Source organism: Halichoerus grypus, chromosome 14 (genome assembly GCF_964656455.1).
Source record: "Halichoerus grypus chromosome 14, mHalGry1.hap1.1, whole genome shotgun sequence".
Taxonomy (NCBI): domain Eukaryota; kingdom Metazoa; phylum Chordata; class Mammalia; order Carnivora; family Phocidae; genus Halichoerus; species Halichoerus grypus.
Window position 1 is genome coordinate 88,201,688 of NC_135725.1, and position 263,000 is coordinate 88,464,687.

The 263,000-nt window shown below is 54.9% G+C and overlaps 2 protein-coding genes across 2 annotated transcripts; both read left to right on the forward strand.

Annotated features, from left to right (window-relative positions):
* Positions 1 to 4,649: 4,649 nt before the first annotated feature.
* HMCN2 (hemicentin 2) lies at positions 4,650 to 155,005 on the forward strand. The gene is made up of 98 exons (XM_036117053.2): positions 4,650 to 4,899; positions 23,044 to 23,114; positions 24,188 to 24,346; positions 25,223 to 25,345; positions 32,939 to 33,110; positions 33,753 to 33,859; positions 34,998 to 35,118; positions 36,801 to 37,064; positions 39,663 to 39,807; positions 40,296 to 40,417; positions 42,562 to 42,834; positions 43,931 to 44,072; positions 44,595 to 44,722; positions 45,671 to 45,784; positions 48,010 to 48,159; positions 54,429 to 54,617; positions 55,239 to 55,334; positions 55,599 to 55,726; positions 57,361 to 57,505; positions 60,136 to 60,248; positions 60,373 to 60,532; positions 62,047 to 62,212; positions 71,724 to 71,851; positions 73,569 to 73,823; positions 74,873 to 74,959; positions 79,027 to 79,221; positions 79,763 to 79,893; positions 80,209 to 80,356; positions 80,727 to 80,853; positions 82,130 to 82,284; positions 83,166 to 83,444; positions 84,872 to 85,153; positions 85,813 to 85,921; positions 86,116 to 86,285; positions 87,153 to 87,307; positions 87,677 to 87,773; positions 88,229 to 88,324; positions 89,089 to 89,265; positions 90,834 to 90,991; positions 91,857 to 91,980; positions 93,490 to 93,665; positions 94,738 to 94,834; positions 95,024 to 95,143; positions 96,942 to 97,103; positions 97,834 to 98,115; positions 99,169 to 99,336; positions 100,499 to 100,612; positions 101,099 to 101,185; positions 102,391 to 102,582; positions 103,323 to 103,496; positions 103,601 to 103,714; positions 104,267 to 104,409; positions 104,965 to 105,115; positions 105,728 to 105,946; positions 107,468 to 107,581; positions 107,953 to 108,140; positions 108,649 to 108,745; positions 109,521 to 109,682; positions 109,845 to 109,958; positions 110,907 to 111,109; positions 111,785 to 111,866; positions 113,149 to 113,280; positions 115,540 to 115,683; positions 115,775 to 115,934; positions 116,022 to 116,146; positions 116,580 to 116,763; positions 119,164 to 119,261; positions 119,766 to 120,032; positions 120,523 to 120,704; positions 121,141 to 121,222; positions 121,314 to 121,450; positions 122,055 to 122,196; positions 122,286 to 122,430; positions 123,193 to 123,320; positions 123,894 to 124,050; positions 124,779 to 124,900; positions 125,691 to 125,855; positions 126,973 to 127,080; positions 127,363 to 127,497; positions 127,882 to 128,016; positions 128,488 to 128,678; positions 129,568 to 129,781; positions 130,728 to 130,862; positions 132,062 to 132,252; positions 133,747 to 133,828; positions 140,404 to 140,673; positions 144,003 to 144,152; positions 145,477 to 145,614; positions 145,716 to 145,837; positions 146,179 to 146,416; positions 148,321 to 148,383; positions 148,515 to 148,637; positions 149,369 to 149,503; positions 150,464 to 150,592; positions 151,120 to 151,440; positions 152,051 to 152,170; positions 153,058 to 153,184; positions 154,159 to 155,005. Exons 1-98 carry the CDS (start codon positions 4,650 to 4,652, stop codon positions 154,502 to 154,504), a joined length of 15,213 nt encoding a protein of 5,070 aa, XP_035972946.2. The 3' UTR covers positions 154,505 to 155,005.
* Positions 155,006 to 163,053: 8,048 nt separating this feature from the next.
* Positions 163,054 to 213,705, forward strand: ASS1 (argininosuccinate synthase 1). Its single transcript, XM_036117057.2, has 16 exons — positions 163,054 to 163,179; positions 168,275 to 168,336; positions 170,112 to 170,221; positions 172,133 to 172,201; positions 175,455 to 175,643; positions 180,393 to 180,449; positions 182,575 to 182,649; positions 185,911 to 185,981; positions 186,541 to 186,571; positions 191,733 to 191,823; positions 194,634 to 194,718; positions 195,287 to 195,351; positions 203,174 to 203,305; positions 207,959 to 208,115; positions 211,884 to 211,949; positions 213,423 to 213,705. The coding sequence occupies exons 3-16, from the start codon at positions 170,117 to 170,119 to the stop codon at positions 213,466 to 213,468; spliced, it is 1,239 nt and encodes a 412-aa protein (XP_035972950.1). The 5' UTR covers positions 163,054 to 163,179; positions 168,275 to 168,336; positions 170,112 to 170,116; the 3' UTR covers positions 213,469 to 213,705.
* Positions 213,706 to 263,000: the final 49,295 nt, after the last annotated feature.

Consider the following 263,000-nt stretch of genomic DNA (forward strand, 5'->3'; position numbering starts at 1 on the left):
TGTTTTAGAATAAGACTGCAAGTCAGGCAGTGTAAGTCCTCTGACTTTGGGGAGATACTAGCACATGTTCCTTTATGTCTCATTGGCCAGAACTGCCTCAAATGCCCCTTCCTAGCCTAATCACTGGCAAGATGAGTGGGACCACAGGGGGCACCTATCCCATCAGGATTTCTCTTGGAGACGAGAAAGGGTCATTTTTCCTCAAGTCACATGGAAGAAGAGGAGACACACTGGGCTTTGATCCTGAATTAGGAAGCCGGGGGAAAGCCAGGCTTTCCAGGAAGAAGGAGGGAGACTTTAGGGTAAGAAGTCCACAGTCTGTGTCAAAATGTATGCAACAGTTCAATGGAATTTTAAATGATGCGATAGATAGATGATAGCTAGCTAGATAGGACAAAAAATTAAAAGGGACAGACAATAAACCTCAACTCATTCTGGGTATTCTTGCCAGCAACTGATGACAATGACAAAGGTGACATCATGGCCATAAATGACAACAAGGCTTAGTGTACAGCACGGTGAGCTGCCAATGAGGCAGGATCCTTCTCCCCTGATAGCATCAGGGGCTCGGTGGCACATGAGCTCCATCCAGATGCCTGGGTAGTGGGGAGCGAGACTTCGAGCTCTTGGCTCTGTTGGAGCTCATTTCATTATTTGTTCTTGAAAACATGGGGATGGGTAAGAGTTCCCATGTCTCTTGAGCTGCTTAAGTATTTCTTGGGACAGTCTCAAACCATTCCTTATGGTACATGTGATTTGGAGGCCAGTTCCTTAGAAGGATTGGATTCAGCAGTAAATCACTCAAGTGCCTGGCTGCTTGGAGCCCTTGGCGGTTATGCCTATTCTAACTTCCTGGCTCCTCCTCCGTATCCTTGGTAGCTCAGACTCCCAGCTAGCCCTGCCCTCCAGGGCCCTCACTTAATTCTTTCATTCCTTCCCAGAAGAGAGAAACAAGGCTTTCAGACTGTTTCTACTTCTCAGGGCCCTGGGCGTGTGTCCACAGAGCAACGGCAGCCCACCTGCTTATCTATAGGTTGTTTCTCTTGAGTTTTGCCTGGGCATTTTGGTTAAACACGGATCAGATAGGACTCGTCAGCATTTCAAAGTGCTAAGTGCCTGAAACTTGAGTCCAAGTCCCACTGGTATTCTGCATGTCTGGCCCTTGGTAAGGGTTGGCCAAATGCTCTCCATCATTGGTGTTTCCACCCTTTCAGAGGAATGGGGCAGATTCCCTCAGGGAGAGGGCTGGGTGGGACGAGGTGAGAGGTGCTGGTTAAAATCAGAGAATCTAACTTAGTCCATTCAGGGAGTGGGACATAAGAAAGCATAAGGAAGGCCCACTGGTAGGGAGGGGCCACTTTTCTTTGACTGGCCAAGTGTCCAGAGCCCTGGATTTTGATCCAGCCCCCCATCTGGTCTTGGATCCCCAGTGTGGACACAGTGGACAGGACTGGATTGCCAAGCCAAGGCGGAGGGCGGTGGGGTGAGCATAACAGTGCATGCTTCCTGCAAGTGGACGGGCCAGGCCCATGGTGCTCTCCACAGCAAACATGTGGTTATGTTAGGAAACAGATAACTCCTCTGAGACTGCTCCTTCTGGAAATAGGGGGAAAATGTGGATTATCTTAAGTTCAAAAATGTGGGCTCCCAGGTGGCCTGGAGGTGGAGATGGTGGGATGGAAATTGATTGATAAGGCTGGGTTGTTTCCTCTGGGCCTTCGGTGCTCTTGCTGGGTACTGGGGCCTTGCTCACTTGGGGTGACCATAGTTACAGTCTTGGTAGGCACTGAGCACCTGGAGAGGCCCATGCTTGGGGCAGTGTACCTGGCCACCCCTGACAGAATGACGGGTGCTTGCCCTAGGCTCTCTCCCATGGCAAGTGGGGAGGCTTTGTCTCGATGAGCTCAGACATTTTCTCCAGTCCTTCCTGTGCCTCCAAGGGACTCCTGGAGGTGGTTCTAGAGTGGTGGGGCAGCAAGAACCATTGGAGGTCCTCCTGTTAGCCCCGCTCCATCTCAAATAATTTTACAAATGGGGAAACCAAGGGCCACAGAGGGGGAGAGCCTTGGTCAAGTTCACAAGGCTATTTCAGGACTCAAACCCATGATCCCACATGCCTTCGGGGTCAGCCCAAGGCAAAGTATCTTGTTTTCTTTGGGGTCAGCTCTGCTCTCACGTCCTTGGGGAGTAGGTTTATGGTTTCCTGGTGTCTACAAGTTCTTCCCTCTGCAACTTCTACACTGTGACCTTTCTGAAATGCAAATTGGATCAGGTTGCTTCCCTGCCTGACATTCTTCAACAGCTCCCCAGTGCCTTTGGAGAAATCCCACTCTTCGCAAACCATTTAAAGTCCTTCGGGATCTGGCCTCTGTCCCCTCTTCTGCCATCACCTTCCAGTCACTTTGGGCTAGAAGTGGGTTTCTCGTGACTCTCTACCTTTGCACATGCTGTTCCTGCTTCTCTAATGCCCTTCCCCTCTTGTTCTTCAAGGCTTCTCAGGCTCACTCTGCGGCCTCCAGTGACCCCTTAGGCTCAGCCCCTCCTTCCTCTGAGCTCCGAGAGCTCTTGGTAATTCCTCTATTAGCACTTATGTCATTGACTTAGAATTATTTGTTTACATGTCTCTTCTCCCCAGGGTAGGAAGCATGTCTTATGCATCTGTATGTCTCCCCTCCCCCAATAGTGCCTAGCAGAGTGCCTGACACCCAGCTTAGGCTCAGCCAATGTCCGTGGAATGAATGACCGAAGGAGTTGTTTGCCCCCAAATGTTCCCTGCACTGTGCCTGAAATGTCACTGTGTGTGAGCTCTGCCTGATCCTGGCTCCTGTTCGCCTTTGCTTTTCCACAGCTGGAGCCTCTCTTCTCTCTCCAGCAGCTGGCCAGCCCTGCCCAGGCTCTGGGGCCAATCACCGCCTTAGCCCAGGGAGATTTAAAGAGCCAGTGTTCAGAAGTGCAGGTGACTCAACTTCCTGTGAACATGGCCGTGAGTTCTACTCTCACCCAGGCCTGGCACTCGGCTCCCACCACATCCCATGAGCCAGCGAGCTCCATGAAGATCATCTCTCCTGGACTCCAGCCCTTCTTACACAGGGGCCTTCCCTGTTCTAGAAGCAAATCCCTGAGGACACCCAGGGACGCCTCCCCCTCGCCCCCCGCCATTGCCAATGCCCAACTAGCAGGCCTCTCTGATACCCGCTGACCCATTCATGTGGCAGACCTTCCTTGGGCACCTGCTGTGTCCAGGCACTGGGTCTCTGCTGCCACGGAGCTCACAGTCGGGGTGGAAGGAACAGACCTACAGACGTGACATGACACTGTGATAGTGTGGGCCGTGCTAGGACAAGGGATCAGACAAGGGGCTGTGGGGTCACTGAAGTAGCCTCAGAGATGGGACATTAGCTGAGACTGAAGGGGAAGGAGGAGGTAGGGGTTGGGTGGGGGGGACTTCCTCCTGGTTGAGGGGTCTGAAAGGACAGGGGCTGGAGAACTACCCCCCCCCCCAACAACAACCAATTACAGACCCAGAGCCCTTAGCTATGTCTAGGGGGCTGCCTGTCCCTGTCCTGGGAGCATGTTTCTCTGGGAGGAGGGATTGGGGTGGGGAGCGAGCTGCCCTCTCTCACATGGCAGAAGGGAGCTCTTTGAGGGAGGGGGCCCCAGGCAGCCCCAACAGCACCTCACATGTGCCCTTCACCTGCAGTCATGGGATCTGGTGAGGTAGGTGGGCAGAGGGGCATCCCACATCCTCTGGAGTCATCAGGTGACCCCTGACAATGTCTTCCAACACTTAGGGGAGGCAGCAGAGCCCAGGGGCTTTGGAATCTCTCTAACTATGGCTTCTAACTATGGCTTCTCCACTGCTTGAGAGCTGAGTGACTGGGCAAATGACTTCCCCTCAGCTTGCAGCTGACTGAATCTCAGTTTGCTCATCCTTAAAATGGGCTTAGCGTTGGTGCTCTCCCTCTAGGGTTGCAGCGAGCATTGGAGGAAATAATAACTATGTAAAAACGCTTAGCACATAGTAGGTGCTCAGCTTAGGGTGCTTGATTATAACAGTAATAATTGCAATAATTGGGAAGCACAGACCCGCTGCGGAAAGAAAAGACCTTGTAATGTCTGTGTGTATGTTGGGGTCGGGGCCGGCTTAGGGGGATGGGTGGAGAGAGCAGCAGAAGCCAAGGCCCGCTGTGGCCAGGCCTCTGGGACAGGGGCTGTCGAGTCGCCCCTCCCTCTTCCACCCCCACAGCGGGGCGCAGGTGTCCGCGGCGTCCCGCGCGTCCCCATCCCTCGCCGCCTTGGCCGCGGCCCCAGCTCCCTACTGCTGTCCGCCCCGCGTCCTCCGCTAACCTCGGGTCTGGACTGGCGAACCGCGGGGCCGGAAAAATTTGAGTCACGGTGGGGGGGGAGCGGAGGAGGCGGGCCGTGACCCTGAACGGGGTGGGCTCTAGGACCCGCCTCGGGCTCCCAGCAGGGGGACCGCTGCGAGCCCGCGTCCCGCACGCACCGGCCCCACGGAGCGAGGCGCCGCGCTGCCGCTGCGCGCTGGGCGGCACCGCTGGGTGTCCGGGACCGTCGCGCTCGCAGCGACCCGCGCGCCTTCACCGCTGCGGCCGCCGCCGGTCGCTCCCCCCCCCCCCCCGCTCAGCACGATGCCCCGGGCGCCGCTCCTGCCGCTGCTGATGGCTGTCTCGGCGGCGGCGGCGGTGGTCGGCGAGCCCGGGCCGGCGCTGCCCCTTCCCACGGGGGACGCCACGCTGGCCATCGTCTTTGATGTCACCGGCTCCATGTGGGACGACCTGATGCAGGTGCTCGACGGCGCCTCACGCATCCTGGAGAGCAGCCTGAGCCGCCACAGCCAGGCCATCGCCAACTACGCGCTGGTGCCCTTCCACGACCCAGGTAGCGCCCCCGCGTCCCCCCCACCCTGGGCGCCCTGGCGTGGGGCGCTGACCCGCACCCCGCCGGCGATCGCGCCCCGGGGCGCGCCTGGAGGTCCGCACGCTGCTCCGCCGGGCGGGGCGCCTTCTCGACGCGTTCGTGCCAGCGGACAGGTCCGCACCTGGGGCAGCCGCCCCTTGCTTGCCCCGGGGAACCCGCTGTCTCCCTCTTCCGCGCCTCCGGAGCTGGCGGGGTGCCCAGGCGGGCTAGGGACAGAGGGCGGCGGGCACCGCGTTCAGATGCCGCGCAGCCACCTCTGTGTGTCGTAAGCAGGTGACCTCACCTTCCTGAGCCTAGCTTATGAAACCTCGTTTATGAAACCGGGTGAGAAACTGTCCCCAACACTTGCTGAGACGCATTCGTGCTCAGGGCCTGGCACGCGATCAGCTTTTGCGTTTTTACTTTTTGTTAATTCTTAGACTTTGCTCCCAGCACGGGCTTCCGAGGCCAAAAGAGCCCCCAAAGGCAGGCCGACCCACCCCTGCCTCGTTTTAGCCCGACCTGTTTTCCCTAGGAAAACTGCAGCTCGTCCAGGTCGCCTCCACCTCCCCGATTCTCCCGGCCAGGTCCCCGCCCCTGCGCGCAGCACCTTGTCCCCTTGCAGTCACTTGAGTTTCAACTCAGTGTTAGGGGCATGGCCTTGAAAGGCTCCCTGGGAGACCCCACTGTGGAGAGGGAGCTTCAAGGGAACAGCCGCTGAGTAATGCCGCAGACCTCCGACCTTCTGAGTAGTGGGTCTGCTTTTCCACCAATAGTTTTTGATGAAAAATTTCAGACTTCCAGCAAAATGGGGGGAGGCGGGGAGTTCATTGAACACCTGTCTTCCCCCCACCCAGATCCTATGATTAATATTTTACCGTTTGCTTTATCACACGTCTCTCCATCTAGCTGCTCTCTATCCAGAACCATAGCTTTATAAGGCCAAAAAATAAAAATGGCAGATTCCTTCAGAATGGTACTACAGAGCTCCTCAGGCTGAGAAAATTCGCAGTGACCCAAGGCTATATGAGATCATAAGCCTTTTTAGAAGAAGTTGCCTTTATTAATCACAACAGCGTTACAGAGTTTTGCAAAATGGGCAGCAGTGGGTGTGACTTAATCTAGTACAGTCCTCAGGCTGGGTTTGGAGGTCCTTCTGCTTCCAGGAGTTCTGGGTTCTTTCTTTTTTTTTTTTTTTTTTTTTTTAAAGATTTTATTTATTTATTTGACAGAGAGAAAGAGAGCACAAGTAGGCAGAGTGGCAGGCAGAGGGAGAGGGAGAAGCAGGCTCTCCGCTGAGCAGGGAGTCGGACGCGGGGCTCGATCCCAGGACCCCAGGATCATGACCTGAGCCGAAGGCAGCCGCTTAACGACTGAGCCACCCAGGCGCCCCAGGAGTTCTGGGTTCTGTAGGGCTCTGCTGCTCAAAGCCCAGAGGCTGGGGAGGGGGGGCGGGGTGGGGTCTAGAAGAATATTTCTGGGAACAAAAGGATAGCTCCCATCTCCCAGTTGGAGGCAACAAGGTTGGGGGAATTGTGAAGCCGAGGGGTGTGGGGTGTGTCCTGGGGCTTCACCTCAGACACAGGTCACCCTCCATCCCCCCAGTGCTTTTTCGCTTTCTGGATCATTCTTGGGCTTCCAAAGACATCACACTGAAAGAGCTGAGAGATCATCCAATCCACCCCTTTCTCTTACAGATGGAGAAACTGAGGCTCAGGACACGGATGGGGCTTACCCAGAGCCACCTGCCAGGATGATGTCATTTCTGATTCATAACCCACATTTGTCTCCAAAATGCTTGGCTGCAGTTGCAGGGCAGGAGAGCAGCCTGCTGGAGCCAGATTTAGTGTCCTGGGGCCCGGGCTGGGGCTCCTGAGGGTTGTTGCCCCTGCCCCCCCTCTAACTGCGGGCTTCTTGAAGCCCGCCTCCCACCCCCCAGCCTTTCCTCCCCTCCCCCTCTCTGGATGCTGAGCAGGTGCGCGACGCTCTGACCTTCACTGCATCCTCTATGAGACAAAGTCGCCAGTCCTCCTGCCCTGTTCCCCAAACCATCCAGGTCCAAGTGCGGAGGGGCATCTCCGTGTTTAGTGAGCTGGTTCTGTGTGCACAGCCTCTGTGAGACTCCCAGTGTGAAGGGGAGCAGGCTTCCTTGTAAGGAGCAGGCATCCCGCTGGGGACAGGCCAGGTGGAGAGTAGAACGTGTCCCAGCTCCGGTACCAGCTCCTGACTATGGGTCAGCAAGGGAGGGTACTGACCAGAGGCTCTCCGAGGAGGAAGCAGGGTTGGAGCAGGGCTCGAACACGAATGAATGTGTATCAGCTTTTGACTATCTGCCTGGCCGATGCTGGGTGCTGACAATGCAGTGGGGGTGACGGGCTCCCTGAGCACATGGAGCTTGCTGGGGAGTGGCTGACAAGTAGGGACAGGTGTTGGGGGGAGCGTAGGAGGAGTGCAATGGGAAGGTGGGAAAGGCGGGAAAGGCAAGATTGGTCCGGGCTCTGACTTCGGGATTCGGGGGTTTGGAGCACTTAGATTTCCTTCTATGGGCTGCGAGCAACCACTGAGGGTTTCTGAGCAGGGATTGGACTGTGGTTTAGCTTTGGCTGTCTTTTGAATCGGCCAGTGGAATTCCCTTTGGTGGAAGAGGCGCTTCAGAAACAGGGGTTTTAGCTGACTGTTGAGGCCCCCAAGGCTGCAGGCGTAGAGGGCTTTCTTAAAGGAAACCCCCATCCTAAACCCCCGAGGACCTGTCTTCACGGGGGTGGGGGCGGTGGGGGGAGGAGGGGGTAGACTATCAGTGGCTCTGGACTGCAAGTGTTTGGAGAGAAACCAGGACCCGTGCTTTGGAAATATTCTTAAAGTTTTTAAATGAAAAAAATGGTATGTTCCCAAACTAGAAAGTTAGCATTTTGTTAATGGTTTCATTTTGGCAGAAAATGTAGCCGATTTTCAGGTTTTCATTATTAAAATGTTGCAAAGAAACACTCTCATGTGCAAATCTTTCTATCTCTGATTGGTTTTTCTGCAGGGTTAAGCTTCTCGAAGTGGAATTCCTAGGCCATTTTTTTTTTTTTTGAAATTAAATCATCTTTATTGCTAAAAGTTAATTGACGAGTGTTAAAGAGAAAAATTCACTATTAACTATTAAAGAGCTGGAAGCTTGGTATATATAATTTAGGAATTGCTACTACTCACATAACTGTTCAGCTTTATGTGAAGGTTAACAGAAGGAGGGTTCTTGGCCATTTTTAACACACTGAATGGGTGGGCAACTCTTCAATTTGTTTTCCAAAATGTTTCAGGAGTTTAAACTTCTACCAGAAGCTTCTGAGGGGCCAGTTTCAGAGTAGCCACCCCCAACACTGGGAATTTAAGATAAAAACATTTTTTTCTCCCTAATTCAAAAGTTGGGAAAATATTTTAATTTCTAGTGAGGTTCAGTGCATTTTCAAATGTTCACTAGATTTTTTTGGGTGTGAATTTCTTCTTTTGCACATTGGTGGTGCCTTTACTTGTTTTCCCGTTGGGGTTTTAGTAGTTTTCTTATCAGTCAGTATGAGGACTTTAATATTGAAGATATTAACTGTTTTTTGTTATGGGGTTAGTGTTTTTCCTGATTGTTTGCCTTTTAGTATTGCTTGTGATTCCCAGTGGTCTGACATTATTTATTTATTTTCCCCTGGTGGTCTGAAATTTTAAATGTTTATATAGCAAAATCTATGGACTTTTTCCCCTTGTAATTTCTTTTTTTCTTTTTTTTTAGATTTTTTATTTATTTATTTGAGAGAGAATGAGATAGAGAGAGAGCATGAGAGGGGGGAGGGTCAGAGGGAGAAGCAGACTCCCCGCTGAGCAGGGAGCCCGATGCGGGACTCGATCCCGGGACTCCAGGATCATGACCCGAGCCGAAGGCAGTCGCTTAACCAACTGAGCCACCCAGGTGCCCTCCCCTTGTAATTTCTTCACCTACATGCTTAGAAGGATTTTTTTCCCCCATCACAAAATCAGTTAGGTACATGTTCTAGATTTTTTCACCGGTTTTCTCCTTATATTTAAATCTTTAACCCGGAGTTTTTTAAAAAGTTGGTGTAAAAAATAATCTAATGTAATTCTTCCAGAATGGGATAATCGTTCAGGTACATTTTATCAAACAATCCTCTTTTTTTTTTTTTTCCATTTATTTGGATCCTGCCTTTATCCCAAATTACTTTATCTATTAAGAATTTATCTGGGCTTTCCATTCTGTTTTGTTATATGGCAAATCTTGTGCCAAGAGCATATTATATTCATTATTTGGTTTTACAATATGTACTAATAAGGTAAACTCTTCCTCATATCCTTTTTTCTTTAAACAAATTTTTTTCGGGGCGCCTGGGTGGCTCGGTCATTTGAGCGTCTGCCTTCGGCTTGGGTCGTGGTCCCGGGGTCCTGGGATCGAGCCCTGCTTCGGGTTCCCTGCTCAGCAGAGGGCCTGTTTCTCCCTCTCCCTCTGCTGCTCCCCCTGCTTGTGTGCTCGTACTCTCTCTCTGTCAAATAAATGGACAGAATCTTAAAAAAAAAATAAACCATCATTTCTTTGAAGAAAAAATTTTTTTCCCTCAGGGGCGTCTGGGTGACTTAGTAGGTTAAACTTCTGACTCTTGATCTCAGCTCAGGTCTTGATCTCAGGGTCGTGAGTTCAAGCCCATTTTGGGCTCCGTGAGCTTACTTAAAAAAAAAAAAAAGATAAATAAATAAATCTTTTTTTTTCTTTTTTAATTTTCCCCCAGCTTTACTGTAATGTAATTGACACAGAATATTGGGTTAGTTTAAGGTGCGCCACATGTTGATTTGATACATTTATATATTGCAAAATGATTAGCTAACATCTCTTCTGTGTCACTTAATTACCATTTTTTGTGGTGAGAACATTTAATACCTAGTCTTTGACAATATTCAAATATATGATCCAGTATTAGCTATAATCACCACGCGGTACATTAGATCTCCAGAATTCATTTACCTTCCAACTAGAAGTTTTTATCCCACTTCTCCCATCCCCCAGTCCCTGGAATCTACTAATCTACTCTCTGTTTCTGAGTTTGGCTTTTTTAGATCCCAGATGTAAGTGAGATCATACAGTATTTGTCTTTCTCTGTCTGACTTATTTCACTTAGCATAATGCCCTCAAGGGTCCCTCCATGCTATTGCAAATGGCAGGATTTCCTTTCTATGGCTGGATAATATTCCAGTATTCCATAATATTCCATTCCATGTGTATATGTACCACATCTTTATCCATTCATCGGTTCATGGTTTAAAAAAACTTTTAGGGGCACCTGGCTGGCTCAGTCGGTGGAGTGTGTGACTCTTGATCTCGGGGTTGTGAGTTCAAACCCCACATTGGGTATAGAGATCACTTAAGAAAAATAAAAAATCTTAAAGAATTATTTTAATAAGCTTAACTTTAGCACAGTTCTATTTTAGATGTACAGATTTATTGCAAAGATTGTACAGAAATTCCCATATACCCAACACCTAGTTTTCCCTGTTATTAACATCTTACCTTACTGTAGTACATTTATCACAATTAACCAACTAATATTGATGTTATTATTAACTAATGTCCATTCTTTATTCAGATTTCCTCAGTTTTTCCTTAATGTCCTTTTCCTGAGCGCATCCAGGATCCTACATTACATTCAGTTGCCATGTCCCCTTAGGCTCCTTTGGTTGTGACCATTCCTCAGACCTTGTTCTTGATGACCTGGACAGTTTTGATGAGAATCACTCAGATGTTTTGTCCCTTCATCATGATTTGTCCCGTGTTTTTCTCCAATTAGACCAGGTGACAGGAGAGGAAGACCACAGAGGAGCAATGCTGTTCTCATTATGTTCTGTCAAGGGTACATACTACCCATATGACGGGTCACGGTTGATGTTGACCTTGATCACACGGCTGAGGTTGTCAGTTGTCGTCGCCATGGTGAAGTTCCTCTTCTCTTTCTCCATTTCCAAACTGTCCTCTTTTTTTTTTTTTTTTTAAGATTGTATTTATTTATTTGAGAGAGAGAGAGACAAAGAGAGTGCAAGCAGGGGGAGGGGCAGAGGGAGAGGAAGAAGCAGACTCCCCCCTGAGCAGGGAGCCCTACTCGGGGCTGGAGCCCTACTCAGGGCTCGATCCCAGGATCCCGAGATCATGACCTGAGCCGAAGGCAGATGTTTAACCGACCGAGCCACCCAGGCGACCCCATACTGTCCTCTTGGGAAGAAAGTCACTATGTGCGGCTCATACTTAAGAAGTGGACATTGTGCTCCACCTTATTGAGGGTGGAGAATTGGCGTAAATCATTTGGGATTTTTAAGATTTTATTTATTTATTTAACAGAGAGAGAGAGACAGTGAGAGGGGGAACACAAGCAGGGGGAGTGGGAGAGGGAGATGCAGGCTTCCCGCCGAGCAGGGAGCCTGACGTGGGGCTCGATCCCAGGCCCCTGGGATCATGACCTGAGCCGAAGGCAGACGCTTAATGACTGAGCCACCCAGGCGCCCCTGTACTCTGGATTATAACCCAATACTACTAACCAATACTACTTTATTTTGTTGCTCAGTTTTTTGGTCATTGGACGTTCTTTCTGTTGGCTTCTGTGTGCCTTTGACACGCTCCCATTATGTGTGTGTGTTTTAAAGCACTGTCTTACTTCCTGGTACTGTAAGGTGTTCAAGACTCATCTTACATATTTCTTGCCCCAATCCTAGATCTAGCAATTTATCCAAGAATCCCTGGCTCCTTTTATTGAAAAATGGTACTAGGAAGTAGGATGTGAGTGCTAGGTGTACTGGGGAGTCACTGCTTCTAGACCCTTAGCTGACAGACCAAGGAAGGGATGCCGTATAGGTAACTTGTGTATATAACTGTATCTATAAGTATCTCTATATGTTGCCGTCTGTGTCTATATTAAGCTGGATGTGAGTTCGGACTGATGTCTCCAACTCAGATTTTATTACCATGTAGATCATTCCAGTCTCCTCCCCTTGCTTATCTATGACCTCCCACTTCAACAGTGACAAACCTGCTCCCACCACCCACCATCCACCATGTGTTTACTTAATGGTTCCGGTCCAGTATATGGAGAAGTGGTTTTAGCATTAACTCGTACCCCATGAGAAACAACTAGAGTCCCTTCTTTTGCCTTACAGACTGTTTTATTTGCAGAGTGACTTAGGCCAGTCCCTTGTTTGTAATCTTTTGATTCATCTTCTTTATTTTCAAAATATTCTTGAACATGTATTCTTTCAGATGACAAACAGAAAAACTTAGTCAACTTCCCCCCAGAAATTCCTACTGTGATTTTGCTTGGAATTGTGTGAAATCTCGATTTGGGGAAAATTGTCATGAAAAAAAAATTCAGTTGTTTCCATCTAGGACGCATGCCTCTTCCTTTGTTCGCATATTTATTTCCTTTCGTAAAGATTTATAATTTTTTTCTTATAGGTTCCACCCATTTCTTTTAAAGATCATTTCTAAGTATTTTGTTTTTTTGTTACTATTTTGACTAGGAAATTTTTTCCGTTACATTTTTTGCAAATGAGTATTGTTGGTATGTTGGAAGGCAATTCATTTTCATATATTTATTCTGTTTCCAACGTTCTTACTGAAGTTTTTTTTTTTTTTTAACTACTTCTAATTTTTTTTTTTTCAATTTTTTGGGTAATGGCTTGAGTTTCCTAGGCTGGCAACCGTAGCCTGTCCAAATCATAATATTGTCTCACTTTTCCAATCACATATTTCACTTGTTTGAAATGTTTTGTGTTATTTATCAGCCAGAACTTTCAGAACAATGAGAAATACACAAACCATGGCTGTGGTCATTGCTTCTGATCATGTACTGCTGTGTGATGTTGGCTCTCGGTTTGAGGTTTTCTTCAACAAGTGAACGAAGATGATGCTTTCATTCCTAGTTTACTAAGGGTAAAACAAAAAACAAAACAAAACAAAACAAAACTACAACACCCAAAAACAAAACAAGACAAAACAAAACCTGAACAGGGAGGGGCGCTGGATTTTAGCCAGTGGCTTTCTGGCTTTGTTGAGATACTTGTAAGCTCTTTCTCCTGTTGACCTATTGATGGGATTCCTTAATTTTTAACGACTTCCACATTCCTTGTATAAGCCCTGCTTGGTCACGGATGATTCTTTCTTATCCAGCTGGATCCCATTGGCCAGTGTTTTATTTGGGGAGCTTTGCGTTTTGTTTCAGCGTGTCAGATCAGTAAGGGACATTCTCTCTGTGTGCCCTTTGTTGAGTGTTGGCATCAGGGCTTAGTTAGCTCTTTCAGTTAACAACTTAAATTATTAAGTTTTCTCCCCAAGTTGCGGAAGTTTTTTTTTTAAGTTTATTGATTGACTTTTTTAGTCATCTCTCCACCCAACGTGGGGCTCGAACTCATGACCCTGAGATCAAGAGCCGCACACTCCATCGACTGAGCCAGCCAGGCCCCAAATTGTAAAATTAATATGCGCTTGTAAAATATTCTAATAATATGACTCTCAAGGGATGCAAACACTATTAATCATTTTACATCCTTCCAGACGGTGTGTGTGTAATTGTGTGTATACTTAATTTTTTATTAAAAAAAATGGAATTATGCAACACATACTGTTTTGCAACTTGCTTGTCTTCCCTATGCGATACACCAGATATTTTTCCATGTTAGGAAATATCAATCCACCTCATTGTTATTAATGACTACATAAGATGTGACAGAAGGGACGTTCATTTATCTTAATCCTATCTTGATTTATCCAGCCATTCCCATATTGTGGGAAATAGATGGCTTTTAGTTTCTTTCTTTTTTTATTTTTAAGATTTTATTTATTTATTTGAGAGCGAGAGAGAGAGAGAAAGCAGGAGTAGGGGCAGAGGCAGAGGGAGAAGCAGACTCCCTACCAAGCAGGGAGCCTGACACGGGGCTCCATCCCAGGACCTGGGATCATGACCTGAGCCGAAGGCAGACGCTTAACCATCTGAGCCGATCCAGGTGCCCTGCTTTCAGTTTCTTGACAACAAACATGTACACATTCGCAGACATATCTGTATGGTAGATTCCCAGAAATGCAGTTGCTTTGTTAAAGCATATGAGCATTTTAAATTTTGATAGCTATCACTAACCTGTCCTCCAAAAACGCTGTACCATCCTGACATCCTACCAGCAGAGTATGAGACTGCGTTTCTCCCCCACCCCACACCTTACTGGCGTCTGGGGACATCATTCTTCTCTTTTTCACTAATTTGCTAGGTGTGAAATTGTGTCCCATTTTAATTTGCCTATGATTGATTGTTAGTGAGTTTGAGCATCTTCTCTGGGTCGCCAGGTGCACCATCAGCTTGCCTCGGGGAGGAGGAGTGTTAGGCGGTCAGGGGCGAGGATGCAGGCAGGCCAATGTGTTCAGCTCACAGCGTGGCCTGTGAGCTGGGGCGGCTCGGCCTCTGGCTGCAGATTGTGTGTGTGTGTGGGTGTGGGTGTGTGGGGGTGTGTGTGTGTCTACTGTCATCCCGGAGCAACGTTGCTATTAACCAACTGCTCATCATGAAATAGATCTGATTGGTTCTTGCTCCGAGGGGTGAGTCCAACCCTGTGGCCTGGCCCCTGTGCTTCTCTCCTTGGAGGCTGGGGGTTCTGAGCTGCCCGCGAGCTGTAAGCTGGATTAGGCGCATTCCTGTCGTCGATGGTACCTAATCCAAGGGCAGTGTTCCTGCCTGGGCTTTCCAGGCATGAGTCTGTGCAGGGCAGAGGTGTGAACAGAAAGACAGGTTGGGGATGCCTTTGAGAGAGGAGTGGCAAGGTAAGGATGTAGTGGGTCTGAGGGCAGGAGTCTGCCTGAAGGGGCTGGGGTGGGCTGGGTGCATTAGTCTGGTCCCCAGGGATCCCTGACAGACCCATTATTCACTCGCTCAATAGGTGATTCTCGAAGGATGACCACGGGCCAGGCAGGTGCCAGCTTGCCCTGCCACCTTCAGTCCAGCCCGGCCCACAGCAAAGGGCCAAGTTCATTAGCCACAGTGTGGTCCCTTGTACAAAGAGGTCCTGGCTGCTCTGAGAAGTGGGGATACAGGAGTGATGTTCCAGCTGAGGTGGAGAGAAGCTGGGTGGGTAGGGGAAGAGCACTCCAGGTTGAGGGAACAGCAGAGACAATGGCTCTGAGGCTGCCAGGAATGTGGATGTGAACCCCTCCTTGAAGACAGCAGGGATTGGCTGATGTGGACACTCCGGGCAGGGCCTGGATCCATTGGGTGTTCAGGGCGAGGGGCCCTCCTGAGGAGGCCTTCAGGAGCGTCGGGTTCTAGACTCCTGGACACGAAAGAGGAGGTGGAGGAAGGTTCTGGGGCCATTTTGGTTCTTTGGACAGAGTCACTTGCCTAGCTGCTTCCTGCCCCACCATGTCTGTCCTTTGTGGGTATTTTCAAGGGAATCACAGTCACCCAGCCCCAAGCTCAGGAACTGTTGGAATTCTAGCAGGCTAGAGTTCGTTTTCTCTAGCCCCTGCCTTAGAAATGGGAAGACTGTGTCCCAGAGAGGGGACGCAACCTGCCTATGATCATGGCAGACTGTGGGACCCTGCCTGGGGGGACTGCAGCTGGAGGAGGGGGGCAGGTGTGAATCCAGAATTGGCACCAGGATTCAAGCCCTGCTTTCAAGGAGGAGAGGGGAAGGGCAGACCCTGGGAAGAGTCCATGACATGAGGTCTTTCTGAGGCTGGACCTCTGGCACCTCGCTGTGGTCCTGACCAACTACACTGGGGCACAGGATTCTGGGTAAGGGGCATCACCTGGGTGAGGAGCTGGGTGCGATCCTGTGCGTGATCCTCCCATGTCCCAGAAGCTCCACACCCTCCTCTGGTGGAGCGGAAAAAATGTGCCTGAGGAGAGATGGTTCCGGGCCAGGCTTCTGGGGCTCAGATGCTCAAGGGCAGCACAAGTGGGGCCAAGGTCATGGGTTTAATGATTTCTGCAGCCGGCCGGCGGGCCCTGCTCAGAGGGACTGCACGCCACATCTGCCCAGCTGTTTGGCAAGTGCCCACCTTCAGTCACGAGCCTCTCTCCCCCTCCAGGAACAAGAATGAGGGACTAGGGAACAAGGGAATGAGTTCTGAGTATCTGCAGCTTGGCAGCGGCTGAGATCTTGAACGTGTGGTGAGACGGATCAGCTTTGAATCCCACCTCCACGTCTTCCGCATTGTAAGACCTTGGGCAGGTCACTTCACCTCCCTGGGCCTCAAATTCTCATCTGTGAAATGGGGATAATAAATAGTCGACTTCTCTGGTTGCTGTTTTTTTTTTTTTTCTAAGTGAATGTGTGCCAAGTGCATCGAACAGCACCAAGTATTAAAACAGTTAATCATATTAAAATATTAAACTGCCATCACCATCACCACCGTGGTTTTTGGAGACAGGAAAGCCGGTGGCAAAGGGTACAGGCTTTGGAGCCAAGCAAGTGGATTTGATATTGTTCTAGGTTGAGCAGTGTCCTCATGAAATTCGTGTCCTTCCTAGAATTTCAGAATATGCATAACCTTATTTGGAAATAGGATCACTGAAGATGTAATTCATTAGGATGAGCTCATACTGGAGTAGAGTGGGCCCTTCATCCCATATGACTGGTGCTCTCATCGGAAGGAGGGATGCAGGGCCAGCACAGGGAGAAGGCCCTGCGATAACGGGGGCAGAACTGGAGTGCTTATGTGTTTACAAGTCAAGGAACGCCAAGGGTTGCTGCTATTTGCCTTCAGAGAGAGCGTGGCCCTGCTGATACCCTGACTGTGGGCTGCTAGCCTCAAGAACTGCAAGAAGGGAAATTTCTGTTGTATAAAGCCACCCAATTCATGGTATTTTATTACGGTGGCCCCAGGAAACCAGGACAGACATTAACTACACTTACTAGCTCTTTGACCTACACTAAGGGCATTGTTTTCTCTCTAAGCCTTGGTATTCTCAGTCGTAACAGGGAGATGAAAAAAAAAATAGAAATGAGCTCAAGCTTATAAAATAATAAGTGCTCAAGGCATAGAAACTGCTGTGACCATCACCACCACCACCACCATCAACATCAGCCTCACCACCATCATCACCCTCATCAACATCACCACCACCACCATCACCACCCTCATCAACATCACCACCACCACCATCATCAACATCAATGTCAACATCACCACCACCAACACCATCATCATCAACATCACCACCACCATTATCATGAACATCATCACCACCACCAACACCATCATCATCAACATCACCACCACCATTATCATGAACATCACCACCACCATCATCAACATCACCATCACCACCACCACCACCACCACCACCATCATCAGTCATGCAGCATACTAAGATGTAAGGTGATCAGAGCTTTTTGTCCAGAGCCAGCCCTGCCTGGACTGGGTGAAAGAAGGAGATTGGGAGGGTCTCAAATGACCCCTTTCAGTGGGTAAACTCACATGGGAATGTGTCAGGTGTCCTACCCTCTCCTGCCCTGACCAGGCACCTCACTCTGTCCTGCTGGAAGATGGGTCTTGAAATGGGCATCCTGCTGAGAGCACCCTGTCCTGGTGGGGTTTCAGGATGGTGAGTGACAATGTGCAGCGGGTCCCAGGAATGACAGAGGAAGCTGTGGGCCGGTGTTAATTAATGACAAGAAGGCATCCATCTCTGGCTTGCTGCCTGTAGCTGTGGATGGGCAGGTGGCTGGGAGAACAGGTGGCAAGGAGACCTCCATACCCCCAGCCCCTTTGCATCTTGGGAGCCAGTCCTGCCCTGGAATGATGGACCAGTCATCAGTAACACCCCGTACCTGGAACTGGCTTGGGGATGATCTATTCAGCAAAAGGAAGAAATCCCAGATTCCTCTGTGTGTGTGTGTGTGTGTGTGTGTGTGTGTGTAAGTGTGTACTCTCAGAAGTTGAGGCAGGCATTTAAAAAACCCTTGCCTTCAGTCTTTGCTGGGGCCTTGCCCTCTGTCTTGAGAGCAATCACGGACACCCTTGTCCATCTGGCCAGCCCTTCCTCCATATGACTAACTCCTCTGCGTGCCCCAAATAATCACATTAGTTTCCTGCTTCGCTTTGTATCTGTTTCTCTGAGAGATGGGCAGCAGCGTGTTGTAGTGGGAGGGCCTGGGGACCGGCTGGGCTTGGCATTCAGCGCATGCTTGCTGAGTGTTGACTGTATGCTTAGTGTTGTTCTGGGACAGGTTATAGAGATAAATGAAGCTTTGTCCTGACCTGGAGCTGCTCAGGCAATATGGAATTCAAATGTATTTATTCAGTCACTCATTGGAACTGCATTTATTGAGCGCTTACCATATACCAGGCTGAAATTGGCCCGAGGCCTACAATGGTGAACAGGAGAAGGGGTCACTGTCTATATGATATATCCAGGTAACTCTTGCACCAGATCTTCCCAGCTGACCTTGAAGGACTTCCTTCTCCTCTCGGGGCTTCAGTTTCTCCATCTTTAAAAAGGTGGGGTCTTTGGATCTCTTTATCTTCAGCTTTGTTATGTTTGGCACATAGGTTTGTAGTCTGAATTGGTTTTTCCCAAGTCCATTCTTTTTTTTTTTTTTTTTAAAGATTTTTATTTATTTATTTGACAGAGAGAGAGATAGTGAGAGCAGGAACACAAGCAGGGGGAGTGGGAGAGGGAGAAGCAGGCTTCCCGCGGAGCAGGGAGCCCGATGCGGGGCTCGATCCCAGGCCCCTGGGATCATGACCTGAGCCGAAGGCAGACGCTTAAAGACTGAGCCACACAGGCACCCTCCCAAGTCCATTCTTGCCGGAGACAGGATGATGGAGTCTGTGGGAGGTAGAAGAAACGCCCCCCCCCAAAGATGTGCATGTCCTAATCCACAGAACCCGTAAATCTGTTACTGGACACAGCAGATGCTTCGCATGTGTGGTTAAGTTAGGGATCTTGAGATGGAGAGATTATCGTGGATTATCCGGATGGGCTCATAGTAATCATAAGCCTCCTTGTAAGAGGGAGCAGGGGGGTCAGAGTCCGAGGAGATGTGGCAGAGAAGCAGAGGGGATTGAGAGAGAGACTGGAAGATTCTCTGCTGCAAGCTTTGTAGATGGAGGAGGGCCACGATCCAAGGAGTGCGGGCGGCCTCTCAAAGATGGAAAAATCAAGGAAGCAAATTTTCCTGTAGAGCCTCCAGAAGGGACACACCCTTGCTGATGATACCTTGATTTGAGGGCTTCTGACCTCCAGAAATGATGTGTGTTATTTTAAGAGGCTGAGTTTGTAGTAATTTATGAAAGTGGAAATAGGAAACTAATACAGAGGCCAACCTTAAAATCCTTTCCAGGGCTTTCCAGCTCAGAGGATCCTCTCTGGCTCCTGAAATGTTCCAAGTCTGTGTTTTAGCCATATAGTCCCTGGCCCTCAGCATGAGCTGGCTGGGTGCTTGGAACATAAGGAGGTTGGATGAGGATGTCACTGAGCATGGCTGAGGGGTGTGGGGAGAATCAGGATGGGCGATTTCCTGGGAGAATCTTCCTCTCTCCCAGAGGGCAGACCCTCCTAGAACAGCCATGGCGGTGGAAGGCTAGACCTTAGATGGTCAGTTTGGCATCCTCCCTGCCCTCTACCACTGGGCCGCCCACTTTGGGTTTCTCAATCCAGTAAAATTGTTAAAAAAAAAAAAAACTAAAAGGAAAGAAAAACAGAAGGAATGGACATAGGTGACCAACATGTTATCTTACCAGGTAGAACCATGAACAGAATCAACTCCCCTGAACAATTATTGTCCCTCCACGAAAGACAGTAATCCTCACCGCCCGCCCGCCGCCCAGGGAGGAAGAGCATAGACTGCAGAATAAAGGGCTGCCCTTCCAACCGCTGCTTGATTTGTGATAACTGATGTCACCGACTTTATTGTTCTCACATTGCCGCAAATGGGAGAGAGGGTGGTCGGCTGAGCCCTGGTCCCGTGTTGGGAACCGAGGGTAGCTGAGGTCACTAGACCATGGGGGTTGGGGGCAGCCAGAGTCAGAGCTGGGCTCCCCCATGGCTTCCCTGGCTTCACAGACAATGAGCCATTGGTGTCCATTATCCATGTGAGCAAAACTGGGTGCAGGCCAGCTTCCCTAGCATTGGCAGGTAGACGGATGAGTGGCTGGCTCATCTGGAGGAGGGGAGGACAGTTATGAGGTTACTGAACTTGCTTCCAGAGTCTTTACAAACGTCCTGGCCTTTGACCCAGTAATTGTGCTCATGGGAGTATATGCCAAGGCATCCACTGAGCTGGTGCTTAAATGCTATGGATCTAGAGGTGTTCTTGGTAACACTGCTCATTATAAAAACTGGAAACAAAGCAATGTGGGATCAAGCACATCCACCCTTAGTCATTTATACAAAAGAAATACTTTGTAGCCATTAAAAATGATTTTGAAACTGAGCGTTTAGCCTTCTGGAAAATTGCTCAAAATATGTTATTCGGTAAAAAGAATTATGTTAAAAATAGTATGTTATTTGTACTTCAGTAGAAATTCTGTGTAAAATAGTATGCATGAGTGCAAGAGGCAGGTTTACAAATATGCATGAAAGTGTTGAAGGTTATGTATAAAAATCAGAATGACTATCTCTGGTTGGTAGAATTCCCTTCTCTTTCTGTGTCAGGAATTTCTATACATAGTTCACAGGGAGCTGTTCTCCAGAGCTCGGTTTCTGGAGTTGTACGGACCTAGGCTCATCCCAGCCCTGCCACTTACTGGCTGTGTGTCTTTGGGCAAGTCACTTAACCTCTCTAGTCTTCCATGTTCTCCTCTGTAAAATGTGGGTGAGACTGAGACCGACCTGGTGCCAGGGAGGATTCAGCGAGCGAATGCTCGGGAAGCATCTCGGCACATGGACTGGGACTTAGTAAGTGCTTAGTAAATGTCAGTATCATTAGTGAACTTTTTTTTTTTTTAAATATCGACCATGTATTATCACGTAATAAAGAAAGAACCAATGTTGAATAAAATTATTGCTTTTCTCCGTCAAACTGGAGTTTGAGGACCTCATGCTGGAGCATGAACAGCCACGTGGCCATGTTTGCTGAGCCTTTGCTGTGTACACGGGACCCATGCGGGGTCTGTCCCTCCCTGACCCCGCTGCGTTCTCACAGTGATGCTTCTCAGCTAGGAGAGATGGTGTTGTTCTGTGCCTCATTTTACAGATGGGGAAACTGAGCCTGGGGACAGTGAAGTAAGGTCTGAGAGGCCCCGTGGCTCAAGAATGGAGTCAGGATCCCAATCAGATCTGTCAGCAAAGGCTGAGGGTTTGGCTGAATCTATTACTGCAGAGTTCAGAAAGTGAGAGGCCGGGGAGAGGGGGGAGGCTTGGTAAACGCCTGAGCAGCTAAGGGAGGGGTGTTGGGCATGATGAATAATAAATTCAGAACACAGAGGCACGGGCTCCCAGGGGACGATTGGTTCCTAAAGTTGTTGGGCAGAAGAGCTGGTGTCCGCACCTCCTTGAGAATTGTGGATGAATGCTGGATAATTCCATGGGCTTCCTTCCCTAAGAAGGACCAAGGTCAGTTGACTAGTCGAAGAGTATGGGAATTTTTTTAGGGTGACTAGAATTTAGAATTCTTGAACTAAAAACAGTCCATTATTAGAGTTCACCAAGGACTCAGATGAAATATTTTCCTGAGAAATTTGATGTCCACGAACCTTGTAAAACCCCCTTAGTGCACACATCCACATGGGGAGTTGGGATCCTAGCCCTGTTTTCAGTGCCCTGATAGCCTTGTCTTATGCTAACTGTGACTCTCAATTAACAGCTATTAAAAAAATCTTTTTATCGGGGAACATTTCAAATATATACAAAGTCAGCACAGTAGTGTAATGAATCCCTACATCCCCATCACCAAATATCAAAACTGTTCTGCCGTTCTTGTTCATCTAGACCTCTTCTCACCCTCCACCCCCACTCAGTGATGATTGTTCTCCATAGCGCTGGCTTTAGGAGGTGAAATTTACATACATTGAAATGCACAAATCTTTGCTTTGCACTTTGGAGAAACCTTATTCCTGTGGAACCCACACTCTCATCACACTATAGAACATTTCTGCCTTCCCTGACAGCCCCTTTGTATCTCCCTAGCCCCCACACAACCTCTGTTCTGATTTTTTCCACCTTAGATTATTCCTTCCTGTTCCAGAACTTCTATAAATGGAACCATATAAATGTGCACTCTTTTGTGTCTGGCTTCTTTCGTGCGGCATGATATCTGTGAAATCCATCTGTGTGGTTTCCTGCACTGGTAGCTTGTTCTGCTTTCTTGCTGAGCAGTATTGGATTATATGAAGAGACCACAGTTTGTTTATCCGTTCATTGGTTGATGGACATTTGGCTGCCTTCCAGTTCTGGGCTATTATGAATATAACTGCTCTGAACAGTTGAGCACAAGTCTTGGTGTGGACATATGTTTTCATTTCTCTTGGGTAAATACCTAGGAGTGAAATGACTGGGTCTCATGGTATGTGCATGCTTAAGGCTTTAGAAAGTTCTGTTTATCTTCCAAAGTGGTTGAACCATTTTGCATTCCCACCAGCAGCGGACAGAAGTTAGAGTTGTCCCGTGTCTTCACCTACATTTGGTGTAGTCAACCTTTGCAATTTAACGCTGCTCTTTTTAAATGAGCTAATATATGGATGGAGTTTCTGGAAGGTTTTGTTCTTGTTGATCAGTCTGGTGTTGGACAGTTCTCTGTCTCTGTCTTTCCAGAATTCCTTTCCCACTGATGGTGGGGTGGGCAGAGTGGTACAGGGGAGGTTCCTAGGACAGCCATGTTCAGAAAAGATTGAGAACTGTGGTTTTGAGGAGGAACTGGGGGTTTGCCCTCTGTCTCACCTCTGTGCTCCCCTGGAGCTCTGGCCTGGCTTGGAGCAGGGCAGGGGGCTGAATGGCCTGGAAAACCTGGAAACTGCCCCCTTACTGCTCCCCTTTTGGTTGGGGAGGGTGTCTTTGGGGCCCAGGTTTTACCTTCTTTCCCTTCTGGTCACACATCTTGTAACTGCTGCCCCACCCCATGGAGGTGGTACGTCTGGGAATACAAGCCCACCTCAGCCCCTCTCTCTTTTCCCTGCAGATATTGGCCCAGTGACCCTCACGGCAGACCCAGCGGTGTTTCAGAGAGAGCTGAGAGAACTCTATGTGCAGGTGGACCACCCCACCCCTGGCTGCTTGCCCCCCCATTCCTTTCCCAGTCCAAGCCTGAGGCCAAGGTCTTTGCCCCACCCAGGGGCCAAGATGGTGGCTTCCGGCTACTGTCATGAACTGTCTCCCAGCACTGCCTCTGACCTGCGCCCCAGCTTGGGGATGCTGAAGATCCTGTACTTCTTGGGGTTCCTTCCTTTATTCAGTGACCCAAGTACCTGTGGGAGTCCCTGTGCCCTGCGCATTGTAGGTGCTTATTATTTAGCGAATGGGTGAAGCAGTGGAAGGAAGAGGTGTGTGGTAGTGGAAGGAGGGTGTGAGAGGTCTCAGTCCAGACCCCCAAAACCAGCTGGGCTTCTTTGCCACACTGAACACCCAGGTTCAGCATCTGTCCCGCCCACCGACAGCAGCAGCTTCCTGAAGGCAGGGACCCCACCTATCTAATTCACGGCCAGCTCCCGTGGGGCTCAGAACAGGCCCGGCACATAGAGGGGACAGGAAGTGCTTGTGGGCTGGATGAGTGAACCCAGGAGAGAAGCATCACTGAGAAGTGACCATGTGCAAACCCCGTTGCTGGCACTGGCTGGGCAAAGCCGGTCAGGCAGGACATGCTCCCTTCCCCAGAGCGGAGCTCCTGTCCGTGGTCCGGGACGGCGGGAGTGTGTGCTGGTTTGGGACTGATTCCAGGGCAGGCTATGAAGTGGATTTGGGGAGGCAGCTTTGAATGCTTTTCTCTGCCCCATGCCCACCGCTCCTTCTCCTGGCCACCCCCTGGCACCCTCTGCTCTCCCAAGCCTCGGCTAACATGGGGCTTCTCTGGGGGCACCTGTTAGATATCCCAGGGCTCCCAGCCCTCCTCCCCAGCTTGTATCACTCATCGTAGTGGTAATTAAATAAGCGTGATGTGCTGACCCCATGGGAGAGACCTTGCCTCTCTTGCATGGGTGAGCGAGGGGAAGGTGCTACTCGTCTAAAGTTAGACCTCCCCCTACCACCCGCTGGTGTCAGAGGTGTCCCTAGGTGGGCCCCACCCAGAAGAGGTGGGCAACAGCCCCTGACACACCCCTGCCCTTCAGGGGGGCGGTGACTGCCCAGAGATGAGTGTGGGGGCCATCAAGGCTGCTGTGGAGGTGGCCAGACCCGGCTCCTTCATCTACGTCTTCTCGGATGCCCGCGCCAAGGACTACCACAAGAAGGAGGAGGTCCTGCGGCTCTTACAGCTTAAACAGTCACAGGTGAGTGGGCCGGCCTGGGGGGCTCGAGTGTGGGGGCCCCCAGGGCTGCTGAGGAAGCCGGGGTCCCCAGTGCGGGCAGCCTGAGCCCCCACCTGCCAAGCGGAGGGCGGCTGCTTCCCCTCCAGGGTCCCTGCCAGCGCGGCCGCCGGCCCTCAAGAGCGAGCTGGTCTGGTGAAGTCCAAGTGTGTTCTCATGCTCTGGGCCCCCCGCCCGCCGGGGCTCCTGCCACCTGGCGAGGCTCATTCTTGATAAAGACCACACCACCCGCTCCTCTCGCTCGCACCCTGTCAGAGTCTGTGCAAATCCATCTTCCTCCTGGCGTTGCCCCCGCTCCCATCTCTGCGGTGTGGGGCCCTTTTCCCACTGCCTTGGGGGCCTGACTTGCTGCTGGGGTTTTGCTTCTCCCTTTCACAGCCAGGGCTGGGGTGGGGGGGATGTGCGCGGGGAAGGGGGAAGGGCCACCCAACCGTGTGACCTCCTCCGCCAAGCTCTCAAGAGCTGGGACGGCTTCTCTGGTGTCTGGTCTCCCATCTGGAACAAACTCCGTTCTCCAAGGTTCTTCTAACTTTGTGGCCCCCAGGGGCTGCTTGGAGTGAGCCGATTTCCATTCCCTTCCTTGCTGTAGATTTAGTAACGGCTCCCATTTATTGAGCACCTGAAGTGTTCCTGGTCCCGTGCTACACCCTTGACCCGCCTCAGCCCTGGTCCCCACGGGATGGGTACTCCCATTGTTCCCATTCTACAGATGCATTGCCTGAGCCCAGAGAGAGGCAAGGGCTCGCCCTGGGTCCCTCCTCCCTCGTTCCGGCCCTGCCGCGCACACCTGAAGGAGGCGGCCAGGGAAGCGCCGAGCCAGGCTTCATGTCCCTCTTCCAGGTGGTCTTCGTGCTGACAGGGGACTGTGGTGACCGCACTCATCCCGGCTACCTGGCTTACGAGGAGATTGCTGCCACCAGCTCCGGGCAGGTGTTCCACCTGGACAAGCAGCAGGTGACCGAGGTGAGCCTTCCTTGGCCATCCTGCATCTCTGGGTGTCTGTGCCTGGCTGTTGGGTCGCTGCCATCGATGAGCAGCACCATGTCTCACCCTGTGGCCAGCGCAGCGAGTGCGATGCTCAGGGCTGTATGACGTCACCTCGCCAGACCCTTCTACCTGCTGCCCACCCCAAAGGCAGGTGTGCTGAACTTCCCGATTTTGCAGGTAAAGAGGTTGGAACTTGAGGAAGCATCCTGGCTCCCCCAGATGGTGCAGGCTGGGAGGATGGACCTAACAAAGTTTGCCAGAGGTGGGGGTAGGGGGTGAGCTTCTCCCCAGAGTCAGGGAACCCAGGGGTGGGTAGAGGAGTAGGTGGGGGGTAAGGGACATCAGATTCAGGGCCAGAAGATCCTGCTGGAGGACTTAGCAGGCGGGGGCTTGCTTGGCCCTATGTCCCGAGGCACAGGGTCGTCAGTGCTGACCAGGTGTCTGTGTCCTTGTCTTGTTCGAGACCAGGTGTCTGTCCTTCCCCCCCCCCCCTCCAGGCGCCACTGGCCACTCAGGGCTCGCCCTGCTTTCCCTCTCCCCACATGTCTGTTCCCTCCCAGGTACCAGAGGGATCCTTCCAGTGACATGCTGGTAAATGTGCACAACCACCTCCCTGAAAAGAACGAGCATGCCCATTTCTGTGGTATAAATCCTCCTACCCTGGCTGATTTCAAGCTGCCATCGTGAAGTCACTGAGCAGAGTTGGGAAGGGATGCTCTCAGTGGACTTTTTTGAGCCTCTATGAGCCATCTCTCGTACACTGGATCTTTCTAAAGCAAATCTGACCAACAGGTCTCTCCTGGTTGTCCCCTGGAGAAGGTCCAGAGCCTTCTCTGACTCCTGCCTCTCTGACCCCATGACCTGTGTTCTTCCCCTTGCTCACTGCTGCCACCTCACTAGACTCTGCTGTTTCTTCAGTGTCCCATGTCTTTCTACCCCAGGGCCTTTGCTCATGCAGCTTGTTTTTCCTACACCTCCCCTGGCTCCTCATTTTCTCAGTCTTAGCTGAAATGCTCTCTCCTTGGGAGACCTTCCTTGATTTCCCATCAAGATTAAGTCTTCTTTCATACCCTCTCCCAGCTCCTGGTACTGCTTTACGTAACTGCAGTTTTATAACTGTGGCATCACTGAACGCCGTTAGGCTGTGCGCTCCCTGAGCGACAGGCCCTTACTATGGGTCCTTTTTGCTGCTGTATCCCCGGCACCTCATGAGGCTACGAGCACGGAGCAGGTGCTCAGTAAATAGCTGGTAAATGGACAGATGCGGGGTCCCTTGTGCCTGAGGCCCTGGGAAGAGGAAGGCAAGAGAGGCCGTGTCTGGGAGGCAGGCGCCAGCCCCAGCAGCCCTGCTGTAGCCTCCAGAGAGAGTTTTTTTGTGTTATATATTTATGGACTGAAGAGAATGGTCTCCAGGGCCATGTTTAGATTAGCATGCCTTAACTCCCTGTTGACAAATGGCGTTTATGGTTCTCTGGGACACATTAGACTTTATTTTTTGGCATGTCAGCCTTCTCTGGCACTGAGCCGCCCAAGTGAGGGTGGGAGGCCTTTGGGAGTGGAGGGATGGCTCAGTCCTTGTTTTGGGGGGAGACCTATTTGGGCATGAGCTGGGTTCTGAAGGTCAGGGGCAAATCAGCAGGGCAGCTGGACAGGTCAGCGGGGGACAGCTTGCCCAGGTGTGGGGCTGGGCTCCCTTGTTCTCTCTCTTGAGGCAGGGAAAGTGGGGTGAATCCACTGGCTCCTGGCCATGGTGGCCAGCCTTCTGCTGTGGGAGCCTGACTTGGCAGTCTGTGTTTGACGTGATGGGACCTCCAGTGGCCAGGATTGGCTGCCTCTGGGTAGGGGCCTGGATCCTTCTCCTTCCTGGACACAGAGCTGTGTCATTCTAGATGTTCCCAGACATTTAGCAAGCCTGAGAAAGTGGCCAGGACAGCCAGGGCTGTGGTCATTCCCCCCACGCGCCCCCCACCCCTGCCCAAGGAGAGGGAATAGTGCCTTTGCCCAAGCCAGGGGGCTCCAGCTAAGAGAATGACTCCTCAGAAGTTGCCAAAGTCCCCAAACTGTGCATGTGTAGTCAGTCCTTTTACCTTTGCACAGTATGCCCAGTGTAGCAAGAGGGACACATTCTGCATTCTCTCTTGCCTTCATTTCCCGCTTACCATGCACCTGCTATTGGCTAGCTCAGGTCCAGGTGCTGGGCACAGAGACAGAATCCATCCAGGTTAGGTCTCAGTGCTTTTGAGCTTTTGCTTTTTTCCAGTTGTCGGTAGCCCTTTGGGGTTCTAGGGTAATTGAAGCAAGGTGAAGATCCCCTCCTCTTGGTGGGGTAATTTGGAGCTCTTGCCATCCTTCAATGGACAGGGGAGGTGGGCACCATGGCCCTTCGGGAGTGTGCATTTCTGGTCAAGGCTTAGCTAGGTCCAAGACCCCCCCGGCCAAAGCACAGCCTTACCCCAGCTCAGACCCAGCTCAATGTACTGTCACCAGCCCCAGAAGAGTTGGCCAGAATTGCTGGGCAAACCCCCTCATTCTGCAGCCTTCCCTGCTCCTGGGAAGTCCGTTCTGGGAGCCCAGCCTCTTCCCCTGTCTAGCACCAGCCCGTACAAATATGCCAAATCGCCCAGATTCTGCACATCAACTAGGGGAAAGGTGAACCACCTTCTAAGACAGTAAGTGTGGGGGGTGGGGGAGGAAGGGAGGTCTGACCAGGTGGTTCCAATTAACAGATCAGGAGGCACAGGCCCCAGAGATGACTTCATTCTGGATTCTTCCGGGAGGAGGCAGCATGGTGGAAGGTTAGGGCCCCATGCCAGCTTCAGACCCCAGCCCTGCCACCTGCCTGCAGGGTGACCTTGAACGTAGTACTTAACCTCTCTGGGCCTCTGTTTCCTCCTGTGCACAGTGGGTTAAGAGAGCCCCTGCCTAGTGAGACAGGGGTGACCGGCAGGCACTGGGAAGCCCTTGGTGAGAGTTAGCGATGGCTGTGATTCTAGGGCGCCTGGGTGGCTCAGTGGGTTAAGCGACTGCCTTCAGCTCAGGTCATGATCCCAGAGTCCTGGGATCGAGTCCCACATCAGGCTCCCAGCTCAGCGGGGAGCCTGCTTCTCCCTCTGACCCTCTCCCCTCTCATGCTGTTTCTCTCTCTCTCTCAAATAAATAAATAAATAAAATCTTAAAAAAAAAAGACAGAACCTTTTAAAAAAAAAAAAAAAAGAGTTAGTGATGGCTGTGATTCTAGCCCCCTGCTTTGGTATGGAGCCCAGAACGTATGCCCGGCTCCAGTGAAGCCCCCTGAAGAGTAAGGGCTCTCTCGGAACAGGTGCTCAGGACCTGAGTGCCCAGCGGTGTGCATCTGGAAGGGGCTGGTGCTCTCTCTCCATCACTGCCCACCGAGCTTCCTGACCCAGGCCCCACAGTCGGGCCGCAGCTTTCTGCTCTGTGGCTCTGAGGCCCTCTAGGCCCCCTGGCCTCTCCTCTCTGCTTCCTCGGCCGCCCTGGCTGTCAAGTGTCCGGGGAGGAGCCTCAGGGGATGATTTATCTGCCGTGAAGGGCCGAGCGGCAGCCATCTGGCCGGGGTAGCAGTGCCAGATTCTTTCGTTCCTTCCCTATCGGTGACAAAGAGATGAGCCCCATTGCAGCTCGGGCTCGCAGGCCCCCAGTCCTGCTAACATCTGGAAGCCATTGTCTCCACCAAATAAACATTGAGCTTGCTGGATGAAGGCTCTCTGCTCAGAAGGCTCCCTACATTCTGCCCGGAGCCCTGGGGGCATTGCAGGGTCCAGAAAGCCTTGTCTGCAGGCCTGGGCCCACGGGGGGTCTGGCCTTGCTGTGGGCAAGACGGTCAGCACCCCCAGCTCCCTGGCTGTGATGTGCTTAGGGGCAGACCCCGTGGCAGGAGGACAGGAGGCACGCCGCCTCCTGGTGGGGTCACTGGCGTCGTCCTCTGTGTGAGCCTTCTCTGAGCTTCAGTAGCCTGAACTCCTGGGCATCGTCCCTCTGTTGGAACATCTTAGGACAAGCTTCTAATGACAGTTGCAGCACAGCAATGGGTGTGATCTCTCTGGGACGGTGTCAGCTGGTGCTGCCGCCCCCTCCCAGCAGCTCTGCTCAGTTGTGATCTCCTCCCAACCCCTGACAAGGCATGACCCTGGGGTTGGGGGGTGGGGGAAGAGGACAGTGATCAGGGGGCTGTGGCTTTGGGGTGGGGGCAGTTGCCTCACCTCGGCAGCTTCTGTCCATCCCTCCAGCTGGGGGCCTTGGCCGCTGCTTCCTCCAGCCAGCTCCCGTGTGCACGGAGAACGTTGTCAAGAGAAACATTACTTAGAAGGCGAGGCAAAACAGAAGGAGGGAGCTCCAAGCATACAGACAAGTGAGTTTTCAGAACACAGGGTTCTTATCCTGGGATAACTAAAATCTAGGCACCAGCATTCCAGCTCAGTCTGAATAAAACATAGTCGCTCTTTCAATCTCGGGCAATTCGTCCAATTCCCTTCTTTTCCTGTTCGCTTTCGTGGAGGATCGCACGGTAGGACTATGATTCAGAGCAAGGGTGGCCAATATGCAGCACGTAAGATACCGCTTTTCTCATCCTGTATCTGTGGCAGACATTACTCATCAATCACAGAGCGTTCTCCTCTCTGTGACTGAATGCAGCTTTGGATTTGGTCCGACAATATCACTTCCAGTTGATTGGAATTGGCAACAGATCCCCACTGTGGTTGCTTAGGGGTATACATGAAAGTCATGGCATACTTGCTCTTTTTAAGGGATTTTACTTAAAAAAATTACTATGAAAGATCTTAAAGGGTGAGAAGAACCTGTGTCCCAACTAGATTCAGCACTTACCATTTTTGCCCCACCTGCTTTATCTCTCTGTTCTATCTTCTCTGTAAATAATTCAGTATGAATTAAAAAAGAAATATGATCTTGGACGTAACCCACAATATCTTCTAATAAAATGAAGAGTACTTTGCTGCTTTATCCAATGCCAAGTTCAAATTCAAATTTCCCTAATTGTCCTCAAAATGTCTTTGGTAACAGTTTTTGTCAAATCAGGATTTAATCAGGGGCCATGCATTTCATTTGCTCATTATGTCTGTTAAGTCTGATTACATCTGGAGCCTTCTACCCTTTTTTTTTTTTCCTGCCACTAACTTGTTGGAGAGGCCTTGATTGTTCAACACCCCGGGTTCCAGATTCATCTGATTGTTTCCTTATGTCATTAATTTGTTCCTTTCTCCCGCTGTATATCCCCTAACCTGGCAGTTAGCTCTAAGGGACTGATTAGTGGAGGCCAGCGTTTGGGGCAGGAATGTTTCATGGTTGGTGCTGTGTGTCTTTTCTGTTGCATCACACCAGGACTTACCAGTCATGTCTGATTGTCCTGCTATTCCTGAAGGTAGGTTTGGTTCCTGGGTGAAGGTGGTGACAGCCGGCTCTCTGTATTGTAGGGACATGTTTTTCCCTTTATGGTTCAAGTGGTCTGTGGGGTAATGCTGGGGTTCCACATGGACATTTCATCTCTTGCACATTTATTAGTGGGCATCCTTCCATGAAGAAGAGCTTTTGATGACTTGGTTTTTTGAAGCACAGAAAACCTATTGAAAAGGCAGGGATCATACTTAGTTCTTTCTCTTTAACGAAGAAGTTGCCTTCATTGGTGGCAAGAGGTTTTATTGTTTGAATTTTGCTATTCTCTTTCGAGTATTATTATGGGTACACGGATTCTTTAATTGGATGCGTTTGTGTTGATTCAAGTCATTATTTTTGGGGGGCTCAAGTTCCCCCAGATTTAGCTAATGGGATTGCCCTTCGGCTGGTTCCTGTGTCCTGTTGATATGTCCCATTAGTCTCTGAGAACTTCCTTGCTTAATGGAACTAACAGTTGTCTCAGGCTTACCTTGTGAGTCACCTGCCCCAGACCTGGAATCAGCCATTTCTCCAAACAATCCTAGTGGGGAATGGTATTGAGAAACCCCCGGGTTATAAATTCACTTGGAATGAATTTGTATATAAATAAAATACTTGCAACTCTCTCTTACACTTGGCTGTAAGAGAAAATCTTGGTTCAGCAAGCCTTAACATCTTTTACTTCTTTGCTTTATCCTGCAAGATACATAAAACAGTTTTATGAGCACAGTACTGATGGTTGTGCCAACTCAAAGCTACTAAATAAGAATTTCTTTGCAGTTCTTTCTGCCCTCAGGGTGCCTTCCACTGGGAAAGTTCAGTCGAACCCCTGGGTTCTCAGTACACAAGGAGCTCTTTGTTTTTCTCCGTGGCTATGGTGCTCATTTGTTGTACAGTGACGTTCATGTTTCATTTTGTTTAGTTCGAGAAGCATCTTGGCAAAACGTGAAAGTAACTTGGCCTGGAAGGAGGCCCCCTCTTCATCCTCGTTCCTGGTTTTCTAATGGGAAACTGGGAGGCGTGGCTATTACAAGGCTGGTTTGGGGGTGGAACGGAGTGAGGTGTCTGTAAGGTGAATCTGATGCCCCTATTAAGGAGGTGGATGCCCCGCTGTATCACACACAGTGAACAGAAGCTTCCTGAACACCCTCTCTGTGCCAGCCACTGAGCTCGGGGCATAGCAGAGGGTCTCTGCCCTCATGGGGCTCCCAGGCCAAGAGGGGAGACAGGTATGAATCTAGCCAGGAATTGGTTGATAAAGAGATTGCAGGTCATTTCTGCAAGAGAGAAGCATGTGTGGTGGGATCATGGGGGTCCAACCATGGGAGTCCGACCCTGCAAGCATGGGGAGAGTCAGGGGCACACTGACCTTGAGTCAGGTTGGACAGCTGCCTAAAACCCAGGACAGAATATAGGGTCTTGAAGACCATGGTGAGGATTTGGAGAAACTCAATAATTTTGTGCTCAGTGAGATATCTTAGACTGGATCCAGTGTTGCTGACATGGGGTCTATGCATTCAAAGGGGGTGCTTGAGGGAGTTTGAGAATCCCCCCAAATCATACTTTAAACATGTACCTAGGTGGTCTGGTAGTCTGGAGGGGGAGTCCTCACCTGTTACCTGCTTAAGATTTTAGAATGAATCTGCAATTATAGGATTTAAGGATTTAATATTTCTCAATATTGTGTAACGGATCAGGAGGAGATTCTGTCTTTGCAGCAGACCCTCTCAGGCCTGCTTAGAGAGCATGACACCCTGGTGGGAGGGTGGTCTGAGGCCCCTTGGGGTGATGGTGAATTGCATTGTTCTGGGGGAGATTCCAGATCTCCAGCGTTCACCTGTGTGTAGGAGGCATCAGGAAGCCTTCCTGGAGGAAGTAGTGGGTGCCATAGAGATTGGCCCTTCCCTCCAAGTAGCCTTAATTCGGGTGTCACAGCTCCCAGCCCATAGGCCAGGAAGGTAATGAAATGTAAATTGGCCTGGTGTAGGGCAGTGGGAGTGGGGGTGGCCTTGGGTGACCTGGAAAGCCTATATGCTGCCTAAAACCCAGGTGGGGGACTGGATTCTGCTGGGAACCTATTAGAGACCTGCCTCCAGTGGGTCAGTTCTAAGCAAGACCACAGGCACCTGCTGGCATCAGCTTCTCACGCCTGCCTCCCAGGTGCTGAAGTGGGTAGAGTCAGCGGTCCAGGCCACCAAGGTGCACCTGCTGTCCACGGACCACAAGGAAGAGGGCGAGCACACGTGGAAGATTCCCTTTGACCCCAGCCTGAAGGAGGTCACCATCTCCCTGAGCGGTCCGGGGCCTCAGATCGAAGTCCGCGACCCACTGGGTATGTGGAGCACCGGCCTCATCTTTGACTCCGAGACTGAGCTAGGAGTCCAGGACGGGATAAAGAGAGAGACCCGGGGTGGCAGGGGGTTTGGACACAAGGCTCCGGGAACAAGGAGGGAGGGGGGGATGCCACGTGGAGGGCAGAGAGGGTGCCTGTGGTGGGTGAGGGAGCAGGGAGGCTGTTAGCAGCCAAGCGAGGGGAATTAAGATAACCACAGTCCCTGGGATGTGAGGCTCATGTGTGGTCTTCCCCATGTTCTCAGCGGATCCCTACAGTGGCCTAGCAGGTCAATCGGGGCAAGAATTAGTGGCACGCCATTGAGACTCTGGAAGGTGGAGTGACTTGTCCAGGTCACCTAGGGTCAGTGTGATTTGGACCCAGCCACCCGGCCTCATGGTGCTCCGAGGATGTCACGAGTTCCCAGGTCTAGAGGCGAGGTGTCCAACCCCCACCTGGGGGTGGGTGAGGGTGGAGTACAGAATGAGGTGAAGGGCCGAGCACCACCAAAGGTCTCTTGTCAGTTACTCTGGGAAGCCTGAGGCTGGTGTTTGGAGGGCCCTGGGCTCCTGGGGACAGGCTGGGGCCTCTGTCATGGCCAGGAAAGGATCAGGGACTGAGAAATCCTTGGGGGTTCCACAGGGAGGATCCTACAGAAGGATGAGGGCCTCAACGTGCTTCTCAACATCCCTGACTCCGCCAAGGTTGTGGCCTTTAAGCCTGAGCATCCTGGGCTGTGGTCCATTAAGGTAGGGCGCCCTGGTGCCCAGGGAGGGGGACCGGTTTCACCAAGGCAAGACCCTGTCTCCCTCCTGCCTGTCCTGGGGAGCTGGGGCCCTGGGAAGCTGAGGGCTGGAGTATGGGTGGTGACGGGGACATATCAATAGAAGCAAAGGGTCAAGAACAGAGGAGGAGTATTCTGCTTTGCAGCAGTGAGAGGATAGAGTGGTTTGGGGTTAGTTAGGGAACTTTTAAGAAAGAGTTGGAGAAACAGCTTGAGTGTCCAGAGGTGGGTGACCAAGCCGGCTTGAGGTTCAGAAACCTATCCTGTGAAGAATGAACAAAGGAAGCAAGGGTGACCTTGGGGGAAGGATGGCTTAGAGGGACATGCCTGGCAGGGGGAGGTGGGCCTGCTCTAATCTGCAAGGTGCTGGAGGCCAGGGACTGGGGGTAGGCTGGGCTCCTGGCAGAGGGTCCTGGGATGGGGCAGGCTGCTGCCTGGGAAGGATGTGAGCTCCTGCTGGTTGAGCAAACGTTTATGGAGCACCTCCGAGGTGCTGGGCCCTGAACTAGGTGTGGATGGTACCGACGAAGGGGCAACATTGACCCTGCCCTTCAAACTCTGAGCACTTTTTTTTTTTTAAAGATTTTTATTCATTTTTTGTCAGAAAGAGGGAGAACACACAAGCAGGGGGAGCTGCAGGCAGAGGGAGAAGCAGGTTCCCCGCTGAGCAGGGAGCCTGATGCGGGACTCGATCCCAGGACCTGGAGATCATGACCCAAGCCGAAGGCAGACACGCCCAACTGACTGAGCCACCCAGGCATCCCAACTCTGAGCATTTTTGAGCCAAGAGCTCTAATGCCAGTGGGGAAGGCAAGGCGGGGATTAGACATGCAGGGGGACAGACGGGGCTGTGGGTGTTGGGAGGGGTGGCTGGAAAGGCAGAGCAGGTTCCAGAGTCCCGCTCAGGACAGAGCCATAGCTGGGGCCTCTTCTACTGCATTTGGGAGCATAGCGCTGGGCCCCCAGGGAGCAGGGAAGTTGCCCATGTGTCTGCAAAGGTGGGAGAACTGCAGCTGCAGGCACCAGAGGCAGGTCAGGGCGGCCACCTTCTGCCCTGGAGCTGGAGTCGGGCGCCCTGGTGATGGGGTCTGGGTCTGTGCTAGGTCTATAGCAGTGGTCGCCATTCAGTGAGGATCACAGGTGTCAGCAACATCGACTTCCGAGCCGGCTTCTCCACTCAGCCCTCTCTGGACCTCAACCACACCATTGAGTGGCCCCTGCAAGGTACAGTGCTCCTGACCCTGGGGGCGATGCAGAGCTGCTTTCTGGAGAGGTGGGGCTTGCCTTTTGGAAGTGGGGGGGGCAGGCCCTAAGTATGTGGCTAGAATGGGCCCTGTGCAGGCTGGGTGGGGGTTGGGAGCCTAGGGAGATGTTAGAGTTGGAAGCATAAGGTCGATTTTCTGGTTAGAAGCCGCCCACTGGGATCTGGTGTTGCCTGTGTGCCCCATCATGGTTCCATCTGGAGAAGCCTGGGCTCCAGAGCAGGCAGGGGCTTTTGGCTCAGGTTGCCAGAGCTTCATGCCAGAAAATACCATCTGGTGGCCAGGTCAGGGGTCCCAATTTATAGTTTGGGAAGTATGATCGCTCACCAGGGGCCCTTCAGAGGATTTTGCTGGGTCCAGCTCAGAAGGGAGATGGGGAGGGACCTAGACCAGGTCAGGCTAACTCCAGATCACTGACTGGTGACCAGAATGGTAGATACCAGATCCTTAGAGCTTTTGAATGTGCATTTCCTCTAATCTTTGTCATCCTTGTCAGCCCTGGTTGGTTCTCTGCCAGGACTAGCGGTAACATCTTCAAAGCGAAAGGGGGCCGCTTGCTTATTTAGTGCTTGTTTTTCCCAGTAGTAGGAAGGGGGAGAGGCAGGGAAACTTCTAGAGCCAGGAGAGAAAAAAAATCCTAACTGCAGTGCTTGAAAACTGAAGGGCCCCTAGGGCCAGTCCCCAGTGGAAGAGGGTGAAGGCGGACCACATGCGATCTTCTTTGGTTTCTGCTTTTGAGAAGGAGGTGGGTCCAAGACAGTTTAAAAAAAAAAGGAGAGAGAAACAGCAGGGCGATTGCAAGTGATAAATAGCATTTAGCACTTGGCTTCACTGAAGGGGCATCAGGGAGTAGGGTAGTGGTTGCCCCACCACAGGGAGCGTGCCCTTGGCTGATTGTTGCAACATGGGGATGGGGCCCAGCACTGACACACATTCTTTTTCAAAGGAATCTGGACTTCCAGATTTTTATATGCCCTTTCCAGATTGTTCCATGTTTCTTAAAGATTTTAAGGCATTTGATGGATCATACCAACCACACCCTCTGTTTCCTGGTTTATGATCTCTAAGGAAAAAAAATAATAACTGTTTGAAAAGGGAAAGACCTGAGCGACATTCCCAAATCAACTAAGGGAATTATGAAACCCAACCCCAATTTTACGTTTTCTGGGATAGTGTGAAAAGTCCATTTCTAATAAAACAGAAGGAAAATCAAAGGAAAGCTGAACAGAGGAGAGAGGATGAGCAGGAACCAGAGTTCCCAAACTAGCGTGTGTCTCACCGAGGCTGGTCCCAGAACCTACCTGATGCAATTCCAGAGTTAATGGGGGGGGGGCGGGTTAGGGTGGAGAGAAATGCCCTCTCCCAGTTCTACTCCACGTGAGCCCGAGTCTGCAGACTGGAGGTGTTGCAGCCCTGGGAAGCCATGGTTTGGATGGACAGTGGCGTTTCAGGACCACGGACAGTAGCAGGCCCCCTCTGTATCCACCCCCAGCATTAGGTGGCACAGGGAACAGAAGGTGAGCAAGCCGGTAAGAGGGCCAAGCAGGCTGGGTCTCTGACTGTGGTCCGAGGGCCCCTGCTTGGAGAGGATCATGGAGCGCAGAACAGACGCCAGGATCTTCTTCCTCACCCTTCCCTCTGCAGGGGTGCCCATCTCCCTGGTGATCAACTCCACGGGCCTGCAGGCACCCGGCCGCCTGGACTCGGTGGAGCTCTCACACAGCTCAGGGCGGTCCCTCCTGACTTTGCCCACGAGGCCCCTCTCGAACGGATCCACGCATCAGCTGTGGGGCGGACCGCCCTTCCACGCCCCCCAGGAGCGCTTCTATCTCAAGGTGAAGGGCAAAGACCACGAGGGGAATCCCCTGCTCCGTGTCTCTGGAGTTTCCTACAGTGGGGTGGTCCCAGGTGAGTGAGTGGCTCTCACTGCTCCCAGCTCCCTGGCTCACTTGGAGACCCATTTCTTCCTGGAAGCCTTCCCTGATTAGATGAGATGAGGAAAAGTTCATTAAACTTCTATGAGCAGCACACTCTGCAATGCATCAGGCTAAATACTGAGATGCTTCAGATGTAGCAATCAGGTCAAGGATTTAGTACCAAGCCATCCATCTATCCACCCACCCGTGCATCCACTCACCCATTCATCTGTCCACCCACCCACTCATTGATCCAAACATCCATCCATTCATCTGCCTATTCATCCATCCACCCACTTACTCGTCCATGCATCTATCCATCCGTCCAAATGTCCATCCACCCACCCACTCATGCATGCATGCATCCATCTAAATATCCATCTAACATCCATTTTTGTGTTTTTCATGGTGCTAGGCACCGTAGGCACAGCGGGGGGCATGGCAGTGAATGTGGGTGTGCTCTTCCATAACCATAGTCATGGTAATCCCAGTCACTGTCTTGAGCACCTCTCATGGGACAATCCTGAGCCAAGTACCTGCCATATAGTAGCTCACTGAGTGCTTGTAATAGTTCTGAGGTGTGTCCTCACTTTACAGATGAAGAAGCTCATGATACCCATCTCACAGGGTTGCCCTAGGGGTTCCGTAAGCTAATACACATAACAAGACATCTCTTGGGTACCCTGAGGCTGTGCCCAGGATGTGGGCATTGTGGGCCAGGGCCCCCCATATGTAGCAACTGCTGTTACTCTCATGTCATTGTGGGCACAGGTCATTTTATGGTCCTATCCTTGGTCATATGTGGCTTTTTGCTCGTTCCCTTGTGTCCCTGAGGTCTCCCATCCAGGTCAGAAGCTTCCAGAGCACAGGGCTGAGTCTTCAGCTCTCTGGCTCTGCCTCTGATCCTAGCCTGGGGTATCTGAGTTCACTGGCCAACAGCCTCCTTGTTGGGCTTTGTTCCCTCCTCCTGCTCACTACGCCCTTTCCCGTGGCCGTGGCCTGGGGGGAGCTCACAGAGATGGATGTCACTGACACCCAACATCTTTGCTGGGGATCTCTTGACAAGGAGCAGACTCCTCTGTCTACTTCAAGTAGGGGTGCAGGGAGGCCACCAAGGTGCCCATGGTGAGGTGAAGGACTTTGAGAACCCACGTGGGGCAGGGTGGGGGGCTGGGGACCCCCTTCTCTCAGCCTCCTGGTCTCCACTCCCCTGCTGTGGTCCCTGGGCCCCTTGTCCCTTGGCTTATATAACCCCGAGGAGGAATTTTCAGGAAGGAGTTTCAGCAGGGGCAATAGCAACCTCTGTTTCTCTCTCTCCTGGTCTTTCAGATGAATCTAAGGGCTTGGAGTTAAGCTCTGGCTTTTGGTCTTCACCTCAGCTCTAGATGAAAGTGTATGTGTGTGTGTGTGTGTGTGTGTGTGTGTGTGTGTGTGTGTTGTGTTGGCAGGGCAGGGAGAAGGGAGGTGGCTTGGAGTTTTCCTTCCTTCCCCACCTTCTAGGTCTGGGAAGCTGGGAGTTTGGCCTCGAGCAGGAGGCTCTGGGTTTGGAGACATGGGCGGGTGGCAGGGCTGGGCCTCGGGTCCCTGGGCCCATTCAGCTCATGGAGGACGGAGCCTGAGCTGGCCTTGCAGAGGCTTCCAGTGTGTGTGGGTGAGCAGTGGCTGCTTTGCACACAGCTGAGGACATGGCTGGATAGTCCAACATCCCTCTCCCCTGGGATGTGGCAGGGAGCCTGCAGCATGATGTCACCCGCCGCCCGCCCACCCCCAGCTCTGGGCTCGGAGGACGTCTGGTGCATTGTCTCACCCACGGAGCATCTCTGGTGGGGATGGGGGGGGCAGGGCAGGGCGAGAATTGAGCCTACGCCTGCAATCCCCCAGCGAGGCCCTGATGGCAGTCACTGACCCCGTGGGGGTGTTCTCAGACCTTCCCACTGAAGCGATTCCAATAGCCAAGGAGAGAGAACGTGTCACCCCAAGACCAGGGATAGGTGGGGGAGGGTGTCTCCAGGGGGCCCCATGGGGCTCATCACAAACTGTGAGATTTCATTAAGTCTCTTACTTTATCTCAGAAATGCGTGTGAACTTTGGGTTCACAGCCATACTCCAGCTTTGCTTATTTTTAAATATAAAAAAAGGCTTTCTTCCAACATCCTTGAGTGAGACTGACCCTCCAGGCAGATGAGAGGTCTGGAAGCGCGGAGAGCCCAATCTGGGGAGCATTTCATCAGATCTCTGGACTGGTCTGACTTCTACGTCCTGGACAGTAGAGAAGGCGGGGGCGCAGACTGGTGCATCTCGGCTGGTCTTCCCACAAACCACAGAGACAGCAGGAGCTCATCCCGAGGGGGCTTGCCATGCCGTGTGCACGTGCCCTGTCTCTCACCAACTCCCCAGACAGCATGGGGACATCAGTACCAGGATGAAGCCCATTTAATAGAGGTGGAAACTGAGCTGGCAGGGGCAAAGCAATCTGTTCTTGGTGACCACCGGATGGAATCCTGGCTCATCCCGGCCGTCTGCATCGCTGACCAGGGCGGGCTGTGGGGGGCGGCAGGGAAGGATCCTCACTGCTGGGCCTTGCTTACAGGTGCCCCCCTGGTCAGCATGCCCCCCAGGATCCATGGCTACCTGCACCAGCCCCTGCTGGTCTCCTGCTCTGTGCACAGCACCCTGCCCTTCCGGCTACAGCTGTGGCGGAACGGAGCCAGGCTGGGCGAGGAGAGGCACTTGCAGTGAGTGGGTGCCGGCCGCCCAGTGTCCCCAGCCCCGGGGGTCCGAGGGGAGTGGGTGGCGGGAGAAGGACCTTTGGTCTCGGTCATAATGTCCTCCTGGGCACCTCGCAGCATGGCCCGGGATGGGGGAGGGTGGTCCCCAAAGCTCCCACCGCTGCTGGGTCATCACCCTGTGAAGGAGCTGTGGGCCTCCCCAGCTTCTGGATCACTCATCCCATGCAGGGCCCAGCTCCTGGGGTTAGAACAGGAAGGACCGTCTGAGACCCGCCCCCTCATGCATGAAAGTCTGGGGCTCAGAGAGGGAAAGGGACTTGCTCAGAGTCACACAGCATGTTGTAAAATTTGCATGTCCTTGGTGGTAAGAAGAGTCAGACAGCCTCTCCAAGAGGATTTGTTCCCTCTGGGCAGGGTTTAGGGACCGGATGAGGCTGGGGGACCCTGGCTGGGGTCAGTGGGATTGTGTGTCTCCAGCTGTTCTGGGTTTGCAGGGTGTCGGGAAACAGCAGCTGGGAGATCCCACGGGCCTCCAAGACCGAGGAAGGGGTGTATGAGTGCACGGCCGTCAGCAGGGCTGGGACCGGACGAGCAAAGGCCCAGATTGTTGTCACAGGTCTGTCCTTTCGGCCCGTCCTTGTATACCCTCGTATACCCTCCCCACCCCCTTCTTGATTTTTCCCTCTAGGGTTTGCCCCCAGGGCATCTCCATCTGGGGGGGGAGCATGCCAGCCAGTTGCCGTGGACTGTCCATTCCCCAGAGTCCACTGCCCACGCTGCCACCTGCCCCCTGGCGCCCCGTTTGGGCTGTCACCCAGGAGCGGCCTGTGGATCTCAGATGGAGGAAGGTTGAGGAGCCCGGCTAGGGTCATGCCCTCCTCCCCTAGGCCCTTCCAGGGGCCACTGTCCATCCGGAAGTCCCCCTCCCTTAATGCCTCCAGGTCCCTGCCAGGATAGCACCATCCAGCTCAGGAAGGTTGGAGACGTCACAGGCCGTCTAGAAATGAAATGGGCTCCGTTTTTTAAATCAAGAATCTAAACTGTCTTGAAGAGAAGAAAAGGAGCCCAAGGAACATGGAAAGATTAGCCAGTCTGCATCCTCTAATCTCACACAGACTGCGATGTTCCTGGCAGGAAGACGGCGGGGAGTACAGACAGGCAAAAGAAGATTTGGATAACCTGTGGTCTTATTCTAGAGACAACCTCCATAGCATTTTTTAAAAAGATTTATTTATTTATTTTAGAGAAAAAGAGTGAGCATGGGATTGAGGGGGAGAGGCAAAGGGAGAGCGAGAATCCCAAGCAGACTCCCCGCTTGGGGCTCGATCTCACAACCCCGAGATCATGACCTGAGCCGAAATCAAGAGTCGGAAACTTAACCGACTGAGCCACCCAGGCACCCCAACCTCCACAGCATTTTAATTTACTTCCTTTTAGACCTTTATCTATGTGTGCATTTTAAGAAAATGGGATAGTATTATACATATGTATTACACGTACATACACATATGACGACCTGATTTTTTATCATCTAACAATATAATGTGTCTGCAAACGTGCTTCTACAGAATGAATTAACAGTTTTACTTCTATATTTTTAAAAATTTTTTATTATTTAAAAAATTTTTTAAAGATTTATTTATTTGAGGAGGGTGAGGGGCAGAGGGAGATGGAGAGAGAAAGACTCCCCACGTGGGGCTCGATCTCACAACCCCGAGGTCATGACCTGAGCCGAAATTAAGAGTCGGACACTTAACTGACTTGAGCCACCCAGGCGCCCCATGGTTTTACTTTTTATAAATGATAAGGACAGGAAAAGGGAACAGTATAAGGAAACGCACACACCCATTCCTTAGACTTACTAATCGCTAAAATTTTGCCATATTTGCTTTCTCGCTCTCTGGCTAGACTATTTTAAACTAAATTGTAGGCATCCTGACATTTCAGTATTTATCACTTTTTTTTTTTTTTTTAGAAAGTACATTTTCCCATATAATAAAAATTTTATGATTACACCTAATAAAATGAACAATAATACCTTAATGCTATTTAATTTGGCTGCAGTCAGATTTTCTCATTTGCCCCAGAATATTATTTCTGGCTGGTTTCTGCAGTATCATTTTTCAGGGCTGTGAAGTTCACATGTTCTTTGTGACAGCAGGTCATTGACACGTGTAGCTTGTGTGGACCCAGCTTTTTCCCTGCGAGCGCTCGGGCCCACATCCCTGGTTAGATGGTCTCTGATCTGATCACTTATCCCTTTTTTTCCTGTCAAGATAGTGGTTTTCTTAGCTCTTTCCGCGTTTGGGGCAGTGGCCTCCGTGGTACATTTTGGCTGTGAGGATCCTCCTGCAATCTGCACAGAGAATAGCTGTGTACTCATTACTGTTTCCCTCTTGACGGTGATTTCCGAGGCTGTATTCCCCAGGGTGGAGTTCCTGGCTCACGGGGTGAGAAGAGTAGTGGGGATCTTGGTCCATGTTGCACTTGGCTGTTGTGTGGAAAGCACGCATGTGCCATGCAGCCCTCGCCGGGGGTGTGATGGTGGTGGGGAAGTGGGGGGATGTGGGGGAATGGGCCCTCCTCCCGGGGCGGCGCTGGCCTGGGATGGTGAGCAGATGCTTCTCCACCGCTCTGATGGACAACGTGTCTTTAAGGATCCCGTGCGGGACTCTGGAGTCAGGACGCCCCCAGCGCTGGCAGGATGGCCCTCTCTCTGTGTCCGCCCCCTCCCAGTCTCCTCTGTTTTTGTTCCTTCAGGCCCCCCGCCGCAGCTAGTCCCTGCCCCCAACATCACCGTGTCCCCAGGGGAGACCGCCGTCCTGTCCTGCCAGGTCCTGAGTGATGTCCCCTACAACCTGACGTGGATCCGGGACTGGCGAGTCCTGTCGGCCTCGACGGGCAGAGTCGCCCAGCTGGCCGACCTATCCCTGGAGGTCAGGGACATTATCCCCATTGACGGTGGGCGGTACCAGTGCATGGCCAGCAATGCCAATGGGGTCACCAGGGCATCCATCTGGCTCCTGGTGCGAGGTGAGGCTCTGCCTTCCACTGCTGTCTGTCCTTCCAATTTAACACACTCCCTAGTGCTCCTCCCCAGAGCCCATTGATCCATGCCTCTGCCCGGGCATCATGTCGGGCAGGCAACATTAGTCCTGTGACTGTCTTCTGAATTTTCAGAGAAAGAGGATTCTGTAGCCTCCTAGCATAAGTTTAGTGGTTCTCCCTGTTGGAAAGTTCACCCTAATATCTAACCTAAATTTCTGCTGCTGTAGGCCAAGCCGATTTCATTGTGTCCTATTGATTTCCCATGCCGTGGAGCACCTCCATTGCCCCTCCCCCCCATATGTAGGGCAGGAATGGAATGCAGGAAACTCCTGGAAGTCCAGAGATCAGATGTGCTTGGCAGGGGCTGGGTGGCACTGACCAGATGGGGTCGGGGGAGGCAGTGGACAGAGCCCCCATCTGGGAGTTTTAGGACCTGGAGGTCACCTCGGGTCTACCCAGGGTTTAGACAGATCTTTCTTTCTGGGCTGCTATTTCTCCAAGTGTGAAAATGAGCCTATTGGGACAACTGTTCTCTCTTGTGCCAGCAACTCTTGGTTGGTTGCCTGGAGTGTGTTGAGAAGGATTCTGAGGCCATGTCTAGGTTCTGCCATATCTATTAGCTTTGTCTGCCACTGATACGGGAGGGGCCTGTTTACCTTTTCTAGGTGAGTTGGCCTGGTGAGGTCTGTTTGAGTCCAACAAGCCTATTGTACTGTGAATAGAACCTAGGTTTGGGGCCAATACTCGGGCAGGCCTTGGGGTCCACTCAAGGGCACTGGAGGTGAGAGTCGTCCCCAGCTCTGGCATCTGCCTATCTGCCTGAGCCTCTCCAATATGCTCAGCCCGGAGCAGAACCTGTGGGGGCATTAGAAATCCACTTCGTGTGGCCTGGGCGGCTGCCTGGTCAACCCCAGTTCCCAGGAAAGCCACTCCCTGGGGATTCAGGCCCCTTGGGGCCTTTGCTTCCTACGTCTGGCCCATCTGTGACTTTGGGGATGGAGAGGAGGCTGGGGCTGGGCACCTGGAACAGCATGGCTGCCCTGACGGGCTCTTCCCCACCTGTCCACTCTTTATACTGCAGAGGCCCCCCAGGTCAGCATCCACACCCGGTCCCAGCACTTCTCCCAGGGTATGGAGGTGAACGTCAGCTGCTCAGCCTCTGGATACCCCACACCCCACATCTCCTGGAGCCGTGGGGGTCATGCTCTGCAAGAGGACAGCAGGTGAGGGGCCCAGGGCCAGGGGCTCTGGGACCAGGAGCAGGTGAATACGGACTCCTGGGGGATGCCTCTGGGCCTCCATCTTTTTACCTGTAAATGGGGTGGCGGCGGGTGGGGGGTGGTGCGGGGAGAGGGGAGCATTTGTCCTGCCTTCTTCTGGGATCATTTGAGACTCAGGAGCAAGATCACTTTGGAAATATAATGATGCCTCAGTATGAGCTCAGGGGTCAGGGAGCTATAGTTCCAGAATCCAGCAGACCTGTGCTTGAATCCTGCCCCTGCCATTCAGGCTGTGTGACCTTGGGCAAGTCGCTTTACCTCTCTGAACCTCATGCATTAACAAGGACAATCTATGTAAAGCTCTGAGCACACAGCCAGGCACAGAGAAGCAGTCAGCAGAAAATGGCGATCACTAGTGATGCTATTAATTAATTTGTTGTTGGTGATGACTGAGGTAGTCCTTGGGTGACTGGACCTCATTGGCCCTTTGGCCATTGAACATGTTGTTTTATGGCCTGACTCCAGAATCCATGTAGATGCCCAGGGAACCCTGATCATTCAGGGAGTGGCCCCAGAGGATGCTGGGAATTATAGCTGCCAGGCTGTGAATGAGGTCGGCACAGACGAAGAGATGGTCACCCTCTACTATACAGGTACCTGGGCCCCGGGCATCTCAGAAGAGCCTCCCTCCTCTCCCTCCCTCCCTCCTTCCCATCCACAAATACTTGTCGAGCATCTGCTGTCTGCCAGGCCCTGGGGATACAGCGGTGAACACATGGTCCCTGCCCGGGGCGAGCTCATATTCTCATGGGGAGGCACAGAATGAGCATGCAAACGGATAACGGTGCTTTCGGAGTGTGCTATGGGAGCAGTGTGATGTGCAGGTGGGGACGGGAGGGACACGGCTGGTACACACAGGATGGGCCAAGGCCTCCACGAGGGGCGGATGCTCACCAGAGACAAGAATGGGAAAGGGACCCGGTGAGGCACGGGCCCTGAGGTCAGAATGAGTCTGGGGTGCTCAGGAGGCGACAAGAAGGCTGGTATGGAGAGGCTGGGAGGGAGTCAGGGATGGGGACAGGGGGAGGGATGGGCAGCCCATGCAGGGCATTTAGGACCTTGTAGGGTTTTGGCTTTTTTTTTTTTTTTTTTTTAAGAGAGAGACAGAAGCAGGGGGAGGGGCAGAGGCAGAGGGAGAAGCAGACTCCCCGCTGAGCAGGGAACCCAACTGGGGGTTCAAGCCCAGAACCCTGAGATCATGACCCAAGCCGAAGGCAGCCGCTTAACCGACTGAACCACCCAGGCGCCCCAGGTTTCGACTTTTATGGCAAATTCAATGAGAAACGGATGTGTGTGGGGTGGGTTGGTTCCAGGAGTGACTGGTTTTAATTAGAGGTCCTGGGTCAGAAACTTTTAAGAAAACCAACAGTGGCTAGATCTTTCTGCGGTGACGGTCCCTGAGTGGTGGGGGGTGGGGAGGAGGCAGGGGGTGCAGCTCCTTCCCTGTCCTCGCTCACCCCCCCCCCCCACCGCGAGAAGCTGCACTGTTGACCTAGGGAGTCTGTGGGCGGGTCCCAAGCTCCCCATCTGCTCCCACGCAGATCCACCGTCCGTCTCTGCAGTAAATGCGGTGGTGCTGGCCGCCGTCGGGGACCAGGCTGTGCTGGTGTGTGAGGTGTCTGGGGTGCCCCCACCCCGGGTCATCTGGTATCGAGGTACGTCAGGTGGGAGAGGGGCCTGGGGAACTGTCCCTCTGGGGCCCCTGGAGGATCAGCTTTCCGGAATGGTCATGGGGTGCGGAGTGGCACTGCGAATGGGGTGTCTGGGAGGACTGGCCCGTTCTAGCAGCACCCCCTCCCCCAGCTGAGCATCCACGCAGCTCAGTGGTGAGGAGCAAGATTTAGAGTAGACACAGATTTGAATTCTAGCTCCCCTGGGTGACAGCGGGCAGGTGACCTGGCATCGCTGAGCCTGCTTCCTTATCTGGGAAATGGGGAACATCAGATAGGTTAGTTGTGTGAGGATGAGATGAGTTCACATAAGTAAAGTGTTTAGAACAAGCCTGGCATGTGGGCTGGGCATGGTGTTCTTTTTTTTTTTTTTAAGATTTTATTTATTTATTTGAGAGAGAGTGCAAGAGCGAGCAAGAGCATGAGCAGGGAGGAGGGGCAGAGGGAGAGGGAGAAGAGCAGACTCCCCACTGAGCAGGGAGCCTGACGCGGGACTCGATCCCAGGACCCTGAGATCCTGACCTGAGCCGAAGGCAGATGCTTCACCGACTGAGCCACCCAGGCGCCCCTGGGTTCAGTGTTCTTAGTGATGGTGATGCGGTTAATCTGAGAAATGGGGACCAGTAGTACCAGGGCTGTTCTGAGGCTCTTTTGAGTCAATGCGTACGGAGGGTCTTCCCAGTGCTGGACTCCGAGCTGGAGTTTGGCTGATGGGAGTGTTCTTGAGCCCTCAGCAGGGGCTGCTCCTGTCTTTCCAGGAGTAGAATCCTAGCTCCTCCCAAGGGTCAGCCCTCACCCGTGTTGCCGTCTCCACCTGGACGGGCTCTGTCATTCATGGCACCTGTCTGCCAGCTTGTCAGAGCCACCTTGACTTGGACACAGGCAGAAGCAGCTCAGAGGGTGAGCCTTTTGTGCCAGGCTACCCCTGGGTGGCAGAGGCCCCGGGACTCCTGACTCGGTGCTCGTGTCTCTCCTGTTCTGGCCGAGAGCCTGCCCTGGGAACACTTTTTAAAAGGGCCTCTCTCAGTGGAATATTATTCAGACTGGAAAAGAGGTGGAATTCACATTGTACAACAGTGTAAATACAGTTAACACCCCTGAACTGTGCTCTTGAAAATGGTTAAGATGGTAAATTTTGTTCTGTGTTTTTTACCACAATTAAAATTTTTTTTCATTTGAAAACAAGGGGTGAAATTCTGAGAACAACACGGATGAGCCTCGGGGACATGATGCAGAGTGAAATCAGCCAGACACAGAAGGACAAATACTCTATGATTCCACTTACGGGAGGGACCTAGACGAGGCAGATGTGTAGGGACGGAAAGGAAAAGAGTGGGCACCAGGGGCTGGGTGTGCGGGGTTGGGGGGGGTCAGTGTTTACCGGGGACAGAGTTTCAGTTTGGCAAGATGAGAAAGTTCTGGAGACGGACGGAGGGGATGGTTACACAATAACGTGAACGTATTTGATGCCACTGAATCGGACACTCAAAATGCTTAAAGTGGTCAAGTTTTGTGTTATGTACATTTTATCACAATAAAAACAATAAAAATAAAAAATTATATTAAAATGTAGAAAGTAGGTTGGGATCAGGGGAGCCTGGGTGTAGACCACAGGCAGGAGAAAGGAGGGAGGCCTGCCTGGGGTCAGGTGTCAGAGAGGCAGCCAGTGGGTGGGGTGTGCTCATCCCGGGGTGACCTCAGTCTGGAACTGGGGCAGAGGATGGGGACCCAGCAGGGAGGCCCAGGCAAGGAGTCTGTGGGTGCTGAGCCTGTCACAAGTAGGGGGACAGGCTGGGCCTCACTCCTGGTCAGCAGAGGCGCTCAGGGAAAGCCCCCCCTGCAGGGCTGGAGCTAGGAGTCCTGACTTAAAAAAATTTCTTTTTAAATTGTTGTAAAATACAAATAACAAACTTTACATCTTAACTCTTTTTAGGGATACAGCTTGGTAGTATTAAGTACATTCACATTGTTGTATAACCATTACCACCATCCGTTTCCAGAACTCTGTTGCTCTTACAAAACTGAAACTCTGTCCCTGTTAAATAATGGGGGTCCTGGCTTTTGGGGAGGGACCGTGCCCCATTCGGCCCCTCCCAGGCTCCAGCCCAGTGCAGTTACAGGAGGAGGGTCAGGAAGGCTCAGCAGCCTGGTACCCCAGCCTCCGTGACCACTGTGGGCACCCGCATGATGCTTTCCCATCTTTGGTGCAGGGGGTCTTGAAATGATTCTGGCCCCTGAGGGCTCCAGCTCTGGGACGCTGCGGATCCCAGCAGCTCGGGAGAGGGATGCTGGCGTCTACACCTGCCGAGCTGTCAATGAGATGGGCGATGCTTCCGCAGAGATCCAGCTGGAGGTTGGACGTGAGTGTACACCTTGTCCCCACCTGCCCCCTCCCCCTTTGCCCTGCCTCTGAGCAGGGAGGAGGGAACTCTACCATAGAGAATGCCAGTGTGGAATCTGTATCATGTGCATCCGGAGCATGTGGGACCAAGGGCACAGTGCCTCTTGCTGTATGACAAATTGCCCCAAAACTTTGTGGCTTAAACAGTAAGCATTTATTTGCTTGCAGTTCTGGAGGGCCAGGGTTTAGGAGTGGCTTGGCTGGGTGGTTGTGGCTCGGAGGCTCTCACGGGATTGCAGTTAATGCTTCAGCCGGGGCTGCATCATCTGAAGGCTTGACTGGGGCTGGAGGAGCCAGTCTGGATTCACTCACGTGGCTGTTGGCAGGACGCCTCAGTTCTTTCCCCATGTGGGCGTCTCTAGAAGGCTTCTCCTGACATGGATTCCCATGAGCAAGGGAGCTGAGGGAGGGAGAGAGAGAGAGAAGGAGAGAGGGGAGAGAAAAGGGAGGGGGGGGATAAGAGAGAGAAGAGAGAGAGAAGAGAGAGAGGGAGGAGAAGAGAAAGAGAGAAGAGAGAGAAAGGAGAGAGAAAAGAGGGAGGAGAGAGGAGGGGAAAGAGGGAGAGAGAGAGAGAGAGAGAGAGAAAAGAGAGGGAGAAGAGAGAGAGAAAGAGAGGGAGGGAGAGGGAAAGAGAGAGAATCCCACAAGGAAGCTGCAGTCTTTATAACCAGCCGGTCCTGGAAGTGACATACTGTCACTTCTACTATATTCTCTTGGTCACACAGACCAAGCCTGGTACACGATGGGTGGGAGGGGCTACTCAAGTGTGTGCATCCCAGGAGGCACCTTGGAGGCTGCCTACCACAGAGACAGTTTGGTTCAAGCTTGGGCATGGTCATCCCTGAGATCTGAGTTCCCGTCTTATCTCTGTCACTTACCATCTATGTGCTTTGGTTGAGTCATTGACCCTCAGTTTTCCTATCTGTAAAATGGGGTTGCTGGGAGGGTTCGGTGAGATCAGGCATATAATGCTTAGCACAGGGTTTAGCCCATCTCGAGTGCTTAATAATCAGATGGGTGATTATCCCCTCTTTACAGATGGGGAGTCTGGGTTCTTCTGTGGCTGGTGCATGGCCTTGGCTGTGACTGTCATGACGTCTGAATTCCAGGCCTGCACCCAGGGCCCTGGGGATTGCTCAAAGTTGTGGGCACAGCTCCTCGGCATGCTGGGCCAGCATGAACTGGGCTCTGAGGGGTTTGCCGTGGCCATGGTGGGAAGGCCAGGTGCTGGGAGTCCCGGGGAAGCACAGAGAATCAACAATGTGCTTGTCGAGGCTGGGTGGGATGGCCAAGGGGCTCCCCAAGGACAGTGAGGGGCCCTGGGTGGAGCAGGCCTTGTGAGTAGAAGGTTCTGGCCCCGAGGACGACGGTGCCGTGTCAGGGTTGGATTCTCCCGGGCTTGGGGTACCCTTAGCCTTCAGTTGTTGGTTCTGTCACTCCTCCCTCCCTCGCGCGGTCACCAGGTGGCCAGGCCCTGTGCCGGGGACAAAACAGCAGGCGAGACTCGGCATCTGCCTTTGTGTTGCTCTTGGTGTCAAGGAGAGAGAGGGCAAACAGACAGTGGGATACTCAGGGTAGTGAGCATTTGCAAGTGGTATCCATGGGGAGCTGTTGGTGCCCAGAGAAGGAGTCCAACAGACATTGGGGGCTGGGAAGGCTTCCTGGAGGAGGTGATGTCTGAGATGAACCCAGAAGCCATCAGGCAGGTGATGAGCTGGGGAGCAGTGTTCGAGGCGAAGGGAGCAGCATGTGCAGATCTCCCCACGGCAGGAGAAGCGAGCCAGGGAGTGAGACTGAGCCGGGGCTGAGGGGCGCCCAGGAGGCTGCTACCTGCTGTGGGTCATGCTCAGCCTCAGGAGCCTGGCACCATTTGGGCTTGGTCCTGCGGGGTTGGTGAGAGTTTTTAGGGTGGAGAGTTGATGTGCTTCGATGTTCCCTGTAGAGAGTGCGCTATGTGGCTCGCTCTCAGGTAGGGTGGGGTGGGTGTGGAAAGGTGCAGGCTTAGAGCCTGGTAACGATAAACATAAGCCGGGATATCTATGAAATTTGCCAGGTACGGGCCAGCTCTAAGCATGTTTCGTGTACTAACATGTAAACCTCTCAACAACTCTTTGAGGTGGGTTCTGTCATTATCTCCTCTATAGACGGGGAACCCAAGGCACAGAGAGGTTAAGTGACTTGCCCAAGGTCACACAGCTGCTGAGTGGCGGAGCTGAGCTCCGAACCCAGGGTCCAGGCCTTTAGCCCCTGGGCTTCATCGTGATGCTCAGCAGCAGGGTGAGCTTGGACATTGCTTCCCCACTCTGAGCCTTGGGTTCCTCGTCGGCAAAATGTCTCTAGGATGTTGAGGAGTGCGAGGTAAGACTGGCCTGGGGCCTGAGGGGTTCTGATCAACGTCACTGTCGTTGTTAATAGTCAGTAGGTTCTGGGTGAGCGTAGAGGGTGCTCCAGCCAGGGCTGTACTTGGTGTTGTCACAGGCAATCATCCTTTGCTCCGTGTCTGATTTCTTTTCAGCAGTGCCTTATTTCTCTGGGGTCCAGGCTGACACACCTTCCTGGTCCTATTCCTTCACCTGTCAGCAATGGACCTTAGGGCGGGTTCCCCATGTCAGAGGAGGAGACGGCTGGCATCCCAGAGGCAGGCTTCTTGGCCACTGGTGGCCTTCGGCCTTGAGGTCGGGGAAGGGGTGGGCGGTGGCCCAGCATCTGTGTGTCTGAAGAGAGCTGGCCTGGCAGCAGTGGTGGGAAATCAAATTTCCTGCCCATCTGGGTGGCAGCTGTGGCCCGGCCTTCCTAGCCAGGCCGGCAGAGCCTTCCAGGGCGGGGAACAGCTGGGCGCTGTGCCCAGCTCCTGATGTTGAGCTAGGAACCGGCTTCCCAGCCGCGTTTGGGAAGGAGGGCGGCGGGTGCCAGTGTTGGTGGCCCCGCCCGCAGGGCACCTTTGCATCACCTCTGGGCCTGGCATCCGGCAGACTGGATGATGCCCAGACTCCACTGCTTCTTTGGCCAAGTTATTGAGCCTTCCTTTCCTCATCTGTGAAAAGGGAGGAAAGTAATAGAGCTTTGCTCATAGGGTCCTTGAGAGATTTAATGAGAGAACGGGCTTCGCTCGGGGCTTGAATGGAATAGATACTCAACACGCTGGCCGCCCTGGGCCCAGGGAGGCGGCGAGATTCATCACATGGCTGGTGACCGGGCATGCCCGTCCCAAGTTCAGCGCCCTTTCTGTTCCCTGAGACCAGCTGCTCTGAGCTAAGTTATCTGCACCTGCTGGATTCTCACTCAGGAAGAGAGGATGCTCATTCCTCTGTGTGTTTCCTCATTTCTGTCCCTGCCTTCTGTTCCCGGCCTGGGAGCCCCAGGTTGCCGGGTAGATGAGCAGGGGAGAAGAGCTTATGCTTTGGGGAGTGCAGAGAACCCCTGGCCAGCCTAGGGGAGCAGGAGAGAAGTAGCTTTGGCTTTTCCATCAGGCACAGCGGGCACAAACCCAGGGCCTGGGATAGGTCCAGGGCCCCAGGACAATGCTCTGATTCTAATTTCTTTTAAAATCAGAAGGAAACAAATGGATGACAACAAGTAGATGAAAATGAATCCAGCCTGGATTGTCTGCCTTTATGTCAATGCGGTGATAAAATAGAATTGCTAATATATTTTTTTAAAGATTTAATTCATTTATTTGAGAGAGAGAGAGTGAGAGAGAGAGCACAAGAGTGGGGAGGGTCAGAAGGAGAAGCAGACTCCCCGCCGAGCAGGGAGCCCAAACTGGGACTCGATCCCAGGACCCTGGGATCATGACCTGAGCCAAAGGCAGCCGCTTAACTGACTGAGCCACCCAGGTGCCCCAAATTGTTAATATTTTTCTAAGGAGGAAGAGGCCCATGAGAGTGCACCGGCAGCTGCAGCCTGGGCCCAATTGCAGGAACCTTCCCAGGAGGGGGCTGTGGAAGCCATTCCCCCCAGTGACAGACACCCTGACATTCTGTCTGAACACAGGGCCAGTTTACGGTCGCTCCCTGGATTACTGCAGGGGTCACCTGGGAGTCCGTGAGGAGGAGGGCTGAGGACAGAGGTGGCTGAACCTCTGATGAGTCTCTGGGAAGGGCACTGGGTTGGGAGCCCAGCCCCCACCGACATGCTGCAGGACTCAGGCCCGGCTCTGCCCCTGCCCCTGCCCCCGGCCTCAGTTTCCCATCTGCAAATGAGGGGAGCAAAGGGCCTTCAGCTCTGGCATATGAGGATTCTGGGGTCCTGCCTTATTTGGGGGCTCCAGTGAGACTGGGGTGGGGGGATGGCTATGCCGGAGGCCGAGTCAGAGTTTTCTGGGTGGGATCTGAGTCTGGGATTTGGCTGCTTCGGGATTCACCCCAAAGAGAGGACAGAAGAGGTGGGTGCGGCTCTGGCTGAAATAGCAGCCAAGTTGCTTCTGAGGACCCGGGGGGACACAGGGGTGCGGTGGGTGGGAGCCTGGGCCTTAGCAACTGAGCCTTCCTCTGCCGTTGACTTCGGCTGTGCCCTTGGGCACCCTCCTTAATCTCGCTGAGCCTCAGTTTCCTCATCTGTAAAATGGGGTTGATGAAATTGTTGTTTCTAAAAGGACCGTCACCTTGCCTGTCCCTTAATAGGCATTCCAAATGCTACCCTCTGTACGTATTATTTGCTAACTATCATAAGCCGGTTGTCCCTTTTTTGGGGGGAAGTTCAGGACTGGGAGGACAATGGGGAAGAGTGTGCTTTGTTGTGTCCCACAGTCTGGAGACAAAGCTGGGCTATTTGGGGGCGAAGGAGGTCAAGAAGCAGGTCTGGCTGGACGGAGCGGGTGAAGGCAGGCTCTGGGGGTATCTGGCCCTGGGCTCAGCTCTGCCCAGCAAGTGGGGGATGGCAAAGTCATGCCTCCCGGAGCCAGGGCTCTGCGGGAGCAATGATCCTATCTGAGGCGAGCCCGGAGTGGAGGCTTTCTGGGATTCTGGGTCTCGGCAGCTGCCAGGCCCCAACAAGAAAGAGAGGCGTGCGGGTGGTGTCCTCCTTGCAGTAATTTTCCAAGTTGTGTTTATATCTCCTTGGAACATCCCTAATCCCCAGGCCAGGAGGGAAATTTGATGTCATGATTTGGATGGATGGGGGAGGTTTCTGGAGGGAGGCGGACAGAATAAAGGGGTGGAGGATTTTCCATGGTGTTGGATGCCACAGGTTAAAAAAAGGCCTGGGGACCTTACTGGTCATAGGTCTGGGGACAGGGACCTGAGAACCGTGCCCATAAGCTGCAGGGACAGGGCCTGGACCCATCTGGAATTGGGCCATCTCCTGGCCTGCCGAAGGGTAGAAAGGATCATGACTTTATGTTTTGGGAAACAACTTATTTTCTCCTGATTATAAATATAAGACAATGCTTCGAAAAAAGTTTAGAAGAAACACTACAAACTGTTAACAGTGATGACCCTGGGGAAGGGCATGAGATTTGGGGTGTGTGGAGCAAAAACTGGGGGAAGTATATTCTTGTGTATTATTGGAGTTTTGTTTAACTCCCATGAGCAGGGCAGTCCTTGTTTGGGACTGTTGTCCTGGTGCCCTGATTAGTATGTTCCAGTGTCCCATTTGGACCATCAAGTGTAAGGTCACCTTATTTATAGTAAGCATGTTTTCATTTTGTGGTGGAGTTTTATGTACTCCTTACAAAAATGTTAGCAAACAGAGATGTAGAGAGGAGAGTGAAGATGACCATTCATCTCTCCACAGATTTGGCTCTTTGGGGGTCAGGATAGTTTGTTGCCCAAGTTCAGGACACCTGCCGGAGGAAGGTGGAAGAGGGCGAGAGAGGGGAGGGTCTCTGAGGCAGCTGGGCTCCTGTGGCTGGAGCTTGCCTTGCCACCCCTCAGAGGTGGGCTTCCCGGGAGGTGTTGCTACCAGGAACAGGCCTCTTGCCTTCCCCTGCACGGCGAGGCCCGGCGAGGCCCCCGTGACCCCATGCAGGGGTATGAGGTGTGGCGGCAGCTTCGTCCCGCCAAAGGCCGCTCCCTCTGCCTCATCCCTAAGAGCTCTCCACGCCTGGACCAAGCCAAGCTCAGGTTGGCCCTGGAGCCCTGGATATGAGTCAGCCCCAGGTTCATGAGGGTGAGGCTGGGAGAAATGGAACCTCCCAGCAATGGGAGGGGAGGCGGGCGGCAGGAACAGGCCTCTGGGGGCACGGTGGGTTCAGCCACCAGGCATGGCTGACTGGTCCTTTCCCTGCAGATGCACCCCAGCTGATGGAGCTGCCCCGGGACGTCACTGTGGAGCTGGGGAGGAGTGCCCTCCTGGCATGCCGGGCCATGGGCCGCCCGCCCCCGCTGGTCACCTGGCGCCGTGGAGATGGCCAGCCACTGGGGCCCAGGCGGGGCAGCAGGACTGGGCAGCCCGATTTGGGCGTGCTGTTCTTTGAAAGTAAGACACTGGGGGAGGGGAGGGTGGGCAAGGGAGACAGCACGGCTTCTGATATTCTCAGCCCCCAGGCCAGGTGGCTCGGAGCAGAGCCTTGACCCCTGGCATTGACCGTGGGTAGGGTTGGTGCAGGGTCGTATTTTGGCTGGCTGACCCTGGTCACGTCGTTCTCCTACTCTGAACCCGAGATAGTAATGATAAGGACAAAACCTACCACTTGGGTTTACTAACAGGCCGCCCGGGGGGGTTGCTGTGTGGGTAATACACATAAAGCGCCCAGCAGAGTTCCTGACCCGTGTGAAGTGTTCTGTGTGTTAACCATTGCCATTATCATGGCCACCACCATCACTACTATGACCGCCTGCTGTGCGCAGGGCCGGATGCCGGGCACTGTGTTTACATCAGCGAGCCCACCCCATCATGCCACAAGGCCAGGGATTCAGAAACGTCCCCCATTCTGCAGATGAGCTCTGAGGCCTTCCCGCCCTTCCAAGGCTTGGCTGCTTCCCCCAGCCCTCCTACCTCACCTCTGCAGGGCCGGGCTGCGCCGAAGGCTGCCTGCCCCTGGGGGGTTGGAGCCGTGGCGAGCCCGGGCAGTCAGGCCTGCCTCTTTCTGCCCCTCAGGTGTGGTCCCTGAAGACCAGGCCCTGTATGTCTGTGAAGCTCAAAATGTGTTTGGGAAGGTCCGGGCAGAGGCCCAGCTCGTCGTGACCGGACATGGTTCGCTGGTGGATCTAGGGGAAGAGGGTTTGGTGGGGAGGTTGGGACCCCCCAGGGAGACTCCCCCCCCCATGGCCGCCCACGCTCTGGGACAGATGTGTCCGTGCCACGTTCTCCAAGAGGAGCATCTGGATCCCAGGAAGCAGCATGCCCTTGGACCCTGGAGGAGCCCCTGTTCTGATGCTTCCACTGGTTCCCTGGGGAGGAGAGGGGGTGACCACCCATGGGAATCTGTGTGACGCATGCCATCTCCTGTCCCCACAGCCCCACCGCAGATCGCCAGCAGCGCCTCCACTGTCCGGGTGCTGGAGAGGCAGCCGGTGTCCCTGCCCTGCATCATCCTGGCTGGGAGGCCCTTCCCGGAGAGGCGCTGGCTCAAGGCCGGCCTGCCGGTGAGCGCTGGCTCTCTGGGGATGCCTGGGGGCGGAGGGGCTGTCGTGCGCCCCCCTCGGCCTCCGCTTGGCTGTTCGCTTGTTTTGGGATGTGCTCTTCCTTCCTCCCTCTCTTTCCTGCCTCTTTCCAGAAATTTCTCTGATAAATGTGCTGATAGCATCTGCCGCCCTCCCAAGTCCGGCTGAGGACCGTGTGGCTGCTGGTCCCCTGGAGAGCCTCTGGAGGACCTTGTGCTCTGCTAGTGCTGAGGCTGGGGAGCGGAGACAGTGCTTTCATCCCCACCCCCCGACAGTTCTGGGGCAGAGACGTGGCCCGTTACTACCTGCCCTGACTCCATAGCTGGGCACGCGGTGGCTGCTTGCTTTCTCCACTCAGATTGATTTGCTTTTCTTTATTTTCTTCCATTTCTCCTCTCGTGGCCATGCCTTCTTTGCCCCCCCCCCTCAATTCTTGCGCCTTGTCCTCAGACATCCTGGGGTCCTTGTGCCCTCGAGGCCATAGAGAAGTGCTGTCACTGCTGCAGATGGGCAGACTCTGGACTCCTAGGGAGGTAGCGACCGTGTGGCTGTCTTTCTGTTCCTGCTGTCCTGCCCCCAGACCCTGGTGCAGGGCAGACAGGGTCCTGCCCCCGGAGCGTGTGGGCTTTGCAGAGGCTGATCATGCTGACGACTCACTCTGCAGCCTGTGTGATTAGACGCGACCCCGAGGAGGCCCCTGCCTGGGGGTGTGGGCTGCAGTGGTGGGGAGCCTTCCCGAGTAGGATCGGATGGGTAGGTGCGGAAGGAGGGGCTCGGGGCCTTGTCGAGGCCAGGACAGGGAGTGGCTGGAGATGTGCAGTCTGTTTTAACTCAGTAGGGACGCCGGGTGGACCCGTGCCTGTTGGGCTGCCGCGTGCCACCAGCAGAAACCCCCTCGAGCTTGCTCAGCCCCGAAGGGCCTGGTTTTGAGATGGTGCAGGAGCAGCTTCTAGAACCTGAGTTCAGGGTGTGAGGCTGGGCTCCCGGGACAGGGTCAAGGAGGCCGAAAGAGGGCTCAGGCCTGGTGGAAGGGTTCTTAAAAGGACCCCTCACCAAAGACGGGCTGAGTAGACATCTTTACAGAGGTTACCCCAGGCCCCATTCTGGACCAGTGCTCCCTGCCCCACCCTGGTCCCCGTGCGGACACATCTGGGCAGCCACCAGGAGCCACTGTCTCTGCTTCTCTCCCTGGGACCACATCTGATGTGGCCACACGCCTGTTCTACTCTGTGTGGCTCTGTTTCCCCCCCCAGGAGTCTGTCCCTCCTCTCTGCAGCTTCAGTGTGGAAGGGCCTTGGAGCCCCAGCGCCTGCTCAGTAAAGGCCCTGACTCCAATCCTGCACTCTTGGGGGAGGCTCCCATCGGCCCACGGGGTCAGGCAGCTTGCCCTCCCAGTTCAGCTGGTTGTGGGGAGAGTGGGGTCAAGGACCCCTAGCCCTGCTGGTCTGCAGGGTGGAGGAGTCTCAGGGAAGGGGAGGGGTTCTCCAAACCCCTAGCTTCTCAGTCCAGACTGCTCCCCACTGGCCCGGCAGGCAGTGTGGTTCTCCAGAACGCTCTTTCTCAGCTGGCTCCACGTAGGGCCGCAGTTCAAACTGGGGCTCCCTCACCCTCACCAGCTCCCACCTGGCAGCCGGCATTCCATCCGAGCAGATGGCAGCCTCCACCTTGACCGGGCGCTGCAGGAGGACGCAGGGAGGTATCGCTGTGTGGTCACCAACACGGCTGGCTCTCAGCACAGGGACGTGGAGTTGGTTGTCCAGGGTGAGTCCCGGGGTGGGGGGGGGGTAGGGGTGCGGGGTGTGATAGGATGGGGAAGGGGCTGGGGGAGAACTTGATCTTCAATACTTCTGTTTAAAAAAATTGCACAAATAGTACATTTTCACGGTAGGAAAATTCGAGGTGAGACAAGTAAAACACAATACAGAAGCTAAGGAGAACCAGATAATTTTACATGTTGGTGTGTATCTTTCACATGTTATACACATGTGAGCTTACACATGTGCATTTATACACACTATATATGTAATGAGTTATGTGTAACTTAAATTGTATATAACTTTATTTACCTTGTATGTAAATAATTTTTACATAATATATACATTCTTTATATAAAGTGCATATAAATTCTTTATGTATCTGTATTTTTTTTTTAAGATTTTATTTATTTATTTGACAGAGAGAGATACAGCAAGAGAGGGGACACAAGCAGGGGGAGTGGGAGAGGGAGAAGCAGGCCTCCCGCGGAGCAGGGAGCCCGATGCGGGGCTCGATCCCAGGATCCTGGGATCATGACCTGAGCCGAAGGCAGACGCTTAGTGACTTGAGCCACCCAGACGCCCTATGTATCTGTATTTCTATCCATATTTCTATAAATCCTTTATATATACATACACAGAAATATTTAAAAACCAAACTGGGACCACACTGTATTACTGTCCTACAACCTGGGTATTTCCCTTGACAGAAGATTCTGAATATTTTCTGTGAATAAATACTCAGAAGGCTCGGTTTAAGACGATGTGTTTGGATGAGCCATGAGCCTCTCGCCTGCCCCCTCTTGTCAGGTTGCTCCCCAGGATGGGCACCTTTGCCCACATGTGTGATTCTTTCCTTAGGATAAACCCATTCATGTAGAATTGACTTTTGACTGACAGAAATCGCACATTTTTAGGGCTTTTTGTATATTTTACCCAATTACACTCACTCCCACAGGGTTGGAGAGCCCCTGTTCCCTTCACCCACATGACCAGCTACCACCGTTCTTTTTAACATAAGACAAGAAGTTTAAACTAAGTTTGGTTATATTTTGTCATTTACCAAGTATGTTAACGTCCCGTTTTTTGTGTTTTTTTTTTTCATTTGTTTCATAAAACCCCCAAGGATGAGCAGGAAGGACATTGTTACCCATTTTCTAGAGGAAAACCAAAGTTCAGAAGGAGGCGGGGTCTAGAACGCGGTCTCACCTCCTCATAACTCCCAATTAATAACGCGATCAAAGGCTGGGCGTGCCCCATGTGCCAGACCTCTGTGAGGTTCTGTGTAGGTTTCACTTAAATTTCATACCGACTCAAGATGTGGGGTTTAAAAGACTCCCCGTTCTGAAATGGCAGCTCAGAGAGGCATGTCACTCAGCAGGATCTCAGGATCAGCAAAGGCTGCCTCTCACCCCATGCAGGACGGCCTCCTTTGCAGGGCCGGCCCTGGCTCTTGGCTCACTTCATTTCCATTCAGCAGTGGTAATGACTGGCGGGCTTTGGCCACCTGAGAGAATCCAGAGGGCATTTTCCTCCCTTACTGGCAGAGCCCTTGGCTTCTCCCGACGGGTCCACACCCGGTTTCTCCTCCCCCGCAAATCTGGATGGTGCCCAGAATGGATTTGGCACTTGTTTTCAAGTTCACTGTGTTCTGTGAACACTCTTTGCTGCCATTTCTCATCTGTCCATCCCTGGAGAGTAGGCAGGGAATCGGGGTTAAGGAGCTTTTTTGCTGATGAAGGAATACGGGTACTAAAAGATTAAGTGGTTTAATCAAAGTCCCAGAGCAAAGAAATGGCACAGCTGGTTTCCAGGTGCAGGCTGCCCTCCGTCCGGGGCATGAATCTATAGAAGTGTGGCTGTCGATACTTCTATGCCACTTGTATTCTTTCGTTGAAATAGTTTGTGTTTTTTTTTTTTAAATTGTGGTCAAATATACATAACATAAAACTTACCATTTTAACCATTTTAAAGCCTACGGTTCAGTGGCATGAAGCACATTCACATTGCTATACAACCACCACCATCCAGCTCCAGAACTTTCTTTTCTTTTAAGATTTTTCTTTATTTATTTGACACAGAGAGAGAGAGAGACAGTGAGAGAGGGAACACAAGTAGGGGGAGTGGAGAGGGAGAAGCAGGCTCCCTGCAGAGCAGGGAGCCCGATGTGGGGCTCGATCCCAGGACCCTGGGATCATGACCTGAGCCGAAGGCAGATGCTTAACAACTGAGCCACCCAGGTGCCCAGCTCCAGAACTTTCTCATACTCCCAAAATGAAGCTCTGTCCCCATTGAACACTAGGTCCCCGTTTCTCCTCCCCCAGCCCCTGGCAACCACCATTCTCCCTCCTGTCTCTGAATTTTCCTGTTCTAGGGATTTCATGTGAGTGGGATCATATAGTATTTGTCCTGTGTGTGGCCGATTTCACTTAGCATACTGTGTTCAAGGTGCATTCTTGTTATAGTACTTATCAGGCTTTTATTCCTTTTTAAAGCTGAATAATATTTTACATGTTCACACCACATTTTGTTTATCCATAAACCCATTGGCGGATACTTGGGTTATTTCCACCTTTTGGCTACCATGAATAATGCTGCTCTGAAGCTTGGTTTTTAAAATTGGTTTGTTTTTGAAAGTGCCACCTCGGATCCAGCCCACTGCCACCCACCATGTCACCAATGAAGGGGTTCCAGCCTCTCTCCCCTGTGTGGCCTCAGGGGTCCCCACCCCCACTATCACTTGGACCAAGGTAGGAGGAGCCTGTTAGCATGAGGGTAACCAGAGAGGTGGGCCCAGTGCATCATGGGGAGGGGGATGATGCAAATCATCATGGGCTGTGGGCTTTGCTGATGTCACCCGTGACTCTACCGTAGGAAACCAATGTCCTGACCTCCAGGGGTCCCCACTACAGTGTGAGCAAAGATGGCACCCTGATCATCACCCGGCCATCTCCCCAGGATGCCGGGGCCTATGTCTGCACGGCCACCAACGCTGTGGGCTTCTCAAGCCAGGAGATGAGGCTTTCTGTCAACAGTGAGTGACACCATCCCTTCCCGGGAGAGGGACTTGGCAGCCATGGAGTCAGGGGCATGGACAATCGGACCTTCCCTGCATCTTCCCCGTACCCTGCCAACCCTGCCTCTAAATTCTTCCCATCTAAAAAAAAAAAAAAAAAATAAATAAATAAATAAATAAATAAATTCTTCCCATCTGAAAGGCACACAGACCAAAGCTGTCCTCCCCCAGCCACTGTCCTCAGTAGTGTGTGCATACTCTGAAAGGGGTTCCAACTCAGCCCTTTGTAAGCAGATGATGGGCGGCCATCACTTTAATAAGCCTTGGAAGACCACAGGCCCTACACTGGACCCCTCCCACCTTGGCAGCCCCCTTGCCCACCTCTCTCCCCGATTCTCTGTGCCCCAGACCCTCTGGCCTCCTTTTGATTTCTTAAATGGTGCATCCTTCCTCAGGGCCTTGGAACGTGCAGTTCCTTCTGCTTGGAATTTCCTACCCGCTCTTGGCCCAACTGACTTCTCCCATTGGTCAGATGTAGGCTCTCTGACTCCTCAGACTGAGTCAAGTCACTTTGCTGTATACTCTCGAGACTGTCCCCTTCGTAACACCATTCACAACTATGATTAAATAACTAATCGTGTATTGAGCTGTTTGGTACCAGTGTTCCCTGTGGGCCCTAATGCTGTGAGGACAGGGGCAGGATCTGTCTCCTTTGCTGCTGCATCCCAGCATTTACACAGAGCTGGGTACTCAGGAATGGCCTGGAATGAATGAGCAAATGCACAGCCAAGTTTTTCTATATAAACTTGTATAACCAACATTTTCACATTGCAAAAAATATTTTTCTTTCTTAAAGGGGAGATTTTCTCTCTAATGTGCAAGGGAATGCATGAGGGCTACATGGGTCTTGATGTCCCCAGCTGGCTAGCTGAATTATTGTTGCTTAGACACCTACCCCCGCTGTCCGTGTAGGAGCACCTGGCTAGGAATGTGGGGGTGGGGCATAAGGAAGGAGGCGTGCAGGGTAATCTCTGTCATTAGGAGCCTTGAGCTTGATATGAGAAAGAGGTGACATGCATGGATTGTTATAAACCCCCAATCAGGGTTTGAGAAAGCCAGAGGGACATTGTGCTTCATCTGGTGGTTGATATCCTCAGAATAACTGGGATGATCCTGGGGGAGAAGGGAGACGGAGAAGATGAGGACAGAACTTGCTGGAATGTCCCCGGGGAACATTCCAACAAGCTAGCGGGTAGCAGATGAAGCAGGAGGGACCATGTCAGGGTCATCAGAACCAGCTGAGCTTCCAGAGGGAGGGTGATGGTGGAGGACTGGGGGGAACCATTGGATCTGAGGCCACCCCCAAACCTGCACTCTCCCCTGATAGCCGAGCCCAGCCCACCCCACCCGCTTCTGCACATTCCAGGGTGGCAGTATCCTCTCTGCTTCCTAGGGGAGCCGTCCTGGTCCCCTTTGCCCCCGTGCAGTGACTTCCTGTCTGACTCACAGTCGCTGCGTGCTTCTACCAACAGCTGAGCCCAGGATCCGTGTGAATGGTTCACGTGATGCAGGCGAGCCTCTGAGAGTCATGGCCAAGGCTGGTGACGAGGTGACCCTGGACTGCGAGGCCCAGGGCTCCCCACCCCCATTGGTCACCTGGACCAAGGACTTCCACCCTGTGCCATACCTCACCGACAGGTAACCCCGACCGTGTGCCCCTGGGCCTGGACATAGGCAGAGCTTGGGGTTTGAGGAAACTGGCCTCAAGGTGGCCAGTGGCCCAGCCAGTGTGTGGGACCCTGTGGACACTCCCAGGGGGATGCGTATTCAACTTCACACATAGCACTTCTTTTGTTTTTTTTAAGATTTTATTTATTTATTTGAGAGAGAGCACAAGTGAGGGGAGGGGCAGAGGGACAAGCAGGCTCCCCACTGAGCAGGGAGCACAACACGGGGCTCGATCCCAGGACCCTGAGATCATGACCTGAGCTGAAGGCAGATGCTTAACCACCTGAGCCACCCAGGCGCCCCCACACATAGCACTTTGGTCCATGGGCCCCTTGAAGCCTCTCAGGGGAGCTCTAAGAGAGCAGAGACCCCTCCAAGAGAGAGAGACCCCTCTGAAGTCACGTGTGCCCGAGCTTCGTGCACTGGCACTGGGTTCTGTAGGCAGAAACTCCATTCATCTGCACGGCAGCCCTTCCGTCCGGACCGACTAAGGCTCATTGAGCTGCGGTGAGCTGCTCATGGTCACCCAGCTAGAAAAGAGGCACAGCACAGTTGGGACGGCGTCCTGACTATGTCACGTTCTGTGTCCTCGCCTGCTCCGCAGCCCAGGTGTCTGGCGGCTGGGCTTTCTGACTCAGCTGCTCTCCAGCCATCAGAGAGGGAGGCTAGAGAGGGAGGCTCTACCCGCCCTCCCCCGCGCTCAGGCAGGGCTGTGGGAGACGGTGGTTCCAGACAAGAAGGCCTCGAAACTCCTGGGGCCCTTGACTTTTGGGCCCACGTCGGCGGGAGTGGGGGCAGTGGTGGGGGGAAGCTTTGGCCAGTGACATCAGTCCTGGCAAGGTCTTCGAGAAGTTCCAGACCCAGGAGGTCTCAAGCCCTCACCCCCCCTAACGCCCACACGTGCGTCTGTGCATCTCAGAACATCTGTTTGGTGAGCCCTTCCAAACCTCGAAGCCTGCACCCCTGAATGAGGCTGGGGGCCTGGGCCTGGGCTGGGTCTGGAGCGCCTCCACCCCCGTGCCCTGTTGGTATCTTGTGCAACTGCATGTCTCGGGGCTGGGAGACCATGGGAGCCCCCATCTCTTCCCAGAAAGCCTGGTGCTAGTGCCTGTGGTGGGCGGCGGCCGGCCGGGTGCTTTGTTTATTTATGGCCTATTACTGAAATGAAGAGCCATAATACCCATTTGTTCACTCCTCCTTATTGTGATGTGTTAATAGATCAACCGGGAGCCATAAATTTGTGGGAGCTGCTTTTGCAATCCTCAGTTCTGTTCTTTCTCCCTTGCCCTCTCCATTTCTTGCTGGCTTACAGCTTTCTCTTGAGATTTACGAGATTCTGGGAGTTTATCTAAATGAGGAGGAAAATAGGCCTGGGCGGGGGCGGGGCTGGGTAAGGAGCTCAGGCCTGGAGTTCATTGTACCCGACCCCGGATCCCAGCTGGTGTCATGTTAGTCGTGGGGCCTCAGGTGGCCATCGGCTCCTCCTGGCCTGTTTCTCCACCTGTAAAGTGGGCCTTGTTTAAATAATGCTCACGCGGTACAGCGAGGGATGCACGATGCTTACTTAGTACACGGTCAAGTGCGGGAAAACTGCTCCCTCTGATATCACCTTTTTTGCCGCTGCTATTCACAAACTAAGGCATCATTTCTGGCTTTAAAAAAAATGATCACATCTGTTATCTCATTTTATTCTTACCTGCTTTTTTAAATATACAAGCTTTAGTGAGATACCATCCACATGTGGGACAGTTCTGGGTTTCGGGATATTCAGAGTTGTGCAACCAACACCACAACTACTTTTAGGACATTTCCAGCAATTTTCAGCAGCCCCCCGCCCCTGCAAACCCCACACCATGCCTGCCCCTCCCCCACTCCAGCCCCTGGCAACCCCTCCTCTGCTTTCTGGTTTTGGACTTCTCTCTTCTGGATGTTTCGTAGAAATGGAATCCTATATATAACATGTGGCTTTTTGTGTCTGCTTCCTTTCATTCAATATAATGTTTGGGAGGTTCATCCATGTCGTGGTGTGGGTCAGGACTTCTTTCCATTTTGTGGCTGAATAATACTCCTTTGCGTGGAAAGACCACCTTCTGTCTATCCATCCCCCTGCTGAGGGGCCTTTGGGGTGTTTCCGCTGCTGGCCGTGCTGAGTAACCTCACCGACTTTGATTGCATTTGAACTTGGTTCGCAGGCTCCGGGTCCCCGCGGTTCTCTGGGCCTCACCGCGGCGCTCACAGCTTCCCTGCACAGAACGGAGCTCTGCTTTGTCACAGACACACGTGCCCTTAGTCATACAACCATTCAGCCAGAAAATGAGGATTTAAAAGCCCTCCTGGAAATACGCACCGAGCAGAGCGTGGCCGTGCTGGGCAGGATGGAACTGCTGTCGGTCTGCTCCTTCTTACTGCCCTTCCTCTCGTCCTTCTCCGGGGGGGGGGGTCCCAAGGCTCAGCTTCCATCCAAGTGGCCATTCTGGAAGCTTGCGGACATAGTCTCCCGAGTCATAGGTGTTCATGGGCCTCCGGGATCCAGCGCCTCATCTGCCGCGGCCCCTTCCTCTGTCCTCAGGGGTGAAAGGCCAGTGTCTGCTCCCTGCTTGCCTGGGGCCTGTCTTTCCTGACCCTGGGTGACATTGGCGGTGGTGGGGGGTGGGGGGGGCTCTCAGCCTTGGCTGCGGTTAGGGTCGCCAGCAGAGGTCCAGGGCTGGTGCTTCTTGAGAGTTCCCTGGCAACTCTGTGGTGCGGTTAGGTTGAGAAGCACGATGTGGGTGAGTCCCTGAGGCCTCCCGCATTTCCATTCCTCCCTCATCACCTGCCAACCCTCCTGGAGGCAGCTGGGATGAGCAACACCATGCCCGGTGCACAGAAGGGAAACAGAAGCTCACGGGGTGGGGAAACTGGGATCCTGACCTTCCCACTCCCGGGGCTGGGTCCTAACATGCACATACACACACACACACAGACGTGAACAGACATGGACACATGCAAACAAACCAGCACAGACACACAGACACGCACACACACGCACAGACACAGACAAGCGTGCAGACACGAACACGGACGCATGGGACCTGCACGCAGACGTGAGAACATGTTGACACGTACCCATCAGGCTTCTGGGCCAAGGTCAGGCAGGCCCCTGCTCTCTCTGGAGGGTCTAGAGAATATTCTGGGCTCCTCTGTCTGAGTCAATGAGTCCTAAAGGAAAGACAACTCTAGGAGCTTGAGTATCATTAACACTCGAAACCATCCACCTGCGTCCGCACCCCTTCCCATCTGTGCACGCAGATGCTTTGATAGGATCCAGCTTAGTGTACCTTCTTTTCTGCCCTTCATCACTGGTATTTTTTTCCCCATTTCCCCATTTTCTTGATTCATCCTGGCCCGTGTCACTTGCTGTTCATTTAAAGGGCAAAATAACATTCCAGGGCGCTCGGCTCTCATGGTTGCTAAGCTGCTCCTCTGTTTGGGGCATGTGTTCTATTGCCAGTTCTCAGTGGTGATCAGCGGGCTGTTGGAACATCTTCCCACAAATGCTTCTCCTTATCTTCTGGGTCGTTTCCTTGGGGTATCATCCCAAAAGCAAACAACTGAGTCTGGGGGTGGGAATGGTCATCGGGTGCTTCCTACCCCATGCAGCTGCTGCCTGTGAAAAACAGAGTCGTGATTCTCGGACCCGCTCTCAGCGGTGTTGACGAGCAAGCCCGTGTGCCCAGGCCCGGGCCACAGCAAAGGCTCCCGGAGAGACACCGGGCTGTGAAAGACCTGGGGTCCCATCCCAGCCTGGTCCCCAATTCACTGAGCGAACTTGAGCGAGACCTGTCCCCTCTCTGGGCCTCAGTCTTCCCGTCTGAGAAATGAAAGGGTTGGGCAGACGATGGTGGCCAGAGAACTCTTAGTGGCTCCGATCCCATGGTTCAGCCCTGGGATGCTGGGGCGAGATGGGGTTTCCAGGCAACAGTGTTTGTTTGTGGCTCCGAGGTGTGGCTGGGACAGCTGTGAGTGCTCCTGGCTCGGGCTCCAGCCCCCCGGGGGCAGCGGGCCAGGGTCCCACACAGGGCCAATCCAGATGCATCCGGGGGTGGGGGGAAGCTGGCGGGGAGGGGACAGTGAGTGGAGGGAGCTTCCCGAGGATAGCCCCGAGTGGAGAGTCGGGGCTGCAGCTGGGTTCTGGGGGTCCCGGAGAAAAGTGACTGCCCAGGGCCCCCCTGTGGGGTCTTCACCTTGGTGGATGCTCACAGCTCGCGCTGCTTCTGCCTAGCAGCTCTGAGGTGGGGTCTCATTAGCCTAAGGCCAGCAGCTCTCTTTCTGGACAGTGCAATGAACTTTAGAACCAAACACTTGGAGCGCCCCGGTGGTTGGGAGCATGGTCGCAGCATCCAAAGCTCAAGTCCGTGCTCTGCCCTGACCAGCTGGGTGGCCTCATCTCTCTGTTTTGTCTCCGTTTTGTCCTCTGCAGAAGAGGGTGCTCCTGGCAGGCTCTGTCTCCCTCGCAGGCCCGGCCGTTAGGAGTTTCGAGTGAGAGTGTGCGCAGTAGGTGCTGAGATGTGCGTGGCTCACAGGAGGGGCCCAGTCGTTGACAGCCCTCCGTGTGGGACTCGCTGGCTCTTCCTCGGACTCATGGGGATGGCACATCCTCCCGCTCTCACCCAGGTCGTGTTTGGCCCTTTTGTGGGTGTCAGGCCCCTCTTCCTAAATTCTCCAGACTGGTGTTTCCATCTGGGGCTTCCTTACAAGGTTCTGTGGTATGGCCCCAGCAAGGGGATGAGGGTCAGAGCGGCCATCGGTGGGTGAGGGTGCGGGCGGCCTGGAGCCCCCGCCCCCAGTCCCAGCAGACACGGGACCCACCCGGGCACGTGGCAGGCATAAGTGGGTGAGGACCGGCCTCCGGCGGGTGACCGTGAGGAATGCTGTTCATTGGACAGCCACTGATCCTCCTCCTGAAGGCTCCGCGCTCATGCAGTGAGCTTGGAAGGGCGGCAAAGGGCCCTTTAGAAACGGGGGCAGCAGGATGAGCAAAAGGGGACACGGCCAGAGGGACTGGGTATAGACCCTAGGCCACGTGGACTCTGAGCAGCCCGAGGACGGGAGCATTTTCTCTACCCCTGCAGCGGCTGGCCCACCCGGAACCCCGCGGCTCTTTGTCGAGTGAGGGAATGAATGAGCAGCTGGCTGAACTGGGCTCCACGCAGCTCAGAGCAGGGCACGCATCACGGAGGGCTTCGTGGAGAAGCTGGGGCATGTGCTGACTTGAAGGGGGTCTGGAGGGCAGGAGAGTGCCCTTGAGACCGTGTTGGGGGAACACAGTGTGAGTGAAGGTGGGGAAGGGAGTGTGCATGCGTGGACAGCTGGGATTTGCCATCGCATGTTTATTGAGCACCTACTGTGGGCCCCGGCCTGCGTTAAGGGCTGGGGACAGGGCCGGACCTTGGCCCCTCCACTTACGGAAGCATCAATATCAACAGGTGACCACAAGAGTGATGAATGTCATAATGGCTCCGGGATCTTGTAACCAGATGCAGGGCATCGCCCGGGGCAGTAGGGGTGGCTTCCCTGAGCCACAGAGGATGAGAGGGAGCTGGACAGGTGACCCCGAGGGAGGCTGCCACCCAGGTGTGTGCTGGGAATGAGGCTGACGGTGTAGCCCAGCTCTGGGCTTGATTCTGAGCACTTTCTATCAGGTGCTCTTTGGTCTCTCTGGGCAGGTAGGTCCCCCCCTTGGAGCTCCAAGAAGCAGAGGGACTAGGCAGGGTAGGTGGGCCCCTCTCAGATCCGACCCCCGATCCACGTGTCTATATGAACCTTGTAGCTACAGTCAACAGTGACGACTCGGGCCCAGCGCATGTCGTAAACAGGAAATTCCCCTGTTCTCATCTGGGTGCTTCAGGGAGCCATCTGGCTGCTCACGCCATGACGGAGAGGCTGCTGCTGATCATGCCGCACACACGTAGTGGTGGTGTTCTCCCCACTTCCTCCCACCTCTCCCCGGCCCCCACCCCTGGGCTGCAGCTGCCAGACCTGCGGAGCCTCTGAGAAAGGGGAAGGAGAGCTGGGTCACAAGCCGGGGAGGGGGAAGGCTGGGGCAGGGGGTGAAAAGGACAGGCAGCTGTGGGAATCCATGGGCTGTACCTACCAGCTTTGAGGCATCAAAGGCTGGAGGCCTTCCTGGAGGAGGTGATGTCTAAGTATTGAAGGTTGAGCAGGTGTAATCCAGGGGAGCAGGAGGTGGGGGAATGCCTCAGGTAGAAAGAACAGCATGTGCAAAGGGGTAGAGGTGAGATGAACCTGGTCCCTCTAGAAAGAACGGTCGTCCAGCTGGGGTGGGGTGGGGGACTAGTCCGTGAAGGACCACACAGGCCAGGACACTGTGCTTGGGTTTGGGGAAGCAAGTAGTGGGCAGCCACAGAGGACTTTAAAGCAAGGCAGTGATATGGTCATTTTGTCAGTGACAGCAGACTCAGGCTGCAGGGGGCAGGCACTGTGTCCTTTGGCCTCTGCTAGGCCTCAGCTTGTCCATCTGTAAGATGGATTTTCCCTGCATTCCATTTTTCCTTTGTGATAAAGCAAGCAGTGTTCCCTTTCTGGGAAATGACCTGGGGCTGGTCCTAAGAAAGACAAACTGCCTACCTTCATTGTGGGGAATTTTCCACTTGGGGAAATTTCTTTTATTATCTTTTTCCAGAAGCTCCTACTTCCTGTCCTTTAAAGGTCTTGTTGAGGGAGAGAGAGAGAGGAAGGGGCTCTGTGGTCTCTAAAGTTCTCAGAACTAGAAGGCAACTTCTGAATAAAGGAATCCAGAGCTGCCTCTTCAGATATGAAGAAATCAGGGTTCAGAGACATTGCCCGACTGCCTGAGGTTGCTCAGCATGTCTGCAGTAGGACCAGCCCTCGGATCCTGAACTCCGGTCCCTACCCTAGACCTCTTTCCCCTGAGCCACGCTGTCCCCATTTTGCCAGCCGAGGTTTGCAGCGAGGCCCTGGGAGGGAGGGAACCATGTCCCTACTCCCAGTGTGACCGAGTGTATGCTCCAGTCTCAAAATGATTTGGTCCTTGTTTGGTGGATGTCAACATTATTTAATAATAATAATAAAAAAAGACTGTAGATAAGATAAACCAAGCCAGAGAAGTGATGCCATGTGGGAGAAGCATTCCCCTGTCACTGGGACGAATCGGGATCTAGGTGGTGTTTTTCCTCCCTTTTGAAAGATTAAGCGGCCAGCTGAGGGCAGCCCAGCTGACTGAAGACAGGCAACGAGAACGCAGACGCTGTGAGTCATGGTCACGCTAACAGCAGGGCTGTTGACTGAGAGCTCACTATGCCCCAGGCACATAGGCTGCATGTCCCTTCATGCTCACCAGCTCCTGTGACTCCAGATGAGAACACTGAGTCTTAGGGAGACGGAGTCCTTGACCCCAGGTCAGCCTGAAAGAAGCAGACAGGTGGTTCACGCAGGGCCACTTGCTTTCAAAGCCTTGCTCCTGTGTGCTCAGCCATGCTGCTCCCCAGGGTAAGGGTATTTCCCCATGTCCCTGGGCGGTGGTCCCTTGACCCCCTATGTTGCAGCCACCTAGAGTCTTGGTAAAACCCCCATTCCTGCCCCACCCCCCCATCAGAGTCTCAGAGTGGGGCTGGGAATCTGCATGTTTCACATGAAGCCAGGAGATCCTGATGAGAAGCTGGGCCCTACAAGGCATCGGGAGGCGGTCCGTGCCGATGAGAGCTGACGGCATATGAGCCCTGGCCCAGGAGTCCTGCTCCCATGCCTGCAGGACACAGAGCTGTGTGTACAGAGCTCTGGTGGTGGAAGAAAGAGAGAGAGAGAGAAGGGAGGGAGGAAAGGAGGGAAGAAAAAAATCTAAATATTTAAATGACCACCAAAAAGGAACAAGCTCATTGCGCTGTGATCATGCAAGGGAATACTATACAGCAGTGAAAAATGAATGAATCAGACCTACACACATACACGTCAAGCCAGTTATATGTTTTAAACAATGCAGAACTGTATCGCATATTGTTTGCGCATGCACTGTCGTCACCATGGTAACAGCTGTCCTTTGCTGAGTACTTTTGTGTTCTGGGCACCGTGCTGTGCATTAGGCCATTCTGTTCTTTCGATGACCCTATGAGGGATAAGTGCTACTGTTGTCTCTAGTTTCCGGAACGAGACAGCGGAGGCACAGAGAAGTTAAATGTCTAGATCAACCTCCCACAGCAAGCATGTGGCCAAACAAGGTTGGACCCCGGTGGTCCAACCCAGTGCCTGGGCTCTGAGGCTACCACCCAGCATGTCACTTAGAGCTGGCCTCAGAGAACTTGCGCCAAGTGCCTGCTGGATGCTCTGTAGGAGGGGGCTGCTGATCTGGGGGATTATTACCCCATCTTACAGATGGGGAGACAGAGGCCCAGTAGGGCCAAAGTAGTAGCCTGAGGTTGCCTAGAGAGTCCACTGCCGGCGACGTTGACCTGTTTGAGCAGCACATGCCCAGCACTTTGCTCGCAGCTGCCTGGGAGAGGGAGACTATTGTCACCTCCGTGTTGCAGAGGAGGAAACCTGTGGGTCTCTAGAGCCTAGCTATCTACTGGGAGCACAGGCTGGGGAGCTGTTCTTTGGGGTCCCCCGCCCCTGTGCTGGCCGCTTGCAGTTGGGGCCAGCTGGGGCCAGTGGTTGCAGCTGCCCTCCTCGATTTATGGGGACAGGGGCTTCACGGAGCCAACACATATGGGCCGGTGACATCATGTTTGCATGGGCCCCTTGGGGTCCAGCCCAGCTGCAGGAGTCTGGCCGGGGGTCCCCGATCTCTTTGGGATGGGGGCCAGGTGACTTTAGCAAGGTGGGCCAGATGGGGGAGGGCAATGATGGGCAGCCTCCATGGCTTCCTCCGGAGGGCCCAGCACAATGCTGGGCAACAGAGCACCAAACAGCACCGGATTCTGAGTCTGGCCGGCCCTGACACTTAGCCGCAGAAGGCTTTTGGGCTGGTAGCTTCTCCCTGGAAGCCGTGGGCCGGGCGAGCAAAGGGGGACTCATCCCCTGCCTGAGGGTAGGGCGTGCAGTAGAGGAAGGGGGGGTTACTGGTGACCCTGTGCCAGGCCCTGGGCTGAGCCCACATGGAATCCGCTCACCAGCCCCAGACATAGGCCTTCTTAGTATGCCCATTTTGCAGATAAGGAAATGGAGGCCCCAAGAGGGGAAGGGACCTGTTTTACCCAGCAAGGAAGAGTTCAGAGTATGGACCTGACCCCAAGCTGTGAATTCCTAGTCCAGTGCTCTTTATGTCTTAGACCAGTTGGGGTGAGACCTGGCCCTGGCCTGGAAGTGGAGGTGGGGCAGGGGGAGGACCAAAGGGTGGGTGGGTAGTAGACACAGCCTCAGTCCTGGCAGGCTTCCTGGAGGAGGCGGTTGGTTCGAGTCGGGTCTTGAGGTCCTTCCAGCAGGGGTGGGGTTGGTTGTGGTCTCACCAGTGGCCCTCGCTCCGCAGGCATCGCCTCCTCCCATCGGGCTCCCTGCGTCTGGCCCAGGCCCAGGTCGGTGACAGTGGCCTCTATAGATGCACAGCCAGTAACCCCGCCGGGTCCGCCTCTCAGTACTACGTCCTCCGGGTGCAAGGTAGGCCTGTGCTGGTGGCCTGGGTCTCGCCCACGGCCCCGCCCTTCCCTCTGTGTTTCTCAGGCCTTCTTCGTGCCCTTTCCTCTCTGCAGGCTGGGCTCTGTCCCCTCTTCATGGGGGCCCCCCAGTGCTTTCTCCCCTCCCCTCCGCGTCCTGCCTTCCTTCAGCCCTGTCTCTCCTCATTCCCTTTCTCCTTTCTCCTGTACCCTTGGTTGGGATGCCCTGAGAACAGAGGGCAAAGCCCAGCGAAGCCTAGGGCGGTAGAGGCTTAGAAGTCAGGAGGGGGACCCAGGAAGGGGTTCTGGTTCCTGGCTCAGCTGGGGCCCCAGGAGTGGACATTCCCCTGGGTGTCCAGGTCCCATCCACAGAAGCCAGCCGTGGAGTCACTCCACCAAAAAGGCAGGGAGCTTGTCATCTCCAAAAGCCCCAGGGAATTACTGAAGACAGGGGTCAGCCGACTCTGGCCCTTGGACCCCATCTGACCCATTTCCTGTTTTCATATGGCCCACCAGTGAAGAACAGTGTCCACATTTTTAAATGATTGGGAGAAAAAAACCCAAATAATATTTTGTGACATGTGAAAATTACATGCGATTCAGATTTCAGTGTCCATAAAACCAGCTTTCTTGGGGCACGGCCTCACACGCTCATTTACGTGTGGTCTCTGGCTGCTTTCGTGCCATGGTGGCAAGTTGAGTAGCTGAGAGACAGACCATGTGGCCTGTGAAGCCTGAAAGATTTACTCTCTTGCCCTTTACGGAAAAAGCGCCCCCTGATCTAAGCTAGCAGCCCATTTCCCAGGTGGACGGGCTGAGGCTCAGAGAGGGAGGGGGCTCAAAGGTTTGCTGTGGGTTTGCATGAGCGTCTGAGAGACGTGGCAGTGGGGGGGCTGGGTGACGAGTAGGGCCTCAGAGTTGTTGGGAGGACTGGATTTGAATCCTGCCTCTACCACGGACTGGCTATGTGACCTTGGCCAGCCGCTTAGCCTCTCTGAACCTTGGCTTCCTCCTCCGTGAAGCGGGGGCCACAGTAATGCCCATCCCATGGTTGTCAGAAGGGGGTGCTCGGCACAGGGAAGGCTGCTATTGTTTTCGGCTGGCGTGGGGGCGGGCGGGGCATGTACACCCTCCTGCTCCTGGACATCGAGGCCCTGGGGGGCCGCATCCGACAGAGCCAGGCAGGCTCCAGCTCCTATCAGCTGAGGGAGTGGGTGACTCTGGTCAATCACATAATCCTTCTGAGCCTCAGTTTCTTCATCTGCAAAATGGGCGTGGTATCACCTGCCTGTAGGAAAGACCAAATGCGATGGAGGAGATGTAAATGTGGTAGAAATGAACACCTACATTTCCCCAGCCCAGGGGTGGGAGGATGTGGGGGCGGGGGGGGGGGGTGAGGGGCAGAGAGGGCTCGGGGGATGGGGGAGGTGGCGGTGGGGAGAAAGCAGCCGAGCACGGAAGAGCGATTTTGTGATGAGAGCACGTGTGTTCAGGTGAAAGGCCAGATTCTGTTCACTTTGGGGGGGGGGTCCACATGGGGTGTCCTGCTGTCCTTTCCTGACAGAATGAGGAATGGTCAGCCTTAGGCCATCCCCCATGGTGATTTCTGCTGGTTGGTGATATCCAGAAGGGAGGGCAGGTAGGCCCTCTCGAGGGGTCTGGGCTCTGCGACCCCCACCTGGGGCCCCACGACCTGATGCCCCTCCCCGGGGCCCTGTCAGTGCCCCCTCAGGTGCAGCTGGGCCCACGTGTCCTGAAGGTGCTGGTGGGAGAGATTCTGGACCTGAACTGTGTGGCCGAGGGCAGCCCAGAGCCCCGGCTGAACTGGTCCAAGGACGGGGTGGCCCTGCAGGGTGTGGGGCCTGAGGGCTCTGTCCACTTCTCCGCCATCCAAACCTCCGATGCCGGCCTGTACCGCTGTGAGGCCTTCAACAGCGCTGGTGTGGATGCTTGGGAGCTGGAGCTCTGGGTGCTGGGTGAGTCTCCCCCGAACCCTGGAACTCTCCGCTCCCCACCTCCCCCGACAGCAGCCTGGGCTTCTGGGATGTGTGACCCCTACCTCCCAGCCTCCGGTCCCCTGAGGCCGTGGGACTGTCCTGCGTGAGGGAGTCCCATGGGTACCCTGTCCTCTGGCGTGGACAGAAGGTGCCACGGGGTCGTGATCAAAGAGCAGGTGCCCAGGCCGAGGTTCGGCTTCTTCCACTTTCCAGATGAACAACTGTAGGCCAGTTATTTTCATTCTCTGGCGCTCGGTTTTCTCCCTTAGAAAAGGGGCCCAATAATACATGAGGAGCCAGTGAGAGAATGTGTGTGAAGTGCCTGGTGCCCCGAGGGGTCTGGATCAGTGGTGCCTCATTTGCACTATTATGAACTTGGTTTTAAAGATTTTATTTATGGGGCGCCTGGGTGGCTCAGTCGGTGAAGCATCTGCCTTCGGCTTAGGTCCTGATTTCAGGGTCCTGGGCTCGAGCCCAGTGGGGCGGGCTCCCTGCTCAGTGGGGAGCCTGCTTCTCCCTCTGCCTGCCACTCCCCCTGCTTGTGCGTGCATGCTCTCTCTCGCTCTCTCTCTCATAAATAAAATCTTGTAAAAAATAAAGAGAGATGTTATTTATTTAAGAGAGGGAGGTGGGAGGAACAGAGGGAGAGGGGCAAGCAGACTCCGTGCTGAGTGCAGAGCCCGATGTAGGGCTCGATCCCACAATCCTGAGATCCCAACCTGCGCCGGGATCAAGAGTCAGACACTCCACGGACTGAGTCACGCAGGCGCCCCGCACTCTTTTGAAATGAAAACAAACCCGGGAAGCTGCAGCTTGAGGGGAATGCAGGGCAGGACAATGCCAGGCTCCACCTTCCAAGCCCCCTGGAGTCTTGTGTGGCCCTGGTGGCTTCTCCGTCGGTCACCCGGTGGGAGGCAGGTCCGCACCAGTGGCCCCGAGGCTGAGGGCCTCATGCCCGGCTGGGTTGTGAATGGGACGCCCTCTCCACTGGCCCTGGGGGTAAGCACGGCCACGCCATCTCTCCCCAGAGCCGCCGCACTGGGAGGCCGATGAGAGCAGCGGCCTGCTGGAGAGAGTGATGGGAGAGAACGCGAGCCTGCCATGCCGGGCCAGAGGTGATGCTGGGCCCAGGGTGGGCTGGGCTGGGAAGGGGCACCCCTTACATGTCAGCACCCTGGGTCACACCCTGTGGGCTAGGCCCATGGGTTATGGAGGGTTAGGGGGTCCTCACTCTCAGCCAGGCCATGCCAGGCATTTTATCCTATCGACAACCTTGTAGGGTGGGTATTAGCGTTCACTTTTTTTTCCTAGGGGCAGTCTGGGCCCAGAGGGGTTTAATAAGCAAGTTGTCAGAGGTCACACAGCCAGGAGGTGACTCACAATGTGTGGTGCGGTTGGACGCAGGTCCCGAGTATCCCTTAAGCCCCAGCCCCTCCGGGGAACGTGACAGCTGGGTGGGGACGGCCCGAGGGTCCTGGGATTGGGGCTCAGAGACCCCCGCCGCTCCTCAAGCCCACCCCAGACTTTCCAGCAGAGGATGGATTCACGTGGCCCTAGGCAGACTAGCCCTTTGGGGGCCCCCTTGGGGGCAGCATCACAGTGTGGGGCCAAGATAGCCACCTCTGTGGTCAGCTGCCCAGTGCTGAACCCTGCTGTGGCCCCTCAGGGTCAGGTACCGTGGGGCAGTGCATACCTTCTCCCCGAGCCTCCGTTTTCTCATCTGTACAGTGGGGTCATTCCAGACCCTCCATGCAGGACGGCTGGGAGGGCTCAGGGGGACAGCAGGAATTTCGGGTCCCAGCACCGTGCCCGGCACACTGTAGAGGCCCAGGGAAATGTGCTGGATGGGCGTCTGGCCTGAGGAGCAGGGGCAGCTTACAAAAAGTCTGGAAGGAGCTGGTTCTAGTCTCCGCTGCCCTTCTCCTGCCAGGAGCCCAGGGAAGTCCCTGGAACAGGCCTGAGGGAGGGGCAGGTAGGAGGCAGGCACTGGGTGGGAGATCGGGAAACCTCTGGGGCTCCTTTGGGACACCCGCCCACCTGGAGGGCCGACCGCCCACCCTCAGCCAGGGCGCCACCTTGTGCCTGTCTGTGGTAACAGCAGGCAGCCGTTATGCAGTCCTGGGAGGTGGGAAGGGGCACTCAGCCAGTGGCCTGCCTGCCCTGGGTGCCCCTCATCATCTCTGGTCAGTCAGGGCCCTGTCCTCTGGGCCAGGCTTCAGCTGGATCAGCATAACCCAAGCCCCCTCTGATAAACTGCACCTGCCGCCCGGGCTGCCCTTGGCCTTCTCCCTTTCAAGCAGGTAGCTGCCTGGTGGGCAGTGTGGGGCGCTGGCATTCACCTGCCGTGTGACCTTGGGCTCGGAGGCCTAAGGAGAAAGTGCCGAGCCCAGTGCCTGGAATGCGGGAGCCCTGGTCCCTGCGGTGGGTGACACCACCCACCTGTTCCTTGTGGGGTGGGACGGGGAGGCCAGGAGCCTGGCCGCTGCCTTGCCGGTGATTTGGGGCCCATCATTGCTCCTCTCTTGGCCCCTGTGATAGGAGTGGGGAGGTGAGGTGAGGGATTTTCACCCATAGTTCTGAGTCCCCTGGGATCTAACCTGGGCAGAGCTATAGGGCAGTTCTGTGGTTAGAGCTCATCGAGGGGTTAGATGTTTTGCATTTTTTAAAAAGTCCCAGGGTTCACAACTCAATGTCCCTCCAGGTCAGCAGCTCTGAAGTCCTGGTCCCTGGCATAGTGGGAGGATGGGAGTAGGGAGGACCTCCCTGGAAAAGCTGAGGAGCTAGGAGGGGCATTGTGTGTTGTGGAGTGTGTGTGGTGGGTGTGTGTGTCTGTGCATGTGGTGTGGGGCTTATATGTGGGCGGTGTGGATGTGGTAGAGTATATGTGTGGGGCATGGCATTTATGTGTGTGGCGTGGCGTGTGTGTGGGATGTGAGGGGTGTGTGTGTGGTGTGTATGTATGTGTATGTGTTGGTGTGGTGTGTGTGTGTGTGTGTGGCATGGTGTTTGTGTGTGTCGTGTGTATTTGTGTTTGTTGTATGTGTTGTGTATGTATGTTGTGTGTATTTGTGTGTGTTGTGTACGTATATTGTGTTGTGTGTGTGTGTTGTGTATGTATGTTGTGTGTGTGGTGTGTGTGTGGGATGTGTGTCTGGGTGGTGTGTATTTGTGTGTGTGTGTGTGTGTGTGTTGTGTGTGTTGTGGTGTGTGTGTTGTGTGTGTGGGATGTGTGTCCAGGTGGTGTGTATTTGTGTGTGTGTGTGTGTTGTGTATGTATGTTGTGCGTGTGGTGTGTGTGTGGGACGTGTGTCCGGGGGTGTGTGTATTTGTGTTGTGTGTGTGTGTTGTGTATGTATGTTGTGTGTGTGGTGTGTGTATGGGATGCGTGTCTGGGTGGTGTGTATTTGTGTGTGTGTGTGTTGTGTATGTATGTTGTGGTGCGTGTGGTGTGTGTGTGGGACGTGTGTCCGGGGGGTGTGTATTTGTGTGTGTGTGTGTTGTGTGTGTATGTTGTGGTGCGTGTGGTGTGTGTGTGGGACGTGTGTCTGGGTGGTGTGTATTTGTGTGTGTGTGTGTTGTGTATGTATGTTGTGGTGCGTGTGGTGTGTGTGTGGGACGTGTGTCCGGGGGGTGTGTATTTGTGTGTGTGTGTGTTGTGTGTGTATGTTGTGGTGCGTGTGTTGTGTGTGTGGGACGTGTGTCCGGGGGGTGTGTATTTGGTGTGTACCCTGTATGTGCGTATGTCGTGTGCGTGTGGTCTGGGGGGCATAGTGTGTGTGTGTGTGTGGCCTGCCGTTTGCGTGCGAGCTCGCACGTGCAGGCGCACAGTGGGGAGCAGGCCCCCGGCCGTGGGGGCTCCGGCGGGCTCGCGGGCGGGCGCAGAGCGTGAGCGCGCAGCGCGGGTGGGCGACGACCCTCCTCGCCATCTCGGCGGCGGGCAGAGTCCCAGAACTGAAGGCGAGCGCTCAGCGCAGGGCGAGTGGGCTGGGGACCCTCCAGGAGGCCGTGGCACCTGGGACGCCCGGGGTGGGCCACGTCCTGCCTGCTGCGCCCCGGGCCCGCCCACCCCTTCCTGCCCGTGGCTGAGGATAAAGGGGCGAGAGAGAGAGAGAGAGAGAGAGAGAGAGAGAGAGAGAGGCGTTGCGTTCGCCCACGTGGACTTGCCCGCACTGTGGGTCCCCTCGACCACCGTTGGCCGTGAGGGAGGGGGGTGACCGAGGTGTCAGGGTGCTGTCCTCGGAGTTTGGGGAGTGCCCCCGTCCTATGTGGCGCCGGAGAAGGAGGGGGGGCAGGGGAGGGCTTTTGTCCTGACGTTGTCCAGCAGGTCAGCGGGGCGGGGGTGGGGGGGGACGCGTGTGACCCCAGCTCTGCTGTGACCACCGGGCGTGTGTGGCGCTCAGGAGGCCGGGTCATCCCCGCAGCCCCGATCTGAGGACCCCCCGTGTGCCCAGCCCCAGGGGGGCAGCCGTGTATTCCATATCCTCTGTGCGCTGGGCCACGTGAGCCAACAGTCTGGTGGCAGAGATGGACCTTGGGCAGTCCGGCGTGAGTAGTGTCCAAGAAGGGAGTTCAGGGCAATTGTGGCGTCACGATGGGGCTGGGGGGGCAGCAGTGCCAGGCCCCTTGCCGGTGGAGGGAACAGCAGCCCAGCTGAGCCCGAGCCTCCCCTTTCGTGCACAGACCAGGTGCTGAGCGCCGCAGGCTCGCTCTCTCATTTAGCGCCCCCTATGTGCCGAGCCCTGGGCTTGCAGCTGGGGGGGGCAGCAGGGAATCAGAGCGGAGACCCTGGCCCTTGCGGGGGGAGACGGGCGGCAGACAGAAGAAATCTAAGTAAGCCATCCTGTGCGCGGTAGAAAGTTGGGGGGGACCAGCAGAAAGGAGCGCAGGGTAGCTACCGGCCGGGAGTACGATCCCTTTGAGAAGGGAACCGGGAAGAGGGCTCTGGCCCCTTGCCTGTCACCCTCAGCACTGGGAGACGGGTGGCCCTGCAGCCCTGGCTGGGAGGCAGTGGGCGTGTGGGCGCCTGCAGCTTGGAGGGAGCTGCTCCTGTCAGCCTAGGGGGCGAGGAGGTGCTTGGAATCACCGCTGGAGCGTCGGCGACATTTGCACAAGGTGGGGAATGTGGGTGCAGAGGGGAAAGAGGACAGAGTGCTCGTGCTGATGACTCCATGCGCCCTGCCAGGGACGCCCAAGCCACAGGTCACGTGGCGGAAGGGCCCATCCTCGGAGCCCCTGCGTGGCCGGCCGGGCCTGGAGGTGCTGGATGAAGGCTCCCTGTTTCTGGCCTCCGTTTCTCCCACTGACAGCGGAGACTATGAGTGCCAGGCCACCAATGAGGCAGGCTCCACGTCCAGGAGAGCCAAGCTGGTGGTCTATGGTAAGCAGGGACCCCAGGGTGGGGGATGGCTTGTACACACCTCCCAGTGGCACCCCAGGATGCCCGGGTGTGGTGGCGCCAGGTCCCCAGGGCCCGAGAGCTCACGGTGGGGCAGGCTGCGAGCCACCCTGGCCTGCTATATAATGACTTGCCTGGGAAGTTACAAAGATACACCCAGGCCCCACCTTCAGAGATTACGACTCAGGGGTCCTTCCCAGGTGACCATGACAACAGGTGTAAGTAGAACCAGGTGGATCTGGGGGCCCCGGCATCTTGCAAAGCTGAATGTCAGAGAAAGTGGCATGGTGCCCAGGGACAACGGGGGTGTGCGGGTCCCAGGGCGGGTTCTGCGGCATTCCCAGGTCCACATGGCTCCTGGTGGCCAGATCAGGGACTGGGGTGGGCATCCTGGGACCCCAGAATCTAGGGAAGGGTAGGAGTTGGGACTGCTGTCCAGGCCAGGAAGAGCAGCCCAGATGGGGTCTGGGTAGCCCTGGCTCTCCGGGAAGGGACAGCTTCTCTGCTTCTCTTTCCTCCCAAGTGCCCCCTAGCATCCGGGAGGATGGGCGCAGGGCCAATGTGTCAGGCATGGCCGGGCAGTCCCTGACTTTGGAGTGTGATGCGAATGGCTTTCCAGCCCCTAAGATCGTGTGGTTCAAGGATGGGCAGCCGGTGGGTGTCCTCTGGGGGGGCCGGGCCGTGGGTGGGATTTGGATAGAGTATAGACCTTCTGGGTGGGTTCCTGCATGTGCCAGGTGTGGCAAGGAGATGTGACAGAGGTTTGGGGGAATGCGTTTGGCAGTGGAGAACTGCGTTCCCACAAGGAAGCCGGGGGCTGCATGGTGGAGGGGGCATAGCACTGTTTTGGGAGTCAGAAGCCCCAGGTTCCAAGCCACCGACCAGCTCCCTGGGCCTCAGGTTCTTATTGCTGATGCTGGGGAGTGGCCAGACCCCTCTCACCAGCTCCCTCTGGCCTCTCTTGCCCAGATCCCCGAGACGGGCCATCACTGTCTCCTGGACAAGCCCCGGGCCCTCCACTTTCCCAGGATCCAGGAGGGCGATTCTGGCCTCTACTCCTGCCGGGCAGAGAACCAGGCCGGGACTGCCCAGAGGGACTTCGATCTCCTCGTGCTCAGTGAGGGAGGCCTGAGCCCCTACCCTTTTGTGGGGGCTGGGGAGGAGGGGGACTTTGCCTGCTGGGAGTCAGGGACACAGAGGGGCCCACGGCAGACCCCGTCCCTGTCCTCACAGAGCTCTCAGGACAGACATTAGACAGTCAGATGATTAACCCTGTAATTAGTATTGTGTTACATGCTACAAAAGTCATGCAAGCTGCTGAAAAGGTGCAGAGCGGGCTCCCGACCCAGCCAGGGAGCTTCGAGTGAAGGACGGATGGGGAGGGAAGGGCTCACCGGGCTGGGGACCCACACAGACGAAGGCCCACCGCAGGGCCTTTGCCTGTGCAGGATCTGAGGAGTTTTCACCCCTCTGCCCCTCACCCCCAGTCCCTCCTTCCGTGCTGGGAGCCGGGGCTGCCCAGGAGGTGCTGGGCCTGGCTGGTACAGAGGTGAAGCTGGAGTGCCGGGCCTCGGGGGTCCCCGCGCCCCAGGTGGAATGGATCAAGGACGGGCAGTGAGTGGTCTTCCCAGTGGTTGGCATGGGGGTGACGCCCAGGCCGGGGCCGGGTGGAGGGGGGCCTTGGGGAGGGCGAACTCAGCGAGGAAGCCCCTCTCTCCCCCGGCAGGATTTTCTCATTACTTACCAGTCTTGCTTTTTGTTGTAAACTTTTTTTTTTTTTTTTAGGTAAAATTCACAAAATGTAAAATCAGTCATTCTGAAGTGCGCACTTCAGTAGTATTTAGTACCCCCAGAGCGGGGCACACCATCAGTCACCTCTCTCTAGTACCAGAACATTTCATCGCCCCAAAAGGGGACCCCATACCCATCAGCCCCTGGCAACCACTAGTCTGCTTTCTGTCTCCATAGAGTTGCCTGTATTTCAGATGAATTCCATGCAGTCATATAGTACGTGTCCTTTTGTGTCCGGCATCTCTAACTTAGCACACAGCTCTTGGGGTTCATCCATGCTGGAGCAGGGATGGGTTCAGGCCCATCTCGGAGATGCGACGGCTTCAGCTCCAGACCACGGCAAGAGAGCAAATATCGCAATAAAGCGAATCCAGTGAATTTTTGGGTTTCCCAGCGCGCATAAAAGTCGTGACACTCTACTGCACTCTGTCAAACATAAAACAGTATTGTGTCTAAAAAACAACGTACCTACTTGGGGCGCCCGGGGGGCTCGGTCGGTCAAGCGTCTGCCTTTGGCTCAGGTCATGGTCCCAGGGTCCTGGGATGGAGCCCCGTGTGGGGCTCCCTGCTCAGTGGGGAGCCTGCTTCTCCCTCTCCCTCTGCCTGCTGCTCTGCCTACTTGTGCTCTCTTTCTCTATCAAATTAAATAAATAAAATCTTAAAAAAATAGCTGATTGCTAAAAAATGCTACCATCATCTGAGCTCTTAGCGAGTCGTCATCACGTGTAACAGATAGTTGTTACAAATCACAGCTTAACAAATATAATAATAATGAGGAAGTTGGACATAGTGTGAGAATGGTCAAAATCGTGACATGGAGGCACAAAGTGAGCCAGTCCCATTGGAAAAATGGCACCAACGGGCTGGCTCGATGCAGACTTGCCCCAAACCTTCAATGTGTAAGAAACGCAGTATCTGTGTCGCATGAAAAAGTGAGGTGCGCCCGCACTTCATTGCTTTCCGTGGCTGAATAGTATTCCGCCGTAGGCATTCCTCGGTGGACGGGCACCTTTCCGGCGACTGTGAACCTTTCAGATTTGCTTTTCACCTCTGCGCAGCCCAGCCCTAACTGGTGGTATTCTCATGACCGCCCTTCCAGGCCCATCCTCCCAGGAGACCCTCACATCCAGCTCCAGGAGGACGGCCAGGTTCTCAGGATCACCAGCAGTCACCTGGGGGACGAGGGCCGGTATCAATGCCTGGCCTTCAGCCCCGCCGGCCAGCAGGCCAAGGACTTCCAGCTCAGAATGCAGGGTGAGCCCGGCCCCCTGTCACGGCTGCCCGCTGCATGGAGGGAGGATGGGGCAGAGACGGGGGGCCCTGGAGGAGGAGCCCCCTGGTCCAGTAAGGCTGGGGGGAGGGACAGGGAATCTGGCCCAGCGTTCCCAATTCCCATTGTCCCCATCCCCAGCTTTACAGCTTTCTTATTCCTGATCCTGCTCGGGATGATTGTTTCTTTAAAACGAGTTCTTTGTCTTACATGGAAACACACTTATTTAAAAGGATATTTAGTATCGCAACTGTAAGTGGGAAGCCAGGGCAACCTGGCCTTCAGGGAAGAAGCTGTGGAAACAAATGCAGCACTGACACAGAAGGTACTAGAAGGGTTACATACACAGTCTACCAAACCGTGCCTTTCCCTTTGTTGTAATCAGGATGGAAGGAGTTTGGGAAGGGCGGAGCTGTTCTATCCTGAGATGCAGTGCTATTTCATGCTATGACCACACACCCCCTGAATCACTGTGGGTGTCACCAATGGTGAACTCCTGATTTCGGTCATTTTACGGATGGGGAGACTGAGAGCCAGAGAGGGAAAGTGCCCTGTGCCTGGTCATGCAGTGAGTTAGAGGCAGAGTGGGTCCAGAGCCCAGACCTGTGGCTCCTCTCATCTCCACACCTCTTGTGATGACCGGGTGGGTCCCACATCAGCAGGTCCCGAGAGGCCTGTCCTCATCTGTCCCCAACCCTCTACTCTCCCCGTGCCCCACGCATCCCACACCCTGCGCTAGGAGCCGGTGACATACGTAGGGCTTGTGGCCCACGGGCATGTGATGACCACTCTGGGGTTGGGACACCAGCCGCCTTGGGGAGGCTCCCTGTGACCAGCGCCCCCCCCCCCGCATTGTCCTTCTCAGCGCCTCCCACCATCTGGGGCTCCAACGAGACGAGCGAGGTGGCCGTCATGGAGGACCACCCAGTATGGTTCTTGTGTGAGGCCCGAGGAGTGCCCGCTCCTGACATCACCTGGTTCAAGGACGGGGCCTCCGTCCCGCTCAGCGCCAAGGCTGTCTACACCAGGGGCGGCCGGCAGCTACAGCTGGGGAGGGCCCGGGGCATGGATGCTGGCATCTACACCTGCCAGGCCAGGAACCCTGTGGGGGTCACTGAGAAGAGCACCAGGCTGGAGGTTTATGGTGAGCGGCCAGGGGTTGCACAAGCAGCGGTCAGCTGGGGTGGGCAGTGCCGGGGTGGGGGCGGGAGACTCTGGGCCGTGGTGGGCCTGTCTGCAATAGTTGCTGAGGGGAGTGGCCAGAGGCCCAGGATAATGAGACTGAAGAGTTACCCAGGGAGAATGGCCATCTCGGCTTATACAGCTTCCCTCACCCAGACAGGCAGGATGCTGAGGCCGGGGGCAGAAGGGCCTGTCTGGGGGCCCGGGCAGAGCCAAGTGGAGAAACCACATTTCCCTCTGGGGTTAGCACTTTCACTGCTCTTCAGTGAATAATTAACTGCTCTTCATTAATCACTCACTGTGAGCCAGGGCCCCTGGGCTTTTCATAGCATCAGCTCATTTCATCAGGGTTCAGGGGCCTTGTCTTCCTGTCTCCCACTTACCCATGAGTGCAGGGGGCTCTGGGGGTGAGAGGCTAGCCGCGGGTCACTTGCTAGGAGGTGATGTGACCTGGTTCACAGTGTGCGGACGGGGGTCTGAATGTATACCTTGTGCTGTTTACCTGGGTGTAGACCCACTTTGAGGGGCTGGGCTCTGAGGGAAGGAAAAACTGAGTGTAGGTGGGTAGGCATGGGGTCTGAGCAGGCCCGTGGGGTCATCCTGGCCCCTCGAGAGGACTCAGCTCCTGAGCTCTGGCCCCTGAAGATGCAGAGGGCTTGGGTGCTGGAGCCACGGGGATCCTGAAGGGAAGCTGGGCTATCTGGGGTTCGCCGGCAGCCTCTGAGGATGCGCCCCGCTGCCATCTCGGGGACTCTCATTTGGGGATCGGAGGACCTCCTGGAAATGCAGTGGAAAATGCATTTCCATACAATTTTCAAAGGGGCTTGTGACCCAGACAAGACTGAGAGGCTCATCCCAGGCGGTCATGTCCCATGCCTCCTGGGGAGGGCTCCATGGTCTCCACAACGGGGGGCCCTTTGGAGGGGAAGAGAGAAGTCCCCCTCTGGGGGGACTATCCCCTTGGCCATCAAGGGCTGACCCCCCACGGACCCTCCGGGCTTGGCCTGCCCCAGGCGTCTACTTCCTCAGACCAGGGAAGGGACCTGAAGGAGCAGCGGTTCTGGTCTCGGGCCCTGGGGAGCCCATCACTTTGAGTTCCGCAGAAATAGAGACCTACTGTGTGCAGACACTGAGGCACACACAGACAAGCTCTTGTTCTGCTCTCGGGGAGCTCGCAGGCATGGCGGGGATGGAGAGAAGAGGCAAGCAGTGTTGGGGGAGCGATGCGGCCCAGGGGCAGAGGAGGGGAGGGAATGCTTCCAGCCAGGGGCCCCGGGGAGCAGGTGGTTCAGGGGAGGTGGGTCAGCGAGGGGCTTACGCTGGCCTGCTGGGCGGGGAGCAGACAGGTGTCCCCCTCTGGTCCCTGAGCAGCCCCCGCTTCCTCCCTAGTCCCACCCACCATCGAGGGCGCTGGAGGAGGGCCTCGTGTGGTGAAGGCTGTGGCTGGGAGGCCCTTGGCGCTGGAGTGTGTGGCTAGAGGCCACCCGCCCCCCACCCTCTCCTGGTACCACGGGGGACTGCCTGTGGCAGAGAGCAACGAGACATGGCTGGAGGCGGGAGGCAGCGTGCTGAGCCTGGAGAGCCTGGGGGAGGCGTCCGGAGGCCCGTACAGCTGCGTGGCCAGCAGCCCCGCGGGGGAGGCCGTGTTGCAGTATTCCGTGGAAGTGCAAGGTGAGCCGGGGACTGTCCCCCCTGAGTCACCTGGGCTGTGGACCGGTCCTCCTACACCCACTGTGTGTGGGTCCCTGCAGGCCCTGAGGGGACACAAGGTGGGGAAGGCCCAGCATCCCCGTATTGCATGAGACAGGTGAACACACAGATCTGGGCTGGAGGTCCTGCAGAACTACGAGGGGGTGGGGTTGAGCCCCAGGATCATGCTTCCTGTTCCTGCTTGGGGACCCTGAGCCAGGTCGCTTGGGACAGGACCCCACTCTGCCTTCCACTCTTGGTCGACAGGCCAGACATTTGTCATGGACTCCCTGAGGCCCAAAGCTGGGCTGTGGGCTGAGGTTCCAGGGTGGGGTGGGCCTTTGCCTGCTTTCTTCGATTCAACAGACATTTCTCAGGCATCACCTCTGGGCCAGGCCCATGTGGTATTGGAGAGAAAGCCGAGAACAAGGCAGACGAGACTCCTAGGCCTCAGTCTGGTGGGGAGACAGACATTTAATAAACAGGCCAAGCCTGTGGGGAGACCAGAAGGTACCACTCACCCTGTGGTCCCAGAAGGCCTCCTGGGGGACTTGAAGGGTGAGGTTTGGGTCTTGCTCGGGAGGTGCTGGGGACTTGGGTTTGCTCAGTCCCAAACTCCCAATGGTGGGTCCTGCCCCCAGTGCCCCCACAGCTCCTGGTGGCTGAAGGCTCCAGCCAGGTGACCGCCCTCGTGGGACAGCCCCTGGAACTTCCCTGCCAGGCCTCAGGCTCCCCCGTGCCCACTCTCCAGTGCGTATGGGGCAGTGGAGGCCAGGACCGGGGTGGGGGCAGGCAGAGACTGCATGCAGGGGGTGTCGGTGGGGATGGGAGACACTCCCCCTGCCCAGGAGTACGGAGGGGGCTGCAGAGCCAGGGAGATCCTGCCCACCCTGCCTTCCCTGGCCTCTGGCTGAGCGACATGTCCCCCTCCCCACCCCCCTCAGGTGGCTGCAGAACGGCCGCCCGGCCGAGGAGCTGGCTGGGGTGCAGGTCGCCTCACGGGGGGCCACGCTGCGCATCCACCACGTGGAACTGGGCCACGCAGGCCTCTTCGCCTGCCAGGCCACCAACGAGGCGGGCACCGCTGGGGCTGAGGTGGAGCTCTCCGTGCATGGTGAGGGGACATGGGCAGCCTGAGGTGCCAGGGGTGGGCAGAGCCAGAGGGCCGTGGCCTCCATCCGTGCCTTTGTCGCCCTGGTGGATGAGGGAAGGGCCCAGGGCTGGTCTTCCCTAGACGACATTTCTAGGCGGGACTTTCCAGCTCCCCAAAGAGACACAGGTGTGAGAGGCTGGCCTCAGCTGCTTCCACACTTGTCACATGTCCTATGTGCAGGCTCTCACTCCCCTCCCCAGCCCACCCTCTCTTCACTCGCTCTCTTCATGCTGACGGCGCTGACCTTTTTTCAATTCTTTAAATACATCAGCTTTCTCACCTCCAAGCCTGCAAATACTATTTTCTCTGCCTGGAATAGTCTCCCTCTTCCTCTTTGCCGGCCTAGCTCCTCCCTCTCTTTCAGGTCTGTCCTAAAACACCCCTTCCTCCAGGAAGCCCTCCTTGATCCCGTGGTGGTTCTCATCTGCCCTGCCTAGCCTACCTTGGCCATGGCCTACCACACACTGTATTAAAATTGCCTGTTGGGTTGTCCATGTCCCCTGCCCAGCTCTGGGAGCTCTGGGAGGGCAGCACTGTAGCCACTGTTCTCTGCTGTACCCCTGAGCCTGGTACAGAATAGATGCTCAGTGCACACGTGGATGGGTGGATGGATGGGTAGGAGAATTTTGAAGGGGAAGACCTGCTCTGCTGGCTCCTGGTCTGGTGCTCTCCCCCTAAGCCAAGTGTCCGTTGAGTTGAGTGGATGGAGGCCAGAGGCCGGCCCTGTAAGGATACTCCCTGCTCCCCAGGCATTGAGGGGATGGCTGGGTGCTCACTGCACCTCTCCTGACCCTGACCTGCGCCCTCCCTGCCTCTCCCCTTGCCCAGAGCTCCCACTGGTGGCCATCGTCGGGGGTGACAATATCACAGCCCTTTTCCTGCAGCCTGTGACCCTGCAATGTGTGGGGACTGGGGTACCCGCCCCAAGTCTCCGCTGGTGGAAGGATGGGGTGGCCCTGGCAGCCTTGGGGGGGAAACTACAGGTACGTTCAGGGGCCCCAGGGCTGGTGGGGCAACTGGACACAGGTGGAGGGGTTGCTTTTTAGAGGTCCTAGTGACCCCGAGGGGGGCCCTGGCAGCCTGGGGGCAGGATGAGCGCTGGGTTGTGGACCTGAAGAGGGGCGGGGGTCCTAGACGGCTTCAGCTATCAGAGGGACAAAGTGGGGGGGAAGGGAAGTGTCCCTAGACTCTGAATGCAGAGCTTAGAACTCCACCTCCGGAGCCGAACTGTCCCCTTGACTCCTTCCTCCCGCCCCTGGGCTCTGCGGCAACTCGGCTGCTCCCCACATCCCAGCATCCCTCTGACCACCCTCCACATGGCACACTGCCATCCCTCTTCCCCCCCACCCCAGATCGAGAAGGCGGACCTGAGGGATGAAGGTGTTTACACTTGTGCTGCCAGTAGCCTGGCTGGCGAGAGCAAAAGGGACGTGGCCCTCAAGGTGTTGGGTGAGGACAAGGGTGCCGGATGGGGGGTGACCCCGGGGGGGCCCCCGGGGCTGCTCTAGGGGGCCGGGGGGGATGGGATTTTAAAAACATAGCATGTCCTCATCTGCGTTCATACTTACCTTTGCTCGTCTTACTCATTTTTGGGTTCATTTACGTCCTTGCATGTGTGGGCGAATCCCTGGACTTGTCACTTTCCATCATGCTGGCTGTCGACTGTCCCTGCGGAGCTGGGCGCTGGGGTCGTCCCCGTTGTGCCCCTGCCATGAAGATGGGCAGCCCAATGCCTTGTTCTTGTGCGGGTTCAGGAGTGGGGTTCTTCCCTCAGAGGACAAGAGCCATTCGGGGCTTTTATGGCCCACACCCTTCGGGAAGGCCAGGGCGGGACCTCAGGGATGGCTGGGATGAGCTCCCAGAGCCCACATCCACCAAGCCAGGGCTCTCCTTGTCTCCCCTAGTGCCCCCCAACATTGAGCCGGGCCCGCTGAACAAGGCAGTGCTAGAAAATGCCTCAGTAACCTTGGAGTGTCTGGCTTCGGGCATGCCCCCTCCTGGTAAGACCCCTCCTCTGGGCTGAAAGCCATCTCCAAGCCAGCCCCGCTCCCCATCGAATGACGCTGGCCGGTGTCCCAGGCAACACCTGGGCTGTGGACAGAACAGCAAGCATTCAGTAGGCTTTTCCCCTATTTCCCAAAATTTCCTCTCTTCCTTCTCGATATCCCAGTGACTGCCAGGACCCAGAGCTTTGGCACGGGTGTCTGAAGCAAGCGTGCAGGGGGCTTCTGTTCAGAGCTTGCAACTTCACAGGACTGCCCTGGGGCCCAGGGCCAGGACCAGGACCTCTGAGTTGTTGTCTGTCTGGGGCTCTTCTTTAGACCAGCAGCTGGGGCAAGGCCAGGAGCTTGGGGCTAGGTGTGAGTGTTCAGCAGACGGGGAGGGCCCTGGCAGCGTGTAAGGACGCTGAGGATACATTGGCCCATGCTTACAGGGGTGCGGATTTCGAGTGCACCATGTTTCCCTCTAAAGGTGGTTTCCTGGCAGGGAGATGAGGTGAGGGGAGTTGGGCTGGCTTTGACTCTCCTTGATCCTGGCTGCCCCAGCCTCCATCCCATGGAACGCCCCCTCTGCCTGTGTCCTGTCTCAGACAAGACTGCCCCGTTCCACCCCCAGCCTTCTTCCTGGAGAACTCCGGCTTGCTTGGTGCCCGAAATAAAGGCATGCCATGTGGCCCACCCTGGAAGCCTTTTGTGGATGCTCATTATCCAGGTGCAGTCTGAAGGGCTGGCTGGACTGCTTGCATCTCTCTTCTCTCCCCCAGATATCTCCTGGTTCAAGGGCCGCCAGCCTGTCTCTGCCCGGAAGGGAGTGACAGTGTCAGCTGATGGGAGAGTTCTCCACATTGAGCGGGCACGATTTTCTGATGCTGGGAGCTACCGCTGTGTGGCGTCCAATGTGGCAGGCAGCACAGAGCTGCAGTATGGGCTTCGGGTCAACGGTGAGCTGCCCCAGGACTAAAGGGGTCCTTGTCCAAAAAGTTGTCCTTCCATTTGTTTGTCTGTCAGTCTTTTCATCCATCCATCCATCCACCATCCATCTACCGTCCATCCATCATCCATCTATCATCCATCATTCCTCCATCCATCCATCCATCCTCCAACCATCCATCCATCCATCCATCCTTCCATCCTTCTATCCATCCATCCATCCTCCAACCATCCATCCATCCATCCTCCAACCATCCATCCTTCCATCCTTCTATCCATCCATCCATCCATCCATCCTCCAACCATCCATCCATCCATCCATCCATCCTCCAACCATCCATCCTTCCATCCTTCTATCCATCCATCCATCCATCCATCCTCCAACCATCCATCCATCCATCCATCCTTCCATCCTTCTATCCATCCATCCATCCATCCATCCTCCAACCATCCATCCTTCCATCCTTCTATCCATCCATCCATCCATCCATCCATCCTCCAACCATCCATCCATCCATCTATCCTTCCATCCTTCCATCCATCCATCATCCATCATCCATCCATCCATTTATCCATTATCTACCTATCCACCCATCATCCATCCATCCATCCATCCATCCTCCAACCATCCATCCATCCATCCATCCTCCAACCATCCATCCTTCCATCCTTCTATCCATCCATCCATCCATCCATCCATCCTCCAACCATCCATCCATCCATCCATCCATCCTCCAACCATCCATCCTCCAACCATCCATCCTTCCATCCTTCTATCCATCCATCCATCCATCCATCCTCCAACCATCCATCCATCCATCCATCCATCCTCCAACCATCCATCCTTCCATCCTTCTATCCATCCATCCATCCTCCAACCATACATCCATCCATCCATCCTTCCATCCTTCCATCCATCTACCATCCATCATCCATCCATCCATTTATCCATTATCTACCTATCCACCCATCATCCATCCATCCATCCATCCATCCACCATCCATCTACCATCCATCCATCATCCATCTATCATCCATCATCCCTCCATCCATCCATCCATCCTCCAACCATCCATCCATCCATCCATCCTTCCATCCTTCTATCCATCCATCCATCCATCCATCCTCCAACCATCCATCCATCCATCCTTCCATCCTTCCATCCAACCACCATCCATCATCCATCCATCCATTTATCCATTATCCACCTATCCAGCCATCATCCATCATCCATCCATCCATCCTACCCACAGGTCCTCAGCCTTGTTACCCCATGCCATCCCCATAATAATGACCTCATGCTGACCAGAAGACCCAAGTTCAGGTGTTATTTCTGTCACTGTCTAGCTGGCAGGTGACTTGCCCTCTCTGATTCCCAGTCCCCCATCTGTAGAAGCCTCCTGGTGCTATTGTAAAGATGATATGATATGAGCACCTTGAGAACTGTGGAGTGATGTACCCGTGTTGGGAGTGGCACTTTTGTTTGTGGCTGTGTGTTCTGCGGGGTGGCCCAGCCAGGGCCCTGCCAGCTTCGCCCTCAGTGAGGCTCACCCTGTGCTCTGTGTCACCCCACCCGCAGTGCCCCCACGCATCACATCGCCACCCAGCCTGCCAGGCCCCGTGCTGCTCAACGCCCCGGTCCGGCTGACCTGTGGTGCCACCGGAGCCCCCAGCCCCACGCTGCTGTGGCTGAAGGATGGAAACCCTGTGTCCACTGCTGGGGCCTCGGGCCTCCAGGTCAGCAGGCTGAGCAGCCCTGGCTTTCCTCCCTGGTGCCTCAGTAGGTAGCTAGGGGCAGAGGTCAGGCCCTGGGAGCTCCGAGGGGAGGGAGAAGCAGGGGCCTCCAAGGACGGTTCACTGAAGGGGGGAAGGGGAGCTGCTAAATGGAAAGTCTAGATCCTCATGGTCTCCAGAAACATAATGCATGGCGCCGATACGAGCTATATATATAATTTTTAAAAAGATTTATTTATTTATTTATTTATTTAAGAGAGAGAGAGCATGGGGAGCAGGGGCAGAGGGAGAGAAAGTCTCAATCAGACTCCATGCTGAGCACGGAGCCCAATGCGGGGCTCGATCCCGCGACCCCAAGATCATGACCTGAGCTGAAACCAAGAGTCAGATGCTCAACCGACTGAGCCCCCCACATGCCTCAAGCCGTATATGTAATTTTAAACTTTCTAGTAGCCACATTCAAATTAGTAAAAAGAAATAAGTGAAACTAATTTTTAATGACATATTTTGGTTAGCCCAAACTATCCAAAAGTCTATGCATCATGTGATCGATATAGAAATTATTAAGATATTTGACATTTTTCTTTTTGTTCTAACTCTTAGAAGTCTGTTGTACGTATATTTTGTGCTTGGGGTTTAGCCCCGTTTCAAGGGCTCAGTAGCTGTAGCCCTGTTCTAGAGGACTCTTGGAGCACTGATGGCATTTGCCCACCTGCTGGCAACAGTCCCAAGGTCTGGGCCCAGCTCCTGGTTCCCCTGCACTGTGGGGGGTTCTGGGGTCTGGAGCCTGCTGGGGCCAGCATGTGAAGGTGTGGCTGCTGCCCCCTGAGGTGCATAAGCTCACGTGGGCTTCCTTCTGGGGGCGCAGGTCTTCCCTGGGGGCCGGGTCCTCACCCTGGCCAGAGCCCAGGCCTCGGACTCGGGCAGCTACTCATGCGTGGCCGTGAGCGCGGTGGGTGAGGACCGCCGGGACGTCGTGCTGTATGTCCACAGTGAGTCTCCGGCTTGGGGTGCCGTCTGGTCCAGGCCAGTGGCTCAAGAAGCTGGGGCTGGGGGCTCCCCCACCACGTCCGAAGGGCAAGGGGCAGTTGGCTGCGGGAGGCACCAGCCTGCGACCGTGGCTGCCATCACGCGGGGTCAGTTGGAGGGGAGCTCCCCTGTCGTGGACAGGTGGGTGGGCGGGCAGCCGCACAGCCAGGAGCTCCGTGTTCAGGGACAGGTGGAAGGAGCGAGACGTGGCGGAAAGAGCGCCAGGCCACGTCAGGAATCAGAAGTTCTCACTGTGCTAGGTCAAAGGGGGTAACTCCGTTCCAGGAAGGCAGTGGGGTGGGTGTTTGGAGCTCGTGGGTGTCATAGATGTGGGGTTCAAATCCTGCCTCTGCCACTTCCTAGCTCTGTGAGCTTGGGCTAGTCACTCTGCTTCTCTGAGCTTCCCTTTCTTTCTTTTTCTTTTTTTTTTTCTTTTAAGATTTATTTATTTATTTGAGAGAGAGAGAGAGCAGGGGGAGGGGCAGAGGGAGAGAGACACACAGACTCCACACTGAGTGCAGAGCCCAATGCGGGGCTCAATCCCATGACCCTGAGATCACGACCTGAGCCGAAATCAAGAATCGGACACTTAACCGACTGAGCCACCCAGGCGCCCCTGAGCCTCCCTTTCCTCATCCGTGAAATGGGGTGAAGATAGCACCCACCTTAGAGAGTGTCATGGGATTCACTACCCTCACGAAGCACAGTTACAATCACTGTTGTTTTAACACTTCCTCTTATGGGATTTTGTGGAAGTCTGCGGAGGTACACAAGAGAACTCTGGGAAACGTAGAGCCTTGGGTAGGAGGGGTGAGGAAGCCGTCCTTTCTAGCTCTTTCCCTTCGCTGGAGTGATAGGTCATGGGATTGCGTGCTCACTGTGTCATTGTGTTTAATCTCACGGAGCCCCCGCGATTTTACAGGCGAGGAAATCGAGGCCCAGAGAGGCTGACCCATGTAACATCTCCAGGGCCTCACACGGTGCCTGCGTGGTAGACACAGGCCTCCAACCCAGGGGCTCGGACTCTAGACCCTGCCTTCCTAACCCCGACACTGCTCTGGTTATTTTTGTATCCGGGGAAAAGGTGTCTCAGGGATCTGCTTTTCAAAAAACTTTAAAAAGTAAATAAAGATATTATATTTCTAAAAAAATTTTGAGATAATTGTAAATTCACACGCAGTTGTAAGAATTCATACAGAGAGGTCCGGGGTCCCCTTCACCCACTTTCCCTCGATGGTATCCTCTCGTATAGCTAACGCACAAAATCGCACGTGGGATATTGACCTTGCTACGACCCACCAGCCTATTCAGATTTGGGAGCCTCCTCTTGGAGCAGGACTGGGAAGGTCCTGGAGGGGAGGATAAGAGGGTTACAGCTCAGGGCGGAGGCCCCCGCCTAAAGCTGACTCCCCACCCCCTGGGGCTGACCCTGCGCACCTGCCTGAGACTCCTCTCCCGCCCCCCTGCCACAGCGCCCCCAAGCATCCTCGGGGAAGAGCTGAACGTGTCCGTCGTGGCCAACGAGTCCGTGGCCCTGGAGTGCCGGAGCCAAGCCGTGCCCCCTCCCGTGCTGAGCTGGAGGAAGGACGGCCGCCCCCTGGAGCCACGGCCCGGCGTCCACCTCTCTGCAGACAAGGCCTTGTTGGAGGTGGGTGGCCTCTTGGGGGGCCGGTGGGGACTCCACCCACAGCAGAGCTAGCCCGGAGGGGAGGGGGCCTGCAGGTGTCCCCACGAGAGCAGTGCAGCTCAGTGTGACCCCGCGCCCGGGGCACAGCCTCCTGGCCTGGTGAGAAGCTGCTGCAGGGCCTCCCTCAGTCCCCACAAAGCTGAGCCTTTCTCTTTCTACCTGTTTTTCGCTCCTTGTTCAAAAGCCTCCTGGCCTTTGGGCATTAGATCCCTTCATCGGGCCCCTGGCCCAGCGAGGGAAGGGTGGGTTAGGGTCAGGGACTCCGGGGTCAGCCTGGATTTACATTTCGGCCCCACCTCCTCCTGACTGTGCCGCCTTAGGCAACGTCCTGACCACCCGGGGCCTCAGGTCCGTCACCTGTACGCACCTTGCCACCTTCTTCCTGGGGTGGCTGGGCTTCTTAGGGAAGAAAGCCAGCCGCTAGAACAGCTCATCCATGTCAGCTTCAGGACGGGGGGTGGCGTGATCACCCCTCTCCACCCTATGATGCGATCATTCCCAACTCTGAGCCCCTCGATTTGGTTTCCTCTGCCCAGAATGCCTCCCCCTCCCCCCCTTCATTGTTCAAAGCCACGACCTAGCTTCATCACCCCCTCTGTCAGGATCTGACCTCTGAGGACAAGATCTCCTGCCCCCATCCTTCTTCATTTTCCACCTTCCCTTCTGGTCTGCTCTGGTGGACTTTCCAAAGAGGCCAGGAGCAGATTAAAGGCAGGAGAGGGGCTGGCCCAGCCACATGTCCACCATCCTTAGCAGGGCCGGGCTGTGGATATGAAGTGGGGTGAGGCTGGCAGGGCTGCCATTATGGGGACCCCCTTCCATGTGCCCGGCCCACGTCAGGCCACCACCAGCCGGGGCTTCTGGAAACTTCACGGGGCAGTAGGTGGGAGAGGTGCACTCATTGCCCCTGGGTTCCAGGTGGTGCGGGGGAATGCAGTGAGGTAAAGTGACCTACCCAAGGTCACAAGTCTGTCCAGGGGTAACCCCATCTCTGTGCTGCCCCTGCTGATGGATCATTCTTGCTCGTGGCCAGGTGAGCAGAGCGGAGGTGGGGGACGCAGGCCGTTATACCTGTGAGGCGCTGAACCAGGCAGGCCGCTCGGAAAAGCACTACAACCTGAACGTCTGGGGTGAGGGTCTTGGGGGCTGGTCTGGGGTCCCTCCCCCTGCCCCTGCCGCAGCTGGCTCTCCTGCCCCCGCCCCCAGGGGAATGCTGCCTCAGTGGTCCCAGGATACAGGCTTTCTCCATTGCCCATCCCTCTCCCTCCCCAGCCCACTACGCACCCCACATCTCTCTCTGTGCTTCTGTTCATCCTCAGTGCCTCCTGTGTTCCCCTCAAGGGAACCCCGCACCCTGACCGTGACCGAGGGGCAACCTGCCAGGCTGTCCTGTGAATGTCGGGGCATCCCCTTCCCCAAGATCTCCTGGAGGAAGGACGGTATGATTGCTTCCCTCGCCCAGCCCCTCCCTCGGTGCCCCTGCCCTCGCTGGGTGCCCCCCACCCCACAGCCTAGCTGAGCTGGAGACAAGTGGGCTTACTGCCCTGGGGGTAAGGGTGCTGGTTATGGAAGTGACGCTGCCTTCAGCCCCTCTCTGCTCAGTCTCCAAGTCTGCCGGGGGCCCCAGCCCCCTCCTAGCCGGCGAGAGCTGGATTGGTCCTTAGGCTTCTCTTCCAGAAAGCCCTCCCTGACCCCCACCCCAGGCCAGGGCAGGGCCTCCTGGATACGGCCCCTGTGTGTTAACCTGTCATGTAGCCATCTCAGTCTTTCAGTGTCTGTTCTCCTATGAGTCTGAGCCCCATGGGGCACTGTCTTGGCTATGGCTGAATTCCAGGTCAGTACCTGATACAAAATAGGTGCTCAATAAATATTTGGAATTCATTCATTTAACCAGTATTTACTGAGAGCCTCTCCGTGCCAGGCCCCCTTCTGGGCATTGGAAATATGGTGGTGGATTGGGGTAGTCAGATAATAAACTGAGAGTTAGTGAATAACTTTGATGGAAAGTATTATCTATGGAGAAAAATAAAACCGAAAGAGGGAGATGTTTGCAGTTTCAGGCTGGGTGACCAGGGATATTTCGCCAAGCAGAATTTAAGAAGGTGAGGGAGGGATGAACATGAGAATATTGCAGGGAAAAAACATTTCAGGCAGAGGTATGAGCAGGTGCAAAGGCCCTGGGGCAGGAATAAGCCAAGCATGTTTGAAGAGCAGGCAAAGAGGAAATGGGCTGGAGCAGAGTCATCAAGGGAGAGGTACCAGGAGATGGTCACCAGAGTGATGGGGGCTAGATGGGAGGCCACTCTAATGATCTTGACTTTTACCTTGAGAGGAATGGGGCTACCTCCTCTGGACAGAGGAGGACCACAATCCAATTTATCCTCTAACAAATTCACCCTGCCAGCCGTGCTGAGAACAGACCATTGAGAGCAAGGGTGGCCCCTGAGAGGCTTGGTGCAGGGTTCCAAGCGAGAGATCCTGACCGCCCGGAGCAGGCAGTAGCCGTGAGGTGGCGAGAGGGGTCCAGAGTCTGGATGCCTTTCGAAGGTAGTGCTGGCAGATGTCCTGCCAGGTTGGTTAGGAAGAGAGAAGGAGGAGTCGGGGTAACTTGAGGTTTTGGTCTGAGAGTCAGGAGAGGAGTACCAGCATCACCAAGAGGGAGAGACTGGGGGGCAGGTCTGGGGGCAGACCTAGAGTTTGGGGCTTGTTCATTTGGAGACCTCTGTTAGGCACCCGATGAGATGTCAAGCGGGCAGTCAGGGGGAGGTGTCTGGAGCTGGAGGAGAGATCTGGGCTAGGGATCAATCTGGGAGCAGCAAGGCAGGCCAGCAGGGGGGAGAACATGGACAGAGAAAAGGTAAGGGGGAGCTGCTTGCTCTCCCTCCCCAGGAGCCTGCAGCTAGATGAATGGATCATTCGGTAGCCTTCGTTGAGCCCGACTATGTGTCAGGCCCCAAGGAGCTCCTAAGGATCCCAGGGAGGATGGGAGGCAGGGTCTGCCTTCCTGGAGGGTCCGGGCTGGGCTGGGATTCGGATGGGACACTGCTCTGCAGGCAGATCTGCGATGAGGAGAAGCCTGGGGGTTGTGGGAGCTCAGAGGGGGTGCCAGCGGCAGCTTTGGCAATCAGGGAAGACTTCTTGGTCGAGGTGATGTGGAAGCGGACACCTGAAGTTGTAAGCAGGAGTTGGCCAGGATGGGGGGAGAGGAGGACAAACGTTCTTTCTCGCTGCATCCAGGTCAGCCCTTGCCGGGGGAGGGGAACAGCCTCGAGCAGGTGTCGGCTGTGGGGCGGTTCCTGTACCTGGGACGGGCCCAGCTGGCCCAGGACGGCACGTACACCTGTGAGTGCAGCAACGTGGCGGGAAATAGCAGCCAGGACCAGCTGCTGGAGGTGCATGGTGAGCCGGGCTGGGATGACCTGAACCAGGTGGAAGGGGCCAGAAGGCGGGGCAACCGGGCACCCTGGTAGGGCCAACCGCATCCTCCAGAATCCCAGCAAAGGCAGGAACTGTGGCAATGAGAACTTAGGTGGCTGGTGTTTTATGAACCGCCCTCCCCCACCCCCCAGTCAGCTTGAGGGACGACAGGGTCCCAAGCAGCCCCCATTGGCCCAGAGAAACCAAATAAATCTTGAAACAGTTGGAAACAAAGCAGTATAAAATGTATGTGAAGCTCCTGGGTGGACTTGTCCTGCAGGGATGAAATCAGATACACAGCCTTATAAAAATCGTTCTAAAAATAAAACCAGGAAGAGCGTTGTTGAGCATCCCCCCTGTGCAATAAGGCCCTGCCCCAAACGGTCCCAGGGACTGTTTAAGCTCCAGGAAGGCCCTGGTTTCTGCAGAAGGAGACCCCGCACAGACCTTGTCAGGGCTGTGCTGGGTGACCCTGTCCTCCGAACAGCGGGCCTGCCCCTGATTCCCAGGGTGTGGGAGAGGGGCCGGGGGTACTGTTGTGACCCCATTATAGAGATGGAAAATGGGTGCCCCGAGAGGTGAGGTCACCTGGCAAGGTCAGCGAGTGGCCGGGGGAGCTTAGCCTGCATGGGGGCGGGCCTGGCTCGTGGCGAGTGTCCAGCGCCCAGCGGCCACGGTGGCCTGCCCTGACAGGCATTTTCTTCATCCTCAGTTCCCCCTCGGATCGCTGGCCCCCGGGAGTCCCCCACACAGGTCTCCGTGGTCCGGGATGGGGAGGCCACTCTACAGTGCAATGCCACGGGGAAGCCCCCACCCAGGGTGGCATGGGAGCGGGACGGCCGGCCACTGAGGGCCGAGCCTGGCCTGCGGCTGCAGAACCAGGGTCAGAGGCTGCACGTGGAGCGGGCTCAGGCTGCCCACAGTGGACGCTACAGCTGCGTGGCCGAGAACGTGGCCGGAAGAGCCGAGAGGAGGTTTGCGCTCTCCGTGCTGGGTGAGGACCGGCAGCGTGTTGGAGGAGGGCGGGGAGCGGGGCCGATTGGAGAGAGCAAGGCCACTCCAACCTGCGGGCACAGCCCCTTGTTCTCCCAGGAGTCGGGCCACTGATGGGGCCACTGTTGGGGGGAAGCCTTGAGTATTGCTCTCAAAATCAGGACTGGCTCCAAATCGCCCTCATTTCCTCCCTCCTTCTCTCCCTTACTTGCTGTTCCTCTACTCCGTTCCTGGCCCTGGGGAAATAAGCAGTCTCTATCCTGCGTGATTCCTGTGTGATGGGGGGTTCCAGGGCCTCTGGCTAGGTGAGGTACTTCCCAACACTGTCATGGGAAGTCAGGGCGGCCTCCTGTAGGAGGTGACCTTTTAGCTGAAATGTAAAAGCTGAGTAGGAGTTAACCAGGTGCCGGGGTGAGGGGAACAGTGTGCAGGACAGAGGGAACAGACTCTACAGAGGCCTGGAGGGGTGATATGGCACTTTCAGGGTGGCTGCAGCAGCCTCGTGATTCTAATCTTTTATTGAGCTCCTATTGTATGCCTCAAGGTAGGGGCAGGAAGTGGTAAGAGATAAGGTGGGCAAGCTGGGTTTAGGGAGGCCTCTCTCGTCATGCCCTCCCCCACCTCCCTGCCCCCCTCCATCTCCCAGGGATCCCTGGCCTCTCCCACTTATCCCCGCCTGATAGAGTGTGGCTTCCTTTTGGAATGGATCCTTTAGAAAGTGCAGAGGTGCCACTTACCACCGCTGTGGAGATTCAGGGGCGTATCTGTGTTCCCCCTGGCTCTAGTTCCAGTCCCGTTGCTCAGCCTGGGCGCTGTGCTAAGCGCTTGTTGAGTCCTCCTGGCATCCCATTCAGGTGTTTGCCTGAAGCCAAAGCCGAGCCTGTGGCCACCAGTCACTCCCTTTAGTGGGAGCTGCTCTGATCTTGTCACTTCTGCTCCTCGGACTCTCCCGACTGGGGGTGGGGGTCCTTGTGGGGGGACAGCTGTTAGGGGGCGGGGAAGGAGCATACAGCGCCCATCTGCATCCTGAATGCGGTTTCTCCTCCGTGTCTAGTGCCCCCAGAGCTCATCGGAGACTTGGACCCACTGACCAACGTCTCCGCTGCCTTGCACAGCCCCTTGACGATGCTCTGTGAAGCCGCAGGTGTCCCGTCCCCAGGGGTCCGCTGGTTCCGAGGAGAGGAGCCCATCAGCCCCAGGGAGGGCACCTACCTCTTGGCAGGTAAGGTGCCAGCCAGCGGAGTATCTGGTTATCAGGTCTGGCCCTCTGCCTGTGCCTCTGTTTATCACATGTCCATGACCTCTGACCCTTTGCTGCCAGGCCTGGTTGGGATAACCATTGAGCTGTTGGTCCCCCACGAGTGCAACCAAAAACACTGGCTAGCTGAGGTGCTCCAGGAAAGACAATTGGATTTAAATAAGTTCGGAAAAGACTTCCTGCTCTGTTCCCCTCCTGAAGACCGACACTGACTTTGCATAGTTTAGGTTCTGATAAGTCCTGCAGAAAAAAAAAATTCTCATGCCACGTCTATAACATCCTCCAGAACAGTAACATACTTTTGAAGTGCTGAGTTAAGCACCTTCTCTGAATATTCATCCTCCCCAGAAAGCTGGTTTGTGATGGTTCTTATTGGTATACAAGTGGGGAAACTGAGGACCAAGAGGCAGTGTCCCATCCAAATCTTGCAGGAACTTCAAGACCACTGAAGCTCAGCTTCAGTGACTCAACAGTTGTTCCACACAGCCAAAGCCAGGATAGCAAATAAATTTTCCCTTGTGCACCACTTCTGAGCATTTGGTAGGGGCTACCAGATGCCTTGTGATATGAATTCAGAGACTGTTTCTGGGAAGAAAGGAGCATGGCAATCCATTAGTGATGTCTGCCCTGGGTGCAGGAACAGCAGTAATGACATTTCCTGTGTATCTGCTTTCCCTGGGCAGGTCTTAGATGATCCTTGATTGTGTTCCCCTGGGAGAAACTGGCTTGCCTCTGAGAGGTCCTTGGGAGAACGTGGCTTTTTTTCTAGGTCTGCTAGAATAGAATGCGGGCATCTGGCCTGGGCTAGGACTGCAGAGCCCATTGCTGTCCTTTCAGCCCCAGCCAATCCCCAGAACCAGGGGTAGCCAGGGGACAGATGCTTCTTACTAGAACAGGGTCCTCAGGTTTACCCATGTGCCTGTCTAATGTCCAGGGCGCTCCCTCCATCTGTTTACCCTCCTGGGCCTCAGTTTCCCCATCTGAGGAAAGGAGCACTGGGAGGGGGACACACACACATCTAATGACAATATCTGGTGCACTCCTGTTCCTGGTGAGCAGCCTGGGCTAAGCTTAGGACAGAGGTTGCTCATAGCTGTGCTTGGAGCCCACTCTTCTTCCTCCCCAGGTGGCTGGATGCTGAGGATGACCCGGGCACAGGAACAAGACAGAGGTTTCTACTCGTGCCTGGCAAGCAATGAGGCTGGGGAGGTTCGGAGAAACTTCAGCGTCGACGTCCTGGGTATGTCACAGCCCCATTCTCCTGTGCACCCCACGGATTCCTCCTCTCCCACCTAGGAGCTTCTGGGGGCCCATGCCCAGGACTTAGGACTCGTGCTGTAGCAGGGGACTCAGCACAGGAAGGAGGGAGAGGCCAAGCCTTGTTTTCTTTGCCTGATGAGCAACCTCTGCTCTAAGGCTGCCATGGAACTTTCTGGAAACAGCAGGGACTAACCCAAAGTGGAAGGGGGCGTATATTTTCAACACCACCCAACTGCCTTCCTCTGATCAGGGCCTTCCCCCAGAGGCACTGGTGCTTCCCTCAGCCAGAACCAAATGTTTATTGAACTCACTGCCCCATGGAAGCAGGCACAAGGGAATGGGAAACTGAGGCACGGGGAACTGAAGGCAGTTGCCTTAGGCTCTTGGTTCTGGGTTCTTGCCTTCCTGCTTCACAGTCCTTCAGCCAACCCTGGTCAGTAACCATCTGTCTCCCTGCTTCTCCCAGTTCCTCCCAGGATTGAGAACGAGGACCTGGAGGAGGCGGTCAAGGTCCCCGAGGGGCAGACAGCTCAGCTGACATGCAACACCACAGGTAAGGGCCACACACACAGTGGGCTGGGAAGAGGCATGAGAAGACAGCTTCAGAGAGGAGGGGTTCCCTGGGGGTCCCAGCCTGCCCCCAGTCCCACTGCTCCCCACGGAGGGTCTCTCAAATCATGAACTTGGCACCACATCCCTGCTCATCTTTGCACCGCTATGCTTCTGCCCCCAAACACTCCCCCCCACCCCCACTCCTCACCTGACTACAGACCTCTGCTTCTAGGACTTCCCACAAGGAGTCCTTGGCTGACCCCTTGGGCCCATGGGCTACCTCCACTGGGCTCCCACAGGCCCCAGGGCTTTCTTGTCCCAGCACTAAGCACACTAGACCATAGTAACCTTGGGCATCTGTATACCCCAGTCGGGCTCAGAGGTCCTTGAGGACCCAAGGACTGCTTTGTCACCATGGTTTTCCCAGTGTCTGACAGAGTAGGCTCCCATTAATGCTTATGGACTGGGCTGTTTGGCTGGCTGGCTGGCTGGCTGGCTGGAAGGATGGATGGATAGATGGAAGAATGGATGGGGAGGTGGGTGGATGGATGGATGGATGGTTGGATGGGGAGGTGGGTGGATGGATGGATGGATGGATGGATGGATGGATGGATGGAAGGATGGATGGATAGATGGAAGGATGGATGGGGAGGTGGGTGGATGGATGGATGGATGGATGGATGGATGGATAGATGGAAGGATGGATGGGGAGGTGGGTGGATGGATGGATGGATGGTTGGATGGGGAGGTGGGTGGATGGATGGATGGATGGATGGATGGATGGATGGATGGATAGATGGAAGGATGGATGGGGAGGTGGGTGGGTGGATGGATGGAAGGATAAATGGAGAGGTGGGTGGATAGATGGATGGGTGGATGGGGAGGTAGATGGGTGGGTGGATGGATGGATGGGGAGGTGGGTGGATAGATGGATGGATAGGTGAAAGGAATAACTTGCCTTTCTGTCTTGCCTGTCTACACCACGCCATCTCAGCCCACTCCTCCATAAGGAAAAGGCAGTCAACCGCATAGGAAAGGACCCAGACCAGGCTTGATGGCTGCTCTGTGTCTTGCCCTGCTGCATGGGCCTCTGGGACTGAGATGAAGAATCCATGTCCTCTGCCCTATCCTGGAGCCGCCTCTGACCTCTTGGCCTCTAGTCAGAACCTGCTAAATTGTCCCACCTGCCTCTCCGCCTCCTTACAGGCCACCCACAGCCCAAGGTCACGTGGTTCAAAGATGGCCGGCCCCTGGCTGGTGGAGACACCCACCTCATTTCTCCAGACGGAGCCCTCCTGCAGGTCCTCCAGGCCAACCTGTCCAGTTCTGGCCACTACTCCTGCATTGCAGCCAACGCTGTGGGGGAGAAGACCAAACACTTCCAGCTCAGTGTCCTGGGTAAGTGCTGGGCCTCTTCCGGCCACCCTGGGTGCCGACGGGAGGGAGAACCAAGGTGACCAGCTCCTTACAGACAGTGTCCACAAAGCCTTCTCCTATTTTTTCCCCCATTTCTCCGGGTTCAACGATAACAACAATAACACCACCACAACAAAATAATAGCTCTGTTGGCTGAACATTAATCATGGGCTAGGCATTTGGACAGGCGTGATTGGTTGGATCTTCACAACAAGCCTAGGAGATGGGAGATGTGCTTGTTCTGTGTCACCAGTGAAGCTCTGAGGCTTAGAGAGGTGACTGGGCCCCTAGGTGTACAACTCCTGAGGGCAATCAGCATGAACTGTCTTGTCAGGAGAAACGGGGAGCTAGTAGATGAGAGGGACACAGCCTGGCTTAATAAAATCTGTTTCTAAAAATGCTGGTGGTAAAGGGGACAGTCCCCTGTGGGACCTGAAAGAGGAAATTTTAGGACCAATGAAAGCAGAGCTATTCTGCATATCAGGGAACCCTCCGGAACACAAGCAGAACTGACAAGGCTCTGGTAAATCAGTAGACCGTCTGGATGTTAAGAGACTACTGGGGAAATCCAGGCAGAAATTGTCCAGCTTCCCCTGTGGCATTGCTTAGTGGTAGAAAGCCTAGGCTCTGAAGCTAAACACCAGGGTCTGAGACTTTTCTGGATCTTTGGGCCCAGGGTTAGGGATCTCTGTTAACGATCACACCTCCTGCCTCCCCCACAGTGGTTCCCACCATCCTGGGAGTGACCGAGGACAGTGCAGATGAGGAGGTGACGGTGACCATCAACAACCCCATTTCTCTGATCTGCGAGGCACTGGCCTTCCCCTCCCCCACCATCACCTGGATGAAGGATGGCGTCCCATTTGAGGCTTCGAACAACATCCAGCTGCTCCCAGGTGATGCCCTGTGTAGGGGGAAGAAGCAAAAGGACAGGAGTCATGTTCTTGGGCCTGAGGTCATGTGACCAGGGGGTGACCCTGGCTACTGTCCCTGCAAGCAGGCACCCACGGGCTGCAGATCCTGAATGCCCAGAAGGAAGATGCGGGCCAGTACACCTGTGTCGTCACCAATGAACTTGGGGAGGCCATGAAGAACTACCACGTTGAAGTGCTCAGTGAGTCAGGGACCCTCCAGGGCACCAGCAGGGCAGGCAGGAGGCTGCGTGGGAGCCCAGGGTCCCCCGGCACCTGAGCCCCACAGACACCCTAGGCCCCTTCCTATGGCTTGTCTCCTCTGATGGTCCGAGGAAGCCAGGGCTGACTCAGTCACTTGAGGGCCCAGGGCCCAGGAGACGGGGGAACAAGCGAGTTAGGACTTGGGTCACGTGGACGCCCAGATCCACACCAGTCCTGGTTTCCTTCTGCCACCTGCACTGTGGTGCGGCCAGAGACCCCACAACTTAAGACCCAGCACCCCCAGAATGGACCCCAGAGGTCACCCCAGGAATTCCCCTGCCCCAGACATGCCCTGTCCTATAAAACACTGACAACCAGCACTCTCTCCCCTAAGCGAACAGCTGCAGGAGCAGGTCCGTCTTCAGGGTCCCTGTTCCTCGGCTCTCGGGAACCTGCCCCCCATTTCTGGGACTGCCCTGGGTGCAGGGTGAGCCCTGGGTCTCAGCACCCCTTTCCTAGGCCTGCTCCTCAGACCCCCTTGTGGTTTTCAGTCCCCCCTTCCATCTCCAAAGACGACCCCTTGGGGGAGGCCAGCGTGAAGGAAGTGAAGACTAAGGTCAACAGTACCTTGACCCTGGAGTGTGAGAGCTGGGCCGTGCCCCCACCCACTATCAGCTGGTACAAGGACGGACGGGTAAGTGAGGAAACCCCGGGGGGGCCCCCTGCTTCTGCTTGGAACCTTCCAGAGAAGCCCGTCAGAGCACCTGGCCCCAGAGCCGGCCTGGGCCCTCCCCCACTTTATATTTTAACAAGAAATCCAACTGTTTGTAGGGAACAGGCCTCATCAACGTTCAACTCTACATTTACCCATTTAACTCACGGTTTTTGAGCTATACGGGTTTGGTGTTATAAAATTGTCAGAGCACTACCGTCACTTCGTGTTGTATTTTTAAAATTTTATTAAAATATAAGTAGGCTTGGGGCACTTTGGTAGCGCAGTCAGTTGAGTGTCTGACTCTTGGTTTCGGCTTAGGTCTTGATCTCAGGGTCATGAGATCGAGCGCTGCATTAGGCTCTGCACTCAGCATGGAGTCTGCATGAGATTCTCTCTCTCCCTCTCCCTCCGTCCCTCCCTCCACGCGCACTCTCTCTCTCAAATAAATAAATTACAAACTATATATATCTAAGTAGGCTCATCTGGGTACTTTCTGCCCCTCATTTCTGATCATTCCCCCTCTCCCACCCCCAGCCCGTGACCCCCAACCAGCGGCTCCGCATCCTGGGCGAAGGCCGGCTGCTCCAGATCCAGCCCACGCAGGTCTCGGATTCGGGGCGATACCTGTGTGTAGCCGGCAACGTGGCCGGTGAGGATGACCAGGACTTCAGTGTGCTCATCCAGGGTGCGTGGGGGCCACTGGGAACGGGGGGCGCCACAGCTGGGCGTGGGGAATGTCCGTGCTTCTGGAACAGTCTGGCAGGAGGACTCTTCCTGGTGGCTTCTTCCCTTTCTCACTGCTGGCTGGCATGTCTTACCTCCAGGCCCCTGGCCCCGGGCTCTCCCGTTAACTGACTCCATGACCTGGGGCCACCATTGCCCTCCCCCCGGCCTTGGTTTTACCTTGGTAAAATGTGGGTCATCAGCTTAGGGGGCCTCAAGGGCCCTCACCACTTCTGAAAGCCAATGATTTTGTACCTCTGTGCTCCAATAAACAAACTCTGGCTAAAACTTAGGATCTGGCTTCCTCCACTCAGAGGTGTCAGCATGTCATGGGGAGTCTTTGAGGACATGAGCCACAGAGGGCAGGAACCTTATCCTAGTGCCGAGCATAGTAGTTGCTCAATAAACACTGGCAGAAAGAATGAGTGAATTTAAAAAACTGCCTTGACCTAAGGGATCTGCTCTAACCGTGCAGTCCCCACACCTGAGAGAGGCTAGCACAGGAGTCTCTTTGAGCAGAGGCGCATCCCCATCCCTCGGCTGTGTGTTCTAATGGCTTTGTCCCCCACCCCAGTGCCCCCCATGTTCCAGAAGCCGGGCGACGCCAGTGCAGCCTTCGAGATCCTGTCCAGGGAAGAAGAGGCCCGGGGTGGGGTGACGGAATACCGGGAGATTGTGGAGAACAACCCTGCCTACCTTCACTGTGACACCAATGCTATCCCTCCCCCGGAGCTCACCTGGTACAGGGAGGACCAGCCCCTCTCGGCCGCAGATGGGGTGTCTGTTCTGCAAGGTAGTTTAGAGTGCACAGAGAGCTCAGGGCATTTGCAGGCAGGGATCGGGGTTCTCCCACCTCGGAGCTGGGCTCCTTAACTGCCCTCACGAGTCCTTGGAGCTCTCCTGTGTGGCTGTGTGACCACAGGCAGGCCATGCAACCACTCTGGGCCTTGGTTGCCTTTCACAAACCTGGACTAGACGCTCCTTGCCTATTTGAAGGCAAGAACGGGGGCCCCCTTTGCCTCTGGTTTTTAGACCCGAGGTTCTCACCTGGGCCGTGCCCACCTCTGGGCCTCAAGATCTGTAATGTCCTGGGTTAACTGGCCGACACTGGTGTCTTTATTGGCAAGGGGAGCCAGTTCCTTTAGTAAGATCTCATGAGGACCACACTGGGGGGGGGGGGGGGGGGAGGGGATTCCAGGCATAGAGCCCTGTTTATCATCTCATCAGCAGGGACTCGGTGACGTTTCAGCTTAGGATGTGTCCTGTGTCCTGCCAGGCCTGGAGCAATGGTGGGGCTGGCTGGGGGTGGAGATGAGGTGGTTTGCGCGGGCCTCTAGACAAATAGGGTCATTCCAAGGTTTGTACTTTGGTGCTTGCAAAGGACAGCAGCCTCTTGGAGATGGAGAAGAGGCAATGCTTACTGAAAGCTATTTGTCAGAAACCCCTGATTGACCCCTCAACCTGGCCACTGCCCTTGGACCCGGACACTGATCCAGATCCTGGGTACACAGTGAGCTCGGTCACATGCTGATTCCTACCTCAGATCCTGACCAGAGGTTAATCCCAGCCATCAGCTGACTCCACCCCCGGTCCTAGCCATTAACCTCCAACCCCACCATTGACCTCTGACCCCGGCCACTGACCCTTAATCATGGGCACATAGTGGTTGTGGTCACAAGTGAACCTTAATTCTGAACCTGACCATAGATTAATTTCACGTGTCAAGTGATCCCCAAACGCAGCCACTGTTTCTCCAGTCCTGCTTCTGTCCCCGGCTCTGCAGGTCACAAGCCCCTAACCCTGGCCATGAGCACACCGCAGCCTGGGCTAGCGATCCCCCAACCCAGAATCCTGAACACATGGTGACCCTAACCCGGCTCTGCTGGACACCACCTCTAGCCCTGCAGAGATACCAGGGTCTGGCCCTGGCTGCCTCCTAATCACAGAGGGTCCCAGGTGACACCCCCCAGGACCCACCACCCCTGATCGCCACAGCCCAGGAGCTGCCTTATTGTTTCTCAAAGGCCTATCCCTGGACCTTTGCCCAGCTCTCTGTCCCCTCCCTCTGCCTTCATTGAGGAGCCGGGCTCAGCACTGCTGGGCACTCTTGGGAAGCCTCAGTTCTTCCATCTGTCATATGGGAGGAGGAGGAGCACCAGAGCCAGAGGCCAGGAAAATGCTCGGCCCAGGGCCTTTCCCACAGCAAGCAGGGCAGGCTGATTCTCTCCATTTCACAGAGGAGGTGGGGCAGTGATGTCTTCAGGGTCCCCTGCCTCCTTGCCCTCGTTCAGGTCTCTATCCTGTGTCCCCGCAGGAGGTCGGGTCCTGCAGATCCCCCTGGTGCGTGCGGAAGACGCGGGGAGGTATTCATGCAAGGCCTCCAATGAGGTGGGCGAGGACTGGCTGCACTACCAGCTGCTTGTGCTGAGTGAGTGGCCAGCTTGGGGCCAGAAGGTTTCGGTCTGCAGGCCCCACAGGACCCTCCCTGCTAAAGGGGGTCAAGGCAGGGTGCACGTTCAGTCCTGCTGCACTGGGAGGTTGATCACGTAGGGCACGCGAGCTGGAACTGGGTTCAAATTCCAAGTGACCTGCTTTCTAGCCGCATCACCTTGAGTACATCACAGCCCTCCCGGTGCCCCAGATTCCTTAGCTGCATCAGGGCGGGGGGAAGGAGGGCACCGGGCACCCTAGCCAGAGCCTGGTACCACGGGCTGCTCTCCCCTCCTTGCCCACCCCCTACCCCGGGGACCTTTCCCAGGCAGGCTGCCTGCTCCTCACCCTGCTCTCCCCCGCCCCCAGCCCCACCTGTGATCCTGGGTGACACGGAGGAGCTGGTGGAGGAGGTGACCGTCAATGCCAGCAGCACTGTCAGCCTGCGCTGCCCGGCCCTGGGCAACCCCATGCCCACCATCTCATGGCTCCGGAACGGGCTGCCCTTCTCCCCGAGCCCACAGCTGCAGGTCCTGGAGGACGGGCAAGTCTTGCAGGTCAGGGCGACCCCCAGCTCAGGCTAAAGGCTGAAACTGCTGTGACCCAGTCCTGCTTGTCCGGGAACCAAGGAGCTGCTGTTATCTGTGCCGAATGAGGCTCTTGGCCTGGAAGCATGTTGGAGCAGCCGGGATTTAATTCAGCCCACCAAATAACCTTACGTGAGCAGCTTGCTGGCAGCACAGGGCCACACTTAGCACCCGAGAAGGACACATACGCACGCCCAGCTAGAGCCCAGCGTGGCACCGAGCGGCCCTGCTTGGAGCCAGGGGGAGACTGTTGTCACCACGTAGTTTGCTACAGGGAATCATCCGGCATCAATCTCACACTACGCCCCGAATGTCACAGAGAGCCTTGGGGGATGTGGGGGGGGGCCTATCCGCGGAGCCCCCTGAGCGCTGCTTCATGCACACAGGGGTGGCCGGGAGCCCTCACAGCACTTCCTGGGGGAGCCCAGAGCCGGCAGGCCTGTGGGGTCTCCCAGGCACCTTCTCCCTGCGCCCGCAGGTCTCCACGGCGGAGGTGGCCGACGCCGCCAGCTACATGTGTGTGGCCGAGAACCCGGCGGGCTCCTCAGAGAAGCTCTTCACCCTCAGGATACAAGGTGAGCTGGGCTGAGCAGCAGCCCCTGGGGGTTCCCAGCTGAGGGCTGGTGCTCTGGGCTGGCTGTGGCCGCTCGCCGGGTTAACCTCGTGGGCAGACCCGGCCCCTCTTCCCGCCCGGAGGGGCACCGCCTCGTTGCTTCTAGCATCCTGGGCTCTGGGCCTGGGCGCACAGTGGATGGATCCCAGCTGGTGCCAGCCATCTCCTGGGACAGGGAGGGGACCCTGATCCCTGTGGTCCAACCCCAGATGATTTTAAGCAACATCGGAGGCTGCCAGGGAACGGCTCCTCCGAGGCCTTACGGCACCGTTATTGAGACTTACTCTCTCCCTGGCGTGGGGCTGACATGTTCCCCAGAGCGGAGCTAGGAGGCCGGCCCAAATGTACAGCTCAGAGAGGTCACCTAGTAGGGGGTTTCCATCTCACTGGCCATGAGTTCTGCCTCCAGATGTGGGGCAGCTGTGGCCGCAGGGACAGAGGGATGACAGTGCGGAGCACTCCAGGTCTAGGACCTGAGCCCGAATTGATACTTCAGCTCTGCCACTGACCCGCTGAGTGGCTTTGGGGAAGTGACTCTCCCTCTCTGATCTCTGAGCCCCGTGTTCTCAACTGTGAGGCAGCTAGGACAGCCAGGGGTGTTGCACGGCCTTGTTTGAAGATGCGCCAAGGCACGGCACCAAGAGCTCCTCAAGGCCGTGTTCCACTCTGTGGCTCTCGGCCTCCTGCTGGAATGTATTCTCATGGGTCCTTCTTTCTCCTGGCGGCTGTGGGGACAGCCCCCCCACGAATCACAGGTCCGAACTTGGAGCAGGTCACTGCCATCGTCAACAGCAGTGTCTCCCTGTCCTGTGACGTCCATGCTCACCCGAGCCCTGAGGTCACGTGGTCCCGGGACAGCCAGGCTCTCTCCCTGGGAAAAGAGGTCTTCCTCCTGCCTGGTGGGTAAACTGAGGCTCAGAGCCCAGCCTGAGGCTATGTGGGGAGTCTGAGTTGCTTCCTCCAACCTGGGACCAGACAGGGAGTCTGGGAAGGCTTGAGTCTGGGAAGGCCTGGGGCCTGGGGTCTGCTCTCTGGTGTAAGGGGGCTGGCTCCCCCGGCAGGCACCCACACATTGCAGCTAGCCCGAGTACGGCCGTCAGACTCCGGGATATACGCGTGTGAGGCCCTCAATGCTGCCGGCCGAGACCAGAAGCTGGTGCAGCTTAGCGTGCTGGGTATGTCCTGTCTGTCCCCCACTCCTTCAGTGAGCCCTCAGCCCCGCACCCCGAGGCGGCACGGCCAGGAGAGGGGCAGCTGGCCCTGGGGAAGTCTGGGATGCCCACACTCTCTGAGCAGCGTGGTGGGAAGATCCTGGTCTGTAGAGCTGGACACACCGGGTTTGAGACTCAGCTGTATGCGTATTTGCACTGTGACCTTGGGCAAGTCACTCTCCCTCTCGGAGCCTCAGGCCTCCCATCTGTAAGTGGACAGTTGGCGTAAGGATTAAATGAGGGTATATGAGCGCTTACCCCGTGCCGGGCACACAGTGCGCTCTTAAGTCAATGAGGGGACAGCGGGAGCCACAGGAGCTGGCCCAGGAAAGGCCCTTCCCAAGCCTGATTGACCAGAGGTTCTCGGCATGGAGCCTGTTTCCGGGCTCCTGGTCTTCAGAATCCTCTTGGGGAAAAGCTGGCCCAAGTTGTCATGCCCAGCACTCACTGGAAGTTTCCTTTTAGCCCTGGGTCTAGTTGATTTATTTGTGTGTGTTCAGCTACTGTGTGCGTGTCAGACACTATGCCAGGCCCTGTGGGCTCACAGCCCAGGGTTGGGGGGCTTCTACATTGGTCTACTGGAAGGACATGGGCTGTGGGGACACCTAGGGAGGGCTCTAACCCAGCCGGGGCCTGCCTTGTGTCGGAAAGAGCCCAGGAGGGCCATGGGAGCATCTCCCCATCTAGGAGGCTGAGGCCCAGAGAAGGCAGGAGGCTGTGCCCAGGTCACCCAGCAGGTCCTTGGCACGCTGACCTGGACTCTCTTCCCTCCAACTCCCTGGGTCTGTGCCATCCCTGGGGCGGGCTCCTCCATGTGACGCTGTGGGCCTCCATCGGCCGTTACCCACGGCTGGAGCCGGGGAGGACGCCGGGGACGCTGGCGTGCCTCACGCTGCTCACCTGCTGCCCCAGTTCCCCCCACCTTCAGGCAGCCTCCCAGAGGCCCCCAGGATGCCATCGTGGTCCGGGCCGGGGACAAAGCAGTCCTGAGCTGTGAGACCGACTCACTCCCTGAGCCCACCGTGAGCTGGCACAAGGACGGGCAGCCCCTGGTCCTGGCACAGCGCACCCAGGCTCTGCTGGGGGGGCAGAGGCTGGAGATCCGGGACACCCAGGTGAGCAGCCCGTGGCATGGGCAGCCGTGGGTGGCTGTGGGTGCCGGTCCTGGTGAGCCTGGGAGGTGGGGCTGGGCAGCTGTGTGGCAGGGGCAGTCCTCAGCCCACAGGACCTCACAGCAATGATGAGCAGCCCCCGGGGTGGGAGGCATGAGAAGAGCGCAGGGCTCCAATCTGGTCCTGACCTTGAGCAAGTCCATTCCCAATCACCTGCTTCTGCTTTCCTGGGATCCAGAAGCCTGTTCCAGGCCCCTCTGACTATGACTCTCTGGGAGTTTGCTCTGCCCACCCTCCCTGGTGTGGATTAGACACTCACAAGTGTTTGCTGGATGCATATTGGCTGCCCCTCTGGGAAATGGTGCTGGGCTCCTCTCTCCTGGCCCAGCGCCGTCCCCACAGTGAGGGACTTTTCCCTCCAGGCTTGGCTGGCGTGCAGGCCCAGGGGAAGGGTGGGGGTCTGGAACCTGCGCACTCACCTCCTAACCACCCTCCTGCTTCTTGAAGTTCTTGGGGGAAGGCCAGGGGGTCCTATCTCCTCTGGCTTCCCAGGCACGACCAGCATATCTGGGGAGTCCCTTCTCCAGAAGGTTCTGTGGCCTGGGTGTTTTGGGGGAGCCCTCGGTACCCCCATCCCAGCACCATGTATACCATCACCATGTGCTCTCTTTGTCCTAGGTATTGGATAAAGGTTTATATAGCTGTAAAGTCAGTAATACAGCCGGGGAAGCCATGCGGACATTTGTCCTCACTGTCCAGGGTAAGCTGGGGACCAGCCTGAGGGCATTGCCGTGGGACCCCTAGCAGCACACAGGGCTGCCCAGGGTGGGAAGGGCAGTCGCTAGAAAGAGGCAGTGGCCCTGAGTGTGTAGGGCACAGGATCTGGCATTGAAAAGACCAGGATCGGAACAGCACTGCCGATGACTTGCTCTTGGGGAGCAGCAGAACACCTTGGTTCCTCTGAGCCTCGGGTTTGGCTTCGGTCAAAGGAGCAAAGGCAGTACCTGCCTCCCTAGATGTATGGGAAGCATTCAGTTGATGGGCTGCCATGAATATATCTATAAAGTGCCGGGCACGAGCCTGGCATGCAAGCCCTGGGAGGGGGGCCCTCAGAGATCAGATGGTTGGAGTCCTGGGGCCATGTCACCTGGGGGACCCGCTCCATCAGCCCAAGAATGGAGCACAGATGGCATTTGACTGGATGTGACTCAAGGTGGGCGTGTGGGGAAGCTCAGCTAGGGAAGCAAGGGATGAAGACTCAGCCAGATTTGCTTGGGGTCAGATGTTATGTCGGTTAGAGTATAGACACTGCTGTGTAAAAAAGAGATCCCAAAACACAGTGGATTAAATGAGAGAGAATGTTACCTCTCTCCTACAAAAGCCCAGGAGTGAGCGTCTAGGCTGGTGGATGCTCAGGGCCTACCAAGTGGTAAGTAAAGTACTGTAATTGCCCTGGAAGTAAATTGTCCCCAGAAGGCAAAGCCAGTGACCTCCCCACCAGGTGAGCAGTGGATGGATCCAACCGGGAGCCATATTGAATACCATTGTTGGGAATTACTGACACCGGGTGTGCTGTTTAAAGCCTTCTCCTGATGGCTACGTTGATGAGTGGTGGGAAGGGGGAAGGTCTGGTCCCTGAGGACAAAGAGGATTCACCCTGAGCGCAGCCATTTTTGTTCCACTGGTAGTGGTTGCCCGGGATGCGTGACCTCTTCCTGGCCAAGCAGGAGAGGGTGTCGGGATCGATTAGTGATGTCTGCCCTGGCATAGGCTAAGAACTCCTGGCGCAGTAGCCATGCACTCACCATCCTTGGGCTGAGTGGACCCCTCTGGACTCTGCTTTGTAAATGTTTTGAAACAGACCGATGCAGGTTCTATTTACACCTGTGACTAAAACAATCTGTATCTCTACCCATGGCAAAGCATAAAATGTCAACTACTAACCAGAACGAAGAGCTGGTGGGGTATCCCTAACTAGCCCCCATGGAAGGAAGGGGGCCACAGGGTCTTAGGACTGTGGCAATCTGGCATCTCTCCCACAGTGCCCCCAACGTTTGAGAACCCCAAGACAGAGAAAGTGAGCCAGGTGGCTGGGAGCCCCCTGGTCCTGAGCTGTGACGTGACCGGGGTCCCGGCACCTGCTGTGACCTGGCTGAAGGACAGAATGCCTGTTGGTGAGTGCATCGCATCCTTTCAGTGCCGAATACTCCTTTCTGTGCTGCCATGACCACGAAGAGGGAAGAGTTGTTGGTTGTCGCTGTTCTCGGCAAAATCGAAGGCGGCAGCGTCCTGTCTGTCCCACCACATGCTGGCCCTTGAAATCCCAATGCTGAGAACTGTTCCATGGGGGCTCGAAGGCTCCCTGTGTTTGTGGCCACAGTTGGCTCCCACGAGATGGGTGGATGCAGGGTGGGTGCTGAGGGCCCAGCCGGCCTGACCCCGGCCTTGACGTTGGCCTCCAAAGCTCCTCCTCCTGGAATTCAGCTCCGTCCAGCCTGGCTGCTGGTCACCTTCCTGTCTAGGCCTTCGTCCCTGTCTAGCTCTCTTCTCCTCCCACCCCGGGGTCCCAGCAGAACCTTCCTCTTGTCAGGTGGGAAACAGCCAGCTCTCTGCCCCTAGCCTTGCCCATTCCAGCTGCCCCCACGCCAGTCCTGGGCCCACTCCAAGCCCCCAGTGCCGTCTCCACACAGGGACGAAGGGATCTCAAAGTGCAGCTTGGAGGCGGTCACTTGTCTGCTGAAATCCTTTGGCCATAGTCCTCAGAAACACAGCCCAGGAGGCCCCGCGGGGCTCAGCCAGCCCACCTCCCCGTGCCCCACACCGGGCCCCACACACCAGCTGCTCTCGGCTCCTCCCACAAACCCTTCTGTCTCCGTCTCTCTGTCTCTCTCTCTGTCTCTGTCTCTCTCTCCCTCCCCCACCCCCTCTCCCTCTCTCAAAAACAGCTTTATCAAGATTTATATACTATACGATTTACCCATTTAAAGCTTATAATTCCATTATTTTGACTATATTCGCAGACCATCCCCACAATCAATTTTAGAACATTTTTATCACCCAAAAGGCAACCCCTCACGCATTACCTTACACCCCTCGTTCCCCCCATACTTGCTGCCGACCCCAGAACCAGGCAGCCACTGGCACTGATTTGCCAGTTCTGGACATTTCCTATCAGTGGAATCATACGATATGTGGCCTTTTCTCACGGGCTTTTCCACTTAGCATCCTGTTTCCAAGGTCCACCTCTGTTGTAGCGTGTGCCCATTCTGCATTCCTTCTTTTAAGTTAAATTAAAATTTTTTCACTCTTTTTTATGGCTGACTATTCCACTGCATGGCTCTACCCTATTTGGTTTATCCTTTCATCAGTTGGTGGACATTCAGGTTGTTTCCACCCTGGGGCTGTGGTGAATAGTGTGCCGTGAAGGTTCGGGGACGAGTGTTTGTGGGGCATATGCTCTCCTTTCTCTTCCGATTACACCTGCTGTGGAGCCGCTCCGGGCCCCGTTCTCCACCTCCTTTCTTGGCACATGCTCTTTCCTCCCCGAAATACCCACCCCGACCCCCCTGAACACCTCTACTGGCTGGTTCACACCCACTTGGTCCAGCTGAGACCTGCCTCCTCCGAAGACGTGCCTGACCCCTCCCGGCTCCATAAGGGGCTTCACGGGGCTGGTCACGCAGGATCATGCGTGTCTCACTGTCTCTGATGCACGTGGAGCCCCTTGAGGCCAGGGGCTATGCTTTACTCGGCTTTGAACCCCAAACTCACAGCTGGACACGTGGTAGCAGCTCAGTAGATCTCGTCTTGAGAGACTGGCTGTACCAGTGAGGGCCCGGGGGAGGGTGGCCCAGCCTGGGCTCAGGCAGAAGTGCAGCTGCCGAGAATGGGGGCCATTCCAGGCTGGGGTGGGCGTGCAGCCTGAGCTGAGGCCCTGGGGTGCCCCTAACGGGACCCACATGGGGACCAGGAAGTGCTCAGTGGGTGGCTGGTTCACCTTGATTGGCAGCCTTGGGGGGTGGGGGTGGGCAGGGTGAAGCTGGAGCGAGGGTGGGGGTGAGGTGGGCCCGAGGGTCCTTGGGCCCACAGGAAGAGGAGCAAGTCCTGGACACTAAAGGGGAGTGGGGTATCTTGGCAAGGAATGTCCCCAGTGGAAGGAAATAGGTAAGGGCTGTAACGCACAGAGCAATGAGAGACCCAGCCGAGGGAGGTCATGATGTAGCTGGCACGAGACCCTGCCCCTGGCTGGGCCTCAGTTTCCCTGTGAGTACAAGAGGCCGGTGGGTGATGCAAAGGTTCCAGGGGTCTTGCGAGTGTGGGAGATGGACACCCGCTCAGAGGAGTCACATGACTTTTGTGTCCGGGCCCAATGGCGGCACCTGGGATGGCGGGTCTGGGCAGGTGGGGGCCTGGCACGTCTCTCCACCCCACAGAGAGCAGTGTGGCGCATGGTGTGGTCTCCCGCGGGGGCCGCCTCCAGCTGAGTCGCTTGCAGCCCTCCCAGGCTGGCACCTACACTTGCGTGGCCGAGAACACCCAGGCCGAGGCCCGCAAGGACTTCGTAGTGGCCGTGCTGGGTACGTCTGCCCCCTACACTCCCCCGACCATGGCCCACCCCCTCGCCAGCCCCTGCCACGTCCCCGGGCCTCACCACAGCACCTGCCACAGTGGCCCCCCAGATCCGGAGCTCGGGCGTCACCCAGGAGCACAGTGTCCTGGAGGGACAGGAGGTGCGGCTGGACTGTGAGGCGGATGGGCAGCCACCGCCCGACGTGACCTGGCTGAAGGACGGTGGCCCGCTGGACCAGGGCGTGGGCCCCCACCTGCGGTAAGGCTTGGCCTGTGCCCTCCCGGGTCCCCAGGCATCACCCACAGAACCTTACGTGCCGGCTCTCGGCTCTCCGCCCCCGGGCAGGTTCTACCTGGACAGCAGCGCCCTGGTGCTGAAGGGCCTGAAGGCCGAGGACTCGGGCGCCTACACCTGCGTGGCCCACAACATGGCAGGGGAGGACGCCAGACTGCACACAGTGAGCGTGCTGGGTGAGCAGCTGAGGGGTGAGGAGACGTGGGGGTCCGCCATCTGCGGCAGCCTGGCCATGGTGGGGCCTCCACCAGGGCATCTGCACGGGGATGCCAGGGCCAGGATGCAGGAGCCCGGCTTCAAGCCCCAGCTGGGCCATCCTCTGACCTCTCTGGGCCTCTGCATCCTGTTCTTAGCCAGAGACCCAAGCACTCTAGCTCTGGGGTGCGATAGGAGAGTCGGGGAATAGGGGAGATGCAAATAGAGCCATGGGGTGAACCTGTGCCCCCACGTGGTGGGCTTTAGCCTCACCTGGCAAGGATGTGGCTCTGAGAACCCCATACAAGACGGTTGCTGCTTCCTGGAATTTGCCCGAGAGGAGCCCATCTCCCCCACCCAGACCCTCTCCCTAAACCCCCTTACCACCCCCTTTTTCCCTCTACCCACCCCCAGTCCCTCCCACCATCGAGCAGTGGGCAGAGAGCTCGGGGACCCTGGTGAGCAGGCCTGGGGAGCTGGTGACCATGGCCTGCCCCGTCCGGGGCTCTGCGCCCATCCGTGTGAGCTGGCTTAAGGACGGCCTGCCCCTCCCGCTTTCCCAGCGCACTCGCCTTCACAGCTCTGGCCGCACCCTCAGGTAGGGAAGAGGCTCCTCAGCCCCTGGGCCACCTGGTCCCAGACCCACTCTTCAGGCAGCTTGGGTTTCAGGACACCTCTGAATGGTTTTCAAATAAAAATAATATAAACATACAGAGGTTTATGATGGGGAGAGTGAGGGTCCCCCACCCCCCAAATAGAACTCCAGAGATAAAGGGGGCCTCTGCCCTCAGGCTCTTACAGCCCAGGGAGGGAGGCACAGATCCAGGTGATGACATCTGGTTGTATCCAACTCAGCCTGCCTTGGGGTAGAGGAAATCAGGGAAGCCTTCCTGGAAGAAGGTTTCTGAGCAATGTCTTCACACATTCTTCAATCTTTTGGAGTGCTGGCTGTCGCAGGTGCAGTTCCAGGCACTGGGATAGAGCAGTGAGCAAAATAAAGCCCCTGACCTACTGCTGCTTGATCAGGGGAGGAGAATGGAAATTAAACAGCTATAACAGAGGAATGTCACTGGGGATATGTGCTCTGAAGAACAAAGTAGGGTGAAGAATAAATGGGAGGTGGCAGGGGAGGCTGGTATTTTCGGGTGGTCAGTGATAGGCACTATCAGAGAAGCTGAAATGTGCACAGAGGTGGAAGGAGTCAGGAGAGGGAGCTGGGTGGATTCTGTGGGGAAGAGTTTCCGGGCAGAGTGTTGGAATAGCAAGTTCAAAGGCCCTGAGGTGGGCATGTGCCTGTGTGTTCAAGGAATAGGATGGGCGGGATTGAGGGGAGACCAGGTGACATAGGACTTGTAAGTCCTTCAAAAGACCTAGGTTTTCCTAAGGACAGATGAAGAGCTGGTGGGGGGGTGGGGAGGCGGTGTTCAGTAGAGAAGCCTCATGATATGACTTACATTTTTTTATTATGGTAAAATACACATAAAATTTATCATTTTAACCATTTTTAAGTGTACAGTTCAGGGGCATTAAGTACATTCACACAATGATCCGACCATCACCCCCATCCATCTCCAGAACTTTCTCATCTTCCCAAACTGAAACTGTGTCCCCATTTCCCCCCGCACTGCCCCCATTCTTGGCAACCCCCATTCTACCTCCTATCTCTATGAACTTGACAGCTCTAAGGACATCGGTATCAGTGGACTCATACAGTATTTTTCTTTTTGTGACTGGTCTTATCCCACTCGGCATCATGCCCTCAAGTCTCCTCCACATTGTAGCAGGTGTCGGAATTCCCTGGCTTTTTAAGGCTGAGTAATATTCCACAATACAGACAGACCACACCTTGTTCAGCCATTCATCTGTCAGCAGACATGTGGATTGCTCCCACTTTTTGGCTACTGTGCGTAATGCTATTATAAACATGGGTGTGCAAATATCTGTTCAAGTCTCTCAATTCTTTTGGGTTGTGACTTAGGTTTTTAGAGGATCCTTGTGGCTGCTGGGTAGACAAGAGACCATGGGGCCAAGGGCAGAGCAGGAGGGGGATGAGGGGGAGATGCCGTGCGGCCTGGGTCACAGCCGTGGTGGTGGAGGTGGTCAGAGGTGGGAAGCAGGAGAAGTGGAGCAAGGCTCTGTGGCCTGCATCCGGGAACCTGGAAGGCTGAGGTCCACGGAAGGTGTTTCCTGAGATCGGACCATAGTGGGGGTGGGCAGGTTGAAGGGGAGACCCGAGTTCTGTTTGAATATGTTGGTTTGAGAGGTTCTTAGACATCCAGGGAGGATGTGAGCCAGGTGTTTGCTACTCCACTCAGGAGTTTAGGGATATAGACGTTTGGGGATTGTGGGCAAACAGGTGGTGGTGGAAGCCAGGATGGGCTGCAGGCGCCCCCCCCCAAGTGTGAGTGTGGACTGTACCCCCGGCGGCTGGTATTAAGATGGGTCTAAGGTCCCAGGAAGGAGAAGCAGGCAGGAGGATGGGGAGGGTGGGGGAGGCACTCCAGGAAAGCGTGCTGTCCTGGGAGCCAAGCAGAGACATGTTTCAGGGTCACAGGGGACATTGACAAGATCAGCTCAGGAGGAATGGTTGGGGCCAGAGGGACTTCGAGAGGAGGTGGGGGGCACAGACAGGTTAGGTGACTCAGGTGAGTCTTAAAGGTGAAAAGGAATGGTCTAGAAGAGGGGTAAGGGCAGGCAGGCGTCCCACTCTTTGGATGGGACAGCGTGGCCCGCGGAATTGGGAAAGCAGGGAGTCTGGCCTCAGAGGGAGGGGGGTCAGAGAAGGCAGCAGGGGCCAGGGAGTCTGGGGCTTTACTCTGGGGGGCCCCAGGGAGCCAGGAAAGGGGGTTAGGCAGAGGCCGGGCCTGTTCAGGTGGGAGTTTCCGAGCTGCCTCTCTGGCAGGTAAGCCACTGGGGGACAGCATAAGAGAGGGACCGTTTCCATGGAGCCACCCTCCCCTCCCCCTTTTCCCCTCCACCCTTCCCCGGGGGGGTTCAGGATTTCCCAGGTGCAGTTGGCAGATTCTGGCGTCTACACCTGTGTGGCCGCAAGCCCAGCTGGCGTGACCGACAGGAACTTCACCTTGCAGGTGCACGGTACGGACCGGGGCGTGGCGGCAGGGAGGGGGTTGTTGGAGAAAAAGTGCATCATTTGGCCTTAGGGCGCAAACACAGAGACTCGGTCTTTGATTCATTTGGCTGCTCACTCATTCATCTCGCAAGCAGCCGTTAGACGCTGTGCTGGGCCAGGGCCTTCCCAGGCCCCGGATGCAGCAGGGAGCAGAGGTGACCCCTGCCCCCAGGAGGTCAGTGCAGGAAACAGCTCTGTGAAGAGGCAACCACAATCCCAGGCAACTAGTGACACCAGGGGAAGGACAGGGAGCTGTGGGAGCACAGAGGAGGGCTCTTCAACTGGCCTGGGGAGTTCAGGGAAGGCTTCCTGGAGGAGGTGAGGTCTAAGTTGAAGACTAGAGATGAGAAGGAATTGTCCAGGAGAAGGGCGTTCTGACCAATGTGGGAACAGCCTGTGCGAAGGTCCAAGCGTGAGGGCCCCCTGACGCAGAATGAAAGGACTCCTGCTCACTCTTTTGCCCTGCACAGTACCCCCTATCCTGGAGCCCGTGGAGTTCCAGAATGACGTGGCGGTGGTCCGCGGCTCCTCAGTGGTCCTCCCCTGTGAAGCCCGGGGAAGCCCCCTGCCCCTAGTGTCGTGGATGAAGGATGGGGAGCCCTTGTTGCCCCAGAGCCTGGAGCAGGGGCCCAGCCTGCAGCTGGAGACAGCAGGAGCTGGTGACTCAGGGACCTACTCCTGCGTGGCCGTGAGCGAGGCAGGGGAAGCCAGGAGGCATTTCCAACTGACAGTGATGGGTGAGTCACCTGCCCCCAGCACCAGCTTCTCTGGGCCTGGGTGCAGGGTGGGCCTCCGGGGGCGAGGAGAAGGTGGTGAGGAGGTGAGTCCCCTGGTGGATCTCCCCATGGGCTGCCGCCCGGGTGCAGGCTTTGGGGGAAAGGCAGGCTCATACGGGATGCTGACCTTGCTGCTGCATAGAAGGGCTACATGGCCCTTCGTTCTCCTGGGGCTGCGCTCTTCAGCTTTGGCCCCCAAACCTTGTAAAGCAGGGACAAAGAGCCGCTGAAATCTTGGAAAGCTCTGAGTCCGCTGTATCTTCCCCTCCACACCGTGTGCTTGCTGGTTTTAAAGCACAAATAATTGGCCCAGGCAAAGGGGCCCCTGGTTTCTGGTGTTCTGGGCCCCATCGGTGGTCAGCCTCGGGATGGTGGGGTGTGGGAGATGGACCCCAGCTCCCAGCACTTTGGGTGCGGCCGCCATGGCTGACCCCGGGCGGGTGTCTTGCAGATCCCCCCCACATCGAGGACTCAGGCCAGCCTGCAGAGCTGTTGCTGACGCCCGGCTCCCCCTTGGAGCTCCACTGTGATGCCCGGGGCGCCCCCCCGCCCAACATCACCTGGCATAAGGATGGACAGGCCCTGAGCAGGCCTGAGGACAGCAGCAGGGCACTCCAGATGGAGGGCGTGCAGGTGCTGCTGGCCCACTGCCGTGGGATGAGGCTGGGGGAAGGGGTGGCGAGTGGGGGGAGAAGGACCCGGCAGCACTTGGCAGTTAGGCTGAGCTCCTCCTTTGTGCGGGGTGAGCATGTGGAGACCACCCACCTGGGCCATGCCCTCCAGGGCTCCCAGCCAAGTCAGAGCCAAGGCTGATGCAGAAACCAGAGGAGGGCTGGTGCAATCAAGGGGCACTTCCTGGAAGAGGCAGGCTTTGCCCTAGCCAGAAAGCGAGGGTGAGGTGGAGCTAGAGAAGAAGCATCCCAGAGAGGGGAATGATTGGAAAGGCAGGGTGGCAGACTCAGCCGGCCTGAGACTGCATCCTCAGTCCTTAGTTGTGGAGGAAGCAAACCAGATCGGGTGGTGGGCAGGCTGGGGCCAGAGGCAGTTGCTCACCCTGCTCCGTCCCCAGGTGGGCGATGCTGGGCTGTACACTTGCCTGGCCCAGAGCCCTGCTGGCGAAGTCGAGAAGAGCTTCCGGGTCAGGGTTCAAGGTAGGGGGTGCCGGGGGAGGCAGGAGAGGGAGGCAGGATGGGGCCTACCAGAGCGGGTCCGTCTCTCACGCCCTCTCTGCTGCCCACCTAGGCCCCCCACATGTTATTGGGCCCCGAGGCCCCCGCCCCGTGGTCGGCCTGGCTCCGGGACAGCTCATTCTGGAGTGTTCGGTGGAGGCCGAGCCGGCACCTGAGATTGAATGGCACCGGGATGGCATCCTGCTGCAGGTGGGTGCTAGGCTGGGGACCCGGGGGCGCCACGTTCTGTGCCGCTCAAGCCCCAGACCCTGCAGACTAGATCCTCGGTGCTGAGGGACAACCTCATGCCAGCACTTCGCGTCCCTGCTTTCCTGGTGTCCTGCACTCCTGTTATTATTGTCATCCCCATTTTATGGATGGGGACACTGAGGCAAGGCTAGGATTTACATCCTGGCTTCTAATGCATATCTATGTTCTTCCCATTATACCTTCGAGCTACACGTAGTGGCTGGGTGACCCAGGGCTAGTTACTGAGGTTCTCTGTGCTTACCCCTCCCCCGAAGTGGGGACCAAGAATTGTAGGTCTTCTGGAAGCTCCAGCTTGTGATCCAAGCATCAGCCCCCTCTGCAACATCCCCAACAGGCAGATCCCAGGGGTAGGAGGCTCATTCCCTCCCACAGGAGCCTATTTCCCCCAGAGGGGCATCAGGTGGGCATCTATAGGCCAGCCCAGAATGGGGCAGAGACCACTGTCCCGCCCCACCGGTTCCTTGGTCCTCCTTGCCTGGTGCCTGGGGCTGGCCTACCCTGGCCCAGCACTAACGAGGGTCTCTCCACCCTGGGGACCCTATAGGCGGATGCCCACACCCAGTTCCCAGAGCAGGGCAGGTTCCTCCAGCTGCAGGCCCTGAGCACGGCCGACGGGGGCGACTACAGCTGCACGGCCCACAATGCCGCGGGCAGCACCAGCGTGGCCTTCCGTGTGGAGATCCACGGTGAGTGGCCTCACCCTGCCGCCCCCCCACGCTGGCCCTCCTTCCGGCTGCAGCTCCCAGCACCCACTCCCTCTGTGGCCCTCCCCCAGCGGTGCCCACCATCCAGCCAGGACCCGCCACAGTGACCGCCTCTGTGAACCAGACGGCCCTGCTGCCCTGCCGGGTGGACGGCACCCCCCCTCCCCTCGTGAGCTGGCGGAAGGACGGAGCCCCCCTGGATCCTGACGGCCCCAGGTGAGAGCTGGGCCGGGAGGGTCTCGGGGGCGGGTTCTAAGCAGAAACCCGCCTGGGCAGTTGGAGCAGGAAGGTGGCTGTGTGGCCAGCACGTGGGGGCTTCTCAGAACCCAAGAAACAGGCTTGGGGATGTCAGGAAACTCGGGTGGCTGTCTGTCTGTCTGTCTGTCTGGTTTTGACTCTTGGTTGCTCATCTCTGTTTCTGTGGGAGGGGGCTTCATGCTTCTCTCTTTGTGTCTTTCTCTCAGGCCCATTTTCTACACCTTCCCCACTATGAACATGGCAGAGACAGCCCCCTGGTCCCCTCTGCTCCCAGGTTATAGCTTCTGAGTTCATGCAACCTGCAGAGTCTAGAGAACTGCCTGACGATCCCAGTTCCGAGGGTGGAGCATTCCACTGGTCCAGCCTGAGTCTAGCTGGTCCAGCTCATCCCCAGTCCTGCTGGCTGGGGTGCAGTCCAGACGTGGCCCCAGGAAAGGACAGTCCTCAGATCTGGGGGACATGCTCAGAAAGGGTGCTTTCTGGATACTGCCGCCTGCTGACTCTTAGGGAGAAGCTGGGCCCAGGTGGGAGCACGGGAGGCCCCCACAGCTGCCCATGGCTGTGACCTCCTCTGACCTTGGCCTCATGGATGCAGGACTCCAGAGTTAGCACTTTCCTACCAGGAAAGCCAGGGGCAGAGGAGACACCACCAGGGTCCAGCTCCTCCAAGGGCCTCACTAGGCTGCTGGTCTTCGTGGCAACCCCCTCCCTCCATTCCAGGCTGCAGGTCCTGCCCGAGGGTTCCCTGAGGATCCAGCCCGTCCTTGCCCAGGACGCCGGCCACTACCTCTGTCTTGCATCCAACTCTGCAGGCTCTGATCGGCAAGGCCGCCATCTCCAGGTCTTTGGTAGGTAGACGAGGGAAAGCATGTTCCTTGCCTTCAGCATCCATCCCCTGTCTGGGCTGGGTCCAGCTTGGTTTCTGGGTTCATCCTTGCTGTCAGGAGCAATGGCTTCTCAGTGTTCTTGACTATGAAGCCTATGAATAAAACTTGCGACCACACATACTCAAAAGGTACATACTTATTTTATGCATATAGCACATACACTTAATACTATACTATTGTATTGAATGTGCACAGATAGAAAACATTTGAAAAGATAAGATTCAGAATCACTACCAGACGCTCTAATCTGCTGTTCTCATTCCAGTGGATCCTCTCAGTGGAGGCCACTCTGCTGGGCCCTGGCCTTGAGCAGGGCTGATGAGGAGTGGGACGCTGAGGGCTACATTCAGGGAGAAGTGGTTAGGGGGCCGCCAACCTGGGGGGCGAGCAAAGGTCCTATCACCCCAGATTTGGGAGCCTGTTGGAAGATTCCTGCAGAGTGTCTCCTGTTCTCCCCGCAAGGATGGGTAGATGGTGGTGGAAAAAGCCCCTGCCCCTACCTCCATCCTGCACCCTTGTCTGCTGTCTCCCCAGAGCCTCCAGCCATCACCCCTGGCCCCTCCAACCTGACCCTGACTGCCCACACCCCTGCCTCACTGCCCTGTGAGGCCAGCGGCTCCCCCAAGCCCCGGGTGGTCTGGTGGAAGGATAGACAGAAGTTGGATTTCCATCTGCAGCAGGATGCTTACCGGTACGGAGCTGGCCCTCGGGGTGGCACCATGAGGTGCTCAGGGTGGGGAAGGGGGTGCCCGTTTCATGGTGGGGAGCCCGGTCAGAAACAAGGCAGGGAGGCACTCTGGTCCTCAACAAAGCACCAGGATCTGTGTCTCAACCTCGGGGGTCTAGAAGGATCTTCACCGAGATGCCCAACAGGGGGTTTAACACCATTATAGTTGCTGGGGCCTAACAATGTCGATACCTGGAGGCCTGAGTTCGGCTGAGCCCGGATACTCGTCTCCCTGTTTCTCAAAGGTAGCTGATCATGAAATGACCCCTGGGCACATTAAAGGAGTCAGTTCACCAATTAATTCGCCAGATATTTGCTGTGTCAGGTGCCGGACCATCACGGAGCTTTTGTCTAAAGCAGGTGTTCAACCAACATAAGCTGTTCTGATAAGGGACTTGGATCTGGTCGCTATTATAGAAGTTGTCAGAGCTGGTGATTGCAGAAAACATACAGGGTAACAGAGAAACACAGGGATGAAAATTAAATTTGCCCACAAGCTCAACAGCCACATCTTTAAGAATAGAAACTTCTAGAAGAAATTTCTAGATTCAGGGCTGGGGAGCAGATACCAGAGGAGACATTAGTCATGAGATACCCAGTCCCCTGCATCCAGATTGCTGGGCAGGCAGGTCATAGCTGGCTGGGCTTGGGTCAGCCAGGCCCGCCGCTTAGCAGCCAACTGTCTGTCCCAGGCTCCTGCCCTCCAACGCCCTGCTCCTGGCAGCTCCCGGCCCCCAGGACTCAGCCCACTTTGAGTGCGTGGTGAGCAATGAGGTGGGCGAGGCCCGCAGGCTCTACCAGGTGACCATCCACGGTGAGTTGGAACAGGAGGAGGGAGAAGATAGGATGGGGGTGTCACCTGCATCTCCTGGTCCCACCTGACGCAGCCCTGACTCCAGCACTGTTCCTGGCACGTAGGATCTCTCAGGAGAGTCCTCTCCCCAGTCCAGATTATTCTAAACCCCAATCTGACTTTGTCATCACCCTGGTGAAAATTCCTCCCTTCACGGCTACCCACTGCACTCAGGATAGAATGCAATGGTGTCACCTGGGTCCGCAGGGTCCTGTGCATGCTGGCCCAGCCAACCGCCCCCCCACCCCCAGGTTCAGCTCACCCCAAGGCCTACCTCACTCTGGGATCCAGTCATGCTGCTTAGCTTTTAGTTCCTCACCTCAGGGCCTTTGCATATTCTGTTTCCCTCTGCACATGCCATTCCCTCTGCTCTGAACACTTCACCCTTCACCCAGCGGACGCTTGCTCTTCCTTCAGATCTCAGGTTAAATGGCACTTTCCCTGGAGACCTTCTCTGGCCTCCCCAGCTCTGAGCTCCCACTCTTGTGAAGGCTGTCTTGTGAAACACTCCAGAGACACCTAGCTGGTATCTCTACAGAAAGCAGTTCTTAACTATACCCCAAAGCCCAGCAAAAAATACTTCCCGAGTGAGTGTTGTGACCTCTCTCTGTTGCCCCTCCCTCCCTGGTCCTTCGTCACTAATGTCACCTGTGTCTTAGTCTTCTGTTGATAGCTCTCATTCACCTGGCCCAATGGCTGCGTGGTCCCCCGTGGACCTCAGCAGGGCCTCAAGCCTTGTATTGCATTATAGTACCTCCCACCATTGCCGACGACCAGACAGACTTCACCGTGACCAAGATGGCGCCCGTGGTCCTCACATGTCACAGCACGGGTGTCCCGGCCCCGGTCGTGTCCTGGAGCAAGGCAGGCACCCAGCTGGGGAGGCGGGGGAACGGCTATCGTGTCTTGCCTTCGGGTAAGTAAGGGTGAGCCACAGAGAATGGAGACTGGGGGGATCGGGCGCAGGGTATGAAAGCAGACCATTGGAGCCAGGTGGGAGAGCAAGATGGAGCGCCCCGGCCTGGCTCTGCTGTTCCCTGCTGTGTGACCTAGGGGGACCCCTCACCCTCTCTGGGCGTTAGTATCCCCACTTACGCACTAGCGTGTTGATGTTCATCAGTGGTCCCCTGATGTTAGTTGACAGATCGGTGCCGCTCCTCATGGCAACGTGAGGAAAATAATATCTACGTGAGAGTTTTCATAAAGTTAGTTTGATCTCATCCGAAGGATTTTCCATTACTCTGAAATTATACTTTTCTTAATATTTTAGTGTTAGAAGTTCCTCTCTTTCATGAAATCAAGGTGATAGTAGATGGGTGCTTTTGAAATGTCTTTGCCTGTCAAAATTAAAAGTTGGCAACTTTATGGGGATTATCCAAATTACATTTATTTGTTAGTTGGTGAGCTGGTGAAATCCTAAAGCCTGAGCACCACTGGCCAGATCTGCGGTTTTCAAACTCTTCCAAAGCAGTAGAACCCTTTCTTCTGACAATCGGTTATAGGGAAGCCCATCACGTAAAGGAAGTTGACATTCTGGTTCCATCTGGGGCTGGAGTGGTCCAGGAAGGTTAAAACGGTGTTCACCGAGCACCCAAGACTAAGGAAGACAGGGCAAAGGGAGGACAGATGAAGCAGTAATCTGGGAAGGCTTCCTGGAGGAGGCAAGTTTTGAGCAAATCACGGCAAAGGTAGCAGGGTGAGGGCCCGTGGAACTATGGGTGGGCCAGGGATTCTAGGCAGGGTGGTGGCGGGTCCTGGAACATCACAGCCGGAAGTTTCTAGAGACCACCCTGTCTGATTCCTCATTGTACACATGGGGAAACTGAGGCCCCAAGAGTGGAAGGGACTTGCCCACAGTTATGCTCCAGACAGGGAACACAGACAGGCCTCGAACCCACGTTTTCCCTTGCTGCTTACAAATGGGCAGGGAGGCAGGTGGAGTGGCCTGCAAGAGAGACACCAGGGTGGGGGTGGGTAAGGGACGTCTGTCCCGGGTCCCCTCAGCCCTCTCCATGCCCCGCTGCCACCCGCAGGTGCCCTGGAGATCGGGCAGGCCCTCCCCATCCACACCGGCCGCTACACTTGCACGGCCCGCAACTCTGCCGGCGTGGCCCACAAGCACGTGGTCCTTACTGTGCAGGGTAAGCGTCTCCTGGCAGGTGGAGGAGAGCTAGAGGCAGGTAGGGCTGGGTAGGGAGGTGAGGACCCCAGGTTCCAGATGCCCAGACCTGCCTCTGATCTGACTCCCCGATGGGATTCCTTGGGAGGGAAGAACCGGCCCCCCGGAGTCCTCTGTGCTGCGATTTCAGGAATCCCCTGTTCCTTGTAGAGGCTCCTCTCTCTGGTGCTCAGGGACCCCTGGTGGGAGGGGCCTGGGCGTTAAAGGTGTCCCCAGGGACCTCTGCAGCCCTGTCCCCTTGCAGCCTCCCCCGTGGTGAAGCCTCTGCCCAGCGTGGTCCGGGCTCTGGCAGCAGAGGAGGTGCTGCTGCCTTGTGAGGCTTCGGGCATCCCCCGGCCAAGCATCACCTGGCAGAAGGAGGGGCTCAGCATCCTTGCAGGTGAGTCTCAGCACCAGCAAGGGAAGAACTGTATGGGCCTGGGATCCTCCCGCGTGCCCCAGGGAGGGAGGGGGGGTACTGGGGGGGGGCTCTGCAGACCTGCTGGGAGGTCCCAGAAAGTCCATGCGTCCGCTTCACCTCCTGCCCACCTGTCTCTGTTCACCAGCCAGAGCTTGATAGTCTGAGCACTCAGTGGCAGAGTTGGCAGGATGGGGGTGGCGGGGGCAGCCTGGCTGGGCTCTGGGGCTCTGTCCCCCTGAACCCTGTGATCACAATGAGGCACTTGCTGCCTGGTCAAACAGAATGGCCAAGTGGCCCTCCTGCCTTCCTCGGTGGTCCTGCTGCCCCCACCACCAGCCCCCGATTTCCTCCCCGCTAATCCAGGAGCAAGTACCCAGGTCCTACCCACCGGACAGCTTCGGATTATCCACGCCAGCCCAGAGGATGCCGGGAACTATTTTTGCCTTGCCCAGAACAGCGCAGGCAGCGCCGTGGGGAAAACACGGCTGGTGGTGCAAGGTGGGCCCAGGGAAGGGGGCTGAGGCGGACCCCAGCGGGCTAGGGCCTTTGGCATCCCTGCATCCTTCCCTATCCCAGCGTGGCTTGTATTCCAGACGGAACTGAGGGAAAAGCATCTTCTCCCATTTTGTGCTCAAGGTCTGCCTTTTGACCGTAACTCGGGTCCCTCTGCGTCCTCTGATCTTTCATGAATCATCCCTCATTCATTTGTGGCTTTCCAGTAACAAAAGCCATTTCTGTCCCCTTAGCCATTGTGTGTACATTGGCATCACCCTGTCACAGCTTCTCAACCAAACTCAACAGTCCCCAGATTGTCCAGAGCACGGGCAGTGGCCTATGACAGAGGTGGTGGAGGCAGCAGATGGGGGTGGAGGAAGGGGCGAGGGGGATGCCGACTGCCTAGGGCGCTGGAGAGGGGCAGCCCACCCCAGCCCAGCCCCCGTCCCCACGTGGCCCTCCCTCTCCCCACAGTCCCGCCCGTGATCGAGACTGGCCTCCCTGACCTGTCCATTACCGAAGGCTCCCACGCCCTCTTGCCCTGCTCGCCCAGCGGCAGTCCTGAGCCCAGCATCACCTGGGAAAAAGATGGCCAGCCCGTGTCCGGAGCCGAGGGGAAGTTCACCATCCAGCCTTCGGGGGAGCTGCTGGTGAAGAACCTGGAGGTGAGCCTCCCACCCTGTGCGGCGCGAAGGGGAGTAATAATGACAACGGGAGCAGAAAACCTCTGCTGAGCAGCCCCCCGTTTGTCATGGTCTGTGCTGAGCGCTGTGCAGCTTTTAATCCCAGGGGTATTATAATCCCCAAGTACAGATGAAGAAACTGAGTGAGGCTCAGAGTGTGTCCAGTTTTTGCCAAGAGGCAGAACCAAGATTTGAACCTGGACCTCCGTAGCTAATTCCTGAGGGACAGAAGGAGCCCTGGACGGGGTGGGGGGCAGGGCACAGAGATGACTCTGTGTCCACACTGTGCCTGTTTGTTGTCCACCCTGCTTTGTTGCTGACCTGAGCCCAGGGCGTGGGTGTGATCCCCACCCCACTTCCCCAACAGCACTTAGATTCTATAATTACAAACGGGCCTCTCTCTGGATGGATGGGTGGTGGCTCGGTGGGTGCACCTGCTGTGGGGGGGGCAGTCACAGGGTCCTCTGGCCTTGCCGCACGGAGAGCCAGATAGCATGGTGAGTGCACCAGCCTTGCTGCAATGCCCCACGGGACGTCTCAGAGCTTGGCTGAGCGCTCTCTATAAAAGGCACCCAACACGGGGCCTGTCTCAGGGATGATGGGAGCATGGATGAGCTGGTGCAGGTGAAGTCCCGGACAAGGCGTCCGGCACATCGTGGGTGTTGTTACCATCGTGCAGTCAGGGCTTGGATGCTTAGGAAGGCTGCAGGGGGGTGCAGTGGGTGAAGCAGAGCCATTTACTGGCTGTGTGACCTTGAGCAAGCCCCTTCACCTCTCTGGGCTGCATGCTCCCAGGGAACCTGCAGGAGAAGGGGTCCCTAGGAGCTGCGGGTGGGGGCAGTGCTCAGGCTGACCCCTCCTCTGCCGACAGAGCCAGGACGCTGGGACCTACACCTGCGTGGCCGAGAACGCCGTGGGCCGCGCCCGCCGCCGCGTGCACCTCAGCATCCTGGCACTGCCCGTCTTCACCACCCTGCCTGGGGACCGAAGCCTGCACCTTGGGGACAGGCTGTGGCTTCGCTGTGCGGCCCGGGGCAGCCCTACCCCCCGCATTGGCTGGACCATCAACGACCGGCCAGTCACGGGTCTGGGCCTCCTGGGAGCGGGTGGATGGGGACCCAGGACGTGGGAGGAGGGCAGACTGGTGGGGAGACCCAACCTCGTGGAGAGGAAGACGGTGTCAGGTTCTGGGTCTCCAGACTTGGCCCTGTGCGGGGGGAGCAGAGCAGACCCACGTGTGGCCGTATGTGACGGGTCACATGTCAGACCTGACAAGAAGCCACCTGCGAAAAAGACTCAACCCCGAGACCTCAGGGCCGGGAGGAGGCTTGAGTTCCAACCCAGCACTGCTGCTCCCACTGTGGGCCCCTGGGAAAACTCCTTTCCTTGGGGGCGGGGCTCTGTCCTCCCATCTGGTCCCCAGGTGATGGTGAGAGAGGCGCAGGGCCTGCACAGGACACAGGGTATATAGTAGGTGCTCAATAAATGTCTGCTGAATTGATGAATTGCTGAGTCCCCTCCACCGCAAAGTGATATTTTCAGACGCTCCTAAACCGGAGTCCAGGAGCTGTGAAATGGGCTCAGCAGCTCACCTTTGTGCACCTGCGAGGAACACTTTGCCCGGACCCCGCCACCTCCCAGGGAGGGAGTTTGGGGGAGTGATTCAGCCTCTCTGAGCCCAGCTTCTTCATCTCAAGATGGAGATAACAGGGGTGGTGAAGGTGAACTGGTTTAATGCGGGAAGTGCACGTTAATAGGCCCCCAAAGACCTACCCTCGCCCGCGCAGCCAGCTCACAGTGCAGACTTGAAAATGATAGAAGTCTGGTTCTTCCAGCGCATCCCCTACCGTGGCCTCTTGCCTGCCGTGAATGGGTCTGACATGGTCAAGCTCCCACCTCGGGAAGAGACACCTGTTTTCATGTCTTTGCTAAACACCTGCTGGGTACCCCGGCCTGAGTGAAGTATTCAGGGCAGGAGGGGTCCCTAGCACCCTGGACTCAAAACCCTGCGGGGCATCTCTTTTCTACCAGAGGGGGTGTCTGAGCAGGACGGGGGCAGCACACTGCAGCGGGTGGCCGTCACCAGAGAGGACAGCGGGACCTACGTCTGCTGGGCCGAGAACAGAGTGGGCCGCGTGCAGGCTGTCAGCTTCGTCCATGTGAAGGGTAGGGCATGAGCCTTGTGGCCTTTCCTGAGACCCCCGATGAACCCGATGTGTTGGTTTTTCTAAGAAATAGACCTCCTGACCTCTGAACTGGTAACCCTCCACCCTGACTGTGCCTTAGGATCTCCTGGGGGACTTTAGAAAATACTGAGGCCAGGTTCCCCCTCTGACTCCAAAAACCAGCCTCTCTGGGGTGAAGCCCCAGCATCAGGATTTCTTATGTTCCCCAGATGAGTTGGCTGCAGGTAGAATGAGATCTGACCAATTGGCGGGCAGCACCGCCCTCAGCGGCATGGGGCCCATGTAGAAGGAGGGCACGGGGGCCAAGGTACCCTGGCAGGAAAATGCCTGAAGCTTGCCAGCCTACCAGTTGTCCCCCACGGCCCTGCTCGGTCAAGGGCAGCATGGTAACCCTCCATGATGCCATGACTTAGTTTGCTTCCTTTCAGGATGGGTAGGGTGGAGCTTCATAGAGGGGAATGAGCAGCCCAAGGCACCAGGACGCAGGTGCAGCTGGTTTCAGCCTCAGGAAACCAGCAAGCCTGGAAACTGACACGGGGCAGCCAAGAGTGGTTTAAGATTTGCATGGGGGCGCTTGTATGGCTCAGTCCCTTAAGCATCCCACTCTTGATTTTGGCTCAGGTCATGATCTCATGGGTTGTGGGATCGAGCCCTGCATTGGGCTCCACGCTCAGCACAGAGTCTGCTTGAGATGCTCTCTCTCCCCCTCTCCCTCTGCCCCTCCCCCATTCATGCACAATAAATAAATAAATAAATAAATAATAAAATCTTAAAAAAAACAATTTGCATGAAGCAAGGATCAGGGATGTCTTAGTGTTGCTGTGTCCAACCAAGGTGTCCTAATGGTTATGTAGTCTTTATTTCCCAAAGTCCCCGGCAGGTACTCTGCAGCTGGGACAATCCATCCATTCGAGCAAGTATATGACACTCATAACACTACCTTCTGTCCTGTACCTGCCTCAGGCATCACTAATCAATCGCAGCACTATTCCCACTCTGTTTCAAATCGGTGTTCCCAGCAGTCTATTTCGCTTGACCCATGACATGGAAGTTGTCTGCCATCCCTGATGCGTTGACTATTCACAGTCGTGCTGGGCCAGCAGGAGCCTCTGGGGATGGGTTTATGGGAGAGGCTGAGGGAACCTCCTTTCTGACATTTTGTCTGATGTTATCTTGCAGAAGCCCCTGTGTTGCAAGGGGAGGCCTTCTCCTACCTGGTGGAGCCTGTGGGGAGCAGCATCCAGCTGGACTGTGTGGTCCGTGGCGCCCCGGCACCTGACATCCACTGGATCAAAGATGGCCTCCCGCTCCGGGGCAGCCGGCTCCGGTATCGGCTACAGAATGGCTCGCTGACCATCCGCAGGACGGAGGCAAGGCGGGACCCAGTGCCTTGGGGTGGGGACGACCCACAGCCTTTCCTGATGGCTTAGGAGAGTTCTTTAGCTTGCCACAGTCCCCTACAGTCTACAAAGCACTTTCCCACCCATGACCCAGATTCTCCCCGCCACTAACTCAAGTAACCTCCAGCCTGTGACTTTTCTCTGTGCCTCAGTCACCCTAGCCGTTCAGTGGGGCTAATAGTTGTTTCTACCTCATAGGTTTATCGTAAGAAATCAGTGAGATGACCCATGCCAGGAATTTAAGAGTGACCGGCCCCTGGGTAATACCAATAAATGTGATTATTAACAACCCCATAGCGCAAAGTAGACAAGTAAGAGTGCCCCATTTTACAGATGAAGACACTGAGGCTCAGAGAGGCCCATGACCAGTAAGTGCCCAAGGCAGGACCCCATCCCAGCTTTCCTGACTCCTGCTCTATGCTGTTTCCAAAGTCTTGAGCCCTGGGGCAGCCCCCCTCACCTTCGCAGTGGTCATGTGGACATCCATAATACTGTCCTGTTAGGCTCTTCCTTGGGGCCCTTGCTTTCGCCCACCTTACCTGAGTCTCTACCACGGGCTAGGCCCTGGTAGATCCTTTTGCTCTGATGAGCATGATTTCCTGTCCAATCTTAGCGGCCATGATCCCCATTTTAGCAATGGGGAGATGACGTGTACTCGTATGGGGACATGGCGGTGTATTTGTAACGAGTCCAGGACCGTCCCCAGTGGAGCCAGATTTAGTCCCATCCTGATTTGACCCCCAAATCTCCACTCCCACCTGCATGCTGTGCTGCCCCCACAGTCCCTGGGGAGCGGCCTCCAGGATATCACCTTCTGGGTGTAGACGGTGGCCTCAGGCTGCCCCCCAGCTCCCACTCCTGGTGGCACTGCCGCTCAGAAGTGAATCTGAGCCGTGTTCTTCCCGGGCTTCCTCACCAGCCGTGGTGGTGGGTATCCCGTAGAAAAAGCTTCTCTCTCGCTAAGCTGGGAAAACACCGCAAACCATCTCCCCTCTGGAAGGCTCGCGGCACACACAGTAAAAGCCCCAAGGAATCTCGCAGCCAGAAGTGGGTTGTTGTCTGACTCAGTGTTTCCCGAACTTACTTCACCACGGAGCCCTTTTTTCAAGGAATCCCTAGTAATGTGCCATGGAGTGATGATACTTCATTGTACCCAGTTTGGAAGAGGGGGATCTAAATCATGCTTTTGCAGCATGTGGCTCTGCCGAGGGCAGCAAATCCATGCTCTCAGTCACCACTGCCCCCCATGTTCCAGGTGTGAAAGGGGCTAGATCCTCTTTGGATGTCTGTTGACAAGTGGCCGCGGAGGCTCTTCTGATGAACTCCACGAGCCCCCGGCTGGTTTACCCTCTAAGCTCCTCTGGTTAGACGGGTCTTACTCCAGTCGCCTGTTTCCATGCCCCGAATGGCCCCCTCATCCTGCTCTCCTGAACACCACGCACCCCCTCCCATGCCCCCCTGCAGATGGACGACGCCGGCCAGTACCAATGCCTCGCAGAGAATGAGGTGGGCGTGGTGGAGAAAGTAGTGATCCTCGTGCTGCAGAGTGAGTCTCAGCCTCCCCCTCGCTTGGGCCCTAGGTGGGTAGGGACAGTGTCGGGGGGCGCTCAGGGGGTCGGGCAGCCATGCTGAGGCTGGCGTGGTGCATCCCAGGCTGTCTGATCAGAATGGAGGGCAGAGAGGGAGGGCCACAGACTGGGAATTCTCTGACAAATATTTGTCGAGAACACGCAGTTGAGGTCCCATGAAGATCCAGGGACCCAACAGCCAGGCCTGGGCGGGGGCCCCATTTATTCAAACTCACAACCATCCACAAGATCACAGTCACAGCTCTTGGATTTGCCAAGTAGCTGGTAGTTTACAGAGTACCATCTGAGCCCCAGAGTAACCTTGCCAAATTGTCTAAATAGGGATTTTGAGTAAAACTTTTTATTGAAGATAAACACACATAGGGAGAATACAATGTTATAAGGGTACAGCTCAGTGAATTTTGTTTTTTAATCTTTTATTTATTTACTTACTTACTTAGAGAGAAAAAGAGAGAGAGAGAAAAGAGAGCGCAAGCAGGGAGGGGCAGGGGAGAGGGAGAGAGAGAATCTCAAGCAGGCTCCATGCCCAGTGCAGAGCCCCACACAGGGCTCAATCTCACGACCCTGAGATCATGACCTGAGCCGAAATCAAGAGTCGGATGCTTGACTGACTGAGCCAGCCAGGCGCCCCTCGACAAATCTGCATAACATGAACCCACCAGGTTAACTTGCACCCAGAGCAAAAATAGAAAAATGGAACACTACCAGCCCCCAGCCACTCCCATCATATCGTACCCCCTTTCCAGTCAATGCCCCCTGCCCCCAGGTGATCCCTGTCCAGAGTTTTACCTTTAAAAATCAGCTTGGGGTGCCTGGCTGGCTCAGTCGGTAGAGCATGGGGCTCTTGATCTTGGGGTCGTGAGTTCGAGCCCCATGTTGGGCATAGAGATTACTTTGAAAAAAACAGCTTCATTAAGTTATATACCACAAAATTCACCCATTCATACAGTGGAATATTATCCACCCTTTAAAAAGAAGGAAATCTGACACCTGCTACAACATGAACGAAACTTGAGGGCCTCAGGTGAAATAAGGCAGTCACCAGAACACACTGTATGACTCCCAATTATATGAGGTATCTAGAGTTGTCAGAGTCATAGAAACAGAAAGCTGATGGTGGGGCGGACAATGGAGAGAAGTGGGTGAATGGATCTAGAGTTTTGGTTTTGCAAGATGAGAGGGTCCTAGAGGTGGACGGCAGTGAGGGTTGCCCAACAGTGTGAACACACTCCACTACTCAACACTATACTTCAAAATGGTTAAGATGGTAAACTTCATGTTATATGTTTTCTACCACACTTTTTAAAAATGAAAAAATTCACCCATTCTAAGCCTGCAGTTAGCGATTCTTAGTAAACTCATAGCATTGTCCATCCATCACCACGATCTGTTTCTGGGACATTTCTTATCACTCCAGGAAGCTCCCTCTGCCCGTCTGCTCCCACCCCCAGCCCCAGGCAGCTGCCAATCTGCCTTCTGCCTCTGTGGACACACCTTTCTGGAAACCTCATCTAAGTGGAATTCTGTGTATTCTTCAGTTCCGAGTTCTTTCACTCATCAATGTGTTCACACTTCATCCATATTATAGCACCTATCAGTGCTTCATCCCGTTTTATTGCTGAACAGATCCATTCATCAGTTACTAGACAGTTAGCTGGTTTCTGATTTGGGGCTGTTACAAATAATGCTGCTGTGAACATCGGCATGCAAGTCTTTGTGTGGATATGTGTCCTCTTTTGTCCTGGGTAGATTCCTAGGAGTGCATTGCTTGATAAAGCTAACTTTTCAGGAAACCACCAAACTGGCTGTACTATTTTGCTCTTCTTCTAGCAGTGTATGAGGCTTCGGTTTCTCTACATTCTTGCCAACTTTTTTGTTGTCTGCCTTTTTTATTCAGTCATCCCGTGGGTGCAAACTAGTATCTCACCGCGGTTTTCATTTGCATCCCTCTAATAACTAATGATATTGAGCGTCTTTGTGTGTGTGTGTGTGTGTGTGTGTGTGTGTGTGTGTGTACAGCTCGTTCATGTGTCTTCTCTGGGTAAGTGTTTTTCAGATGTTTCGCTCATTTTACAATTGGGTTGTTTGTCTTATGAATGAGTTCTGAGAGTTCTTTATGTCGTCTGCATACAAGTCCTTTATCAGATACGTGATTTACAGATATTTCCCTCCATTCCGTGGCTTGTCTCTGCATTTTCCTATCAGTGCTTTGGAAGAGCAAAAGCGTTAAAATTTGACGAAGTCCAAATTTATCGATTTTGTATTTTATAGACTGTGTGTTTGGTATTATAGCTAAAAAAATCTTTGTTTAGCCTAAGGTCACATTCTCCTATAAGGTTGACAGTTTTCATTTTTACATGGAAGTCTGTGATCCACTTTCACTTTGAGTTAATTTTTGTGTGAAATAAGTTCCTTTTTCTAAATTCCTTTCTCTTTTTTTTTTTTGCATATGGATATCCAATTGCTCTGTACAATTTATTTAGATCTTAGTTTCCTCAGTGATGTCTTAATAGTTCACAGGTCTTATCCCTCTTTTGTTACATTGATTACTAAGTATTTTATTATTTTTGATGCTATTGTGGATGGAATTATTATTGGTTTGATTTTTGGGTTTTGCATTGCTAATATACAAAAATCCAATTGATTTTTGTATCTCGATCTTAGAAACCTTGCTGAATTTGTTTTTGAGTTCTGGTCATTTTTGCTAGATTCCTTAGGAGCTTCTGTGTATAGGATTTCCTACACGTCACCTAGGAGTGGAGACAGTTTACCTCTCCCTTGCCTCTGCGGATACCTTTCATTTCTTTGCATTGCCGCATGTCATTGGTTAGACCCTTGATGCAAGACTGAGTAGAAGTAGAGAGAGCAGACAGCCTCACCTTGTTTCCAGCTGTAGACAGGGAGCATTCAGTCTTCCACCATTGAGTATGATGGCAGCTGTGGGGTTTTGCAGGTGCTTTTTATCAGGTGGAGGAAGTTTTCTATGTAGTTTGTTGCGAGTTTTGGTCATGGACTGCGGGGGTTGGGGGTGATTCTGGTTCCAGACAAGACAGCGTAGATGTGCTTCTCCCTACTCCTCCCGCTGCATACGGCTGAACACCTTGGACGTTACATAGAAGACAAACATTGACTCTGAAAGAGAAAAGAAGGACTGACTAAGGATCTTGGGACCTGTGGAGTGACAATGCAGCGGATTCCCCCATTTCTCTTTTTGCCTCGTGTATCCTGGGCAGAATGTTTGCTAAGGGACCAAGGGGCCCTCACATACACACGTACAGACGGCCCCAGCAAAAGCCTGCTCTCTCTTGCTATAGGACCAGGAAAGGAACAGCATAGCAAGATGGAAAGCTTTCCGATGATGACCACCCTAGTCCAGCCAAACACCGTGAAAAAAACTGCAGCCCCACCCCAAGCCCCTTCAACGAAGACCAAGTGGGTGGGGAGCCTACACTTCTACCCGTGCCCCCTATCCCAAGCACCCCTGTGCCCTCCCTGGGGGGGTGGAGTCAGGTGAGGCCAAGTGAGGGGCAATAGCACATGTTCCCCCACCCCCCAGCCAGGGTGACGTCGGCAGAGAGAAGTGGGAACCTTGAACCCCCATGCCTGCCTGGGAGTAGTAGAGCACCCCTCGTGTTCTGGGGTGCCCACGGAGGCCACCTAGGGCAGCTGGATTTTTACTCTCACCTGGCAGCAATGAAGCAGCAGAGGAGGCCTGCTGGGAAGTAAGAAGCAGAGGCTTGTCATGCTCAGAGTGTTCAGGATGCAGTTGAAACTCACTCGTCTGATCAATAACAAGGAAACTCTCAACTGTCGCTGATCCAGGGACAGCGAGGTTGGAATGATCTGACAAGGATCTTAAAATAAGCCTCCTTAAGAATGCCTGGCTGAGCAATTAGAAACATGCTTGAAACAAGACGGCACCAATAGGAGCTACGAAGAACCAAAGGGAAGTTGTAGGACTTAACTGATAATAAAATGAAAACTTCAGTGGTGTAGTATGAAGAGGACAAAGGAAAGAATTAGTGGTTTTGAAGATGTAACAATAGAATTTACCTAGTCTGCACAACAGAGAGGAAACAGACTTGGAAAAAAACAAGGAGCAGAGCTGCAGACACGTGTGGGACGAAGCCGAGATCTGACAGGGTGGCATCAGAGTCCTGGAGGGAAAGGAGAAAGGGGTGAGGAGTATTCAAAGAAACGAGAGCTGGAATTTTGCAAAATTTCACTAAAGGCCTAAGCCTACAGATTCAAGAAGCTGAGCAAAACTCAAACAGGATAAACCCAAGGAAATTCTGCACCAGAGACATCACAAAGTTGCTGAAAATTAAGGGCGAAGAAACTAAGGCTCCATCCTCCATGGATGCATCTGCGCATGGCCGTGGAGTGATTCAGAGTTCAGGCAGTCTGAGAGTGGCCTCGACTTTGACTCTTCCTGCCCCCCACCCCCGTCCACCCCTGGATCCCTGCACAGGTTCACATGGTCTATGGAAGCCAGGGATGTGCAGAGAGCTGATCTGGCCTTTCCAGGGCTCCCTCATTTCCCGGCTCTTCTCATTAAGCTTCCAGCTGGTCCCCTGCTTTCCTCAGGCCAGCAGAGGTGCCAGGTCCCCATTTGCTTCCTGCCAGTTCTGCCCCCCCCGTCCCCCGACAACACCCCGGTCTCAGAATACGCCTGCATCCTCGCCTGCAAATCAAGCCAGTCCCTTGTGATAGCAAGAGCTGGGGGTTTGGCAGCCAGCCCTGCCCCAGCAAAACCACCAGGACGACCACGGTGAAGTGGGGGTGGGAGATGGGTGCAGCCCCAGGCCCCACACCTCCACCGTTCTCGCCTGAAGTTCTAGAAGCTTCTCACGGAGAAATGATGCTCAATTTGTTGTTTGCCTTTCATGGACTTCTAGAGCCCGGAAATAGTTGGTGTGGATAATTTTGTCAAGTTTTATGTTTGGTTTTTGGGGGAGCGGACTTGCTGGCCTCTTCACGCAGCGGTGGCCAGCGTTGTGCTCCTGTTTATTTCTGACCTTTATTTAAATGGAACCATATCGTATGTGCTCTCGTGTCAGGCTTCCTGGGCACAGCACTGTGTGTGAGATCACACATGGAAGGCCTTCATCCATTCTCATTGCTGTATGGTTGGCTGCCGAGTGGATACGCCACAGTTTGCGTATTGCACCGCACTTCCAGGCAGTTATGAACAGCACTGCTTCCGTATTCTAACGCATGCCTTTGGTGGACACACATACATGTTTCTTTCTTTTTTTTTTTTAAGATTTTTAAAATTTATTTATTTGAGAGAGAGAGAGTGAGAAACAGCATGAGAGGGGAGAGGGTGAGACAGAGAAGCAGGCTCCACGCTGAGCAGGGAGCCCGATGCAGGACTTGATCCCAGGACTCCGGGATCATGACCTGAGCCGAAGGCAGTCGCCCAACCGACTGGGCCACCCAGGTGCCCCCGCATGCACGTTTCTGTTAGGGTATCGATCCAGGAGTGGCTGGGACATACGGCAGCCATACGTTCCGCTTTAGGAGATCCTGGCTCTGGGACCTGTGAATGTGATCTTATTTGGAAAAAGGATCTTTGCAGACATGATTAAGTTAAGGATCTTAAGATGAGGAGGTTATCTTGGGTTGTCTTGGTGGGCCCTAAATGCTATCACAAGTGCTTTTATAAGAGAGAGGCATATATCTCTTATATATGGGGAAGGAAGAGGAGGGGGAGGGGAGGAAGAGGAGGGGGAGGGGAGGAAGAGGAGGGGAAGATGGAGGCAGAGACTGGGGGGACGCAGCCTCAAGCCAGGGAACGCTAGAAGCCACCAGAAGCTGGAAGAGGCAAGAAACGGATTCTGCCCTGCAGCTTCTGGAGGAAGCAGGACGCCTTGACGTTACCCTGTGAAATAGCTGGGTTTGGACTCCTGGCCTCCAGAGCTGTGAGAGAGCAGACACCTGCTGTTTGAAGCCCTGGCCGGCCCTTCTCCACATGGCTGTGCACCTGTGCCCCCGTGTGTGCGAGCTCGCCTCACCCCCGTCCTCACCAGCGCTGGGAGTGTGATGCCTTTTCCTCACAGCCGCTCTGGAGGGCTTGTGGCAGTGAGTGGACAGGGATGGCCATCTTTCAGATGAGGAGACGGAGGGTCAGGGAGCCACTTGGTGAGACTCACCCACAGCAGGTGACGGGGCCCCGTCTCCCATCTGGCACCAAGTAGAGGCACCGCGTTGGAAACGTCCCTGTAATAGACCCAAACAGTGGAACACCAAGTAGGCACTCAGAACGAATGTCTCATGGCATGGGGAGGCACTTAAGATTTATTGTGGGATGAAAAAGGAAGGAAGCAAGCAAGCAAGCAGCTGTGAGCACTACGGTCACATTCTGGGAAACAGTGTCTGGAGGGAAATACTGTCAGAACAGTAATTGGATGTGATGGTCACTTGTGATTCTATTGTCCCCTTTCTATCTCTGCATTTTCTAATCTGTTTGAATGAAGAAACATATACAAATAATAAAACGTGCCCTAAAGCCGCCCCGGGCCTCCCACAGGTGCCCCGGTGTTCCGGGTGGAGCCCCAGGACGTGACCGTGAGATCCGGGGAGGACGTGGCCCTGCAGTGTCAGGCCTCGGGAGAGCCGGTGCCCACAGTGGAGTGGCTGCGAGCGGGCCAGCCCTTGCGGGCCAGCCGGCGGCTCCGGACCCTGCCGGATGGGAGCCTGTGGCTGCAGCGAGTGGAAGCCGGGGACGCGGGCGCATACGAGTGCGTCGCTCACAACCTCCTGGGCTCCGCCACGGCTCGGGCCGTCCTGGCCGTGAGAGGTACGGGGCGTCTCCGCTCAGCCCGTGGGGGACAGAGGCGGGATCTGCTCAGTGGGGATTTGTGTGTTGCTTATGGGGGACGTGGCCCCCCGCCCTGCCAGCTCCCTGACTCTTCTCTTTGCTTAGAGTCACAAACTTACAAGGAGCCATCCGGCAGGGACTGATCTTACCCACCAGACCCTTTACAGTTGGGGAAACTGAGGCTCCAAGAGGCTAAGTGTTGGCCACTTGTACTGGACGGGTACCCTGGCCATTCCTGCTTACCTGGCACAAACATGGGTCTTCTTTTGGGGGTATTGCACAATTCTGTGAAGTAGGGAGAATAAAACAAGGACATCCATGGTGCCCCCTTTGGGGGTTGTTCGGTAGAGTCTGAATTAGGCCGTGGTAGGGAGGTGGTAACGGATGCTGCTTTCTGGCACCAGAGACCCCTGCCACATCAGGCCTCCCCGCTCAGCTCCCTTCCACCTGGGGCCAGACCAGACTTCAAAACAGAGAAAAGGGCTATCCTGAGAAACCACAGCAAAATGACTCAGACTGCACAATGCAAAGTCTCCGGATATTACTTCTGACTGTCGTTTCTGTGTCTCTGTAACAAATACTCCCCATCTGTGGCTTTACGTGTCTGTCCCCGGCCATGGCAGCTGTCACTCATCTGTCTTCGCGCACACTGTCAGATCACTTCTTCACGTCTCTGTAGAATACCTTTCCAGGCAGCACTTCTAGACTATCAGGACTTGGGACTTGACACGCTGCTGCTTGAAAACCACTTGAAACCCATTGAGCCAACCCACGGTGGGACCCTTTCTGGCCCCTGGTCTCCTCATCTCCTGCAGACAGGGCTAGAACACCCCCCACACAGCTCCAGAAACCCCGGGGTCCTCTGACACCCGGCCACAGATGCTGCCTCGGGGCAGCTTTCGGTCTGAGCGGACCCTCCCTTTATTTCAGAGCTTGGTCCCCGTCCTTGTCCTCTCCCGTTCGGAAGCCCCCACCCCAAACCACCGAGCCCTGCATGTGGCTTCTGGATGAGTCTCCCAGGGCTGCCATAGCAAAGTACTACAGCCTGGGTGGCTTCTCAGAAATGTAGTGTCTCTCAGTTCTGGAAGCCAGAAATCTAAGATCGAGGATAAGCAGGGTTGGCCCCCTCCAAGATCTGTGATAGAGAGTCTGTCCCATGCCTCGACCCTAGCTTCTGATGGTTTGCTGGCAACTTGTGGTGCTCCTTGGCTCATAGAAGCATCACCCAAATCTCCACCTACAAGTTCCCATGGTGTTTCCCGCCCCGGGAACATGCCCGCCTCTAAATTTCCCCTTCACATAAGGACATCGGTTATTAAGTTAGGGCCTACCCTAATGACCTTATGTTAACTTGATCCGCTCTGTACAGACCCTGTCTTCAAATAAGGTCACAGCCTCAGGTCTGGGGATTTGGACCCCTACACATCTTTTTAAGGGGACATCATTTAATTCATAACAGCCTCCTTACTTTTTAAATGGAAACGGCCATGTTTAAAGTCTCCTATATGCTAATTATAGAAAGGCCAGATAAGTTGGAAACGAATCTATGAAGAAAAAATGACTTACCAATTTTCTCACCTCCTTCAATGACCAGAAACAGCCATCTCAGCCATTACTTGGGGTATATCTCTCTACACTTTTTTTCCCTCGAATGTAAAGAGATGCGCTTTTTCCTTTTTATAAATGAGGTCGAATTTATAGGTTGCCCTTACAACCTAACTGTTTGGACAACATCCCATGACAGTAAACCCAGCCTATATCTTCTTTCGTGGTTTCATATTCCACAGGGATGCTTTCCTAACTTAATTGCTGTTTTTTTTTTTTAAGGTTTTATTTGTATTTATTTGACAGAGAGTGCAAGCACAAGCAGGCGGAGGGGCAGAGGGAGAGGGAAAAGCAGGCTCCCCACTGAGCAGGGAGCCCGATGATGTGGGGCTCGATCCCAGGATCCTGGGATCATGACCTGAGCCGAAGGCAGCCACTTAACCGACTGAGCCACCCAGGAGTCCCTAACTTAATTGCTGTTGGCTTTGTTAAATAAGCAACAGGTTTAGGGTTGTTGTTTTTTTTCCAGTCCCCTTTCTGAAATGGACACTGTGATGCACATCTTTGTGTGCTCGCCTGAATATGTCTATGGGATAAGTCCCTCCAATGGGGCATGGCTAGGTAAAGGGTGTTCAGGGGTTTTGAGGATCCCTCACCATGAACACTGTCTTCTCTTCCTCATTTCCCATCAGCCTGGGCAGCCCCTCCAGGCCTCATGGGAGGCAAGAGGCTGCCGAGTCACCCCATGTCTGAGAAAGTTGACGGTGGCTTGTCATCCCCAGACTCCAATTTCTTGTCCCCTTTGAAAGATGCCAGGCCATGCTGCTGCCTTTATTCTCTGCACCCGACTTCTTCCTCTTCCCCTTTTTAAGAGGCCAGGGTTAGTAGGTTCATGGCCTGCTCCTCTGTCCCTCCCATAAATCCCAGAGCTGCGGATATTGATGCGAGACATCCCAGTTGGGCATCAAATCTCATCAAAACCCCAGCTCCGGGCTGCAGGAAACAGCGCTGCTTCCTGGAATCCAGAATGAACCAGCCCCCTGATTTACCCATTTAGGATCCTGGCAGTTGAGTGTTTTATGTTATTTTTTCAACAGATCATGGGCAATTGGTTGTTAATTTCCCCAGAGAGCCGGCGAGCGAAGAGGCAGGCTAGCTTCTGTCTCTCGCCCCCCCAGAATGCCATCTGTGCAGAGGAGACAGCTGGCCCATTAGCCAGAGGAAGCACCCTCTGATGAGGGCTGGAGAGCGCCTGCTTGCAGACCGCCCGGCTGCTCTTGGAAATCCAGCTGTGGGGCGGCTGGAGCCAGGGCCACGGATGGAATGAAGGATGTTCAGGGGGCAGCATTCAGGTCCTGGCCCGGTGCCCTGGCTCAGAGGAGCATGCCAGTCCCTCCATCAGGAGCTCCCGGCATTTTAGAACCCAACAGGTCTTTGGCACATCTGTGGTCCCACCTCCTCACTTTATAGATAAGCCAACTCAAGGGTGTCTTGGGGGCCTGACCTGCCCAGATTTCCAGGAAGGTGACGGGAGAGCCAGAATTAGAAGCCAACACCATCCCAGGCTCAAAAGCCTCTCCCTCTCTCTCTCTCTCAGAGCCAGGATCCCCTGGGCAATGAGTCCATCACCCACGAGCTGTGTGGCCTTGGGCAAATCATTTCCCCTCGCCGAGCCTCAGTTACTCCTCCGCAAAGTGGGTAACAGTACCTGCTTACTCTGAGGGCATAGAGGTGGGTAATGTCACTGTTCTCCCTCCTCGCAGGGGAGCCCCACGGGAGCCGGGGCAGCATGTCTGGGGTGATCAATGGCCGGGAGTTTAGCAGGGCCACCCTCAACACAAGCATGCAACAGGAGGCACGCTCTGGGATCACCACCATCCGGAGCAGCATCAACCACATCCCTGCGAGTGTGGGTAAGTGGGGGGCAGAGCTTCTCCTGCACCTGGGTTCTGAGGCTGGCTCAGGGCTTGACGGCTGGAGGAAATCTGACTGCCCCGAAGCCCCGAGTCCAAGCCAAAGTGGATTTAGGTGCGGGCCACTTCTCCCCCACCCCCAACTACCTCCCAACAAAACAAAATAAAAATCAGACCGAGACAGTGTGAAATAATCAGGATACGTGAATGCAGTCGGATGATGATTTTTGAGGTCACTGATGGCCAAGTAAGGTTCCCCCCCACTGTTAAGAGCAGATAGAAAAGGAAGGATTAGGGGTATGGCCTGGAGGGGGCAGAAAGGGGGAAATGAGGACAATAAAATTAGCTCAAAGGCCCAGAGCACCAAGGAATGTCCACTTTCAAACAGATTCATACGTCAGTGTGCCCCAGCAGATGGAATGTTCTGGAGTAATGTTGCAGACCCTGCTGTCTCGCCCTTCCCAGGGCACCCTGAGGGTCCAGAGCAGGGAGGGGGCAGTGCTAAAGCACCTCCAGAACTGCCCTTGACCGCAGGCCTGTGTGAACGTTGTGGGGTCAGGGAGCTCTGGCTGGGGGTGACTCCAGGTGGGCTGTCAGCAGGGCGAGTGAAGTGAGAGGCTGCCCAGATGTAGGTGCTGCTTCCAGCCGCCCAGGCAGGAGCCAGGGAGAAGCAGCTGCCTCCCAGCCAGGTGGGCCAGCCTCCAAGTGGCGGAAACAGGCTCTCCTGGCCATGAGCACCGGTCCTCCACACCTCTCTTCCGAGGCGGCCGTTCCGCTGAGCTCAACCATCCCTGACCCCAAGCAAGTGGGGTTTCCCCATCCCCGGGCCAAGGCACCCCCTGCCCTGCAAGGAGGGCTGGGCATCATGTGAAGGTCTGGGAATCCATGTCCAGAGCAATATTTTGGCCCTGTTTTCCGAGTCAATGGCCTTCCTCTCCCAGGCTCTTCTGGAAGGCGTCTGTAAGTTCGGAGACTTGGTTGATTTTCAGCTTGGTCCAGCACCTATGTCCCAGGCTCTGTGGTGACCCAGTCACCCTTAGGATTTGTTGAACTGAGTTGAATATCAACAAGTTACGTGCCCTTTTTTGTATACATATATTCTGTTCGTTTTCACAACCTCTCCACAAACTGGATATTTGCCTTCACCCCTTCCCAGGTTCTGATCCAATAACTGACTCAGGTGATCACAGGGCTGGGCCTGGGCAGGGAGGGAAGGGGCTGAGCTCTCCTGGGGCAATAAGGAGCTACAGAGGGATCTTGAGCAGGAGAGTGGTGGCCTTTCGGGATCCAGCCCTGACCCAGCCTCCACGTCTGCCCCATGCAGGGCCTCTGATGCGGGTGCTTGTGGTCACCATCGCCCCCATCTACTGGGCCCTGGCTGGAGAGAGTGGGGACGCCCTGAACGGCCACTCTCTGACGGGCGGCAGCTTCCTGCAGAAGTCGCACGTGGAGTTTGCCACAGGTGAGCAGGGGTCTCCTTCCAGGTGGGCTGGGTGGGGCTGAGGCCTGAGCCCGGGGCCTCTCCCCCATGGTGACTCCAGGCTGGGCGGGGACGGATTGCAGGGGAGCTGCTCACGATGACCCAGGAGGCCCGGGGCCTGGATCCCAATGGCCTCCTGCTCCTTGATGTGGTGATCAGTGGCGTCGTCCCCGAGAGCCTGGCTGATGCAGATCTTCAAGTGCAGGTGGGGGCCAGCCCCGAGGTATGCGGGATGAGGGCAGGGGAGAGAATGGGATGTGCTGCCCCAAGCACCCCCTCCTGACACCCCAGCACTTAGCCCAGTGGGAGGATGCCCTGGGCCCAGACTCTCAGGTGTCTTCCCCATTTCATACTTAAGAATGCCAAAGGGAAGTCATCTGCTCAAGGGTGCCCAACTGGCTGGAGGAGGGGGTGAAAAGTCCACCAGCCCTCCACCTCCAGCCTTCCTGGCCCCTTGAATAGGAGGCTGAGGGCCCTACCCCTTGGAAGCTGAAATCTGGGACATTATTTGTCTCTCTCCTTCCCCTCCTCCTCCTCCTCCTCCAGGACTTCGAGGAGAGCTATGTGCAGATAGGGCCCGGCCGTCTCTTTGTGGGCTCCACACAGCCCTTCTTGCAGGACAGCCTTCCCACGTTCCTGCGATGTAACCACAGCATCCAGTACGACGCGGCCCAGGGCCTCCAGCCTCAGCTGGTGCAGCACCTGCGGGCCTCGGCTATCAGCTCGGCCTTCGACCCCAAGGCCGAGGCCCTGCACTTCCAGCTTACCACAGCCCTGCAAGCTGGTGAGGCCCCCACCCTTTGTCTCCACTCCCCACTGCCGCAGCTAAACACCCAGCAGGGGCCCCAGATGCACCTGGCTGAAAGCCAAGGGGACGGCCCACCTCCTGCACCCGCTGACCATGGGCCAGAAACTCGGGACTGGGACAGCTCAGCTCCTTGTCCACTCACCTCCAGCGTGTCCTCGCTCCCGTCCAACCATCCACACCCCCAGTAGGGACACAGCTCTTCGGGCCACTCGTCTTCGAACCCTCCAGAGCCTTTTCCTTGGTCCCATGGTGAAGGTCCAAGCCCTCCCCCCACCGGGCCGCTGTTCAAGACTCCGGCCACATGCCACCCCTCTGCTCAAGGGCCCTGCAGCAGAGGCCCCACCCAGGCAGCCAGGAGCCTCTGCTGGAGCCCCTGGCCGCCCACCTGAATATCTGTGTATACACAACCAGTGGATGCTAAAGATACACCTGGTACCAATAGTTGAGGTCCCAACTTGTTTGTAACATCAAACATGGGACCGTGGTAAGGGCACAGCTTTGGGGTCAGGCAGACCCTGGTTCAAACCCAGCCACACCATTTCCCAGCTGTGGGGCCTTGGCGGCAACGCCCTGGCCCTCTCCGAGCCTCAGGGTTCCCACCTGTAAAATGGGCATAGTATCCCCTGCCTTGGAGGGTATCAGGAGTAGCAGTGTTTTCTCTAAAACCCTCACCTGGCACCCAGTGACTGCTTTAGCAAGCGTGCGGTCCTTACAATAATTTAGGGAGTCTGATCTCCTGTCTCCAGACCACAGTCTGCACCAACCCCTGTGCTTGCTGCCACCATCAGATGCCATCATTTACCCATTCTGCGCATCCCCTCCCCCACCCACGGCCCGGGGCCACGTCCACTCCTCTGGATTCTCAGAGTGTGTGTTTGCGTGCACGGACAGCCTGTTTTGTACTTTTCCATAATGATCTCTCCTGTGTCTGCCAGCTTACGTCTGGCCGGCCCGCCGTGAGCCTCCCCCATGGCATGACCCACAGCCAACGCCTCTAATAGCCTGGGCTGAGGATGGGATCTCAGAAGGCTCCCCTCCTCCCTCTCCTCCCCTTCCTCCCTCTCCTCCCCCCTCATCCCCCTCCTCCTCCTCTCCCAAATCCCTCTCCTCCCCCTCCTCCTACTTCCCCTCCTCCTCCTCTCCCAAATCCCTCTCCCCCTCCTCCTCCTCTCCCTAGCTCCCTGTCCTCCCCCTCCGCCTCCTCTCCCTAGCTCCCTCTCCTCCCTCTCCTCCTCCTCTCCCTACCTCCCTCTCCCCCTCCTCCCCCTCCTCCTCCTCCCCACCTTACCCTCACCCTCCTCTCCTCGACTCCCTCTCCTCACCCTCCTCCCCTCCCCTCCCCCTCTTCCTCTCCCCTCCCCCTCTCCTCCTCCTCCTCCTCCTCCTCCAGGATTTCGAGGAGCCCTACACGTAGGTGGGGCCTCTCTTTGTGGGATCCTATCTCCAGACCACAGTCTGCGCCAACCCCTGTGCTTGCTGCCGCCATCAGATGCCATCATTTACCCACTCTGTACATCCCCTCTCCCACCCGCAGTCCAGAGCCACGTCCACTCCTCTGGATTCTCAGGAGTGCATGTTTGCGTGCACGGACAGCCTGTTTTGTACTTTTCTGTAACGATCTCTCCTGTGTGTGCCAGCTTACGTCTGGCCGGCCCGCCGTGAGCCCTCCGTGGCATGACCCATAGCCAACACCTCCAGCAGGCCTGGGCTGGGTGGGAGTGAGCGCTCAGACGGGCTGGGCGTCAGCCTGGCTCCGGGCTGAGGGGACGTCGGCCTGGCCAAGCTGTCAGGAGAGAGCTACGGCCAGGGCTGCTGTCTGTCCCGGGGCACCTTGGCCGCAGTGCCCTGGCGTCCTTACAACCTGTCCCTTTGGCTTCCAGAAGAGAATGAAGTCGGCTGCCCAGCGGGCTTTGAGCTGGATGCCCAGGGAGAGTTTTGTGTGGGTGAGTGCCTTTCCCTCCCTTGGCCTGGACGAGGGACGCCTCCCAGCCTGGGATGGACGACGTGTCCTGGCCAGCTGACAGGAGGCCCTGTGAGCACAGACCACCAGAGCTCTGCCCGCCTCCCCCCCCAGACAGGGACGAATGTTTGGATGGCCCCAACCCCTGTTCTCACTCCTGCCACAATGCACCTGGTCGCTTCTCCTGCTCCTGTCCGGCGGGCTTTGCCCTGGCCAGGGATGACAGGAACTGCAGAGGTGAGTGGGCCCACGGCCAGAAGCTCTCCTTGGAGTTAGTTGGCCTGGGTGTGTGCGGGGCGTTCCGGAACCAGGACCCCAGCCAGGGGCACACACCTCAGGGCATGGCCTGTTCCTGGCGGCATTGGATGCCAGGCTGGGGGTGGCAACACCCTGTTTCCATTGGGAATTTCCTGCTCTGCGGGCTGCAGATGGGAGAGGCTCAAGTGCTGGGGGTGCTAGGGAGCCCCAGAGACATACACGTGGCCACCCCGTGCTCGTGGCGTGCGCACCTGCTGAGCCCGGACACGGCCTCGGGCACTTTCCCACCACTCCTCGGTCACTCCCAGCCGACTGGGGTTGGAAGCGAGTGGACACCCATCTGCCCCACTTGCTCTACTTGGCCCCTTCACAAAGTTTCTGGACAGCAAATCTGACCGTAGGACACGTAGATGCTGACCCTCCCCAGCTGCATGCCTCCACTCCCAGCAGTGAGACCTGGCCCTGCCGAGTCTCCACTGCTCTTTGACCTGGGTGCCCATGGGGCATCGTCTGCAATCCCGTATCAGAGGCCCCACACCCAGGCCTGTGGGTCCCTTGGGGCAAGATGATGGAAAGAGTGAGCAGGAGGGGTGGGGCCTTCTTGCCAGGGGCGCCCGGGCCTGGGGAAGAAGCCTGCGTCGTTAGATTGGCCAGAGTGGGCCTGGGGGGACATGTGTTCACACAGCCCCCTGCCCCCATTTGCCCCCCAGATGTGGACGAGTGTGCCTGGGATGCCCACCTTTGTCAGGAGGGACAGCGCTGCGTGAACCTCTTTGGGTCCTACCACTGCCTCCCCGACTGCAGGCCTGGCTTCCGGGTGGCCCCTCATGGGGCCAGCTGTGAAGGTGACAGGGGCAGGGTGTGGGGCTGTCCGCACTCCAGTGGTCCCAGGCTCCAGCAGAGGAGGTGCTGTGTGCCCCTGGGCCTCTGGGGAAAGCAGACTCTGTCCGCGGAAGGAGCGGTGAGGCCGGGGAGGAAGTTTGAGCTGACCAGGTCAGGCATGGCAAACATGTTACATCTGTTGCCACTTGCCCGAGATCCCCTCCTGGATCATGGCCTGGCCTAAAGATGGCCTCTGGATCCTTCTCAACACAGCTTCTCCAGCAGCCACTAGGAATCAGCTGCAATTAGCCTTTGAGATGAAACTCAGGAGCCGCCCTGCATGGGTGACCTTCCTGCTCCAGCGTTCTAGAGCTTCCTGATCACGGGTCCTCTGGCTCCTCTGAGAGGGACAGGACCGCCCAGTGCAGGGGCGAAGTACGGGGGAACTGGAACTCAGGAGAGGAGGTGACCCCAGCTCTGTGGCTTCAGGGCCCACGGAGCACCCTGTCCACCCAGACGGCTCCTCTGCCTCCTGCCTCCCTCCTGCCCTCACTTCCTTCTTTCTCAGCAGCTCTCAGAGCTCTTTCCCCAAACCAGGCTCCTCCGGCCTTCTCGAGCGTGATCCAGGTTTTTCCTGAAGAGGTCCCGTCCTCACCCCTCTTTGCAGATAAGAAAACCAAGGCTGGGAGATGGAGAGTTACTTACTCAAGGACCCAGAGATAAGGCAGAGCTCCGCCCCAACCCGGGACTCTGCCTCCAAAGCCCACCTTTTAAGCCCCTGCTTTGTTTCTGGACCCAGAACCTTCTCTCACTCTCCAAAGCTGGTCTGATTGGGAGAGGTGGTTGCAAACACTGGCATTCCACCTGGTGGCACTGAGGTTGGGGGGGGAGGGGTGAGGCCCAGATGTGGAGAGGCACGCCTGGCCGCCGGGAGCAGGGGGCGGGGCTCGGCCCCACTTCTGTCCACACCCCTCCCTCCGCAGATGTGGACGAGTGTCTGGAGCAGTTGGATGAGTGTCACTATAACCAGATCTGTGAGAACACCCCAGGCGGGCACCGCTGCAGCTGTCCCCGGGGGTACCGGATCCAGAGCCCCGGCCTGCCGTGCCTAGGTACCGGGACACTCAGCCACCGTGGGAGCCTGGGTCAGACCCGCCTGGCACGCAGGCAGGGAGTGTTTCTGACAAGGGTGTTGTTGAGTTCTGTGACCAAAGCTAGGGCTGCCGGTGCGGCCCCCGTGTGCCCGGATCCGTGCTTTGCTGCTGTCTGGCCCCGAACCTCACCCCCTACCCGGCAAGGTCACCTCCCCTGGGAGCCCAGGAGGAGGGGGAGGGTGGGCAGAAGTGGGTGGGTCTCCGAGAGGCTGAGCAGGGAGAATGGGCCTCCCCGGGATGCTGAAGAACCCTGGCGTCTGGGATGAGGCCCGGAGCTGGGGGAGGGGGGGGCCTCCTTGAGCATCAGAGGCTGGAGGTGGTGCAGGAGGGGGAAGGCTTGCAGGCAGGCCCGGATGCGGTGGGGGGAGGCCCCTGGATTCTGGGGAAGGCTGGAGACCAGGAGAGGTGGCTATGGTCAGGTGGAGTGGCCATGGCGAGCCCTCTGAGCCACCCTTGGCACCCTGCCTGGCCTTGTTCCTTTCCAGATATCAACGAGTGCCTGCAGCCAGCCAAGACCTGCGCCTTCCAGTGCCAAAACCTCCAGGGCGGTTACCGCTGCCTGTGCCCCCCGGGCCAGACCCTCCTTCATGATGGCAAGACCTGCATCCCGCTAGAGCAGAGTGAACAAAATGTGACCACTGTCAGCCACGGGGGCCCCTTAGTGCCCTGGCTGCGGCCCCGTGCCCCGCTCCCCAGGGGCTCCTACTACGCTTGGGTCTCCCTCCGGCGGGGCTCCGGGGCGCCGAGCAGCCTGGGCCGGGCCTGGTGCCCCGCGGGCTTCATCCGACAGAATGGCGTCTGCACAGGTTAGGCCAAGCCCCAGCCGTCCCACTGGGGACGCACCCGCTTCATCATATGGAGCTCCTAGGCCGGGTCTGTGGGCACCACACCCCATGTTCAGAACCCCAGGGCTCCCGGCAAGTGGGGTGCCCACTTACGTCCCGGCTCCATGCCATCTCCAAGCCCCGGCCGTTCGGATGGGCAGCGGGCTTCCAAGAGGGGGACGGAGGACTTTCCCAACCATTCGACTTCTGGACGCTTGACCCACTTTTGAGAAACACTCCTTTTGGTGCGCAGACGTGAGGCAGTCAGGGAGGGAGGTTTGCAGGAGGGAAGGAGACTGTCGCAGGTTAACAGGAGGCGGTGAACTGGGACTGGTGGGGGTGGGGGTGGGGGTGGGGGACAAGCCCCCAGGCCCCGCGGGAGGCTGGCACTGGGCTGCAGAGGCAACGGGAGGTAGTGTGGAGGGCAGACCCCCGCCTTCCTGCCGGGGCACAGGGGTCCTGTGCTGGAAGCAGTCTCCCGCCACCCCCCACGCCTGGCTGGGGGGGGACGTGGGGTGGGCGGGGCGGAGAGCCGGGGCCTCGGGGGCTCAGTCTGTCTCTGCCCCCACCCCCACCCCTGGGCCTGGGCCAGACCTGGACGAGTGCCGGGTCAGAAGCCTGTGCCAGCACGCCTGCCGGAACACCGAGGGCAGCTACGAGTGCCTCTGCCCCGCTGGCTACCGCCTCCTCCCCAGCGGGAAAAACTGCCAGGGTGAGCGGCGGCCCTCCCAGTTCCAGGCGGGCCGGGCCGAGGCTTCACGGGAAGGGGGGGCTCTCTCCAGCCGCTTCTCCACCATCTCACGTGAGGGTGGGGCAGGGAGAGGAGCTCAGAGTACCCCAGGGGCCCACAGCCAGGCCGGAAGCCTCCAAGCAGGACCTACGTATGCGGTTGCATGGGCAGGCTCCGAAAGCAGCCCTGGAGGTGGACCGCAGCTCTGCTGTGTGTCCCCAGGCAGCTCACTTCACCTCTCTGAGCCTCAGCCTCCTGGGGAAATGGGGCTAACACAGTCCTCCCGGCAATGGCTGGATGAGACCTGTGGAGGGCAGGCACGGAGACAGGATTCCAGCCAGGCAGCAGCTGCTGAGCAGCGGGGAGCCCCCTAACTCCCAAGCCAAGGTGCTCTCCTGAATGTGCTCCAGGGCTGGAGCCGGCCCTGCCGCTTGCCCCATCCCAGGAAAGTGGGAATCGGCCTGCCTTGCCTGTCTCCATCCCTTGCTCTCTGCCATGAGGATCTGTGAATGTCCTCTGAGAAGGGTGGAGCTTCCACTGGGACAGGCAGGGGTCGTGGGCAGTCGGCACTCTGGGTCCGAGGGCAGCCCCCATCTCTTCCAGACCCTGCAGCCCAGCTCCAGGCTCAAGAGGTCCCCAGGGTGCCCACCTGGGGAGATTGGGGAGGTGCTCAGGACCTGGCAGCTGGGCTGTCCTAGATCAGGGTGGCTGGGTTCAAGGGGAGACGGGCTGCCCGCCTTGCTGGTCCTCTGAAGGCATTTCTCTCCTGCTTCGCCCCTGCTCCCATGCCTTCTGTGGTTCCTGCCCCGGGCCCGTCCATTCGCACCACCTTTTCATTCCCCATCTCTTTGCCAACCTCCCCCACCCAGACATCAACGAGTGTGAGGAGGACGGCATCGAGTGTGGGCCCAGCCAAATGTGCTTTAATACCCGTGGCAGCTACCAGTGTGTGGACACACCGTGTCCGGCCACCTACCGGCAGGGCTCCAGCCCAGGGTAAGGGCTGAGCTGGCTGGGGATGGATGGGGGTACACTGTCTGCCAGGAGCTGGGTGCTTACGTTCTGGCTCCTGGACGGCTGGACCCTTTCTCCAGAAAGGCCATGTGTCAGGCAGGGGCCCTGTTAGGGCCCGTGGGGTCCAACCCTGCCAGAATTCCCGAGCGGGGCATCTGTGCCCACAGGGCAGGGTGCCCTCATGAAAAGCACCTTCCTGCAGTCACTCGGGGTGCAAGTTCATTTGGACATTAGCGTTTAGTGCAGTGATGCTGCGGCCGGAGCATAAGGCCCTGGGGGCAGATGTGTACACGTACACGTGAGACCCATGACTACACACAGAAAACCCTAGATACAGGTAAACACACATAAACACCACCCAGAAACCCCCCAAAGTCCCAGGACTCCGACACACACTGGCACACAGACACAAAACACATCTTCACGCCGCTCACTGTGGCTACAGATCCTGGTAAAGACGCACACACACGGGGACCTTGGTGGACCCAAGCTGTAGCCGCAGCTGTCAGGGAAGCTGACTTGCCCTGGACTCTACCAATTGGGAAGCCTAGGCTAGGGGGGAGGGGGCATGGACGCCCTGGCAAGGCTAAGCACGTGTCCTTGAGTCCTCCTCCCCCGTTGCAAATCCAGAGCAGGTGACTCAGCTCTGGGGTTCCCTGCGGACCTGGAGGGCTCTAAATTGTATTGCCCACCGGACTGCCCCCCGGGCGTGCGCTGGGAAAGTCCGATGGGATTATGGGACCCGCTCCCATGGGAAGGGCACGTCTCTAGCTTCTTTGGGCCTCAGTTTGCTGATCTCTAAGGTGGGCTAACAGTGGTGCTTGGAGAGAAGACACTGGGGGTGAGGGGACGGGCAGCGCCTGGGAGTACTGCGGGGCTTGGGGCTGAGGGCCGGTTTATACCGCCGGCCCGCGCTCTGCCGGCCACCCGAGTCGGTCCGTGTGTCCCGCCCGCAGGACGTGCTTCCGACGCTGCTCGCTGGACTGCAGCGCGGGCGGCCCCTCCACGCTGCAGTACAAGCTGCTGCCGCTGCCCCTGGGCGTGCGCGCCCACCACGACGTGGCCCGCCTGGCCGCCTTCTCCGAGGCCGGCGTCCCCGCCAACCGCACCGAGCTCAGCGTGCTCGAGCCCGACCCGCGCAGCCCGTTCGCGCTCCGCCCGCTGCGCGCCGGCTACGGCGCCGTCTACACCCGCCGTGCGCTCACCCGCGCCGGCCTCTACCGGCTGACCGTGCGCGCCGCCGCGCCGCGCCACCAGAGCGTCTTCGTCCTGCTCATCGCAGTGTCCCCTTATCCCTACTGAGGGGCGTGGCCACTGGCCGCAGCTTTTGGGCCAGTGACCTCCGGGGGTGGGGGACAGGGAGGAGCGGGCCCAGCCCCCACCGCGCAGGTGGCCCTTGCCCTCACCGCCACCGGCTGTGCCAAGCGATGTCATCTCCCACCCCTGTGCGTCATCGAGCCCTTCAGCAAACAGGACCCTGCCTGCAACCTTGACCCCAGGACAGACAGGACCCGAGCTCCCCCTACCCCCGTGGAGGTGGAGCTCAGCAGTCAAGAGTGTAAGGCTGCCCTTGGGTGGTGAAGCCAGCTCGCAGGGCTAGCGGGAAGCCTGCTTGTCTGGCCGGCTCCTCCAAGGCTTGCCCCAAGCCCCAGGGAGACCTGGCTGGGACACAGCACACAGGAGGCCCGAGGGGAGGGACAGACCCCCGGAGGGCGGCAGCGGCCCTCCTCTGCCCATAGCTGGTGCTTTCACCCTGAACCCCGCGCGTGTACCTGTAATATAAAACCGTTTTCTTTTAACCAACTCGATTTCTTCGCCCACTTATTTTGCTTTGGTAAGGAGGGGCTTTGCCTGGGGTGGGGGGAGGCCACCACCCTTCTGGTCCAGCAGCCCTGGGCTGCAGGTAGGTAGGTGCTCTCTGCTGGACATCCTGCAAGAAGGTGGGGGAGGCTGAAGCTGCTGTGGGTTGGGGGAAAGAAGAGGCAGTCATCAGAAAGGTAAGGGTGTTGGGTCAGATCCTTGGGGCCCCTGGGCCATTGCAGGGACTTTGACTTTGATGGAATGAGCTGGGAAGGGACAGGATTAGAGCATCTGTGTATGTATTGGTGTGTCTCCAGTGCGCTGGGATAGGGTCTGAGCCTCCAGGGACTCGGCAGAAGGGCCGTGCGCTGCTTCTCTTCCCACCCCCCTGGCCCCACCCTGGGCTGTCTGCAGCCCTTGCATCAGTGACCACGCAGTGGCCGGCTGCCCCTGGCCACGGCCTCTGGCAGAAAGAGGCTCTTTTGCACGTGGTTTTGAAGAGGAGAGATCCTTCCTTCCTCCTTGTTCGCCTTGCTCAGTGTGACACTGTCACCTCCCCCTTTGTATCCTCATGCTCTCATCTGGGCAAGGAGGAAAGCCGTCTTGAGTTATTTCTCATTAAGGGGTGGATGATAATCAGACTATGTAAACGGAGACTTCCAGCAATGCTGGATTAAACGCTGCTGGGTTAAATCGCTTTGTCCATTTGACAGATGGAGAAAACGAGGCTCGGAGAGGGGACGTGACCCAGCCACTTGCTGGATAGGTGACTGGCTCATGGTTAGACTGGGACTCCTGGCTTCCACCCGACAGCCCCTCCAGAATCTTCCCAGGGCGCTTCCACTTTCTTTTTTATTTTTTTTTAAGATTTTATTTATTTATTTGATAGAGCGAGAGAGCACAAGAAGGGGGAATAGTAGAGGGAGAGGGAGAAGCAGGCTCCCCGCCAAGCAGGGAGCCCGATGCGGGGCTCGATCCCAGGACCCTAGGATCATGACCTGAGCCGAAGGCAGACGCTTAACCATCTGAGCCACCCAGGTGCCCCACGCTTCCACTTTCAAAGCTGTTTTTTTGGGTTCTGTTTTTGTTTAAACCAGGGGTCTGCACACTTTTTCCGTAAAGGGCCAGTGCTTTTGGCTTTGCGGAACGGTCTCTGTTGAAACCACTCCCCTCACCGTAGCAGCACTGGAGGGCCAAGGTCAGCGCAAGAGTGAATGAACATGGCTGTGTTCCAATGAAACTGTTAGTGGGCACTTACGTTTGACGTCCATACAATTTTCACATGTCACGAAATATTCTTCCTTTGATTTTTTTCCAACCATTTACAAATGCAAACACCATTCTTAGCTTGCAGGCTTTATAAAAACTGGTGGGGACTGTAGTTTGCCATCCGTGATTTAAGTAAGCCACAGAAGTCACTAATGGTGGGATTTCAGGCTGGGTGGAGGAGAAATTCGAGGGGGCGGGGTCCTCCAAGCACCCCCCCCATACCCATTTGTCCAGCACCCACCTATGAGGACCTTCCCTGGGCTAGATGCCCCTCTTTGTGCAACCCTAGAGGCCATAGGTCACAACTTGAGCCCTGCTGTTTGCTGGGCTGTTAATTTTTTTATGGAGCCCATGAAAAGGTCAGTCCCAGGGTGAGGCACTGCAGAGGTGAGACGAGCGAGGGGAGGTGCCGGCGACTCCTCTTTCACCCCTGCTGTCTCCTGCCTGCTGCTTCCCAGTCTGCGCGTGGCTCTTCATGTTTGCAAACTGTCTGTTGAATGTCCAGTGCTGTATGGACCTGAGTTTTAATTCTCCCAGGCAATCCAGAGGCAAGACAGAGTATGCCCATTGCAAAGATGAAGGAATGGAGGCTCAGAGAAGGTGAGCCACCAGTCCAAGCTCACACAGCCTGGAGCTGGGAGAAGAGCTCAACCCAGGCCTTCTGACTCCAGAGCCTAGGGAGATTAGGCTGCAGGGCCCCCTGCCTCCACTCCCACAAGAAAGGAGGATGGGGATGAGGGGGAGGGCCGGGAGCAGGATGAAGAGGAGGGACCACGGCAATTCAAGACCTGAAGAACCGCTGAGGGAGTGTCCATTCAGTTCTGCTTCCTTCCTGCCCCACCTTCTAAATTTCCATTTGAGGCTGGTGGAAAGGACAGATTGCTCAATGTCTTGCAGCAAGCTAGTGGCAGACTTGGCCTGGAATCCGGGCTGGGGATTCCCAGTCTTGTGCCCCCCACCCCTGACTCCACCCACCCCTGCCCGCATCCACTGGGATGGTCCCCTTGTGGAGGAGGAGCCTCCCCGGGGAGCTGCAGCTGGAGCCAGCTCCAAGGGAGCATTGGCTTCCACTTCTGCTTTGCCAGCTGCCAGCAGGCAATCATTGGCCAAGGCCCCATCTGGTGACCCAGCCCCCTAGCACCACCTGACCTCCAGGCTGAGGCTGTCGGGGACCATCAATGGTGGTAAACAGCCCTGCAGGTCACTTATTAAACTCCCTGATGTAGTTTTTCCAAGAACCCAAACTACCGGACTCTGTGTTCCCTCTGGGCAGGGACGGGCCACCTGGGGTCCAGCCTAGAGGACACTCTTGTTCCTGGAGCCAGTGCCCAGGCCTGGGCAGCAGCAAAGTGGCATCTGGTGCCAACCACGAGATGGTTGTGGGGTGATGTGCTTGGCGTCGCCACGTTCCCAGGCCCCTTTGTGACTAGCAGGTGCAGAGCCCTTGAGTGGCAGAGGAGAGACGGGAGACAAGAGGGGCCTACTCCTTGGTTAGACGCACAGGCTGTATCTATGTTCAGACAAGTGGCCACAAGAGTGAGGGCCAACCCTTTGGAAAGCCACCCTGGATTAGAGGGGGCGGTGAGCATAGCCAGAAAGACAGGTGCAGTGCAGTACACGTGAGAGTTGATGACGGTCGAAGACAACAGCAATGGGGAGAGGGAGAAGGGTCCAGAGCCTTCGGTCCTCCATCTTGTTGCTGAAACTCCAGGCATCTACTATGTGTGAGCGTGACAGATAGCATCTGACAAGGGACTGATCTGGTGGGAGGAAGGGAGGGGTCAGAGAGGCATCACCAAGGAACAGCAAGTGCAGAGACCATACGGCAGCAAGGAGCTTGACACGCTGAAGAAACCACAAGCAGGCCAGTGCAATCAGGGTGTAGTGGGTGAGGGCCGAGGAGGAAGCACAGGGCTCTACATTTGATGCTAAAAGTGATGAGGGACCATCAAAGTCTTTTTAAAAAACACTTTAATTCATTAATATTTCCAAATATATCTCTAAAACTTAAAAAAAAATCTCAATAAAACCCCCTTATCAACAATACCATATCACATCTAGTCAAAACCAGTAATTCCTTGCTGTCATTCAAGATCCTGTCAGTGTTCAATTTCCAAATGCTCACAAAGAGGGTGTTTCTTTTATACTTAAAAAATCAGGATCCAAATGAAGTCTACATATTGTGATTAAGTACATCTTTTACATCCCTTTTAACCCTAAGCTCCCCTATCCCCCCTTTTTTTTCCTTAAAAACTTAAAAATCAACTTTATTGAGATATAATTATTCCAGGAATGCAAGGTTGGTTCAACACTAGAAAATCAATCAATGTAACTTACCATATTTATAGAATCAACACAAAATCATAAATGATCATCTCAACAGATACAGAAAAAGCACTTGACAAAATTCAGCCCCTACTCATGATAAAAACTCTCAATAAACTAGAAGTGAGCTTCTTCACCAGATGAAAAGTGTCTACAGAAAACCTACACTAACATCACAGTTATCAGTGAAAGACTGAATGAACGCATCCCCCTAAGATCATGAACGACGCAAGGATATCCACCCTCACCTTTTTTATTCAACATTATGCTGGGAATTCTCACCGTTGAAATAAGGCAAGAAGAAGAGACACAAAGATAATACAGGCAAACGTAAGATTGCTTCTATTCACAGACAGTGTTATTGTCTACATGGAAAATCCTAAGGTATTTACAAATATCTACTGGAATTAATCAGCGATATTAGCAAAGTTGCAGAATATAAGGCAAATATACAAAAATCAGTTGTATTGCTATGTACTAGCAACAAATGACAGAAAATGAAATTTAAAACATCGTGAACAATAGTATCAAAATACTTAAAATACTTAGAAATAAGTCTAATGGAAGATAAGCAAGAACTGTACACTGAAAACAACAAAACATTGCTCAGATATCTGAACCAAGATGGATCCTTTGGCACTCCCATTGAAATTGAGGACTTTTATACCACCCACCAAAGATGCACCAACCTCCCAGGTTTCCTTCTTCTCTGAGTAGAAGATTTGGCTGATTGCCTGAGAATAGACCTCCACCTGGCAAGTCATCCAAACTGGCCAGTCAAATGTCCATCTCAAAGCTGAGCTCTGGAGTAGCCATATTGGTGACTCCAAGAAGCCCTGTCTCTTCTAGCATGAGAAATGACCTTGTTCACACTGATGCCATGGACCCCAAGCCTTTCCCATAATCACCACATACTTTCCCAACTGGAGGATGTCCAGCCCCACCTAGTTTATTTGGAACACCTCATCACCTGCAGGGAACTTATAAAACTCCAGCTCTTCTAGCTTGGGTCCTGCTAGTCTATCTCCTTAAAAGATTCTTACCTGAGATTTCACATCAAATAAAGAAACCATTTTGTGACACTCAAGGGCATATATTTCAACACTATCTGAGAGATAAACTTTTGGTTTAAAACAAAAATTGAATTCATCACAAATGATGATCATCTCAAGATGTAACCTTCTATAGATTGGCCTGGCCGTTTGAGTTTCTTTCTCATTGCTCATGTAAATAGCAACTAATACTTTTCAATAAATAGTTTGAAGTCTTTTTAAATGCTGGAAGATTTAAGAATATATAAATAACTAGAGAAGTATACCATGATCATGGATTGAAAAACTCAATACTGTTAAGATATCCACTTCCCACCCCCAAGCTGATACATGGTTATTGGAATCCCCAATCAAAATCCCAGCAGGATTTTTATATAAACTGGCAATCTGTTTCTACTATTTATATGGAAATGCAAAAGACCCAGAATATCCACAGCAATTTTGAAACAGAACAAAATCAGAAGACACACACTCTGACTTGAAAGCTTATTACAAAGCTGTAGTAATCAAGATGGTATAGTATTGGCATAAGAATAAATAAATAAATAGATAGATAGATAGATAGATAGATCAATGGAACAGATGAGGGAGTCCAGAAACATATTCACACTTACAGCGTCAACTAATGTTCAACAAAGGTGCCAATGTAATTCAATGGAGAAAGGAAAGTCTTCAACTAATGTTGTTAGAACAACTGGGAACTGATAGGGGAAAATGAACCACCAAAGGTTTTAAGAAGGGAGTGACTTGTTCTGAGTTTTTAAGAACTCTCTGCTCTTGGTGGAGAAAGGATCTGGGGGAAAGGAGGGGCGGGAATCTGGAGAAGCACAGAAATGATTAAGGAGGCTATAACAATGGTCTGAGTAAGAGAAGATGACAGGCCAATGTGGAGGAGGTGGAGATGGAAAGGAAGGGGCAGACTCTGGATACATGTAGAAGACACGAACATCCCAGACTCCAGCACCTCCGTTTCTCCACCTGGTCAGGCCTAGGTGTTACTGTACTTTAAGAGGTGGCACCCAAGGTCACTTACCAGAGGTGTGTAGGCTCCTTTAGGAGCCCTGACCTGGGTATGGGTGAAAGGCAAAGGCCACGGTGGCTGGGCCCCAGGTGGGGGATCCAGTGCTGGACCCAGGACCTGCTCTGCAGGGTGAGGGCTGGGGCAGGGTGTGGATGGAGGGGTGCAGGTGGAAAGTGGCTCATCGGGGAACCAGCCAAGACACCCTGGCCTTGATCTCTGCCTCTCATCCACCCTGACGCCCAGTGGGCAGGACCCCTGCTGGCAGTTGGGCCCCTTTTCCTTTCAGAAGAGCTGTGACACCATTGTCCCTAATGTCACCAGCACCTGTGCGTCAGAAAGGGATAGTCCCCTGGACTGGAGCCATTTCTGCAGCAGAGACTAAAGGTCCCCACAGCCTGTGACCCTGGGACTGAGACCCTGGTGCCTCTACCAATTCACCTCAAGCCTGAGCTAGAACAGAGGGTTGGGCCAGAGCTTCAGGCACTGGGGTGTAGTCCTGCTCTGCCACTAACATGCTGTGTGGCCTTGGGGAAGATATACCCTCTCTGTGTGCTGCAGGTTCCTGTCTGTAAAATGGGGATAACAGTCACAGTGACTTCATATAGGGTAGTCGTGAAGAGCAAGTGAAGGTAAGGAGATAAAACAGTGCTTGGGGATAACCACAACAGTGTAATTGTGCCCCAGATCTATCCTAGACTGGCAGGGCTCATCCCTCAGCCCACCCTCTTTCTAAGGTCTGGGTAATGGGGCTTCTCTCTGGGGCCACCACTGGCTTTGGGGAGCTTGGGGGAACGCCAGGCCTCACTGCCTCAGTTTCCCTCCCCACTTCCTCTGTAATAACTCCAAGGAAGGTGTCCCCCTATGCACCCACACTCTCCCCAACTTTCTCAAAGGGCAGTGACATCTTAAAGGAAGAAACAAAGACCTAGCACAGAGTCATAGGATGGAGACAGAGAGGACAGCGGAAATGCTCCCCCTACTGCCCCGCCTCTGCTGGGGAAGGAAGCTGCCCAAGGCTGCACAACCTGCTGCAGGTGTGTTGTTTTGGCCGTTGTTTGCTTCCTGCTAGTGTGGAAGGCCAGGGGCTCAGTGAGTGGGCTAAGGGGGCCAGCTGCCATCCCGCCTCCCGGCAGGAGGGTGCCTCAGCTCACCAGCCCCACGCAGCTCATAAGGGGCTCCTTGCCATTTCGGCCACTTCTGGGGGTGCCCGAGGCTGGGGGCGTTCACGGGGACTGAAAGCCATGGCTTTGCTTGTGAATTGGTTTGATGCCTTTTCCCTCCTGAGGGACTCACAGCTACTCGCCTGGCCCATGTGCTTGGTGGCCAGGCAGGAGTGCTCAGGTATGCGATGGGGGAGCTGACTGGTAGAGGGACTAAGTGACCAAGTGAGCAGCCTTCACCCCTCTCTGCTGAGAGTCCCTTTCTCTGGCTGCTTCTTGGTTGCAGGAAGGGGCCTGGGCCAGGGCTGCCTCCTTACCACAAGCTACCCCCTTTTACAAGATGGCTGAATGGCAAACCAGCAGTATGGTCTGGGGGCTCCCACCTCCCAGGGGGTTCAGGGCTGAGATGACTCGGAGTCAGTCCTGTCTATGGCGTTGCCTTGAACAGGTGGGCACCTGCTATTTCACTCAGTTGTGGTTGCAGTGATGGGTGCTCTGGGGCCTCTGAACCAGGCTGGCAAAAGTCTGACACACAGAACCTTCGGAAGGCCGGGCTGGGGCAGCCGCTCCTCATTTCTTTGTGCAAGCAAGAAGCTTCACCTCTGTGAACCTCAGCTGTGAACCCCCGCTGCCCAGTGGCTTAGCAGTTGGGCAGTCTTCTATTCACTATTTACTGGGTGCCCCGGGGAGTTTGGTCAGGTGCCAGCCTCTGGGGAGACAGCCAAGAACGAGCCCTGGACTGAGGGATGAAACCCCGACCTTCTAGTGCCGCCTCCACCTGGGCTCGGGCTCAAGGGGGCTACTGTGGGGGAAGGGAGGGGTTTCGAGGTCTGCAGAAAGGCCACCACGGGATCAAAGTGGACACGAAACTCACCGCACCTAAGGGACTTTTATTCCCACCCCCACCCCGGAGCGGTGGCAAGTCTCTGGCAGGGCGGCCGCGTCACCCGGCCAGTTGCGCGCGGTCCAGCCACCGCCGCGCCCCGAGGAGCCGCCTGCCCGCCGGCCAGGGCGAGAAGACCCGGGCCGCGTGCACTGCCCGGCGCCCTCGGGAGGCCGTGCGGCCCCGGGAGCCGGGCGGGGGTTGGGGCCCCGCGAGGGCCGGAGGGGGAAGGGGGCGGGCCAGGAGGGAGCGAGCGACCGGGCCCCGCCCACCCGCAGGTGGCCGCCGACGCTGAGCGGCTCCGCGTGGGGGCCGGGCCCGGGGGCGGGGCCTGTCGCGCGCGTCCCCCCACGTGTCCCCGGTCCCCGGCCCTGCCCCCGGCCCTGCCCCCGGCCCGGTGTTTATAATCCGGGATTCGCGACGCAACCGGCCCTGCTCCGCCGCCTGCCACCGCCGCCCGGGCCACGGTAAGGAGCCCCCGGCCCGAGACTCCCGCTCCCACCCCCTCGCCTAGGAGACACCCCGCCGCGGGTCCCGCCGACAGCCAGCCGAGGAGGCCGAGGGGACTGCGCTCCGGGCGCCCGCGCGGGGGGGAGCAGAGGGCGGCGCCGAGTGGCCGCGCGCCCCGGGCTCGCACCTGGACGGGAGGGAAGGAGGCCGACGCCGGGGCTTCTGCCGTTCAGACGCCGGGCGGCCGGATTCCTGGGACCCTCGGGGGTGGGGCCGGGGCGCGTGTCCGGGGGCTCTGAGGGGGGCAGGTCGGGTTATTTGTCCCCTTCGCGGGCCGAGGTCCTTTCTGGAGTCTCCGTCTCTAATCCGGCTTCCTCTATACCGGAGCCCCCCAGATGGAGACCTTGGGAGTCCGGAGGGTGTGGGGGTTCCCGACTCTCGCCCCCTCTCTGGCCATCCCCCAGTCTCTGTCTCCGCCTCCCTTTCTCTGCGTGAAACCAGAGTTCCAGCCCCACCTCTGCCCCTCGTCCCGGGGCTTGGGCGTATCGCCCCTCCCACAGCCCCGAGCCTCAGTTTACCCCGGACAGATGGGCGCCGGGACACGGGCTGCGGGCCCCCGAGTCTTGGGTGCGACTGCGCTCCCTCCCCTGCAGGGGGCGGCAGTCTCTGCCTCCTGAGAGGGATTAGCGTTCCCCGCCCAGGTGGGGCCGGTGACCCCGCGGGGTCGCCGTGCCGGGTTTCTGGCTGGCTCCGGGCAGTGGGAGGGGCCGCTCCGCAGGAAATGTCCGCCGTCCGGGTTGCTGTTGTCTCCGGCACCTTGGGCGGCTGCGCCCTCCAGGGAGGGAGGGTCATTGTGAAATGGAGGAAACTCCTCTCCCAGCCCGCCAGGGCTCTTCCTGAGGAGGTCCCGTGACCCGGCCACCTCAGTGTTCCTTTCTGCGCAGTGGGAGCGTCTCCTCCGGGGCATCGCGGTCTGGCTGCACATCTCAGGCAGGAACAAACCTGTCCTTTCCCCAGGGATGGATCAAATAGACCCTGGGCTTTGATCCTCCTTTCCCAGCCCACGGCTGGTGACAGGGCAGATTCTGGAGCCAGTAGACCCAAGGCAGGAAGGCAGGCACCACTAGGTGAGGCTTGGGTCAGGTCAGCCGCCAGCTTCCCAAACCTCAGTTTCTCCATCTGTCGGATGGAGCTGGCACAGGCTCAGGGCTCAGGAAACAGTAACAGACTGTGGGACAGTCTCTCTAGAATATTGAGAGCCGTGCCTGGGTCCATTCACTCATCAACTGTCTGGGGCATGCCTCCCCTCGTGCCATAAACTGGGGCCATGGAACAGGAGACAAGCTCTCTGCCCTCCTACTGAAGGTTCTGGTGGGGAGGGAGACCGGAGAGACAGAAAGAGCCACAAAGGGGTGGGAACTTTGGAGATGGATGGGACTGGAGGAGGCTTCATTCTGAACTCCCTTCCTTCTTCCATCCCCCTCTCAGAGCCCAGGCAGGGGAGCCCAGGGGTGGGGTGGGGACCTGTCCCAGGGGGAGCTGTGCACTGTGCTGAGAAGCAGTTCTACCTCTGCTCCGTACAAGCTGATGGAATGATGAAGGCTGCCCAGCGAGCACCTAGAGCCTGGGCCAGGCACCGGGTGGGGCAGAGGAGGGAGGCCCCCACTCTGCAACGTCTGAGGTCCCCAGAGTCCTCACATGTGCCCCATCCACTGTCGGCCTGCTCAGGGGGCTTTGTGGCCACTTGGCTGCGCTGGTAGCCGTTTCCCCTGGCTTGAGGCCCCAGGAACCTGACTCACAGAGGGGGGCCAGGCCCAGACTCACCTGCTGCGCAAGCACTTTCCCATGCCCCAGTTCATCTTAGCCCTATGGGGCCTGGGAGGCCAGCCAGGACGGCCAGCTGCCTTCCTCGGAGCACACAGCCCCTGAAGTGAGTGCCTTGCCTGTGGGCACCCATGTGGAAAGAGAGAAACTAACTCACTGGAATTCAGGGTCTGAAGCTCTGAGCTCTGCTGTAAGTAGGCGGGGTTGATCTTCCAGGCCCCGGCGTGTTCCCTCGAGTGGCAGGTGCCCTCCCCAGACTTGAGGGTAGGCCATGCACCCACAGGCTTTTTAATATTATTAGTAGAAATCAGCAAATGAATGAATGCACTCTCCTTTCCTCCGTGAGCTCCAAATGCTCTTAGGAGCTTGCGTGTCTCTTACCAGAGCCTGGTGAGATCTCCTTAGTCTCTTTACCACCCGTCTCAGGGGCTTGTCACCAGAAGCAGAGACTCAGAGACCTTCCCAGCCCAGGCAGACCCCCGAATGACCCCTAACCCTGGATGGAAGAAGTTTGCTGGAGTGCCACTGTCCTCAAGGGAACCAGTCTTCCTGATTTGATTCTCAGGCCCCAGGAACCCCGCGGCTGAGAGCCAGCTCAGTGTCGAGCCTAGGGCCAGCCCCTTGACCTCAGCTTCCTCATCTGTCGATTGGGGAGAAAATCGCTCCCCTGTCTGACCAAGGACGTGCGGAAGAGATGAGCTGAACCTGTCAAGCGGACGGGCAGGCTGAGACCCCACAGCGGCACCTCCTGGTCAGAGTGTGGAATTGCAGCCTAGCTCTGTCCGACACCAAAGAGGGCCCCAAAGTGGTAGGGGTTGCAGCCCTACAATGAGGAAAGCCCAAAGTCAGAGAGAATCCTTCTGGCCTCGGTGGAGCTAGGGTTTTAAAAAACTATAACGAACCCAGCTCGGCCGAGTTAGAATGCCAGGGAGGGGTTCCGGAAGAACATTTGCCAGGCTGTATGCCCATGCAGAGAAATGGACTACTGATCGGTGATGATTCTTTGGGGGCTTTGCTTTCTGAGAGACGAAGTGAGGGGGAGGTGATCCGTGGTCTCCTAGGGTCCCGAGCGTATGGGGCACGGGGCAGTAACAAGCAGGCGGTCTGCAGTCAGCCGAGGTTTCTGTCCCAGCCCTGCCATCTGCTAGCTTGTCGCTTACCTTTTCTGAGCCCCACGTGGTAATAATAGTCTCCTCCTTGAAATGGCACTCGTGCGGCACTGAAGATAGTATCTGCTCTTGTCATTGTTCCAGCTTTGACATCTTAGAGCACACGGGTTTCCCTAGAACCGAGCGAGTGCCAAGGCTGGCCTAGCGCCGTTGCTGGAAGGTGGTGGGGTGACTCTGGCTGGGACCATGGAGAATGCCGCCTGCCTTGCCAACTCGGGCCTGGCTGGCTGGCAGGCATCTCGGCATGAGGCCACCTTCTTCCTCCCTCCCAGGTGTCCCTCTTCTGGTGAAGGATGTCAGGGCTGACATGGGAATGGGGAGGCAAGGATGTTCTTCGCAGCGGGCCTGTGCCGGGAGCTGGCGAAACCTGCCCTGGGCCCTTCCTGGAAGGTGGGGTGGGGCCAAGGATGGACTAGACACCTCCCCCCAGGCAGGCAGACCAGGGCCCTGGGGTGTCGGAACCAGAATGGCGTTCGGGTTGTGCACATGGCTAGTCGAGCCCTGGGGAGTGAGGGACTGGCCCGAGGTTAGCTGTGACAGCGGTAAGGAGAGTCTGGTGGGCACAGGCTTGGCTGCCCGGCTCTGGCTGCTTCCCCCCTCCCCCAGCATCTCGCTGCATCCTCAGCGGTCGCCCTGTGGACTGACGGGCTCTTCTTACCCCCATTTTGCAGATGAGCAGCTCAAGCAGCTCGGGCCCAGGTCTGGAGGACCCAGCCACTGTGCTTTACCCATAGTGGGTACCCCCCGGACAGTAACTGCTCTTCCTTCCTGCTCCTCTCCCTGTCTCCCACCCCCACAGGGAGGCCTCAGCCCCATCAGTCTCCAGTCCCGGAGGCAGGCGGCAGTCTCATTATGCAGCCCAGGGACGAGTTCACTGGGTGCCTGGGGGGAGGCTGCGGGGGCGGGGGGGGGGAATGCCAGTGTCAGATTGCATCATTTCCCGGCCACCTGCCCTGCTCATCTCTGCACACGCAGGCCCAAACCCAACACGCGCCCCCACCCACGTGCCGGCATGCACACACGCGTTCACACTGAAGCACACAGTTGGATAGCTGTGTGCGTTCTTCCACGCGGCTCAGAGCCAGAGGCTGAGGCCCCCCGGTGCCCGTGCATGCGCACAGCCTGGCAAGCAGGCGGGGCTCCCTGGTAGCTCCCTAGTGGCTGGGTGAGGGCGTGCTTTGAGGGGATTTACCTAACCTCTTTAGAAGCAAGGAACTGACCTCTAGACCGTGGAATCAGAAGCGTTGTTCTGAGTGCCGGCCGCATGACACTTGCTGACTGCAAGATGGTCCCTGTCCCCGTGGACCTCACAGCTGTGGGGGTGGGGGTGCGATTAAACCCAGCGTGCCGTGTGCTAGGATGGGCCATGGACAAGGGATCACAGGCAGTCTGTCTGTCCCTGTGGAGCTTCCTCTCCCTCACTCCGGTGCCCACCCTCTTGGCTCCAGGTGCCCTTAGGAGATGGCAGAGCAGGGGCGACTCTAAGAGCAGGGTGAATCTTGGGCTGGCATCACCTCTCCCTGTCTTGAGCCCACCCCAGTCACGCCAGGGCCCTGTAGCTTCCCAGACCACACCTGCCCCCATGTTTCCCTTCTCTGGGCCCTTATCCCTTCCAGCAGTGGCTCATGGGGCGCAGCCCTCTGGATTTGAGTCCTGGCTCGGCCACTCGATCCGCCAAGCAAGGCCTCGAGCCAGTTCCTTAACCTGAGCCTCAGTTTCCCTGTGTCTAAAATGGGGACAACTCGAAGGGAAGAGCTCAGCACATGATGGATAGGTTCCTTATGTTGATTATGGTGACAGTTTCACGCTAAATAGGACGCTCTCAATATATGCAGTTTCTTGTATCTCAGTTAAACCTCAGTGGAGCTGTTTGAAAAATATGCAACAGGATACACGCCCCACCCCAGCCCCAGCACCATGGCACACAAGCACACGGGGCTGGGAGCACCAGTACTTTCCAGGGCCAGGAGGCTGGGCAGGTGGCTCCTGGGCCTCCCCAAATCTCCCCGATCAACAGGGCTGCTCCAGGGGAATCTGGCAGCTGGAGGCGCCAGGTTCAGGGTCCCTGGCTTCACCTGGACTGCCAAGCCAGGCAGCTGAACAGCTTTTGCTTTTGCAGAGTGGTTCACGGAGCCGCGAAGTCAGATTCCAGAAGCCGGGAACCCACATCTCCAATCCAAGGTACTTTCTGGGTCCCTTCTGCCTCCCTCCCTCTTTCCTCCCTCCCTCCATTTTTGGTGGCCTGTTGCCTGGCTGCAGTTGCCATGGGCACCATCTGGCCCCAGGGTCAGGGTCTGCTGAGTCACCAGCAAACCAGGTGGCCGGGGACAAGGCCTGGCAGGTGGTCGAATGCCCAGTGGAGGCAAAAGTCGTATACATCCATCAGAAACACCCCCTCCAACCTCGCTGTTCCCTTCTGTGTCCAAAAGGCCACAGGGGTGTGAGCCTTGGGGCCGGCAGGCGGGTGGGCCTGTGAGCTGCCTCTGCACAGGGGGCGTGTGTTCTAGGCACGTCGGGCTCTGTCCAGGCTCTGCTGCGCAGGGTGGAGTGACCGGGACAGCACCTCTCTGGACCTCCAGGCGCGGGGGAGGTTTTCTGTACACAGGTAGCCATGGTGGGGTGCCCCTTCTGGGCTCCATGGCTCTGTGGAGGGGTGTCCACGGCTTTTCTCAAGAGTATCTAATAAGGACCCTGACCTTGGTCAGACTCTGGTGTAAATGCTCTCACCAGACACAGGCGTCCCCCCTGTAAATGCAGGATGCTGGGGCCACGTCCAGGGATGCTGGGACCAGATGGCCTCGTTCCACATCTGGTCCCGCTGCCTGCTGACCATCTGACCTCAAGCACATGACCCCACCTCTGCGACCCTCGCTTTCCTCTTTAGCAAAGGGGGCACAATAATGGCATCGACTCTCAGGGCCACGGGGAGAGTGCTGGGGGAGGCAGGGCGAGCCCCAACACAGCCCGAGGGTTCAGGGAGAGCCTTCTGGAAGAAGGAACAGCGGCTGCAAAGGCAAGAAGATAGGAGCCCCTGGTGCCTCAGTGTAGCTGAGGAGACAGATAGGGTGGGACACACCTGTCCCTGCTGCAGGGGGACAGATCTATGATCTATACCTCCAGGAAGGACCTCCCTCTGCCTGTTCCTTCCTTCTCTGGGACCCGGTGTCTGCATCTGCGCCCCGGAACAGTTGGTCACCGAGGTGCTCTGGGTCTCTCGTTTATCCTCCCAGAGGGGCTTGCATTTGAAAAGAGTCTAAAATCCCAGTGCGGGAGGGTTTGCTGGGGCCCCCAGTGGGAGAGGTACATGGAGGCAGGAGCGCTGCACCCCAGCATCCTATTCTGCCTACAGCTGGGAGGCAGCACTGCATGCTGGGAAGAGCCCTGGCATGTGCTGTGTGACCTTGAGCAGGCTGCTCACCTGTCTGAGCCCCAGGCTCTGTCTCCCCAGGGGGCACGACAGCAGCTACTTCATGGGGTCATGGTTGGGGTGCAGGGCGAGCTACACGAGGCTCCCAGGACCATGCCTGGCACACTCCGAGCGGCCCCACCCATGTCTCCCGAGCATCCGGGCCTCGTCCTAACAGCTCAGCCTCATGTGCTTTCTCTAGCTGGTGGGGGATTGGCTCCAAGACATGCTTTCTACCCCCCTGGGTGCCCCCCCACCCCGTCAGCCCCAAGCTACTGTCAGTATTCCCAGGACCCTGCATGTGTGGGGTGCGTGCGTGCAGTGGTGGGGTCGGTCCCCCAGGGGCGGGGGTGGAGAGGGTGAGGCTGCGGGAAGGACCAGCTCCTCGGCTGGCCTTGATGACAGGTGAACATCTTGTTCCCAACCCTCCAGCGGCAGCTCGTCCAGGGGATGAGGCTGCCCAAGGCCAAGGTGGAGGCTGTTTGCAGGGGCTGGCGGGTTGGGCTGGGCTGACTCTGTGTCACTGTCCTTCCTCACCCCCCCCCCCCAGATAAGATGTCCAGCAAAGGCTCCGTGGTCCTGGCCTACAGTGGCGGCCTGGACACCTCCTGCATTCTCGTGTGGCTGAAGGAACAAGGCTATGACGTCATTGCCTACCTGGTAAGGAGGTGCTCAGTGTGTCTGTCTTTCTACCTGTTTGTCCTGCTGACCATGTGCTCACTGTCACTCGCCTGGGCCCAGCGTCCCCTCCCTAAGCCTGCCCTGAACTGTAGGCACATACTTGTCATTCTGCCTCCCTTTCCTCATCTGTAAAATGAACATCCGTGGTGTACCCCAGGTCTGGGGTGTCCCCAGAGCACAGAGGAGGCCAGCTCTCTGTGGGTGCCCGAGGGGGTGAGGAGGAACACCAGAAAGGAGCTTGGTGGTGCGACTCGGCCAGACTGCCTGCAAGGGACCATGGGCCTGCTGAAGGCCATGGCAAGCACACACTCTTCCCATTTCCGGAAGTCCCCTGTCAGCCCCCAGTAATTCTGCAAAGATTACAGAATCCTGCAGCGGCTGAGCTAGCAAAGCTGCTAGAGACCACCTAGTCCTAGGGTAGGTTATGTGTGATGCCACTCCCCCATGCTGGGTCCAGCAGGCATCCCTGATCAAGCCGGCTCCACTTCTAACGAACTGGACGTTGCTTCTGAATCCTTCTCCATGTATTCAGGACTCTTTTGAGTGCAAATTCTAAAAATCTAACCTGTACCAGTTCAAGCAAAACAAACCAAAAAACAAGATAGTTCTTGGCTTGTGTAACTGAGAAATCTGGGCTTTGACAGCTTCAGGTAAGGCTGGATCCAGGTGCATATCCAGATCTGCTTCTGCCTCTATTTGGCTTCATTCTTGGCCTCTCCACAGGGCAGGCAAGGCTCACGTCATTGTAGCCTGGCTCTCCCAGAGAAAGGAGGGCTTCCTGCAGAGGCTCTGATGGGAGGGCCCAAGGGGCACTCTCATTGCCCGAGCCACTGCCTGCCACACATTGGTTACTATGGCTGTGTCATGAAGGGTTCTGATCATCTGGGCTTGGATCCTGGGCTTGTCCCTACAATGAGCAGGAGACATGATTTATTCCCCTCCCTTCCTATGGTAAGAGGGCCCAGAGGAAGTGAGGATGCTGTTCTGCAGAGACCAAAGTTCAGCTGTTGCCAGCATTGACTGGTTTGCAGTTAAAGTCAATATCACCTCATAGTGCCCAGTCTCCTTGTCCCTCGGGTAGGGGAGAGTGAGGCCCAGGGAGGGGAAGCACCTCGCTCACAGCCCCCTGGCATGTGAGAGTCTCAGCTTTGGGGGCATCCAAGGACCCCAGGGTGTGTGTGGCTCCTGCCAATGGCAGCATAGTGGGGCGGTCCAGAAGCCCGGCTACCACTATGCAGATTTTAAAACTGAGTGACCTCAGAAAAAACCTGCAGCTGGGCTCTGAGAAGATTCCAGAATCTGGTGAGCAGAATGCAGGGTCGAAATCTGGGCAGCAGGCCAGAGTGCGGCCAGCAGAAAACACACTGGTGTCTGCAGAGGGGGCTGTCAGAGAAGTCGGACTCCAACAGCAGGGATGGCCTCCTGCCCGCCCAGATGCCTTGGGATGGTCAAGTCGCTGTGCTCAGCTGCAGAAATCCCCTGGGTGTTGCCACACTTTCTGACACAGCGACCTCAGTACTGGCTTTGGGGGAGTTTTCAGGAAGAGATAGATGGGTTTAAGGGAAGCCCGAGACCTTCAAGGCAATAACAGCAAATGCTGGGTCCCAGCAGCCCAGTGAACAGGGCCAGGCCCATCTAGTGTTCCGACCCATAGGAACTGCTTCCCAGCACACCCAGGCAGGGCCAAGTGTCAGCTCCTGGAAGCAGTCCAGCTTCTCCGGACCCTGCTTTGTGCCTTTCTCTTCCTAACTGTGACCTTGGCCCCCCAAATGGAAAGCACCTCCGTTTGAGGGGTGCTGTAGAGAGCTCTTGCCCAGGGGGGCTGAAATTCTTCCCCCACTCTCCTTTATGCCACTGGGCTGATGAGGCCTCTCTGCTTCTGCTTCTCAGGCCAACATCGGCCAGAAGGAAGACTTTGAGGAAGCCAGGAAGAAGGCACTGAAGCTCGGGGCCAAAAAGGTACCAAGTGGAGGCAGGGTTTGGGGCTGGGAGTGGGGTTCTGACATGTGGGGGCAGCAGTGGGCATTGCTGTCTCAGAGTTCCTTGTCGTCTACATCCCTTCCAGTTGGTCCTCTTGCTTCCAAGAGTATGAGATCGATTCCTTCTGTTTCCAGGCATGTGGACACCATCATCTCCCTGCCTTCCCTAGGCACTCTTCCCTGCCCCACCACCTCCTCATCCCACCTGCTCATCCATCTTCCTCCTCCACATCCATCCATCCACCTATCCATCCCTATTTTATCCCTCTACTCATCCACTCACTCATCCATCCCTCCACCCAACCATCATCCATCCATCCATCCACTCATCCATCCATCCAACCATCAACTCTCCATCCATTCGTCTATCCATCTATCCAACCATCCTTTCATCCATCCTTCATCCAGGTGGATGCCCTGCCCATTCCTCTTTTATCTCTGTCCATCCTTCCAACCATTCAGCAGAATCAGAAAGTTCCAGTTGAATTCAGTGCATTGACTGAGCATCTAATCATGTGGCGGGCAGGCCCTCTGCTGGGTGCAGAGCCCAGATGGTGAACAGAGCCAACGTGGTCCCTTCTCACATAGGCTCACAGTATAAAGTCTGAGCTGCTCCCATGGGGACGTCCGTGGCACCCTCGCCCCTTCACTTGGGCAAATGGGCAAGGGGACATAACAGGGATGTTGTGAAAGGCCACCAGCCCACCTGCTTGCTCAGAACTGGTCCCCTCTGCAGGGCACTTCTGTGGGGTTCTCAGAACCTAAAAAGGAGCCTGGCACATAGTAGTACCTTAAAATGAATGAATGAATGAGTCCCACATCCCATCACTGGCCATGCGCCTAACACTGGATATCCCTCCTCGGTCAGGAGTCCGCTGAGTCTCAGAGAGGAGAGGAGTTGTCTGAGCAGGAGCCCAGAAAGTGCAGTAAGAACATTTGAGTGTTGAAAATGAGTTGGGCTTTCACATCGGTTGGGCTTTCGTGTAAAGATTTGGCCTTAGTTCATTACCCTAGATCAGATTCTTAACCTTGTCCTCTCAGGCTCCCATATACGTTTATGTATTTGTTTGGAATTGAAATTTCTTGCCCATACCATCAGGGTATAGTCCCCATTGCTTTTCTTTTAATTTTCCTTTTCTTTCGTTCTTTGCTTCATTTTTTAAAAATTTTTTAATTTTATTTTAAAATAATTATGGACTCACAGGGAGTTGCAAAAATAATACAAAGAATCCTGTGACCCCTTTACACTTTTGAAAATTACTGAGTGCCCCATAGAGTTTTGTGGATTACGTCTATTGATATCATCATAGTATAAATAAAAGCTGAAAATTTTTAAATATTAACCCATTTTAAAAGAATAATATTAATATTACTAGAATTAAAAGAATAATATTAAACACATTATATGTTAACATAAAATGTTGACATTTTTACCTCAGAAAAGTAACTATTTTCAAAACAAGAATTTTTGGTAAAAATAGCATTGTGTTACATTTTTATAAATCTCTTAATGTCTGGTTTAACAGAAGACAGATGGATTCTTGTAGCTGTGTCTCCATTTTGTGATGTGTTGTTTTGGTTTGCATTTGGAAAAAATACGGCCTCATGAACGTAACACTGGAAGAGAGAGGAATATTTTTTTTTTTAAGATTTATTTGAGAGAGAGAGAGCACGGGTGCGTGAGTGAGGGGGGAGGGGAAGAGGGAGAAGAAGAGAGAGAATCTCAAGTAGACTCCTCACTGAGCACAGAGCCCAACATGGGGCTTGATCCCAGAACCCTGAGATCATGACCTGAGTCGAAACCAAAAGTCAGACACTCAACTGACTGAGCCACCCAGGTGCTCCAAGTGAGGAATATTTTAATAGCCTTTTCAGAGAGTTGGGGATATTCTTGGATACTGCATCACAAGTCAACAAGGGGTAGTTTCTTAAAGATTAGTGCAATGGGGAAACTGAAACTGTACAATGAATTTTTCATGCATTAAAATCCTCTGGTCCATCTTGCACTTTGGGTGGATTTTTTCACCATGCAAGTTTGTATGACATCATGCATTGGTCTTTTGAAAGCTATTGTTTAATTGAGTTATGCAGATCTCCCAAATGTTGCTATGTTTCATTATAAAATATCAGAACATCACATTTGTCGGTCTTGCCACTACTCACAGAAGTATTAGGAAGCTGACAGATGCAAGTTGTCCATAATTCTGATTTTAACTGGAAAGCCCTAATTTTATCATTGGCAACAAGTACTCAGTCTTCCCCGAAGTGACAAGGTCACTTCATTTTTGTGAAACTGTTGGCCAAACGCTCAAGTCTGAAAGACCATAATTTGTCAGTCATTCTTTCAAGTAAAAACGATGTTCTATGAAAAAAGTGGCTAGTTCAGCTTGTAACTCGCTTTAGAATGCAACAGAAGTGTTTCGTGTGTATTTCTCCTTCTGTGCTGGAGATGCAACAAAGTCATCATTTTTATGGCTTCAAGACAGCTTCTTCTCGGGTGAAATTGTCACTGTAGAAGGGAGACGTTAGGAACACAGTGGCCGTCTCTGCCCTGATTTGTGCTGACCCATCATTGCTTTTGCAAATTCGGTGTGAATGTCAACCTGGTGAAAAAGGCAAATAACACCTTAGGATCACTATAAAAAATCGTTTTGCTCAGTCTCCCTGACATCTTGAGGATGTCCAGAGGTCTACATTTTGAGAACCATTCCTCTAGATCAGGGCTTCTCAATTTTGGCACTATTGGCATGTGACTGGCTGTCCTGAGCAATGTGGGATGTTTAGCAGCATCCCTGGCCTTTACCCATGAGACACCAGAATCCCTCTCCCCCAACCCACCAGTTGTGACAACCAAAAATATCTCCAGATATTGCCACTACCCTGGGGGACAAAATCATCCCCGGTTGAGAGCTTTGTGGATTACCGTCTACTATCGACTGCTCTAGATCTTTGGTGATAAGTTTCCTCTCCAGCCCAGAATGCTGTGCTGGGAGGAACTTAAGAACCACATCCAGTTTCAGCTAGATGGAGATCAGGATTGATTAGCCATGTCTGCCATGAGTGCAGGAGGGGAGTAATGGTATTGTATGCTAGGACTGATTGAAGATGTCTACTACAGGATCCATTAGTAGTGTCTGCTGTAGATGCAGGCCATCAGAGGCCCCTGGGGCTCTGTCCTCTGGCTGGGCCCCGTCCTTGCCAAGCCTCCCTCCCATGGGCTCCTCTCCCTGTAGGTATTCATTGAGGACGTCAGCAAGGAGTTTGTGGAGGAGTTCATCTGGCCCGCCATCCAGTCCAGCGCGCTGTACGAGGACCGCTACCTCCTGGGCACCTCTCTGGCCAGGCCCTGCATCGCCCGCAAACAAGTGGAGATTGCCCAGCGGGAGGGAGCCAAGTATGTGTCTCACGGCGCGACGGGAAAGGTGAGGCAACAGATGGATGGTGCTGGGGAGGGCAGGGCAGGGGAGGAGGGGGCAGGGGAACCTGCCAAGGGGACTCAGGCAGCCAGGGCGGCCCACAGCCCTTGAGCAGTTGCATGCTTTGCCCCCCGGAGAGTCAGGCGTGCAGCGGCCACTGCCAGTCCAGTCTGAGCAGGAGGAATAAGAGCCGTAGGAGCAGGAATCTGGGAGTGGTAACGGCTGTGTGCTGTGGGTTCCGTGGCGGGTTCTGCCTCCAGTGGGAGCGGGTTGGCAGACTTGACATGGAGGCTCAGGGACATCCACCACCGGGCCACGTCACAGAGCACAGGTTACCATGAGATGTAGTGGAAAGGGTCGGAAACCCCGAGTTAGCAAAGAGGGGTTGATCCCAGCTGTGTGGCCCTTGGGGAGGCCCTTCCCCTCCCCCAGCCTCGGATTCTTCATTTGCAAAAACAGGGGAGGGGGCAGGGGGAGCCCTGTCTTAACGTGCCAGGCCTGCCACACCCCAGCACCACACAGGGGGCGGCTCCAGCCAGGGAGATGGGTTTTCTCACAGTTCTGGGGCCCAGGTGTGGGCAGGGCCGCGCACCCTCTGAAGGGGCTAGGAAGGCGTCATTCCGGGCCTCTCCGGGCTTCTGTAGGGACGACTATGCCCTTGTAGATGCGACACTCTGGTGTTCCACAAGCACATGGCTGTCTTCGCCCTGTGTATCGTCCTTCTTCTGCCCTCTGGTTCTGTGTCCAAATTCCTCCCTTTTATAAGAACACCAGTGATATGGGGATTAGCGCCCACTCTAGTGACCTCAACCTAACTCCATCACTCTATAAAGACCCTATTTCCAAATAAGGCCACATTCTCAGGTACTGGGAGCTGGGGCTTCAATTTCTCTTCTGTGGGGGACACAACTCAACCCGTGATACACCCCCGACTTCCAGCCCCTGAGTGGATGGTGCAGTTTGGGAGCAATGAGTAAGATAATTGCATAAGTTCTTGGCAGGGGCCTGGCATGCAGGGAATGATTCACTTGAGACTGGAGGGGAGTGCCCTATTCATCTGATGATCAGACCTATACTGGGGGCTCCTGTGGGCAGAAGAAGGTCAATGAGAACAAATGTGAGTGCAGAATAAAGAAGCTTCCCAGCCATCTCATCTGCCTGTATTGAAATGGGCTGAGCAGTGAGCTCCCTATTCCAGGAGATGTTTAAGCTGAGGCCAGATCAGGATTCTGGAAGGGCTCCTGCCCGGAGAGGGTCCCTCCAGTGGTAGCCCCAGGACTGAGGATAGGTGGCATTCAGGGCTTGTGGAGTGAACGTGTGCATGTGGTGGGTCTGGCCCTGGCTTGGGAGATTCAAGGCTCTGGGGAGACAGACCCCCCAACACTAGCCCCACTGAAACTGAGAGTAGCCACCTGCAGTTGTGGCTCCATTTGGCCACAAGAGGGCACCAGAGGCTTGGATTTGAGGCCTTGGGTTGCTTACCCTCAAGAAAAGCATCTGGAAAGGCCACCACCCCCCAGGGTCCTCTGGTCCCTACCAGGGTCCGCAGGACTGGGGTTCTGAAAAGAACACCCTTTCCTGAGGTTCTGTGGCCTCCAAGACTAGAGGTTGGAAGGCCATGGGAGGGGAGGGGTACAGTGCTACCCTGGATCTCCATCTCTTCTGGGGTTGATGGGCAAGGCTTAGTCCCGTGCCTTAGTTTCCCCTATTTACAGAAACTGGGGAAGCCCCCCAACGTCTCTGAAGACAATTTCCTAGAACTGAGGGGTGTGAATAGGGAGAACCAGGCAGGCCTGGGGCGGGGTCCAGAGAAATGCTGTTTGAGGCAAGAAGGTGGGGGGAGAGGGGCTGGTGGCCTGCCGTGGCTTGTGGCCTGGTGGGCTGGGGGCGGGCGTCCGTGACTTTACATTTCAGGAGGTGGACTTCCAGAGCAAGGGCGGGAGGCTTGTGGTCCCACATGGAAGAACCCAGGTCGGTGGGGTCGGGCTGGCAAGCCCAGAGAGATACCAGAGGACCACTTCGCAGTTTTCTGCAAGGGGGTCACGGTGCAGAGAAAGCTGGGTCATTAGCAGACCGCAGGGGCTCCCCCCACTGATGTGAAGATTCCAGCGTGGCCAGTCCTGAGGCTGTGGCCATGTGGAAACTCAGCCACTGGGCTCTCCCAGCTACTGGCTTCTGAGTCACCGATGGGGGCAACCAGGGCCCAGGGGCCCTTGTTCCAGCCTCCCAGAGGTTGCATTCATGCGTGTGTTCATTCATTCACTCCCTGCATATTTATCCAGCACTGGCCCTCCTCCATGCATGGGCTCGCTGGTACAGGATGGGCTAGGGGAGGCACCCAGGGACTTAGGAGCCCTGACCCAGCAGGGAGTGGACCACGGGGCGGGGCAAGAGTTAGCCAGTTCTCCCTATTCACACCCCTCAGTTCTAGGAAATTGTCTTCAGAGACGTTGGGGGGCTTCCCCAGTTTCTGTAAATAGGGGAAACTAAGGCACGGGACTAAGCCTTGCCCATCAACCCCAGAAGAGATGGAGATCCAGGGTAGCACTGTACCCTTCCATAGTCTTGGAGGCCACAGAACCTCCGGAAAGGGTGTTCTTTTCAGAACCCCAGAACCCCAAAGGGGAAGAGCACCCCAGGCCGCAGGAACAGCCCTTGCAAAGGCCTGGAGGTGGGAGGCAGCATCCCTCCCAGGACCCAACAGGGCAGCACCTGCTACAGAGCTCGAGCTGGGGTCCACCCTCCATGCCCCGCCCTGTTCCCTCCCTACCAGAGAGCTGTGCAGAAGCTGGGGTGGCCCTTCCAGGGCCTCCTCCCCCTAGTTTTGGAGGAAGGGCCTGGAAATCTGAGCCAGACTCTGGCAGGGGTATGGGGAGCAGTTTTGTAAACGGCGCCAGCTGTATGACTGGCCCAGGAACAGATGGGCAGACCACCCCCCACCCCAGCCCCTGCGGTCCCCGTGGGCGCTGCACCCACACTTACACACGCCTGCACGTGGATCAGCACGGGGACACACATGATGTGGAGGATAGCTATCCCCCCCTCTCCTGCTCCGGGGAGCTGCCCTGGTTGCAGAGGGTCCTGGGGTTAGGGGGAGGAAGGACTGGACCCACCGTGGCTCTTAATCTGGGACAGAGTTTGAACCAAGGGAGGCCGTTTGGCTTCTGGGAGGGTCTCTGACTCTGGAACAGATGGGTGTCCCCATGTGGGTCTGAATGGGCAGACACCAGCCCAGCAGGCCTGTAGGGGAACATGAGGCCATGGGGAAAACTCACCAGGATAGGCAATACCATGTGCTTTACAAATCTAAAATGGATCTACCATTTATTGTAGCTGCTCCAGGAAGTGGGCTGGCCACGGGGTCCTTGGGCACGTTTACCGGCTGTGCCTCAGTTTCCCCACCTGTAAGGTGGGGATAATAATAGAACCTGCTTCTGGGGGCTGCTGTCAGCTGTAAGGCTTCAATGAGTTTAAGTCTGGGGCTCAGACCGGTCACCTGAATATGAGCTCTTAGGACAGAAATGTCTGTTGGATGTGTGACCCCGGGCAAGCGACATCACTTCTCTGAGCCTCGCTTTCATCGTCAGCGAAGCAGGGGGAAATACCCCACTGGCCCCAGGTGGCTCACCCCTGTGACCGCGAGCGCACAGTGGGTGCTCACGACAGGGCTGGGTCGGCGGGCGAGTGGGGTGACGGGTTTGGCGCAGCTCATGGCCCCGAGAGGCACGGGACGGGGGGCAGCCTCAGCCCCCGGGCTCCTGGCTCCGCCACCCAGAGGGGCCGAGACCTGCATTTCCGCACCACCTGACGAGACTCTGGAAAATAACATGTCATTCCCGCCGCCGCCTCGCTGGGCCCGTGCAGTTTTCACAGTAGGCGGAAGGTCCCTCTGTTATTTCCACAGCTTAAGCGCCCCGTCCGGGGGCCGAGCTGATGGGAAGCAGGCGGGTCCCTGACAGCCACCGGGTCTGCGGCCCCCTCTCCCTCCTCCGTGTCGTCTGCGCGCCGGGGGGTCGGACGAGTCTCCACTGCACAGTGGACGACGCGGGCGCAGAGAGGCTGGGCATCCCTCGCGGGCTGGTGGGGGCCGGGGGCCCTTGACTAGTCCCTGAAGATTCCAGCGTGGCCAGTCCTGTACAGAGCGGAGCCGAGGAGCAAAGGGCCCTCAGTGGCCCACCCATTCCCTGCCAAGTGGCGATTGTAGATGGGGAAACTGAGGCTCACCGAGGCAACAGGCTTCCCAATTTTATGGATATGAGGAGTCCAAGCACCATGGAGCCCGAGCCCCGGACTCAGTCCCTGGATTGGGGCGGATGAGGCCAGACAGGGAGGAAAACTGGAGGAAGAGGCCGAGGTGTGGGCAGCTGGGGGCTGCCTAGAGAAGGACCGGGATCTCGGCAGGGCCAGACCCCCAGCCTCACACACGCGTGAGCGCCCCCCGAAGTGTGCACATACGTGACAAGACGGGTGCGTGCCCTGCCATGTCCCCAAACGTGTGCGTCCCCGTCCTGCCGCATGCCCACCCATACACGTGCACACCCTACGCCCCCCACGCGCCCCCTCGCGCACATCACAGCACGCCGCGCACAGAAGTCGTGGCGTTCACCGCCGGGCACACGAGCGTCCTGTCCCGCACACACCCGAGCACCCAGCCCGCCCGGCTCCTCCAGGCAGGTGGTCAGCAGTCGTGAGGCGCTGCTCCTGTCCCCCGCCCCTGTCCTACGGCTCCCGACCACCCCCTGTTCCTTGTTCCAGGGAAACGACCAGGTCCGGTTTGAGCTCACCTGCTATTCACTGGCCCCTCAGATTAAGGTAAGATGCTGCCCTCCCCTCGGGGTGGGTGCTGGGAGCCAAGGTCCCTGGGTGGGGGGAGGGCAGGGTATGGAGTTCTGGGAGTTTCCACGGACAGGGACAGAGTGCACCTGAGTCTCCCGGTGGGTGGTGCCCCTCTTGCTCGTGGAGAGACCGTGGGCTCATGCCAGATGCAGGGCACAGCACTCTCTCTGACCACTAGCCCTTCCCAGAGGTGCTGCCAGGGGCCTGGGTAGACAGGGGCGTGGGACAGAAAGACGTGGCCGCCCTTTGGCCACTGTCCTCGGTGTTCCCAGGTCTGGCTTCTTGCGTGCAGGCTGGGACATTGCTGCGCTATTTCTGGGGTGCTCATAGCCCACCCAACCCTGGTCGGGGCCACCCAGCTAAGGCCCTGGCTCTGCTCTGGCTGCCTGAGCCCCAGCATCCTGGAGCCCTTTCCTGGGATGGGAATCACCAGGATCTGGGGGAATCAGCCACCCCTGTCCGTGGCCTGTCACCCAGGCGTGACAGCCCACATCACAACTGTCCAGCCGGCCACAGCCACCCCTGCCCCCTGCAGGCTGGCCTTGGCCCTGGGCTTGTGTCCCTCTGTCTGTCCATCCACTCCTTCATTCAGTATGCACCAGGTGCCCATTCAGTGCAGGCCCTGGGCCAGGCTCCAGGCATACAGAGCTGTAGTGTGTAACCAATGTGAGCCCTATGGGTGATTTAGATTTTTCTAGTGGCCCTGTTAAAACAAACAAACAAACAAAAAAAACGAGATAAAAAGCAACAGGTGACATTATTTTAATATGTATTTTATGGAACCCTGTGTACCCAAATGGTATCATTCAGCCTGTCATGGATGCGAAAACCTTCCTCATGAGATGTGTTCCATCCTTTGTATGAAGTCTTCGAGATCCGTGTGTGCTTTGCCACGGCAGCCCATCTCAGTTGGCACCGGCCACGTCTCAGGCCTCGGGGCCCATAGGTGGCTTCTGGCCGCCGGACTGGACAGCACCGGCCTAGGTCTGAGCTCCTTAGAGGTCACCTGGGGCTCAGGCTGCAGAAGATGTGCCTCCTCCTAAGCTCTGACAGGGCCCTCAGGGGGTTCCTTTTTTCTTTCTTTTTTTTAAGTGGAACATCTTTCTCCGTCCCTTTAACCGGCCAGCAGCTGCTTGCTGGGTGGGGGTGGCCTGGAGGTGACGAGCTCCAATGATCCATTCTGACCCCAAACACTGGGCAGCTAAGAAGCCCTCTCCCAGTGGCTGCTAGCTGGCCCGCTGCAGGCTGGTGGCCACGGGGGCTTTCTCCTGACCCCCACTCTCTAGGTTCCCACAGTAGCTTGGGGGGCCAGGTGTCCGGTTTCTGAATCTTTGTCCACAGAGGCCGAGCCAAGGGAACAGGGGTGAGGGCCACAGCTGGTCTCTGGGAGCTCCCAGGGCCAGGCCTGCTCCAGGGGCTGCTCATTCTAAGGCGGGGGCCCCGGGAGAGCTTACCCACAGAGGCAGGGCCCCGCTGGCTCCAGGGCTGGGTGGGGGCTCTTCCTGGGGACCTGCTTTCCACCTCTAGGCTGATGGAGCCCCTGTGAAACGAGCTCAGTCCCCCCAGTCAGGCTCCGACTCCCCTCCCTTCCCCACGCAGAGCAGCTCTGGGGATCAGGAGGAGGGAAAGCAAGAGAAATGGGTTGAGAGCACTGTCCGTTGTCTCTGGGCCCCACTGTCCTGGAGCAGGGCCCGGCTGGGCGTCTGCAGCAGCGTGAATCCTCCCTGAGTCACCAGGGGGTAGGGGCGGGTGTGCTAGCCCTCTGCTAGCAAGAAATACGAGGCCTGTCTAGGTCGAACCCTCAAGTCTCAGAGAGACTGAAGCCTAGAAGGGCAGGGACCCAACCAGGGGACATGCCATGGAGCCCAGGCCTCTACACAGCCACCCCCAGTGTAGCAGGTCCTGTCCTTCCCCTGCCTAATGGGGCACCTCTGCCCACCCAACGTGGACTGTGTCCTCTCTGGGGAGGTTGCAACAAGAGACTCCAGGTGAGCAGTGGGAGTCCCGGGCCCCTTAACAGAGGGGCCAGCTCTGCATCGGAAGGGCCAGCAGAAGCCAAGATCCGGGCTCTCCCGCATCTGACTCCTTGCTCCACGCCCAGGTCATCGCCCCCTGGAGGATGCCCGAGTTCTACAATCGGTTCCAGGGCCGCAATGATCTGATGGAGTATGCGAAGGTATGGCTGAGTGTCCCCTAACACCCCCAGCCCTTGCCTGCTGCCCCCTGGGGGCATATCCCTCTGGAGGGGCTGACCTGGATCAGCAGCACCAGGCTGGGGCTGATCCCCATTCCGGGGGGGCGGTAGGGGAGAGGACCAAATCTCTGCCCCAGCTGACCCCCCCCCCAGGTGGCACCTGTCCCCAGGGGGCCGGCCCCACAGAGGCGCGGTCACTGCTTGGGCTGGGCATCTCCACGGAGAGTCCTCAGTCTGCCTCCCGTTCTCCTGCCACCTCTGTGGGAGGTGTGAGGGAGGTGCTCTCTGGCCCACAATTACCTGGCTGCTCATTGTCCCCGGTGCTTTGCCAGGAGCAGGTAGGCGCTCCGAGGGGCAGTGGCAGACAAAGGCTTTTGTCGAGCCAGCCCTTTTGAAGTACAAGTTGCAATAAAACATATTAGAAGTTTTGCATCAAGATCCTTAGCCTCTCCCCGGGGTACCTTTCTTTTTAGCGACTTGATGGCAGCCCTTGACAAACAGCCTCAATCAATCAGACACGTTGGGGGGGGCGGGGAAGCAACTTGGTGCACACACCAGAAAATTGCTCGGGTTTTAAATAGCAGTCACTGGGGCTGGCTGTGAGCTCTTCCAGCAGCCAAGGTGCCGCGTGGTAGGGGACACGGCAGGGACACAGCTTTGCCCCTGCCGCCAGCATCCCATTAAGACCTGGAGGGCTCAGAGGAAAGATCTCCTGAACCATCTGTTGTTTTATTATTAAGAGGGGAGTTTACAAGAGCAAGCCCATATGTTGCCAAACAAATTGTCAAATAGCAGAGCTATTAAGAGAACCGAGGTTGACGAGCCTTCCCACCCCCCTTCGTCTCCTCAATACAGAATATGGAGCACGTTTCATCTTTAAGTATAATGAATTGGAACCCCCCCACCCCGTCTCCATTCTCACGACTGTGGTCCTGGTTCAAGAGAAGGCCAGGGTGACCCGTGCCTTGCCCTTCATTTCTGTTAAGCCCCAAACAAAAGCGACTCCTGGTTTTCCCAACAAAGATGAATTTCAGGAGTGTTGTTGGCCCTCCTTCCCAGATTTGGGGGGAGAAGTCCCTTCACGGACCTTCTGTCCCCAGTAACCTTGGAACAGGAAAGCTCCGCGAGGAAAGGAGTCTGGGGGGCCCCAGGCCTCGGAGCCTCCCTGGGCGGCTGGTATCTGCATTGAGCTCCGGGGAATCTGAGCACATTCGAGGAGGGAGGCCGCGTTTCTGCACCCAGGAAATGACCAGAATAACTGAGCAGCAACCGGGCTTTGTCCAAAATGCAGAGCCAGGCAGCTGATTCAGACAAGAAAAAAATCAATGGCACTTTGAAAACCCCCTGCTTTCAAGACCTGTAAGTTGCCAAGGCCAAAAGGTGCGGTAGGAGACCCACAAACACACATTCACTCCACTTTCCGCAGCCCCCCACCCCAGTCATCATCCGTCGTTAGCATCTCACCATAATCAATTTCTTTTAAAAGGCCAGCGTACAAGGAAGGGGGCTGGAAAGCAGGGTGGTTGCCTGTGTACTTGTGGAAGGTGGTTTTGTTTTCTGTCCTCAGTTGCAGTAAGAGTTTCTTGGGGGGCCGGGGGGATAAAAATCTCTTTGGTCAAGGGACTGCTATTTTTGGCATATGTGTGTGTCTCTCCCTACTGAGGAAGGGCTGCCCATCCTGTCCTCCAGCCTTCCCTCCCTTTCTCCTCTCCTTGTTCCCACCACGACCACGGAGGCCAGTGGGAAAGAAGGCAAAAGTGTTTCCAAACCCCTCCCCAAAACAAAGGCTGCAGGGAACCCATCTGCTGGCTCTCTCGGCCCCCAGCCGGGGGAGGGGGGGTGGGGTGGGGTTCCTGCTCCTGCAGGGGGTCCTGGTCCTCACACCTGGCCCCCTCTACCTGGAGGGAGCCCAAGGGCAGCATGTACATTTGATGCTCGGCAACTCTGGGGGGAGGCGAGTGGCCCCCCAACATTGAGCACCCTCTAAATGAGGTGTTCCTGTTTGCCCATGTGGTTTAAAATGAAGAGTATGCAAAGCCTAGAATAGATATGGACTGTCTTTTAAAGCAATTCCCCTGGTAAAACTTAAAAAAAACAGCTGGAGGGTTTTATCTTCATTTATTTTGAAATTTTAAGGTGGTAATAAAGAAAACCTGGAGGAGGCTGGACTCCTCCCGTAGTGGGACTGAGTGCAGATGAGGGTAACCCCATCGGGAGAGATGGGGTGATGCTGGTGGGGGCTACAGGGACCGGGGCTGGCCAGGTTCTGGGACCGCGGGGAGGGGGGGCAAGGTGCTAAAAGGGGCTTGGGAAGCAAAGTGTCGGGTCTCACTGCCTCACAGGGGCCTGGCTGGGCCACTTAGCTGCCTCTGTGCCCCATAAGCAAGGGGAGGGGAAAGCAGAATGTAATGTGTGTGTTGGATTCCAACCAGGTGTCAAGCCACGGCAGCGTGGGGTGGCTAAGGGGTCAGCCTTGTCCTTAATCCAAAAGGCTGAGTGAGGTGGGCCTTCAGAGTGATCGCCAACAGCCTTCAGACCCAGGGTCTCGGTTGGGATGAGTTTTCTCCTTCAACAATGGAAGCATTTGGGAGACAAGACATAATTAGAACCACTAGGAGAGGATGGAGGGGGGTACGGGATGTACCCGGGATGCTCTTTAGAGGGTTGCAGAGTGATGTGCATGGTGATTGTGCCAGGCAGGGGGAGAGGGGTGGCTCCCAGAACGTGCCAGGTGGATACCATAAACAGGTGCCAAGAGCTAGAAGCCCCTCCCCTGGGGCAACATTAAGTACCGGGTGGGCGCAGATGCCTTGGTTGAGACCTACAGTGGGAGTTTGGACCCTTGCTGCCCCCAGCTTATAGGGTTGCAGAGGGGGGTCAGCAAGTGGGAAGCCTCTGGCACACTGCTTGGCACGTTCTAGTGCTTCAGGGCCTGTGAAGTATAGATTTGAAGAATCTTCTGGAAGGAACCCCAAGGTCCGTATCCACCCCATGACATCTCAGACACACAATCTTGTAGTTTCTGCATGGGCATGTCTAGTAATGGAGTCCTCACTCATTCCCCAGGCAGCCGGGGGTGTGGGGAGGGGAAGGACACCGGGGGGGGGGGGGCGGTCTTCACTGCATGAGGACCAGAGTTTGGGGACGTCCACAGCCTTGTAAGAAAACCAAGGCAGCTGGGCCTGACCCTCAGGCCAACTTCAAGCTGCCTCACGCCGGCCCCGTGTCACTTCTCACCCACAGCAACACGGAATCCCCATCCCGGTCACCCCCAAGAACCCGTGGAGCATGGACGAGAACCTCATGCACATCAGGTAAGCAAGACGTCCCACCTGTGCGTCCCACTGTGCGCTGCCCTGCCCCACCTCCGGGAGCATCTGCCTCCGCAGAGCAGATGTAGCCTTGGTGGTGGTCCCCGCCCCCACCCCTCACCCAGCCGCTGCTCGCTCGCTCGCTGCAGGGCTCCCAGGGGGCAGGGGGTGAGATAATAGGCACCTGGCCTTGGCTGGGTATCCGGGAGGGCTTCTCATAGGAAGTGACATTTGAGATATAAACTTCAAGGATGAGGAGGGACTGACTGGCCGAGGTGCAGGGGGCAGAATGTGTTTAAAGCAGGGAGAACAGCATGTGTGAAGTCCCCCGCCAGATGTGAAGCCCGGGGGCTGTGCCCCAGAAGATGGAGGGTAATGTCCCAGGCTCTTTCTTGCAAACTGCAGCTCCCACAGCCAACTGTGGTGGGCCCAGAATGTTCCAGACGGGGTTGGCAGCAGCTGCTTGGGCAGAGAAAAAAGGGAAGACCAGACTCGTGTTGGGGGGGAGGGTGTCTCTCTGCCCCTCCCCACCTGATCCCCTGTCCTCCCTCTCCCCCTGCAGCTATGAAGCTGGAATCCTGGAGAACCCCAAGGTAATCCGCCCCCCCCAGTCTCCTGTGAACCGGCTGCCCGTCTTTGGTGGTAGCTACTCCGTGCCGATGCTGTCTGATGTGATTGTAGCCTAATTTGAAATTTCACGGGGGCCGGGTGTGGGCCTGGGGCTGAGCCCTGCCTGTGTCCCCCATCCTCCCCGCCGGGCCCCCCTCCGCCTGCCTACTCCATGCTGCTGCATTTTGAGACACCCCCCCGCCCCCACCGCACTCTTTTTCTAATTGCCGCTGGGATGAATAGGGGAAGGAAATATTTCAGGGCAGCATGGAGAGAGTGTGTGATTGTAAGACAATAAAGAAGCAATTAGGCAGATGAGACACTTGTGGGAGGGCCCAGCCTGTGCCCACCAGCTCTCAGGCCGATGCTGCCGCAATGGGGTGGGGTGGGGGGGGTGGCACAGATTAGAGCCTCAGGACCCATTTGTCTGGGTTTGTGCTCCACACCCGCCCGAGGCAGGCCGCCCTGATCCCCTGTCCCCAGCCTCCAAGACTGGCCAGGCTGGGCCTCGGCCCTGTTTGAAGTTTAGGGTTTCTCTCCCTGGGGGGTTTCTCTTTGTATCTCCCCCTGCCACCGTGGGAGATGGGGGGTGAGGGGGTGCGGCAGGACGAAATCTATCCTGGGAAGAGAAAAATCTCTTTGTCCCTGAGGGAATGTGTCTCCATTCCCTGGCTTGGCTGGTTTGGGGGTGGGGTGGGCTGCTTGTCTGACGTTAGGGAAGAAGTGTGCTGTTGGGGAGGGGGGTGTGCTTGGGCAGCTGGGCCTGGGGGATCCAAGAAGGCCAGCTGGAGGGGAGGATGCCCTGGTGGTGTTGGTGAGGCTGGGAGAGCTGGAGCCCTGCCCGGGGGTCCTGGGATGGCTCCCGGAGGGACCCGGCCTCCCGGTCAGCGTTGGTGATAATAGAACAACTACCAGCCACCAGTTCTGGGACCAGGCCTCGGTTTAGCATTTTCTTGGCCTACTTTCCTTGGCTCCTGGCAGTATGCGTCCTCATTTTATGGGCGAGGAAACCAAGAAACCAAGGCCCAGAGAAGTGACTCACCCCCAGGGCACCCCATATCTCTCTGGGGAGCTGGCCCTCCTGCCTCTGTGGTTTCCCCCCCTGCCCACCCCCACCCACACCCCACTCTGCCCAACCGTGTCACTCAAGAGAGCCCGCACCCTTGCCCCCTGGGGGCTGATGGCCCCATGGGGCTGCTGCCTGCTGGCCACAGGTTTTTCCAGTTCATGCTCTGCTGACCCCACGACACTCAGGCCAGCCACCCCTAATTAGCCAGTCAGTCAGCACCAAGGGGGGCGGGGGAGGCTGAGCCTGGCAGACGCGGAGCTGTGCACGGGCAGGCTGTCCCCTCTGCCCCCCTCCAAACAGCCTGTAGAACTCTCACCAGAACTAGGGGAGCAGAGGCACGGCCCCTGGGGCGGCGGTGGGGGTACAGATGGTTCTGTGACCCCCGGGCAGGTCCTTTCCCTCCGGCCTCCTGGCTCATGAGGGCAGCGGATGGATGAGTCAGTGCTAAAGAGTGTCTTTTTAAGGATTCTGCCACCGATCAAGGTGGGAAGGTTGATGCATCAGTCACCCCGAGATAAGAAACAGGGGTGTGCGTCCTGACGCTGCCCCTTATTGCTGTGCGCTCTTGGGCAAGTTACCCAACCTTCTGAGCCTCTGATTCCTCATGCACACACTGGGAAACCACAGCACCTCCCTTCTGCAGCATAGAAAGCTCTTGGCCTATCCCTACACCTCAATCTTGGATGGAGCCAGGGGTCCCTCTCTCCCTCCTCAGGCAGGCTAAGATTGTTTGGGGAGGAAGGGGCCAAGATCCTCCCAGGACCCGTCTCCTCTGGCCGGGAAGGCTGGGCTGGGTGTGAGAGAGAGGAAACCTCATTCCCACTGAGAAGTGGGGGGTGAGGCTGAGGAACCCAGGGTCTGGCTTTCTGGGCCTGCCCTCCTTTGTCAGGGGGCTCCCCCAGGCTAAACTCCAGGACCCTCCCTTGCATCCCGGGGCTCCCCCTGCATGGTGGGCATCATGCTCCGGATCCCCGGGATAAGGAGACAGTCGCTAGGGGCCCGGTGCTACCCTCCAGGCAGAGAGAGCTCCTGCGCCCACCCCCCCCACCCCCCCCCCGCCGCCCTGGCCCCCTTGGGAGGAGATGGGGAGACAGGGCTTAAGGGAACTGGTGCCCCCTCCCCCTCTCCAAAAAAAGCCCCGAGACCTGCCGAAGGGAGGGTCTGAAGGCAGATGGTGGAGCCATTTTCTGCCTCCGTGAGGGCTGATTGAAGGGCAATGAGGCAGCTAATGCGAAGAAAGATAGAAATTTACTTGCTTTAACTTCATAGGGCACACAGTGAAAGAGTTCATTCAGTCGCCGGCCCGCCATATCTGATGGATGAATAAACCATTTGCAGCATCGATCATGCCTCTACATCATGGTTTAGTTCATGGGCCATTTGCTTCCAATTTCTCCTTCTCGGCCCTGTTTCATGCTTTCTTTCGTCCTCTCCCCCCCCACCCACTCCCCACTTTCTCTCTCTTTTTTTCTTCCCTCTCTTCCCTCCCCCCCAGCCCCCCCCCCCAGATGACATTGGAAGTGAGCCCTCCCGCTGGGATGGATAAATAGATGGTATTGATACTCAGCAACAAACTATTTGTCATTTGAACTGGGCTTTTAGGAGGGAGAGTAAAAAGAAGGCAGGCGCCCAGCCACCTCGGAATGCAAAGCAAATGTCACTTTATTTCTATTTAGTTATTTTATTTAATGGGCGCTGTCAGGGTGTCGGAAACCACACCAGCTGCCTCTGGCTTGCACCGTGGAGTGCGGATCGCCCGCCCTGCGCGTCTGCCCACCTCCTCTCTCCTCCCAGGGGCAAGCCATCTCATCCTCCGTTTGGGGCTTCGTGGAGAAGTGTGGCGGGAGAAGGTCAGGCAGCGCAGGTGGAGGTGGGAGGAAGGAGCCGTGGGTGAGGGAGTGGGGACTCTCAGCGCTGGAACCCTGCTTTGAGTTCATCCTGGGCTAGGGGCCGGTAAGGCCCCCCCTACCCCGGCAGGCGGGGAAAGGGGCCGTGGAGTCACGTTGGACACCCAGAGGCCCAAACCCTGGTTCACTTTGCCTTTTGGCCAAGGATGGTTGGTCATCGGGCCTGTCTATGCCCAAGGAATACAGTGGTTGGCAGGACCCAGCCGGGCCTGGGGAGCCGGGCATTTCTCCGAAACCACCCGAAGCCTGTCCCCATCGTTAATGATGCTGACTGTCTCTGGCCAAAGCCCTTGCGCTGAGCAGCCCGTAGATTTCTAAAGCAGCTGGAAAACAGCAGGGGGTGATGGAAAGAGCACGGAACAGGGAGTCCAGAGTGCCCACACAGTGGGGCTCCCACACTGCTGGGGACAGGCAACATGGTTTGGTCAAGCCACTTCTTTGGCCTTGGTTTTCCATCTGGTCCGTGGAGGCTTTGGGCGTAGGGTCCCTAAGGACCCTCTCCCTGTTTGAGTCTGTCTTTGAGGCCAGTTGTAGGTCCTTATTCGCACCCCAAAAATGAAACAGATGAAGGGATGCTGCTGGTCCCACGTCACACAGCACTCTGGAGGTGCCGGGTCCACCACAGGCCCGTCTGAGCTCAGGAGTAGAGCTATAGTAGGACCAACATTGCCCTTGCCCAGGGCTGAGGGGTGCCTAGGGGTGCGAGAACCAGGATGGCTGGTCACCCGGACATAGAGCCAACAAGCAAAGTGACCACAGGTGAGGGATCCAAGGCACTTCTGCAAGCCACCCCTCCTGGGGCGGGGGGCCCTTCTGGGAGGCAGGCACCACCAGGAGTCCGTTCCAGCTGTAGTCCCCACCTGCAGAGCAGGTTACGGCTCGCACCCGTCTGCCCTGGCATTTTCTTGGGTAATGTTCATGTCCAGTAAAAACCATAAAAACCATCTATATGCTTAAGGTGTAAGAAAGTCAAGGGCAGGTATCCTTTCCCCATTTTGCAGGTGAGGAAAACAGGCCCAAGGAAGCAAGGCAACTTGGCCAAGGCCCCGCAGCTGGGGAATTTGACTTCCTGGCTTGGAGGATATTTTCCACCACTCTAAAATCCAGCACATATCTGTGGCCGGCCTCGGGGTTCCCTGCCCTGTGCCAGGTCCCGGTCCGCACAGAACTCACGGTGGAGAGTGGGGGAGTCCCTCCCCCTCAACCTGTATTTCTTCATCTATAGATAGGGTGACAGCACTTGACCTTCTTACCAAACAGGGCTGCTGAGAACCCAAAAGAAGCTGCAGATGGAAAGTGACACGTGAATGTCCGCAGGGTCTCAAAAGCAAAGATTTAAGAATGGCATGTCCTGGGGTGTCCCAGGTAGAAACAGCTGGGCCCCGAGGTGCCCACAGGAGAGACCAGAGCAGTCAGGCCAAGAGGTCCCCCCCCCTTTTCCCCTGGGTGGCCAGGGTCCGAGCGCAGCTGGGGGGTGGCGGGGAGCCCAGGGCCTTGGGCTTCGGGAGCCAGGAGGGATTTTGGAGAGCCCCAGGCAGCCAGTGGCCCCCTCTGCCCGCTACATCAAGACGAGAGGCCCATTTTCCAACACGCCCAGGGAAAAATATACATAAAGGTTGATGTGTTTTCAAATGGGTTTTTGCTTTGCTCTTCTCTTTTCTCCCCGTGAGTATTAACCTCGAGGACCCCGGGGATGGCTCGGCTCGCCAGAGCACCTGCTGGGGTCACGTGCAGTCATTAGCTTTGCGGTCAGTGCAGAATAAACCCCATTTCTCCGCGCCTGGGAGAGCGAGCACCCGCTCCCGGGAAGCCCGCTCCTGCCTCGCTCCTCCAAACTCACACTTTTCTTGCCTGACTTGTTCCTCTGCTGCTATTCTACCTCCAGCTGTGGGGGCGTCGAAGAAAAAGATGAGATCAAGTTGAGGGGAAAAATTGTCTGATTTCTCGAGCCCTTTGTTTCCCAGGCCCCTGGCAAGCGAGGCCAGCTCCGGGCTGGGGGCTGGGAGGCCCACGGGTCTGTGCCAGGTGGCGGCAGGTGCCACAGGCCCCTGGTTCTGGGGAAGGGGTGCAGATCTCTGCGGGAGGTGGGGCACAGGGTGTGCGGGGACTGGCAGGGTACGGCTTGGCTCTGGACACCCCATCCTCCAACTTCTTTCTGTCTTTTGTCAGAACCAAGCGCCTCCGGGCCTCTACACGAAGACCCAGGACCCCGCCAAAGCCCCCAACAGCCCTGACATCCTTGAGATCGAGTTCAAGAAAGGTAGGTGCCCACCTGTCAGAACTCGAGGGAGTGGGCTCTTGGGGCCCTGGCTCCTCTCCCCTCTGCCTGGGAGCCTGGGCACGAGCCCATTGCATCCCTCCTGTGTTTCTGGAAGCCAGAGCTCAGGCAGGGGCTTCAGGGGCTCCCAACCACCCCCTTCCCCGGATGGCGTGGTCCATAGAAGCCTCCAGATTTGAGAGGAAAGCATCCTCAGCTGCCCATCACATGGGGTCGTGGGCACCAGGTCTGGAGTGAGAGCATTCCAGTCCCTAAGTGGTCACTTGCCATGGCTTTGGGACTTTGGACAGTCACTCAGCTTTCGTGGGCCTCAGTGTCCTCTTCGGTAAACTGGGGATAGAAGCACCTGCTGCCTGGCATTCTCGTGATGTAGAATGTGGTCTGTAAGGGATGCGTCCTGTACAGGATCCTGGCGCCAAGGGGGTGCTCAGTAAACGGTGGGTCGTAGAGAGCCGGCCTCAGGGGCCCCTCTGACCCCCCAGCTAACGCCTCAGCTGGTCCTACGCTGTACCCCACCCCTTTACCCCGAACTCAAAACCGCCAGTGCTTTTGCTCCCTTTGGCCGTGGATGGGTATCCTGATCTCCTTATCTTCGCTGCTATCAACAAGACATGTTTGCTGGCCTGGCCCAAGTGCCCAGTCTTGAGCCTGGCACCAGGCACACCTCTTGCCATGGAGGACAGGGGGGAATGCAAGGTGAGCCTGGTGATGAGAGGGGCAGGACCAGGCTCAGAGTAAGGGCTCAGGGCACCCAAGGAGAAGACCTGTCCTGGCAGCTGCAGAAATCAGGGAGGCTTCCTGGAGGAGGTGGTGCTAGGCAGGAGCTGGAGGATCCAAGATGGGGCGTGAGGGCATCCCAAGCCTAGACAAGGAGGCTGGACAGTCCATCCACAAGGCGGCTGCCCCGGCTGGACCAGAGCAGAGGGAGAGGGACTCTGCCCCTCCCAGGGCACCTCAGGGACCGAGGATGGGGAAGGGGCAGATCCCTGTCCTCACTCATGCTGGTATGACCTTGACAACCAACTTCACCCCTCTGGGCCTCAGGCTCACTTGCCCCTAAAATAGGTCATGGAAATGATGCTCACAGGTGTCAAGTAGGGTGTGCAGAGTGAGGTGGGGGCGGGGGGAAACAGAGTCTATTAGTGCTTGAATATTCCTGGCCTTTCCCGAGAGCCTGGCCAAGCAAGTGGGCATCTCCATTGCTCCCCCCATCTATTCAAACCCTTGAATTTCACACCACTTGGGGACCAAAGGGCCCATGGGCTGAGGCCCCTGACGGAGCTGGAGCCCCGAGTGCCCACTCTGTCTGACCCGGGCCTGGTCTGCAGGTGCCGGGCATCTTCAGGCGGGATGGCCCCAGGCAGCACCTCCGGCAGGTCCCCCCCCGCTTGGGGGGGAGCCTGGGTGAGGGTGGGAGGCAGGCAGGAGGCAGCGGGGGTCCCAGACACAAGGCTCTGGCAGCCTTTCCTCCAGAAATAGGGCAGCCCCAAGGGCTGAACCGGAGAAGAAACGTGATCCATTTTAATGATTTGGGGACCGTCTGGAAAAAAAAAAAATAGACGGGAGGAGCCGTCCCCGACTACTCCCATTCACCCTCTAGTTAATTTATTTGAAGTTTTAATCTAATTATTAACTATTTTAAAGGCTAAGAGGCTTTCTCCGGCAGCAGCACCAACAATGTCAGCCCCTCTCTGGGGCAGGCCCCGTCCACGGCCATAATAGGACCGGGAGGGAGAGAAAGGGAGAGGGGAGAGGGGGGGCAGTGGCGAGAGGGGCTTAAGGTTCATTATTGGGCAGACTTACATTTAATAGCAATTTACAACCAAGTTATAAAACCCCTGGAAATGGGGGTGAAGAATGGCGAGGTGACAGCGCCTTGAGGGAAGCCCCTCCAAGCGGCGCCTGGCTAATAAAGACCCGAAAGCCGCTATTGAGACCTGATTGGCACCCGGTCGCTGGCTACATGGTAATGAGCTGGGCAGATGGGTGGGGGATTATCCGCCAACTTTGAACAGCTTTCCTTTGTCACTGTTACAGCTCTCTTGTTAGCCCCCTAATACATTTATTGCTCATTTCACACCGCTCGAGAAAGTGCCCCTTGCTATTCAAAGTCAACCCTGAACCCACCCACTGCCCCCCCTCCCTGCCACCCCCCTTGACTCGGCCCTGCCCTCCCCTCCCCGAGCCAGGCCGCCTCCCTCCTGCCCTCCTGCCACCCGAGACCCGACTTCTCAGAATCCACCGACGCCTCGCCTGCGGGAGCGGGCACCGCTTCACCCCAGCCATCGGCGGGCTGCGGCCGTCCGGGGTGCGGGGCGGCGGGGGGCGCTGGGGTCCACCCGGCAGACCTCAGACGTGGCAGGGGGCTGCGGGGGCGGGCGTGCGTGCGTGTGCATGCAGGCGCGCGCACGAGCCCGAGCTCCGCCGCACCTCGGCCAGGCGGCCTGGGGAGCTGGTGGGACAGAAGGTGCCCCGGCCTAAGACAATGGTGGAGCGTGAAATTCAATTAGTTCAGGGCTGGTTCCAATTTCACAGCCCCTAAATGCAAAAGGGACAGAGAGAATGGGGAGGGTGGGGGGCGCGTTTTTATTGCATTTTCCCTTTCATGCTGGGGGGCGTTCTCGCCCCTTCTCCCCCTCCAGCAGGCCCCAACCTGCACAGGGCCTTTCAAAGAGTCATTTGGAGTCCATATCTGTCAGATCCATTTAAGGCGTTGCGGGCGGAGGGAGAGGGCGGGGTGACAGGCACAGGCGAGCTCCCCGCAGGCCCACTGCCCTCTCCTCCCGCCCTAGGGGTCCCGGTGAAGGTGACCAACGTCAAGGACGGCACCACCCACCGCACGTCCCTGGAGCTCTTCGTGTACCTGAATGAAGTCGCGTGAGTGCCCACAGCCTGGCCCGGCCTCCTGGGAAACCGCCCCCTCGGGCCACCGCTGTCGCGGGCCATTGTGCCTCAGTGTCTGGGCCTGAGGCTCAGGGGCTCACAGGCACCGGGTCTCCTGGTCTGATGGGAGCCTCTGGTGGCCTTCAGCCTTGGAAGGTTAATACCACCCCCACCCCACCCCCGGGGGTCTACTGCCCCTAGGGACAGTCCATAGAGCTTCTGAGCTTTCTGCCAGACCTGAGACCCAGGTAACAGGAAAGATGAGCACTGGGTAGGGCTGGTGCCCTGCAAGGCCCCAGGACAGAGGCAACAGAAGTTGCCAACTCCCTGTGTGACCCTGGCAATCCTTTCCCTCTCTGGGTCTCAGTTTCCCCACCTGTACAGTGGGCAGTTGAAGCAGGTGACCTGGCTCCAAGGTCCTTTGCATCTTGGGTCCTGGGATGGTGCCTGATGCCCTGCGTAGGCTCTGGAGTCCTGCAGCTGAGAGCCCAGCCAGGTGCGTGGCGTCTGACTCGATTCCTTGTGGCAGCATGTGGTTCTAAGGGACCCGTTCTCCCCACAGGGGCAAGCACGGCGTGGGCCGCATTGACATCGTGGAGAACCGTTTCATTGGGATGAAGTCCCGAGGTGAGTCTGCTCACCGCCCTTGGGGGCGTGTCTCAGCTCCCAGAGACCCCAGAGGCCCCTCAGATTCCCATCCCATTCGGGTGTTGCTACGTGGGTGACTTTGGACACGTTCCTTCCCCCACCGGACTCAGTTTCTCCCCTGTGAGGTGGGGACAGTGGGCCCTTTGCCACTGACTCTCAAGGGCATGATGAGAAGCGCTGTCCCAAGAGCGCGAGGAGGAACCTGGGGGTCCAGGAGGGGCTCGGAGGAGAGGGGAGGCCGGGGACAGGCCTGGAGGTCAGGCTGTCCTGTGCCCCGGGCGGGTCGGCCAGGTTTGGAGGCCGACCACGCAGGGCCGATTTCACAGTCATAAAGGCGGCTTTGAGGAGGCGGCCGGCCCGACAGGGCAGGAATCCCGCGGGGGGTGGGCGCGGTGGGCTGTGCTGGTGGGGGGAGCCGGCCAGGGCCTGGCCCGGGGTCCAGCATGGCACAGGCTGGCCGGGGCTCTGCCTCTGTGTGCAGCAGATGCCACCTCCCCTAGGCTGCCAGGCCTGTTGCCGCCTCCAGCAGGGCCGGGAGTGAAGAGAGGTTTGGTCCCCAACCAAGCAGGTGCCTCTATCTTCTCTTATTAACCAGAGCCCTGTGGTTTTCTGTCGGTCCCTCGCCGGGTCATCAGACCACACCCGCCCCTCCCGGACTCAGTTTCCCCAGGGGGATCTCCTATCCAGAGAGCTGATGGCCACCAGATTTAGCACCCTTAGAACAGGGTGCTGGTCCGGGCGACAGGAAGCAGGGGTCCTCACTTACCTGACTTGTCACCTCTGGGCCCCATTTCCCCAAGTGTGATGTGGTGGGCCCCGGGGTGGAGGTCAGATCCTTCCGGCTCTGACCTGTTTGGATTTGTCTCACAAGGTGTGGGGCCACTTTGCCTCTTTCCTGTGATTTTTCTTGTTTTTTTCCTCCTCAACACAGCTACTATGACGAGAAGCAACCTAATTGAAACTCTTGGGGAAGGCCTTGTCAGAACAATATAACTAATTAGCTGCTCCCTTTTGTCCTGGCTTAAACCTTTGCCTCTTACCTGTATTAACATCTGATTAAATGTCCCTTTGTCTCAGTCTGCCCTTGGGAGACAACACAATGTAAATCATGCAAGGCAGGCCAAGGGGGGACCTTGGGGGACCAAGCCACAGACCAGCACCCTCATTTTACAGAAGGGGAAACCGAGGCCGGGACTGATGCCCAGACCCAGAGAGGCACAGAGTGGAGGCTAAGAGCTAGAACTCTGGGGTGGGGTAGATCCAGTTCCAGCCCATGTTTGATAGTGGGGTCTGGTGCAGGGGATGTGCCCCATAAATGGCAGCGGCCCCAGGGGCAGGCTGAAAGGTCAGAGGCAGCCTGTGCGTCTGGGAGCTCAGTGTGGCTCAGAAGTGTCCTTGGTGGCACCTGCTGGCTGCCCTTCCCGCGCCATCACTAATTGCGGATAGTTATTACCAACCGACCAGGATTGGCACTTGTGGTGAAAATGAATTGCCTTCCAAGGTAAGGACCGGCCTGAGGTCACTCCTTGAAATGCCATCCTGCTGGGTAGGGAGGGTCGAGTAAACATGAACTGAAGGGGGTGGTGATAAAGGCCTGAACGAGGTTATGCCAAGAAGGCTTCCTGGAGGACATGACAGGAGACTAGGCTTCAGCTGGTAGATGTGGAATAAAGAGGGTGGAGCAGGAACATTCTGGGAGATTAGGAGAGAAGGTAGGGGGCACCCCAGGTGGCCCGTTAGGTCTGATGGGGGCTGGGCCCCTGGAGCCAGAGGGAGGCACATGTAGAGAGTCTGGGCTCTGGTGGCAGATGTGAGCCCCCGTCTTGGCCCCATCACCACTAGAAAAGCAACTTAACCTCCTAGAGCTTCAGCTTCTTCATCTGTGAAATGGGTTGTTGTGTGGACCAAATACAGAGAGCTCTGGGTGATAGACTACTACCTTTTCCCCAGAACTGGGGGGGCATCATCACCCCTGAAGTTCAGAGCCTTGAGATTAGCAGTCAGCTCTGACCCCTTGGCTTCTAACCCGTGGTTCCCGGAGCATGGCCTTCACGGCGCCCAGGTACTCTGTGTGTACCTGCGGGGGGCTGTCCCTACATGCGTGGAATTTAGCCAGAGGGTTGTACAGTCTTTGGGGAAGACAATCAGGATTCGGACTCCCAAGAACTTGCTGTGTGACCTTAGCACGTTGCTTTCCCTCTCTGTGGCTCCGACTATCAAAGGTGGCGCGAGACTAGGTGATCTTCCCTCTGGAAGTTGTAATTTGCCTGTTTTCTTACTTGGGTCAGAGGCGTGAGAGAGGAAGGTTGCTTCATGATTTTAGGGTGGTGTCCTGTTTTTATGTCTCCGCTCCGAGTAATTCGTCGTGAGGAAGAATGAGCAGGGGCAATAAATGAGGGTGTTGGGGATGTCCACACGCCACGGTTGTTATTAAGTCTACAGTAATGGGAGAAGCTGTTAATTGTCAATGATATTGAGGGCAGAGCAGGAAGACGCTATTGTCCGTACCTCCGTGTACAAGGGGAAAATGTCATTTGTATTGATTTTACAAAGCTCATAATTGAAATTCGTTAAAGGGCTTGTTTTTTTTGGGGGGGGAGCAGGGGGGAGTTGGGTAGGGAGTTGGGCAGTGTTAGTGCCCTGAGTCTGGGGCGGTCATGGGGTCAGAGGGGCAGGGGGCTGGGGAAGCTGCAGATGGAGTGGCTTTTGCTGTATTGTGGCTGTTCACATCGTCATTATCACATTATCTTTTTAACTCTGGAGGGGGGCTAATTAAGTGAAGTAAATGAAATCAGTGGGGAGGAGAAGGGGGGGCAGGGCAGGCAGGAGGGAAGCGGGGAAGGAGCCAGCGCCTGTCCTTCTGCTCACCTTCTCCCTCCTTCTCTAGCCAGCTTGGCTCTCTCCTTAGCTCCCAGCCCTGTCCCTGCCGGTCTCACCTCTGCCTGCCGCTGCCTCTTCCCTCGGCGGACTCCCTCCCCCTCCTCCTCATTGCCTGCTTCTCCTCTTCCCTCCCTGTCCCTCTCCTCCACCCTTCCCATCTGTCTCCCACTCTCCCCTCCTATCTCACTTCCTCCTGACTCCTCCACTTTCTGGCTAAGAAGAAGCAAGGGCTGCCCGCCCATTTACCCACCTGCCTGCCCACCTGTCCAGGCCTCCCAGAGGCTCCGCTCAGATGGAATGTTCCAGATGGAGAGTAGAGGGAGAGCTATGAAACAAAGATGTCTGTACCCCCAGAGGCCCACCCTGATCCCAGGGCTGGGGCCTGCAGGGCACCAGGAACATAGAGGATGGCTAGAGACCCACCATGACTTACCTCCCCATCACCATGGCAACCGCCTCCATCCTTGGCCCTGGTACCCAAGAGGGGAGCCCTTGGGCTCCAGCCAACCTCCCTTCTCGGGCCTTTCCAGATATCTCCCTCTGGATACTGCTTTCCCAAAGGACCAGAGCCTCTGGTCCAGCTGCCCTAACGCCCACCCCACCCCGACCCAGACCCCAGTGGATTGGCGGATCCCACTCCGTTCTGCCAAATCATACCATCCGGTTAACCCGGCAGCCTCAGGAACAGAGGAGACGGATTTAAGCTGCAGCAATGTTTTGGTCCCCACCTCTTCCTCCTTGGTCCACTCACCCCCCCACCCCCCAACTCCTTGCCCTTTTCCCCATCCCCCCCTTGGCAGTAATTATGGTGTGATTGAAGCTGCTCTGCAGAGAACCACTGACACCTCTGTCTTTTTCCTGTAAACACGGGGAGATGAAAATAGACACTCGGAGCCGCTGTGCATGTCACTATGAAGATGTCTGTTGTCTCTTCCACCGCGACAGCGAGACTCACCTGTCATCTCCTCCTCCTTTTTGCGCAGTGGTTTGTATGCCGACTGTCAAAAGCCCCAAATCCATAGTCTTTTAGCATCAGGTTTCTGTCACTGTTTTTTTTTTTAAGTCATTTTTTTTTCCCAGAAGGAATACACAGAAATCATCTGTACCCCCTACCCCTGCGGGGAGGAGAGGGTGGATCTTTCAAATGCTCACACGCACGCACACACACACACACGCGCACACACACACACACACACGACAGCAGCGACCTGAAAACAGCTTTTTGATCAGTCACAATTAACTTTAACACCTAAGAAAAGGAGCAGGAACATTAATTGTGCAGTGTGTTTGAGGGCTGTGGCTTTTCTTCTAGCCCTCGGCGCCTCCTGCGGCCGTCTGGGAGGGTTGGCGGCCATGAGGCTGGTTCTGAGTGCGCAGGGGCGGGCAGCTCTGCCCACCAGACGCTCCCTGCTCCTTTCCTGGGGATCTGCTAGCGTGGGCCAGCAGCGGGTGGCCCTTGGGCAGGTCGTGGCTCTTGCTGGCTGGAAAGTATAGGTGTCCTCCTGGCACTCTGCACACAACCATTGTTGTTCCTTCTCTGGGCTGCTGGGAAGTGATGCTGTGGAGCTGGCCCCGATCTTCTAAAGAGACAAAGCCATCAGCATGCCCACCACACGGGGGTGACAGTGTGTCCAGGTACTTACCATCCAGGCAGGTCTCCGTGGAAGTGAGAATGAAGAGCACTTTGCCTGGGGCTCAGAAGATGACTGAGGTAGGCCAAGGTCACACAGCAAAACTGAGCTGGGAACTCTGAAGGTGTCTGTTCCGTGAGACTTCTGGTCCCCAGCCTCAGCCCTGCAAATACAGCTTGGACCGTGCCCCGTGCCTGGCCCAGCCGAAGACAGAAAAGCAAGGGGTCAGATTCCCCGGGAGCTGAAAGCAGGAGGGTTCCACTCTCGGAGACTGTCTGTGCCAATATACGGAGAGCCTTGGAAAGCTTCGGGGTTTTTCCGAAATGTAGCAAAACTAATCATTAGAAGGCCTGTCTCCAATTCGCTAAATAGCAAGCTCTTAGTATGTGCCAGGGTGAAAGACCAGTAAGTTTCTGTCCGTGTGTCTTGCTTTAGGTAGCTCTGGGGAATTCCTGCACTCCCGGAGATGAAGTTTCTAGGAGAGTTGAAACTTGCCCTTTAACATGGTGGTCACGTCTGCCGTGGTGGAGGCAGACATTTCTCAATGTTCTGCAAACGTCTTTGTAAACAGATGGCTGAACCACTGGGCCTTCCTCCGTGGCCCGGGGCCATCAGAAGCCACTTGTTTGTGGCCCCTTACTGCCCCCCCAGGAGGAGCCCTGACTTCTGTGCTGAGTTTTTGCAGGTTTTCCATGACTCCCCGTTTTCATGCTCTTGGCTTTTCTCAGCCATCCATCCATCTCCGCCTCCAACAGCCTTTCTGGTTTGGGGCTCCCAGCCGCTCGGTAGAAACATATGATCGAGCCTGTTTGAACTGTTTGCAAGAGAGACAAGGAGGCCGAGCGAGGGCCTGAACATCACCCTGGGACTCCAGGGCTCCAGGGCTTGGGGCTGGTGCATGAACTTGGGACATTGGTGTTTTTCCTGCTGGGGAGGCCATTTGCTCCCAGAAGGTCACAACTGGATCAGGACGGCAGAATTGCCCAAGAGCCACACTAGTGAAATGGGACAGGCTCTTTCGGGGCATGTTGTAATTATATCAGCACCTGGTCTCCAGGTGGGGCTTTGACAAGTATGTCCCCCCACACACACACCCCCGAGACCAGGATATCAGGGGATTGCAATAAGAGACTCACCTCCCAGAGAGGCTCTTTTTTGCTTGGGAACACCTCGGAGCCAGGGTGAGAGCCCAGGCTTTTCTTCCTCGGCCACAGCCATGGCTCCCCAGATTTGCATTCCTTTCCATGCCCTGGTAAGCACAGGATCGCTTTGCTAAAGGACCTGAGGAGCAACCTGGAGCAGAGAAGGGAGATCCAGATGCTGCTCCCATTGACCTTGGGCGAGTCACTTCCTTCCCAGGGCTTCAGTCTGCCCATCTGTAAAAGTAATGTTGGGCCACACTGGCATTTTAAGGACGTCTTGGTGGAGCCCGGGGTCTGCAGAGGGGCCTCTGCTCCCCCCAGTGGGGTCTGGGCTCTCTCTTCTATATGCTGGGCTTTTGCCAAAGACTGAATAATGGGTTTGCAGCTCAAAGTTAGAAGAACCGGGCACCAATGGTCTGAAAGGGCCTCTCCTGGCAGCTGACATTTTTCCGATTCCCAGAGTGAAAGATCGAAGACTAGAAGGTTCTTTAGAGGGGGACGTTTATGACTAGTGACGACCCTCAGCCATGCCCATGGTGCCTTTGGGCTCCAAGTTCGAAAACAATCTCCTTTTTGATTTTGGGGGGTGGGGGGGAGGCGGGTGGTTAAAAACATTTTTTAAGTTGTGGTGAAACCTACATGACATTTACGGTTTTAACCATTTTGAAGCCCACGGCTGAGGAGCAGTAAGGGACGTTCACACTGTTGTGCAGCCATCATCCCCATCCACCTCCGGAATTCTGTCTTCCCGAACTGAGAGCCCCCACTGTAGCCCGCCCCCCAAACAACAACCTCCCTCTGCCCCCTCCTCCCCGCCCCCCGCACCCACCATCCCACGTCCGCCCTCTGTTCTCCAGGTACATCCTCGCTGTAGCAGGTGTCGAGAATCCCTCCCTCTTTAAGGCCGAATAATATTCCACCGTGTGTATATGCCACATTTTGTTTATCCCTTCAGCCGGCGACGGGCATTGTGGTGGCCTCCGCCTTTCGGCTGTTGTGAATAGTGCTGCCAAGAACACGGGCGCACAGATCCTTTCTGATTTTTAAAGCAGCCAGTGTGGAAGGACGGTGGTAAATGTTTGGGATCCCTTTAAATGTGCCCCCTCAACGCTGTAACGTTATGTGGTGGGAAGAAAGGAAGCTTTCAGAGTCGCGTTGGTGGGAGGGGGTCCGTTCTTGCTGCTTCCCCAGGGCAGGTGTGCCTGTGGGCGCTCAGCATGCTCCCCGGACATGCCGCGTGCGCATGGCCAGTCCTGCCTCCTGGGGCCTCCGTGTCCTCAAATCCAGTGTGGGACTCCTAATCAGACCTCCCTCCCAGCCAGGACCATGCTCAGCTCAGGGGCAGTCCCCCCAGTGTCACTTTGGAGACCCTCGGCTCCAAGCAGGTTGTTTAGGAGGTGGAGACACGGGGCCTGAGGTCATCGGGAGGGGGCTCGAGCAAGACCACCTTCCCACGACCTTCTGGGTTTGGGCCCCATCGCCAGCTGACCCACGGGGCAGCAGATAGCACCGGTCAGGGACTCGGCGCCTCGATCCAGGTCCCAGCTCCACACTGGGCACGTTCCGTCTGCTCCCGGGCTCGGTTTCCCCACCTGCACGTGGGGTCGGTGCGGGAGACCGCCAAGCCCTCCGCCGCCGCAGAGATCAGGCTGTATGTGCAGAGACGTGGCCGGCGAGGGAGCCTCAGGCTGGAGGTGGCATGCATGCGTGCACACGTGTGTGCAAGTGTGTGCACAGCTGTCCCCTCCCCTGGCTCCCCAGTGGAAGGGAGGAAGGGATATTTGGGGCCCTGGGCTCCACCGTAGTTGGTTTAATTACAGGTTTTCAGCCGCGGGCCGGTGGGCACGCGTTGGGAAGGAGGGGGGAGCTGCTCCGAAACCCTGTCATTTTCCAACGTCTGAGGGCCTCTTCAAAGGGGGGCATCCAGACATTTTCTCCACAAGCCGCAGAGTGGACTGTCGTGGCCCCAGCATGAGCATAATGACAGGCGCATTTTGCAACAAGCTGGGAGTGAATGGGTCCGACCGGCTTGTCTCCTGTCAGACGAGTCATTATTATTTTTTTTTTTTTTTGTCATTTGCTGACAGTTTGGGTTTCATGCGTTTCTCTCTTTTTTCTCCTTTTCCCCCTGCCTGGAAAAATGGCTAGGTATCTACGAGACCCCAGCAGGGACGATCCTTTACCACACTCATTTAGACATCGAGGCCTTCACCATGGATCGCGAAGTGCGCAAAATCAAACAGGGCCTGGGCCTGAAATTCGCCGAGCTGGTGTACACGGGTGCGTAGAGCCCCCTCCCGAAGCGAACAGCACCCTCCTCCAGTCCTGCCCCACCCACCACCATCCTCAGGAGAGCCTGAAAGAGGCAGGGTGATGGGGGTCGAGCAAGGGCAGGGGACAAAGCGAGGGGGTGGGAGGTGCCGACACCTGCCTTGTTCACGGGGTGTTGAGGGACCCCCCCAAGATGGCCAGCTGCCTCCGCACCTGGGATTTGCACAACTTCGGTAGTGTCATCCCTAGGGTGGCCGGCTTCTACCCAGCACGTGCCAGGTGGGGACACGAGCCATCCCGGGGGCTCCTCCCAGGGTCCCAAGGAGAGGTGCAGCCAGCTCCTCTTACAGATGAGGAAACAGAGTCTCAGGGCAAAAGGACCTTGTACAAAGTTACACAACCGGAAGTGGCCTAGCTGGGTTTGACCCCAGGCCGGGCTGTGACCAGGCAGAACCTGGAGCTGCCACAAGCAAGGGAAAGTCTGCCTTGACCAAGAACTTGGCCCCAGGCCTGGGCATTGCCCGAGCCAGAGGGAGCCCGTGCACGGGATGACATTAGCACACGGTATGGGGGGCGGGCAGGGGGCCATGTTCCAGGTGAGACTCGCTGCCTTATCTGTCACAGAGCTGGAATCCAGGCCTCCTGACTGCAATCCCATCCCTCACACCGTGTAACAGGGGTCCCCAGATCCAGCCCATGGCCCAATTCTGTTCAGCCCATGAGTGAAGCCTAGTTTTTTACACATTTTTGAAATGGTTGGGGAAAAAAAACTGTTTATTAATACTATTTCACGTCCCATGAGAATTCTAGGAAATTCAAATTCCAGTGCCCATAAATGGCATTCGGGCACGGCCACGTGCACTGGCTTACATGTTGTCTGGTCGCTTCCGAGTGCCAGGGCAGGGTTGAGTCGTCTGTGAGAGAGAGCACATGACCTGCAGAGCCTAAAATATTTACTAACTGGCCCTTTCCTGAAAATGTTTGCTGACCCTGCTCTATAACGTGAGAAGGTACATCAAATGGTCCCTCTGAGCTGTGGTGGGGGACAGGCTGCCGCCTTAGGCGGGGTTGACAACTGCGGGGGCCTGGACATCAGGGGGACCCGGCAAAGTGCATATTAATAATCCGTACCTGGGATAAGCCTCCACTGCCCTCGCCTCATCCCCTCCTCCTCCCCTCAGAGGTTTTATTCCCTTTGAAAGCTCCAAATCACTGTAACTCATCTTGGGATTTCAAGGGGACTCGGTGGTTATTGGCTGGGTGATTTCTCCCTCCCATTGTATCTGGCAGCTTTGAAGCTGGGATCCACACCCCCTCCCCCCCCCCCCAGGTACAGACAGGTGTTTAAATACCATTGTCTCCTGCAGGCTCTCTTGCTCAGCGGGGTTTCAGCAGAAAGGTGGATTCTGGTTACAGAGTAGGAGAGTCATTAAGCCTGGCAGGCCCATAGGGGAGAGCACCTGGCCCAGGCTGCTAGCTCAGAGGCTCCTCTAGGGAGGCCGAGTTGGGGCAGGCCGCCAGCTGCCCTCCCCTCCCACGATAGAGGGGCCTCCACCTCTCTTGCTGCAGGAGCCCGAGCTGGGCAGTCGAGGGTATTACCTAATCTTAGCTGCACCAAGGTGAGGAAACTGAGCCCCAGGCAGGCCAGGACACAGAACAAGCTTTCACGGCTGATGAGTGGGGGCTTTGAGCCCAGGACAGGCCGGCTTCAGAGGCCAAGTGCTCGGCCACTCCAGCGGATCCAGGGTGGGCGGGAAGGTGGGCTGGGGCCCTTAGGAAAGGGAGATCAAGGGGTCCCTCAGTGTCTGGGGCACAGCTTGGCCCGCAGGCTCAGGGCCTCTACACCTGACTGCTGGGGTGGAATCCTTATTCTGTTAACTCACCGAGCCCTCCAAATCCCCAAATGAAGTACAGTGATTAGGAGCTTTCAAAGGATTATTGACACTCGCCTTCCCAGGTGCCCCTGATGTCATCAGGCCCCTGTAGATGTCACCTTGGCCTCGGGCAGCAACTCGGAGGGGCGCTTTGATGTGATTTCTCATGTTAGGGAGACATGAACATTATAGAGCGGTTTAAGCAAGTTACTGAACCTCCCTGTGCCTCGGTTTCCTCATCTGAAGGGTGGGGATCATAAATGTACGTGTCACATAATGACGACTAATTACATAAACACTTGTAAAGCATCTAGAACACAGAGGAATGCGATTTATGCGTGGGTCGATAAACTACAAATGCCTGGCGTGGTTTCCGAAGATAGAGTCAGGGACCTGGGGCCTTGCCTCCGGCTGGGTTTATGACCTTGAGTAGGTCTGTCTACCCTGAGCCTCAGTTTCCCGTCCTGTAAAATAAAGGGCACCAGGCCAGGTCTCTTCCTGCCACACTGCTGTGACACAGGGCTTCCTCAGAAACACAGATAGGGAGACTGAGGCACAAGGAAGCCCTTCTACCTCAGCCCCACTGCTAGATGCTCTGTCCATCATCCTCTCCTCACCCCATCCCCAAGTTTCCCTGTGGGACCCAGCCCACAAGGGCATCCTGGCAGGACCCCAGCTTCGGGACCCCTCCCTCTCCTTTAGGGCACAGAGCTCACCTCCTCTCCCTCGCCTGTTTCTTCAGCAGGAGAACGGGTAAGATGCCCAGCTCATACAGGGGGCTGTCGTCCCGATTAGCATAGTGCGTGGCCCAGCCCCAGACCTGAAATACCCATGCAGCACGCCAGGCTCACTGTCCCTCGCCCCAGGCTGGGTCTGCTGGGAAAAGAAATCTGAGTGCAAGACCCCCATGCGGGGGAGGTAGGAGATCCTGAGATAAAGCGCAGGCCAGGTGCTCCCACGTGGGTTTCTGCCCCCGCCCCAATCTCTGGCTCCATCTCCTCCCTGTCTTCCAGCCTGAGAGCTTAATGGTCTAATTATCCTGACTTAGCAAGAGGGCCAAGCCACTGAGGCATGGCCGGCGGGGGGTGGGGAGGGGGCATCAGTGTCCCCTCCCGTGGGGGTCAGGAACACTTTTCAGGATCTCACTGTGGCTGGGGATACCTCTCTGGGTGCCCGTCTCCCTGTGTACAGGGAGGGCTGGTGGAGGCCATATTCAGATCTCGAATTTAAAATGCTTAGTGCTGGCCTGCATCCCATCAGGGAATCCATACACCCCCCTGGAGAGTGCTCATATCTCATTGTGCAAGTGAGGAACTCAGGTACAAAGCGGGTACGTTGCCTGTCAGTGTGGAGCAGGATGCAAACCCAAATGACAGGTGGCCGGAGGGTGGCCCAGTCTCTTCTCTCCCTGCCCGGCCCTCCCTGACCTCTGCAAGCCACTGGACCCTATCCCAGAGAAGGCCTGCTCCCTTTTCCCACGGAGAGCCTCAGCAGGTGCCCCTGGAGGCCCAGCCTCCAACAAAAGCCACAGACCCGGGGCTGACCTGGCCCTTTATCAGGGCAGGAGATCGCTCACCATCTGGCCGCACAGCTGCCCAGGTGGGCTCACCTTCCCGGCTCCGTTTCAGGGAAACCCTACCCCTTGAGCTGTCCCTCCCCCAACCCTGGCCACAGCCCGCCTGCCCTCCACAGAGACTAGAGAGGAGGTGGCTGTCTGCACGTCTGAGCCTGTTGGTGCCGAGGTACTAGCCCCGGGGCAGCCTGGGAACTGAGCACACAGCCTTCCCTGGCCTGAGGCCTCTGGGGGACAGAGTGGGGTTGAAGAGGGGTGGGTAGCACATTTCCCAGGCACCTTGTATACTGATGGATGTTCCATCCACAGACAGGAAAACTCCCAGATTATCATATGAGGCAGAGCTATTCTACCGTAGGTCCGGCCCCAGGCCCCTCACTGCAGCCGGTGTGTGATCTTGGAGAAACCTCAACTTCCCCGAGCCTTACTTGCTCACTCAGAAAAGAGAGAGGTGAAGAGAGTTTTTCTCATAGGCTGTTTCTGACGATTCAAAGAGCTTAGCCTGTGCTTCATACATACAAATATTTGCATAGGAAAATATTAGCAGCATGTAGACAGTTTACTGATGTCTGAGATGGGGGTGGGGGGGACGGGGGGCTCTTCCTAGCTCCTGGCCGGGACGCCAGCGTGCGGACACCCGGGGCCTCCACACGCAATAAGCCCACTGGTCCTGGGAGGGGGTACTGTGTCATTCCCACTCAGGAGATGGGGAATCAGAGGCACAGAGTGGTGAAGGCCACAAGCACGTGGTCTTTCTGACTCCGAGCCACTACCCAGCTGCCCCTGCTGGGTGCTCCTGTCGCTCAGCCCAGGCTCACACTTGTCTGAGTCTTACCTGAGGTCTCCTGCCCCACAGCTGTCTGCCATCCTCAGGAGACTGAGCTCCCTGTGGGCAAGGGACAGCATCCCTTCCCGGCAGTGTTCCCAGGGCCTGGCCCATTGTGCTGAATATCTGGCATGAGGCAGAGGGTTAGCTCCCCTCCTCCTGATCCTTGGGAGGTGACTGTTTGCTAGGGCAGGGAGGGCCCCTCCCTACCCACAAGAGACCTGCAAGATCACAGGACAGGGACGTGGGCTCCTTGAGGCAGCTGATGCAAGACCCTCCCCCAAGGTCGGCCATGATGGACTGCGGCTCGGGGTGCCCTCCCTATACTCCCAATCCTAGGCCCCAGCACAGTGGGCCTCCCTAGTGCCCTCACTGTTTCCTCCCTACAGGTTTCTGGCACAGCCCAGAGTGTGAATTTGTCCGCCACTGCATCGCCAAGTCCCAGGAGCGCGTGGAAGGGAAAGTACAGGTGTCTGTCTTCAAGGGCCAGGTGTACATCCTCGGCCGGGAGTCCCCACTGTCCCTCTACAACGAGGAGCTGGTGAGGTAGGTGCCCCCACACTGGCCCCCCGGCCGGGGAGCAGACCATCATGGCCACTGTCCCTTCTGACCAGCTTTCTCAACAAAGATGCGCCTAAGCATGTATGGGGTGGCGGGGAGGAGACAGTCGTGAAGAGAACCGACGCTACCTCTACCCCTGTGGACCTTCCAAAGGCACCAATCAAATGATCACCTGAACGTAGAATTAGGCAAGTGTCGGGCTGTGAGGAGGTGCAGGATAGTCTGGCTGGGTATAGTAATGGGTATGGAGAAACTTCCCTGAGGAAGTCACCTTTGAGCTGGCCTCCAAAGGACAGGAGCTAACCAGGTAGAGAGGGAGCAGCGAAGTTTCCAGGGACACGGTCACGGGCAGAGGTTCTGGGCCTTGGAAGAGTCCAGAACATTCCAGGCACTACAAGAACACCGGGAGCCAGGGGCCAGAGCGTGAGGGTCCCGGAGCCAGATCTTAAAGGGAAGGAGCCATCAGACCTTTTTCTTTCGAGGGTCCTTCTGGCTGCTCTGGAGAATAGATTTAGGTGAGGTGGGATTGAGAGGAACAGAAGGATTTGACAAATGGTTAAGAGGTTAAGAATGGAAAGGGCTTGGATGTGGAGGGAGATGAAGAGGTATAGAATTGCCTGGCATGAGCAGCTGGGCACACGTGGGTGGCAATTCTTGAATTGAGGGGATTCTTGAAGGAAGATCCTACATCTGGGCTCAGACACCTTGAGGGTGAGCCATCTTGGAGACAGACCAGGAGAGTATCCGGTCAGCCCTTGGACTCACGAGACTAGAATTGAGGAGGAAGTGGGTAGAAGACAAGGCAGAGTGGCAGACATCTCGAGGTTTTCCGAAGCCAGGAGGAAACTGGCCGGGGAGGGGAGGGTCAGAGTGAGCCGGGGCGGGAGACAAGGAGGGGTGTTGAGGCCACGCCGAGGGTGCTGCCACGGCCCCGGGACAGGCTGCCGAGCCCTGGCGGGCTGGGTCAGAGGCAGCCTTGACTCTTCAGCTGCACCTACACTTGTGCATGAGACTGTGGCCTCCATGGAGGATCAAGGCATCCACTTTGGAGGTCACTTGGCCACACAAGAGGTGGGGACCGACAGCCCCACCTGACTCAAGTCCCAGGCCCAGCTTAGCCCCGGCGGAGGCCTGTTGGGAATTAGCGTGCGAGTTTTGTTTGGCGGTCAATATTATTTCTCTCTTTCCCGTCTCCTCGCCGCGTTGAGCTTCTCCCCCCTTCCATCTTTCTAAACACTTTATAAGCCATAAATATAACCGAATCAGTTTAGATCAGTCGGGGTAAATGTCAAATTATCTTCTCTCTTTCTCTCTCTGGCTCTTTCTTCCCTCCCCCTCCGAATCAGCAGCCTCTAATAATCTGCCCAACCCTTCATTAAACCTTACAGCCTCACTCAGGGAGATTAAATGAAGAAAGTAAAAAGGGGAAGGAAAAAAAGAGAGAAAAGCAGGCGCATTTATTCTCACTGTGTCTCCGACCATTTCCCCTTTCTTTTTGATTTCTACATCGCTGACTTGAAAGCCCTTGAGTGACAGCCTCACAGGGACCAGCGAGGAAGCCGTGAGAGGTAGCAGAACTGGAAATGCCGTGGCACAGTGGGTAGAAAGTAACGTAATTATAGAGCAGGTCAGAGCCACTCGAATGAACAAAAATAAAAGCACAGAGGTTTTCTGTAGACCGTCAGGGGAGGTACAAAAAAAAAAAATCATTGTAAACTCTTTTTCCACCACCCCCCCACCACCACCCCAAACCACAATTTTAAAAAGAGGTTTTTCAGCTCCCGAGAAACACCTCTGGGAACTCTTCTGCAGCCTCGAGAGCGGGACAAGTGTGTCCCCGGACATGGGCCCCTCTTTACCGGGGCTGCTGCAGCGTCCTGGGAGGGGAGCAGGAAAGTTTGTTTTGACACGTGCGAAGTGGTGATGAAAAGGCAGATGCACGTGGAGGGGAGCTGGAAGGGGCTCTGAGCCCTGGCTTCTCCCTGAGCGGAGCACAGGGGTCCTTCCAAAGGGGACGGGTGATTCAGACAGTGGCAGCGTGTTCCAGGATTTGATTTGTGTGGGGCGGGGTAAGCTTTCTCATCCAGAACAAGGTCTGTAAAAGGGAGCTGCAGAGCCTGATGCTTTAGTTTGGTCCAGCTTTTTCTCTGCCCAGTGAGGGGTGCCAAGAGGCAGCCTTTCCGAGGTCCGACATCTTCCCCCTTACAGGGGACTTGCTGGTCTGCTCCTGGTGGCTTGCGCCACCTGAGACCTGGAGGGGCCAGCGGAGGTGGGGAGGAGGAAAGAAGGGGTGGGAGTGTGGGAGTTCATGTGCAGCTTCCTGGGCCCATGAAGGTCAGGGCCGGGGCATGGTGGGGGTAGGGCGACAGAGCCCACGGTCCTGAACAAGTTGCAGGACAGCTGAGCACAGACACCCTAACTTGTTGTTGTCAAAAGTCCACAATCCACAAAGAGCCAGCCAGAGGCACAGCCTTAGGGTCTCAGGGGGGGAAAAAAATAGCAGATTCCCCTCTGCCCTCCTCCTCCCCGATCTCACCTCTCCGGAGAAGGCTCCTGAGGGGACAGGCCGCCTCCTTGTCATCGAGAACCTTGAGACGGCTTTGTCCTGAGGCTGGAGTTCTGGAGACAGGAGGACAAGGGGCTGATTCAGAGTAGGACGCGTGAGAAACAGAGAAGGGACCCCCTCCCCGCCAGAGGCTTGGAGGGTGGCCGTGCGGAGCCAGATCTGAGACCACAATGCCCTGAACTTGTCCTCAAAGAGCTTATCCCAGCCATGATTAAGGCAGATGGGTGATTGATTGCTGACGTCTGCTGCCCCACCCACGTACCGTGGGCCCTGTTCCCTTCTTGCTCCTATTTCCCCAGCACCTGCAGACCATAGGTGCCTAATAAATGCCTGAATAAATGAATGAGTGAATGAATGACACGAGTCATGGTGTGGCAGCCGCATCAGTTCCTGTGGAGTCAGTGATAACACTGAGAGGCCCATTTGACAAGTGAAAGCCTGAAGCTCACCGAGCGGAAGTGGGTACCCTAAGCTCTGTGGCGGGGCGGGGTGGTAGAGCTCGGCCGTAGCCCCGGCCGGGAGGACTGTGGTTGGGAAGGGTTCCTCGAAGAATAGCTAAGTGAAAACAGCCCAGAAGATGAAGGCTGTCGAATCTGGAAGATGGCAGCTGTGGATGGGGGAAACGTTTATAACAGTGGCGGCTGAGCAGGCCCTTCTCGGGGCCAGCCGGCGTGGGGCAGGTGCCAGGTTTGTGGATGGATCTCAGTGCCGGGGGCGCTGAGAGCTTCAGGGGCGCTGTCACGAGTCCGAGGCTGTCCCGGGTGCACCCTGTGGCCTCCCGGGCCTTCGGGCCACTGGATGCCATCAGCTGTTGCTGGAGATTTCTCTCAGAGCCCCCCCACCCCACCCCACCCCAGCCCTGAGGGCAGAGCTGGCTCACAGATGTGTCCTCGGCTTACAAACGCAGTTCTCTGGTTCGTCGGAGGACTTCGCCGGCTGGCACTGGCCGAGCCGGGACCCTACCTGCCCATTCCCGTAGCAGGGCTGAGACTCCTGCTATCCGGCCCTGGACACGGTGCCTGGCCCATAGTAGGGCTCCTGAATTGGACAGAAACGCAATGAGAAGCCAAAGTGTGGGCCAACCCGGCTACCCGTGAGCCTGAGCTGTCGTCCCTAGCCCCAGAGATCCCCGACATCGGAAGCGAGGCCTGGGGGCGTGCTGACAGCCTTTCACTCTCTCTTTGCAGCATGAACGTGCAGGGTGATTATGAGCCAGTCGATGCCACTGGGTTCATCAATATCAACTCCCTCAGGTGAGCAGCTCTGGGCCCTGATGGGGTCTTCGGACCCCCCAGGTGTGGGCAGCAGGCTCTGAGAGGGACCTCAGCTGCTCCGACCGCTGGCCTGTCCTAGAGAAGCCCCATCTTCCCGTCCCTCTGCCCACAACATCTTCAGTGCCTGCTTTGGGCCCAGCCTGCTCCTATTCTCAAAGGGGCAGAAGGCATAGCCGGAAGCCACACAGGGCCCTGGGTGCTTGGGTCCCCTGTTTCTGGGTCCTACCCTTTGCCTCACTCACTCCCACCCTCTCCAGCTGCAAGAAGGACTCCACTAGGAGTCCCTTGCCTGGGCAGGTTAGAAAGGCAAATGGCCCAGAGGTAGAAAGGAACCTCAGAAAGTCACCAGGCCAGAAGGCACCTGGTGCCTACCTGTCACCATACCTGAGCTGCAGGTCTAGCTGGAAACCATGCTAGCTAGCCACGTGGATGCCCATGGCCTAGTGGGATAGCATGCGTCATCTGAAGCCACTCAGACTTGGGTTCAGATCCTGGCTCTGCAGGATGGTCCTCTGATCCCTTCTGGATCCCTGGGAACACAAGTGGGGATATTGACCATAGCCACCTCACAGGTGTGGCATAAGTTTGCATGAGTCCCAGGAAATCAAGCACTCAGCCCAGACCCTGGCCTGCAGGAAGAGCTCACGGGCTCAGCCCAGGTGTAGCCCGGGGAGGGGAGGGGCACGCACAAAGGCAAGCAGGGTCATTTATTACCAGCACCTACCATACACTCACTTCCAGGCATTCTCCTGGGTCGTCCCATTGAATTCTTAACACAAATTTGCAACTCCAGGAACAGGCCCAGAGTGGTTAAGTAAGCCATCCACAGTCACACAGCTAGGAAGCTGTGGAGCTAAGTCCAGAAGGTGTGTCTGTCCAACTCCCAGTTCTGTGTCACCAGCTTCCTTCTCTCCCGGCTTGGCATTGGGAAGAAGGCACGAGTCTCTCTTGTCTCCCTGACTCATGTCCTGGGCACAGAGCCACCCTTTTCTCCCAAAGCCAGGCTCTCGTCCCTGGAGCCGAGAGACTGGGAGAGACGCTGAATCCGGCTGACCTTCCCGGGGTGCTCTCCACTCCAACAATCATGTCCACATCCCCCCCTCCCGCCTCCTTCGCCCTCTGTGTTTTATGACTATAAACCCTTTTAAATGGCTCCAAACACATCGGGTTTTCATAATGGCCTCTTCATTTCTCCCATTGCCAGTTAAATGCTTTGTCTTCAACAATACCAAGCAATGTTTTCCCCCAAAGATAAATTAATTACATTATCCTGATTGGAGGGCAGGAGGGGCCAGGGCAGGAGCGGGAACAGAGGGGGAGAAAAAAGACAACTTCACACACATCTTAACTAACAGCTGCCCCCGCCACCCGGGTTCTGCCTGAATTAATTGAACGGAGTGCATGTTGTTATTGTTAATTTACATTTTTCTTTGTTTTCAATCTGGTTTACAGGCTGAAGGAATATCATCGCCTTCAGAGCAAGGTCACTGCCAAATAGACCGGCTGACAATGAGGAGCTGGGCCTCCTCATTTGCCCATCTCCCAAGTACAGGCGCTAATTGTTGTGATAATTTGTAATTGTGACTTGTTCTCCCAGGCTGGCAGCCTGGTGGGGGTACCAGGCCCCAGCTTTGTTCCCTGCTCCCCTGTAGCCTGCCGAAGTGGTCATCGGAGGGAAGGGTGGAGGCGGCTGCAGTGGGGAGATGTAAAGTGACAATTAAAAAAAGATACATGAGTCTTCTGTTTCTTTATTTCTGCAGAGAGGGTGTTGGGGGGGGGGCGTGTGTGTGTGTGTGTGTGTGTGTGTGTGTGTGTGTGTGTGTTGCCAGTCATGCTCTTCTTAGTCCAACCTTGGTGTTTTCTGATTTAAGCGCTGCCAAAGCCACCTTTTGCCCGGGAACCTGTTTCTCTGGAAGGATCGGAGGCTCTCTCCCCCAGCGAAAACCAGGGAATCCAGATATGCCCCCCTGGGTCGGCCTGGCATTTTGTCACCGACTGTGGCCCCGTGCCGTGTCACAGGGGAACCAAGGAGAGTTTGGGTGACATGCAGGAGAGCTGTCCTACCATTGCCCACAGAGAACTGGGAATGGCGGCCATGACTGACCACAAGAGGCTCCCCCACCACAGCACAGTAGCCTTAAGTACCCTGAATTGTGGAGGAGGAGGAGCCCCCAGTAAGAAGAAAAACCTGGCAGAGAACAGAAAAGGACAGGCACAAAATTTAGCGGACACTCTTGGGGGAGGCCACTTGGCCTACAAGGTTCCTGCTACTGCTCCTCCACCAACCCAAAGCGGCCATGTCTGCACAGTGACTCCGCCCCCTCAGTCAGAGTTCATTGGATCATGACTGGACACCTGACCTAAGCTGGACCAATCAGAATCTCACTCCCAGGAACTGGGGGGTACAAATAGCCAGAAGCGAGGACAGGTACACTTGGGCCAGATAGGATGCCCGGTTGCCCGGAAAGCAGAGGGAGAAGAAAGAGGCAGGAGGAAGGAGGGAAGAGTGGGCTTCAGGTTTAGAATCCCAGTGCCCATCCTGGTAGGAACCATGGTGCTGATGGCGTGTTTTGTGGGGTTTTTTGTTTTTTTAAGGAGACTCCATGCCCATTGCAGAGCCCAATGCAGGGCCTGAACTCAGGTTCCAAGATCAAGACCTGAACTGAGATCAAGAGTCAGACAACCAACTGAGCCAATCAGGCACCCGGGTGCTGGTGGCATTAATGGTGGCATTTCTCAATCCGGATTCTGTAAGACACCTGGGGTTCTCATAACCAATTGTCATTTAGGGCTTAAGCTTGATGAGGGAGTTCCTGATACTTGCAACCAGAAGCATCTTTCCCGGGAAAACTTGAATGCTGGTTACTCTGTGTCCTGCCCTGGTTCTGAACACTCTACTGCCTTTGTCAATGAGGGTTTCTTTCCAAACAAGTTTTGTCTTGAAAACGTATTTTTCTCTGATGATAGAAGTTATAAATGAATTATTCAATATTAATTTTGCCAACCACTTTGCTGTACACTTTATTCACATTATCTCACTTGATCTCCAAAACAACACTGTGAGGTAGACACTTCCATTTCCATTTTGCAGAGGAGACAACAGATGCAGAGAAATTGATTTGCCAAAGGTCACTCAGCTAGCAAGAAGACAGCCAAGAACCAAATCCTGGCCTGGCTGACCCCCAAAGCGTTGTTTATGTCCTTAATCATCATGATAGGCTGCATCCTACTAAAAAAATAAATAAAATTTTATGGCGAGAATGATCAGCCATCAGCTTAGCATCCCAGTTACAAACATTGCTTATACTTGGTGTATTTCTTTATGGTCATATTTTTCTATGCTTATGAATATTTTTGCAGAGTTCTTTGGGTTAAAGTATTTTAAAAGCAAATGTTGCACTGTGCTTTAAAATGTTAACACTATATCATGAATGGTTCCCTACATCATTAAATCTCTTCTCAAACACAACAGCTACATAATATTCTGCTATAGTGGGGGGAAAAAACGAAGTTACTCAACTTTTTCCCATTCGTAGATTTAGTTTTTCCACATCTAAATTGTTTTCCTGCCCCTTGTTGAATTTGAGTATTTTGGGTGGTTGGTTTATTAGCTATACTTTTTTTGCCTTTTTGGTGGATTCTCTAGGGTTTACCTTTGGCTTACCCCAGTCTACCTTCAACTAATACCACACCACCTCATGTGTATACGAGAATCTTACAACAACCTTAGAACATTTCCCTTTGGGCTCTTGTTGTCGTAGGTATTACTTTTTTCAAAACCCCACAGCACGTTGCTATTACTTTTGCTTTGGATTGCCAAATATTTTTAAACGATTAAAAATAAGAAAAGAATGTTTTGTATTTATCCTTGTATAGGATTGGCAATGTTTCTTTCTTCAATGTTTGATAGAATTGACCAGTGAAGCCATCTGGGCCTGGAATTTTCTTGGTGGAAAGCTTTTAAAGGGGCACTTGGGTGGCTCGGTCTGTTAAGTGTCTGCCTTGGGCTCAGGTCATGATCCCAGGGTCCTGGGATCGAGCAGGGCGTCTGGCTCCCTGCTCAGCGAGGAGTCTCCTTCTCCGTGTCCCTCTGCCTGCCCCTCCCCCCTGCTTGTGCTGTCTCTCTCTCAAATAAATAAATAAAATCTTAAAAAAAATAAAGTATAAATTCAGTTTCTTTGATTCACATAGGGTCATTCATGTTGTCCATTTCCTCTTGGGTCACTTTGGGTAATTTGTGTCTTTGGAGGAATTTACCCATTTCATTTAGGCTGCCAATTTGATGGGCATAAAGCCTTTCATGATATTTCCTTATGATCTTTTTTCTTTTTTTTCCTCCAAAATGTGTTTATTGGGATAGTTTCCCACTTATCTTGATTCAGGGTGCTTTTAGCGCTGCCTCTGTCTGAAGGAGAATCCTTCTGGAAGCCTTGCTTTTCCTCCTGTAGGCTGGCAAAGGACAGTGGAGCATCCTGGGCACTTCACGTCCATGAGTAGGAGTTGGGGCTCTGCACCAGGTGCTCCTTCTTGTGTTTCCTCTATCCTCTTCCCGGGACGGGTGGAGGAGGTCCTTCGAGAGGGGCATGTTCTCATGGGGAGGTCATCACCACTGGAAAGGCTCCTAATTATCTTTTTAATGTATTCGGATTGATAGTGATGTTCCTCTTTCAGTAATTACCTTGGTAATTTGTGTCCTTGTGTTTTCTTGATCAATGTAACTAAAAACATATCATTGTTTGTCCCTTGCTGTAATGTCTCTTTTTTCTGCCTGCTTTTAAGACTTTCTCTTTATTGCTGATTTTCAGCAACTTGATTATGTGTTGTTATGGTTTTCTTATGTTTATTCTATTGGGGTTCATTGAACTCGAACCTGTGGATTTTTATCAAATTTGGAACATTTGGGGCAGTTTTTCCTCTCAGTTTACGTACATCACATCGTTTCTCATCCTTGCTGTCTCCACCATGGTTCCCATCTCACTCAGCATAAAATCCAAAGTCCTTCCTACAGCCAGCACCAACTACCAGACACAGAAGTGTGACTGCATGGGTCAAGCCGTAAGATGACAGCAGCTGTCTGAATGATCCCACACAAGAGCAGCCGAAGAATCATCCAGAACCACAACCTCTGGGCTCATTACAACGAGTAAAGTTTGGTTCTATTGCATTCAGTTCTATTGCACTGGATTATTTATTATGCAGAAACAGATCATTGATACATTTACTATGGCCTGTGATTCCCTTCATGATCTGGCTCCCTACTAGCTCCCTTCCTCACCTCCCTTCACTCTCCCTCCCATTCTGTCCAGCGCACTCTCTTACTTGCTGTTCCCCAAACAGACCAGCTCTGCCTGGAGCCTCCTCCCTGAGACAACCACAAGACTCGCTTAGTTATAGAGCCCCGACCTGGCACTTGCTATACCCTTTACCTGCCTTTCTCTGCTCCATATCATGTATCATCACCTGACCTGTTATGCATCGATTTGCTTTGTGTGCCTAATAATTTTTTATTAGATGCTGGGCATTGTTGTGTGTCTCTCCCACCAGGACAGGGAGCTCCACATGGGCAGAGATCAGGTCTGTCTTATTCAGAGCTGTGTCCCAGCTGCTGAAACCATGCCTGGTCCATAACAGGTGCTCAGTAAATATTTGTTGAATGAGTGCATATCTACCCAGTCTTCATTAGCTCAGAAGCCACATCCAAGAACTTCAGAAACACAGATTCCCTCTCCCCCCAGTTCAGGGCCCAACCCTGCTCTAAAAGTACAGGGAATGGTGCTTACACATTTCGGATCCATTCCAATCCAATCCTCATCCCACAGCCCAGGTCCTGCTTTCACTCACCTCCTGTCACTCCTGTTACTTCATTCCAGCTACTACCTACAACCTTGACATGACACTGCCCCTGCTCTCACGACCATGGACCCAAACTCCACTGAGAAGTGGGAGGATACCACCACCTTAGGGATCTAGAGTAGGGTGGCTTGGACACTGAGATGTTAGACTCTTAGCATTTCCCATAACACAGCTCTGCCACATCTGGGCATGCAGGTGTGGCCAAGCGGTCTGTTTGCTGATGGTTTCAACCAACAGCCCCCAGCTCTCACAAGATCCACCTTGTCCTCCAGATACAGACCTTGTTGCAGGGGTTAGCTCATTGGGACTGACTCTGCTTCTCTCAGGGTAGATGTTATCCTTGGGAGACCCAAGATTCCCTCACCCCCTGGCTATAGGCTCCATGAAATTGCCCCTAGACCACCACAGCACTCCAGGTATGTCTGAATCAGGTCATTGCCAACATTGGCAATCTTTCTCCAGGCATATTCTTAGCTCTCTCAAGTCAGGAAATTCAAGGGGCGTCTGGGTGGCTCAGTCGGTTAAGCGTCCAACTCTTGGTTTCAGCTCAGGTCATGATCTCAGGGTTGTGGGATTGAGCCCTGCGTCGGGCTCCTCACTCAGTGGGGAGTCTGCTTCTCCCTCTCCCTCTGCCTCTCCCCTTGCTTCTCTCTCTCTCTCTCTCTCTCAAATGAATAAATAAAATCTTTAAAAAAAAAAAATAATGTTTTTAATGCACGGAGGAAAGATAGCCAGTGTTAAAGAAAGGATGGGGAAGAGCGTGGTCCAGGAAAGCACTGGCTGGAAACAGCCTCTGGCGGGCGAGGACGGCATCCAGCCAGAATGGAGCAAAGGACTCTCACGAGGCAGCTGTGGACGAGGCAGGTGGAATGGGGCCATGGGGGCAGTTCAGGTGCCAGACATGGGCTACCCATACTAAATCCTGGCTACTCCTCTGGCTCCTCAAGAACTTGGGTAAGTACTTCACCCTCCTGAGCTTTGGTTTCTCCATCTGTAGGATGGGATCATAATGGGTCCTTCCTCCCGGGGATATTAGAGGACCCCCGGGGGCACACGGTGGGCTGTTGGGACAGAGCTTCGTCTCCATCCCTGATCCACACAAGAGGTGGGGCAGCATCATGGAAGCTGGTCACTGCAAATAAAAACTGCCCTTTATGTGCACCCTGGGTGGGCAGTTCAAAAGGCCCTTTCTCCTCCTTCTTTACACCATGGGAGCTTCACAATCATGGTGAGAAAAGGAGGGGGAAGGAGAACTCAGACGTGAGTTCGAATCTTGCCTCTGCCACTTCCTAACCAGTGGCCTGGGGTGACCTCCTTAGTATTTCTCATTGGCTTCAGTGTCCTCAGCTACAAACCAAGATAATCACAGTGCCCGCCCCACAGGGGCACTTCATGATGCAGCAACCGCGGGCGTCCGGGCTCCTGGTTTCCAACCCTGGTTGTCAGCCCATGTAGCATGCCTGCAAGGGAAAAGGCACTCTCTTGATGTGTTTGGCCTGTGACAATTTGACTTTTTGCATTTTACTTGTCAGTGGTCACTGGCTCTGAGCAGATGAGCCCTGGACCCTGACAAATGCCACTTTCTTATCCTTCGAGGTGGAGGGGCACATCCTCCAGCTCTCCCTAAATGCGCAGCCCTGGACATTCATTCCTGGGATGGGTTCCATCTACCTTGCAGACTGCAGGCTCCCTGAGAGCAGTGTGTGCGAGTGTGAGCACTGTGCCCGTCGTTCTAGCACCTGGCACCCAGCCCAGGATTTCACAGATAAGAGGTTCTCAATGAAACTATGTTAAATGAATGAATTCTCCCATCCCAGCTTAGTTGTTATTTTATTACTGTTTCTAAATCCACCCCCTCTCCTTCCTCTAGGTCCTGGCTGGGTGAAGGAGGGTTTCTCATCTACGGGATCCTGAGAGGTCTGGTCCTGGGATCCTGGGCCTCAGTCTTGAGCAAGGACCCCAGACCCCTTTCACCTTGTGGGGCCAGGGAAACAAGGAGAGATCCAAGCCACCGGCCAGCCAGCCAGGCCCACCTGCCAGGCCCCCCTACTCTTAGAAGAAGCAAAGGATTCCTGTTCAAAGGCAGAAGACGGGTTTGGTTTTTGTTGAGACACAACACACACACTAATGCACATCCACACACGCACACGCACAGGACGTGTTCAGTGGACAGCTTGATGAGGTGTATCCACCTGTGTAAGCAGCAGTCAGATGAGGATGGGGAACATTTCCCGTGCCCAGAGGGCTCCCTGGTGCCACCGTGAGACTCTTAGAAATCATAGGGTTGGGGGGAAAAAAAGACGCCTTGCTTCTTTTTTAAAAACTCATGGAGGCACGTTGGGCACATGGGAAAGTGGACAAAGCTCAAAGCCACCGAGGCCGCCCGGTCACAGTGCTGGTGGCAGGGACCCCTGAGGGCCGCTGGCTTGCCTGTTGAGAGCTCTGGGCTGTGGCTGGTTCCTGCCCTGCGGGATTCCCTGAATGAGGGAATGAGAGAATGAAGGAAGGAAGGAGGCTGCACCTGCCTCTGCTCTCAGTTGATTTCTCCTGAGATATTTAGCTCACACATGGGCGATGTGCGTGGCCTCGGGCCTCGGTGGGGGCGACGTGCTAGGGTGGCCTGCCCCTGGGGCGCGAGTCCAAGGGTGTCCCCCTTTCCATTTCAAGTGCTCCGGTGCCTGAATTGTGGGAGAAGGAGGAGCAGATGTGAGGAGCTGCCAGCAGGCCGGGCTTCCTGGGATGGAGGCCAAAGTCTCAAGTGACAAAGGTGAGGTTGAGATCGTGTCGTGTCCTGCCCCAAAGCTTGCACTCCTGGCCCAAATGCTGGCATCAGATTGTGTCCCCTCACCCCCCGCGGCTGCAGCCTCGCTCCCCACTTCTCTCCATTCCCCAGCCAGCCGTCACCTCAGAGGCTCCAGGCAGACCCTCCTTTCCCACGTGCACACCTCCACTCATGCGAAACCCTCCGTCTCCCCAACTGCCCTTCCTAACAGCAACGAGCACATGGAATAAAGGCTCAGAGCCCACCTGGTGCGGCCGCCGTCAGCCTCACCCGGCTCTCGAGGCCCCAGGCAGCTGCAGGGAGGAGTGGCCGGGCCTGGCAGCCAAGGCCCAGACACAGAGCTGATCTGCACGCCTCTCAGGCTGGGGAAAGGGCTCGCCTGGGGTCAGCACAATCGATATCTCATCTGTGGCTCTCCTAGCGGAAGTGATGGCTATTGGAACATGGTAATGGGTGTTGTCTTGTGGAAAAGACTAATCTTCCCAGCTGTGGAGGGCTCCGCAGGTGGCCCACGGCTCTCTGCTGCCGCTGGGGCCCTTTTAAAGCCACAGCAGCCTCACTGCACGCCCGTGTCCATTCTGGTCTTCCAGCAACTTCCTGGCACAAAGCCTTGGAGGTGAACCTGACCCATCCTCCAGAGCACAGGTGGGGAGACTGAATCAGTGATCTGTCCAAGGTGACACACTCAGAAGATGGCCCCAGAAGTAAATTCTGGTCTTCAGACTCCTCATCCAGTACAATGGATGCTGGCCATGGCAAACTCATGGCCATAGACCATACTTGGCCCTTAGGTATGTCAGGGTTTTCTATTGGCTGGCTCAATGCTTCTTGAAAACACTGGGTTTCAAATGCTGTGAAGTTGGCCACAGTCCCCACCATTCCTTAATGCCTCACACTCAGCCAGCTTTACTCATTTCATCACCTGTCTGGACTTGGATTAGTAAGACTGAGGTCTTAGCATAGTGGGATGAGGAGGAAGAGAATCAGCCTCATCCCCTAGAGAACTGGGACCCCTGCTCAGTCTTCCTTATCCTGGCTCACATGGAGGTGACAGGCTGTGAGCAAGGGCTGCACCTATCTTGCCCACTGTGGAGGATGTTCAGTGCCCGTTTCAAAACTTCACTGAGCAGCCGCTATATGCCAGGCCCCTTGCCAGGCCCTGGGGTACATCAGCCCAGCTAACACAAAGCTCTTTATTTAAATGGCTTCATGTGTGCCTCCAGGAACTTGGCAGTAAGTACTGACCCTCGAACAGTGGAATCCCAGACACCTGTTACCCCAGGCAGCTTGATGTCATGGAAATTTGCTAAACTGACTCCACCACTAATTTGCTGTGTGACCTTAGGCAGGCGCCTGAACCTTCTGGGCCTTTAGTTCCCCCACATGTAAAACAAAGAGTCAGGATTTTAACAACTCCCAGGTTCCCTTTCTTTTCAAATGTCCTTTTTACAGCTCATGAGGCTGCAAAAGCCCCTCATGAAGCTCCAGGGGTCCCTGCTGGTGACAGCCTGGAGACCTCAGTAGGGCCAAGCCATAAGGCTTTAGACATGACTCCGGCCCACCTGTCCGGGTTCTGGCATATGGGTTCGGGTATACCGATAGGAAAGGACTCTGGGAGTGATTTCCTCTGTGGCTTTGGAAATGGCAGAGTAGTACTGGCTGCAAGGAGTGGGATGTTTTTTGGAAAACAGGCAGATTCCCAAGTCTGGCCTCTGAATCGGGGGCCCCAAAATCCCCCGGTTTTAACAGGCTACCTGGTTGATTCTGATGCCACTGAAACTTGGAAACCGCAGGCCTGGAGAGATGGAGGCTATAACTGCCTCCGTGGACGGGGAGGCTTGATATACGGGCTCCCCGATGCTTCCTCATTACCCATCCGGGCTCTGTGGGAGTTCAGCCCGGTGGAGTGCTGCGTGTTTCATCAGGATTGTGCAGACTCGGCCCCCACTGGCCAGCCTCCTTGGGGAAGATAGTCAGAGCTTCCTGGGCCTTTGAGGGCTCCCTGCACAGCCACAGTAACACCAGGGAGCACCGCGGTTGCAAGAACTCGGGCAGACCTCTCTGAGTCTCAACTTGCTCATCTGTAAAATGGGCCCAAGACAGTACTTATCTTATAGGGCTGTCCTGAGGAACAAATTATGCACCTACAGAGCTTAAAACAAGCCAGGCACCTGGTAACTCTTCAGCAAATGAGAACTGTCCCATTATTAGTGGTCATCACAATCCCACCAGCAAACCTCCTGCCCCCGCAGGGCTCCCTCGCCCAGCCCCTCCCCTACACCCCGGCCCTGGGGGTCGGGGGCTCCAACTGTGACTAATCATGACACTAGCCACCCCCACTGGGGCTAACAGGGACCCAGCCAGCCACTCAGTTAAGACGGTAATGAAGCGGCTGGGAACAGGAGGCCTTTCCATCTGGGACCCCGGCTGACCCGACTCCTGCCTGAGGTTTGAGAAATCCCTGTGTGCACTCTGCCCCCCACCTCACTTCCCACAGCCCAGCTGTTTATCCCTGGTGCGATCATTTATTTATGTCCACATTCCCCGCACACAGGTCCGGCCTCCAGCTCCTGTTGGTCTCCGCTGATCTTCCCTGGGGCCTTGCTCTGCCCCTACTGGGCCTGTTCATGAAGACAGATGTCCAGGGCCGTGGCCCTGATGGAGGCAGCCCCCAGCCCTTCAGCACCACTCAGAGGATGGGAGGTGGGTGATAAGACAGAGGTAGGGGTACGGCTCCCCCATTCTTGGGGTTGGAGTGGCCCAAGGGAGACACTCTATAGTTGTGGGTGAGAGATTACCTAACAGCTCCTTCCTCTTGCTAGATGACTCACCCTAGGGAAACAGGGATGCTTCATTCATTCCGTGGTTAATCATTATACATGTCCTGTGCATCCCACCCTACTCTGGGTGCTGGGGACACAGAGGGGAAGGACACACAAGCTCCCCCATGTACCAGAGAGCACATGGTGGGGGAGTAAACAGGTCTGAGGTGGGGAGTCATTTAGACAGGGGAGTCAGGGAGGCCTCCGAGGGGGCCCAGCAGGGGGAGCTGTGTGAAAAGTGCAGGGAAGGGCATTCCAGGCAGAGGGAACAGCATGGTTAAGACCCAAGGTTTGAGGAACCAAGGGGGTTGAGTGGGCTCAGGAGAGAGAGGAGAGACACAGAGGGTCTAGGGAGGTCATGGGGAGCCTCATGGGCCTTGGGCTTATTTTAAGAGCATTTGGGGGCCATGGTTGTCTCAGGTGGCCGAGAAGAGCCAGGTCAAGAGGCAGCCAAGGCATTCCCAAACCCAGGAGTTCAGCTCTCAGAGATCCAGACCCCGCAACACCCCCCACCCTTGTGTGCCTGGGGCTCAGTGAGGCTGATGGCCCTGCTCCTGGGAGCAGCAGGCCCCATGTACCCTGGACAGCCCCCGAGGGGAAGGGTCTCACCAGGGAGTGGGGGCCCTGCTCCTTCTGAGTCCTCCCAACAAGGCAGCTTTGTGTGCCGGCGCTGAGGACCCCCGCGCTCCTCCCCAGGCCCCCTGTAGCGGCCTGAGGGGGAGCTCTGAAAGGCGGCTTTATCTGTGTCCCAGGCCAGATCGCTGGGAAGCGGGCGTTCCGGGCAAGCCCATAAAGCCAGGGAGCAGTGGCAGCCCTGAGTCCCGGGGCTATAGATGCAGAGAGAGGCCGGGGACAAAAGGGTGCCCAGCGGGAGTGGCGGGTCAGAGCCCAGCCTCAGAGGAAGACAAGAAGACGACACAGGCATCCCCATCCCTCCTCACCACCCCTGCAATATGGTCACTCGATCGCAGTGGTCAGTGACATGAGCCTTTGTATGGTCCCCGTCCTGTGGGAGAAAGGAGGCAGCTAAGGCCGGGGCGCCCGTAACCGGGTCTACTGGGCCCGCTCCCTGCTCCCCTTCTCTGGTCCTGGGAAACACCAGGAAGTGGGAACCAACCGACAAGGAGGGGAACTTTCCCCATGAGAAGGAACTTCGAGAAAGATCTATGTCCTTAGCCACCACTGGGCAGACTGGAGGGAATGTGAATCAGAAAGAGGACCCGCCGGGAGGGCTGATGTTCCCTGAGCAGACTCTTCTGGGTGCGTGGGGTGGCGGCTCCCAGCCAGGTCTCTGTCACCCCTGCTTAGCCCCGGTGAACAGGGATAATGGCAACCATGATGTCCGTGCAGTGCCTCCCTGGGGAGCATTTCTAATGCCCATGAGACCTTTGTGGCACATGCTAAAGAGAAATTGACCCCAACCCAAGGCTTCCTGGCATGATGGGAAGGAATGGTGGAGAATTAAAAGGACAATATCGTTTATCACAAGGGAGTCCGTGACATCTAACACTTAAAATCCTAAACCTACTTGTGGGCACCAGGAGTACCTGTTGCTTTTGGGAAACACCAATCATCGTACAGACGTGGAGGCCCAGAGAGAGCAAGGGGCAGCCCCCGGGCGCAGGGCCAGTCAAGCAAAGCCCAGGCTAGAACCCAGGCCACCTCAGCCCTGGTGGGGCTGTGCAGGGTCCAGCAGGGACAGCTGATGCCACCAGGGGAGCAGAGGGGCCTGCTTTTGTCTGTGTCCTTGGCCCATCTGTGTTGGGCACCGGGGACCTGGCAGGTGTGTCTTCAGAGCTGGAGGAATGCTGAGGTGGGGGAGGCTGAGGCCGCCAGAAGGGGAAGTGGGATAATCATGGCGGCCATACTCACCACTTGACCCCAACACTCAGAGAGGCAAAGTCACTCGCCCACATCCACACAGCAAGTCAGGGGCAGAGGTGGGATCCGAGCCCAGGTCTGTCAGACTCCAGGGAATGCCTGGGAAGATGGTGGGGGCCAGGGAGCAGTGCTGGGAGGGAAGCTCAAGCCCAGTCATCCCGCACCACCCCCGCCTCCCCTCTGGCCCCACAGCGGCCATGACAGCAGGAGATTTCCGGAACACAAACTGCATCATGTCATGCCCCTCCCCCGCACGAGCCAAAACCCTCCCGTGGCTCCTTAAGGCCGGAGGCGCTCCTTGCCACCTATGGGCCCCACCCCACAACCTGTCCAGACCCCCTTGAATTTTGTCCCCGAGCCAGACTGACCCATTTGCAGCTCCTCAACAGCTCTGCCTCCAGCAAGCTGGGCCACCTGGGCCGAGGCTAGCCCAGTTTCCCCACTGTCAGATGGCGCCATGAGCCCTGCCCCTCAGAGGCTGCTCCAGCAAGGGTGATGCATGGAGAGTTCCATGCAAACCGTGAAGTCTGTGGCGTCATTACATGATGACAAAGGAGAGCAGACAAACCCAGTCTGGTCAGGGACGCTGGGCATCTAGCCCTGGCAGCCCCTTCCTCGACTCCCGTGCCCCTGTCCCCGCTATCCCCAGGGGAGGCAGATCCACCCCCAGATTTCCTAGGACATGTTAAGACCATGGTTTCAAGCCATCTCTGAGGTCACGAGGTCATGGCACTTTCCCATCGATCTCTTTGTCCCTCCCTTGGCTGCAACCCTTTGCCCTGCCAGCCCCCCAGAGCCATATCAGGCTTCAGCAGCCTGCCCCCAACCTCACTCCCAAGCTGGGCCCCAAGGAGCCAAAACACAGGGCAGGGCTTTAAAACATTGCCCCCCCCCCTCCGGGGCGATTTACCAGTGGGGCTGCCCAACCTCTGACCTCGGGGGAGGAGACATAATGCATCTCCCTGGTTTAGCTAGATCAATGGTGCTATGAAAAACAGCCCCATGTGGGCCAGTTAGGACAGCAGAGAAGGACCCCTTCCCTGGAAGCCCCACAGTGACAGCCCCTGAGCTGGGGTCTGTGTGCACACACAGGCTTGGGACATCTCTGGGCTTGTCCACTGCTCCACTGAAATGTCTCAGGCATAAGCCTGCAAGAGTCGGGATTATGGAGTCCAGCTGCCTTGGTTTCAGATGGGGAAACTGAGGCTGGGGATGCTCCTCAAGTTCACAGAGCAAGTTCAAGGAGGTTTCTGGTTTCCCCGTGGGGCACGCGCCCTGCTCAGCTCTTTTGTCTTCTCCTCTGAGCAAAGGTGGTAGTCATGGTATTTGGGATGTCACTGGCACCTCGAAAGGCCAAGCTTGGCTCTCCCAGAGCCTTTGAGCTGGACCACAGTGGACCCACTGTCCCACCAGGGTAGAGCTCTCTGCCCCTGACTCATGCACAGCGGAAACCAGACCTTTAGGACAATCTTCCGGCTCAGCCGTAACACCCCACCAAGAGCAGAAGCCAGAGGTGCTGAGCTGTCCTGTGCTCAGACCCCCTCACTCCCCAGAAAGAAGAGCAGCCTTTATTTAGGGAGGAAAGTTGCCGAGACCTGGAGGGCCCTGAGTCCAAATTTTCTTCAGTCCTCATGTGACTGGGATAGAAAATCAGGGCTGGTGATCCATAGTGCTCGCCACTGGGACTTTTTTTTATTTAGATGTAAGTTATATACAGTGAACTGCACAAAGCTTAAGGGTGAAGCTTGATGAATTTTTACTATTTAATACCACCACCCAAATCCAGATATAGAACATTCCCAGCATCCCAGAAGCCCCCTCCTCCCTCCTCCCAGTCACTCTCCTTCCAGTGGTGTGTTAGTCGCCTCCTGCTGTGTAACAAATGACCACAAATTTAGCAGCTTTAGACAACATCCATGTAGGATCCCACAGCTTCTGTGAATCAGGAGTCTGGGCACGGCTTCCTGGGTCCTCCGCTCAGGGTCTCCCAAGGCTGCAGCCAAGGCGTCAGCTGGGCTGTGTTCCTTTCTGGAGCTCAGGGCTGTCTTCCAAGATCTCATGGCTGTTGGCAGAATTTGGGTCCTTGCAGGGGTATGACCGAGGGCCCGGTTGTCCTGCTGGCCGTCAGCCGGGGGGCTGCTTTGGCCACGTGGCCCTTCTCACAAGCAGTTCACACCACAGAAGCTTTGCTCCTGCAAGCCAGTGGGAGAGTCTCTCTTTTTAAGACTTCTGCATGATTAAGTCTGGTCTACCCTCTGGATGAACTGAAAATCAAACAGATACGGGACCTCCATTACACCTGTAAAACTCCCTCAGCTCAATCAGGTGCTGTGGCCTAAAAGCAAGTCACTGGTCCCACCCACAGTCAAGGGGAGGGGATTACCCCAGGTGTAAGCACCGGGGTTGGGGCGGTAGGAATTACAGGGGCATCACTCTAGGGTCTGTTGCCATGAACGGTGACGACTATTCTGACTTCTGTCATCATCAGTTAGAACTCCCCCAAATGGAAACACACAGCGTCTTAGCTTCAGGCTCCTCTCAAGCAAGACCCTGCGACAGTAAGATTTATCCACCTTGTTGCCGGTGTCGGCAATTTGTTTCTTTTCACTGCTACATAGCGTTTCAGTAGGTGAATGTGCCATTTACGGCCCCATCCTCTGCTGATGGGTATTTGGGTGGGGTCCACTTTCTGGCTATTAACACAGAGCGGCTAGCCTGTGGGATTCTTGACTGGATTCTAGAACAGCAAAAGGACATCAATGGAAAAACTGGAGAAATCAGAGTAAAGTCTGCAGTTTAATGAATAATAGTGTACCAATGGCAATATCTTGGTTTGACAAATGAGTCATGGTTATATATGAGATGTTAACCACAGGGAAACTGGAGGAAGAGTGTAGAGAAGCTCTCTGCCCTCTCCTTGCAACTTTTATGTAGATCTGAAATCATTCCAAAATAAAAATTGTATTTAAGAAGCAAATAAATCAAGCTTCTAGGAAGCATCTGCTACTAGCCACGGTAGAGGAATGGCACATAACTAGCCCTCCCACCATAAATATCCAGGAAACTGGACCAAATGTATGAGGAAGCTATTTTCAGGCAGCGTGAGACTATAATCCCTGTGAGAAGGGAAACCCATGAGCCCTATAGTCACCTAGCTCTCTGCCTAGGGCCAGTTTCCCAACCACAGATCAGAGAGCAGAGCGTGGCTCCCAGCTGAACAGAAGCATTCCACTGAGCTGGGGAGGCAGAGGTCAGGAAGGTGGTGGAAGGTCAGTGTTTGGTCTAGCCTCAGTCATTCAGTGACCTTCCAGTCCACCAGGTGATGCAGATGCCGTGGAGAGCAGACCAAGTGTCTATGCCCATGCGACCCACGCTCAGCAGGTGGGGGAGCAGATCATAGACGTGGAGACAAGTATATAAAAAGTCAATGGGGCTAGAAAGAAACATGAAGCAGAGAAAGAGGTAGAGAGTGATGGGAAGGGACTATTTTTTTTTTTTTTTATTGGACCTTCCTTTATTATAATTACCTCCATGGTGGTGAATGCTGAGATTGCCCTCCCCTCTGATAGCCACTGCATTACTTGGTCATTGAAAATAGCATTTAAACCATCTACCTGCTTTGATGTCAGAGTCCTAGAGAATGAAGACACCTGCCCATAGGCTGGAGTCTGGGTTACCTGTGAGTCCCCCCCAGAGGAGCACCATCTGTTACGCTTGCATACATGGCTGAATTTTCTTAAATTTTAATTGTGGTAAATACATACAAAATCGACCATCTTAGCATTTTTAAGTGTACCGTTCAGTGGCATTAAGTACATTCACATTGCTAAGCAACCACCACAGCCATCCGTCTCCAGAACTCTTTCATCTTCCTAAACTGGAACTCTGTGCCCATTAAACACCAACTCCGCCTTCCCCCTCCCCTCAGCCCAGGAAGGGACTGTTTAAACAGGGTCTCGAGGGAAGCTTTCTGAGCTGGTGACATTTGGGGAGTGACCTGACCTAGCCCCTCAGATATGAGGAGAAGGGTGTTCAAGGCAGCAGGTGCAAAGGCCCTGAGGCAAGAGTGGGGTCATGGGCTCAAAGAGAAGCAGGGGGGCTGCTGGTGGGAAGGTGGGTAGAGGAGAGAAAGGGAGCGAGAAGAGGGAGGAGGACAGATCATGCAGTGTCTTGTGGGCAGAGGAGGACTTTGGCTTTTGCTCTGAGAGGAAAAGGTGTCTGGAAGCTTTGGGGCAGAGGTGTGTCCTGATCCCCTGCCCTTTCAATGGCATGGTCTCTGCTGGCTGCTGAGTGAGGAGCCTGAGGAAGGGGCTCAGTCTGGAGACCATTAGGAGGCTACTATTCAGTCCAGAAGCCCCATGGTAGGGGCCTGGGCCAGGGTAAGGTGGAGGTGGTGGCCAGTGTCGGGGTCAGGACCCATTCTGAAGGTGGAGCCACCAGGAATGGCCGAGGACTGAATGTGGAGGTAGGAGGTAGGGAGGAGCCCAGAGGGCACCAAGGTTCTGGACCTGTTGAATTTTGTGATTCTTGACTTTTTCTTACAGCAAGTGTGTGCTGCTATTGTAATGAGAAAGGGCAGGAGGGAAGATGTATCTTTTACTTAAAGGGGAGAAAAGCTCTCTCTGTTGGAAGCGATCCCCAGGGTGGTGAATGGCAGGAGGCGCCATCTTTCCACAGGGCGGCGGACCTTGCGGCTGCACCCGCGGAGTCTCCACCCAGGGCCTGCAGGGATGGACAGAGGAGCAGCCCTAGAACAGGGGCTGGGGGTGGGGTGAGGACCAGGGGCAGCAAGAAGGCTTTGGTGAGTTGAATGAAATTCCTGCTTTGGGTGAAAAGAGCCTCTTTCTCCATCACTGGATTCTCAGCCCAAACTGGGTCCCCTCCACGGCCAATTCCTCCTGGGCAAGGATGTCCCTGGCATCTCCCTTCATCCCCGCCTCGGTCACCCCCAGTGTTTTCCAGTGTTGATGTGGAGAGCTGGGGCCCCTCCCGGTGTCACCCCTGTGTCCAGCATCATGCGGGCTCTGTGGCCCTGGCTGTGCCCTTCCCATCTTTGAGGCTCTGTTCCCTCAAAGCATTCTCACTGCTCTTATGCATCCAGACACCTCCTTTCCTTCCTTCTCTGCTCCCAAGGCTCAGCCTCCAGGGCTCAGTGTCCCTCCCCATTCCCTATTCCCAGCCCCTCGCAGAATTATGGGGTCCATAATTGAGGCTCAAAAAATACTTATTAAATGATATATAAATCATATAGAGTTGGCTAAAAAGCTGAAAAGGCACCACACAGGAGCTCGTATGCAAAATAGGTTTCAAAAGTAGATAAAATGTCAATTAGCAAAGACGGAGTAACGGAAGTTTCCAAGGAGAGAGCTCACTGTGAACCCAGAAATGGAGGTAGGAGAGCACGTGCCAACCTCAGTGACTCGAAGCTGTATGAACAGCAAAATAAAACATTTTAACCCTTCCTCCAAACAGAAAGCTTATTAATGAATAACTCTATCTGGATGGATGGATGGATGGATGGATGGGATGGATGGATGGATGGGATGGATAAACAGATGGACAATGGGTTAAATCAAATCTTCTCCTGGGGCGCCTGGGCGGCTCAGATGGTTGAGCATTCGCTTCAGCTCAGGTCATGATCCCAGGGTCCTGGGATGGAGTCCCACATTGGGCTCCCTGCTCAGTGGGGAGCCTGCTTCTCCCTTTCCCTCCACTTGTGCTCTCTGGCTCTATTTCTCTGTCAAATAAATAAATAAAATCTTAAAAAATATATCAAATCCTCTCCTTTTAAGGAAGCAGAAACTGAGGCCTGAAGAGAAAGAGGGACTTATAAAGATGGCTACACTGAACTGAGGCTAAGGAAAGCTGCTTTAACTCCAGACCATGTCCCACTGTCTACCCTTGGGTTACCGATGTCTGTCTGCCATGCTCCTCCCTGCTCCCAGGGCCCCTGCCCCACCCAGTGTTCACACCAAGCAGCCCCTCTACACGTAGCCACTCCCCTCCAAAGGTGGCTACTCCCCTCCACGGGTGGCTACTCCCCTCCACGGGTAGCTACTCCCTTCCATAAGTGACTTGACTACTCCCCTCCATGGATAGCTACTCCCTTCCACAGGTGGCTACAGCTCCTCCATAGGTAGCTACTCCCTTCCACGGGTAGCTACTCCCCTCCACTGGTAACTACTCCCCTCCACAGGTGGCTACTCCCCTCCACAGGTAGCTACTTCCTTGCTCACTACTTTTTACCAAACCTGGAGCAAAAGCCCTGGGCATGAGGGTGGCGAGGAGCCAGGCCCTTTGTCCAAGCCTCAGCCCAGGTGGGGGGCTCCCTCCTCCCTGCTCCCTCTGCCATCTCTCTCGGTGACTTTTGTCCTTGGATCGTCTGCGTGCTCAGAAGAGGTTTCATTCTCTGGTGACGGGGCGGCCATTAGGAAGAGGCGGACGCATTACCCACTCACAGCACAATGGTTGGCTAATTCACTTATTCTCTTTCACCTGAAGACTTTCTTTGCAGCCGGAGCCTCCCCTTCAGAACAGGGCAGGCCCCATCTGTCGGACAGTTTGCTCCAGTGTCTCCGGCCATTATGCCTCCACTCGGAGGACCGGATGGAGCACGTGCGAGCGAGCAAGCGTGTCTGCCTCTCTGCTCTCTCTCCCTCTTATCTCTTTATCATTCTCCCAGGGCTGAACAGAACTTGCTTCAAAGAATGATGTCAGATGTGTGCAAAACAGACCAATAAAACCTAATGCACTCACTCCCCTTTGTCCGCCCGACTCTCCTACAGAACATTTCCCACTCAGAAAGCCACTTAAAACACATCAGCAGTAACTCCACAAAACAGCCACTTGTTGGCTCATTGTGCTAAGCAGCTGCCAGCAGGGCTGGGGGAGGGGCAGAGAGGGGACCTCTGGCCCAGCCCTCAGGCTGCACTTCTGGGAGAAGCCCCTCTGCACCCCACTGAGCCCCGCTCCTGGGGAAGGGTGCCTAGCCTGGGCATCGCCTCCCTCCCCTGCCTCTGCACCAGGAGGCTCCCCTAGGAGAGAAGAGGCAGCCCTCCCGGGGGGGTGGGGGGGGATGAGGCGCTCCTGGGTGGGGAGAAGAAGCAAGCGTGGGACTGAGAGGGTAGAATCTCTCCTAGCTCCTGCCAGCTTGCTGTGGGGCCCTGGGGGGGGGTTCCCTGCCCATCTCTGAGCCTGAGGTTCCCCATACACCCCCATATAGCCCCATATATCACTTGGGCGATTTGGACTTACGGCTTCACAGTATCTTCCAGCTTCTAGATGCTGCCTGGTATAGCACCCCGGGATCCTCGGACAGACCCTGGCTCAGATCCTGCCCCAGCTACAGACTGCCTATGTGACCTGTTGCTTCAGCCTGAGCATTACTTTCTGCATCGAGAACGTGAGATAATGCAGTGCCTGCTCTCATCGGGGACTGCAAGAACTCGCCGGGGTGGTGCCTGTATGGATCTTGGAGCCAGGAGCGCAGGCCCTCCACTGCACTCAGGAGCTCACAGTCTAAAGGATGGGGGCTGCTGGGGCCCATAACAGGGCACCCAGACCCAGTCTCGGGAATCAGGCTGTGTTAAGCTGCGATGGGAAGGATAAGATCCAAGCCAGCACAGGGTTTGGGCAAAGGCAGGGCGGGATCACGATTGGCAGGAAATGGTATATACAAAGGCCCTGAGGCAGGGCTGAATTAGAGGATCAGAAAGGAGCCTAGAGGGAAAGGCTAGAGAAATGACAAGAGCTGGATCAGAAGGACCCTGAAGGCCATGGTAAGGAGCTTGCCTTTATCCAGAGGGCAATAAGGAACCATCGAAGGGATGAGAGCAGCAAAGTGTTCCCACTAGATTTCTCTTTTTCAAAGACCCTGCCTGCCTCCCAGGTGGAAAGAATCTGGGGAGTAGGGGACAGAGCAGAAGCAGGGAGCTCTCCCTCTGGGGCTCTGAACACCCAAGCGAAGCACTGGCTGGGTGGCCGAAGTGACCGATCCTCCCTGGGATGGAAAGAGGGGGGAGCCAGCGTTCCTTGCTCTGGTTCCTCGAGACACCTTGCTCACTGGCCCCACTGGTGTGGCTGCAGCCCAGCCCGGAGAGGCAGGGGTTAAGCACCACCGCTTCACAGAAATCAGAGGATTACAGGTGTCCCATGGGCTCGGGTGCACCCTGCTATCTCTGGGCTCGACTGTCACAGCCGTGCGCTGTATCAGGACTCCATTAGGGAGGCCCAGGCAGCAGCTCACAGCTGTCAGGCTGGGGGTCCCCAGGGGGCCAAGTCCTCACCCCCTGGGCCTGCACTTGAGGACAGCTCTGTCCGCTCTCGATGCTGCAGCCTCCTCCTGTCCCTTCCCCAGAGGCGCGGGCACACAGCGGGCCCCAGGGTCTGGGCAGCCCGGGTTAGAATCCTGTGGCAGCCGCCACCCACTGCTGGACTTCGGATGTGATGCTCAAACCCTCCAATCCATGTTCCAGTCTCTCACCGGCGCAGTGAAGTCAGTGGTGGTGGCTCCCCGGAGGGTCATGAGAGGTTCCCATGAGACACTGGGCTGGGAGGAAGTGCTCAGCAAACTGGGGCCACTCCTCTCGTTCCCTGCTTCCGTAACCCCGCCTCTCCGTGCTGCAAGGTACGAGTGATTTCATGACTCCACCTTCTACTTCCGCCAGTTTCCCCTTTGGCTTTGGCTTGGGCAGCTCAAAGCCAGAATGACCTGTTGGTCAAAATCACTCACTCTTCCCAGGTTCCTGGTCTAATTACCGCCCCCTTGACTGTTGCTTCTGGGGCCTCCTCTGTCCTTTGTGCATGTGATGTAAGGGGGTCCAAGTTGTGAATGAAAATAACTTAATTGCTTTTTCTGATTTTCAAAGGAAACTTACTCGTTAGGAAAAACATCCAGACAACCCAGAACGGTCAACAGAAGCAAAACCATGAGAAGACTGTAAAGCAGCCTCAGGTAGTTGGTAGCAGAGTTAGAATAAGGAGACCCCCTCTTTACAAAACTGGGGAGCTCCCTGCTTGCCCCCCACCCTGCCTGGGCTCCGTGGCTCCAGCCCTCCAGCGCCGCTGACACCTTTCCCTCTCCCATCCACATCCTGCCCACCCCAGAGCCCCAGTTCAGGATCTTGCTCCCCACAAAGCGTCCCCAGACCGCTGTGGCCCAGGGCTGTCTATCCTTCCACTGAGCTCAGCTCTTTTCATTTCAACAAGCATTTATGGAGCATCTGTTTTGGGTCCAGCCATATGGATTCACTCCTTTCTGCCTGCACTTAACTAGTATGGCATGATTTCGTTACCCAGCCTCTAGACTTGTCCAGGGCCTGAATTATCAGCTCCTGGGGGAGGCAGATCCACAGCTTCTGTCTCCTGGTAGCCCTGGCCCAGCCTGTCCCCGAGCAGGACTTCAGGGCACCTGCAGGAAGGGCAGCAGACGGGGGTGGCATGTGCTAGACACCAGGCCAAACCCTTTGCACACACGATCTCGTCTGATCCTCACAATGACCGTGGGAAGCAGGCGTTGTTATTACTCCCACTTTGTAGATGACGAAACTCAGCCCAGACAGGTTAGAAAGCTCGCCCCGGGAACCACAGCAGCTGAGCTGTGGGCCAGGATTCAAACCCGGGTCTCTGAGGCCGAGGGCCAAGCTCTGAGCTCCTACACGGGACTGGCTCTTTGCACAACTCTCATCCTACAGGGCAGGTGATAAATGCCCTCAGCGAGGTATGCCCAGGACGGGAAGGACAGTGCCAACATCCACAGGGGCCTGGGAAGGCTTCCTGGAGGAGGTGATGCTTGACTGAATTTTGAAGGTTGCCTAGGTACAGAAGACAGCCAGGTGGAACCGAGCAGAAAGCATTGGAAGGTGAGGAAATAGTCTGTGGGACTGGCCAAAGGTGTGAGTCGGTTGGGGGTGGGAAAGCCAGGTGCAGGGATGCACGTAGGGCAGGGCTGGGAGGTGAGGTGAGAGGCAGTCAGCTAGCTGGCTGCACCCTGCCAGGCCTTAAATACTCTGTTCAGGCCTTTGGACTTGAGCTTTCGGCCAATGGTTCAAAACGAGCTCGCTGGAATTCCAGGGGTTTCTCAGAGGCTCCCGGGCACCCTGGAAGAAGAGAAACGGAAAGGAGGTGGCCCCAGCCCCCCACCCTGGCCTTAGACAAGGAATCTGTACTTTCGTTGGTTGTACGATTGGATTTTCTGCGTAAGATTTCATCTGAAGGGCTCTGCAGCAAACATGTTTGAAAGCGCTCCTGTAGGCCGGGGGAGGTGTTCAGCTGGGAGGGACAAGACCGGATTTTTATGATTTGTTTGTTCTTCAAAAACTTTGATTGAGCCCCACCCTCCGCCCTCCCGGCCCCAGGCTTGAGGGACGATGTGTGCAGCAGGCCCTGTCTTGGGGATGCTGTGTGCCTGGCCTGGGCTCAGGATTCTCTTGGGTCCCTGTCCTGGATCCTCCTACAATGTGCACAAGTGCCCCCTCTCTGGGTCTCAGGACACTGGCCCTCAGACTTGATCTGTGTTTATGGCCACAAAGTGGATGGAAGCTTACGCTCAGCCAGGTTTTCTCGAAAGCCATGCCAGTTCCTGATGGGGCAGTGGCTGGCTGAGGCAGAGCCTCCCGGACTGGAAAAAGAATCATGATGAGCACCACAGCCACCACCAGCCCCGGGACTCTGCACCTGCTCTGTGACAAGGGCTCCACATACCACGTCTCCCTGACTCTTCCCAACCACCCATTTTACAGGTGGGAGAACTGAGGCTCATCATTGAGGCCGGCTGCTAAAGACATACAGCAACTCAACAGTGGAGGCAGGACTCGAACCCAGGGCCTGTGGCTCCAGTACACCCCGCACTGGGTGCTTCCCAGCAGAAGGCAGGGGCAGAGGGCCCTCCAGGCTGTGATGCTCCCAGGAGAACCGTCTGGGCCCCCACCTTCTCAGGTAGACCAGGAAGGGGTTCTAAGGAAGGAGAAGGATGGAGATGGAGCTAGAAGGAAGGGAAAGGAGAAGATGTTAGCACTGGTGTGTGGACAGCTGGGAGCTGGGGTCTGGTCCTGCCTGGTTCCCACCTTCAGACACTCCTGACTTCACCAGGGGAGCCCGGGGACCTGCAGGCTGAGACCCATAGACTGGCTGAGCCCAGGTCTCTGGCATCTGGCCATCCCCGCCTCTGCAGGGGCATCTGGGGAGCTCGGCATCTGGGGCTCCACAGAGAGGCACCTCTGCTGTCCCTTCTTCCTGATTTTGTGCCCTGGCTCTGAGATGACCCGACGGATGTCTGCCGGGGCCTTCCTGCCTGCGGGTAGTCACTTCCAATCCTGGGATGCGGGCACTGGGGCGACCTTCTTGGCCTCCCACTCTGCCTCTGTGGGTTCTCCCTCCGTCAGGCAACTCCAATAGGAGCCCCATCCCATCCTCATCTCCCTCCCACCGCACCTGTGGGTTTCCTGACATTTCCTGGAGAAGATTGGGCTGGGGGGGCAAGGGGGGCCCCACAGGACCTCCTCGCTCTTCTCTCTCTGCTCTGACAGCTCAGGCCTGGTGGGAAATGCTTATGTGACTCTCGCACAAGAGGGGTACCATGCGGCCTAGCACGGAGGTTCCAGTAAATCCGACCCTGCGGTACATTTCACATAGTGCCTGTGCTTTGGGGGCATCTGGGTGGCTCAGCCAACAGCATCTGACTCTTGGTTTCGCCTCAGGTCGTGATCTCATGGGTGGTGAGATGGAGCCCTGCGGAGGGTTCTGGACTCAGCGGGGAGTCTGCTTGAGACTCACTCTCCCTCTCCCTCTGCCCCTCCCCTCACGCACATGTGCACGCCCACGCGCGCACGCTCACTCTCCCTCTCAAAATAAATAAATCTTTAAAAAAAAAAAAAACAAAAAAACATGGCAGTTGCATTATTTGCAACCCTGATGTTGGATGAAGCTGCACAGGAACCCACACAGAGTTCAAGGATCAGGGAGTGCGCTCCCCGCTCACGGAGCGGCTTTGCACTCTCTCCAAAGTCTGTGGTCGCTGGTTCTCTCGTGGGACATTCTCTCCACACACGGAGTTTATTGATCTTCCCTGGGTTGTTCGCATCTTTCTTCTTCAGGGAAAAAAAAGTTCTTCAAACACTTGTTGTAGTGAAAGGCTCATTTTGAGCTGTGTTCCCCAGACAGGGCAAGTTTATATAAAGGCAATACTTTTGTGAACAACTCCCCGTTTTCGTTGATCATGAAAAATATCCTTTATGTTTATGTGGCTATGGCTCCCTTTTGCAGCATGGGTGAGAGGAGGCAAGGAGAGTGACTTCTGTGATTTTTCATTCATTTGTTCATTTGGCAAATACGCGTTAAGCTCCTATTGTGGGCCAGGCTCGGTGCTCTGTGCTCAGGATCTAACTGTGAAAGGCTGCTGAAGTCACCGGCCTTGGGAACTCACAGGCTAGGAGGGGAGTTAGGCTGTTAGTGTACCAGCTTCAGGACAGGGCAAGCCCCACATGGGGAGGGCATGAAGTTGAGAGGGAGGGGCTTGCTTCACAGCCTCAGGGAGACAGGAGAGCATCCCTGAGGACACTGGGTCTGGCTGAGACCTGGAGGAGAGGAAATGTTAGCAAGAGGAAGGGAAGGGTGTTCTGGGCGGAGGGAACAGCATGTGCAAAGGCTAGGAGGTAAGAGAGCGCTAGACTTGCCTGGGGAACAGAAGGACCAGTGTGGCTGGAGGGAGGCACCCAACCAGGGTGGAGTGGCTCCAAGGGAACAGGAGAGAGTTGGAGGGAGAAGGTGCAAGACCCTTGGGGTGGTTCAGGAGTGCGGAGGCCACTGAGGAGGATTATGCAAAGGAGTAGCTCAATCCAATTGGCAGATGAAAGATCAAGGTCTGGCTTCAGAAGGGCCTGAGTTTCAAATCCTGGTTCTGCCACTGAGTGATCTTGGGTGTATTGCTCGAGTTCTCTGAGCCTCAGTTTCTCCAGCTGTAAGATGAGGATGATCACAGCTTCTCCTGCAGAGAGACACTGTGTGGAGCTGTGAGCCCAACATCTTACGCAGCCCATAGCTGCCGGGGGCAGGCTCTTTGTCTAATTTGTTCAACTGCTATATCTTCACAGCTAGAGAATAATAGACAGTAAGTACGTGTCGAGTGAATGGGGGCATGGACAGCGGTTTTGTGGGGGCAAGCTACGATCAACTAGGGGTCCCTCTTGACTATGGAAGACAAGGGGATAAGAGAAATAGCTAAATCAATAATCAGTATACTACTTGCAGGCACAAGGAGTTAAGTAATTTACATACATTAGCATTTCCCCTCCAGGTGAAGGATTCAATAAATTGCCTAAGGTCTGGGCACCTGGTTGGCTCAGCCGGTTAAGCATCTGACTTTGGCTCAAGTCATGATCTCAGGGTCTTGGAATGGAGTCCCATGTAGGGCTCCCTGCTCAGAGGGGAGTCTGTCTCTCCCTCTCCCTCTGCCCCTCCCCACCCGCTCGTGCGCAGTCTCCGTCTCTCAAATAAATAAATAAGATCTTTAAAAAAAAAAAAAATTGTCCGAGGACACCCCGAGAGAGAGAACTGCATCCAGGCTCTTGGGTCCTAAAGCCTTTGAAGATGCCCAGTGCCCCCAATGTCATGTTCCACAGGGACTGTGCTCTTCCCGCAGGCTAAGCTACCTGCGGGCACAGCAGCGTGTTGTGGGCCCAGGTTTCAGTGGTTCCCCAGAAAGGGCCTGGTCCCAAGGGCCTTAGAGTCGGTCAACAGCTATTCATCCATCACCTACTACGTGTGCCGCCTCGGATACAACATTGAGCAGGAAGCACACAGGCTGCTCGCACAGGTGGAGGGGACCAACATCAAACCAGGAATTCCCAGTGGGTGGAGACCCCTGGAGGACACGGACAGGCAAGTTCACTGTCATGGCAGCAACAGGGCTGAAATTTTTGGAGGACTCCTGTGTCGATTTGCCTCGCGTGGGACCCACCGCACAGGCCTCGTGACACCCACCCACGAGAGGGGTAAGGCTGGCCCAGCCTGGGGGCTGCACCAGCATCCACTCTGATTGGTTGTCCTCGTTCTGGGCGGTGGTGATAGTTTATATATTAACCCTACGTGCGGGGGGAGGGCCGTGAGAGCTTTGAAGGGGGCCTGGCCTGCTGGCGGGGAACAGTGACCAGCAAGGCTCCTTGATGAAGGGGCATGCATTCCAGTGCTACCTGAGTTGGAGTGAGTTTAGGTGGACGAAGAGCGAGAGGCACACAGCCAGCCAGGTGGAAGCCTCCACAGCTGCAAAGGCTCATGCTGCTGGGGCGGGGAGCCGAGGGAGGGAATTGGTGAAGCTGCAGCTGGGGTGTGGCTGGAGCTGCCGGCCCTTGTGGGCCAGGGGAAGAGATTTGGTTTTATTACAAGGTCAGTGCACCAGAAAGGGGTTCTAGGCAAGGGAGGAAGCAGAGGGGGCCAGGGAGGTGAGTAGGAAGGGGGGCTGTGGCCTAGTGGGGGCAAAGGTGGTAAGGATGGCCTGGAAGAAGGTCAGGGAAGGGAATAGAGAAGGAGGCTCAACCCCACAGGCCAGTAGAGGTAAAATGGATCGGCAGGCACCCCTCCCCAGTTTGTCCCCACCCATCAGGATCCCAGGACCTGATGCTCAGCCCCCATCCCTTGGTCCCCCCCAGAGCTCCCCCAAAGAGACCCTTCTGGAGCCTGCTGTGGGTTCTGAGGCTCAGCCCCCTCGCCTGGCAGAGCGGGCAGGTGTGAGCGCGGCAGCCTCCAGGCCCGGCTCCCTGGAGCGCCAATTCCGAAAATGACAAATGAAGACCCAATAAGAAGGTTGGAAAATGGGCACCTCTGTGCCTCCCTGTGTCTATTGCAGGGTTTGGAAATAGCTGAGCTGGAAGGAGAGCCGCAAGGAGGGGTGCCCGCCGGGCAGAGGAGAGGCCCCAGAGCCGCTGCTGTGGCAGGAGCAGGGCGCTGGAGGACTAGGCGTGAGAGGGCCGGGCGGGGAGGGACAGGGAAGGAGAGGGACAGCAGGGACACACACAGAAAGGTGGGTGGTGTGGCCTGAGCTGGGGGTGGGGTGCGTGTGAGACGAGGGCTTTGAGGAGCAATTCAGAAGCCTCCGGCCCCTCGGTCCGTCTGAACACCCCCTTCTCTCCTCACTGCCCACCCCCCCCCCACCGCCGAAAAGAGAGAGAGAGAGCAAGAGAAAGAAGGAAAACAAAATATCTCCAGTTGTCGAGACAAGAGGAGAAAATAGAGGCAAACATCCGTAATTTTCTCTGTGGGGCTTTGCAGTAATTGAGCCATTTGGATAAAAATAAAGGCAGCGGGCCCCTTAGGTAAGAAGAGCTTTTGCAATCTAAGAAGCTTGAATTATGCGTCTTGTGTCACTTGAAATCCCCCGTCCCCCCCTTCCACAGGCGACCCAAACCACTTTCCCTTTTCTTATTATTTTTTTAAGTACCCTGTCAAATGTCGTCTGTAGAGCAGAGAATTTCAGCTGTCACAACTAATTTCAATTTTCCCATGTGCTTTTCCCCCTGCTTGGTGGCCCGGGGGGAGGGGCCTGGCAGGGACCCCCTTACCTCCTTCTTGCATCCCCTTCCTCTTTTTATTTATCATTATGGTTATTATTTCAAAACCAGATTTACATCAGACATTTGTTTGGGGAGTGTTTAAGGACTGCAGTTTGCAGTGGGGGGCTGGCCCTGGCCCTGTGGGTTTCCACCCCCCCCAGTCCCCCAACAGGCACCCTCATCTCCGCCACCCTGAGCCACTGGGCAGGACACAGGCCTCACACGCCACCTCCTCCTCGGTTCTTGAGGTTCCGGCAGAGATGCGCAACCATGGAGGCCTCCCTGGTAGAGGGGAGGGCCAAGTAGCACTGCCTGCCCCAAGCCCCACTCTTCTTTTTTTCATCTTTTTCCTCAACCTCTTTCCTCCTCATTCATGCATTAATTCAGTGGGTGTTGATCCAGGGCCACGTCCCATGTGCTGGTCCTGTCGGGGTGCTGGGCGCCCCAGAATGCGTAGGGCACGATCCTTGTCCTTGAGAAGATGACAGTCTAGCGGAGTCGGGGAGACAAAGAGGCAGACAGATTGGCCCAAAGCACTGGGTGTGCTGGCCAGTGGCTGTGCAAGGACAGTGGGGCACCATGGACACAGGGTCACTGTCCGCTCAGCTACTCTGAGGCCTTGGTCGAGGAGCGGATGCTTGCTTGCTGGACCACTGGGGGAAGGGAGTTCCCGGCTGAGGGAACAGCATAGGCAAAAGCCTGGGTTAGGAGTTGAATTGTGTCCCCCTCCCCCATTCACGTGTTCAGGTCGTGGCCCCCGGGACCTCAGAATGTCAGCTGATTTGGAAATAGGATCGTTGCCGATGTCATTAGTTAAGATGAGGTCACACTAGGGTAGGAGGGGAGCCTCATCCAATATGAATGGACAGAGACACATACAGGGGAGAAGGCCAAGGGAACGTGAAGGTAGAGATCGGGGTGAGGCTTCTACAAGCCAGTGAAGGCCAGCAATGGCCGGCAGAGCCCCAGCAACCGAGGGATATCGAACAGGTCTTCCCGGCCTTCAGCAGGAACCAAGCCCACGGGGACACCCCGATCTCAGACTTCTAGACTCCAGAACTGTGGGGCCGTAAACTTCTGTTGTTGAAGTCCCTCCGTGTGTGGTACTTTGTTACAGGAGCCCCAGCAAACGAATACGTGTGGAGACGTGGAAGGACCCACCCTGAGGACTGCCTGTCATTCTGCAAGGTGGGTGCTTGGGGTTCGAGCTGCTGGGGCTGGAGGAGCAGGATCAGATCCTGCAGAGTTGGGGACACGGGGTGCAGGGCCACGGGGACTGCGGGGCACGCAAGGGAGCATTTTAAGCAGGAAGGGGGTGGATGGGATGAGCTTTGTGAATGGCACACCCTGGTTACAGGTAAAGGATGAAACGGGCAAGACGGTCCCTTGCTTTCCCATCCTCTTCCACACACACTCTGGAGGCCTGGCCTGGCTTTCCTCCTCGGTGGCTTCGGCGCCCACGACAGGGCCTGTCCCTCCTGATGCCTCAGCTCTTCCCCCGGAGCCCCCAGGTTAGTGGCCAGCACGGAGCACCCCGTATACAGAACACGGGTTAAATGAGGGAGCAGAGTAACAGCGTGTCCACCCCGGGACACCACCTACAGCACAGCCGGGGTGAGAGCAGAGACTGACAGAAGGAGATGTGCTGTCCTGGGACTGGTGTCGCCAAGTGCCACCGCCATGGATGCACGAGGCGGTGGCCAGGCCCCTGCAGCTTGGTCTCCTCTCTTTCTCCTGGTTCCACCCACGTTCCTGTTGTGTGAGCTGCTTGATTTTCTCCTGTGTCGTCCTGCCTTCCTCCTCCTGTTCCTGCTGCCCCCAGGAGAGAGCAGGGAAGGGTTGAGAAAAGGCCACCACCCTTCTCCAGGAATGGGGGACCTGAGGCACAGAGAGTTTATGGGACCCGCCCAAAGCCACACAGCTGGTTGGAGGCAGAGTCAGGGAATAAAACCTGGGAAGTTAGGGCCATCGTTGCTCTCAACACACACACTGCCCCCACAGGGGCCCCCTCCTTAGCTCAGCACCCACTCCAGGGAGGCAGTGTAGCCTGGTGGTTAAGGGCATGCTGTCTGGAGTCAGAGTGCCCACCGCTGGATCCCAGCACCACCCCCTCCAGCGAGGCAAATGGACCTCTCTGAGCTTCTGTGTCCTCAAGGCAAAATCGGAATATTAGGGGTTCCTACCGGTGGCATCTACCGGCTGCTGTAAACCAAACCCTTTCCCTTCTCCTCCCGGGAGCTCCCAGCTAGACTGCGTTCCCCAGGCTCCCCCACAGGCCCTGTGCGCCTGAGTTCTGGCGGTTGGACGGTGGGAGGAAGGGACTCCCCAAACTCCCTGAGCCATTCTTTCCTGGGTCCACCCGAGTCGAGTCCCCAGCTCACACCCTGCCTCACATTGGATGGGAGCAGAACGAGCTCCTATCGTGGATTTATTTGTTAAGATGGTGAGCCTGCTCTTATGAACACACCCCCATCAGGCTCTCATGAGGGTGAAGAGTGAATCTCTCCCAAAGTGCTCAGCACAGTGCTTATGCATAGTACACCTTGGTGAATGGTTATCCTCATGGTTCCACAGCTCCCTCCAGCCAGAGTGTGAGCTCCAAGAGCCTGGCCCATCCCGGGTGCTCATAAATCCGTGCGGCTGCCTTGTATGCTTGCGTCTGCAGGTGGGGCAGTGTTCCTGTCCCAGCCCTTCAGGCTCTAGGAGCTGCACTCCCTGTTGTTCCATCAGGAAGACCTCAGGTCGGCGGCCCCTGGCCCCTGTAGCCTTCCTCCTGCCTATTGCTATAGACTCGGCCCTGCGTCTACCCATGGTGTGAGAAAGATGCACCAGCACCCACTGTCAGGATCCCCCAGCCTGTGGCCGTGCCTCAGTCCCCTAGTTCAGGGTTCTAATGCAAGGTGTTTGCCTTCAGAAGGTCATGTGCCATAACCTGGGCAGCCCCACACTGCCTCCTCCCTCTGAACGTGTATACGGGGGGCACCAGCGCCACAGCTAGCCAGCCCTGCCTTCCTCACATTGAGGAGCTCCTTGGGGAAGCTGTGTGACTTTGGACATGCACCTTAACCTCTCTGAGCCCCAGTTTCCTACTCTGCAGCTTGCAGCCTACTGGTTATGATGCAGAGTGAGTACTCTACCAATGCATGGGATCGAGGTTTTGCCCACTCTTCTCATCCCAACAGAAACTGGGGAAGTGACTTTTGAGTGCTGAGGAACTGCTTCTGGGGTAACATCTCCAGGGGCAGACCCAGGGGAGCCAAGCCCCACCAAGCCCCGTGCTCCGCGCTGGGGCTAGAAGTCATTCGGCTGGGAAATCGCTTGTCCACAAGCCCGAGCCCACTCATGGAGTTGCGCTACCATGAGGGAAATTGCCCTAAATGTGAATCCACATATGAGCCGCGGAAAGTGATTTTGCTGCTCATGGGTGGATAAGGGTAGCCTTTCCGTGCACAATGTTTTCAGCTTGTCTGCCTTCCAATCACTCCTAAATAATACGTTTTATTTGGTGTGACTGCTCACGGGGTCTCGGCTCCATCCAGCACTGGCAGTTGAAGCACAGCACTTAAAATCACATCTGCTTTTCATTTGTAATGAACAAAGTGGGTTGCAGACTCCCACAGCCCGTTCGCCCAATGCTGGGGAGCCACCCTCCCCAGGACTGCTTTGGGCCACTGACAAGCCTGTCACCGAGCAGGCACCAGCAGGGCTAACAGGCTTCAGGAAAGGACGGACAAGAGTGGCGGAGGTCCTGGGAAGCCACGCTTCGTGCGGCAGTTCTGGGTTTGAATGCTGACTCCACTTCCTGGCTGTGTGACTCCAGACGTGTCGTTTGCCCTCTCTGAGCTTCATTTCATCCGCACAAGAGATTAACAAGGTCTTGGCCAACCAGTGGTTGCTCTCATCCTGATTTCCCCCAGCAAGGAACCAGTAGGGGGAGGTCTTGCCCCCCATCCCCACCTCCCCACACCTCACCCTCCCTACCCCATCTCCCCTGCAATGGCTTCAAAAGTCAGCTTCTGTGTGTGCATGTTCAGAGCAGCCAAAAGGTAGAAACAACCCAAGGGTCCTTGGATGGATGAAGGCATAAACGAAATGTGGTCTATCCGTACAATGGAATAGTATCCGATCTTAAAAGCCTGTCACACCTGCTACACTGTGGATGAACCTGGAAGACATTATGCTAAGTGAAAGAAGCCAGACCCAAAAGGACAAATACTGTGTGATTCCACATAGGTGAGCCACCTGGAGTCGTTCAATTAATGCAGACAGAAAGGAGCATGGTGGGTGAGGAGAAGACAGATGGGGAGTTATGGCTTAATGGGGACAGACTTCCAATTTTGCAAGATGAAAAAATTCTGGAGTTGGTGGGGATGGTTGCCCAGCAATGTGAACGTACTTCATGCCACTGAACTAGACACTTAAAATGGTTAAAATGGTAAATTTTATGTTATATATATTTTACCACAATTTTTAAAAATTTTATAAACTAAAAAGTTGGCTTCTAAAAACCAATCTAAAAAGAAAGAAAAGAGAAGAACAGCAAATATCTGCCACTAGGAATGGAAAAGGGGGATAACACCACGGAGGGATTTTAAAAGTTAGCAGCAGGAGGCGCCTGGGTGGCTCAGTTGTTAGGTGTCTGCCTTCGGCTCAGGTCATGATCCCAGGGTCCTGGGATCGAGCCCCACATCGGGCTCCCTGCTCAGCGGGAAGCCTACTTCTCCCTCTCCCACTCCCCCTGCTTGTGTTCCCTCTCTTGTTGTCTCTCTCTCTGTCAAATAAATAAAATCTTAAAAAAAAAAATTTAGCGGCAGATTCCATCTGTAGATCAAAGCTAATACTATCAGAAATCTAGATGAAATGACTTCCAATTTGCAAGAAATTATAAAATTACTAAAATTTAAAATGTTTTAAATTAGATCACTGAAATTTTGAAAAAGTAGAAAGCCAAACAAGACGTGAACTATGGAAGAGACTGACAATTTTCTTAAAAAAATTCCCTCCCCTAAAGAAAGTCTTGGGCCCCAGGAATTTGAAGTCTGGATTATTTCAGACATTCATGGAACAAGCCATCGCAAGGTTCAAACTCTCTTCCACATCTGAGAAAAGATGGGAAGTTTTCCAATTTACCTTATGATATTTGCATAACCTCATTGCCAAGTCATAACTCCACACATAAAACCAAAGACTACGGTACTTCTCCTACAAATTGAGACGCAAAAGTCATGAATTGAATTCTGGCGATTTTAATCCACCCATAAATTATGTTCACAAACTCAGGGCATGGCCATGAGTATAAATCAGCAATTCATCTTTTAAAAAAGGAACAGGAACAAAGCTTTCAGGACTTTTATGTATAAAAACGTGTGCCATGACGTCGCTATGATAGTTCATCTCGCATGGAAGCAGGTGCTGCCGTAGAGGTGACCGCCCAGAGATGAAGCCAAGGTTGCCTGGGAGAAACCAGAAAACACACTGGTACACTTGCCTTTCTGGAGGTGTTAAATACCGAGATCTCCAGGGAGAAGGGGGAGGATGTATGGACTGGGCTGTCACACAGAAATCTTCATTTAGGGGCGTCTGACTGGCTCAGTTGGAGGACCATGTGACTCTTGACCTCAGGGTCATGAGTTCGAGTCCCATGTCAGGTGTAGAGATGACTTAAATAAATAAAACTTAAAGAAGTCTTTATTTATTTATCCAGAAATTTATTTATCCACACGGGAAACATAACCGAGCACCCAACCTTCTTCCTCTGCTGAAAATAATTACTGAGCACTTACCGTGTGCCAGGCACTGTCCCGGGTACCCGGCTATGGTGTGAGCAAGGCAGGCAGAGCCCCTGCCCTCACAGAGCCCCCAGCCAGGTGCCAGAGCCGGAGCTGGGCACCAGGAGGGTCCCCCAGGGACTGAAGCCTGCCAGGAGACTCTGGTTGGTTGGGGACACAGACCTGGGGGCAAATATGCAAAGCCACATCTTGGAATGTCACCCTGCTTTCGTGACCCCAGGTAGGGACTGGAATAGTCACAGACGGCCAAGGATGGGAAGAGGGCAGCTCGGGGATGTGTCGGTGGACAGGCTGATCCCTGTGCATCAGTGGCTGATCTCACGTGCAACAGGTAGATGTCACAAAACAACTGCTGACTGTGCTGGGGTCTCTCATTGTCCCTGGGGGAGTCTGGTAACACAACTGGGCTCCATGGAGATGGAAAGTTCAGGGTTCAAATCCCGACTCCACCTCTGGGCACCCAGTTTCTGGCCGGCCCCTCCCCACGCAGCCGCCTCCATGGGCTATCCACAGTTCCCAAGCTTGTCCGTGAGCTTCTTTCCTCTCTGCCTCGGGGGGCGTGCTCAGAGGACCCCTACTTGCCCTCTGTTCCAGTTACTATTGCTGCAGAACAAACCACCCCAAAACTTAGTGGCACGACACAACCATTCTGTTACGCTGCAAGGGCTCAGCTCAGCTGGGACAGGGGACTGAAGCACCTGCCCGTGGCCTCTCCATGTAGCTTGGGCTTCCTCACTGCATGGTAGCCTCAGGATAGGCAAACTCCTTACACGGCTGCTCAGGGCTTCCAAAGCAAGCATCCCAGTGGACTGGGCAGGAGGCTGCATTGCTTTTTTGTTTGTTTGTTTTTTTAAAGATTTTATTTATTTATTTGACAGAGAGAGACACAGCGAGAGAGGGAACACAAGCAGGGGGAGTGGGAAAGGGAGAAGCAGGCTTCCTGCCGAACAGGGAGCCTGACGCGGGGCTCGATCCCAGGACCCTGGGATCATGACCTGAGCCGAAGGCAGACGCTTAACGACTGAGCCACCCAGGCGCCCCTGCATTGCTTTTTTTAACCTCACCTTGGAAGTCACACATTGTCACCTCTGCTTTATCAATTGGCTGCAGGAATCACAAGCGCACCTAGCAGATGTTCATTGAAAGATGCTTTCTATACTGTGACCTTTCTTAGAGTTACGTATATGGCACTTTCTTTATGCTCCCACACATACATTTGCAAACACTTCTATCTTCATGAAGGAAGATGTTAATTGAACAATGTTTTCCTAGATTCAAGGAACAGGGACATAGTCCTCATCTCCTCGTGGAAATTTGTGGCCATTGTTAGAATCACCCAACCCAGCTGCTCGGGGATCATCTATTGGCTCTCCTCCCGCCCTGGTCTCAGTGGCCCTTCCCCCACACCACTTGCACCCAGATCCTTGTCTCAGGGTCCATTTCTGGGGGGAACTCAGCCACCACTCAACTGTGTAAGTTACTAGCCTCTCTAGGTCTTGTTTCCTCATCTGTAAAATGTGGACACTAATTGTCCTTCCTCCTAAAGAATGAGCGTTCTGTGAGATAGTGAGCAGAACGTGTATGTAGCAGAGTGTCTGGTATAGAGGAAATCATCTGTAGGGGTTAGCTATTTTTATCACCTTGGCCAGAGCCAGCCCTTTGAGACCCCAACCCCACTCAAAAGAAATTGATGGTGCTCCACTGGTGGTCCTTCGTCCCAAATCTCTCCTGCTGGTCACTCCCTTGAGAATTATAACAGGTGGCCAATCCAGAGGGGGTTAAGATTATGGTTTAGGAATATGGCAGGGAGTGAGCAATTGCATTTTCCAAACAGAGTCGTCACAATATTCCCCATCCCAGTGCTTATGGACAAGGTGACTTTGACACTCTACCCAGGAAGAAGTGATGTCTGTGTCTCCTCCCCTTGAATCTGAGTGGGTTTTTGTTGCTGTAGCAACCAACAGAAGAAGCAGAGGTGATTTCCCAGGCAAGATCATAAAGGCAATGCAGTGTCTACGTTGCTTGCTGGAATACCTGTTCCTGAAGCCTTTAGCCACCCTGTGAGCAGGCCAGCTGCCCTGAGGCCGCCATGTTGTGAGGAAGCCCAATCTAGCCCATGTGGAGAAGACCTGAGACTTCATGATAAGGGAGGGGTGCTCAGTGAGCCCCCACAGGCTTCCACCCCTGCCCCCGCTGCTCCAGCTCCTCCCTCATCTTCTGACTGCAGCCCAATGCATGAGAGACCCCACAAGCCAGAAACATCCAGCTGAGCCGTTCTCAAATCCCTGACCTGCAAATCAGGAGCAAAACAAAACAGTTGTTTTAAAGTGGTAATATTTGGGTCCATTTGTGATTTAGTGAAGGTAACCAGAACACAGGGTAAGGGGCCATTCTGTAGCAGGGAAACTGGTTAACAAAATCTTCTCCCCCTTAGCTTGCTCCTGTCTCTCCCCAAGAGTCATGCCTGCAGGAACGGATGGGAGGTTAGCCTTCATAAGCCACGGTTCCCCAGCCTGGCACCTCAGTGCTGTAGGGTCCCTAAAAGCATGGCTTTATGGCCTCCAAAGGGAAAGTGTGCTGGATCATTTGATGCCCCTGCAAATGCACGGTGAGAGCCAGACACCAGGGCTTAGCAACCTGGACTGCTTCCATCCACACCTTCCAAGGGGCATCTCTCAAGCCCCCTGGCACTTCTGTGCGGTTGATGTGGAAGGGGCTGCAGAGCTAGGTGTTGGCAAAGTCTGCTGTCTCTTGAAGGATGACCTCTCTGGGCCTTGGCTAGGACTGGTCTGCTCTCAGGGCACCATCACCCACTCACAGAACCCTCAGGAGGCTGAGGTGGGTCTGGTTGGGCTGGGGACACCTTCCTGCTGCCTGCCTCACACACCGTCTGTACTCAGTCTCTGCCATAGAGTAGAAGTACTCACAGTTTGGTTGCTCTGTCCTTGGGACCCAGCCCCCAGCCCCGTTGGTGACGCCAATCCTGGTAACAGGCAGTTCTGAGCATCTTCTTGCCATTGGCTAGTGCTCGGACATATCCCACATGCATTACATAGAGTAGCCCTGTGATATACCCATTTTCCAGAGGACACTGAGCTCGGTCAGAGACTTAGGGATCTGCTCAAAGTGGCTCAGTTACTAAGTCACAGAGCTGGGATTGGGGCCCCATCTGACTCTAAGACCTGCACTCCTAGCCACTGCACAGCCCTGCCACAGACTAGGCCGGGCATCTGGCCGAGGTTTCTGACCCTGCTCAGGACCCTCAGAGTCTGGAGGCTTTACCCCACAGCAACCCCAGCACCTCTTTGCTCTGCCCTGCCTCCCTTTCTCCTCCTCCTACTCCCTCCTCCCCTACACTCCCCACCCTCCTAAAATTCTTGGTGGGGAAGGGAGTCTGAATCAGCAGGAGATGGCACAACATTGTGGTCAAAAGCTGAATCTCTGACATCCAACAGACATGGCCTCGAAATCCAGCTTTGCAACATACTAATGCTTGGGCAAATCTCTTTCTCTCTGAGCCTCAGGTTCCTCATCTGTAAAATGGGAATAATTGATATTACCCTACAACATCATCATCACCACCACCACTACAACCACCACCACCATTATTACTTGTAATAATGCAAATAATAGGCAAATGTTAATTTCCATCATTCCTTTATCTGACGTGTAAAACATTTTCCACCCATTTGATATGCGCTAAAGAATAAGATCTTTTGGGGCACCTGGGTGGCTCAGTCGTTGGGCGTCTGCCTTCGGCTCAGGTCATGATCCCAGGATCCTGGGATCAAGCCCCACATGGGGCTCCCTGCTCCGCAGGAAGCCTGCTTCTCCCTCTCCCACTCTCCCTGCTTGTGTTCCCTCTCTCGCTGTCTCTCTCTGTCAAATAAATAAATAAATAAATCTTTAAAAAAAAAAAAAGAATAAGATCTTTTAAAAAATTCATTTGTAATTGCATCAGTAAATACATACGAATACATATTACTTGTTTTTAAAATACTAACATTATAGGTAAGACTTAAGTCTCTTGACTGCCTGTTCTGCAGGCCCCGCCTCCGCGCCCCTTGCGCCTTCCCCTCTGTGCCCCTTGCCCCGCCCTCCAGAGTTATTCTCAATTAGCATTTTGCTGTGTGTGCCTCAGACATTCATCCATGCATTTGCACACATACATACTTATCTTTTGAAATAAACTGAGTAGTTGGTGTCTGCAGTACATTTGGCTTGTTTTTGCATAAAGGGAGCAGACTGCTCATATCATTCATATCATTCTACCACTTGCTTTTTTTTTTTTTAAGTAGGCTCCACACCCAGCATGGAGCCCAATGCAGGGCTTGAACTCACCACCCTGAGATCGAGACCTGAGCTGAGATCAAGAGTCATATGCTTAACCAATGGAGCCACCCAGGCATCCCTACCACTTGCTTTTTTTTTTTAAGATTTTATTTATTTATTTGACAGAGAGATAGAGAGCACAAGTAGGCAGAGTGGCAGGCAGAGGGAGAAGGAGAAGCAGGCTCCTCACTGAACAAGGAGCCTGACGTGGGACTCGATCCCAGGACCCTGGGATCATGACCTGAGCCGAAGGCACACACTTAACCAACTGAGCCACCCAGGTGTTCCTACCACTTGCCTTTTTTAACTCAGTAACACCTCTTTGGATTTACTACTGCCAGTGAGGAAGGAGAGGATCCCATGTCTGGAAACTGGGGCAAATTTCATGGAAAGCCTGCAACTCCCAAACGACTTGTGAGTCCACTGGGGCACTTGACTTTAGGTGTGCTTACCTTTGCTTTCTCTGCAGCTTATCTATTTTATTTTTGCAAACAAACCAAAATCGTTCTTTGAATGAATCACCCCTCACGTTCTAAAACGTGAAAGCATTTTTCTCTCCACTCAGCTGGGCTGGACTATCAACTCTGGCCAGCCATGGGGGAGTTGGACACTCTCTGTGAGCTGTTTGTTTCTTCTTTATGGACTTTGAGGCCCAGGCCTGTTGTCCAAGCCTCTTTTCTGGAGCCACAAGTCTTTGGAAGCTGTGATAACCATTAAGAAGAAATGGAAAAGCATGTGTCACCATGCTTTTGGAATACACACCAAAGCCTTATAAAAGCAACCTGTGATTTAGCACTGGAATCAGAACTTGTCCCAGGCACTCCGGCGACAGAGGATAAGCCGTAACCTGGCATTTCAGACTTTTTTTAAAAGATTTTATTTATTTATTTTAGAGAGAGAGTGTGCACAAGCAGGGGGAGGGCCAGAGGGAGAGGGAGAATCTCAAGCAGACTCCATGCAGAATGTGGAGCCTGATGCAGGGATCGTGATTCTACGACCCTGAGATCATGACCTGAGCTGAAACCAAGGGTCTGACACTTAACCGACTGAGCCACCCAGGCACCCCTGGCTTTTCAGATTTTTTGACCCTTGGGGCAATCCCAGCCCCTGACTTTCTTAGAGACGAGACACCCTTAGCAAGGAGGGACATTCTGATGAAAATGCAGCCAGGTTACTTCCTGCTGCCACACAGGATGGAATTTTCTTTGGAGACTTCACATTTTTCCTGCTTCCTAGCAGCCTCATTCTCAGTGGAGTAGTCATCGTTTCTCACCCTGGCCTCCAGGTCCAGAGCTGAGCCAAGCACAACAGCCAAGCTGCAGAGCAGAAAACTAGTGTTCCTAAAGTAAATGTGAGACAGACACAGGATACCTATGTGACCAGGAGAGGGGAGCCAGCCTGCCTCTCATCCACTCCAGATACTTCCAGCCTTAACCCCATCCACACCACACAGACCATTCTAACCATATCCCTAATTTAGGGTACCAGAAGCCCTGAAGTTTTAGAATCTCTAGAAATCTCTGTGTAACAAACAGAGCACACGTTCTAACAGTAACTGTCCCTGCCATGTCCTTTCCCTTTGTCACTAACAGAGAGGCCTCTGCACCCAGTTGATTCAGTGTGATATTCATCACTGCTTCCCCCCACACACACACACACCCATTTCTACTTGCTGACTCATGCCTCCCCCCAGTCACAGACATCAATTAATTGTAGGCTTTCTTGATGGTTTGGTTATTATCTTGTGTCCTTTGCAACTCTTCCCTAGATTTCATTTCCAGCCCCATGCTAGCTGCCTTTTTCCTGATATCATGCCCTGCTCTTGAGAATGGATTATTGAAGCCAAGGGCCTTTCAGAGACCCTGGTGTCAATAATCCATTCACAGGAAGAGCCTCTGTTGGATGTATGGACGGATGGATGGATGGTTGGATGGATGGATGAACAGATGGATGATTGGGTGAATGGGTAGACAAATGGACAGGTGGATGGATGGACAGGTGGATGGGTGGATGGATGGGTGGATGGTTGGAATTAAGAAAGATTAACACAACAGTCCTACCAGCATTTTTTACTCTCTGTGCAGAAGGAAAGGACACAGTCTCATAGGCAACCAAATGTTTCTGTATTGGTCTAGCCAGGGAAGAAGATACGTCTGTCCAAGACTTGGGTAAGGATGAGGGAGGTTGACTGTGTCCAACAGGAGCACACATATTCCTGAATGCTGCATGAGCATGATTCTTTTGAATTCATCCTCTTCCATCAAATGTTTCTTTTTTACATCCTTGAATATTTGTGTGTTGCCATTTGTAGTGGACAAGAGTTGGTTATTTGCACTGCATCCATTTGTCTTCTGTTAAAAGCTATCTTTCCCTTGGTGAATTGATCCCTTCACTCACACTCAAGATCTATGGCTCTGAGATCTCTGAGATCTCCGAACTCTATGGCTGAGATCTATGGCTCAAATCCCTTCCCCCAAAGATGACTCATGTAATCTCCTTTTCCAACATATTATTATTATTATGACATTTTCAAATATAGGGGAAAATTGAAATAATTTAATGGTAAACCCCCCTTAACCCACCACCAAATTCTACCATTAACATTTTACTACACTTGCTTTATCTCATGTCTATCCTGCTTCTATCTTGCAATTAATCCATTTCATTTTTGGTGTATTTGAGAGTAAATTGCAGACGTCAGTACATTTCCTCCTTCATATGTATCATTGACTGGAGTCCAATATTTGTTTACATGTTTTTTCTTTGTAAAACTTATATATATTAACCTTAAAAATAAAACAGCCCATTGTTTTACCAGCAAAATGGGTTTACTTGGGAACAGCAGACAATTACAATTTGGGACATGCAAGCTACACCAAAACCATAGTCAAATCCAGAGAACAAAGGAGAGGAACTTCTCTTTTATGAAGAAAAGGGGTAATTGAGAGGGACTAGTATAGACAAAAAGTCGTTGGAGTAAACTGGGAATTTGAAGTATAGTAGCTTTGCATTGGCTGAGTTGTAACAGTCTCTCATTGGATGGGCTGCTGCCGGACAAGGAGAAAAATCTTCCTTCATCCTGTTGGGGTAGTAAAATATAGGAGTCTTTCTGTTGTTGTTGTTGTTGTTGTTGTTGTTGTTGTTGTTTTTAATAGAGAATATTTTAAGGCCTATTTATTTATTTTAGAGAGAGAGAGCACAAGCAGGAGGGGCACAGGGAGAGGGAGAAAGAATCCCAAGCAAACTCCACGCCGCACGCGGAGCCCAACACAGGGCTCAATCCCACAAGCCTGAGATCAGGACCTGAGCTGAAACCAAGAGTCAGATGCTTAACCAATCATGCCACCCAGGCACCCCTAGGCTTCTTCCTGTTGAGAATGCAAAGTATGTCTCTTGCTATTGGGGTCTACAATTGACGATGAGTGGTAGGACATGAGAGCTTCCTTTTCTAGCCTCATGACTTCCTTTTAAATGAGGCTTCCTTTATTCCAAATCACACATGCACTAAAATACAAAAACCTTAACACTTCCTGAGTTTTATATACACCATGTAGCCAAAATCTCTATTAAGACGTAGAACTGGGATGCCTGGGTGGCTCAGTCGGTTGAGCATCTGCCTTTGGCTCAGGTCATGATTCCAGGGTCCTGGGATTAAGTCCTGCATTGGGCTCCTTGCTCAGCGGGGAGCCTGCTTCTCCCTCTGCCTGCCACTTCCCCTGCTTGTGCTCTCTCTCTCTCTCTCTCTCTGATAAATAAATAACATCTAAAAAAAATATGTATAACATTACCATCACCCCAGAAAGTTCCTTCATGCCCCTTTCCAGTCCATCTCCACCCTCAACTTTCAGAGGCAACCACTTGGGCTGTTTCCAGTTTTAAGCTGTTATAATGCCACTATGAAAAGTACCATACAACTTCTTTTGTGGACACAAATTTTCATTCATCTTGGGTAAATATGTAGGAGTAGAATTGCTGGGTGATTCATCTTCCTTTGTGACATGTCCAAAAAAGATTTTTTTTTTGCCTATTTCATTGGGTTTTTTGTTGTTGTTGTTGTCGTGGGAGGGTTTTTTTATATATCATAAATACTAGTCCTTTGTCAGATGTATGTTTTGTAAATATTTCCCCCCAGTCTGTGGCTTGCTTTTATATATATATATTTTTTGAGAGTTTATTTGAACAAACGTTGATTCCAGGCGGACAATGCCAAATTGGAAGTGGTTAGGAGTGCTCCCACCTTTCTACTTACTTAATGGTGTGTTTTATGAGCATGTAATCAGGGTCTACACCAATTAGTAAATCTCATTGTCTTGGTCACAAGATTATTTCAGGCATGAGTACACAACCCAGTCAAACCAATGACTCATGTTCTAGGAATGTTGAGACAAAAACAGACATTCCTTTTGGCTGGACATGAGTCTAAGGGGATGCCTTATCTATACCTAATCTGAGAATGGATTCAATGGAAGCACAGCCCAAAGACAGAGAAACGAGGTCCCAGGGACACTGTCCAAGTCCCTGCATCAAGCTCCAGGTCAAACTGTTGTCCACCTAGATCCCACATTTTATTGCCTTTACACCTTTGTTCATGCTGTTGCTTTCACCGGGAATGCCCTTCTGCCACACCTCCAAATGTCCACGTGGCCCTTCTGAAATGCCACCTTCTCCATCAAATTTTTTCTTGATCTCTCTTGTTTTTTCTGTGCCCATCATGAAGTGACTTCCTCCTCTTCTGGGTACTGAATATTATTGGTATCTCTTAGCATACATATTTATAATGACATCATCATCATCATTATTATTTTACAAAACTGTATTGGTAGAGATTTCTAGAAGTGGGAGCACAGGGAACTTAATTTTCTACCTGAGGTATTCTTGAGACAACTGTATTGATAAAGGCAGGTTTTGCTTTTTTATTTAGGAAAAAAAAAGATTTTGAAGCTCATTGAATGAATGAATGAACAAGTGAGTGTATTTATTAGATTTAAGTCCACTCCAAGAGTTGTACAGAGACACAATCAAGGCTCTATTCTCCCTTTTGATTCTCTTGCCACTGACTCCCCTCCTTTTTACTTTGCTTTATTCACCCTTCAATTCTCCTTCCCTCCTGAAAGCACAAAGCAACAATCAAGGATGGCTAAGGTAGCAAGCCTTACGGGTCCGTTTTTTCTATATCTTCAGTGACCAACTCATCTCGATTTTCCCACGACCATCCTGGTTTTAGTACCAATAGTCCCACATCCTGGAAACCCTTTCATTCCCAGGCAAACCTGAATGGTTGATCACCTTCCTTACTCCCCCATACCCCACCAGTCTTATTTTGTTACACGGAAGAGAATCCTTCATTGATTTCTGTGGTAGGCAGTATTCTAAGACAGCGTGTTAGGCGAACGTGATAACCACTACACTACGGAAACCTAACTAAATTCTAAGACAGCGTGTAAAGCTCCTGTCCCGTGGTGTAGACATCCTGTATAATCCCCTTGCCTTGAGAGTAGGTGAGCTCTAGGAATATGATGGGATATCACCCCTGTGATAGGTTACTGATCAGTTAACTTTATATTAATCAAAAGGGAGATCATCCTGAGTGGGCCCAACCTAATCAATTGAGACTTCAGAAGAAGTTGAAGTGTCAGAGAGATGTATTCTTACTAGTCATGAAAATCCAGACTCCGTGAGTTCTACAAATGTGAAGAAATTAATTCAAAAACCACATGAGATTGGACTCCAAGCCTCTGATAAGACCTTAGCCACAGGGATACCTTGATTTCAGCCTCATGAGACCCCAGGAAAAAAGCCCCGCTATACTGTGACACAATTTCTGACCCACAGAACTGTGAGATAATAAGTTAAGTTGCTAAATTTGTGGTTATTTGTTACACAACAATAGAAAACTAATATAATCCTTTAGGTGCACTCTTCCATATGAGAGAAACTAAGTAGCTGTGGCTAGTGCCTCAACTTGTCTGAGCCTCGGTGTCCTTATCTATGGAACAGAGATACCAGGCCCACCTCCCAGGAGTGTTACAAGCATTAAATGAAGCGATGTATATCAGGTGTTCAGAATGGTAAAACATTCAGTAAACAGGAGTGGAGGGAGGTACGAGAGGGCTTCTGTACATATTCCTTGGAAATCCAAGCCCCTCTACCATCAAGCAGATCAGATCCTGTCTCCCGTGGCTGTCAGTTGAGCGCTTGTAAAACGTGAATGGCAAAGGTCAAGGGTCTGTATTCGGTTGTGCTATGCCTTGACTCCCTTCCTTTGATGAATAAAGTTCTTCTTATCTCAAGTGGCAACCATTTTGCTAGAATAACAGCCAAGCCCCGAATAGTTAGTCCTGGCTTGGGGAATGTGGTCTATAGGGCAATTCCTGTTGCTAGACAGAGACATGACATTTGGTGAGACTCTGTCTCAGGACCTCCCCATGAATAACTAGGGAGTGGCCTGGTAGGTACATCAGGTATCGTAACCATGACTGACTAAGGGTGAATACAACCTTCTCTTTCTACCAATGAGCCAACCATTATTTTCTAAGTACTCACTATATACTAAGTGCTGAGAGGAATAGAGGTAAGCCCTGAAGGGACTTATCTTCCTAGAGAGCTAGTATGGGCTCATCCCAAGAAAAGAACATAAATTAAAATTCAATTTTATTGAGGGGCACCTCGGTGGCTCAGTCAGTTGAGTGACCAACTCTTGATTTCGGCTCAGGTCATGATCTCAGGGTCAGGAGCTCGAGCCCCGGGTTGGGCTCCATGTTCAGCATGGAGTCTGCTTGTGTTTCTCTCCCTCTGTCCTCTCTGTCCCCCCCCCAACTTGCTCTCTCTCTCTCTCAGATAAATGAAAATAAATAAAAAATTCAATTTTATTGAAGCAGGGACTCAGACAGATATTTGTATGCTCATGTTCACAGCAGCATTATTCACAATAGCCAAAATGCTAAAGCAACCCAAATGTCTTTTGACAGATGATAACAAACAAAATGTGGTACATGCATGCAATGGAATGTCATTCAGCCTTAAAAAGGAAGGAAGTTCTGACACCTGCTACAACATGGATGAACCTTGGGGCGCCTGGGTGGCTCAGTCGTTAAGCATCTGCCTTCGGCTCAGGTCGTGATCCCAGGGTCCTGGGATCGAGCCCCGCATCGGGCTCCCTGCTCCGTGGGAAGCCTGTTCTCCCTCTCCCACTCCCCCTGCTTGTGTTCTCTCTCTCGCTGTGTCTCTCTCTGTCAAATAAATAAAATCTTTAAAAAAAAAAACAAAAACATGGATGAACCTTGAAGACATTATGGTCAGTGAAATAAGCCAGACACAAGAGGACAAATATTACACGATCCTACTTCCATGAGGTACCTAGAGTAGTCAAGTTCATGGAGACAGACAGTAAAGTGGTGGGTGCCAGGCACTGGGAGATGGGAAGAAGAGGAGTTAGTGTTTAAAGGGCACAGAGTTTCAGTTTGGAAAGAGGAAAAAGTTCTGGAGATGGATGGTGGTGGTGGTCACATAGCATTGTGAGTGTACTTAATGTCACTGAATTGTAAACTTAAAAGTGGTTAAAATTAAGGTAACTCCTTTGTTGTGTATCTTTTACCATGATATAAAAATTAAATTTTAAATATTTATTTAAAAATTTTTAACTCATTAGAGTTCAAAAAAATAATAATTGTGGTAATACCAAATGTCAGCAAGGATGAGGAGTAGCAAGAGGTCATTTTTAACTGATGGGTTATGTGTCCCACTTTGGAGAAATAGTTTCCACGTTGGAGAGCAATTTGGCTTTATTGAGCAAAGCTAAGGGGCATGTCCTCTACTCACCCTGGCCCCTCAGCAACTTCACCTTTGGGCATATATTCTAGAGAATCTCTCAAATACATATGCAAAGAGACAAGTTGGAGAAGACTTGTTGCAACATTGTAACAGAGAAAAGGAAACTATACCGTTACTCACAGGGGAAAGAATACATAGTTTCTGGTTTATTCATATGGTGGAATGGAGTATAAGTAATTGAGATAGGGCTACATATGTGAACTTGGATAGACCTCAAAAATACATGTGGGGCCAAGAACAACAACAAAAAGACTCAAATTGCATAGTGTTTGATACCATTTATATGATGTTTAAAAGCATTCGCTATATATACACACAAGAATACAACATCCACTAGCATGCAGATCACCAAATTCAGGAAGACAGTTACCGCTGGAGAGGGAAGGAATAGAATAGGATGGTGGAGGGTTACACAGGGTTCTTCACTAGTAACTGTAGTGCTGATTTCTTATGTTGGTATTGGGTAAATGGCCATTTATTGCATTAGTCTATCTACTTTTTTGTATGTCTGAAATATTTTATTTTATTTTTTTTAAAGGTTTTATTTATTTATTTGACAGAGAGAGACACACAGTGAGAGAGGGAACACAAGCAGGGGGAGTGGGAGAGGGAGAAGCAGGCTTCCTGCAGAGCAGGGAGCCCGATGCAGGGCTCGATCCCCGGACCCTGGGATCATGACCTGAGCCGAAGGCAGACGCTTAACGACTGAGCCACCCAGGCGCCCTTGTCTGAAATATTTTATAATACAAAATAATAAAGCAAGGATTAAAAGACCTTGCCAAAAGAGTCCATTCATTAATTTATAGAAATAATTGTTCATTGAACATACCCTATGTGCTCGATGCTGGAGATACAATAGCAAACAACATGGACACAGTGCCACCATCTCCAAAGCTCATGGTCATGTCAGGGACACAGGTATCAGTAAAATAATCAGAGGAATGAAAATATAACTTAAACTAAAACAGGTGCTCTGGTTTCCAGAAAGGAGACTGGGATAGTTTTCTATAGGTAATCTAACATGCCCAAGAGGAACAGCCTAAAGATGCTGACATTGGGGGTTGTCCAACAAACACCGCAGCTGGACCATTCTACAGTGAAGCTCAGAGTCACAATTCTCAACTACCCAGAGGCGTGAGCAGACCACCATGGACTCCGAAACATCTGAGAAAAGTCTGTAACATGAAAGATAGAGACCATAATGCCCACTTACATGCATGCATACATACATACATACATAAAATAACTGGGAACAGTGACCTACAAGCAACATACACTATGCAGAGAGAACAAACTTCTAAAAAAGTACTATAATCCTCAAAAAATACTATAATCCTCAGAGAGATAAGAAAACGTATTCTATCCACAATACAAGAAACAAATGTTATTTCTTAAAGAAAGGATTGTTTGGAGAGCAAAGAAGACCTCTTGTGATTTAAAAACATGACAGCATAAATTAAAAAAATGCTACAGAAAGATTGGAAGATCAAATTGAGGGAATAACCCAGAAAGAAGAGCAAAGAGAAAAAGAAAGAGAAAGTAGAAAATATAGGAAAATTAGAAGACCAGTCCAGCAGATCCAGTATCCAAATAATAATAGAAGCTCTAGAACGATGAATGGGGGAAATCCTCAATTAAATCATTCAAGACAATTTCTCAGAACTGAAGGACATAAATTTCCACAGTGAAAGGATCAGAATAAAGGATGGAAAAAGACCCACTCTCCAAGACACACCACTGTGGAATTTTAGAACATTGGAGGGAAAAAAAAGAAGATTCTATAGATTTCCAGAGAAAGGGAGGAAAAACAGTCAAAAAGGATTATACATTAGAATAACATCAGGCTTCCCAACAGCAACAATGCTTGCTAGAAGATAATGAAGGAGTGCCTTGTAAATTATTATCCCAATCTAAGATTCTTATCCAGCCAATGTATCCATCAAGGGTGAGCGCTGAATAATGAGCTAGAGAAATTGTCCTATTGTCAGCAAGGAGTGGAACAGCTCTGGCTGAAACCAATGATACCACTTCAATTCTAACAGAGCATTGGGAGGAAACTCTACCCAAGTGATAATACTCAAGGATTTGATAAATTGGGATTCATCCACCCACTATACTTCAATGTCACTTAAGGACCAGATACGTGGTGTTGGGAACACAAACAGTAATTTCTCTTGGGAATCTAGATATGTCATTTGACTTCCCTGTGCCTTACTTTCTCCACTTATAAATTGGATCTGATGCTCATCTGTGTTGAGTCGCAAAGATTATGGAAAGGACAAGAGGATAAGAGATGAGTAATTTCAGCTCCTCAACAGGAGTATGATGAACAAATATGAATCCAATTTGTTCTTTGTGCAACTCTATTAACAGGCACTGGCTTTTGTTTGCCCAGCAAATATTCTATTCCATTCCACCTCCCATTCTAACTTCAAGGTTTGGGGGTTTCTTTTTAAGTTATTTATTTGAGAGAGAAAGAAAGAGAGTGAGAGAGCCGATAAATAAATTGTGGTATATCCATTCAGTGAAATACTATTAGACAATGAAAAGGAATGAATTGTTGATACACAGCACAACATGGATGAACTTCAAAATAATTATGCTGTGTGAAACAACTCAGAAGAGTACATACTATGTACTTTCACTTATATAAAATTCTAGAAAATTACAACTAATCTAGAGTGACAGAAAACAGATTGGTGGTTGTTTGTGGTTGGGGAGGCTAGTGGAGTGGAGGCTGGAGAATTGTGGAAGGGTAAGATGGAGGAGTCAGAAGAGCACAGGAGGAAATGTTTGGTGGTGGTGTATACATTCATGACCTTGATAGTAATGATAGCTTCACAGGTGTATATATATGTGAAACGAAATCAAAGTATATACCTTAAATATGTGCAGTTTATTGTATATCAAATTTTCATCAATAAAGCTGTTTTAATAAATACTAGATGCTAGAGACAGTGAGTGGTGCCTTCAATATTTTAAAGAAGAATTATTTACAATCCAGAGTTCTGTAACTAGCTAAACTATTAATTTTATTCTAGTGGAAGAGACAAATAATAAATAATTGCACAGTGATTGAAAATTAATTGTGATAAATGTTAAGATGATGAAGTCCGGTTTATTAGTAGAACATGTAACAGTGGACTTGACCAGGTGTGGGTCACCTTCCTCTTCTGTGCCCTTAGAAATGAGTCAGTTACCCAGTTATTCAACCAGTAAGAGGGGGAGGATCAGAACCTTGTCTTCCTACTTAGGCAGTCTGTGGTCTTTGGAATATGCCTTTAAGTTTGGGCCAATAACCTTGTTTTCACTATTCATACTCATAGGGAGAGCCAGCTAGAATTTGGATTAATTAACATACCTCTTTAAAAAATATTCAAAACACAAGCATCATGATATTAGGTCAGTAGAATCATCCCCATTCCTGAAGGTTGATGCCATATCCTTGAGTTTTACAAACATAGCAAAATTAAAAGAGAACACACCCATGATGGACCACAAATAGGTGTGTTGACATGTGTTGGTCCTGCCTCATGACAGCCCTTCACCAGCAACTGGAACACAGCCAACTATGTGCTTTCCTACATGTGTTGAAACATTTTGTCTGAAAGTGATAATCTACAATGTTACAGTTTTGTCAAATTCTTTTATTTTACCATACTCTAAGAATTATCCCAATTTGGCATTATTCAATTCAAAATAAGTTTTCTTTGCAGCTATGTGCCAAATTTTAACGACACAGGGAAAAATAAGACTCAGTCTCTGTCCTAAAGGAACTCACAGTCTGGTAGTGAAGTCATTAACAAATGAAGAACTACTTTTTGATTATTGGTCAGTTATTCTCCACACTTCTTTCCAAAACCCAAAGCTCTCCTAGCATGCTGACACAAAGGATCATCAAAGAAAATCATACTATATTTTACTTCTTAATTTCCTTTTTATTTACTTTTAAAGATTTATTTTATTTTACAGGGACAGGGGCAGAGGATTGGGAGAGAAAACCTAAGCGGACTCCATGCTGAGCGCAGAGCCCAAGACAGAGCTCAATCTCAGGACCCTGAGACCAGACCTGAGCCAAAAACAGAGTCTGATACTCAACCGACCATGCCACCCAGGCACTCCTTAATTTCCTTTCTAGTGCTTATCTTCCTTCCTAATTTCAAGAGGGGCATAAAATGCTTGACATGATTCTCCATTAA

Excerpts from the sequence above, each read along its gene's own strand:
- HMCN2 (XM_036117053.2), top strand. The coding sequence starts at position 4,650 with ATGCCCCGGGCGCCGCTCCTGCCGCTGCTGATGGCTGTCTCGGCGGCG. Across the intron at positions 113,281-115,539 it reads GAAGGACAGAATGCCTGTTG|AGAGCAGTGTGGCGCATGGT; the intron begins GTGAGTGCATCG and ends TCCACCCCACAG. Across the intron at positions 148,384-148,514 it reads CCAGGGAGAGTTTTGTGTGG|ACAGGGACGAATGTTTGGAT; the intron begins GTGAGTGCCTTT and ends CTCCCCCCCCAG.
- ASS1 (XM_036117057.2), top strand. The coding sequence starts at position 170,117 with ATGTCCAGCAAAGGCTCCGTGGTCCTGGCCTACAGTGGCGGCCTGGAC. Across the intron at positions 170,222-172,132 it reads ATGACGTCATTGCCTACCTG|GCCAACATCGGCCAGAAGGA; the intron begins GTAAGGAGGTGC and ends TCTGCTTCTCAG. Across the intron at positions 195,352-203,173 it reads CATTGGGATGAAGTCCCGAG|GTATCTACGAGACCCCAGCA; the intron begins GTGAGTCTGCTC and ends AAAAATGGCTAG.